The sequence below is a fragment of the Prionailurus viverrinus genome, chromosome B4 (assembly GCF_022837055.1).
Source record: "Prionailurus viverrinus isolate Anna chromosome B4, UM_Priviv_1.0, whole genome shotgun sequence".
NCBI classification, from domain to species: domain Eukaryota; kingdom Metazoa; phylum Chordata; class Mammalia; order Carnivora; family Felidae; genus Prionailurus; species Prionailurus viverrinus.
The window spans coordinates 12,339,022-12,582,814 of NC_062567.1; the positions used below are offsets into that span (position 1 = coordinate 12,339,022).

General features: G+C 42.5%; 1 protein-coding gene and 1 long non-coding RNA gene across 3 annotated transcripts; one reads left to right on the forward strand and one right to left on the reverse strand.

Moving 5' to 3' along the window:
* Nucleotides 1–38,041: 38,041 nt before the first annotated feature.
* Nucleotides 38,042–241,743, reverse strand: RSU1 (Ras suppressor protein 1). 2 transcript variants are annotated; one of them, XM_047867795.1, is made up of 9 exons: nt 241,584–241,743; nt 241,236–241,347; nt 203,130–203,180; nt 183,992–184,112; nt 175,997–176,115; nt 174,310–174,392; nt 173,924–174,038; nt 127,503–127,635; nt 38,042–38,621 (listed from the first exon to the last, which is right to left on the reverse strand). In XM_047867795.1, the coding sequence occupies exons 2-9, from the start codon at nt 241,342–241,344 to the stop codon at nt 38,519–38,521; spliced, it is 834 nt and encodes a 277-aa protein (XP_047723751.1). In that variant the 5' UTR covers nt 241,345–241,347; nt 241,584–241,743; the 3' UTR covers nt 38,042–38,518. The 2 variants fall into 2 exon arrangements, with proteins under 2 accessions (XP_047723751.1, XP_047723752.1); XM_047867796.1 differs by lacking the exon at nt 203,130–203,180.
* On the forward strand, nt 66,414–68,685 carry LOC125170883 (uncharacterized). The gene is made up of 3 exons (XR_007154118.1): nt 66,414–66,497; nt 66,844–67,086; nt 68,290–68,685. It is a non-coding gene; the product is annotated as an uncharacterized LOC125170883 (long non-coding RNA).
* Nucleotides 241,744–243,793: the final 2,050 nt, after the last annotated feature.

Below are 243,793 nucleotides of genomic sequence, written 5' to 3' on the forward strand. Positions count from 1 at the left end.
TCCCTCCTTCCCACCTTCCTTCCTTCCCTCCTTCCCACCTTCCTTCCTTCCTTCCTTCCTTCCTTCCTTCCCACCTTCCTTCCTTCCTTCCTTCCTTCCTTCCTTCCTTCCTTCCCACCTTCCTTCCTTCCTTCCTTCCTTCCTTCCTTCCTTCCTTCCGTCCCTCCTTCTGTGCTTTTCTTTCCATTCTTTCCTTTCTTTCCTGTTCAGCCTGGTAAGCATTCTTCTATTTTCCCTGGCTTGAGTGACAACATGTGCCAGCCACAGTGTTTCCTCCATGCTTCTTGGTTGTCCAAAGCCACGCTGCTGGTCCACTGCGTTTTCCAACGTCCATGTGCTGCTAAGGGAAAGGGGTGCTGATGGCAAATAGTAAGCTCCCTCTGCCGGCTGTGGGCTGCCTCTGCAGAAATAGATGTCTGAATGTCCATTAAGAGCCTGGACCCTTCCTCTGGCCCGGCTATGAAAGCCTTTCTCACAATGGAGGTGAAGACCGTCAGTGAATGAGGGGCCTTGGAGAGCGCAACAGGAAAATGCCGGAGCAGGTTCCTCTGACGATTCTCTCCGAGGTCCTCTATGGAAAACCTGGGATGGTGGACCGAGTTAAATGATTAGTTTTTAACTCTGAAAGGGACAGATGGCAGAGCCACCCTGCAATAGTTTTTCCGGAAGAGTAGCACATGGTAAATCGCATTAATTGTAATGATCGCTTTTTATGCCTTGATGAAAACTGGCAAAGACCTTCAAAGGTCTTCTAATCATGGCAACTCAGCACAGCTCTGCTTCGCAGTGAAAGAGCTAGAGGGCCGCGGCTTTGGTTTCTGCTCGGAGGCTGCGGGGTTGAACAGAGCATAGGAACCAGTGGCTCAGGAAAGAGATGGGCAGGGGAGGCCCTGGATATACATACACAAGCTAGAGAACGATCTCGTCCCATGTGGGGCCAGGTGGTTGGTACTTCCTGCAGGCACGTATGTGGTTGATTTCACAGTCGTGGCACGTGAGGATTTGGAGAGACTCCTGCCTTTGCAAAATACTGAGAGAGGGGCGCCTGGGTGGCGCAGTCGGTTAAGCGTCCGACTTCAGCCAGGTCACGATCTCGCTGTCCGTGAGTTCGAGCCCCGCGTCGGGCTCTGGGCTGATGGCTCAGAGCCCGGAGCCTGTTTCCGATTCTGTGTCTCCCTCTCTCTCTGCCCCTCCCCCGTTCATGCTCTGTCTCTCTCTGTCCCAAAAATAAATAAAACGTTGAAAAAAAAAAATTAAAAAAAAAAATACTGAGAGAGAGGGTTACGCTGGGGCTGCCGTCCTCCCTGAAACTCAGCGCAAGAGGGGAGGGCAGTGGATGGCAAGATTTCCTACAGCGCGTCTGTTTTTCTGCTGTTATTTAACTCACCACGTAACTCCGGGAGAATTTCTATTATTTCGTAAAAGCTTCCAGTTTCCTCTTTTCCATTTCTTCCACAAAGACTTTTATGTCTTTGCTTTATTGCCCCTCTGTAAGGAAGCTGAGTCAAACTTCTGCTTTGTGCGTGGAATTAGTCGACAACTTCAGGAATTTTCCGTTATTTTTTTTCTTCCAGGAGTACCTGTATCTTTTTTTTTTTTAAATTTTTTTTTTTATTATTATTCATTCATTCCTTGCAAATGCAAGAAACCTTTATGGAGAACATACTAGATTTCAGGAGTCTACCGGTGCGGGCCACGTTATGAGCCTGTGGGATACAAGGGTTACCTGTATCCCACAAGATTTTGTGTTCCGTGTGTCATGTGAACCTTTTATCAATATCTTGTTTAATCCTCGTTGCAACCCCATGAGGTTATGTTTATCATCCCTGTTTTGCCAGAGCGAAACCCAAGGCCCTGAGAAATGAAGTGGTTTTCTCAAAGTCACACAGCTCGTAAAGTGGCAGAGCTACAGCTTGAAACCAGACTGTCCACCTGCACAGCCCCTGTTCTTCGTGATCTACACCTTGAATGACTAAGATTATAGTGGCATGAGTGGGCAAACTGGTAAATGAGCAGGACCATTTTCACCCAAGATGTCAAGAGCCCTACTCTACATATGCAAGTGTTTTTAGGGCAGGGGTCAGCAAACTTCCTGTCACGGGTTAGATAATGAACATGTAGGCTTTGCAACCCTACCGTCCCTGTTGCAACAACTCAAGTCTACCATAGTGGCAAGAAAGCAGCGGTAGACAATATGCAAATGAATGAGGTGGCCGTGTTCCAATAAAACTTTACGAAAACAGTGACGGGCTGGGGCACCTCCGTGGCTCAGTCGGTTAAGCATCAGACTCTTGATTTTGGCTCAGGTCATGGTCTCACGGGTTCGTCAGTCGGAGTCCCGTGTCGGGCTCTCCGTGGAGTGGGATCTGCTTGGGATTCTCTCTCTCCTCTCTCTGTGCCCTTCCCCTGCTCACACTCACTCGCTCTCTCAAAATAAATGAACAACAGTAAAAAAAACATAAAACAAAAACAACAAACGAGGGACAGGCTGGATTTGACCCACAAGAGTGCAGTTTGCCAACGTCTGTGCTCTGTGTGAGGGGATTCCGAGGAATCGAGTACCAATGCTGCCTACAGGTGATGGGGAGACACTTGAATCAAGTCTTGGCTGTCAGGCAATAAAGGAGAAAGGCACACCCAACAGAGAGACACGTGTTTGAGAACGGGGACATCGGATAGAAAACGGATAGTTTGGGAGCACCTGGGTGGCTCAGTCAGTTAAGCGTCTGACTCTTGGTTTCGGCTCAGGTCATGATCTCACAGTTTGTGAGATCAAGCCTTCCGTCAGGCTCTGCACTGACAGTGTGGATCTGCTCAGGATCATCTCTCTCTCCGTCTTTCCCTTTCTCTCTTCCTCTCTGTCTCTCTCTCTCTCAAAATAAATAAATAAACACTAAAAAAAACAATTCACAGTTAAACACTGTGAGGTTTTAAAGAAAATGGATAACTGGGAAAGACGGGAAATTGTTAAGTGGTAAGGGGCGTATGAGACAACGACAGAGAACAAGTTTGGAGAGTGGGATTTGAGCCTATGTTAACCAACAGTTTATTGTCAAATAACAGGTTTCCAGGTGTGGTTTATTTTACAGTTTTTGTGGGCCGCTTTTTTGTTTTACTGTGTGAACAACTTGTTTCTCTTCCCCTGATACCACCTGGATATTTTCCTTTTCATTTGCAGCATGGACAATGTCTTCATGTGCAATTTTATTAGCAAAAGAGGAGGAAGGAAAATCATAGAGGGTCTCCCAGCTACACAAAGATTAAACACATGGTCCAAGAAACATGGTGTCCCAGAGACGCAGGACTGAAACATTCTAGGAGACACTCACATAGAAGATGAGGACGCATTTTTGTCTTTTGTCAAACCTTATGGGTATAATTTTGCCATTAGTCAAGATGGATGTTTCAGTGTCGAGACATGAGAAATCTTTGAAACACCAACGGCATAACAAGAATGCTGCAAGGGAAAGAAAGTTGATTCCATCCTTTTTCTTGAGCTGGAAGTCAGCTAAAGTTGCTTATGACAGCTTGCTGATGAAACATGATTTATAATGTTCACAGACACTTGTCCAACTTATTAAGTTTATTAGAATTACTGCATAGGTCTGAAAGCTGTTGAGCATGGTGTTGGATTCTAGTCTCTAAAATCAAATGATCTTCCCGGGAGTATATCTGGGACAGCTTCTCCCCGCAGCTGAGACTCTCTGTAGAAGAAAAAGTGGGGGCTGGGAGATAGATCGGTTTCCCTTGAAACGTGGGTATGTCCTCTCTACGCAGTCAGGGGATTCCCTTGATTTTAAGATTCCCCATCTGGAAGAAATAAAGTTTCAACTGAAGCACTGAGTTCATTAGATGACATTCCTAAGTGAGGGGCCAGGCCAAGAGGCAAGTTTTTCCAAAAGAAAAAACCCCCGCAAAGTATTACATGATTTTTAAGCCCTTACCCAAAATCTAAGGAATAAAAGGGTATAAAAGAGCCCTATTAGGGTACTTTAAGCCTCAGTTCACCACACCCACCCAGGGGAGCAGGGTGGAGGGGTTGTGTCCTGCACTTCAAGACTAGTGGGGCTTCATCAGGACCCCCACCACTAGAATGATATACTGTCATCTGGCTCCTACTCCTAAAAATGGGAAACAGGCTGTTTTGCTGAAAGAAGGGGGCTGAGCTGGTAATCACCATGCCTCTGAGTCTGTCAGGAAGATCCACCAGTGTCTCCTAGAAGAAGAAGGCTGGAAATGGGTTGTGTAGGAGAGAGCTGACAGCTGATAGTCTCAATCCAGTCTAAGATCACCACATAGCAGGAGAAGGGACTTGAGGGGAAAGAGGGTTGAGGTGAATCCAGATTCACAGAGGGTGAGAAAAGAGCCTCAGAGATCAGGGGGAAGAAAGATTCATTCTCCCTCATTAAGGGAGTATGGGTGGGACAGCCCTGAAGACGCCTCCAAAGAACCCCAGAAGCACCCACAAGGTAGTAAGTGTTCAACATCTGCCAGGCCCAGAAGGCATGAACTCAGCTGTTGTAGTCCCAAATAAGAAATTTTCTGACCACCTTCCCCCCCCTCTTTGTGGATCCTCCCTCTCCTCTACCCCAGTGGGTACTGGAATGTGCACATAGCAACAGAAGGGAGAGGAGAAGAGCAAAGTAAGGTGACAGAGCAGAAGCCAATCACCTTCTTCCCCGAGGGAAGCTTCCAGACTCCACTGGTCCTGAGTTGGGAGAAGGCGGCCAAATATCAACTTTGATCAACTATAGTATTGACTCTTACTTGAAAGTGGACATTGGCATCACTAAATTGACTTCGTGTGTTATGACCTGAGAGTGTTGAGAAGTCATGAGGTCTGCTAACATTTTCATCCGAGGTAAGCAATTAAGGAGACTCACTAAGGACATTTAAGCAAATGGCAAATAAAGTTGCTTTGATTTTTGCATTTGTGCTGGTCCCAGGCCTGGTTGCCCCCAGATCCATTTTTTTACACCCCCCCCCCTTCCACTTTGTCCACTATCTCCAAATTCTAAGATGGCTCTCAAGTCTCCAATCATTGGTATACATGCACTCTACCATCTCCTCCTCGTGAGTGGGAGTGGATTGGGTCCTGTTGTAGGAGGTTCTGCCTTAGCAGATGGGAAGGAGACTCTCCTGCCGGCTTGCAAGAAGGAAGCTACCGTGCTGTGAGAGAGCCAGATGGCTGGGGCCTGAGTGCAACTTCGAGGGGCCTTTTTAAACTCCATAGCTGGTGAAAAAACTCAGTCCTACAACCACAGGAGATTAATCCTGCCAACAACCTGAATGAGTGTGGAAGAGGACAGGAGCACATGGAAGACCACAGCCCTGGCCATCACCATGCTTTCAACAGATGAGACCCTGAGCAGAAGACCCAGCTGACCCTGCCTGGACTCTTACCCAGGGAAAGTATGACAAATACATATGTGTTCTTTTAAGCTCCTAAGTTTGTGGTGACATCTTACACATACAGAAAATTAACATAAGAGAGGCAATTCTGGGAAGCAGGTTGTCTAGGCTCCCATGTCATCTAGGCTCCTCACTCAATGAGAAGGGCTACAGACAGACAGAGGTGCTGGAGGGCAAGAAACCAGAGTGTTTTCCCTGCCTCCCTGCCACGGATGAGCACTGGGGTAGTCACTGTGTTTCTTTAGTGGCTCCAGCTGCCATCAGGTGACCAGTCAGATAAGATTATCTTCACCCACCCACAGCACCCCCTCCTTCTTTTCCTTTCTAATGTCAGACACATTAGAAACTTCTATCAGCAAGATCTATCTATCTATCTATCTATCTATCTACCTACCTACCTACCTATATATCCAACCATCCATCCATCCATCCATCCATCCATCCATCCATCCACGTATATAGGTATATATACACCCATATATACCTATATGTGCACACACATATAAATATATATGCATATATGTGAACTTTTTTTTTGTAGAAGAATGAGTCAAAGCAGATTCAAAGGACTACCACCAGATGCTTTCAGGTTGGTAATAAACTTCAAAAAGAATACACTTGTTTGCATTTAGTAAAATAACATGTTGAAGGCTTTCACAAACGGTTCTTTCATCTAATCGGGAATGCCCAGTCTAGTCTTACCAACTAGTCTATGACATCACAAACCTTTGGGCATCCTCAGTCTTCTGTGCTAGAAGCTGAGCCAATTCCCAGGACTCTGAAGAAATATTCTACCCTTCCTCAACCATCTTCTCATGCCTTCAGTATGAACTTGCATCACTGGCCCCAGGTGACAAAGCTCAGAATTTGCAAGCACTGGAACCAAGGACACCCAGGGTACCCCGGCCATTCGGCAATGTATCTCATACAAAGTATAATAAGATGTTTCCAAAACCTACTTGTTTGGTTATGCTGGGAAATTTTGTGATAAAGTGGAGACACTTCCTCAAAGGGGCGAATTCTTAGACCGTTATTAAAATTTCAGCTTTCTTGTCCCTTTATGGCATGCCATTTCTGGCTTAAATTGATAACAACAAAACAACAGGTAAAGAGGAAGGGACCCTCAGACACAAAGACTCAATGACCGAACAAGTGAAGCGGCCACACCATCCGGTCAGTTAACACCTGCACATGTACCGAAAGGTCCATCGGTGGCCTGGACTGTGGATTAGGGCTCCACGTTGGCTCTCTGGTTCTCAGAGGGCAAACTTTTACATGGATGCTCAGTCACTAGACCTACGCAGATGTCTCGCCCATCAATGGCCCAAAGGGAGCATTAGACAGAAAAGGAAAGGATGATTTATGTGCTCTAACTCCTAACAGAGGATCAGCGTAGCCACCTCCTGATAGGCACGTTTCATTTTACGCAGGCTGGCCTACCCAGCGTTGCTAGGGAGAATCATCAACTTCAGTGTGTAAATCAGTTTTGCCGTAACTCACCTTGGGCCATGAAGAGATGCCCTCAGGAATGTTGGGTTACAAATCGCCAGGCAGGGCAGAGCATTTGCCTTTCTGACCTTTGACTGGGAATGCACAACGATGCTGTGGACACGTAAACCAACAACAATGGGTTCCAACATGAGCCTATTGTTTCTACAGAATGCTTTTGTTGACTTTTGACAAATTCTTGTATCTGGAGCCAAGCTGTGGCTGCAAATGATACATGGGCATCGTGCTGACACGAATGTTGGTTGATATTTTCGTTTATGTTAACGAGTAAGAGGAAAATGAAACAACAGAGAAGATATACGTTGGGATTTCATTCGTTTGTCAATGACATGAGTGACTTCTTCGCAGAATCAGGTAATAATTCTTGAATCCTAAAATGCTGCCTCGATTTTTTGTGCTACTCACAAGGGAGTAGTTACACATACCACAAATGTTTAAGTTTTAATCCTCAGGGTTAACTTTTTCTGCATCACTTAATCTGTAGTCTAGAAAAACAACAAAACAATAAATCTCACTCACATCTGTAGTGCTTATCGATTTCTGTGGTGTAAATCTTAGTACATCACCCTCAAGTGTTAATCTCTAAACTGGAAGCTTGATGAGGGCAAGACACATCCTGTCTCCTGCGCTTCATGCTGTGTCTCCAGGTCTTTGTACAGTTCATGCCACATGGCAGATGCTGAAAAGATGCTCATCAAAAGAATGAGTAAGTCCTCCCTTCCTTCCTTATTCTGAAATAAAGAGAAATCAGAAGCTCCTCATGCTTTATTTTATTAAAATTCCTTGTTTCAAGCAGGTTATGGTTAGTCCTGTTCCCGATTTGTGACAGATCTGGCAATCCCGACAGAGGATCCTGGGTACCTTTTAATGCCTTTCCCTTCCTTGGTCAAGAACAGGGATGGTTGAAGGAAAGAAGTGAATCTGAAAACCCAACTCACAATTCTGCTTTGTTCACTATAAATCACTCACTGGTTGAATGTAGATTGTGTAATGAGCAAGAGATTAGTGATCCATTCTCAACTTGCTGCCTTCTCCTCCTCCTTCCTCTCCCTCCCCCTCTTCTTCCTCCTCCCCTTTCTCCTTCTCCTCCTCCTCCTCCTCCTCCTCCTCCTCTTCCTCCTCCTCCCCCTTCTCCTTCTTCTTCCTATCCACTATAGTTTTTCTTTCCCATTACTATCTCCATTCTCATACTAACTGAATATTGCCTCCTTCAGGTCTGGTCTTGTCTTTTTTCTTTTCTTTTCTTTTCATTTCTTTTCTTTATTAAGCCACTAAACTTTGTTGTAGTTACTTAGTCATAGGTACTTGTAAATTTTTTTTAATGTTTATTTACTTTTGAGAGAGAGAGAACCTGAAGCAGGCTCCAGGCTCCAAGCTGTCAGCACAGAGCCCAACATGGGGCTTGAACCCATGAACTGTAAGATCATGACCTGAGCTGAAGTCAGATGCTTAACTGACTGAGTCACCCAGGTGCCCCTCAGGTGTTTTCTGAAATACCACTCTGCTACTAAAGTCTAGTAATAATTATATATATATTTCTTCACCAAAGTACTCTGGATACTATGTATGTTTACTTCCTCATTTTCTGCCTTCCCCTGCCCACCACCAAAATGTAAGTTCCATGAAGATTGGGATTCAAAAAAAGTGTTGGCCTGTTTTACTTATCACTATATCTCCCACTTCTTAGACAATGTTTGTTAAATAAATGAACAACTATATCAAGCACCTATTTTGAGCTATAAACTGTGCTAGGAGATATGTCACTAATATCATAAGACAGATATGATTCTTACCCTTAAAATTTATATTGTCTAGGAAGGCTATTAAACAAAAATCGCACAACAAATCCGTTAATTATAATTTTATGTAATTTAAAGGAAAAGTACAGGGGTATTACCTAATGCTCAAGTTACGGAAGGCTTCACTTAAAAGACACTGATATTTAGGGTAAGGCCACTTGATCAGGCAATGGTCAGGAAGAAGAATGTCCCACAAGCTATGACCAAGCATGCAAGAACCTGGGAGCACAGCGCCAGAGCTATTCTTGAACAAAGTTGCTTTCTGGCAAGATCCAGCTAGTCATGAATTAATAAAAATTAAACCTTTAGAAAATAGGAAAGATACAGTGGGAGAACTAGCCACGAGCACTGAATGTATTTAGATAAAGGGCTAAGAACAGATATAAATATACTGGGAATTAGGGTTATGACCACAAAGAAAATGTTATAAGCCTTGACAATATAAAAACAGTGATAGAACCATAAAAACAGGGAGAGGAGGAGAAATCACAGGAGGAAGTACAAGTGATAATTCCCTCATATTTTGTAACAAATAGGAAGCAGATTCTGTTAAAATCAAAATAGGTAGTTAACAAAAATCATAACGGGTTGTTTGTATTCTTGAGTTTTGAGAGATCTCTGTCTATCCTGAATACAACTCTTTTATCAGTTACGTGCTTTGCAAACACCTTGTCGTAATCTGTGGCTTGGATTCTCATTCTTTGTTAACAATGTCTTTTGAAGAGCATAATTTGTACATCTTAATAAAACTGTTTATCACTGTAGAGCCTCAAGCTGGGGGGAACCCCCGCCCCCCCCAAGGGTCCATCAGCAGGTAGTGATAAGCAAATTGTAGTATATGCATACAATGGGATACTATGTAGCAATAAAAGGAAATAGACTATTGATGTATCCAGCAACATAGATGAATCTCAGAGTAATTATGCTGAGTGAAAGAGGGCAGACAAAAAAGAGTACAGACAATTGTCTCACTTAAAGAAAACTCTAGAACATTCAAACCCATGGACATGATAGATTCCTTTGAGGAAGGGAGGCAGAGAGGGTGAAGGGAAGAGATTTGCAAAGGGGTGCACAGAAACTCTAGGGGTGAAGGGTGTGTTCACTATCTTGAGTAGGGTCACGCTTTCCCGGGTGTGTATACATGTACAGTTTACCAAGTTGTACATTTTAAGTATGTACAGATTATTATAGGTCAGTTATACCTCAATAAAGCTGTTACAAAGCAATGATTCCATTATTATTTTGTGTTTTTATTACCTTTAGAGAGCTTTTCTAGGAAGTAATATTTGTTATGGTGAAAAACCTTTATCCGAAGTTCAGCTCTTCTTTCAGTTTCCTTTTGGCTTATTTTTATTTTTATAAATTCAAACAAATGTAAAACTTAAAAAAAAAGATTTTATTTTATTATTATTTTTAAGTAATCTCTACGCCCAAGGTGGGGCTTGAACTTACAACCCTGAGATCAAGTGTCAAATGCTTCACCGATAGAGCCAACAGGTGCTCCCAAATGTAAAAGTTTCAACTTAAAATGCTATGTATAATATAATCTGATTTTAATAAAGTTTTAAGAACTTATCCTGTCATGCACGTAAAAATACACACGAAGTACATTTTTTTTTTTTGAGAGAGAGCATGTATGTGCGTGAGTGGGGGAAGGGCAGAGGGAGGGAGGGAGGGAGGGAGGGAGGGAGAGAGAGAGAGAGAGAGAGAGAGAGAGAGAGAGGGGATCCCAAGCAGGCTCCACGCTCAGCAAGGAGCCTGACATAGCACTTGACCTCACAACTCTGAGATCATGACCTGAGCTGAAATCCAAAGTTGGATGCTTAACTGACTGAGCCACCCAGGGGCCCCCTCATGAAGTACATTTTACTTACGTGGCACATGAGTTGTATTATGTCTAATACATATTGCTAGGTGTATGTGTGCATATATACATATAAAATACACATATATATTTGTATGTGTGCGTTTATACATAAACAAGGTCTGAAATAAGGTTAAATGTAAATGATAGTTATATCCTAGCGGTGAGCTACTTTTTAAAACTTATATTTTGGACTGCACTGTGTTGCTTGAGTTTCTTTCAGGCATGTGTACTTTTTTGTAAACCAACACAGTTATCATGAAGAGGTAAGGGGGTGAGGAGTGGAGTAGGAAGAGGGTCAAGAGGAGAAGCATTTGATGCAATGAGAGAACTCCGGGGAAATAGCCAGGTTGGTGTGAAAACACACACATACAAAACGGAGCATGAAGGTGTGGCCAGAGACAAGATGAGGGCAGAGAGAGATCCTGATTACCTAGGACCTTGAAGGCTGCTTCAAGGACTGAGGACTTTATGTGAGTTTGAAGCAGGAAGGAATGATGAGAGTTGTGAAATAAAAGGATCCCTCCTTTACAAACCTACCGAGGTGGCTGCTGTTTACAGAGGATTAGTAATGGAATATATTCATCGCTGGCAAACTTTAAAAGCAAAAAAAAAAAAGCCAGAACATACCAGGAGTTTCACCTGAAATGACGTGAATTTTTTTCAGTGCTGCTGGACTCGTCTATGCAGCCAGCGTTTCCACCCTGACTGGCTTCTGTGGCTCTGAAGTGGGTTCTGGTTTTTGCTTTTGGTTCTGCCGCCATTAGGAGATTACACAGACATAATCTCATCTGTGTTTTCCCGGCACAGCGGAAAAATGGAGCTGTGATTAGTTATAAAAGGTAGTTCCTCACTGAAGACGGACAGAGAGAGGAAAGGGAGGGGGCCCAGGGGAGGGAGAGCGAGGAGAAGTAAAGGAGAAAGAATTGCAAAACTAAGTACAGCTGGTGGAGGCACATAAGGGAGCTGAAGGCAGAAGACAAAAAAAAAAAAAAAAAGAAAACAAAAGGAGGAAGGGAGGGAGGGTGGAGAAAGAAAAGAAAGGAAAGAAAATGGAAAGAATCAATACCAGCAGATGTGGGTTGATCCCTTCAGGCCCCAGCCTTGCTGTAATTATTTAGCTCAATGGGTTTGGGCACCAGAAGGTGAACCCCAAAGGGCTTGAATCAGACCCATCACTGTGATCAATTAGTTTCACTGCATTCCCGGCTATGCCTCAGCCACTTTTGTTCACCTCGGGTCATGTACTTCACTTTCTCACACCTCAGATTATTTTTCCATAAAATGGGAGCAGCAATATTTTTTTCTACCTCACAGCACTGCTTTAAAAATTTTGCATAACTTATTTGAAGGAAGCCAGAATGTCAATATTTAAAATAGAATTCTCGGTTGAGAGCTAATGTTTTTGCTTTTCTCAGTTTGTCAATAAACAGAGAGTCACTAAGGGACTACTTTTGTGTTTAAAACACTCTATTCGAAATTCAAAGCTGTGGGGGAGACAAGTGTAGGTGTTAAAAAGAGTCCCTTTTTATCAAAATTCACAACTTCTGGTCTTCCAATGACAATGTTAAGAACATGAAAAAGCAAGCCACAGACTGCAGGAAATATTTGTCAAATATATATAATGTGTATACACACACAGACACACACACACACACACACACACACACACACAGAGATGACAAAGGACTACACCCAAAAATATACATAAAGAATTTTATAAGATGAACAACCTAATTTTAAAAAGTGAGCTAAAGATATAAATAGACCTTCACAAGAAAAGATATATGCATGGCCAGTAAGCACATGAAATGATGCTCAACATCAGTAGCCACCACTCACCATTAAATATCACTATATACCCATTATAATGACCAGAACTAACAAGACCTGACAATAACAAGTATTGGCAGGTATATGGAACAACTGGTGGTAGGGATATAAAATCATTCAGCCCTTTTGAAAACAGTTTGACAGTTTCTTAGGAAGTTAAATATGCACTTGTTATGCATCCTACCACATTACTACTGCATTTTTTAAGATGTAAAGCTTTCTTTATTTGTAGGTGACATGACCTCCAATACAGGAAATCCTAGAGTCGACAAAAAAGTCACTAGAACTAATAAGTGAGTGTAACTACTACTGCATGTTTGCCCAAGAGAAATAAAAACATACGTTCACACAAAAACTTATTCATGAATGTATAAAGCAGTTTCATTTATGGTAAGCAAAATGTAGAGACAAACTAAATGTTCATCATTGAGTGAATGGAGAGTGGATACACATATGTGCTACCTTCACATAATGGAATACTAACATAAACAAACAAGAAAGGAATGAATTACTGATATGTGCGACAATGTGCATGAATTTCAACAGCATTATGCTGAGTGAAAGAAGTCAGATGCAAAGTACCACACTCTGTAAGATTCAATTTCTATAAAACTCTAGAAAAGACAAATCTAATCTATAGTGACAGAAAACAGTTTAGCAGTTGCCTAGGGCTGAGGAGGAGGAGAAGTGACTGGGAGGAGACAAAGAGAACTTTTGGGGTGATGAAAACGTCCTATATCTTGACTGTGGCAGTGGTTATATCAGTACACAGATTTGTCAAAACTTACTGTTTTGTTTAAGAATACAAATGTATTCTTAAAATGGGTGCATTACACACACACACACACACACACACACACACACACACACACACACATATATATACATCTCAAAAATTGATTAACTTTCTAAAAACAAAAAACAATCCTTACACCAAAGGGCTTGCAGTCTAAGAAGCACCGTATATCTTTAGGGTACTTTATTCCAAATTCTATTAATTTGAGGAGGGGGAGAATTTTCTACTAAGGGATCTTAAAGCCTGTTCTAATATTAACATACTTTCTATATTAATGTTACCATCAATCATATCTCAATCTATAAAGTGACAAAGATGCTAAGTAAATCAAATAGCATACCAACTCCCTCTACTGACATCCTGACTATCCTTTATAATGTCATCTGCCTTCAAACAAATCGAATTTTGTCCTAAGAGGTACTATTCATAATATTTGTGCCATCAGTTTTACATTGACTGCGCATGCTGGCTAATAACAAGGTTTTTTAAGCTTAAGAGACTTAAGTGACATTTGAAAAATATCTGAGATGAAAAATATAGTAGATGAAGAATTTCCTTAATCGGTATAATCTCCAACAAATTGATTATCACCATTTATAACTGGTTCATGGGACAAATGTAAAAGTCTCGGACTATTGTCAAAATAAATGTGTTACCAACGATCATTTATATTATGGAAAGAGAATTAATAATCAAAAGCTACTTTTTCATATCGCTTTTACTCCAATTATTTCCAATTACTGTCACTCATTCTTTTGTGGAACTTCTTGCCATTACCTTTCCATGACAAGTTTGAGCTCTGGTGGATCCGGTGTATCCACGGGGAGCAAGGATTTTTGTGCCACTGCAGAGAGTGCTGGTTATAGCAAAAATAACGGACTTCGGCTACCCAAGAATGACAATATTTCCTTGCTGCCTTAATCCTCGCAGAGTGTTCCTTTTCTGGTTCAATCTAAAGGTGCTGATCAGAACCCTGTCAACCAACATGTGATGAAATGGTCCCCTTTTGTGCCAGTTTACAGTGGCTTTCAGTGGGGGGGGGATGCAGGGACCTCACTTTCTCCTTGATTTACAGCCATTAGGGAAACCGAATGCTAAGGATAAACTGAAAGTCTTCTAGAGTTAACCAATATGGAAACCCTACCTCATGTGAAAAATAGGATTTTTGGTCTGGCATCCACCTCTGGTATCTCTTTTTATGTCATACTCAGTAATGGACTTCATTCTTGATTGAGCCAAATTTATCACTACCTTAAAATGAACCAACAGGTGCCCCGTGTTTGTAAGGTGCTGGAGAAAGGGTTTTAATTTAATCCTCTGAACCTCTCTACAAAGTAGGGTTATCTGTTGTTTTTTTCCATTTTGCACAAAGGAAAACTGAGACTCAGAGTGGTTATATAATTTCCTCCAAGGACACACAGCTAATAATTAGAAGAGGTAGGAGTCAAATGTAATCTGTCTGATTCCCAAGTCACTAAGGCACGAGACTTTCTTATCAGGAAACTTGGTGGCGACTTATTCTGACATCAAGGACAGTCCAACCACATTCAATGGGAGAGAGATTTTGCACAGAGAATATGAATAGATTCACACTAAATCTAAAAGTAAATCTGAGATATAGTTTTGACCTTGCAATATACTGCAAAGAAATTAGAATAAGAATAGTAGTTACATATATTCATTCTCTACTGAAACTCTACTAATTTATAAGGTTGATAAAATAAATTCATTATTTTAAGACCTAATCAATAAATATTTTGGAGGTTAGGTTGTCAGCATCCAACAAAGTTTAGAGTATTTTTTTTGACTCAGTATTTCTAATTCTAGGATCTGTCTTACAGTAAAACTTACACAAGTATTGAAATATACATACATATATATGTATATATACATATATATATACATATATGAAAGCATATATGTATATATATATATATATACACATAAAAAACATTCTTTGCAAAGTTGCTTATAGGAGCAAAAACTGAAATAGTCCAAGAAGGCATCACTGGGGACTGGTTTAAAACGTTTTGCTCTATTTATTCAATTGCATTACCATGTAGGTTTAAAAGAAAGAGGTAGATTTACATGCTGTAGGAGGTTATCCAAAATATATTAGGTAGAAACATATGTTGCATAACAATATGTATACTATTTTTGTAAAAGTAGAAGATATCTATTTGTATGGATAGAAAAATCTGGAAGGATAGATGCTAATTGTTAACAGTGGTTATCCCTGTGGGAAAATATTGATAAGAAGGGAGGGGAATCTTTTGTCACCTTAGGAACTCCGAGATGTTTGCCGTGCTAGTGTGTGTGTGTGTTTAAATAGAGGGATTTGAATTTACAGTGCTCTTTGCTTTTTATAACATGTTCATATATATATATTCATTAAAATAACTGGAGAGATCAAAATGCTAACAATGGTTATCTCTGGATGGTGGGGGCTAAGATTTACTTTTAATCTTGTGCTCTCCATATTTTTATACTTTAACATTTTCTTTAAGGAATATGCATTAATTTTATAATCATAATAAATTGTTGGGGAAACAGCCTTCTCTCTGGAATTTGGCTTTACCAGCCACCACAAAATGGGTTAGCTCGAAGGAGTAGGATGTCCTTTACCTCTTGAGGCAAAACAATGCATTGTCCACATTTAGACTGACAAAGCGGACTGCTGTAGTAAAGTGAGCATATATAGACATTCTCTTATGTCTCAGGTGGCCTGGCAGTGTTTGTTTGAGACTACGATCATTCAGTCACTCAACACAGACTTCTTAAGCATTTGTTGCGCTCAGTAGGCAAGGTACTCTCAACGAATGCAAGAATGAGACACAATACTCATCTTTAAGGGGAAGAGCAGGATCTAACTGAGCAGAGAAATACCCATACGAGAAATAGCAGGCAATCTCCAACACATAATCTGAAGGTTTAAACGGTGTAACAGAGGTCAACAAGCATTACAGCCATCAGGGGGAGTCAGAAGAGATGCCAGTGTTCATGGCATGGCAGCGCATTTTCTTCGTTTGACATGTGAGATGCATCAGCCTCAGGGAGCTAACTGGTGTTACTTAGCAGAGCTCAGATTGACTTCTGTTTCTTGTGCCCCTTCCACTAGGCTGGGTTTTCTCAATCTCGGTGCTATTGACATTTGGGGCCCCTTATTCTTTGTTGTGAGAGGCTGTCCTGTGCATTGCAGGTGCGAGTCAAACTCCACTGCCTAGCTGTAACAATCAAAAATGTCAATGCCGAAAACTACCCCCGGTTAGGAACGCTGTACTAGACCAGGCTGATTTTTGATAGATTATGAGAAAAGAGGAAGCATTTAAGATAGGGGATGAGATGGTCAAATATGCTATCCATTTCAGGGGCATGTGCAGGAAATGAGACAGTCTGAGTTGGGTGTATTCAGTACTACACCAATATATATTAGCGAATGGTAGAAAATACAGTTACATGGGCAAAGTAGGATAAGACTCTGGAAATACAGATGTACCTAGACCTAAAAGGAAATGTAAGGTCTTTGTGAAGTTTGAATAGGGAATTGTCACGATGAAATAACATTTAAGGGAGGCTGGCTTGTGTGCAACATAAGGATAGATTTTATGGGGAACAGACTGGATTTGGGGAAACAAGTTGTGAACAAATAACAATATCCCTGACAGCTAAGGGAGTACGACTGGGTGGTGGCAATGGTGACAGGAAGGGAGGGCAATAGATTAAATATATTTTAAGGGAACGTGAACTGGGCTTGGCTTGATATGTAAGAAGAGGAATTAATCAAAGATGACAAAGTTTCTGATACCGCGTGACCACAAGAATAAGGCAAAAAGGGACAGTTACGGGAAAAGTCAAGAAAGGAAGCCAGCTTTCATTCATCAGTAATCATGAGTGTCTCCATTATTTGAAGAATTTGAAGTTATGAGGAGACATCCAAATGGAAGTGACCACTAGACAACTGGAAATACAGGCCAGTGTGAAGGTATGTAGTCCACATTTACCAGTCCCAAATGTGGAGATATGATCTCAAAATGGTGAGACCAATGTTGTGGATGGCTTATGGGCTTGCAAATCTCTTTTTTGCAAATGTGAGTGACACAAAATATGAAGACCTGAACTCACAAACTTAAAGAAAACAAAACAAAAAAACTACCCATGAGGCCCAGACCACAGGTACAAAATGTTTCCAATCCTATTCATTTCTCACTCGGCCATTCCCTCCTGAAGAACATATAGGACACAGGCTGAGAAGACGAGATTATTTCTCTGAGGAGTTCATTTTATGTTTTTAGGTATCATCCACAGAGATTTATTTACTGCCAAATTAAACTGGAGCTATATCAGCTACTGTACAAAGATAACACAGATGTGGTCCCTGGCTTCTAGACTTACTTTTACAAATAGATAAAGTATTCACAGATGGAATACAAAATTCTAAACAACGCAGAAATAGGAAATATGCACATTGGGTATAAGTTGAAAGCATCGGAGAGGAGAGTGGTATTGGGGAGAGGATACCACAATCATACAAAATGGTACCCAAAGGCAATGCAATATAAAAATGAGGGGGCAGGGGTCCCCCACCACCTGAATAATGGATCTACTCCATGATCTTAAGCAAATAAGTTCAATTCTATCTGCTCAACGCTACTGATACTATCTGTTTGAGAACACACTCATCCCTTTGCCTCTTTAACAAACACTGATTTAATTTTACCTCCATATGCCGGTCCTTATGGGTAGGGAAATGTAAAAATGAAAGCAACATAACCCTTACCTTCACAGGAAGTTGGTAAAATAACATAAAATAGGAGAGGATTCTATCAGTTAGGATGCTCTTGACTACAAGTAACAAAAGGTCCAACAAAGTGTAGCTTAAATAGTAAAGATACTATCTATCTCAGATTAAAAAAAAAAAAAAAAACGCCTCAAAATAGAAGATTCCAAGGTTGGTTAATTCAGTCAACCAGTGTCATCAATAAGGACCCAGGTATTTTCTGCCTTTCCACTCGGACATCCTCACAATGATGGCTTCAGTATGTAGGCTTGTCTCTATTCATGGATAAAAATGGCTGCCCACAGTTCCAGGCATCACGTCCTGAGGCAACTGAGATTGAAACTGTTAAGTCTAAGAGAAGCAATGCACATATAAAGCATGGATCCTGATGCATAGAAATTACTCAACGGATGTTGGCTATTATTATTTTTGGAATTATGTTACACTATTTAGCGCCAGAGAAAATGCTTGTATTAGTTTGCTACGGCTGACACAACAAAGTATCACATTGGGTAGCTTAAATAACAGAAATTTATTGTATCATAGTTCTGGAGGCTAGAAGTTTGAAATCAACGTGTCACCTGGATTGGTTCCTTGTGAAGGAAGGATCTGTTCTAACCTCTTTCCTTAGCTTGCGGATGTCTACTTCTCTCTTGGTCTCTTCACTTTATCTCATTTCTTTGTGTCTTTCTCTTCAATGGCATTCTTTTTGTAGGGACACCAATCATATTGGATTAGGGGCTCATCCTATACTAGTATGACTTCATCTTAGCTAACTGCATCTACCATGCATCTACAATAACCCAATTTCCAAGTAAGTTCCATTTGGAGATACAGGAGGTTAGGACTTAAACATGGAATTTGGGGGAGAACATATCGATCCATATTACTGCTCATCAATGTGCTTTAGTTTAGGTGTCTTTACTTACTAGTGCTTTAGGGGCACCTGGGTGGCCCAGGCAGTTAAGCATCTGACTTTTGGTTTCAGCTCAGGTCATGAATTCATGATTTGTGAGCTCAAGCCCAATGTTGGGCTCTGCGCTGACAGCACGGGGCCTACTTGGGGTTCTCTCCCTCTCTCTGTCTGCCCCTCTCCTGCTCATATTCTCTCTCTCTCTCTCTCTCTCTCTCTCTCCAAATGAATAAATGAACTTAAAAAAAAAACAAAGACCTGTCTTTTTTAAAAGAGAGGAAATTAAAAGAGAGAGGAAATAAGTGGAGAAACAGGAATTTGGCCAAGTGTTCTATGTATCAGATCTTCCTTCCAGTTAGCAAATTCTCTTTCTCTAGGAGTGGATTTATCATACACTGGGAGATGAAAGCAATTGCAGGATATTTCCCATTAACTGCGCTCTTTTTAAAAAGAATTATATTATCTTTCCCTGGTTTTATTTCCTTTACTCTTTTCACCTCCAACTTCATCTCATTTACTTCCTGTTCTTTTTAAGAAAAAAAAAAATCTGGGTGCCTGCGTGGTTCAGTTGGTTAAGTACCTGACTCTTGATTGCAGTTCAGGTCATGTTCTCACAGTTCACGAGTTCAAGCCCCACACTGGGCTCTGTGCTGACAGTGTGGAACCTACTTTGGATTCTCTATCTCCCTCTGTCTCTGCCTCTCCTCTACTAGCTCTCTCTCTCTCTCTCTCAAGATAAATAAATAAACCTAAGGGGCGCCTGGGTGGCGCAGTCGGTTAGGCGTCCGACTTCAGCCAGGTCACGATCTCGCGGTCCGTGAGTTCGAGCCCCGCGTCGGGCTCTGGGCTGATGGCTCAGAGCCTGGAGCCTGTTTCTGATTCCGTGTCTCCCTCTCTCTCTGCCCCTTCCCCGTTCATGCTCTGCCTCTCTCTGTCCCAAAAATAAATAAACGTTGAAAAAAAAAAGATAAATAAATAAACTTAAAAAAAAGAAAGAAAAAACTTCTGCTTTATTCATTTGCAGACTTCCCAACATGGGGGGAAAACCCAATGGCCAAGAGACGGTGAGTGCACTCTTGTTTGTTGCTATCCTTTCCTAAGAGACTGTGCCTGGAATTCAGCCATGGTTGATGCCAACCACAGACTAAAACAAAGCATAATACTTTTTACCAACTTCTACGTTCTCCTGGGTGCAGGAGGAATTTGTAAGCTATTAAAAGTTGAGTGAGTGTTCTCAGCTGCTCGAGGGAAACACCGAGACCATCTGCATGGTCTGTCCTTTTTTCATCTGGGGCCATAGCAACTCTGTCCTTGGCCTGGAGGGAAGATGGATAGAGAAGAGCCCCGGGTTTCATTTCTGGAAAGGGAGAAAAGCTGAGCGGGCACCTAATAGGGATTCTCCCTCCTGCTCCTCAGCAGGACCTCAGGCTTCTTCATTACACCATGCTGAGAAGCAGTCTGGTCTCAGCTCCTTCTCCTAGCCCAGCCCCCTGTCTCCCTCCCTCTTCCTTCCCCTTTCTTTTCCACCAGACCTACTAGTGTTTGGGAACCAGGGTTTTTAATTTTGTAAATCTGAGCCATCCAACCCAGAGGCACTTCTACCAGCACATTCTCTGCATCCGCTTGGTGAAATGAAGGACTGGGCGCTTGCCCGGCTCCTCAATTAAAACGATCGGGTTCGCTAATTGCGATTACTCGCAGATGCCCTATTCACACTTCCAGGTACAATTTTTAATTTCAAACTAAGCTTCTGAAAACCAAATTAAATACTTTTCCTTTCTTTTTTAATGCTTACCATTAATATTTTGTAAGAAGAAACGAAAAAAAAGTTTTAGCATCTCCAACAGTGTGTTCCATGAGTTTCCTGGTGGGAGGTGATAAAGGCATTTTTTTTAAACTGACTAAAAATGGTTAGCCACAGCACCATGAAAATATCTCAGAATGTTTTAAAATGAAAAAAAAAATTCTGTGACATGGAAATAGCAATTTAGAGGGGGGTCCAGGGTTTGTTGGCAGCTTTCAATGGCTGATTTTAGTCTTCTCTGGACCTCCCTCATGATTTCCACACCAATTTCCATCTACATCAAAAAAGCAAGCCTCCTGAGGTACAGAGGGGGGAAAAAGTATGGGACCATTTGTTATTTTGGACACAGATGATTCCAACCGAGGGAGGACATTAAAATGTTTCAAGAAACACAGCCTTTGAAATACAGCAATAGATTCACATCTATAACAGACTCTTCTGTAATATAAACCCCCTCAATGGAGTGTGGAACCCTTTTGTGACTCTCTATGCTTCAGATCCCACCCCCTAGGCACCTTTTTAAGCCCTGGAATTTAGCTTTAGCCTTTACTGATGGTTAACAACCACTTGTGCCACACGCAGATCTAGGCATAAAATTATGGCAGACGACATCATTCTAAAAACTTCTACCATTTTAAACTTTCTGGAAATCCACTGCCTTGCTATATATTCCCAGGGGAGGAGGAACACTGCACTTGTAAAGTGCTTTGCATCCTTTAACAAGAGGATTGCGGTTGATGTGGCTGGAAACCAAAAATAATTTAACCTAATTTGCATGTCCAGAATGGAGGTGTGATGGAGGCTCCATTAGTATTTACTGTTACTTCAAATAATACTGAATGAAAACTCCCACGATCCCAGGTGTTAACTCCCCAAATAATTTTATTAACATGCAGATTTTTCATGACCATTTCTCTGCCACCCCTGTCTCTCTCCTCAATGTTATTCTAGTAGTGCTAGGCTTCCGATGCCCACAAACCAGCCTACTCAACAGTTTCCACTCGAACATCTTTCTAGATGCTTATTCATTCTGGTCATTCCTTCCTTTTCATTTACTCAGGCTCCCCCTTAGTTCGGAAGAGCTGCTTAGGGCTGGGAACCTTCTCCTGGAGGAGAAGGAGGATGCCAAGGGTGGCAAGAGAGAGCAGGTGAGACGGAACTACAATTACGATGTTTCTGCGCATCTCGCAGAATGTTTCGGCCATCCTGCAACAGTGAGAAAAAGCACCGAGCGGAGATATGCAAACCTATCATTTAGCACTACCATGTTATGCTGGGATTACTTAAACTTCCACGAGACAGCACACAAAGATCCAGGCACCTGGGAAAATGGGAGATAGTTCCCTTTGGCGTCCACCTCTTTGTTACTTCGGGAAGGAAAGAAATCTAGTCCCGACACGAACAGGTTGGTCTACAGAGATCCACTGACAGTGTGTGTCTCTGTTATGGTGGATTAGAATTTTACTCAAATACAGTCCTCTGTTTTAGGAAGTCTTCAAAATGTGTATGAGACCGCCAGTTTCATTTCACTAGCCCTTGAATGTACTGGATCTTTCTCTAAGTTTCCTAACCAACCAGGCTCGTCTTTGGAAGAGTTTGGTCTATTTTTCTCAGCTAACTATTGAAGGGGGTTTGTCTTTGCTTTTGGGGGTTGTTTCCGCCCATCCCCAAATCTCTGGGATTATCCAAATAAACACCTTGTTACATCACATTCCGGATATGGGGCGTTTTGCCACATGGGCCTTGAGCCAGCTGTGATTTGACCTGGGAAGTTTGCCTCCATGGGTGGTGTTAGCACTGAGTTTAGCAGGATTACAGAATAACTGTAATGTCATGTTCTTGGGCTACTGATGATTTGCCTTTGGTAACTCTAAACTTTGCCCAGACATCAGAGTTCTAAATCACTCTGTCACTCTCACTCTTTGGAAGAGGAGTGAGGCGCACTTATGTACGGTGACTATGCAAGTCTTGTGGACCCACCACATGAGCACACCTTCTGTTAGTCTGTGTCTTGTCTTCTCTTCTAGCATTTTATTTCCCGATCCCTGACTTGTGCCTGGACATCCAGATTCTTGTCTTGATGTGTTAGCTAATTTGCTTTCAAGAAGACTTAAATTTCTGGGGTCAACTGACCTGAGTTTCAGTTTTTGCCTCCTGTCAAGTGCAGGGATTGGAAAAGATGGCTTCCAAAAACCTTGCCTGAACAAGTCTTCCAAGGTTCTCTGACATCCTGTTTTCATGCTAGGATCTCTTTTATTTAAGGCGGGGGGTGGTGGTGATGCATATAGGACGGCAGTATTTCATTTCCCAAAGCTTTGATCAAACTAAGTTGTCTGAGTACAGAACTGGTATCTCCACTCTCGTCTCCATATAAAATGGCATAAGTTGCTAACTATATGCAAGGAAGCATTTCTTGAGAAAATGTGAAAAATGTCAATGTGGTTAGAACTCTTTTACGATGCATACATATGATCTCTACTTTACAAAGTTGGTGATCTCTGTTCTCTTGCGGCCAGAAATCAACAAGAAAAAAAAATCAGTGAGCAGCTAGGGGGGCTGTGTTGCTGCCCTTTGAAGAGTAAAATGGCAAACTAAAAGTTATAAAAGAAATATCATTAATTGACTAAGGGTGATGATTTGGTGCCTAGTATTGTTCTGGTGTCATTATATAGCCCTGGGTTTATGATGGTTTGCTAAATGATGGTGCAATGGGAAACTTAATTTGTGCTAGCTGCTCTTCATGGTGGAATTAAGTTTATTAGGTTATTTAAAAGCAGTGGTCAAGGGGTGCCTGCATGGCTCCGATGGTTGAGCATCCGACTTTGGCTCAGGACGTGATCTCATGGTTCGTGGGCTCAAGCCTTGCATTGGGCTCTCTGCTGTCAGCGCAGAGCTTGCTTTGGATCCTCTGTCCCTCCCTCTCTCTGCACCTTCTTGGCTCATGCTCTGTCACTCAAAAATAAATAAACACTAAAAAAAGAAGTTAGTGGTCAGAACAATCAGATTAAATATCACCATCTCAGCTTTTGGTTTCCCATGAAGACTTTTTCAGAATGGACAACCCACTACTGTGGAAGAGAATGGCCATCATTTTGAAAATGCCAGAGAAATAAATGGTGGAACTGTTAACCTTTGGTATCCACACAGCAAAGGGGCCTGACAAAGCTTATCACCCAGGTACTACTGTGCCAAAGCACAGTACATCTATTTTTCTGCTTCCTCAAAGTGGCCCTCTAAATATCTACATCAGATCATAAGAATCCTCTCTTTCAAGTCCTTCTGTGTATTCCTTTGGCACTCATGATGAACCACACATTCCATAAGATGGCTGAAAAATCCCTATGTTTATTTACTGCGTGTTTCCAGTGCTGGGACAGAGCAAGGCATGTAGTCTGCATGTGATGAACTTTTGCTGAATTAATGAAAATCCTGTGTCGTCTAGTCCCTGTTCATCTCTCCTCTTTGTTCATTTCCAGCCACTGTGGCCTTCTTACAGTGAGAACTGTGCCAAGCTCCTGTTCTACACCAGGCTACAACTTGAACCCCTTTTCTCTGTCTGGTTAAATTCTACCTTCTTCCAGACAAAACATCATTCTCTCAGGTTTTCAGGGATGCTGTAATCACGTCCTTTGTATTGTTCTTTCTTATAGCACCAAATTCTTCAATTTCAGAGGATTATCAAATTTCTTTTTCTTTTCTTATTTTTTTAAATGTTTATTTATGTTTGAGAGAGAGAGATGCAGGCGAGTAGGGGAGGGGCAGGGAGAGAGGAAGACACAGAATCCGAAGCAGGATCCAGGCTCTGAGTTGTCAGCACAGAGCCTGACGTGGGGCTCGAACTCACAAACCACGAGATCATGACCTGAGCCAAAGTCGGATGCTCAACTGACTGAGCCACCAAGGAGCCCCAAGATGACCAAATTTCTAATTACATAATTACTTATTTGAATATTAGTTTATAATTTCTCCCATTAGGCTACACGATCAATTTCCATGGGGGCAGAGATTGTGCCAGCTTCAAAACTGTATATTCTGTAAGTAATACAGTCTATATATAGTGCATGCTCAATAAATATTGATTCAAAAAATTATTTCAGAGGAACCACTGGCATGCTAAAATTAAATTTTTATTTACTTATCCTAAATATGTAACACATGTAGACAGTTTTTTTTTAAAAAAGAGGAGACAGTGAAAAGCAAGTCCCCCAGTTTCTAGCCCCAGAAGTGACTTCTCCTATGATATATGTATCTATATATATGTATCTCCTTCCAGAGATAATCTGTGAGAATAAGCACATATTCATATCCACATTTATATCCAGTAAATGTTCTCTGAGGAATGAATTAGTAAATCACTTCTATTTTCACAAACCCATTATGAAAGTTTTTAGGGGGCACCTGGATGAGAGCTTTTCATTTTGTGCATAAAACTATATAAAATAAGTCTCACCTAGGCAACAAAGAAAAAAAAATAGTTTAGCCAGCTCAGAAAAACAAGAAAACCTTGTCATATTGATTCTTTTTGTCCTTGTTTATAGCTCTGGATTAGAAAATAAGCATGAATACAGAATGTCACCCAACACCTGTAAAGAAATGAGATTTCTTTAATGAGGTGACCAAAAAAGTTTTTCATTCCTCAAAAGAGAAAATGACATTTTTAGCATGTCCCCCCCCACCCCCCGTAGTAGAAACTTCCTGATGAAAGAGAAACCATTCAGGTTCTTAACTGAGGAACTGGAGGCACAGCCAGGAATGAGGTACGGCATCTCCACATAGCACTCCTGGGACTCACAGTCCAAGCTAGATCCTAGGATGTTGGCCACACACAGTTCTGGCTCAGCCAACAACAGAATAAAAACCACATACATCTCTGGTTTGCTCTGGTTTCTCCAATCCTACCAGAGGAGCAATCACTGCCGGCCTCACATTCTGTTCTGCGGTCCTCACTGGCCTCTTTGTTCCGAGAAGGTCTGTTCTGAGCTGGTTCCCAATGCCTAGATACATTTCCTAAAGCTGCTATCACAAAATACCACCAGCTTGGTGGCTTCAACCAACAGAAACACACTGTCCCATAGTTCTGGAGGTAAGAAGTCCAAAATCAAGGTGTCAGCAGGCCACGTGCCCTCCGAAGACTCTACGGAACGTTCTTTGTCCAGTTTTTGATGTCGCCAATAATCCTTGGCATCTCTTGCCATACAGCTGGATCACTCCATCCTCTGCCTCCACTGTCACATGGCCTATGCCCCACGGTCCCCCCCAGTGTTATTACATGGCCTTCCTGTAAGGATACCAGTCATTGGATTTAGGGCACACCTAATCTAGTATGACTTCATTTTAACTTAATTAGATCTGCAAAGACTGCATTTCCAAATATCATCACATTCTAAAGTTCCAGGTGAGCATGAATCTTTGGGGGACACTATACAACTCAACCTAGTACCCAAGGCTGATGACCTGTGACAGAGGGAAGTGGATGTCAGCGCCCAACTGAACGTCTCCGTAAACGCAAACATGGCGGCTCCCGCCGACTGCAGCTTCTTCCCAGCCCACAGAACCCAAGTTTCTTCACACGTGTCCCCCACGCACCTACAGTTAACACCACCACATTCTCACACTGCTTATTTTTAGGTCGAGGATGACTTTTATCGCCTTTCACAAAAATCTTTTTCACTGCTGATCCTCGCAAGACAGCAACAACAAAGCTCCATCCTACACTGGAGTTTTCAATGGTTGAACAATCTTGGAGCTAAGACCTCGCCTCCAGGCAGGGCCTTCCCTGATGGAAACATTGGTCTCGCACTGCGTTGTGATTTAAGAAGTGGCTCTTTGTTAAGATCCCGGTTATACAAGTGAAAAATACACCACCCACACAAGCAGCGAGACTGTCCGCCTGGTGTGACGGGGATATTTTGGGTGGTACTCTGGGGGAGTTATGAATGGGTTGGGCTGCGTTCCCTATTTTCAACTGTTAGCCAGTGGAAGCTGCTTTCCTCCTGGGGCAGGAACGAACCTGTTTGGCTGACGACACCTGTGCACAGAAAATACCACTTGCAGAGCCCGCCGGGCAGTGTAAACATCGAAAAGACGACACCTCCAGAGAAAGATAAAGTTGGCCCACAGTGAATGTGGACACTGGGATGATTTCTGGGGTGGTGAAGCAGAATCCTTGACCTCAAGGAACTGTGTGCGTGGTCAGCTGGATAATCAACAGCCTGTTCCGTTCTTACGCGAGGAACCCAACATGTTCTCTTAGTAGCGGTAAAGACCCGTTTCCCTGATTAGGCGCCTTTCCTAACACCACCACATTCTTATCCAACCCCGTTTCCTCCATTCACCTCCAATTCCTGGCCCTGCAAACTTATTAGAGGTGTCGCCCGATTCTTCAGCAAGTCTCTAAGTATCCCAATAGGAGACACGACCTCACCATTTATAAAATTAGTATAAACGCTCAGATAAAATAGTAACAAGATGTTTGCACTATCCTGTGGAAACAGCATTCACTTATCCACCAATATTCGAATGTCCAAAATGCTCTAGGAAATCTGCTAGGTGTGAGGGCAACAGAGTGAATAAGGTGGGGTCTCTCCTCAGTCTCTGAGCTGCTACAAACAAAGTCACAGGTGGCCTGATCATGTCAGGCCAAAACTACTTGAAAAGAAAACCCAAGGAAACTTGCCTCCTATTTCGGGAGGGAATGTTCCTTGGGTGGGTCACGTGAGAGAATCCCCTTTGGAGTAAAATAGTTCCTCGTGGAGTAGTATGTGAAGTGCTGCATTTCTGAGCGAGATAAAAAAGGCCAGAGCTGTTCTCAGGAGTGAGGCTTTACCTGCTTTGGTCAATACATCACTTGGCCATCAGAGAGGTGCGGTCACCTTACCACGCACGGAGAAGAGAGAGAGTAGAAGCCAGAAGTCAGCATTTAGAGAAGCGGGATAATGCTTCACTAACCCTGCTGTCATCACGTACTCACTCGAATGTGTTAATAAAATGAACGCTTCAGGAAGCCAAAAGCAGCAACTCCAATTTAAGAGATGATGTGAAGGGAAACTGTTGCCTTTTACAGAGACTACAGGAGTCTTGCTTGACAGAAGAGTGGTAATGTCAGAGGGAGAAAAGGACGTCTGCTCTAGGAATCAGAAGAATCTTCTCCTACATCCTTCCTCCACCACTCACTAGCTTTGGGCCCTTGGGAAAGCTCTCTCGTTTCTCCGGGGTTGAACTTCCTAGGGAATGACAATGTCCGTACCAACATACTGTGCCCGAGACATGAAAGTCCCGCAGGAAATAAGTTATATGGGTCCTATGAAATAAATTCAGGAGGAAACGAGGCAATGGCAAATTACCACATTCTATTATGTATGAAATGAGTATGAGGTGAGAAGCAATACCACAAAATATTTATATGTGGTACTAATAGAAACTTGACATTTCTAAAGACCACAGGGATCTCCTCGTCTCCTATTATTATTTATGGAAAGACGAATGACACGTAGCCACATACATGTGGATGTATATATGTATATATACTTGTGTGTGTGTGTATATGTATATATATGTATGTATATGTATATATATATATACACACACACACATATATATACACAGAGAGAGAACATGCAATGACTTACACACATTACACTCTATGTACACATATATAATCAAAAATATACATGAATGATTAATGCCTAATTTGAGGTCACAGAGGGTCCAGGGTAACAACAGAGACCAGAAGTACTTGGGTTGCTGCTTCTTCTGTCTTTAAACGTCACATTCCAGACAAGTGTATTTTGGGGAACATCCACAGGTTCTTCTGAAATTGACTCACACTGGTCTCTAGAGCACATGGATTTAAAATTTTTTTTGATGTTTATTACGTTTTGAGAGAAAGAGAGACAGAGACAGAGACAGCATGAGTGGGGAGGGGCAGAGAGGGAGGGAGACACAGGATCCGAAGCAGGCTCCAGGCTCTGAGCTGTCAGCACAGAGCCTGATGCGGGGATTGAACTCATAAACCGCGTGAGCATTACTGAGCCATAGCCAGACGCTTAACCAACTGAGCCACCCCAGGTGCCCTTAGAGCACATGGGTTTTGCCTTGGGACCCTTCCTCTAGATGTCTTAACAGGTAAATTAAATGTAAAGTCGTAATAGGGGTATAAGGCCCTTCCAGTTCAAGCTGCTACAGGAGAAATCAATGGTTATTTGAAGACTTTAAATAACCAAGTATGAAACAGTTGGGTCATTGCAAGAGAAACCAAAAATTCAGGTAAAAGTTTGAGATTTTCCAGGGTTGAATAAAGTGCCACCTATAGCATTCAGAGGTTATTTTTCTCTTGTGCAAATTTGAAAAAAATAAATAAAATGGACACAAACCATGCAACAGAAAAGTCTACAGGTATGCCTAAGAACGTCCCTTTCTTTCCTCCTTAGTATTAGCTTTATATTATCCAAATGGCAGTAGTATTGAATTCAATTAAACAAACATTTATGGAGCTCTTAATGTGTACCAGGCATCAGTCTAAGTACCGGGGACATAATGGAATGGAATAATCGGGTGACTTTTTTGGTGAAGGGCTACAGAGTAAATACGTCATACTCTGTCATAAGTAGCCGGCTCTGCTGTAGTGGCACCAAAGCGGCCTCATGGAGACTCTATTCTAAGGATGACACAACCAACATTCTGGGGTTAGAGACAGGCAACAAACAAAATAAGTGCAATTTATTTTTTTTTTAATTTTTTAAGTTTATTTTCAGAAAGAGTGCGAGGGTGTGCAAGCAGGGGAGGGGCAGAGAGAGAGGGAGAGAATGTCAAGCAGGCTCTGAGCTGTCATCACAGAGCCCAACGTTGGGTTCGATCCGACGAACCACGAGATCATGACCTGAGCCAAAATCAAGAGTCAGCTGCGTAAGAGACTGAGCCACCCAGGCGCCCCCGAATAAACTGCAATTTAAAACAGGGTGATCAAGGTAGGCCTTATTGAGAAAGTGACTTCGAAACAAAGATTTGAAGTTGGTGAGAGAGTTATATTTGGGAGAACATTTTAGGAAAAGGACTGAAGGCACAAAAGCACTAACATGGGAAGAACCTGGAGGCCAGTGAGGCTGGAATAAAAGCAAGTGAGAAAAGAAGAGGAAAGGCAGATAGATCATGTGAAGTCTTGCAAACCATGTAACTGGAAGACACCGATGGAAGATTCTGAGAAGTGTGCTCTGATGTCTGTGTTAAAAGGATCACTGCTGACCAGAGATTGTAAGAGAGCAAGAGCGAAAACATAAAGTTATTCTGGAAGAGATTCTAATAATCCAGGTGAGAAGTCAGAGGGCCTGGACCAGGGTGGAAGAAATGGTATGAAGTCTGCAGTCCTGGTTATATTTTGAGGGAAGAGCCCAAAAGAACTTCTGAAGGGTACATGTGGGATATTATGACTGTAGAGTTTTATTGGAAACTGCTAAAAACTTAACTTGCAATCGAATGTAACACACATGTTATTTAGCACATCGTGGATAAGTAAAAGTAAAAACAGAGAAAGTCAGGGTCAACTTCTGTTCTGTATTTCTAGCAATTGACACTGACACAATGACTAAGAAAACCCAATTCCTTTTAGATTCAGAAAACTTTCATTCTGTATCTACTCCAAATTATCATCATGAGGATTCACCTATGTTAAGTGGTTTCTAAGCAGTTCCTATCCGACAGAGTAACTCTGATGTGACTCTAGGCCAGTTGCTTGATCCTACAGACAATATATCCCAATACGAGTTCCAGCAATTATAAGTGTGGGATCATGCTTAGTGAAAAAGTAGTTCTGTGTCAAATGTTCCTGAATACTTTAGCTCCTTCTCAGAGACTCAAAACACAGAGTAAGATGGGAAAGACTCTGTAACCCTGCAGGAAAAAGAGTTTCTTTACCCACAAATCTGTTTAACCCTAACCTTTTTCTCTTGCTTCCACCTTTTCTACTTGCTCCTATCCTGACTGGGGAAAAAAAAAAATTCCATGGACTCAAGATAAATAGAAGATTTAACTTCTAGCCGAGAAAGAGAAACACTTCTCTTCTAGATCTAAGAAGCATTATACAACTTATTCCCAAATAATCTTGTCCTGCTTATTTCGCAAAGTAGTTGCAAATGCAACTACGTACACAGAAGTATTCTGCACACTGTCTAAGGTATCTAGCACATGGGCAAAGTAAGTGTTTTACATAAAGAAGAGAAGTCCAAGGAAAGATGCTTCAAACCAGGAACAAACAAAAATAGTCTGGGTTCCCACACAGGCTTAGAACACTGGAATAAAGGCAACCTTGAGACCGCAAAGCATTCCCAGTGACAAATACTCTCATCATTGTGCTGAAAAGGTCAGGTTATTTTTGTTAAAAAGCTACTCTTTGGAGAGAGTGACATTACCAAGATGGCAACATAGACTGTCCCTGACACTGTTCCCCTTCACAAGAACAACAAATGTTCCTGTAAGAGACACCACTGAGAAAACCCTAGAGCAGACAAAATTGACTTTAAACCAAAAACAGTAAAAGAAGAAAAGTTCATCATAAAATTATAAAGGGGTCAATCCATCACAAAGATTTAACAAATGTAAGCGTTTATGCACTCAAGAACGGAGCACCTAAATATATAAAGCAAAAGCTAACAGAGCTAAAAGGAAAAAGAAACAGCAATACAATAATATTTGGGGGTTTCAATACTACACTCTCTAATGGTGGATAGATAACCCAGACAGCATCAATAAGGTAATAGCACATATGAACACTACTATAAACCAAATGGACCTAACAGACATATATAGAACATTTTATCAGTCAACAACAGAGTACACATAATTACCAAGTGCACATGGAACATTTTCTAGGGGAGAACATGTGTTAGGCAACCAAAACAGTCTTAAGTCTTAGCAAATACAAGAAAACTAAAATCGTGTCAACTATCTTCTCTGACCATAATGGTATAAAACTAGAAATAACAGGAGGAAAACTAGAAAACTCATACATAAGTGGAAATTAAACAACACTCTCCTGAACGGCTGATGGGTCAAAGGGGAAATAAATTATTATTAGACAAATGAAAATGCAAACAACATACCGAAATTTATGAGATACAGCAAAAACAGATCCAAGAGGAAAGTACGTAACAATAAATACCCATCTTGAAAAAAATCTCAAAGAAAGCACCCAACTCCATACCTCAGGGAACCAGAAAAACAAGAACTGAGCCCAAATTTAGCAGAAGGAAGTAAATAATAAATATCAGAGCAGAAATAAATGAAACGTAGAGCAGGAGTGCGATTGAAACGATTGACAAACTTACAGTTAAAAAACAAACCAGAGTTGATGCTGTGAAAAGATAAATTTGGCAAACCGTTAGCTAGACCAAGGAAAAAAACAAAGGACCCAAATCAGCAAAATTGTCAATGAAAGAGGCATTACAACTGATACCACAGAAATACAAAAGGTCATAAGGAATTACTATGAACTATATGCCAACCAATTAGACAACTTAGAAGAAGTGGAAAAATTCTCAGAAAAATGCAATCTACCAAGACTGAATCAGGAAGAAATAGAAAATCTAAACAGGCCAATTACTAGCAAGGAGATTGAATCAATAATCAAAAATTTCCCAAAGAGAAGTCCAATACCATCCTGCTTTGCTGATGAATTTTACCAAACACTTAAACAAGAATTAACATCAAGCCTTCTTAAACTCTTCCAAAAACTCAGAGAGGAGTGAGCACTCTTGAACTCATTTTATTAGGCCAGCATTACCCTGAATGATAACAAAGCCAGAAGGGATAGTAGGAGAAAACGACAAATCAATATTTCTCATGAATATGGATAAAAAAATTCTCAATAAAATACTAGCAAACTAAATTCAATAGCACATTAAAAGGTTAACTGATCATGATCAACTGAGATTTTAGTATATGTGCTGCCGAAGCAAGCACAATGATCAACTGAGATTTATCCTTGGGATGCAAGGATGGTTCAGTATACACAAATCAATAAATATGATAAATCATGTTAATACAACAGGAGAGAAAAACATATAATCGTCTCAAAAGACACAGAAATAACTTTTGTCAAGATTCAACATCCATTCATGATAAAAAAAAACACTAAACAAATTAGGTATTAGGTATAGAAAGAACATACTAACAGAATAAAGGGCATATTTTCATGAAAAGCCTACAGGAAGTCCTAGCCAGGGCAATCAGGCAAAATAAATAAAAGACATCAATACTGAAAAGGAAGAAGTAAAACTGACTTTCTTTATAGATGACATGATTTTATATATGCAAACTCATGAAGACTCAACCAAAACACTGTTAGACCTTATCAATAAATTCAGTAAGGTTGCAGTATACGAAATTAACACAAAAAATCAGTAGTATTTCTATACACTAACAACAAATTTTCTGAAAAAAAAATAAAGAAATCGATCCCATTTATAATAGCATCAAAAACAATAAAATACTTAGGAATAAATTTAACTAAGGAGCTGAAAATTTTCTACTCTAAAAACTGCAAAACAGGGGCGCCTGGGTGGCGCAGTCGGTTAAGCGCCGACTTCAGCCAGGTCACAATCTCGCGGTCCGGGAGTTCGAGCCCCGCGTCGGGCTCTGGGCTGATGGCTCGGAGCCTGGAGCCTGTTTCCGATTCTGTGTCTCCCTCTCTCTCTGCCCCTCCCCCGTTCGTGCTCTGTCTCTCTCTGTCCCAAAAATAAATAAACGTTGAAAAAAAAATAAAAAATAAATAAAAAAAATAAATAAATAAAAAATAAAAACTGCAAAACAGTGAAGAAAGAAATCAAAGAAGACACAAATAAATGTAAAGGTATCCCATGTTCATGGACTGAAAGAATTTTTATTGTTAAAATGTCCATACCACCTAGAGCCATCTATATAGATTCAATGTAATCCCCATCAGGATTCCAATGGCATTTTTTACAAAGGTAGAAAAAACAATTGTAAAATATATCAGAATCAGAAAAGACCCCAATAGCCAAAACAATCCTGGGAAAGAACAAAGTGGGAGGCATCACACATCCTGATTTCAAGCTGTATTATAAAGCTACAGTAATTACATAAAACTATAGTAATCAAAACAGTATGGTACTGATATAAAAATAGATACATAGATCAATGGAAAAGAATCAACAGTCCAGAAATAAACCCATGCATGTACGGTTAATGGATACTTGACAAGGGAGCCAAGAACACCCAGTAGAGATGTTGTCTTCAGTAAATGGTGCTGGGAAATTGGATATCCACATGTTAAAGAATAAAACTAGACCCCTGACATTAGTCAAAAAGGATTAAAGACTTAAACGTAAGACAAGAAACTCCTAGAAGGAAACATAGGAAAAAGGCTTCTTGACATGGGCAAAGATTTTTTGGATGGGACACCCCAAGTACAAGCGACAAAATTAAAAATACACGAGTGTAACTACATCAAACCAAAACACTTCTGCACAGCATAAACAACAATCAACAAAATGAAAAGACAACAACATACAGAATGGGAAAAAAATATTGGCAAACTATATATCTGCTTAGAGGTTAATATCCAAAATATATGAAGAACTTATACAACTCAAAAGCAAAAAAATCAAATAGTCCAATTAAAAAATGGATTCTTCTATTCAAGAGCTTGAATAGACAATTTTCCAAAGAAGATATACAAATGGCCAACAGATGAAAAGGTGCTCAACATCACTAACCACTAACCAGAGAAACACAAATTGCAATCACAGTTAGATGACATCTCACACTTGTTAAGAATGGATATCACTGAAAAAGGTAGGAGATAACAAACAATGGCCGGATGTGGAGAAAAGGGAAGCCTCATGCACTGCTGGTGGGAATGTAAGTTGGTGCAGCTACTATGGAAGACAGTATGGAGGTTCCTGAAAAAAATTAAAAATAGAACTACTATATATTTATCAATTCTGCTTCTGCGAATATATCCAAAGAAAAAGAAAACACTATGTTGAAGAGACATCTACATCCCCTTGTTCACAGCAGCACTATTTTTACAGTGGCCAAGGCAGGAAAGCAAGCTAAGGGTCCAGTGATAGACAAATGAATAGAGAAGACGTGGGGTATATACACAACAGAATATTGTTCAGCCATAAAAAAAGAAAATCCTGCAATTTGCAACATGGATGGACCCCGAGGGTGAAATTAGAGAAATATAAACGCTGTGTGATCTCATTTATTTGTGAAATCTAAAAAACGAAAACAAACCAAACCATAGAAAAAGAGGTCATTTGAGGTTACCATGGGATGGGAAATTGGATGAGAATACTCAAAAGGTACAAACTTCCAGCTATATGATCACCGAAGTCCTGGGGATGTAACGTACAACAGAAGGACTTCAGTTAACATTGCTGTATGGTCTATTTGAAAGTTAAGAGAGTAAGTCTTGAACACTCATCACAAGGAGAAAACTTTTTTTTTTAATCGATATGAAATGATGGACGTTAAATTATGGTGGTAATCATTTCACAATACGTGCTAGTCAAATCATGACGTTGTGCACTTTAAACTTACACAGTGCTGCGTATCGATTATATCTAAATAAAACTGGGTAATAAAAACTACCTTGTAAGCTGTGGATAAAATGTTAATTAGCGTATCAAGTAACCAAAAAGAGTGTGTGGAAAAACATGTGAAAACCCACGTTAGTGACAAGGAAAAAAAAAACACCCTGAGATTTTATACTATGCTTGAATTCAAATATATGTTATTTTCTGGACTGCTTAAGATATGCATTTCATCTTGAAAACAAATATTTAATATTTTTTGACTACAAAAGTATACATTATCACTATCGAAAATTAAAGTACAGAGTATTTGGGGCGCCTGGGTGGCGCAGTCGGTTAAGCATCCGACTTCAGCCAGGTCACGATCTCGCGGTCCGTGAGTTCGAGCCCCGCGTCAGGCTCTGGGCTGATGGCTCAGAGCCTGGAGCCTGTTTCCGATTCTGTGTCTCCCTCTCTCTCTGCCCCTCCCCCGTTCATGCTCTGTCTCTCTCTGTCCCAAAAATAAATAAACGTTGAAAAAAAAAATTAAAAAAAAAATAAAGTACAGAGTATTTAAAATTAAAAAAAAAAATAGATGATGGGGACTAAAGAGTACAGTTAACATGATGAGCACTGAGCAACGTATAGAATTGTTGGGTCACTCACCTGAAATGTAACACTGTATGTTAACTGTACTGGAATTAAAACTAAAAAACTGAATAAAAATAAAAAAAATTAAAAACATTTATTTTGAGAGAGTGCATGTGAGAGTGAAGAGGGGAGGGGTGGAGAGACACAGGGAGAGGGAGAATCCCAAGCAGGCTCTGAACTGTCAGCACAGAGCCCCAGTGTGGGGCTTGATCCCGTGAACAGTGAGATCATGACCTGAGCTGAAATCAAGAGTTGGATGCTTAGCTGACTGAGCGACCCAGGTACCCCAAAATACAAAAATGTTTAAAAATAAAATTAAAAAACAATCTTAACCCACCACAGATAATTGATCAACCATAAAATCCTGGTCCATTTCCATTTAATTTTTTTTACATGTACGTATTACAAGCACAATTTCCTTTTTATACAACGAGGACCATACATATAATTTTTTACTTTTACTTTTTTACTGAACTGGATAGGACATCTCCCTTTGCCCTTAGATATTGTTCCGTAAGTTTAATGTCTTCAGAAAAGTTTGTCATGTGGATACATGGGGGGTGGGGGTGGGTGTTCTTCCAAGAGGGGTGGGGCAATGGCTTTACCCCTCATGTCCACTGTGTAAAGAGTTGAAAGGGCAATTTTCAAACACAGCTCTCTGCGCACATCTCTGACAGGGTCCTCAGGATAAATTGCCGGAAATAAAAATTCTGGGTCCGAGCACACAATTTTGAGGTTTTGCTACATGCTATCAAAATGCTAGCACCTTCCTGGAGAGAAATTTATATTCCCAACAGCAGGTGCCTAAGAACGTTTAGCTCATGTTACTCCCCACCACTAACTACGGCCTTGAAAAAATAGTTGCACATTTCTCATTGTTACACATTTTTATTTTTGGTTTGATTTGTATTTTTTTGATTACCAGTGAGCTTGGACGTTTTTTCATGTTCCTTAGAGAGATTTCCTCTCTGTGAATTTATGTGTACTGCCTACATTTCTATTGAGAGTGTTCATCTTTTAAAGAAATTATTCGTAAGAGTATATTGTGATATTTTTACTAATGCCTTGTTGCCACTTCACTTTTAGACAAAAGTCTTTCCAATCCACAACACAGGCATTGTCTTTCCTCCAGCATTATGGGCTAAAAAGTCAATTTAAACAATTCAGGCCGCCGCAAAGATTGCACCTAGAAAACTTCAGTCAGTCTTAACCCCAAACAGGTGAGGACACCTGGGGATTCCTTAGCCCACAGGAATGTTCTATCAAGACCTTTTCCAGAAACAGTGCCTGTGATCCATGGTCTTTCTGATTTAAGTGCCACGGCCAACTCCTAAGTAATTCAGGATTCGTTGTTGCCGTGTTTTGATTCTCGCTCTTCCTACTTCCTGGCAGTCCTGGTCTTGGGGGTTCCGCTGTGAAAGTGAAGGGAGGGGATACAGAGGTAGAGACGCCCCGATCTGACAGCGTTATGCCTTCCCACTCCTTTTGTTCCAAGGCACTGGTGTTGGCAGGCCTCTTGAGCACAAGGGTCCTGTGCCTGGGTTTATTTTCACTTACATCCACATGACTGTTGGTAAGAACACAGCTGCCTATCGCAGATGCTAAACAATCGGTTGTTTAATGACCCTGCTGCTGCGGTTTCTACCCCACAAGTGGGGTGGGGGGAGCGCGTGCCCGTTGACACAACCTCGCTGGCACCAGCGAAGCCACGCGAAGAATGCTCTGATGTGAGATTTTCTGCAGTGATGAGAAACATACTTGAGTTGTTCTCCCTCCGTTTCACAACTTTTGTCTACCAGCCACTGGCAGAAGTCACCATTTCTTCAGCTAAGAGATGCTGCTTTCCAAAATCCTTTGGCAGAGTCTCCCAGAGATTTGTTTTTCTGCTCCTTCCTAATTTAGAAACAGTCTTCAAAGGAAACACACACACACACACACACACACACACACACACACACACACACCCCAACTAGCCAACCTAACAAATCCATGTGAGAAGACACCAACTCTGATGTAATTTTGTATTTCTTTCCCACAAAGTTTCAGAGTTTATCATCTACGACCAATACAATCTGGACGGCACAGTTTGAAGGGAAAAGGGAAACAAAAATGTGTATACCCCCAGATCATTCTCTATTCAAGGAGCACCATGTGATACAAATTCAAGATTTTATTAAAAACGACTTGTAAGTTAACACAATACCTTGATGGTTAAGGAAAGCTTTTCACAAAGCAAAATAATGAGTTCTGTGAATAAACAGAAGAGCGAACAGTGTTAGTGGTGACATTTAAGTGATCGCCTGATTTTTTAATTATTCTTTTGAGAACACGCACCTTAGTGAACATCTATTCAAGGAGCTGAGGTCTGTGCCTCCTCTGGAATTTGCAGTTGAATTAGAGCTTTGTTTCCTGCCTTTGGCAGTGGTAAGGAAACAAATGGAAATGATTTTGAGAACTTATAAAAATCTACCACCTACCAAAAGCATGTTAAGAGGTGAAGTGCTAAGTGCTAGAAGGAGAGAGTGGAAAAGCGACACACACCTTGTATTTATTGGTGGCATACAGTAACAGGGAACAGAAGTAGTAACAAGGAAGAGGAGTAACGAGAAGTCCAGCCCATGCCAACCCTTTATTTGTTCTTGGCTGTCAGGGGTTTCCGGCTGATCTTTTTCGATTTGTCATTATTTTTCTTCGGCGGTTCTGGGTTCGCCTGCATGTGTCTGCCGTAGAGGCTGAAAAGAGAGAGGAAGAAACGTGAGATACACCTTGCTAACACAGGAAAAGCTTTTACTGGTAGGGCTTTGGAGAACAGATTATTATTATCCAGGAATATTCAGGAAGCCAGAGAAGACTAAAAGATGCCTTCTGCTGTCTCCGGCTCATACCTTTTATTTAGGAATTTGAAATTCTCTTCCACACGCGTGCACACACGCGCAGTGCATGATGAGGTCAATTCTGGACAAGTGTCCCGGAATTTCACGTTCACTGGGCAGAGTGTGACAACACCGAAGGCAGAAGAGATCTGGGGCTGTGAGAACCGGTAATGCTCAGCCCAGCTGTTCCGGAATGAAGCTCTAACGGCTGTGAGCGTTTAAGCCGACAATGACAAAAACTGGGTCGAACTGAAGAGACAGAGTGTCCATTTAGTGAAAAGCGAGCATCATGCCTGGCCGGAAAGCCCAGGGGCTGGATAATGTGACAGAGAGCAATGGTGTCCGAGCCTGCTCAGGCTGCTCACACGTGATTGATGGCAGTGGGACGGCGACCACACATCAATGCCGCGTTAATAAGTACCGTTGATTAAATGTTGACAAAGTACCCGACAATTACAGCGGGTGGCATTCATCCCAGAGCGACGCTAGCCTGTGGCGACGAGGATTGAACCAAACGGCAGATAATAATTAATCGATAATTTATGAGTGCTTCTGATTAAACAAAATTAAAAGCCACCCTAAAATAAATACGGCTCAATCTTAACCCCCCTTATTGATATAATTGTGTCCGAGAGAGAGCCTGGCGTGTGTCTCAGTTCCTCCGGGGAAAGGCAATGCCTGATCTGCCTGTTGTGATGGTCTTGTGCCAACTGAATGGGACGGGATGACACAAGGACTGACCTCGCGGCACAAGGTGTCCCTCGTTCTAAAGTCCACTCAAGGCATCGACACCTCTCTTTTTTTTTTTTTTTTAATTTTTTTTTCAACGTTTTAATTTATTTTTGGGACAGAGAGAGACAGAGCATGAACGGGGGAGGGGCAGAGAGAGAGGGAGACACAGAATCAGAAACAGGCTCCAGGCTCTGAGCCATCAGCCCAGAGCCCGACGCGGGGCTCGAACTCACGGACCGCGAGATCGTGACCTGGCTGAAGTTGGACGCTTAACCCACTGCGCCACCCAGGCGCCCCCATCGACACCTCTCTTGATGCTCGCACCCTGCCAGGCAAACTGGTGGCATCTACCAATGCTCTTGAGGACGTGGACAGTGTGGCTGGCAGGCCAAGGGATGGACCTAGCACACAGAGCTGGCCAACTGATGGAGCAGTTAGGGCGGGTTGACAGGTGATAGTGTGGTCTATCTTCTCCAGAGGCTTCCGAACGTCTCCCTAGGAGTGCTCCAAGCAGGTCCCACCAGCAGTGGCCATGAAAATAGGTCTCTGCTCCCAAAGAGTTCAGAATGCAGGGTCTGGAGCTGGCAGCACGGACCTATGAGCAGCCAGGTCCTGGGAATGTTCTCCAGGTGAAGTGGGGTGGGGAGGGTGTTGTTAACCACATGCCTGACAGGTAACATTAGAAACTGCAAGCTCGCTTTCAACTTCTGTAGAAATGAGCTTTAAAGACTCTTGCTCCTCTCACGGAGAGGCCCAGTCCTGCTCAGCCTGAGAGCGTGTCCCTACAGGAGAAATACCTTCCCCAGGACAGCTTGTCCTCCAGGAAAATGGATCTTTTCGAAATCAACATGAGCCCCCCTCCCAGTGCTCCTCACTTTAAAAAGGGTCACGGATGCCCCTGACATCTATGTCACGGACAATCAGACGTCCTGGAGCCCAGGAAAGGAACCACTGGTTTCAGCAAAGAGGAAGTTTCTGCCCAGCTGTCCTGCTGTTGCTGCCCAGACCCCATTGATGTCCCTGCCCCAGTTCCTGGGACTTGTGACTACCGACTTACACAGTCAAAGGGGCTCTGTGGAAGCAATTAAGCATCTTGGTGATGGCAAGATTGTCCTCTATTATCTGGGGACCCCCCCCCCCTTCCTTCAGTCCTGCAGCATCTCTCCCACCACATGCATCAAACAGGTTAAAGAAACAGCCACGGTAGACTCATCTATTATATCCCTCAGCTTTAGCAACACATGCCCTGAAATGTACTTCTTCCTCTAACAGCCCCGGCCTAACCCCTCATCCCAGGATGCGGCTTTCTTTGCGTTAACACAGCAGTGTGGTGTGGGGTGTGCCCGGGAGGCCTCTGCCTGTCCAAGCTCCTCTCACCCGGCATATGGCAAAGGTCTGATTCTGGTCTGTGCATTCATAGGTTCCCTCCGGCCTCAAGGATCTCTCCTCTAGTTTGCAAACCCCTACCCCCATAAGGGGGAACAGTATGCATGTTCTTGCTCACAGATAGCATTTAACTTTAAGGCTTACAAAAATCTGCAGAAATAGTTTATGAACTGGGAAACCCGGCAACAGCGACACAAATAAGAGGTCAGAGGAGGGAAAAGAGAATAAAGATCTGATAAGGGCCCCACGTATCAATCACATCCTGAATGAGTAAGAGCTGAAGTGGGCACAGAAGGGTTCCCAGAAGAGGTGGGGGTTTCGCTGGGCCTGACGGTGGTAATCCAGCAAAGTCATTTTAGAAGGGGGTGCAAAAGCTGTTTGGAACTCAGCAAGGTTCCCCTTGTTAGGAAGGAACCGGAATGTTCCAATGTTTCAATGTCTGCCTTTTTATATTCAGACCCCACTGTGCCTGGATCCCCTGGGGCGACACAGCAAGTCCCTACAGAGGGCCAGATCAGAGAAAGCATTCCTGAACTTGACGTTGAAATCCTCCTTTTGCAAGTTATTAGCTGCTGACTCTGGGCAAATGATTAGCATCCCCCCCCTTCCCATCCCCTCGATGTGCCTCAGTTTCTTCATCTGTAAAAACAAAACAAAACAAAACAAAACAAAACAACAACAAAAAAAACGATGCTGCTTTCTTAGCAAGGAGGCTGCACTAGTGAAATAAGTCCAGTACCTGGGATGTCTACCAGAAGCGGTCAGTGGATGCTTCCTGAGACACAGGACTGATGTAGAGTTAGAGTCGGAGGAATTAAATAAAGATAATTAAATGATTACTTCCTTAGGACTTTTTGCTCTGAAAAAAATGACATGGTATTTTCTATCAGTGCCAAACCCAAGTGTCTCTAGGAGAAAGGTTTTATTCCTCTCTGAAGAAAGCAACTAAGGCAGAACTAAATGCATCCCCCACCCCCCAACACCCACCACCCACTTCCTCGGTGAGTCACTGCCAGAGCCGGGATGATGCCGTGTCCTCCCGGTGATCCCTTATTCCTCCAGCTGAGTGGGCAGAGGAGAGTGGTGATTTACTAAGTGGCCATTCCCACATGGAGACGTCAGTGGGGCAGAGCGGTAATGACAAGCATTTTAGGGTCCTAAGTCTGGGGTTCCATTCCTGGCTCTACCAGTGATTAGCCATGGGGCTTCCACTGTGTAAGTGTGGTAGGCAGAATAATGGCCCCCCAAAACAGGGACATTCTGGTCCCTGAAACCTGTATCATAAAGGGACTCTGTGGAAAAGGTTAACTAAGGATCTTGAGCTGGAAGATTACCCTGCATTTTCTTGGTGGGCTTAGTGTCATCACCAGGGTCTTTAGAAGAGGGAGGCTGGAAGGTCTGAGTCAGAGAGATCTGAACATGGTACACTGATGGCTTTCAAGGAGGGAAAGGGCTACCAGTAAGAAATGCAGGTAGCTTCTAGAAACTAGAAAGGCGAGGAAATGCATTCTCTCCTGGAGCCTCCAGAAGGAAGCCACCCTGAGGACACCCTGATTTCAGACTTCTGACCTCCACAACCATAGGAAGATATATTTGTTTTATTTTCAGCCACCAAGTTCATGGTACTTTGTTACCACAACAGGGACCTCATACAGGAAATGAACCTCTCTGGGCCTGACAGGGCAGCCTGCAAGTGAGAAGTCTGCTTACCTTCAGCAGAGGAGGAATGGGAGACTTCTGGGGTAGCAGCTCATTGAAAAGAATGACAAGTTAAAAAACTGTTTCAAAAAGGACAAAGGATGTCCCAAAGGGGGCAGGGGAAGGGGTGCTGTTTCTATCAGAAGAAAAGGGAACAAGTGGAAAAACTGTCCTCTCTGCACTACAGAAGGATCGGACGCTCCCTGCCCCCTCTGTTGTCTGAAGCTAATGCCTTGGCCCTTGTTTTGAATGGACCCAGATTTAACTTCTAGAGGTGAACGAGCGAGACGTGGAGAGGTCAATGCCTTTGAACGAAGCTTCTCAAGGGGAGGGTGCACGCCACACCACACAAGGCCACGAGGGGAAGTACCAGGGTCCATCAGGAGGGAGAAGGAACAAAGCAGGAAGCAGAATCCAAGTACTTCAAGGTGGTTTCATGGGAAGGAAAGGACGGGGTTGAGTGGATTTAGGATTGCACAGTTTGAATAGTTCCCAGGGGCTCAAGGCTGTCACGGTGGTCTCCAGGTGTAGGGGACCTGGTCCTGGGGTGATTTAGGGCAGGGGAAATACTGGCTTGGAGTGGGAGTTTGATACAGGAGGTGGTCAGGTGTTGGCTTTGGATTGGTTGGTTTGCGTATCAAAGGCAAAGTAGCAGATAAGTTGGTCGCTATCTCTAGGAATTAAGCTAGCCCTGGAAAGGGCAATGTCTCTCCAGCCAGCAAGACCTCCACGATGTCAAAACATCATAAAAGACAGAAAATAAACAACATGACTAATCAATGCAGTCACGGCCTTCAGGATGGCTTCTGTCTTCCGGACCCTGTATCTTCCTCTCCTGACACACCTGCCTCTCAGCCTTCCTGAAGATGGCTTCTCTCTCGCCCCACCTGCTAGTTCTACCTCTTTCACCTGGGAAATACCCTACCAGCCCTCAGACCCCGGCACAAGGCACTTCCCAAGCCAGCATGTCTCCCTCATGCTCGGTTCAGGTGGCACCTGTCCGGCCCCATGTGAGCCCATGGCACCCTGCCTGGGGGACCCAAGACAACAGACGTGGGGCTTCACTTACCTCTGCATTCTGGCACCCTGCTCACTCTCAAAGATGTGTGACCTTGGGAAAGTGACTACTTTCCATCGTCAAAAGTCCTCATCTGCAAGGATGAGGGTGAAAATGCCCAGCTACCTTGGAGGGCTTGGGGGAAGATTAAATCAGACACAGAAAAGGTCTGGTCTGTGCAGGTACTTAGCAGATGTTCCAGAATGGCAGCTGCCGCCTTTAACCTCTCACAGGAGGTCGGAGACTCAGGCTAAGCTGGCCAGCCCCTTCCACTTGAGCACACAGTTGTCTTGGAGCACACACCAGATCCAGGAACGTGGCCCTGCCAGCTTGACAGTGGTGACAAGAGCAGCCTGGCTCAAGGTCACCAACAGTGCAGCCACTGCAGGTGGACGAAATGTTCGACCCACAAAGTGGGGGGACCCCATGTCACAGAGTCTTAGAAACTCTTCTCTCCCCTGACATCTGAGGTTTATGGGGGGAAACTGGGAGATGATAAAGGAGTGGAAAAAACCAACAAAGAACAATCCAAAGTGACAGGAAAGGTTCCATTATGCACAGGAGTCTGACGAGCATGCTTCTGTCACTGAAGAGAATCTCAAAGGCTCTCCCATGGCTGCTCTCAGCTGTGGGAGATGAGCAAGCCAGCACCGATCGGCCCCCCGGGGGCTCTCTGCCGGGGGCTCTCTGTTCTCATCTGTGCAGGAGGTGGGGGGTGGGGGGTGGGGGGTGGGCCCTGCCCCGAACAGCTGCTGAATTCCTGCTGAAGACCACCCCTGGAGGAATCCTTGTGAAACGAATCCAGGGAGAGCCAGGGTCATCTGACTGATCACTTTGGACGCATCTGGTTACAAGCAGCCTGCGCACCGGCCACTTGAAGCAAGTGAACATACCTGCCCGTTGACATCTGGGACTGCAGCAAAAAATTCCAGCCCACCAGAATCAGAATAAAGTTTGCAACTAATATCAGGGCAGGTGATATGCACACTTTTCAATTACTGCTATGTAAACTTGCCATATGTATATGGGCATTTTCACTGTGGGAAAAGATCCATTCGAGTCTTATCCTTTCTTTTGGATCCCAGGCTCTCTCACAGACCCTCAGTCCCTCCAAGTTGCGGCAGAAGACCACCGTGGGCCCACCCCATTCCTTCCTGAAAATTTCCTCCCTTGGCTGCAAATATACTATCTTGGTTCTTAGTCTCTCCTTCTGACATTTCTTCAAGTCCTTATGTTTCTGCTGTCATCTTTGTTTTTTCTTTCCTAGAAAGGACATCTAATTTTCCAGCTTCAATGATTACCTCTTAGAAACACCTCCACGTCCCCACCCCCTACGGAGTCAACGACCGTCTTCAAACCCTGCTGTGCCTTATTCCCACCTGGACACTGAACTCTTAAATCCAACCAGGGCACGGAACAGTTCCCTACCCTGACTTTCACAGGTCTGTCCCTCTGTGTCTCCAGACCTTCAGGATCAAATCACTTCAGTGGTTTTGACACCTGTTTTTTTTGTTTTTGTTTTTTTTTTTTGGTTATCCCATGACTGAAGTTTGAGTGAAGCTTGCCCTGCAACAGGCATTCTGAGTCTGGGCCCAGGGAAGTATCCAAAGCTCCAAGCAAAGCTCTATGTGTTTTTTCAGCAGAAGGAGAACGCAACTTTCAACAGCTTCTCAAAAGGCTCAGTTATATAACTCAATGGATTAATCAGTCACTTTATAGTGCTTATTCTTATTTTCACAAACGTGTGATTTTATCTATTCTCTTTTTCGCCTTCCCGAATAGAGGCCCCTATCAGATGGTCATTAGATTATTATAATGGGTCCTTTCATTCCTCCAATGTGTCCTACAACTGGCAGAATAACGTCTCCTTGGTTTACGCATGGAAAATGGCATCCACTGTCCACCAGGTCGTATCCCCAACCTGGTATGTGTTATAAAGCAGCCACAAAACGTATCATGTGATGCTTAACTCCGCCAACCTTGTCTCTCTGTCCACCAGCAGACCGGAGCACAGTAAGGCTGTTCTGGAGGAAGGCAGAGGGGAGCACAGTAAAGGGGAACCGAGGGTGAGCTCTGCCACCTGTTAACTGAGTAACCTAGAGTCCTTTCTCTTTCCCGAATGTGTGTTACCTTAACCGGAAAATGGGAATACGTGCAGTCAGACTGGCTTGGGCTCATGCGTGTGTGTGAAAAATAAAATGGTGCTAAATCGATCCAAGCCCTGGAATTAGCTCTTCCTCCCGGGCAGCATTCCTTTTGGTCTGTTTCTTGCTGATCTGGGTTAGTATCATCAGGAATGCCTGCCTGCTTGGGTCCTTCTCTGCAACTTAGATCCCATCCTTAGTTTTAGGCTTTTCAGAGCTTTCGCCCCCTGCCCCAATTTCTGCCTTCACAAAACACTACTTGAGTTATCAGGATTGCACCATTAAGTCCTTGATGATACACAGGTTCCTGCTCTTGGCTTGTTGGTTTGAACTACCAGCAGAGTGCCGTGATAGCGACACGTTACAGTTACGGCTACCAGCCATTCAGCGTTCGCTGCCACAACAATCCAGGGAAGAAGGGGTGTTTCTTATCTCCGTTTTTCAAAGGAGGAAACTGAGGCTCAGCAAGTTTAGACCCGGATCAAACCCAGGCAACTACGCCAAAGTTCGAATCCTTAATGCACTATGTTATCTCGTTTCCCATCTTTTTTTTGGATTTCCTAGATCTGTCTTCTCAATAAGCCTGCCATTTTCTTGAGGGTGGGGACTGAAGAGTTCACTTCTTTTGTATTCTGTATACTCAAGGCACTGGTAGAAGCATGTTGTGTGCTATGTAAATATTGTGTTTCTGAATGCCAGGTATATGAGAGGTACAATATGCTGTTCTTAAGTCATTTGCTCGTGTCATATGCCTCCCTCCTGTTGTTTTGGGTGTTTCCATGGAAAGTCCTTATACAGACCAAGAAAAGAACCAATTTGAGAATCCAAGTTATATGGCCAGTGACAATAATAGAGAGAAATAATTCTGTTTATAATCTGTAATCTTATGGTAGGTTGCTAAATTTAACATGTCTGCAAATAAATCTGTGGACAAAGTGTGAAGCCTAGATTATTAACAAGCGTTTGCAGTATCTTAATTTATCCTATCTAGCAGCTATGAGGGGCTGGTGACAGAACCTTTAGCACAGAAACTGCTGAGTCTTAAAGAAGAAAAAAAATTAATAGTTACCATATTCCCGGGAGAAATCTCATTAATTCAAAAGGCAATGATTTTTTGAGATCAAGCCTCCAAGAGATGGTTCCGTGCAGGTCGCTAATGGCAGTATGTGTCTTTCACGTTTTTCTCCATTACAACCCTCACCACTCTCCGTTCCCCAACACCCAGTGTAAAGGAAAGTATAAACATGCATTTGAAATCCACGGAAATAGCCAAAAGGAATTTGCAGATGGCCTAAGATACAGATTAAGCTATACGACAATATAAAATATAAACCGGGTTTTAAAACACCCTATACATTCTAGACTTACTCTCTGCCCCACTGGAGGGGAGAAATGAGGATTCTGGCAGAGCAAAGCTAACAGTCTCATGCACAAAAGATGCTCATTAAACTTCATCATCCTGTCTACTCTAATGATGCTTTTACTTAATAAAAATTCCCCGAGCAGTTGCAAGGATATTAGGCAAGGTCTTTGGTTATGTATCAGAGGTCCGAGCTGTCACGAGCAAGCATGCAGTTCAGGGGGTATGTTCCCTGGGGAAGGAGCAAATCCAGCTTTCACGGAATACATGCAGAGCAAAATCAATAATTCCAACTTGCTTCCCTGCTTAAGCATTTAAGAAAATAGGTAATCCTTTTAAATTAAACTGTGAAGTGCTAAATGGTGCAATTTCCAGAATAAACTAAAAAGCAAGAGGAAACAAGTCTAAGGGCATTTGTAAGTTTCCCAAACAAGCTTCCTTAATAGACTTCATACCTGGACTGCATATTTTTGATGGAGAGAATTATTTTTTGATTTCATACTTACCACTTGTAGAGATTAAAAAAGAGACATCCAACCACATATGTGTGTGTCTGTAATACACACATATATGTACAGAATTCACCATAAACACAAAGGAAAAATTATTTTCATATGTGCAATTCACCCTCTTCAAAAATTACACTTAAAAAACACTACTATTAAAATTAACTAAATGGAATCTGACTCTCAAAAGCTAAATAATAAAGTAATTATATAATGGATCCCTTAATGCGGACAGCTGGATATTAATACTACATAACCGTGAATTATGTGTTGAGATTATATAACTTACTTTTTAAAATTTTGATTTATTTATTCATTTATTTTTGAGAGGGAGAGAGAGTGAGCTAGGAGCAGAGAGAATCTCACAAGCTGCAGAGAGAGAGGCGGGAGCGAGGGCAAACGTGTGTGGAGCCTGGAGTGGGGCTTGAGTTTACCCGAAGTGGGGCTTGAACTCACGAACCAGATCATGACCTGAGCTGAAGTTGGGTGCTTGACCTACTGAGCCATCCAGAAGCCCCTATATAATTTCCTTTAGAGTTCACGACCTGCCAAACAGACCTGACTGGGGAGATCACATCAGTTAGGGCAAGAGTGAGGCACCAAGCAAAATCCTGAATTTAAAGGTAAAAAAGACTGTCTAGCTAGGTGTTCGATGATAACACGGCCACAAAATGAATCAAAGCATTAACGGGAAAAGTCCTTCTGAATATCACCAGCTCAACTCCAATGAGCGTACACAGTAAACTGACTGATGGCATTAACAAAGCTGGAGAGAGAATCTGTCCCTCAGACGTGTTGGTTTTGGTCAGCGATACAAACAACGGGATAAATGCTCACAGTGGGCATCTGAGGCGCCTTCTGGAGAAAGGGGAGTTCTGGGCATGCCCGGCCAGGGCTGTCTCTAAGAGGAAGCAGCAAAAACAAACACGCAGCTGCCCCCACCCTTCACACTCTGAGCCACACCTGTCAGCTCTCTCCCCTCTTCCACTTCTACCCTCCCACATTCCCAACCCCCAGCATGTGGGCAAATGGGTAAGGCCCCTGCCCACTTCTGAAGTTTGTACTTGCTATCTACCTGGAATATTCTTCTCCTGGTGTCCCGGAGACAGGCACTATCAACATCTCCGTTTTACAGATGAGGGTATAGATGCCCAGAGAGATTAAATGCCTCTGAGGTGAATAGCTATGCTGCCTCAGTTTTAGTGTCAAAACACAACTCAGTCACAGGGCGCCTAGACGGCTCAGTCGGTTAAGCATATGACTTCGGCTCAGGTCATGATCTCGTGGTCTGTGGGGTCAAGCCTCCCGCTGGGCTCACGGATTCTCGCTCTCTCCTCTCTCTCAGACCCTCTCCCGCTCATGCTTTCTCTCTCTCTCCAGATAAATGAATAAACTTTAAAAATAAAAACATGACTCAGTCTGAAACCTTTCCCTTTTTCTGGGGGACAGTGACTATTCATACATGAGCCTATGGCTAATTTAAGCCAACTGGAGAAAGACTTAAGGTTTTCCCTCAAACTGCATGGAGAAAAGTCCTTTGTTTTCTATTTATTTCAGTTAGGAGCCCAGAGCTACTGTCAGACCTGTTGACATCTTGTGAAGACAGCATTCCTGGGAGAGAAAGCAGCCCAGACAAAGCAGAACTGGAAGACGGAGAGACATGGGTCTGACGACATCGAGCCCTCGCACCATGCCAGGCCTGAAGTGTACCGTTATCGCTGATTATTTTTAGTAGAAAATGACCAAATAATCGCCACCCCTCTTAGTTTTGTGTTTCTTGCCATCAAAGGGACGCTGAGTCCTGAAGGACACATCGGTCTCACCTGCTTCAAATGCGAAATCCTAGGGGAGGTCCTTTTGCCCACAATATCCATCACATTCCTTTCCTTCATATCAAGAGTCGCAATATAATTATTTTATTTATCTGATTGTTTGTTCTTCCCAGCCTCCCTTAACAGAAGGTTAACTGTGGGAGAGTAGGAACCCTTCTGTCTTGTTTGGTATCCTGTGTGACTGGTACACCACGGGCATGAAATGAACACTTGTTGACGGAGCGAATAAAAGCATACATCATCGCACTTACTAGGGTATACTCAAAGTATCTATGTGGGCTTCCTCCCAACTGGATTATTAGTGCCTCTGAAACAGGGACTGTCTTAATCATTTTGTTTCTCTAGGGCCCACCAGCCACTAGTCACCTAATACATATTTAATGGCAGACTGAAAGAGTATCTGAGCCAACGCATACGTTTCCCAATGTCCTCAGTTCCATGCTCCTCGGGCTGAGTATACATCAGCTTCCCACTGAGAGCTGACTACTGAAAGAATATGTGCTATGCAGACCGAGGCAAGTGTTCTGGCCTTTGGAAGCAGCTACCCTCTGTTAAGGAATCTTGATTTGTACATCAGTTTCCTATGTGTTTTCCTCTGTTTCTGCAGCATTTCTGAGGCTGGAAGGCTGACAGTGCGGCTGCAAGTTCAGTAAGCACATCACCGCGCAATTCTGTGCGGCCTCTTGGGACCCCAGTCTGCCACCCTCTTGTGGATACTCTCTTCCACAGCACTGTGGCCAGGGTCTGCCATAAATTCCTTTAAAGCACGGTGGACTTTTATTGAATACTAATCCTATCTGATATTAGTAAGAACTCACTGAAGATAGTAACTTTATAAAAAAGAATTAAGCTGAAATGAAAATGATGAAACCAGTGGGTTCCCCCCTGCTTTTCCTTTGGAAAAATTAAAAATCGGAATAAATTTTTATGGTCATGGAAAGGTAAGAGTCTCTGTGGCCACATGTGGTTCCTTCCCGAATGGCTCAAGGTTGTTCACGACCTCTCACATGATTAAGCTAGTGAGTGAGCACAATAGCAAAACTCATCTAGCACTTACTGTACCTTAGCATTTCTTCAACAGGCTTCTGTGGCATTTTCCATCTAGCAACTCGCGTAAGCTTTAAGCAGTATCGCATGAATGACTGAAGCCAGGTGACTCCAAATATAAGTGATACGACAAATGAAGAACTAATGGCACAGGACTAGGAACACTAGTGTCTAAACAGAAGCTTTGCTTTTTCTTTTTTCCATCTTTCAGACAAGGAAAAACAGTAAAAGCAGATTGAGAGGTTATTATTCACACCCCCCCCCCCCCGCCCTTTTCTTTGTGGCTAACAATTTGGACTCTCTGTTCCTGAGACCGTTCCTTCCTCAGTTTCTCTCTGTCCAGCTGGCTTGGTGATTTGGCCATGGCAGGGGACTCATGGCCAAGTCCACGGAAAGCTAGCCATCTCTTCAAATTTAAGTACAAGCCTATAGGTTCCAGATGCAGGGCAAAGAACTCTGAACTAGATTCACAAGTCTTTGGAATTAATCTTGTTATCTGGGTAATCTGTTTCCCCAGATGGAAGATGGGGTGTTTGGACCTAAATAGGGGCAGTAACTGTCCAGCCTGGATGCTGCCACACCCCTCACGCAATGACTGAGCACAGCCTGACGGTACCTCAACCTCTGTCCAACTTGAACTGTCCAGGCCACGGCTTCAACCTCCTCAGCATTGGACATCTGAGGGGAACTTGCCGACTTTACACATGAAGCTTGCGTAAGCACTTTGCTTTTATTAACTTGTCTAACCCTTAAGCAAAATTATTTAAATGAAACCTTACAGGGCTCACATCTCTGAGGTTCCTTTTATGTTCTGCTCAGATCAAGGCATGATGCTTGCGGTCTGTAGACCGCACTGTATTATTTGCCCCTACTTTCTGTGCGAGGATTTTCTGTGAGGTGACTCATGTTCTGCTCCCAGACAGAGCCAAGACATTAAAATAAAAAATGAAAAGATGAAAACAAAAAAATAAAAACCAGAAAGCATCCATCTACGTACAGGTGGACTTATGCACACAATGCTTTATCCATGAGGCTCTCACCGGAGGGATTTCAGGAAGCGGCAGGTACAGACCAGTAAACGCTGCCCAAATGCCTCAGCCTGCTTCCCTGGCGAAGCAGAAAGCCTCAGATAAGCTGAGCTCTCTCTAAAGCGGCAGACCCCACCCTTGCAACATGGCCTATCAAGTGGAACTGTGCTTTTCATCCATTCCTGATACCAATGTTTGAATCACTGGCCATGAATAAGGAAAGACTAGCAGGAGGGGAGGAGACCAGCTTTTGGTGGCTGAGACAAAGTGGTATTTGGGAACAAGCCAACAACTGTCAAAAGAATAACGGAGAAGACACATATGGGAGCTCGACAGGAGACAAGCCTGTAGGTCCCACCCTTCTTTGGTTACACTTTCATGTTTCTGCGTTTTGTGGAGAAAACCTGCGCCCAAAAGGAATGGAACATTTAAAAAATACTTTTAGCCCTGATGTATTCATCAGACTTAGTGTGTGTCATCCATTTCCTCCTAGATTTTGTAAATCAGATTTTTAAGAGTCTCGAAGAAACTTATGGTCTTCAAGGGCAAAAAGGTTAAAAATGAAGATGTCTGTGGTTTGTGCTTGATGTTAAAAACTCTATCAAGGATCCATCCATGCACTAGCAATAAATCTGAGTGGGGACCCCAGGAACCTATCAAGAAGAGGAGAGGACTCTGTCTCGGGGCTCAGGTTTTAGTTGTTTGATGCCCTCGACAGGCCTTGTAGACTCAGAGCAAAACTGTGGCCGTGGGTGGGGAGGGGAGAGCTCACGCTTGTCACAACAGACCTCATCCAAGAACCTCAAGTGTTTCATCTAGGAATCTCACCCACAAAACACTCCTGGAAGGTGTGAGAGCATTCTAAATACAGATGGTGAAAGTCAAAGCAGGAGGTGGAAATGCCAAAGGACCAGGGTATCTGTGGAATACCGCCCAGGGCTGCTCTTTTCTTATGCTTTCCAGGATATCCAGTGGTTGTGGCCATGATGTGGCCAAGAGGATGACACTTGGGCAAAAAATGATGAAGAAGGGGGGCACAGGAGTTATTTCAAATACTGACAAACTGTCTGCAACAATTGACTCAAACTGACCTATGTTCTCAGGGAAAAATACCCCTGAATACCTGCTATTCAATAGCTATTCAAGATGTCTGCTCAGGACACCTGGGTGGCTCAGTTGGTTAAGCATCTGACTCCTGCATTAGGCTCAGGTCATGATCTCATGGTTCATAAGATCGAGCCCGGTGTGGGGCTCTGAGCTAACGGTGTGGAGCCTACTTGGGATTCTCTCTCTCTCTGCCCCTCCCCACTTGTGCATTATCTCAAAAAAAAAAAAAAAAAAAGATTTCTATCCAATATATTTCCTCCAGAATGGCAAAAGCCCCTTTTAGTCAGTACTTACTATACTGAATACCTAGTGATTCCCCTCATCAATATTTCAGAAAGTTATTTTTAAAATCTTATTTTTAAAACACATATTAGTACTTCTAATTTGTAGACACATACTCTATACTTTCATATATCTATAGACTAGCTCTGTCCTAAATATAAAATCCATACAGATAACTTTCACTTTTCTAGTAGCCACATTACAAAAATAAAAGTAAACAAATGAAATCAACTTTGATATACTTTTTAACCCAATATATCTAAAATATGATCATTTCAACATGTAATCAATATAAATGTGAGTAATGACCTATTTTATCCTTAATTTACAGACAAAAGACTTAGCAAATCTATCATGTAAGTTTAATGTTTTTTTTTGTTTGTTTTTGTTTTTTTTTTTTTTTCCCTAAGTGTCTTTGAAACCTGGTGAGGATTTCACAGCACATCCTAATCAGGAAGGTTAACAATTCAAGAGCTCAAGAGCTGCATGCTGTTTGTGGTCACATGCTGCACAACAGAGACACACCATGTGAATATGGTGGGGTCAAGCCTTTCTTGTACTAGATGAAAGGCATTCTGAAAGCTGATGGGACTCTTTCTTGGTGCTTGGTTAGTTTTTGTGCTTCAGCAAAAGGAAGGATGGACACACACACACACACACACACACACACAGTACTTTTTAAAAAAGTAATCCCACTTAGCTAGTACGTTCTTCCCTGTTTTTAACTGCTTACAACAGTTACGAGTATGAGTCTTCAGACCAATACAAGTAAGTCCTAAAGCCCATGAACACTACTTGGCTGGAGAAAAGCATAGTTGGGCCTTCTCTTTCCCAAAAGCAACAACACATAAAAACGGCTTTAGGAGCCAAAGGTCGTGAGCTCACAGCTGACCAGGCTGCGCTTTCCACAAGGCCTTCCCTAGCAGGGGCTCAAAGAGAAGCAGGTGTAGGTCATGTGGACTCACGAGTTTTGCCATTTCCCAAGCAAGCCAGGCTTCCTCACTCAGCTGCTTCTTGGGAAGTGGCAAATACCAAGTCTAGACTCTGGCTCAGTCTCCATGTCCGTCTCTGATCTCTGGGCCAGGGAGTCTGGAGGGTGGGTCTACAGAAGCTCACTGCAGATGTCCATGAGGCACGGCATCCGAGTCATGGCTGTGCTTACAAGAGACTGGGGACAAATGTTCAATGTGCTGGCTCTCCCATGGCTGACAGTAGTTTTAAATTCTCCATTCCTCACCAGGATATTTTTTCTATGGAACTCAGAAATAAGAAATTGAAACCTAAAGGAAGGGTGAGAGCCAAAGACTTGTCTACTATGGAGCTCCCAGACATGCCTTTGTCATTCTTTTGACAATTGTTGACTTGTTGCCAAATGCCACTTGGCTTCTTTCCACCCAACAATACAGTCCCCTTACCCACTATAGCCTCTTTGGGTTCCCTTGCCCTGCTCGTGTCTCCCATATTACTGGGGCCTGTCATCACTGTCTTTGGCTAACACTGATGGTGACCGTCTCTTATGGGGGGCACTTTGAAACTGCCCACAGTGAACAGTGTAATACTGGCTAGATATAAAAGTTCCAGACAGAATTAGTGGCTGTGTAGCTTGAACTATTCTAAGCGCAGTTCTTCAATCTATAAAATAGGAATTTTAATCAGACCTACACTGCCTACAATTGTGAGGCATGAATGAAGCAATCATGCAAAAAGCTTATCACCGTGTCTCACCACCCATTAAGCATGAACTATTTTTTTCATTACAACTACTCTTAAGAGAGGTCAGGTCAGTTTTTCAGGATTTCTAGCAAATGAAAAAGGAAGGGCCCAAGTCCCGATGTGTCTGATTTCAAAACCCAGCCAGCTTTTCCAGAAATAGAGAAAGTGAGCGACAAAGAGCCCAAGAGAGTCCAAGAGAGTGCACGCAGGAGAGGGAGAGAAAGCAAGAGAAAGGGTAGCTCTCTCTGTGCTCGGCATCTGTGAGGAAGTTAAAACACCTGGCAGATGTCAGTCCTGGTTTTGAAGTTCATCTATAACAACTGGCAGCTGGGTAACCTTGGCCAACTTACCTAACCTCTCTGAACATGCTCTGCCATCTGGGAAGTGGGAATGACACTCACAGTACTTACCTCATAGGGTCACTAGGAGGATGAAACCAGAGTGTTTAGCAGGTACCACACAGGTGCTCAGTAAACCAAGGCTGTTATGCACACTGTGCCTTGAATTGGGATTGCCCACTGTAAGCTTGGTTGAAAGCCAGAGCTGAAAAACGGGGTTGTGTGCTACAAGTTTCACACAAAACAGTCTTGTCCCAAAGAGATGGTTTTTTAAAATGTCACATGAGTGCTTGAGGAAAAAGGCAAATGGCAGAGAAAATCAGGTGAGGACCTTCAATATAAAATGGCTAACAAGCCTGGTCACTTCCTGACCCTGGTCTTCACTGAATATTACACAGGACCATGCTAGTCAAAGAGAAGAGAATCATGGCGAATCTTCCTGCAAGAAGGTTCACGGGCCTTTGCTCTGTCCGGGGTCCTGAATGGGCGGCTTCCCAGGACTAAGTGAAAAAAATGAATAAGGGCATTGAGCACATTGTGGTCCTCCTCTTGCTTCAGCTCTCCCATTCACAGGCTAAGCTATTCTCAGATCTATTCAGATGGGAACCACATTACGTAAGAGTCAATAATCTTTATGGTAACTCTGCAGTGAAAGTGTCATTTGTTGTAATGAACACTGATCATAAGTTAAGCCCCTAGCTACTCTCTCTGTTATTTTTCATTATACTGTTCCTTGCTCTGTTATATTTCAGGAGTACTGAGGGAATTCATCCAACTATGTTCGCTAGTCAGCTCTTCGTTACTCAGATTACATTCTGCTAAGATGCAACGAAGCAATTTGCAAACACACGGATTCTCAAGGAAATGCATCAGACGCTGGTTATATGTTCTCCTTGCCAATGCCAGCGGGCACCCGCCCCTCCCTGGTTATTTGTCCCCTTAATTTGCTATTTTCCTCTCTATTTATCTTCCACTCAATTCACAGTATGGTTCTTTGGACCCAAATCTGAGACACTATTAAAGTGTTTCTGGGTAGTTTTTCCTTCAGTAATGACTCTTTGTTCAATTCCACACCCAGAATAATGTTTCCCAAATCATCATCGCCTTTCATGTAGCCCTCACTTGCAAACACCACTCTGCTTACATTACAGTCATTCCCCCCTCCGGCTGCTTTAAAGGGCACTAACTCCAAAAGGCACACCAGTGAGGGAAAGCTGGAGGTTTTCCATTTCTTAAAAGCCCAGTATGAAAAATTCATTTTGCATGGTGTATATTAAGCTCGAGAGTGGAATTTCCATATGCCTCTGTGCTTCGTGCTCTTGGACGTGCTCACGGGTAGGCTGGGAGTCCTCAGAGGGACCACGTCATCGCCATACCTCAGAGGTCCCCAGCATAATGGCTTAGAGACCAGGTGGGCTGGACCTCTGGCCACGAACACTTGCAGGTTTCACCACGCTTACTGAGTCTGAGGCTTCCGTCCATCCCCAGCTAATACTGGGCATCTCCACTTTTCCTGTGGCCATCAGGTTTGATCGTGTTTGCCATGGTGCCAGGCAATTTAATTTAAAATATTAAGAATAAAAAAAATGGCACCTGCAGACACCAAAGTTCTGGGTTTGCCACCCTGGATATCTTTTTAGGGCAGGCTGGGGATGTTCCCTTTTCAGAGAAATCTAGCTCAATGAATTGAAATGGATTCAGACAGGCAGGCTACAGCAATGCCATATTCTCTTTTACTGTACTTTTCTCCGGATACACAGCAGACAAAAGCTGAGGAGAAGCTTTTATTAAAATGTCTACAGCTCTTTAGAAACATTAAAAATTTTTCCCCCAGACATGATACAGCGCTTCTGGTGAATGCAGAAGGCTATCTATTCATGCATATGAAGATAACGTGTACTGCAAACCAGTATCCAACAATCCCGTGCCAGGTGGTACTCCTTGGGAATTTTGTGGTTGTGGGGAGGGTGGGCATAGAATCAAGGCCACAAAATAAGAGTTCAAGAGAAGGGTAAGGAGGCTAATTTCTTTAAAGGTGAGGTGAGCCATATGGACTCTAACATAACGAACAAGAAGGACAAAATTGGTAAACGAAGTTCCCCTCCACTTAAGGGACATAATCGTGCTGAGTAGTTAATTAACCAAAATCTCAATTTCACATTAGGTGTAACACATGGAACCAGTAAACAAGCAAAAGCATCAGAAAATTTTAGCAGATATAAATTAGGAAACAGCTAGCATTTGACAAGTATAACTATACGCAGAAGCTAAAAAGAAGGCTTGCTTACAATGGTACAGATTTACCCCACGTTCAAGAAGAATCATTAAGGAATCTATTGGCAAACAGAACCTGTCTGAGGCTCATTTTACTCGTACATGAAAGAGGCATTCTCTGTGCCACCTAATAGGGTTAGTTATGAGGACCTAATGTCAGGTACTCAGCACCTTAATATGGTTCCCCGTGAACATTAAGGGAATAACTACTATCCAAATGGCCCAAAGTACACGTATTTGTTGTCAAATACTAAGAAATTAAAAGTGAATGGGAACGCACAGGTGGAAGGATGCTTAAGTAAATACGTGAGGTAACAGTCCTGTCATTTAAAAAATGTTCTAGGGGTGCCTGGGTGGCTCGGTCGGTTAAGCGTCCAAGTTCAGCTCAGGTCATGATCTTGCGGTTCGTGGGTTCCAGCCCCCCATCGGGCTCTGTGCTGACAGCTCAGAGCCTGGAGCCTGCTTCCAATTCTGCATCTCCCTCCTTCTCTGCCCCTCCCCTGCTCGTGCTCTGTCTCTCTGTGGCTCCGAGCCAATAACTGTTAAACCTTTTTTTTTGAAAAAAAATAATAAAAAATGTTCTATACATTCTGCCGGCAAACAACTATCACCGTGGCTTATGTAGCAGTACCAGTCATGTTTCTACTCCAGTCTCGTCGATTTGGTCCAGTTACAAGTCTTCACTAGTGAAAAAGTTGATGGTGACATGGTCCATAATTAATTACCCTTCTGTGACAGCAACATGAATGGCCGCTGTCACAAAAAGTGAACTGATCTAGGCATGCGGCAAGTTCCTCACCCTTTCTTTTTACAGGTAAGGCCGAATCTCATCCCAGAGGCATTCATATTAAAAACCAGTCACAACAGAGGGAGCGGCCCCACCACCTGCTTCCCATCAGGACGTATTTTGGCTGTGTACCCCAAGGAAGCAGCCTGCATGCTTCCTTCAACAAAAAAGTAGCTTCCTTCAGCTGTCTGCCCCAAGGGACAGCAAATCAGCTCTGAAAGACTGCTGACCCCAGACCCCAGGACACACGTACACTTATCTGTAACGTGCAGGATATGGACGTTTCTTGGCTGGAATTGTAGAGAAAAAGTAACTGTGACAGGAATCTAAACTGTATCTGCCTTCATTTTTAAGTTACAATTTTCACTTTTAAAACAAATAGAATATATTACAACCCATTTAGAAAATCAGAACAGGGTTGGGTGCCTGGGTGGCTCAGTCGGTTAAGCGTGTGACTTTGGCTCAGGTCGTGATCTCATGGTTCATGGGTTCGGGCCACGCATAGGGCTCCGTGCTGACAGCTCAGAGCCTGGAGCCTGCTTTGGATTCTGTGTCTTCCTCTCTCTCTGCCCCTCCCAGACTCATGCTTTCTTTCTCTCTCTCTTAAAAATAAACATTAAAAAAAAAAAAAAAAAGGAATTCAGAACAGGTTGAAAAGAAAACAGCCAGAAGTCTCTCACTTAAACATAAATTCTACTAGCATTTTTTTTGTGAATATTTTTTAAGTTTTCTTCCAGAGTATATATGTTTTAATAGTAATCATCATGGTTTATATTATAGTTAGGTTTCTATTTTTTTTTGAAGATTTTTTGAATAATTTCTACACACAACATGGGACTCGAACTCATAACCCTAAGGAGGCACGTGCTCTGCCGGCTGAGGCAGACAGGCGCCCTTAGATTGAATAATCTTAAATAGATGTTACTGCATTAGTATTTGCCACATCATAAACACAACTATTGACAGGCCACCCGTGAATCCATACTGTATGTCATAACTGAAGCAAACATTTCTTTGTTATGGGGACAGACTGCTTCCAATATTGTTTTCAACAGAATTGCATCTTTAGCAGTGTGGCTTTGGGCAAATCATGTAACCCAGCCAAGCTTCAGTTTTCTCAGTGAAAACAAACAAACAAACAAAACAAAACAAAAAACAGGAATAAATGATATTAACCAGCATCATTCAAGAGAATACATTTAAAACAGTAAGTATCTCCCAAAGACACAGGTCTCCACTGCTGTTAATTACTGGTGGTAACAAATGAAATCATTTCTCACAATGAGCCCATCTGCATCTAAGTCAGAAACACACGAGGGGGGTAAGGGAGATCCAACCTGCTCTTACAGTGAAGGGACCAGGTGCTTCCTGAGCAGGTATCAGGAGAGGCCAGGGCCACTTCCATTTTGGGGGTAGGGAAATTTATGGGCACAGTCACAAAAAAACTAAAATGTGGTCACAAAAAGTACAGTATATTTTATATTTTATTTTTTAAAATTATTTTTGAGATATATATATATATATATATATATACACACACACACACATATACATATAGAGAGCGAGCGAGAGAGAGAGCGCGAGAGTGTGAGCGAGCTAGGGAGGGGCAGAGAGAGAGGGAGACACAGAATCCGAAGCAGGCTCCAGGCTCCGAGCTCTCAGCACAGAGCCTGGTACGGGGCTCGAACCCACAGACTGTGAGATCATGACCGGGGCTGAAGCTGGACGCTCAACCAACTGAGCCACCCAGGTGCCCCAAAAAAGTACAGTATATTTTAAATATACATACTTAGCAAACCGACAATTTAAGACAACAACAACATGACTCATATATAACACAGTGGTACTCAACCAGGCTCGATTTTGCCCCCCACCAGGGCTCTTTTTGGCAGTGTAGAAACATGTTTGGTTGTTGCACCCGGGGGGTGTGTGGCTGGCATCTCCCATCTAGTGGGGGTGTGGTGTGTGTGGCTGGCCAGGGATGCTGCCCAACATCCAATAATGCACAGAACAGTCTCCAAGAACAAAGAATTATCCAGCCCCAAAGTCAATAGTTGAGGTTGAAAAATCCTGGTGTAAACAAAACTTACAAGTCAAATGAAACCAGAGGCCCTTACTGAATATTAAAGCCCGGAAGAAGTGGGTCTGTTTCCCGAACCCCACTCGGCCCCCGAGGACGGAACATCTCCCCCCAAGCAATGTCTCCCAAGGGTGTTCTGTGAGATGATTATGTGTGGAGATTCCAGCTTTAATTACTATGTATGTTTATTAATTGTAAGTGATGCCAACTTATCATCTAGAGTACTGCTAAACCATTTCATTTAAAAATAAATTTAAGAATGAGAACGGATTTAAGGAAAAATATTAAACCTGTAACAACAGAGGTGCTTGCTACCCGGCTATGGTGAAAGTCACTCCCTTAGACAACACGGTTTCTGTACACATTTTATTTTTTGTACAGATACTCTTTAACAGATTCGAGGCTGACAGTGACATGAGGTTAGTAAATTTCTCCAAGTTACATAATGGAAAGAGCAGGAAACAGCACAGCCCTACTGTTTCCAAGGTTTCTTTTTCTCTGAAGGGAACTGTGCTTTTAGTGACGCTCAGAGATGTCAGAACCAGGCCATCAGGGCGGCATGCCAAAGACAGGAACCGTTCGGGTCTGTATCAAAAGCAGAGGGTAGGATTCTGGAAAATGCTCCGAGAGTTTCTTAGTTGGGCCAAGGACTGTTCTGGATATCTGGATTTAGTGGAAAAGGCCGTTACAAAGCAAGGCTGGGCAGGGTTCATGCCCACACACACGCGGGTACAACCGGGATGGAAGTCACTAATGCGAAGAGATGTACAAGGTACGAGTTCTGTGGCAGTGTGAGGACAGAGAGGGGGCACACTCAGCCCCCTGAGAGGAGTCTGAATCTATAGACAAAAATGAGCACGTCTAAGGCTTAAAGGTCAGGACTCTTGACTGAGAGCTCTCCTTGGATGGTGTGAGGGAAGCGCTACCCAAGAAAGACCGTGAAGCAGGGTGGAGACTTGTGGGACCGCTGCGCCCGCCACGGCGCTGGGTCGGGTGCTTTCACGGAGTTGTCGGTTTACAGATTCAACGCTGCAACCTGAGTTTCTAGGTATGAAATTAAGAGAGAATTGAAAATTGGCCAATTTGAGCTTGAAGAACAAACATGCAAACAAACGCGCGCAGAAAATTAACACTCTGTCGGGCAAAGTAAAAAAATAAATAAATAAATAAAAGCCTATTACAACTTAATCTTCATATAATCCTTCAATCGCTAGTGATTCAAGGAACTAGAATTTGATGGATGTTACCACATCAATGTCAAAAGAGATTTGGAACACAGAAACACGGACAGAGGTTCTGAAGGGCTTCCTATTAAGCCCCTTGCTCTGGGCACTAGTTTATTAAGGAGCTGAGTGGTCCCTTCACGAATACACAGCGCACTGAGTTTGTGCTCCAACCACCACCTCTGCCCTCCAGCTCAGGGACCCAGGAACCTACAGGAGACCACGCCTGAGCCCAAGCGCAGGTACGAGCAGCGCCAACGGGGTCACTCTTTTTTTTTTTTTTTTTTAAATTTTTGTCATGTTTATTTTTGAGAGACAGAGACATACGCAGAGCGTGAGCGGGGGAAGGGCAGAGAGAGAGGGAGCCACAGAATCCGCAGCAGGCTCCAGGCTCTGAGCTGTCGGCACACAGTCTGACATGGGGCTCGAACCCACGAACCATGACCTGAGCCAAAGCTGGATGCTCAACCAACTGAGCCACTCAGGCACCCCAGCAGGGTCACTCTTAAAACAGCTGGTGGACAGACTGGGCACCGAGGAGCGGGAGCAAATGTGCCAGTGTGCCGCCCGTGACTTCCCTTTCAGGTTCAACCGGCCCTGCTCCCTTCCTCCCCTGGGGCTGCCCAGGGCTCCCCACCCCTTGGAAGTCTCCCACTCCTCTTCGGAGCTCAGCTGTAGTCATCCCAACTCCTTCTGCCTACAACTGTGGTCTGCCAGCTGGTCCTCAAACCTTTTTGTCCACGCCACTGTAACTGGGGACGTGATGCTCTCCCAGCCCTTTATACTGGCGCACTACTGGGACCCCAGCACAGGGAGGACACTGCGTAGAGAAAGCTGTCTCCCACCACACTGCCACGCTCCTGTTCTGCCGCCTTTCCCTTCCCTGTCCCGATACTGCACTCCTCAATTCGGTGGAGACCCTGAAGGCCAAGACAGTATCTTATAAATCTCTGTCCACACAGCCTGGTCTCGTACACACCAACTATACTTAATACAAAATTGCTCGTGTGCTGATGGATTAAAAGAAGCTCCGACTCACTCCCTTCCTAGGTTCCTAAGAAGAAATACACCATAAAGCTGAAGGATACAGCTGGCTTCCTAATTAATATTAGTCACTTGGCAGTTCTTAATTAAGAACTCTAAAATAAAGACCCACCTTCCTACCATGCCAAGTAGATCTCACCTTCATTAGTATTTAAGAGCTGTACCACGACTTCATTTTTATGCTCTTTTCTCTGGCCTGCCAGATGGGAACATTAGCTGCATAGTATTTATTAATATAATAAACAAAGACAAGTGCAGAAGCTTGGGGGAAATTCAGGCAGAATTAGTCACCGCTCTCCTTTAGCACAAGCTTTACATGGAAGCGGAAGGAAGCCTTCTCTTGTCGTGCAGGAAGCAGCTCTCTGCCCCAGTCACCACCTACAAAGAGCTTCTGTGCCCTGGGGGTCTGGTGTGGGGTCCCCAGGCCCGCCCCCCACCTATTTTTGTGATGCTCTGAGGGGCACTGATTCAAGGCTTGCCTGTCCAAACCACCTGTGCCCTTGGGAAGGCAGGAATGTCAACTTTGCAAACCGGGGAAAGATCTCAAAAGACAAAAAGGTCCTATCCCTTTCATGATGGTCACACAGTCACCGTGGGTAGCAAAGCAGAGTTCCTGTGGGAGCCGAGTCCCCAGCGTGTTCTGACCAGGAAGCGCATGGCATTTTCTAGCTCTGTGTGTGATCGTCAGTCACCAACTGGTGAGCGTTCCCTTCCTCAAACCTCTAAGCTGGCCATCGCTGAGTGACCCACATCCGTGTCCTGCTAAGAAGAGCGTCCGGTTTCATTCTCAAAAGTGTCCTCTTTTGGCCAATCAACTATTTGGTCACCTTACTGAGGAGGAAATGAGAAAGTAAAAGGACATCAAGAAAAGGTGGGCGAGTGGTTATCAACAGGTTATGTACGCTCCCTCCTTCTAACGGCCCAGCTCTAAAAAGGTGTGGGAGCTGCTCTCGGCAGTTAAAATGAACTCGAAGCCCAGTTCTGTTTCTCACCGGCTGAGTGATCTTGGGGAAGAGGCTCACACTCAAGCGTCCCAATTTGTGAAAAGGCAATCAACACAATGGCATTGCAGGTTTGTCGTGAACATTAGGTCATGCATGCAAAGCACCTGGCCAAAGGAGATAGCCACAGCCAGGGGTGAGGGTGGGTGTGTGTGTGTGTGGGGGGGGGGGGGGGTTCAATAAATCTCACATCCCAATTCTGAGAAATGACCCGCAAAGCCTACATGTGTTTTAACGCGGGTTAAATGCAGGGATTCTGGTGTCAAGGACAGTCTGGAACCCAACTTCATTATTTCCTGCCTATGTGCCTTTGGGAAAATGACAGAGGCTTCAGTTGCTACTCGTGAAAGACAGAGATGAAACCAGGGTATCCTTGCCTCATGGGGTGACCATAACCCCCTGCAGATCTTTTCTAGAAATTGGTGGGGGCATCTGTGGTTGTCCTCATGCCTGGAAAGCTATAGTGGCATTTACTGGATGAAGGCTGGGGAGAAGATGTCTTCTGATAAAGCCAGACCTGGTATGTTGAGAGCGGTCTCCCAGGCCCCAGGAGTTCTCAACGTCCGTGGGACATTCGTGTAGATGGAAATCCTAGAACCTCAATTTGTTTCATGGAGGAACACAAAGTATTTTCTGTCCAGCATCGATGTAGTCTGGATATTCCAGCCATGCAGCTTTTGTGCAAATCGAGATGAGGCCATATTTTGCTATGTTTTTGGAGCTTTGCTAAGATTCGTTTGCCATCTTGGAAAATCACATCACTGACATCGAGACATCTTATAGTATCTGGGTAGCTCATCTGTCCTATCTCTTTCTGCCTGCTTAGAGCTGTCAGATATCCAGATAGGATTTCTATGCACAGCTGCAAACATCTGACCACTATGACCCATCCCCCAGGGTAGCCAGGAGCAGGCTTTTATATATTCAATGAATTCAGTAATAAGCCACACTCTTTTCATTTCTCCACTATGTTACAGTTGGAAAATTACAATGACTTTGAAAAAACTACGCGTGTTGGTTACGGTAGCTGCAAATCTGTTTCAGGACCGCAGTGGCAGGACCCAAACAATGGTCACATAAATGATGTGAGAGGTTTGGGAAACACTGCACTTTCTCTTAGGGCTGCCGGGAATATAAATGTGGTAACTGAAATCGGAGCACTGCACAGAGAGCCTCGCGTGTAGTAACTGCTCAGGAAACGTTAGGAACTTTTCGTATCGGTAACGTTACCAGGAACCACCCCTTTCACCTAACGCTGCTTGACTAGCCACTAGTATAAAATGAAACTCACCTTCTGGTTCTCTGGCTAATTCCATCCAGAGGTGAGACCGGCAATGGTGAAGGGCATTCTTTCCTGCATCAGAGGGAGACTAATAACATATGGCAAGACGCCCAGAAGGGAGAGAGACTTTTCCCAATAGCTCTGACACTCACAGAGGGTACTTCATTAGCCTGTCTATTACAAACCACTTCAGACACATATTTATTGACAGCAATCTGCCAATTGATTAAACATCTCAATATATGAAACTGACTTTACATTAATTAGCAGTTTGGAGAACATGATCCTAGAAGTTAGGATGGATAGTTTTGGAGATCCTGGCAACACTTCATTTGCTTTAACCTTTCTGTAAAATATCAACAACACACTATAAAAACAAGGAGCTGGTAATAATCTTCCTCCATATCACATTATGTACACACACGTATTAACACATTTACATACGTTTCACAGGGGGCTCGATTTATAGTGTCCTCTGTTTATGTTTTTGCACGTAAGACTTAATTTTTTTCAATATATATCTTAAAACCCTCATTGAACATGTAACATAACCGCCTCTACATGAGCTAAGTTTCAATTTTCGCTGGTTGGGTAGAATCCAGTGACTGCAAGAAATGTTACATTTTTCCTGTATGTTCTATAAAACGTTGTGCATTTAAGAAACAGCCACGTGAGACAGGAAAGAAAAACATTCGTCGCTGCATGCTGCGTATTCGTTCTTAACGATAAATATGAGTAATTATTTTACACGACATAGGATTTTTCACTTTGGAGCTGTTTTATAAGAAATACGAACTTTGAGGGGAAAAACAGAGGGCCGGGGAGTCCTGCAATTAGCCTAAGATAATAACCTTGAGAAGTACGGCTTATCACTAAGTTTTAGCCTTCTCTCTTTTTATTAATTCTTACTTTTTACTAATTGGACTTTACTGTTTGAACTCCCAAGCAACCCGGGATGGGTTTTTTTCCAAAGTAAAAACAAACCCGAAAAAAACCCTGTGTTCTTCAACTCCATAAAAAGCAAGGTCCACGGAAAAAGATTTCTCTTTTTCCAGCTTCTCCTGCTTTCAGGTCCTATGTCTTCCTCCTGAGTGTCGCGGTCTTCTGTGGCGATTTGAGAATCGTATTCCTCAAATTCTTCACTCCTGGCCACAACACTATTAATATGGTTATCGTGGCGTGATACTCAACTGTGCTCTTCTGCCAAGTAGCACAGGGTTCACGTGCAGTCCTGCCAGACGTGCAAAGCTGCCAAACTTCTGTGTGCACGGGAATTACCTGGGGGATCTGGGCATGTGCCGATTCTGAGTCAGCGGGTCGAGGGGCCCGAGATCTTCCATTTCTGACGCATTACCAGGTGACGCCCAAGCTGCCGGTCAGGGCACTCCACTGAGTATCAGGGGACCTGAGATCGGGTCCTTGTATTAATTAGCGAAGGTTTAAAACAAGACCCATTGGCAACAAGATGATCTAGGAACAGTGTGGCCTCAGTGCACAGTGGCACAGAACGTGCAGTAACAGGAAAAACAGAGGGCTACCTGAGTACACGTCTTCCAAGTGATCACATTACAAGTTTCCATCTCACTCCACCCGCCTTGCACCCACCAATTACTGAACCCTGCCTTTGTGACAGGTGGTGTCGCTAGCAAGCTGATCGGAACATTATGTGATGGTTCTGTGAGTCATATAGAAGCTCTGGATTCCAAGCCCATCTTAACATTCCCTGATGTGTAAACCCAGAGAAGTTCCCTAGTCTCTCTGGGTCTCTATCTCCTCATCTGCAAACGGGGACAGTACCTACATACACCCTACAGGTACAAGGACACTAACAGAACCTCCCTCTTAAGGTTGTGAAGAATGAATGAGATCATGTCTCTGTCAGTCTGGACACATCTAATTACTCATGAAAAGGCAGCTGTTCTTAGAAATAGTGACTCTAACCTCAGGCAGCACAGAGGATGCTATTTTTGAAATTCAACTTGTCCCAAATGGAAAAAAGTAATTTTGTTTGGTTTTCTTTTCCATTTTGGTAGCACAACTATTAGACTCATTAAACTTGAAAATCACCTTTTTTACCCACTAAAATTAAAAAAAAAAAGTATAGATTTTAAAAAATGAGGGTGACCTAAACTTACTTCGGTTAAATGTGTTGTTCCACAGATGAGAAACTGGGGTGTGGTTGGGCCAAATGAGTCGACCAAAGTGACAGGTGGTCGATGGCAGAAATGTGCTCAGAAACTCCCGGAAACCCCAGGCTGGGCTCTTGTCAGTCTGACTGCCTGGCCCTACCCGAAGTCACCCAAAAGGTCTCAAGCGAGTTGACAGGATCCAGAGATAGCCACCTGATGAAACCGCCGTCAGTGTGTGATTATCGAAGATTCAAAAACTAAGGAGCGCAAAATGGTAAGTCTTGTGTCCATTTAAGAAAGGAACACGCTCGGTTGGTGATACAGCTCTTGGGCTGTATTAACTTGGCGTCCGCGGGCTCTGTAAGGACACAGGGCTGCTGCAATGCACAGCTGGGAACGGACCTCGAGGGTGGGGCCCATGCTCTCTTTACCAGGATGGGCAGGGCTCCCATTCACATACCTACTTGAAGTAATGCTCAGCAAGTCTGTGAACGAGTGAGTGCATGAACGAGTGTGAGAATAAACGAAGACACTCCCGAGCAAAGCCAGTGTTCATGCTGTTGGCTTGGCCCCTGGCCTCGTCACCCCTTCATCAGAACGAAAATGCCCATCTCTCCCAGTGCAGGGCTACTCTGCCACCGCCCAGGTTTCCCTGGAGCAGAACTGGGATGCATGGGAGGCTCGGAGTCTCTTTAAACACAGAGGGGTTTCCTCTCTGGCTCATGAGAGGGAGAGGTAAGGTCGCTGAGTTGCTGCCCGGTAAGAATTAAAATCATCAAGAAAAGGCTGGAAGAGGCACAGAGAAATGAGATTTAATGAGTGTCATTCCCTTAAACTTCCTGTTCATCATACCTTGCACTTATACCCTGGAAGCAGGAAAAACTTTCAGGAAATTCAACCGAAAGGGTAACTGCAGAAAAATTTCAAAGCCTTTCAAATAGCTCCTTCTGACACAACTGTATCCTCAACTGTGCCAGGGAACAAAGCAGTGGATCTTTATGGACCTGTCTTTGCCTCTGTCTACATTTTTTGGGCTAAGAGTGGTGCAGGAGTGGGGGCACTCGCTGTACTCTGACTTCCCCAGGTAAGGCCTAAAGGCAAGTTTGTTTCTGCCAGACAATCGTATCTGATGATTATGGAAATGCAACATTAGACAAAATTTATTTTGTATATTGTGACTATATATCAGCCACCGAATTTAATAGGAATTATGAGTCACTTCACTTTCCTTGAGGAAAAAACACTATTTAAAAATCCATGGAATCCCAAAAAAAGTACGTAGGGGTGTCCTTTATTTACTTAGTCATTAAAGATGATTCAAGCACATATGCTGGAACGTTGCCTGTATCCTATCAAAAAGCCTTACTAAAGAAAGCCAGCCCATTCACATACCTACTTGAAATAATTAAGACATTTCCTGTTCTTTTCTCTACTTTCCCCACTAATGCTGGATTGCCTTTTTGCAATCTCCCAACAGGTTATCATCCTTTCCAGCGATCAAGGATCTGCTGGCCTCCTCCTTGCTTGTCCCCAACCAGAGCCAGCGACAGCATCCGCCATGCGTCACACGACCCCATGAAGTACGCACCTGCCTTCATGTCTATACCTCATTAACGTAACCGATGATGAGAAAGAATGACATGGTACCCAAAGCCCGTATTAGCACAAGCCAACTCCCAAAACATCCCTTTGTGAGCTGGGCAGCTTTGTTCACTACATGATTCCACGCTACAGGTGCGTTTCATGATTCTTTCTCCAGTGCTCATGATCCATTTAATTGAAAATAATTCTTCCCAGGTAGAACCTGCTAGAAATTTTACACAAACCCAGGACACAGCATGAAGTCAGATTGGATAATCAAACTCAGACATTATGAGAACACCTTCCCAAATGTCACCTCAAATTTAATCAATGCCTATTTTTGCCTTTGCATTGAAATATCCAAACTCAAACCCCTCTTCACCGGGAAGTAACAATTAATTAACCACTTGTTCAGTCCTTTCCCCGCGAACACAGGGGGAGAAGCTGTTGGCTCAGGTCACGGTTAACCAAAGCTGCCTGGCTTGATCTGCCTCGCTCTGAGTTGTTCCCCAGGCCCCAACCCACAAAAAAGAAATCCTTTCATATTTTATGGCGTTTCCTTTTCACCGCCACCAACAAACATCAACAGATTTGGGTGCAAGGGCCCAGGGGTCCCAATCATAATTAGCATCCAGCTGTCTGCCAGCAAACCACTTGTGATAATTAATCCGGCCGTCACAGACAAAACTGTCATGTGCCATGGGAGAGGATCGGAAGACAAGCTTTTGCCTGAGAGCTGCACTGCCGTCATCGGCGAGGGACGGTTCAGACCACGTCTCCAGAGGGAAGAATTTCCAGCACTAAGATGACTGAAGCCGCAAACAAGCTCAGGGCACATCGATGCTGGGTCCTGCCTTCATGGCGGGGAGCACTCACTCTTCGGAGAGCGCACTTGCCCAGTGCTGTGCACTATCGGGACCTCAGCTGACCCTGTGTTACCGTGAGTCTCACAAAAGGAAACAGAGAAGGGTGATTTTATATATATATATTAATATATACAAATTATATATATAAATTTTATATATAAATATATATATTTATATATAAGTATTTATAAATATATTTATATTTATTATATATTAAATATATATTGTATATTATATAATATATATTTAGTATATTATATAAAATATAAATTTTATATATAAACATATATATATATGTGTGTGTGTGTGTGTGTGTGTGTGTGTTTAACATGAATAACTAGCACTACCAAAGGAGGATTTCTAGAACACCTTGAAATCCCAAATGGTCCCCACTCCCTCAACAACAGCTCACTAATCTTAGTTTTCATTTAAAGGTGACAACAGTCATTCGATGCTCATGCTAACCAGCCAGGAAAGAGAAAGGGAACTTCGGCAGGTGGGGCGATTCAGAATCCCCCAGTCGGCCTCTGCTGCCAATATACTCCTACCACGGTGTTGTCTCCCTGAGTTACATTCACTGTGGACCCGGGGAACCCCCCGGACCCTCCTTTTATACCCCTAAAGAGCGTGTGTTTCCTGTTTCCATCCTGCACACAGGGGGGACCCCAGCAGTGCTCACTCCCACCATTTTCAAGTTTGGTTTTGGATGGAGTCAAAGAAATGGGGGAAGAGGGAGCCTTCACTGACACTCAGAGCAAATGTGACAGGGTGTGTGCTTCTGGAAGCCGTCCAGAGAGGCACTGGAGCTAATCTAATTAGCTTCTGCCTTGACTGACAAGCTCTTCTGCGTCGCCTCTCAGCATGGGTTCTACCCCTAAAAAGGGTGGGTGGGAAATTATTCAACGCCTGTGTCTGTTCTCCTACTATTACACATCAAAACCTGCACTGAGGTCGAGTTTGCCTTCTTCTGACAACGTGAAAAACACATTCACGTGATTTTTCCCCCTTTTGTCTCCCCTGCTACAAAACAAAACCCACAAAACAAGCCCTCCACCAAATAACCAACAATGCACCAGATTTTGCAAACTACGTCAACTATGGAAAACAAACTGCTTTCTGGAATGTATGAATAAAGGAGTGAAAACACAAGGCCTTTTAAATCTCTTTCATCTTGACTGCTCACTCTTCTCTTAATTAGAGGTAACCTAGACCTCATTGGTTTATTAGCGAGAAGTTGGATGTATCTTAAAAAAAACCCAAGAGGGCTGTAAAAATAAGTCCCTGTTTAGGATTCAAAGGTGTCTGCCACTCTGAGTTAAGTTACGGATGAAAGCGAGCGAAGAGCAAAGCCGCCAACGTCGTATTCTAACCACACACCCCACCACTGATTCTCAATGAATTCTTTCTATGGTGAACTACTTGGCTCCGCTCTAACTCTTCTGTAAGAGCCACGGAGAATATAAATAACTGCAGAACCTCTGCTGCTCATGAAATTAAGACTCTTGCATCTCCCTAGATACCAACAAAGCTGAGTGCCACAGCACAACCCCGTGAACTGTGCTGGCCACCAACGGAAGGGGCTACTGGTGGGCTTGCAACCAGTGGCTCCTTTAGTCCAGAGTTTCCCACTCCCACCGCAAAGACCTTTTGGACCAGGTAGTTCTTTGTTGCACAGGGCCCTCCGGTGCACTGAAGGCTGTTCAGGAGCATCCCTGGCCTCTACTCATTAGCTGCGCGTAGCATCCCCACATCAGATATGGCAACGATGGGGTCTCCAGTAACTGTCAAATGTCCCTTGGGAACCAAACTGCCCTGGTTGAAAATCACTGCTTTTGCATTACAAATACATGGACTTTTGAACAGCTATGAAGAATGGAAGCCCAATGGAAGAAAGGAGTCATCTTCAGAGATCAAAGTAAAGATAAATCAGAGCCACTTAACAGATGATGGTCCCTGACTGGGGAAAAGAACGCTTACTTGTGTGGTTCTTCACCCCACTGAGAAAGAACAAAAATAAAATGCCCATGATCTAGTCCCCCCTAGGGAGAGAAACAAAACCAGACAAAGCTGCCACTCCATGCTAGCGGTGCAGATGCTTTTGGCTTTAGATTCTTTCCCCATGTCACAGAAGAAAGGTCCCACGGCACCGGCTCGGTAAGGTTGTACCCTGTGGGCATGTCCTGAGAAGTACGTGTGTCCTACAGTGAATGTGCTGAGGTAGTGAGTTCCAGGTCACTCTAGGTTCTCAAGCAGAGGCTGGCTGACAATCAGGCCAGGGATGCTGTGGAAGGCACTTCGCACGTTGCAAGAGTTCGGCCTGACCTCTGAAGTTCAAATCCAAGATCCCCTATGAATGCCTTTCAAAACTCAGGTCTTTCAGAATCCCTTCTGAGAAAGCAGAGGGCATTCATCTGTTCCTGAGTGGATGAGGACCTCACAACCCCAGGACCCCGAGGGGTGACCGGCACCAACTGGCCATTTGCCTCCACCGCCAATCACAGCTTAGTCAAGACTCCCCACTGGCTTGGAGCGGTCTCCCAGTGGCTTGTCCCCTCCCCTCCCCTAATTCTCATTACCCTGAAAGGCAAACTATACAGGAGAATGTGATCTCACACTGATGTTCAACCTGTCTTTTCTAGCATCCTCTATTTATCAGATGGCTTCAACCACGGGAACATGGCGCCCCAGTCTTTGCTGAAGCACATCCTTCACCGTGCAGTGCTGAAGTGTGGGAACAGACAGCTGAGATGTCTCGGAGACATGCAGCCACGTACACGGAGGTCCATGTATGGACAAGACGTACAGAAAGACGGCTAATGGGGTGCTCTCTCCCGTCGCCGGAAGGAAACAGAAATGTTCTCTGCTCTTGGCCGGAGAGTGCCCAGATGAGCAGGACACTTGTCCAGCGGTTCTGCAGTAGTAACAGAGGCCAATGTTGCATTCCTCTCATTTACAAGCAAGCCACAGCAATCCCAACAGTGCACATATAAGCCTAATCCTTTTGCCTCTGCACCTTACGTTCTAGATTTTCTTCCTAGGTCCTGCACATTAAACGCAACTCAACTCCCGCAGAAAAAAAAATGTGCAGGTATCAGGCTCTCTGTCTGTTTATGACCATGTGGTTGAATTTCAGCAAAACTCACAGAATGTGGGATCTCAAAGGGGAACTTGCAGATGACCTCGTTTATATCTTCCGTGGAGCTTCTGGGGAAATTGAGTCTGTAATAGTTCGGTGACTTTGCTAAGACTCGGTAATGACTAAGCCGAGACCATGAATTTCTGCTATCTTGCATTTCCCATTTACTATATGTTTATTTTCTACCCAACAGGGTGAAGCATTTGCCTGGTTACTTTTGCAGAACAGCCACTTCAGAAAACTGGCAGTTTCTTTCCAAGTTAAATATATGTCTATTCTACGACCCAGTGATTCTGTTTCTAGGAACCTACCCAGGGGAAATGAAAACATATGTCCATATAAAGACTTGTACAAAAATGCTCATAGCAGCTGTATTCATAATACCCCCCAACTGGAAACAGTATTAATGTACAATAATAGGCCAATGGATAAACAAATTGTGGTGTATATATAAACTGGAACATTAGTTATTTTCGCAGGTATTCTGGGCAAGCTCTCCTGATGCAGTGAGCACAAAGAGGCAAGTTCAATTCACGTGGATTATCACCAGGGTCCTTTGTAGTCCTGGCCATCTTCACTCATTCTTTGGTACATCCCTTCTCCCACTGCTAGCCGATTTTATACCTTCTTCTCCCAAACCTCAAATACTTTACAACTTCCTCATCCATCCTGCCTCCTCTCGTTACCCTGCATGAAGTGCCTGGATCCCTAGCCAGGGCCAACCCCTCTGCTTGCTTTCTGGACCCCCAGCCCTTCCACCTTCACGATGCCATTGCTCTAGAAACTGTCCCCTCTCCTCCATCATCGATCCCTCCCCCACCACATTAACCGTTCACATTAACACAAAACACACTTTATTCTTGCCTGTCTGGACCCAACATCCTCCTCCAGCTATCGCCCATCGCTGCCTTCCCTCGGAGCCAACTCTCCAAAGACATATCTGTGTTTAACCCATTCTAAGCTAATCTTCCTATTCCAACCTCTTTGTTAACAAAACAAGCTCCTAGTTTTGATGAGACATCGGCATTGTTAATTCCAAAGGGCAATCTCAAGTCTTATCTTACCCCAGTTTTCCACGGCAGCTGGAAAAACTGATAAATTTCCACCTCTGACACCACTAATTTATATGCTTTCTGGAACATTATGCTTTCTTGGCTTGCTTTATGATTGAGGGCTGGCTCTCAGTTCCCTGTACTGTTTTTTCCCCTCCTGCTGCCTCTCAAACACTGGGGAGCCTGGGGCCTGGTCTCTGGACCTCTTCTCTTTGTACTCCCTAGATGATGGTCTTCAGACTCATGACTTTCAGTCATGCTACCCACCCTGGACGCTCACGCTTGGATCTCCAGCCAGGTCCTTGTCCTGCCTCCAGGATATGACAGCCACCTGCCAACCAGCCCCTTCAGCACATCCAAGCTCCCCCACTCTCTCAAATCCACTCCAATCCCAGGATTCCATTCGGGCAACGCCAACTTCTGGCTTTCCATCCCACGTCCGACTCACCAGCAAACTCTGTCAGCCTCTCCCCTTGTGCTGCTTCTAATCCGTTCCATCTCAGCCACCCCACCACCACCCTCCTGCTCAGGTTACTGCAATGGCTTTCGAGTTGTCTCCTCTGCTCCCCCCTTCACCCCCCAGGACCAGTGATCCTTCTAAATGATTAACCAGATCTTGTCGCTCTTCTGCTCAAAACACACCCATGGCGTCCTGTCTCACGGAGAGCAAAGCCAACTTCTGTCACCATCATCTCTTTGAGCTCACAGTGGCTTCACTCTTTCTTCCCGCGTGGGTGTACCTGTGCGGACCACTCCTCGCCTCAATTTCTGCACGTCCTTCAGGTCCCTGAGGCCTTTCTTGACACCTCCCACCCTCTCGCTCTCTTGCCGCCATCTAACATTTGTTCACTGACTGTCTCTCTCCACTAGAATGCAAACTTCCCCAGGACAGGTATTGTATTTTATTCCCTGTTGGACCCAGGGCCAGTAATAGGCACTATAAATCTTGGTGGAGTAAACGAATAACAAAAGAAAACTACGCTTTGTATCGAGTGGAACACGCTCCTTCTACTTCCTGCAACCAAAGCATTATAAATAAATTACATTAGCAACAAATTAGCTCGCTGAGACCATCCGAGCTCTGTTCTCCAAATCGCCACGAGAGAATCAATAGCAGCGAATCAAACCATGAAGAAATTCAATCTTGCCTCCACGTGAAATCAAAACAGCCTTTATGGTATGCAAAGTTACTTATTAATTTGATAAACATTTCCGAACAGGCCACTGTGAGCATAAACTAGCTGAAGAGAAAAAAATGAGGCGGTTGGAGCCAGAAGGAGGTTTCTTGTAGTGTAGGCTGTCTACATAACTGCACAGCAAGGGATTTGCCGTGACTTTCACTCCCTTTGCCCCCCTCACCCTTTATTTAGAGTTTAAGCCAATCTGGAAAAGCTGAGTGTGGGAAACAGACAGCTCATTATAGGGTTGTGTTAATATAAAGACAAAACTGATTAGGCAATATTAATAACTGACAGCGAGCAGTTAGAAGACACTATAAACACAACTAGTAAAAAACACTTAAAACTAACGCTCAGATCAACCACATGCTATAAAGATCATTTTTTGCCGTTAGTAATGTGGACCCTTAAAGAAGAGATTTTCCCAGCATACAAAAGAGTTGGGCGGGAAGAATAGAAGACACAGAGAACGGTGTCCAGACCACTAGAATCTGAACAATTAAAGAATCTGGCACACGGTTTCTCTGACACTCTATTTCCAAAAAGATCAAAGCAGAAAAATAACCGTAATTGGTTATATTTTTTATGGTATTTCACAGCCTTGAAAATCACATGAACAATCATCATTATATCTTATACCCTGACAAAATTTGTGCTGCGGACAGCACAGTGTAACTAATGTTTAAAGCAACAACAACAAATAAACAAATAAAAACCACAGACCCAAAATGGCATCACTTAGGTTAAGGCCCCATGGCGGTAAATCAAGACTTCCCACTTAACCTAACTGCAGTTTCAACCTTCTAGATATGTAGCCTTCAACGAGTTAACATGCTTAGTACTAGGAAATTTTACTGATAGACCCCTTCGGCTCAGCGTAGGAGGGCAACTTTGCCTCAACAATGCATTTCTTGCTAATACATTCCTTTCTTCTTTTTTTTAAAAAAATTTTCTCTGCCTTTTAAAGCCTTTCTTTTGTGGGTGGCTCAGTCAGTTGAGCCTCTGACTTCAGCTCAGGTCAGGATCTCACAGTTGGTGAGTTCGAGCCCCACGTCGGGCTCTGTGTGGACAGCTTGGAGCCTGGAGCCTGCTTCGGATTCTGCGTCTCCCCCCCCCGCCCCCGCCCGCCTTCCCCTGCTTGTGCTCTATTTCAAAAATAAACATTAAAAATGATTTTAAAAATACCTATAAAAGCCTTCCGTTTGTTGGGCTCCGTGAAACTCCCCTCTACTTGCTGGACGGGATGCTGTGTGATCCACAAATGGTTTACTTATTAAACCACATTATTAATTATTATTTTATTAATTATTAATTTAATAATGATTTAATAATTTTATTAATTATTGATTATTAAAACACAAATGGCTTAATAAAGCCAATTACATCTTCAGATTTACCTGACTGAACTTTGTTGAACTCCATATGCTTTTTACATGTTTTATATATTTTGATTTGTATATTTCATAGAGAAAGAAACTGAGGGTAGGACACTTCCAAAAACAAAAACAAAAACGCTCTAGGGTCAATAAAGTTTGGGAAATGCTGCACCCTGCATACCCTACCTAGACACCAAAGATGAACACTCACCTATCAGCGAACAGTTTTCCCCAAAGTTTTCCAAGCTTCTTTGAACAGAACGCCCTTTAATGGGCCTATTAATATCTTGCAACATACACAGATCACCCTAGCCTCAAGAGTCTCCAATATCACTGGGTGGCCTCAAAAGACTTTCCAGAACTGAGGCCCCAGTGGGTTTGTGATTTAAAATAAAATCTTGATGAAAATGACAAGCATCAACTAGCCGGGTGTCTGCTGTTACAGTAGTCAATCACCAAGTGTGAGTTTCTTTGCTTCTGTGTAAGGACAGGGGCTGGAGGTGTTCTCTCAGGGGCTTGCTGAGAAGCAGCTTGGGGTGGGATGAGACTGTGCTTTCCCTGAGATGACAGTGGCTACCCAGAGGCCAGCACGCAAGGAGGCTCTGAAAAGCCTGAGCTAAAGTATGCCACACGTGCCATTAAGATACACAGAGCACAATCTAGTCCATCTGATAGCTTCTGACATGCACTGAAGCCTGGAGATGCTGGGCTGGAGGAAGAGTGTTAGACAAGAAAATTCTACAATGCAGCATAAATTCAATCCCTTACAGTTTTCCCAACTGCAAGGATGGATGTGGAACTCACCGGGTAATCATGCTTACTAAATACACGTGAAATGATTGTGATACATCTTCACTCCTGTTTCTTAAATCACTTCGTGAAATCCAGACTTAGCGTCCACAGAAATAACAGAAGGCCGTACAGAATGATCTCATTATTAAAAGTACCTCTGAATGTAAAATGATCTTGGACAATTATTCGGTTGTGATCCTGCAGGACTCTGCTGCTGTTTACGAGTGCTAACGTATGGGGTAAATTATTTCCCTGATATCACGCAAATGGAACTTCTGAATTCATTATGCATAAATTGTTAAGTTATGAAACACGACTGCTAATAAAACCGTGGCTACAAGAAGTGTGATTAAAGCCACACGTGACTGTGACCTATTAAACAATAATGTATTAATTCATAAAGCTGTACGCAGCTTATCCAGTTCCTATAATTAAAATATGCTTCATCACTAATTGCCTTACCAACCCTTAAATTTCCCCGAAACTATTCACAAATGATGGCAAGACAGCAGCTCTTGGTATTATACGTCTTCTGGCATTGGTAACTAAGAAAACACTTGTAATAAAAAACTTTTTATCTCTGTTCTAATGCAATCCTATTGATTAGTCGTAGATTTACGGCTGGAAAATATTTTGGTAAAGTGAATGCGTGTTTAAAGGTAGGGGGAAAAAATATCCAGGCACAGAAATTGAGGGGAATAGCAATGTTTCACATATTTCTGCCAACATATTAACTAATACAGCAAAAAAAGATCCTTGATATGTCATTTGCTGACTGATGCGTGCACAGAGCTGAGGCTCCAGCACGGAATTTTATTGCCGAAGACATTTTCATCTGCAGCCAAATCACCAGGGAAACACTTTGTCAAACAACTTCATTCTGCATGGAGACTTTGTGACAATATTGGCATCCTAAGAATTTGTTCGGGCTTTTCCTATTGTATCTACCTGTCTGTGCCTGGAAATATTTACAGCAACATTGCAATTCATGCAGACGTTTGGTTTTAGCACCGAGAAACAACCTAGCCAGCTCATGTTTTATCTCCCAGAGAGTTTAAAGTAAAGTGCTCCGAAGTTATATGTTTTTAACATAAATGAGACAATATATTTTGGGAAAAATTCATATCAAGCCTCCAATTCATATTAATAGGAACGGATCTGGCATGGGGCACTTGCAAAGTTAGAGACCAAAGTTCCTCTGCAAGCAGCTAATCTTTTTGCTTGAGTTGTACCAGAAAGTTAAATAATTAAGAAAGAGGGAGAGGGAGGGAGGGAGGAAGTGAAGGAGGGCGAAAGAGAAGGGGGAAGAACATAATACATGGCTTGTTGGATTCCAGTCATTTTGAAGGGTACTTTTAATTTTAGACACTGAATTTATTTTGTCTAAAGCGAGAACACACCCCCTCAAAACAGCCCTGGACACTTCACCCTTCCTCCTATCCAATCATCACATACATGCTTCCAACTTTTTCCCCTCAATAACTTTCTCAACCTCTTCATCATCCCCTGGTCCAAGCTACACTGCCTCATATCTGGGTCCCTGCTGGGGCCCAGCAAGTGGTCTCTCTACCTCCACCAGCCCCCTCACTCTGTTCGGTGTGCAGAGTCGAAAGCGACCTTTCCAAAAGCGAACCCGCTCACACTCCCGCCCTGCCGCACTGGCCATTTTCCCTTCACTCCGGGATAAAAATCCTCAGATGGGCTACCGGCTAGCACAAGGTGGTTCGTGCCCAGCACTGACCTCAGCTGGGACCAGTCTCTTTGCTACAGGCAGAGTCAGCTCCTCACATGAGCCTTGCCCTCTGCTGCCACAAGGCCTTGGCGCGTGCAGCTTTCTCCGCCAGGAATGCTCTTCCACACTTGCTGCTGGACTCCCCTTACCCTTCTCATTCCTTCACTTGTTAGCTCCTGCCACTTCTCACAGCTTTCTAGGCTCTCAGGTCCCCTGCTGCAAGCTCTCACAGCACAGTGGACTTCTCCTTTTCCATACTTAACGAGCTTCTGATACGTATCTATATTTGAGACTGTGTAGAGAGTGACTTCCCTATTGCACTGTACAGTTCACATGGGCAGGGGATAAATCTAGCTTCACATGAGTCCCTGTCTTGAATGCAGAACAGGCGCTCAATCAATGCAACTGAAGCAGGGAGCCGAACAATGGGTCCCCTCCTCTCAATATTAGGCAGGAAGCCTACTAGCCTTCCCACCACCACCACCATTGAAACTAGGACTCTGCAGAGCCACACAGGCAATCACTTGACGGGATGGCCTGTCACCAGCAAACTGTTTAGGTTATCAAGGGTTTTTTTTGCCTCAAAGTGGAGGGAAGAATTAAACAAGGCTATTTACATACACACACACACACACACACACTCTCTCTCTCTCTCTCTCTCTCTCTCCCCCCCCCCACAAGCGCGCGCACACACACACACACACACACACTCTCTCTCTCTCTCTCTCTCTCTCCCCCCCCACCCTCACACACACATACACACACACACACACACACACACACACACACCTCTATATGGTATGGGCTGTTGTGGACACATCTTTATTGAGACAGTCATAGAGAAGGCCTTGGTCTGTGTGGAGGTGCTCATGGAAATCAGTTTGATTTTAGTCTGATTTTTACTTCCTCCATCATCTCACACATTACCTGGTGACAGAAAAGCACACTGACGTTATTAAAGTTACAAAAAAGCAGATGGGTGTGCAAAGGCAGGTAGGGGAGGAGGGAAAGAAGCAAACGACATGGGAAGAGACGGTTTGGGAAAGCAGTGAATGATCGGCTGAGAACCGCAGACCAACCAGGCGCTGCTCTGTGGAGACCCGGAGATCCGGACAGAAACCGGTGGAAAAGGTAGAAACTGTACCAGTACCAGCTTCCGACTTTGAACTCTGGTTGGCAACAGAAATCTCCCACCAGCTACGGCATCTGGATCTCTAATTTTTTTCATCGGCATTTTTTTTTCACACACTGCGTGCTGTAGGCTGAGGAAGATCCGCTTTCTTTTGTCTTAAGTTTTCTGGCCATTAATTATATCCAGGATGGCATGTTGTCATACAGTAGGTAAACAAAGAAACATCGTGCCTGGATTTGGAGGGATATCAGTGTTATGTAAAATTATATTATTCATAAAACCCATTCTGTAACATTCTTTCCCATTCATACAGATAGACAATCTCTTCAAGGATGCTGAAGAACAATCGATTAGGTAAAAGCACCAACCTTAAGCCTATTTCCAAAAGACTAACCACCTCATAGAACAACATCCTTGTGAATGCTCCATTTGAAATCTATATACGATTCTTTGCTAGCCTCGAGATTTCAAATATTTATGCTTTTCTTTACTTTTTAAAAGTTATATATATACCAGGTTTCTGGTATATAATATATGCAGCACAGAAAAATCTCACGCTTAATCTTTAATAAGCCAAAAGAGAAATTTATCAGTGTGTTAAAATTAAAATGTTAATTCTAAAAGGTAAAAAGTTCTTTTTGGTCAACACATGTGTTTATTGCTTAATGTACACAGGAGACAAAACCAACCAACAAACAAAAAAGAAACGCTGAACAATATTTTCATAGTGAAGGGATGTATAAAACAGGATGGCTATTCAGAGATACTACTATGAAGGATTGTTAAGGATTTGTACAGAGCTCCTTTATTTAAAAATCAGGATGAGATTTTTATGAGAAGCAAATCCAATAACATCCTGCCATGTGAATCATATAGATTTGTCTGGACAACATCAAACACACAGTGATGATTTGTGGAGAAGGGTAAGGGATGTGATCTGTTACCGAGAAGAGGGTTACCCTTTACCTCAGAGTGGGTTTATTGTGGACCCTTGAAGATGTAAAAATGGTTTTTGCTATGTGAAAAATGGTATAAACTCTTGTTACACCTTACTCCACCTCCTTCCAAGAATTAAAACGACAACTTGTGTCATAATTCACTCCCACCCAAGTAACATATAAAAGTGATAATACGTCAAAAGATCCACTTCGTTACAGATCCTGGTACCACCTGTGTTGACCATGTGACCTTGGGAAAATCACCTAACTTCTCTTTGCTTCGATTTCCAAATCTACATAATCCTGACAGGGTTGTGGTTCGGCTGAATTAGAAAATACAAGTCCATCACCTCCCACCTCTGGCCCCTGAGCTGTGCCTTGCACAGCCCAGCCCTCAATAAAGAGAAGCCGTGTCAACGATCGACAACGTGCCCACAACGCACCCGGATGAAGACGACCTACAAATGACACAGGGGATTCATGTTTCCAAAGTGAGTTATCACCACAACAGTAATGTTTCCGTACAGTCTAACAGATTTGAATTTAAATCTTTTTTTTTTTTTTTTTTTTAAATTTTTTTTTCAACGTTTATTTATTTTTGGGACAGAGAGAGACAGAGCATGAACGGGGGAGGGGCAGAGAGAGAGAGAGGGAGACACAGAATCGGAAACAGGCTCCAGGCTCTGAGCCATCAGCCCAGAGCCCGACGCGGGGCTCGAACCCACGGACTGCGAGATCGTGACCTGGCTGAAGTCGGACGCTTAACCGACTGCGCCACCCAGGCGCCCCTGAATTTAAATCTTAAATTCAAGCTTCTGTGGGCCTTTCCCACTAAGTACAGCGGAACCACAGTGACAAGGACAGGGTACGGAAGTGGGCTGTCCCACCTGCCAGGTGCCCTGCCCTGGGCTTGCCGTGCACGATCTCAGTTATTCCTCACGGCAGTCCTAGGAAGTAGGCAGTATTTCTGATTTTATGTGTTACAAAAGAGGGTATCGACACGTAGGTGAGGTTAAAGGACTTGCTCAGGGTCACACAGCAATGCTGGATCGGAACCAGACTCTGTGGGTCTCCAAGGCCTTGGAACTAACTGCCACACAGAGTGCAGAGTTCGGACGTGTGTGTACTGAATGGGTCTGCAGAAAGAAGGGAAGGGAAGGGAGAGGAATTATTTATGGTGAACTGGAGGGTAATGTTCACAGCACAAAGCACTAGGAATGAGAGTTTTCTCATCGCTATTAACAGCGATCTTACGCTAAAATATGTAATATGATGTATATTTAATTACATTTAAGAAAACACTTGTACTAATAACTGAGCTTCAATTATTTCATGGCATTTTTGCAAGAGCTTATTTGCCGTGAAAGCATTCCAGAAAATTCCCTGTTCTGGATCTAATTTTATCTACAGGAAAATAAAATCTGGGGAATTGTGTGACAATAGTTAATAGTTCTGAATCCTCAGCACCCTCTTTCAGGGGGAAAAAGTAATGCTGGAAAGGTTCCAGAAGTTTCAACACACAAATCTATTTCTCCTTAAGCCATCAAACATCAGAACCAATTGGCAAAAGCATGTTATATGGCTTTGTAAAATATCATGTCAGAGTTGCAAATTTAGTAAACATAAATGAGGATTTGAGCTCATTGGGGATGCTGAAAGTTGCTTCTCCTGTACATCTTTTCAAGATGATCTTGGAGTGTCTTTAAGAGGCAGAAGTGTACTAGGTGAGATTTAGTACCAAAGGTGGTTTTATCTGTTAAGCTCCACAGAAGCTGATCTTTTTCTCCAAAAGCATTATAAGTGCTATCAGAAAGAGAACAGAAAACAAAACACCTGAAAATAAATATTTAATCAGGGAAAAGAGTAAAATATTTTACAAAAGAAAAAAATTCTTTTACACACACAAAAGACCCAGGGAGGTCATTTCATATTTCATCAATTTCAGACTACAAATCACACATTTTTCTAAAAGGATTTTTTTTGGGGAGGGGGGCTCAGATATCAGTTGGGCACTAAAAGGGATTCTCATGTGCGTTAAAAAAAGGACAAGTAACACAAGCAGCTTCGGGACCAAACGGACACAGCTCTTATTCAGCTGCTGAGTGAGATCCTGTCCCGTCTTAACAGATATGAGAAAGCACTCTCCCCCATCACGAAGGCTGTCGTAAAGGAGAAAGACACCAGCCCAGCAGTACTATACAAAACCGTCGCCTACAACATTTTGACAGTCAAGAAACCAAGATCCACAATGGCCACTCGTTGTTCTCAAGAGTCAGGAGCTGTGTCTTTTCATTCTGATTGCCCCCCTTCTTGGTTCAATGACTGAGACAGAACTGTTCACGGTATAACGAATATGGCCTCTGCCATGTTTTTCTTTCCCCTCTTGATCAGAGCCCTTCTCTCCAGCAGAGGTAAACTCTTCCACCCTTATGTTCCCACTGTTCTGTGTTCATGCTTCCTTCCACCACCACGCCCCAAAGACTTTACTCCATATATTCGTTAACAAGCATTGTCCTTCCTTTTACCCTGTATGCCACCGAGGCAGCGCCCAAAGCTCTTCTCAGCTTAGGTACAGGCATGGCACACGGTAGCAGATACTTCTGGCTAGTAGTTTCATCAGGTCCCACGGTAGTGAGTACCAGTTTGTAAGATACTCTCGCAACATGAAAACCTGTGAATAAGCACATGAAAACATGCTCCACACCACAGCCAGGATGGAAATGTAAACTAAAACCACAGTACCATTTCACATCCACTAGGATGGCTATCATCAGAGAAGACGAAAAGGAACATGTGAGGGCCAGGATGTGGAGACGCCGGAGCCCCCACACATCGCTGGTGTGAATGTAAAATGGCGCACACCCTCTGGAGAACAGTCTGGATGCGAACTGTATGAATATGCTAAAAGTCACTGAACTGTACACTTCCAACGGGTGAGTCGTATGGTCTGTCAATTATTATCTCAAGAAAGCCGTTAAAGAAGCAACAAACAGGTGAGTTTTTAGCACGTGACTGTTCTCTGACTGGCCCATAAGCAAGAACTGGAATGGTGTCTGACTGATGCTCTTCGAATCATGTTTTTCGGTCAGGTTCGTAACTTGAGGAACCAGGAAGGACACAAGGGTGAGGGAGGCAGGTATGCAGATGGTGGAGATAGACAACCAACATTCGCTTTTCCCCCAAAATTCAATAGAAACTTCAATGATTCACTCTCATACTTAAAAGCAATGGCTTTTTTTTTTTTTTTTTTTTTTTTTACAGAGAATCAAATGTACCTGGATTCTATACAGAAGATTTCCAACAAGGGTTTCCATAACTGCTGTTGAAAAGCAAGATAATGTTTTCCAATCACTAGCTCTGCTTAACCCAACTATTTTTTTTTAATTTTTTTTCAACGTTTTATTTATTTTTGGGACAGAGAGAGACAGAGCATGAACGGGGGAGGGGCAGAGAGAGAGGGAGACACAGAATCGGAAACAGGCTCCAGGCTCTGAGCCATCAGCCCAGAGCCTGACGGGGGCTCGAACCCACGGATCGCGAGATCGTGACCTGGCTGAAGTCGGACGCTTAACCGACTGCGCCACCCAGGCGCCCCTTAACCCAACTATTAAAAACAGGGAACAATGGGGGTAAAAAGTGCTACACTTGTCCAAGTCTTAAAGTATACAAGCATTAGTTATGGCAGATGACTTTTAGGTTTCTTTATAAGGAGGTAGTATATTCCTCTTCCTCTTTCCACTAAGTGTCCTCTAAAATGAGATTCTGTCCTGAGACTTCTAAATAGTTAAGGGAAATCCATTTAAATATTTCTTGAAAAAATACCACAAGAACTTTATGAACCTGCTACATCAAAGACGTTAACAATCTCATTTTTATTTTTAATTTATTTTTTGAACCATCAATGCAGCTTTAACTTAAAACGCGTTTTCACTCAAATTTATTCATAAGCAAGACAAACACCCTGACAAAATGTAGATTAGGAGGGGTCCTTGTGAATCGCAAAGACACAATACTCAGCGTGTTTGAAAACAGAATTAAATTACTCTCCCTCTCTGAGATACGCATCTTATTCCTTCAATATCCAAACAACTAGGATAACTTATTTATCCAAGTCAATTAACAAAATTAAAAAGAAAAAGTGCGTTCAAAGGGAAGAATCTTATCGGCATTTAAAAAGGAGTACGGTACCTGAAAGAACCCAAGACAGAGCTTTGTAAACCCTAAGAGGTCCTTAAAATCAGAGCTAAGAAAAGAAGACAAAGAGGAAGATTTTAACTTTGCTACATGGGAGAGGCACAAAAAGAAAGAAAAGGAAATCAAAGGCTTTGCTACCACTATCTTGCAAATCACGATAGAGAGAAATGCACCAAGGGGTAGAAACATCCTCTCCTCTCCTCCCCACTAAATTCTTCACAGGCAAGTGATTTCTGTAGGGGGATGGATGGAACACAACTGAGTTCTTCACTGAGCTCAGTATGAAAATCCTTGGCAGGAAAAAGACACAAGGATCTTCACACATCATGAGTGGTTGACTGGCCCAATGTTACTGGAAATCACTCCTTAATCTTGATTGAAATGAAATTTGGTAAGACATTAAGGACATTTATTGGAAAAAAACCCATTTACACACAGTGATAAAATGAAATCCCAACTTCATAACCATCGAAAACTTTTTATAGTACTGAACACTAGTTCAGGACTTCTGTTTAAAAAACAAGACCTGTTCTGCTCTCTAAAGCTCTTCCCCAACTCCACTCCCTACAAAGGATGAATTTGGAGCAGGCATTTCTCATCACAAAGTAACACACCTGTAGAATGCTTTGTCAACTTACACGTATGCAATTATCTCATTACTTTAGACAATAACTAACTTACTTCTTTCCCTTAGGCTCAATCCGTAATAATGGAATAATGCTAATACAAAACTAAATTAAAGCACAAAGGCATGGGCATTGAGGAGGGCACTTGTTGGGATGAGCATTGGGTGTTGTATGGAAACCACTGTGTCAATAAATTATGTTTAAAAAAACAAAAACAAAAACAAATGAAACATGAAGGCATGTCCACTCTGCAAAAGCAGAGACCATCATCTTAGCTCGTTTTGGTTGTTTTAAAGGTCCTCTGTATCTGCGGGCACGTCACAAGGTTGAGAAGATAATAAGCAGGCTGGTACTGTTCCATTTATCACCTTCCCGATACAACAGAGGTTTGAATAAAGACTGTACGGTAAGTAGTAGCATAGACAGCGAAGCATGAGTTTAGCAACATTTTTCTTCCTACTCGAAATAATGACCTACTGTCGGTGTTTGTCAAACGTGGCACACAGTAGTTGCTTCGTAAACACTCGCTGCTACTGATAACCATAGTGAAAAGGGTATCTTCTGAGGAGAGACTCTAACAGACAGGTACCGGAAAGAAAGAGACACGATGGCAAGAAGTGAATTTAAACTAACACTCTGAAAATCAACGACAGGAAGCCCTGAAAGACTTTTTATGTTTTTGTCTAAAAAAGAGAAGGCAGTGAATTTTTCATAATATATATTTCATTCGGGATTTTAATATTTATAACTGATGCATATGATTTATGAACAAAAATGTGAACTATGGAATTTATTTAGATCTGATTTACTAGCATCATCTTTATTAGATAAATTAATTTTTTATTGTCACATATCCAAGATGATTCTCTGCCCATGAATTTTTACTACGAAATAGTTTAAAAATTTAAATGCTATAGGCTATAGTCTAAGTTTTTACTACTGAACTATCATGTTTCTTTTTATGTTACGTCTAAAGTTTATTTTTCAAGCCGATGTCAAACAAGGCATGTGCGATTGAATCAATGACACGAAATTACCTCTTCATTCTTTTCTTTCTAGGTTAAAAGGTGCTCTATTCTCTCTAGGCTAAAAGGTGTTCTGTGTTTAATGACAAAACTTATTCACTTATTTTGCCTATTTTTCATCTAGAATTTATTCGAGGAAGAGCCAGTTCAAATTTACATTTGAAGGAAAAATGCCAAATGCTCACCCTTCAAGATTGTATTTTTTACCTTCCTTTAGCATAAGCAGATAAATTCTCCATGTCACTGCTGCTGAGTTTCCCCTGCTATTTTTATTTTCTACTGACAGAATATTCAAAGCTGACAAATGTTGTAGAACAGACATAGTTATTAAAAGCTTCAATTTACAGCAAATAGTGACAGTTTGCTTTTGCTGCTCATAAAGCAAAATCGAATAGGTGTAAATACGCAGGGAAGGTAGAACAAACATACTTTCGATCTTTTTAAAACAGTTCCGATAAGCAATGCTCATTTGACGAATTATTCCAAAAGTATTAGTTCAGTCATTGATTCAAAAGATAAAAACAGAATGATGGCTGGCAATATTCAGTAATACTTTAAAAACCTTACTTAGGGTCATCCTTTATATCCAAGGAATGCTTTTAAAAAATCACAGATAAGTGACTTAAAACACAAGACGGAGAGTTCTGTACTAATCAAGAGCCATCATCTATCTGCAGGAGGAAAAAGAAAAATAAGGCAAATAAGCAAAGTACTGGTTTGCCTCTGAGATGAATTTCCTAAAATTGACAATCACCCAGACTTTTAGTACATTTTGCTAATTTCTGAGGGGAAGAAAGACTTCTGTACACAACAACTATGGAAATTCTGGGTAATGGAAGGGGTCAGATAATGTCAAACACCAAAACGTTTCTGATATGGAACATTCCAAAACCCTTACATGACCTCCGTGGAGGCTGAATCACAGTAGTGGTAAACCATAAAACATATTGCCAGCAGAATTTAGTAATGGGAAGAGAGACCTGGAGCGGGGTGGGGAGAATGAACACGGGAAAAATCATACAGAAAAAGCAAGCAAACTGTCTCCCATTCAAAAGTCATGTCCTCAGCCAAAGGGGCTAATTCAGAAAGTCTGCTGTAAGGCTATGGACGAGGGACAGTCAACATGAGGAGGTGATGGACAATGCCCCAAAGCAAGAAGATCAAGGAGGAATCTGGAGAAAATGAACCATACCCAAACACAGACAAGCTTCTGCCAAAACTCCCAAGGTGACAGGAATGTTCTATATCCTGACAGGGGGGACCTCGATATATTCATTTGTCAAAACTCGGGAACTACATGCTTACGGTCTACGCATTATATTATGTAACTTCAATTAAAAAAAACCTTACAGATGTATTCCAAACATATATTTATTTTACTGCATTAGATGCAAAATTAACAGTCTTCTGTTAGTTTTTTTTTAAACTTTCTTAAGGAGAAGAAAAATATAAAAGGGAGAACTGAGAACATCTGTGGTGGGGGGGGGATAGAAAAACAGGAATGGAGCAGAGAGATAAACCATCAAACTCTGAGTCACCAATGAAAAAAAAAAAATCTTTCCAAAGACTCAAATGGTGCTCCCGGGAGCAAGTGAAAAAAGGGAAGGAACAATGCCTCATATTTTTGTATGACTTGACATACATTATCTACAGTTAATAAAGAAGCTTTTGTTTAATAAACTAGGCGATGAGGAGCATCTCCGTTGTAAAGTCGATGAAAGACACAGAAGAGTTCAGTGATGTGCCTAAGGATACACAATTAGGAACGAGCCAGGATGCAAATAGCTCTCAGACTCCCACACATAACTCATCTCACAAAACAATACTCTGTGTGCATAATGTGTGTGTGGTGTGTAAAACATAAAAAGAAGGACCACTGTTAGCTTCATATAGTAGAGATGAGGCTTTCCGCCTCGCCTCCACACAGGATGGGCGAGTATAAATGTGCTGGAAACTATGCACATGAACTAAAACAATCAAGGGTTCTTTTTCTTAAATATTCATTCATTCCGTGGCTTCAAATCTGCAACATTATACTTGGGTATGCAAATATATATCAGCTAAATGCTTAACAGCCTAAGAGCTCTCTGACTAGATATGTTGAGTATAATTTTATTCTCTTAGCACAATTTTTAATTACAATTTGATTAAAGTTAGTTGTACTTGATTTTAGGAGAGCAGACAGAAGAAAATGCCAGACAAGACTGCGTTTTCCGTGGATTAGTTACCAAGATGTGCTTTTTGGGAATCTCACAGAAAGTGGGAAAGAATGGGACTCTCAAAGGGATTACACAGAAGCTCACTGAGGCCCAAATGTGACACCAGAGGTAATGGATGCCTTGGCTGGTCCTGGAAGCAGTGTTCTCACGTATACCCCTTAGCTTCCTACACACACACGATTCTGCACTAGCAATGCCCTTCCTTCCATATGCTCTCTGGTAACCTCAGCTGCCCAGCCTCAGTCACCGCATGACCTCGAAGCACAAATAATTTGCCCTATGTGGTTCACTGCACTTACTCCAAACTTAAAACACACATCCCCCCCCACCAAGAAGCAAATCGGTATAAATTTCAAAATCACAGTCATTGATGCAACCCACATATATCTTTCCTTCCTAAATAGAAACATACATTTTGCATTCCTCTGTAAAATGTGCAAAATACAATCTACTGACTACTCAGTGGATGTTTCAGAATGTCATATGGGTGCAAACCACCCATTTCAATTCAATTGTGACAATCTGTAATATTAACTCTCAAATGGAGTTTGTATGTTCTTCCACCATGAGAAATGGAGACCAGTTATAGGATGATAAAGGCAAAACCACTGCTAACATTTAATGACAACCAAAAAAGGGCAACATGACAAAAGTGTGGTGCTTAAGAGCACAGGCTTGAGTCTCAGACTCCTGTTCAGAGCTGGGCTCTGTCACTCAGTAGCTGCATGACTGAGGGCAAAAAATCCAACTGGCCAAAGCCTCAGTTTGCTTATCTATAAAGTGGGGATGATTACATTTTCTTTCAACTTCATAAATTATTCTGAGGAATCAATAAGAAAACTTACATGAAAGGCTTAGCAATAAAACATGTGGCATATATGATCAGTAGTTATATAACTGTTATATATAATTTTGTATATGTGTATACGTAATAACGCATATATAACTAACTCTGTAACAATTATTTGAACAGTGCTATAGTAACAAAAATGCACTAAGTGTGTGTTTCCTTTTTTCCCTTAATACTTTACGAAATTTTATTAGAACATCTATTTATATGATGTGACTGAAAATGTTTAGTTTTATGTTGTTAGAGAAATATCAGACAGTAATAGAAAGCATAAAGAATAGACACCACATACAATACTACCACTTGCAAAAACTATAGTTCTGTTTTGTTTTTGAGAGAGAGACAGCGTGCGTGTGAGTGGGAGAGTGGGAGAGACAGAATCCCAAGCGGGCTCCACTCTGTCAGTGCAGAGCCCAATGTGGGGCTCAAACTCATGAACCGTGAAATCATGACCAGAGTCAAAATCAAGAGTCAGGTACTTAACCGGCTGAGTGACCCAGGCACTCCAAGAAAACTATAGATATTTAAGGTCCATCCTTCAAAGCTTTTTTTTTTTTTTAATACAAATGGGCTTGTAAGTATAGGTATATAGCCTGCTTTCTAAATTCATAATATATTATGAAAATTCTCCAAAGCCATTCATTTTATACATTAAATGGCTGTGTAGCATTCAATCATATTCCTGCATCATTATTTCCTTAATCATATATGGTGGGGCCTCTGGTATTTCCCACCATTGCTATTATAAATGAGGTTAAGTTTTTGTTGACTTGTTTATTTGTTAAGAGTACTATAATCATGTACAAAATAAAGTGAAATAAAGCAAGCTAAAGAATCCCACTTCTTTTAAGGCTTTAGCCAGTGACTTTCGGGTGGGGTTGTGATGAAGTACAAATGATTTCTTGGTGACTGCAAAACTCCCTTCCATCATGCATCCTTGGCCAAGCAAGCATGCAAACCATATGCCCAATCACGTACTTGAATTAACAGAGGTAAAACTGGAATGACTCACCTGACCTAACAGAAATGGCTTATGATGTACTTCCATAAACACATTATGTAATACACAAAGTAGAGTAGCTTTAACAAAAGTGAGAAATTTTACTCAGGGTTTTACGGAAAAAAATTGTGAGAATATGTCATTTAATAATAATAAAAAAAAATCTCTTGTACTATTTAATCAACAAAATTAGAATCAGCAGAAACAAAATGAGACACTAAACATCTTAGTAGCTGTCTATAATGTTTTTCAGTACCATAAAAATAGAAGAATCAAAAGGATAAATAATGTTTCAAGGAAAAAACACCCTTCACTTAAATCCTGGAAACATGCAAATACAATACAGCTTCGTACACTCAGGAAACTGGTTCTTTATTCCGCAGAGATTTTTCTGTCAGTGTTACAAGCTAAAAACAAAATATGAATGACAAGTGCACATACTTAGCTGATGGAAAATACAGAGTCCAACAGTAACCACATTAATCTCTCATAGAGGTTATGTGACTTCCAGGCAGAAATATTGATTCAGACCTAGTCTCCTGCCACCAAGTTTGACAAGTATTCTAATCTGAGCTGGGAAATTTCTCCCCAAAATGGTAACTTCCTGCACTTCTTATAACTCATCTGGCTAACCAGCTAACTAACTTGATGGTCTAGTTTAATTCATGCATTAAGACCTCTTCAATAAAAAGGCTGCTGGATAATAAGAGTATGTATACACAGATTTCACAGATACTGAGTTATTCAAAAGCTACCAATTGAAAGAAGCAGGCAACAGTGTCCATGTAGTTATTCTAGGTTAGATTTTTAGCTTTGGCGGGGGGGGGGGGGGGGGGGTGGTTCTCTTCATTTTTTTTGAACATTACCACACATCTTAACCATGCTCAACGACAGCAACTATTCGGTAAACAATTCTAGAGCTTGAAATTAGACTTTGGTGCGTGCCTAACTGAGAGTTTGGAAAATTCTCATCCTGCCTCTCCTACAGTTTCCTCTAGTTGCCCCAGGGTCATCCCCACAGACCGCTCTTGAAACCGTGGTCGTCTGAGTCTTCAGTCCTCCTTGGCCCATGTCATAGCACAAGATTTTCCAAAGGATTCTTTTTCTAGTGGATAATCGGGTTTTGTGGCATGAATGTCTTCATCTCAAACACAAGGAGTTCTAGTGGCTTATGCCTTTTCCTTTCCTCTAATCACTGTGCGTCTTGTGTTTTGATTTTTCATTTTGCACATAACTTGTATGTCAAGTTAAATCACAACAGAAATAAAAGCATGATACAGAAGACTATTCCTTAACATTTTCTTTTGAATTTTCTAAACTTGGGGGTTGGGATTAAAAACAAACAAACAACAACAACAACAACAAAAACCTGGTGTCATCTGGTATGTTGTGAATCTCTCAGCAGATCTTTCTTTCGTCTTGAAAATATAAACCAAATCTACCCCTGTGTTCAAGGTTTGAGCAGAGAATATTTTGGCTTCAAAGATAACTTAGTGCTTATTAAGAGAGCAATGTAACTTTTTTGTTAAGTTACTTTTCTCCTTACCTGTGATAAAACGCAAGGAAAGTCAGACTGTATTTGGCTGCCTGGGTCTTGGAAGGGAATAAGATGATGAGAACATGAGAATCCCCTCTACCCTCGTCCTTCCCCACCAACAGTACTGCCCCAAATTTTCATCTGGCCAAACTGGTCGATATCAAATGGTATCACTGTGATTTTAATTTCCGGCTCTCAGATTACAGAGGCTGATTGTCTTCTATGTTCATTCACCAATCATGTTTCCTTTTCTTTAAAAATGTGTGTTCATACCTCTGACCTATTGTTATTTTATTCATATGATTTCTTTATCTGTTTTAGATACTAATCCATCGTCAGTGATATATGTTGCGAGATTACTTCTCCCCACTGGGGCTTGTCTTTTCAATTTGTTCAAGATACCCTTTGGGGTGCCCGAGTGCTCAGTTGGTTAAGCGTCCAACACTGGCTCAGGTCATGATCTCACGGTTTGTGGGTTTGAGCCGCACATCGGGCTCTGTGCTGACAGCTCAGAGCCTGGAGCCTGCTGGGGATTCTATGTCTCTGTCTCTCTGTCTCTCTCTCTGACCGTCCCCCGCTCGCACTCTGTCTCTATCTCTCAAAAATAAACGTTGAAAAAAAAGATATCCTTTTGATAAAGCATTTATTTTGCATATAGTTGAATTTATCAATTATTTTCCCTAGCAGTTTGTGTATTTTGGGTTTGGTAAGAGAAATCCTCCCCCCTCCCCCCCCCACTTTTTTTTTTTTTTGCATTCAGTTTCTTTTATTTTATGATAAGGCTAATTTCAAATCTACATTAAACTAAGTTGAATACAAAGTCTTAGTGCAGGAAGTCTGGTGGTCTCATTTATAAAAACGTATGACCACCATGCTTAGGTCTTCGAGTTTCAGGAAGGATCCTTCAGACGGCTTTGTATTTGCATGTTTCAGTGCTGGAGCACAGGGAGACACCTCGTGTTCACTCGGCTTTCACCAGCCCCCAGCACCTCGTCTCCTCTGCAGATCACTTTCAGCTAAAGAAATTATGTCCACAAGCTTTCCATCCCCTGGCTTTGCCTCAGGTCTTAAATTTTCAGCCTCATCTTCACTAACACTTTCTGTCATAAGGTGTATGATACAGTCTGAAAACCATGGATCCATACCTGCAGCTAGACAGCACTTAAAACATCACTTTTGTTGCCAGTTTCTTCCTTAAACTCCCAGAGAGAATCTCAGTCTTAATCTCTCTCTCTCTCTCTTTTTTGGTTCATTGAAAATTCCACAGTTTTTGGGCACCTAGGTGGCTCAGTCAGTTAAGCCTCTGACTTCAACTCGGGTCATGATCTCGCGGTCTGTGGGTTCAAGCGCGGAGCCTGGAGCCTGCTTTGGATTCTGTGTCTCCCTCTCTCTCTGCCCCTCCCCTGCTCACACTCTGCCTCTCTCTCTCTCTCTCAAAAATAAACAAAGATTAAAAAAAAAATTTTGGGGGGCGCCTGGGTGGCGCAGTCGGTTAAGCATCCGACTTCAGCCAGGTCACAATCTCGCGGTCCGTGAGTTCGAGCCCCGCGTCAGGCTCTGGGCTGATGGCTCAGAGCCTGGAGCCTGTTTCCGATTCTGTGTCTCCCTCTCTCTCTGCCCCTCCCCTGTTCATGCTCTGTCTCTCTCTGTCTCAAAAATAAATAAATGTTAAAAAAAAAAAATTTTTTTTTTAAAATTTTTTTTAATTACAAAAAGGAAAATTCCAGTTTTACTTTCTTCTTAAAACTTTGCTCCATGATTTAAAGATTCAACTATTTAGGGGCGCCTGGGTGGCTCAGTCAGTTAAGCATCCGACTTCGGCTCAGGTGATGATCTCCCGGCTTGTGAGTTCAAGCCCCACGTCGGGCTCTGTGCTGACAGCTCAGAGCCTGGAGCCTCTTCAGATTCTGTGTCTTTCTCTCTCTCTCTGCCTCTCCCCTGATCACACTCTGCCTCTCAAAAATAAACATTAAAAAAAAATTTAAAGATTCAACTATTTAATCTACCTGGAACTGACTTTCTGTGTATGTCACAGTCTGTTTTTTTTTTTTCTTCACACGTATAATCTTGTAACTGCATCGTTAATGAACAGTTCATCCTCTCCCCACTGATCTGCAACATGCATTCTGTCATAAAGCAAGTTTGCATGTATGCATGGTACTGTGTATAGGCTTTTTATATAGTTCCAGTGGTTTGTCTACACCAATACCCTAATTCCATAGTCTTGATTACAATAGTTTTTGTTTTTTAATGTTTAAGAGAGCACAAGTCGGGGAGGGGCAAAGAGAGGGGGGAGCAGAGGATCTGAAGCAGGCTCTGTGCTGAGAGCAATGAGCCCGATATGGGGCTCGAACTCAAGAACCGTGAGATCATGACCTGAGCAGAAGTCAGATGCTTAACCCACTGAGCCACCCAGGCCCCCCAAATACTATAGGTTTATAACAGACCTTGGTCTCCATAAGGCAAGACATCTTATCTCTCCTTTTCTGGTTCTTTTTTGGAAAGGTCCTGGTTATTTTTGACCCTTTGCTTTTTCAAAGAATTCTAGAACTAGCCTGTCAATTTGAACTATGCTTTCTCTTTGGGAGCCTGCAGTACCACCATGATATGTCTAAATATGTATTTACGTTGCTTGTTATGCAGGGTGTTGTCTCCGTATGAGCATTCTAAACTTTCAACATTTCTGGAAAATTCTGTCTTGATACCTTAAACAAATTACCTCTCTGCTACTAGGAAATAATTTTCCACTGGACTCCTATTTCTGCATGTTTTGTGAGCACAGACACTGACAGCTTTGGCTCTGGGATAACTTTCCAAGGGTATCTGTATAGCAAACAACCTTAGAAGACAGTCTCCCTCTGGAGCAGAGAGCAGATTTGTTTACTGTCCTGGAGATAAAATAATGTCTCCCTCCTGGCCAAACAAAGAGCAGATTTGCTTATAGTCCATTTTATTTTTATTTTCTCCAAAAAAAATTTTTTTAAAGTTTAGTTTTATTTATTTGAGAGAGATAAAGAGAGAGAGAGAGAGAGAGAGAGAGAGAGAGAGAGAGAGAGAGAGAAAGAAAGAATCCTAAGCAGGCTCCATGCTATCAGTGCAGAGCTCGATGTAGGGCTTCATCCCATGAATCATGAGATTATGACCTGAGCAGAAGTCAACAGTCGGATGCTTAATCGACTGAGCCACCCAGGTGCCTCTATAGTCCATTTTAAAAGATTGGGGGGGTCTCTGGATATGACTCTGACTTTCTGCATGTCCCACTCTGCATCACCCCCAGGGGACATGGGGGGCAGGGGGAGCTGGCTTGAACATATAGCTCACGCTGTTTACTACGCTGTAATTAAGATCCTTCGTGTTTGGCCCAGGAGTCTTGCATCTTCAAAAACCATCTGTGAAATTGTAGCAGGCTCATTTACAAAAATAAAGACAAAATTTTCCTTATTTATTAAATTGTTATTTGGATGAAGTTTCAGATCCTTCAATTGTGGACCACTCCCTCCATTTTCAAGATTTTAACATCTGGAATTCCAAATGGACACATGTTCCACCTTCTCCTTCTATCCGCCCTCTAACTTACTCTCGACTCTTTCTCACCCCCGCCGTCTCTCTGCCCTTCATGTCAGATGTCCTTCCTAATCTTTGAGGCCATTCACCCCTCTTCAGCTGTGTGTAATCTTCTACTTAACCCACTAATGAGTTTTTATTTCCAACTATTCTTTTTTTTTCTTGTAATTCTATTTGCTTCCTTTTCAGATCTTTCTATGTTTGATGGTCTCTTATTCCTTGTTCAGTTTTGTTCGTATGGACTTCCTGTACATTGGTTTTATATCCAAAGCCAGCATCTCAGTGTTCTTAGGCATGGTGGATCTAATCTGTTTATTGTTTCTGTTGACTTCTGTGAAAATATGCCTTGTGTTATTCCCCATTTGGTAATTTCTGGATTTCTCTGTTGAGTGTCTGCCATTTTTTTTTTTAATAGGTAACCTTGTATAAGCTGAATCTGTAGGACCTTCTGAGAGAACAGGACTGTTAATGTTTTCCTCCAGAGAGGACTTAAATGCTTATATTTACCAGGTTCAGAGGGTTCTGCCAATCCAGAAACTTGTTATTTAAGTTTCTTAGGCTAGGGTTTCCATGACCTTGCAAGAATTGTAAATTTATGCCCCAGACTCACTGAAAACAAGCTTGTAGTAACAAATGCTCAAAGATGATGACTACAACGTTACTACCTTCCTTCCCCTTAGACCAACAGCAAAACAGTTTTCCTCAACTGCTCCCTTTTCCTGGGGAGCTCATTTTCTTGTCCAGCTCTCACTTGCACCTGCACCTGAGGGTACAGTTTCTGTGAAGGTTCTTGCTCTGTGAGAGTGTTTCATGTTTGGCCTTCCGACTGTACCCAGACCCCAGAACTCCTCGTCTCTTTTTGCCCAAGGCAGTTAAGCTGCGAGTCCCTGATGCAGGCAGTCCCAGTAGGGCAGTCCTGGCCTCTCCACCATACCACTTTGGTTTCAAATTACTATACAGACTTTTTGCCTTACAGATTTCCCTTACTCTCTTCCAAGTTGAACAGAACATCTACAAGGCAAGTTTCTCTGATTTTTTTCTGCATCTAGTCTTTCAGGGTGAAAAGGCTTCCAGAATATCTGCTTTCCCATACACTACCATTTACCGTGTTTTCTTTTTCGTCCACCCAGCCAAACCATGGTCATCTTTTGTTCTGCAAGTGCCTTTTAGAGATGTTCGAATTTAGCTGACCATGCAAGTAGGCAAGAGAGACTGAAATAACAGCTTTTCTGTAAACTACAACATTTAGACCAAAAGCATTCTGCAGCGCCCATGCAGCTGGTCTGATACTACATTCATCAGGCTGACGTTTATATGTTCCTGTGAACAAACGCTTAAGACAAACCATTTTCACTTATCATCTTACCCCATGTGGCCAGGGTAGCTATAGGTAGCACTTTTCTTTGAGAAACATAGGTGAATTCTGTGACTGAATATCTCATGAAGCTAAAGACCAGAAATCCTTGTGATCCAATATTTAAGATACACCATAATCTGGCCTGGGTGGCCAGTCAGTTAAGCGTCTGGCCTGGGTGGCTCAGTCAGTTAAGCGTCTGACTCTTGATTTCAGCTCAGGTCATGATCTCATGATTTATGAGTTCAAGCCTCACACAGCACTCTGCACTGACAGCATGGAGCCTGCTTGGGATTCTCTGTCTTCCTCTCTCTCTGTTCCAAGCTCTCTCTCACAAAAATAAATAAATAAACTTAAAAAAAAAAAAAGAAGTATATTTTTGGCTATTGGAAACATGAAAAAAAATCAGAGACTGTAGAGAAGAATCAATAAACGAAAACGCCCTTCAAATTCTGTGTGTTTAAAGCCCAGATGCTTCCAGACATCAATTAGTTAGATATTCTCTGATAGTTCATATGCTAATTCATGCTTACTTTAATTAAAGAAAAAAACTGGAAGCACTTTTTCTTGCCGTTTTGAAATGAAGGGACAAAATAAAGGAATCAAGCAAAAGAAGACTATTCGGTGGCGTTAAAGAGAAGATTAAATTTGAATGTAAGCCAAGGCTGACTGGGATGTTGGCGGTGAGGATAGTTTGGGGGGCATCTCTCAGCAGTCTTTGAAAAGCCCCTCTAAATTTGAAAGCATGAAAGCATATTTACTCATGAAAACAAGAAAGGAGTCAGAAATCATGACCTAATGAAAAGCCCACTCTTGTTCCTTGGACTGTTGCCTTCTCTTCACGTGGCCTGTACACCTTGAAGTATCCACCAGTCACCTCTATGGGTCATGACTAGACTAGCACGCATGTCCACTACCGTTCTGAAACAGGTTTTTCAGAATGGTCCATCCAAAGCCATCCTGCTCTAAACCAGGGGCACTGTGTGTTCACATCCACCAGGAGGAAGAATCATTTGTAACTGCCTCCCTCGTTCTGCCCCTCTTTGTGCCCTCCGAGTGAAGAGTCTTTATCTTGGGAAGATGAAGGGATTAAAAATAAAGATGGATTACTATTTTAGGTTATAATTTGTTCATTTGGGGATCTACTCTCTTAAATGGAAAGAGCTGCAAAGCTTCATCAAGACTCTGAACATTTCCTCCTACTGCTCCTGGTAATGGGTTAAAAATATTCTTCAATTAAGCCTCAACACTGCTCTGCAGAGCAAGCCTGTGGCCATTAGCTCTCCCATCGTGTGCTCAGAGCAGGAGGCTGGCAGGCTGGGAGCGGTGCTGACAACCAGAAAGGTCACAAAACTCGCCACTCGTGGAGCAGGAACCACCACCTGTGTCGTCAGTATGCAAAGGTCAGCCATTGGTCACTCTCAGTCTCACACGTGGTCTCCATGAAAACACACAAGAAGGACTCCACTCGGCACACCCCACAAGGCAGTGTGACGACAATCTTGTTACTTTAACCACAGATACAAAAGTGCAGCTGAGTGGGAAGGCGAGAGCCTAGCCCCATGCTGTTAAAGAGGTGAAATCACTCCTTTTCATTTTTTCCCTTGATGAAAGACTGGCCCCAGACTCAGGGTGGTCAGTATCTCCAACAAAGAGAATGCCCAGGCAGGCAGTGGGGTCAATCTGGGAGGTGGTGAGTAATGGGCACTTTCAAAGAGGAGCAAGTTCGATTAATATACACTCCAGGAATTCCAAAAGGGACTGGGGTTAAATATGCCCCCGTGAACACTGTTTACGGTACAAACACTGACCTTTCCTTTACTGAGAATTTTACAGAACACACTAAAACATAATAGCTGAGAAGCATCTAATACATCTCCTTTAACACATGACTCTGATTTATAAGGAAGAAAGGGTTCATTTTAATGTTAGAAATTTATGAGATCTCCAGGGAAATTCTACACCACTTCAAGGGCATTCCCTTTTCCGACGGATACGGCTATTGTCCCATCGAGGCATTCAGATAGAGCTGCTCACATTCACTGAGGACATTGCTAGTTCGAGGACAGTCAATAGTTTTCTCCATGACTCTTGGGTGTACAGAAATGTATTTCTAGAGGATTAACAACCACCAGGACATCAAATCAAGAGGAGCTAGAAGTGTTATATACTGGATAAGAAGTCACATACATAACACAATGACATCTAGGACAGGTTCAATGCATGTGCCTGTGGATAAGTCAGCATTTTAGTAAAATAGATGGAACACTTAACTTTGAGCCGGAAGACTTGGGTTATAGAGTCTGCTGTCCTAGCTTGATAATCCTGAAGAGGTCACTCAATCTTTTACAGCTGCTTTTTTCATCCACACAAAGAGAGAGGGGATTAAACTAGACTGTCTGAGACTACTATGAACTCTAGTATAATTAATATTCTCTAGTTTAAAAAGCTTTTATTCTTCTTTCCTAACATCATCTTCTGAGTTTGTACCAATTTAGACATGTGTTCTCAGTGCTCTATCTGCATCTTCTTTAATAACCCTGCAAGGCAGACACCATTATCATTCAATACGAGAGATGAGATAGTGCTCAAAAAGTTAAATAAATAAATAATCAGTGGTGGGCTTAGGATATGAAATGAAGGCATTTCAGCTCCAGAACTCACCACCACAACTACTGTCACACTGACTGGCCACAGCAACACACGACTCAACAATACCTAAAGCAAACACAGCTCTCCATAAAAATCTACATAAAGATTGCGCACTTCTATTTTCTATTATTCTGAAGAATACACATCTTGTCCGAATTTTTAGGTAACAGGAATATTTCGATACCTGAAGATTAATGATACAATAACTTTCCATACTAAATAAAGATTTCTGTCTGAAATACACTCCCTTAAGAAAAAAAAAAAAAACAACTTGTGATTTTCCTATGGAGACAGATGATTTCTTCTAAAGCTATGTAAAAGATCACATTAGGCAAAATAGAAATGATAAAATATGTATTTAGGAGATGGTGATACTGAAAATATTCCATGGATCATTCTAAAATTTAGACAAAGTTCTATTACAGTGCCATGATAAAATGGACAAGATAATATATTGAATCAAGGAACAAGAACTCAACAGTTCATCTGGGCAGCTACGCAGTTATGAATAATTTTAATAAATATGCAAAGCTGGTATTCTGCCACATAAAATAGCTAGGCAATTGTGAATCTGAAATATATTTTTAGACTATAATGTATCTGTCCTTGGAATTAAATAATTGATTGTCACTTTCATGAATACTACTATTTTTGATTTTAGGATATCTGCATTTTGTCTTGTTCTTTCTTAAGATTAATTCTAGTCTCTTCACCATTTTATCTGTGACTATTTTATAGATTAATTTTATAACTCAATTTTTATTCTACAGCTAGGTTTTTGCATACCAGAATACACTGCTGATCACTTGCCAAATGCATTTCTATACCCTAGAGATAACACCGCTGAACTGAGTTCAAGGATATGATTTGAAATAATAAATCCTATCTGCACCACACAAAATATATACACGACGACATGGAATACACACAGAAGCAAATGCACCTTAAAGACCAAAGAAAGGACAAAGAAGTACTCACCTCTTGCTGTAACTGAATGAGGACATTAACAACTACACCGTCGAATTACATGCTAATTTGATAATATTTACTCTAGCCTTTCCTAATGGTCCATACCCAAAAGACTGGTTCAGACAGTTATGTTAACTACCACCGTATCATAAAGACCCTGGATCCATCTTGTTCTCAAGGATAAAACCAACAAGTTTTTCATCCTTAGCAAGGATGAAACTTATACCTAGCTGCCGATCTAGTTAAAAAATCAGCTCTGGAAAGCAACAAATTTTTCCAGATTCACTTTTCTAACTGTATTTAGTACGGGTACCAAAAAGAAGTAGGGAATAAAAGTTAAGAGCCTTGGATACCAGGTGAGACTCTGTCTTGGGTCTCAAGCTAAGTCACCTCTAAGCCTGTTTATAATTAAAGCCCCTCAATTATTGAGTACTTACCAACTGACACGACCTAGGGTGCACCAGGTGTGCATTTTCTCAGAGTTCTTCTAACAATGCAGTTGTACTATGGTACCACAGGCAACTGTATGACAGTGCAGTGCAATGAGAATAATACTATAAAAATACAGTAGTAACTCTACATATGAAAAAATATATGCAATGAGCCTTGTATCACATAATCTCACAGATAAATATAACATTATAAGAGCAGTAAGTGCCAAGACAGGCACAAGGTATCTTGACAATAGAAAAGTGTGGTGAGTTGACCTCAGACCTTGAGTAAGACTGCGTTTGAATTCTGGTTCTAGCACATGTAATTATATCGCTGGGCAAGTTAGTTAGTTAGTGCCCCTGTATTTCAGTTTCACCCTCTGCAAAGTGCAGCTAACCTCTATCTACCTCATAGAGTTGTTATGATGATTAATTAGTAAGTCTTCAATAAACAGATGTGGGTGCTTTCTTGCTATTGTAATTATCTGATCTTATCAAGGGGTGAGGGCAGTGGGGTAGACTCCTCAGATAAAGGGATCCCTAACTTAAAAATTTCAGAATGGTGGGAATTAACCAGTCTGTGGGGGAGGAGGGGTGCTGGGTAGGAGAAATATTTCAGACACTTGAAGAGGTTCAATGAACACAATATGACATGAACTAGCTAGCTAATCTTAGATCATTTAATCATTTGGGGATTCAATTTCATCACCTGAAAAATAAGGAGGGAAATGAGATAATCTCTATGATTTCATGATACTTACACTTCTATAAAATTTGAACACAGTAAAACAAAGCATTGGAAACAGATTTGAAACAAACAGGTTTTACTCCTTTTTCAGTTCCAAATGCAGCCCAAAAGGCCTTAGATGTAAATTTTAAGACCATTCCCACTTTATCTCCTTTCTACTCCCCTTGTTCTGGTTTCCCTCATTATTAACTTTCCTACATCTGAAAATAAAAGTAATCACGCTGCAGTAACCTTGTTTTCCACCTGTGAAGGTGGTTTACATTTCTCTAACTGTAATGTTAATTTTCTCCTTCAGGAGTATCATCCATCGACATGATTCCAGGTGGCTATGTTTTATCAAAAGGACTGTTGTATATAAATATGGCCAGATGTTTAAATTTATGTTTACATTTACCAAATTGCTGATATGACGTTATATATATTTATGACCAAATTTTCCTCCTTAGTTGGCAGGCTGGTGTCTAGTTAAAGGAGAGGCCCTGGGAAGACTTAGCCAAAAGAAAGATGAACTCTATCTCTAGCCTAATTGGCTTCCTAAATTCTAGGACCATAAAACATCATCCTTATTAGATCTCTCTCCATTGAGGGTAGTCCAGAAAAGTCAAATTCAGGGTATATAACACCAAACTCATCTTTCATTCCTTCCTGCCCTGCCTCCTCCCTTTCCTCCTGGGTCCCTGTTGGATAGCACTGGTGAGCACCACGGATAGCTCTACAGGCACTTTTAGCTCCAAACTGTGGGATGAAAAAACAATCTTTTACAGCTTGGTGGGAAGAAATGGGTGGAGGGCATGGGATCTGAGCTATTTTTATTATTTTAAGGTCAAATAATGTAACATGGAGTTTAACAGGCACTATCTCCACAACAATTCTATGACAGTGGCACTAATAATTCTTCATTCATTACATTTAAAATACTGTCAATTTTATTTGGAAAATTTTTACCCATACTCAAAAGTCAAGAGAATAATATAAGTCTCCATGTACCCATCCATCCTGTTTCAAAAACTATACAGGGCATGTTCTATTTCATTTATTTTCACTTCTACTTCCCTCCTCCATAACTATGACCAAATCTAAAAATTCCTTACTCTCATCAAATATCCACTATCCAAATTTCCTGATTATCTAATATATCTATCTATCTAGATAGATAGATATAGATATATATAGATATATATAGATATTTGCATTTTGTTTGAATGAGATTTTCTGAAAACATGCTGAATGTGTTTTAATAAACTGTAGTTATTATTCTTACTGATAATCCAAACAGTCCCAGTTTTGGCCAGTGGGACCCTCTTCAACCTGGCATCTCAAATTCTTCTGACACAGTCTTTGATAGCTTCCTTGCTTTCTAGATTGACAGGATATTACAGGCTCCATTGTATATTCTCCTCATAAAGACCTGGAATTGGCTTTTTTATTTTATTTTTTTTAAAGATCCCAGACTTCTTTCAGTGGGAAATGGTATTTAAAGACACAATCCAGGGGCACCGGGGTGGTTAAGCATCTGACTTCAGCTCAGGTCATGATCTCATGGTTTGTGAGTTCGAGCCCCACATTGGGATCTCTGCTGATCCTCTGTCCCCCTCTCTCTACCCCTCCCCTACTTGTGCTCTCCCCCAAATAAATAGATATTAAAAAAAAAAAAAGACAACAGTCCAGAAGCTAAGAAGGGTATCGCTACTGTATTAGTCATTTTTTTTTCTAGGTCTCTTTGGTGGGCAGGAAAAAAAAAATTTTTTTAAGGGAAAAAAAATCATTAGTTTTTCCTGTATTTCCAATTCTAATTTATGATTGTAGGATTTAACTTCTCTAATTTTTGTTATCTCCTTGCTCTTTTGCTGAAAATTTTAATCCTTAATTACACTAACATAATTACTCTTTGCTTTATACTATAATAAATACGCAATCATTTCAAAAACAATGAAAATGTTATTACTAATAATATATATGAAAACATATCACTTCCTCCAGTTCTTTCTGTCATGGGAGTTTAACCTAATAGAATGTAAAACCAAATCACTGTATTTTCAAGTCATTTATAACAGTTTTTAAACTGTAAAAAAGAAGTATTACCAAAAAGTGCATAAAATATATATCCATTTAACAATGCAAGTTCATTTAACAAGAATTTAAAAATGAATAATCGTGTAACCATTACCTAGGACAAGAATGAAAACAAGGTAGAGCCACTCTCCCTGACATCTCCTCCCTTTCCTCCAGAGTTAATCAGTATCCTGACTTTTGTGAGAGATAAAAAAAGATCCAAATAATCATGAGATGAAAACTATAATGAGATAGTTATCAAATTTTAATTCAAAGTAACAAAAAAGATCTAAAATGACACTCAGAACACAGGATTAAACAAACGAACAGAACATAGCTGTGGAACAACTACAAGAGGCTAAATAAAACATGTATAAACAGAGTCCTGAAAAGAGAGTCAAGACTGGGGGACAGGGATGGGGAGGGAGAGTGAAAAAAATATTTGTAAAAACAATGGCTGAAAATTTTCAGCTTTGATGAGAACTATAAACCCACTGATCCATTAAGCTCAGCAAACCCCAAGCAAACAAACAAACAAACAAACAGCGAGGAAAACTACACTAAGGCACATTAAAATCAAATGCTCAAAACCAGTGATAGAGACAACCTTGAAAGCATCCAAGGTTGGGCGAAAGGGTTACATACAAAGGAACAGAAGGAACACAGCAGATTTCTTGTCAGGAACAATTCAAGTGAGAGACAGTGGAACAAAACCTTTAATGAGAGACAAAAAACTGTCTATCCAAGATTCTACACCAGTGAAAATATCATTCAAAAAATAACGTGGAAGAGTTTTGAAGGTATATGAAATCTGAAATAATTCATACATGGAATATCCACACAATAAGAAAAGCTAACAGAAGTCCTTCTAATAAAAGGAAAAATATAGATAGAAATACAGACCTACACAAAGGAGTGAAGAGCACTAAAAATGCGTAAATACCTAAATGCATAAATACATAACAAAATGTATAAGATGCTTCACTTCTATTTAGATCTCTACAAAATAGATTTCACTGATATAAAAATAATCAAAATGTAATGTGGAGTTAATAACATTAGAAGTAAAATGTATAACAACAAAAGCATCTGGAGGATGAGATATCCAAGTATATTATATGTTAAAGTTCTCCTAACTCTCTGTGAGGTGATAACATCACTGTGAAATGTCAAAGATGTAAATTATAAACACTAAAGCACACCCTAAAATTAGAAAAGATTACAACTGGTAAGTCAACAAAATAATGATAAAATGATGTCTTCAAATATATACAATCCAAAAGGCACAAAAAAATAAAAGAGGGGAAAAACAGATGGAATAGGAAAAAAACATACTAAAGGATAGATTCAAACCTGTCCACATCACTAATCACATTGTGTAAATGGTTAACAAACCCCAATTAAAAGAGACTGTCAAATGAGATGGAAAAATGGGTCCAAACTATATGCTGCCCACAAGAAACTCACTTTAACATAAAGATATAAAGAAGTTAAAAAGCAAAAAAGGAAAATGATATACCATGCTTACATTAGTGAAAATAAATATGGAGTACAGCTACATTAATATTTAGCAAAGTCGATTTCTGGCCAAAGAATGTTACTATCGCTAAATAATTTCACTTCATAATGTAAAAGGAGTCAATCAACAGGACATAAACAAACTAAATATTTATAAATCTAATTACAGAGCCTGAAACTACATGAAGCAGAAACTGACAGAACTGAGAAGAGAAACAGACAAATTCATAATTATAGTCTGAGACTTATACCCCTCTCTCCATAACTGATAGAACAAGCAGACAGAAAATCAGAAAGGATCCAGAAAACTTAAACAACATAATCAACCAATCTGCACCCAAATGGGTAGAAAATATTGAATATGCAAAAAAATATGAACTTTGATCCACACCCCACACCATATAAAATATGAACTCAAAATGCATCACAGACCTAAATGCAAAACCTAAAATTATAAATTTTCTGGACTAAAACAAAGGAGACAATCTTATTAATTTGAATTAGGCAAAGAATACTTGGATAGGACACCAAAAGTACAATCCATAAAAGGACTAACTAGACTTCAACAAAATTACAAATATTCTTCAAGAGACACTGCAAAGAGAACGAAAAGAGAAATCACAGAAAGACAGAAAAGCTTTGCAAAGTATACAACTGAAAAAGGATTTCTATCTGAACACATAAAGAATCTCAAAAGAATAATAAACTATTAAAAATGGATGGATTTGAAAATTTCACTAAGGAAGATAGAGGGACTGCAAAAGCTCAACATCATTTTTCATCAGATAAATGCAAATCAAAACCATAATGGGAACCTACTCTAATGGATAAAAATGAAAAAACTGGCCATGCAAAGTGTTGACAAGGATATGGAGGAACAACACTTAGACACTGCTGGTTGGTACAGAAAATGATACCATCATATTGAAAATGGTTTGGCAGTTACTTAGGAAGGTAAATCTATACTTACCATATGATCCATCCATTCCACTCCACATAAAAAAAGAACAGCACATATCCAATCAAAGACTGCACACAAAAACCCATCACAAGTTTATTTGCAATAGCCTCAAACTGGAAACAACCCAAACATCCACAAATAGGCAGCTGGATAAATGAACTATGGTATCCCCACTCCATGGACTACTACTAACCAATACAAAGAAATGGACTACTGATGCATGCAAGAACAACTCTCAAAATCATTATGCCGAACTAAACAAATAAGTTGACTCTCCTGATTCTGGTGACTACTCTACAAGTATATACCCACATCAAAATGTATTCAATTATGCACCTTATATATGTAGTTTATTGTTTAACAACGACTCAATAAAGATGTTAAATTAAAAAAAAAAATCAAATTGGCCCAATGTTACGAAGCTAGCAAAAGGTTAAGAGTGGGATTTGGACCAGGGAACCTGCCTCTGGAGCCAGTGCTCACATCCACTGGTCTCCTGCATGCCTCCTGGAGCGCGTTTATGCACCGAAGCCGCACAGGCTTGATGTTAAGTGACTGAGCCCTCCTCTTCCTGTGTTCCCTCCCAGGTAGTACCAAGAGACATTTCACTGTTTATTTACATTTCCTTTGGGAGAATCCAGAAGCCCTTTGGGTTCAGGAAAATGCTTCTCTAGGGTCCCAAGTTCGCCTGGCACAAGTGTGCACCTCCAGAAGCCGGCAAGGCTCTGAGCCAGAAGTAGGCTGATCCTGGCTGTGGTTCTGATGGCTGCCGTGCAGCCTCTAGTTCTCTTTTGTAACGGAGGCAGTCACATTTCTTTTCGAAAGCAGGAATCTTGGCATAACGTAAACAGAGCGGTGACAATTCTTTCACTCATGTGCTCTGTTTTGGTGGTGCACGTAAATTAAAACTAAGTCACACTGCTGCCGTCTCTTAGGAAAAACACATGCGATGCCATTTTTTTGTCCTTCAACACACAAGTAGCAGTAAAAATTTGACAGAGAATTTTGTTTGCAACCTACAAAACTAATGAAACTTGTGAGACAATTTAATATCAAACTTGGAAGTAGTGCCGTGGCAGAATCGTTCTGTGTGCAGACAAGCCAAATATTTCTACGAGCACACACACTACTCCTCACCCTTGTTGGGAAACTCCTGAGTTCAACAAGTCAGACAGCACATCAGTGACATGGGTGAGGGAGGTAAGTAATGGCAGGCAGCCTACTCCAGGCTATGGCTCCTCCTCAATGCAGCTGATGAGAAGTCGATTGGTTCCCCAAAGCCGAGCAACTACTGAGGGCTTCTCTATACCCTTTCACATCTAGGTTTTTACATTCAGAATATGGGCTCTAAGTACTTTTTCTGACCTGTCCACCAAACTTATTTCGAGGGCTGGGGCTAGGGGGGGGATGAACTATCTCCCATTCCCTTCCTTGGGCTTTGCTATATGTTTCTAAGCAATTGTTATAGTTCAAAGCCTGCCAGTTCACCTTCTACAGAGTCTCTCACGCCATCATTGTGGAAGGCAGCAGCCACACCTGCATCGTGGGGTGCTCAAGTGGCCAAGAGCTAGGTCCCTCCCACTGACCCCCCACAAAGGTATCTGTTAGAGGATGGAGCCTGGCTGATTCAAAAAATAGAAACACAAACAGGCTCACGGGCTGAACCTAGGTCAAATACCCCCTTGAGGGCTCTGCTAGTTTTTTCCATATTACCCTCAAACATTCCACGTGTGGGGTTTCTTTCAAAGCCTAGCTGAAAAGAGCTACGAGATTTGATGGGGAATGGCTGGCTAGGGAAGGCTGCAGCCTTGGAAACATCACAGAAACATTTATGGTGATGGAAGCGACACTAATAATATCACGAAATCTTAGCAACTCAGACACGAGAAGAAAAAGGGAAACACTTAAGAATGTGTAATGGATGTGCGACAGAAGGTTTTTAAAACTGTTCCTCCAGCAGCAACGTCGAACCTGCAGGCAGCAACGTATACTTGAAAGAAACACCACTCCCATTCACCGAGGATTTCGAGAGCTGAGGGGGTGCCAGGCAGTCTGAGGCTCCTGGCGACGCCCAAGTGCACAAAACAAAGTCCCAGCTCTCGGGGGAACCTTCACTCTAGAAGTTACAGGCAGGGGTGCATGGTGGGGTCTGTTTTAGAGACGGTGATACAGAAGGTGTTTTGCTGAGCTGACGTGTGAGCAAAAACTTGAATGGGATGAGAAGGAGCCAGACGTCATTTGGAGGTTAAATCCAAGAGCAAAACTATGTGTGTTTACAGACAAATATTCGTGCCCAAGAAAACAAAGAGGGTGAACACACATCAGAAGTTCAAAAGGTTGTACTGGTATGTCTTTCCTGCTTCTGTGTTTCTATCTTTTAACCGAATGGGAGTCTATCTAGAAACCAGGTGATCCACACCTTAGTGTTACTGAGCAGCTCACACCTTTGGTTTTTTTCACTATAAACCCCAAAAGGAAATTACTGTTTCTTTCTCTTTTTGGGTGTTCTGGGGATAGCGACAAGGTTTCCTAGACTTCACACACTTAGCAGTTCATTCCAGAACGCTTGAGGCCGGGTAAGGAAGAAACTGATGGCATGCAAATGTGGAGTCGCTAGTCACGTAAACGCATGCATGATTTAGTATGTGGCACTTGGCAAAGGGGGAACTGGGTTAATAAACTCCAATAACTGGGTGTCCAGGTGGCTCAGCCGGTTAAGCGTCCGACTTCGGCTCTGGTCATGATCTTACAGTTTGTGAGTTCGAGGCGTGTCAGGCTCTGTGCTGACAGCTTGGAGCCAGGAGCCTGCTTCAGATTCTGTGTCTCCCTCTCTCTCTCTGCCCCTGTGCTGCTTGCTTGCTCGCTCTCTCGCTCTCTCGCAAATAAACATTAAAATACTTTAAAAAATAAAAATAAACTCCAATAACAGAGTAAAGCCAAGACAGATTTAATGTTCAGGTAAACTGGAATGGTCAACAGAACTGCACGCTCCTTTGAACACGGGTAATTTTTCTGTTTTGTCACTCTAATGGCTGGCAGATCTCATGTCACTCTAACTTTGATGCCTGTTTGGAAGATACATTCTTCTGGACCTTAGGTTTTAAATTCTAATGTTATCTGCCACTTAAAAGAACCAAGACTCCTTGGAGAAAAGTCAGTTCTTTTGTTGAGAATTATAACCTGGGACTGGCGCTAATAAGAAAACTAAGACACAGGGGAGCCTGGGTGGCTCAGTCAGTTAAACGTCCAATTTCGTTCGGCTCAGGTCACGATCTCACGGTTTGTTGAGTTCAAGCCCCACGTCAGGCTCTGTGCTAACAGCTCAGAGCCTGGAGCCTGCTTTGGATTCTGTGTCTCTCTCTTTGCCACTCCCCTGCTTGTGCTCTCTCTCTCAAAAATAAATAAATGTTAAAAAATTCTTTTTAAAAAAGAAAGAAAAGCAAGCCACAAAGAAGAGATCACAGGGAAAACTTGGCAGGGGCTGTAGCAGCCAATCTGATTTCAGTCGCTGGTACCTGAATGTTATATCCTATGCTTTCAACTATAGGATGGGGATAAGGCCCTGTAGGGCACTGGGATTTAAAAATTTTTTTCAACATTTATTTATATGTGAGAGAGAGACAGTGCATGAGTGGAGGAGGGATAGAAAGAGAGGGAGACACAGAATCTGAAACAGGCTTCAGGCTCTGAGCTGTCAGCTTGAAGCCCGATGTGGAGCTTGAACCCACAAGCTGTGAGATCACGACCGGAGCTGAAATAGGATGCTCAACCGACTCGGGCTGGATTTAAGAACCAGAATGATGATAACTGTACCATTAAGTGTCATACTTTAACTTCCTTTTGAGAACGTCGGTATAATCTCGGCATTTCCTTTCTCTTCCTAAATAATACTCAAAAAGCAACAGGTAGAATATGAGACAGTGTTTTTTTTTTTATTAAATTCTTTTTTAAGTGTTAATTTATTTACTTTGAGAGAGAGAGAGCATGCACGTGAGTGAGCAGGGGAGGGGCAGAGAGAGAAAGGTAGAGAATCTCAAGCAGGCTCCACGCTGTCAGTGCAGAGCCCAAAGTGAGACTTAATCTCATACACTGTGAGATCATGACCTGAGCCAAAATCAAGAATTAGACGCTTAACAGAATGAGCCGCCTAGGCACACCCAGGAGTGCTCTTTTGAGTAAGATTGATGGAGTTTGATGTCTGGCTCTACCACTCGGGTAAACCTTGGTCATTTTACTTAATCTGCAACTCTCCATTTTCACATCTGAAAGCCAGCTGAACTGACACTTACGTCTTACGGAGTCATAAAACTGCAGAAGATGAAGCCTGCAAGGAACCTATCAGGGCCTCGAACACAGCAGGACATCCATGAATGTCAATTCTCTCTCCTCAATGTAACTAAGGCAACTTCTCTCACTCACTAATCCACCTGGATGTTAGACCATGAATAAAAGAAAAATGGAGGAAGCGGAGAGGGTACTGGACATCCTCATGTTCCGAATGTTTCTGGTAAAAGCTTGTATAATGTATTCACATGCTGGTCTCGAGGGAGCATTTGCCTCGTATCCCATTGTATCTTTCTCTAACCGTGTTTCAGTATCAAAATAATAAAGATAATAAAGACATTTTCATTCAATCAACCTCATGACTGGTATGCTCCCTGTTGATCTTATTAAAAGTTTATATAAAAATAAAAAAGTCTGTTTCAGAAAACTAGAAAAAAAATACAGTTCCAAGATTTTAAGTATTTCAAAGCAAAAACTGTTATTAACAAAATTTGCATTCCTTAGGAATTATCTAGAATTGAGTACCAAAATAAATTCCCTAGTTGCAAGACATAGTCTATTAAAAGATCACCACTCACGCAGTTTCTATTGAGAATGCACAGGAACAGATTAAAAATGCTCATAATCTCACATAAACAGTCTGAAACACACACGTCATCTTAACTTACAGCCAAAAAAAAAATTAAATGAGAGAGAAGAATTATAACCAAAAAAAATCCATGTCTTATATGGGAACCTGAAGCTTAATCTCATCATCTCATATGTAATGAATTCTTCGAACATCCATTCTTTCTTATTTCAAACTCTCATGACATTTCAAATATAGAAAAACTTACTTTCAGTCACTTCAACTCTAAGGTGGGAAAATACCTCTATTTAAAGAAACTCAGCGCTCAAGTACGTTTTGTTTTTTCCTTATTTTCCTCTGTTACATCTTTGTGAATGACCACCTTTTCCCATCTCACATTGGATTATGACAGAAAAATGGATTGTTACAGATTCTTCCAAGGACGCAGGAAAGCCTGATGCTGTATCTGTGACATGTTATAAAAAAACATAGGATTTCACAATACTTAAGCAAAGAAGAGGAATGATCAACCTCATTAAGTAAGAAACCTTCTTTCAAGCTCTCTCAGAGAATCCCTTTCTAAGACTCAGGACTTCTTTCTTATGAACCTTCTTTAAGAAGGTTAAAGAGTGTACCTGGTTAAAGAGAGACTGTAAGAAGGGTTCTACTCAACTGAGGCAAATGAAGGGAAAAGAGCTATCACAGGAGACAAAAACCAATCACAGGCATGCATTCCTCAGACATAGTGAGAGGGTTTGGTTCCAGGCTCTACAATAAAGCAAATACTTATTTACTTATTTTAATCAGTAAGCCAAACGAATTTTTTGGTTTCCCAGTGCATGTAAAAGTTGCGTTGACATTATCCTGTAGTTTACTAAGGGTGCTATAGTATTATGTCTAAATAAATGCATATTTTTGCTAAAAATGCTGACCATCACATGAGCTTTCAGTGAAATCATCATCTTTTTGCTGGTGGAGGGTCTCCCCTCGATGTTGATGGCCGCTGACTGATCAGGGTGCTGGCTGCTTGATACTGGAGTGACTGCAACAATTTCTTACGATAAGACAATAATGAAGTTTGCTGTCTCGACTCACTCTCTTTTACCGACAATTTCTCCGTATCACGCGATGTTGTTTGAGCATGCTATTCACAGGAGAACTTCTTTCAAAAGTCAATCCTCTCAAACCCTACAGATGCTGTATCAACTAGGTTTGGGTAACTGTCTAAACCTTTTTTGTCATTTTGAACCATCTTCAAAGCACCTTCACTTCACCAGTAGATTCTGCTTTAGGAAACCACATTCTTTGCTCATCCGTAAGAAGCAACTCCTCATCCAGTCAAATTTGACCATGAGACTGTAGCCATTCAGTTCCATCTTTAGGCTCCACTGCTAATTCTAGTTCTCTTGTTATTCCTACCCTATCTCTCAGGGAAGAGAGGCCAGAGGAGTAGGACAGAGACAGGGGAACAGCCCATCAGTGGAGTAGTCAGAACACACAACATCTATCCATTCAGTTTGTGTCTTAGATAGGCGCGATTCATGGTACCCCACAACAATGACACTAGTATCATCAAAGATCACTGATCATGGATCGCCATAAGAAATGTAGCAATATTGATTGGGATTGCATTGAATGTGTAGATAGCTTTGGGTAGTATTGATATTTTAACAATATATTTTCTTCCAATCCATGAGCACGGAATGTTTTTCCATTTCTTTTTTCTCGCAGCTACAACAAGCAATCCTAAAATTTGTATGGAACCACAAAAGACCCCGAAGAGCCAAAGTAATTTTGAAGAAGAAGACCAAAGCAGAAGGCATCACAATCCCCGACTTTAGCCTCTACTACAAAGCTGTAATCATCAAGACAGCATGGTATTGGCACAAAAACACACACATAGACCAGTGGAATAGAATAGAGACTCCAGAACTGGACCCACGAAAGTATGGCCAACTAATCTTTGACAAAGCAGGAAAGAATATCCAATGGGAAAATACAGTCTCTTTAACAAATGGTGCTGGGAGAACTGGACAGCAACATGCAGAAGACTGAAACTAGACAACTTTCTTACACCATACACATAAATAAACTCCAAATGGATAAAGGACCCAAATGTAAGACAGGAAACCATCAAAACCCTAGAGGAAAAAGCAGGAAAAAACCTCTCTGACCTAAGCCGCAGCAATTTCTTACTTGACACACCTCCAAAGGCAAGGGCATTAAAAGCAAAAATGAACTTTGGGACCTCATGAAGATAAAAAGCATCTGCACTGCAAGGGAAACAATCAACAAAACTAAAAGGCAACTGATAGAATGGGAAAAGATATTTGCAAATCACATATCGGACAAAGGGCTAGTATCCAAAATCTATAAAGAACTCACCAAACTCCACACCCGAAAAACAAATAATCCAGGGAAGAAATGGGCAGAAGACATGAATAGACACTTCTCTAAAGAAGACATCCAGATGGCCAACAGGCACATGAAAAGATGCTCAACGTCACTCCTCATCAGGGAAATACAAATCAAAACCACACTCAGATTTCACCTCACGCCAGTTAGAGTGGCTAAAATGAACAAATCAGGAGACTACAGATGCTGGAGAGGATGTAGAGAAACGGGAACCCTCTTGCACTGTTGGTGGGAATGCAAACTGTGCAGCCGCTCTGGAAAACAGTGTGGAGGTTCCTCAAAAAACTAAAAATAGATCTACCCTATGACCCACCAATAGCACTGCTAGGAATTTACCCAAGGGATACAGGAGTACTGATGCATGTTTATAGCAGCACTTTCAACAATAGCCAAATTATGGAAAGAGCCTAAATGTCCATCAACTGATGAATGGATAAAGAAATTGTGGTTTATATACACAATGGAATACTACGTCGCAATGAGAAAGAAATATGGCCTTTTGTAGCAATGTGGATGGAAGTGGAGAGTGTTATGCTAAGTGAAATAAGTCATACAGAGAAAGACAGATACCATATGTTTTCATTATGTGGAACCTGAGAAACTTAACAGAAGACCATGGGGGAGGGGAAGGAGAAAAAAAAAAAGTTAGAGAGGGAGGGAGCCAAACCATAAAAGACTCTTAAAAATTGAGAACAATCTGAGGGTTGACGGGGGGGTGGGTGGGAGGGAGAGGAGGGTGGGTGATGGCTATTGAGGGCACCTGTTGGGATGAGCACTGGGTGTTGTATGGAAACCAATTTGACAATAAATTTCATATTGAAAAAAAAAAAAAAGAAATGTACCAATAATGAAAAAGCCTGAAATATTGTGAGAATTACCAAAACATGACACAGAGATAATAAGTTGGCAAATGCTATTGGAAAAATGACACCAACAGAGTAGTTCAACACAGGGATGGCCACAAACCTTCAGTATGTAAAAAAAACCTCATTATGTGAGAAGCATAATAAAGCAAAGTGCAATAAAACGAAGCATGCCTGCATACAGCTACATGCTTTGTGGTTTCTTAGCTTCAAGGGCCCTGCTGGTCATTCTTTGGTTTTTAAACAATCTGTTAAATAGTGATATTAATATTTAATAGTGTACAAAGTGATACATATTATATACACATATATGTGTAATATATACACATAATAAACATGTATGTATATATGTAAACATAAACATCTATGTATACATTGTGTACATAGATACAGAGTGATATAACAGCTAGTAATGGACAAAACAGAACATTCAATCGGTTCCAAATGGTAAAAAGGGAGACTATGTCCTGCCCTGCCTGCCTCTACCCATAAAGTTTCCCTGCCTGGAGACAACCACCTGTACCAGCCGATACACTACGTCTCTCTCAAAAATATTCCAAATATTTACAACACCACCACACACCCCAGACAGCATGAAACACTCTTCTTGATGGACAAAGAGAAGGCACAAGAAATGAACACAGAGTCTGCAGATTCACATAGAGGAAGGTCTCGCTTTCCAAATACAATTCATTTGTTTGTGAAGTTAAAACACAATTTCATTTCTGGGGCGCCTGGGTGGCGCAGTCGGTTAAGCATCCGACTTCAGCCAGGTCACGATCTCGCGGTCCGGGAGTTCGAGCCCCGCGTCAGGCTCTGGGCTGATGGCTCAGAGCCTGGAGCCTGTTTCCGATTCTGTGTCTCCCTCTCTCTCTGCCCCTCCCCCGTTCATGCTCTGTCTCTCTCTGTCCCAAAAAATAAATAAACGTTGAAAAAAAAAATTTTTTAAATAAAAAAAACACAATTTCATTTCTAATATGGGAGTATGGCGGGAAAAAGAGATCAACAGAAACAGTGAAAGACTACTGTGAAGACAGAATTTTCACTCAATACTATACTGTATAGTGAGAATGGATTTTAATGTTTTGACTATTGTTGACTGTGCACAGCAAAAACAAAAACAAAAAACTGTAACTTGGTGCATTCTAAATGCCAGAAAGGTGTTTTGTTTTTTGTTTTTCTTCTTTCTTTCAGGAATCAGGGCAGCCTATCTGAGGCTCCTCTGCATGAGGCAGGTCATTTATAGAAGACACAGAGACTATGCCACAAGCAAAGCCCAGGCTTGAGGGAATCTTGAGTAATGCTCTCAGAAAGATTACAGCCTCTTAAGGGAAAGAAAACATGTACTCAGTTCCCTTCGCCAACAAATAGAGGTAGTATTCACAGAAATGATCAACAGCATTTATAATGAGTTTAGCACAATGCCTGTCACATGGTAAATACTCAATAACTGATCATTATTATCATTAAAATTGCTACTAAGGAAAAAGAAAAGGCACTGAAGAAGGATGATAAAAGGGATTTGGAATAGATGGGCAATAGGGAAATATTCACAAAAAGGTCTCTAAGGAAGCAATATTTGATACTTGAAAAACACTTGGGCATTCAATAGGGACGTACGGGAAGAAGGAACATTCCAGGCAGAGAAAACAGCACTTAAGGAGGTGCGAGGTGGGAAGCAGGTTGTATCTCTGATGGGAAGCAACCCATCCTCATCTTTTGGGTCCACTCCCAGTGGTTCCGTATTAAGCTCCTCAGTGCAGCTCAGCTCTTCCTTGGGCCACTCCCATGACACTTCTGTCTTGTAGACAATTGGGAGTCTGGTACCCTCAGGATGGGGCTCAGGTGATGGAAAAGCTCCCCTCCCAACAGCTCATCTCACATGATGAGGATCCAATCTTTTTTTTCCACACTGTCAGAATGGTGTCAAAAACAGTGCCAAGAATACAGCAGACGTAAACCTGTGCCTCATTTCTCAGAAGGTACACGCGGAGCCCGTCCACAAGAGCGGCAGTCTGCCTACTGCTGCCTCCCCAGGCCACTTCGAAGAGTTCAAGCTTAGTAATCTCGCTCCGATTGGAAAGGACAGAGCTTGATAGTTCTGAACTTTGGATGACAATGGTAACAAAATCCCAAAGAAAAATGTAGATCCTATTTTAAAATAAATGCTGTAAGCGTATCATTGGAACATGATGTTTCCTACTTTCTGTCTGTTTAGCATCCCCAGTCCTACAGTCAGACCCAACGGAATATTCTACTGGACAAAAACAAAGAAAAGAGGTTTCACCTAAGAAGGTAACGATCACCCTGCTGATTCTTCGCATGAAATTGTAGGTAAGTTCTCTGATAATGGTTGTAAATATAACACACAACCGACAAAAAGCACAGTCTTAAACGATCCTTTACATGCCACTTTCTCTACCCTATTAAGATGCTCGTTGTTTCTTTGATTTATCTGATAATAAATTTTTGATGACTGGTAAGTCTCATAAAATTGCTCTGGTGCTGACAACACTGATTAATAAGTCTGAAGAATCGAAAGTGTCAGGAATTCATGTGTAGGAATAAGTTACTGCCAAACATATATTAGGTATTCCATAAAATATAGAATAAAAAGGTTGATCTGGTAATTTTATCTTGTATCCATTTTCCTGTAACAATTTATATTCAGGGTCATCATCATCTTCTGTTGCCTTAAAAAAAAAAAATCAATGAAGTAAAGCCATATGGGGGGGCAAATTAAGGAATTAAACTAAATTTTTTAAAAATAATGAATATAGACAATAAAACATGTTTCCCAGAGGGGGAAAAATGGAATTAAAAATCATTGCTGGGGGCGCCTGGGTGGCTCAGTAGCTTGGGCGACTGACTTCGGCTCAAGTCATGATCTCACAGCTCGTGAGTTCAAGCCCCGCGTCGGGCTCTGTGCTGACAGCTCAGAGCCTGGAGCCTGCTTCGGATTCTCTGTCTCCCTCTCTCTCTACCCCTCTCACGCTCATACTCTGTCTCTCTCTCTCACTCTCAAAAATAAATAAACATTAAAAAAAAATCATTGCTGGGGCAACTATGAGATGATCAAGTTTGCATCACTCACTTTGAGATGGGGAAGCTGAAAGTGGGTGTGAAGAGGCCGTCTGCCGCCGACCAGAAGGTGGGACAAGAAGCCACCTCTAAGGACCAGGACATACACTAAGAACAGACTTCTTTTTCCTCAGGCCAGAGTATGCCTTTGTCTTTACGTCATGGTGCATCATAAGAAAATATGCACGCTATCTCCGATGTCTTTCTCCCTCTGCTGGGAAAGCAAACCTGTCTTAATTAGGTAAGAACAGAACTCCCTACTTTGTTATGAGTAGTCTCATTCTTGCCTGTAAAGACTCTGGAGATCTCTGGAGATAAGGTAAAGAAAATGAAGCAAAGTTACAAGGGCTCCAAATGTGGTTACCGCAACTCTGAGACGAGTCAGGAAGTCCCTGATCCCTTACTGAGTACAATGCTAGGAGCTACCACTCAAGACCACAAAGTCCCAGGGAGAAGATTCCTTACTTACTAGCATGGGTCCCACGGCATGAAGCAGACAGGAGGACAAAGGCCCCCTGCACAACATCTCCCCTCTAGAAGATTCTGTGAAAGAAACAGCATGGGGTCCAGGGGTTGGTGCTCTATGTAAGCCTTCCTTGTTGAATTCTCTAGCCAAATGGGACAAAGGAAGGGGCTGTGTTAGGTGCCTTTCATTCCCAAGGAACGTTTAAATCCTGACCAGTTTCTGTTTTAATGTGGTCTGCTGTTACAGGAAGATGAGCAGTAAAAAACACTGACTCCTCTGCCAGGAACAAGAGCCTATCACATGTGTCCCTGAAATGAAACAGGAGTCAATCTGCATGCTTTGGGGGAACAGAACCCCAAAAGCCAAGCACATTAGGAGAGGCATGGGGTGGGTGGGGGGGTAGATCAAGCCTCACACAGTCAGTGAAACATACTAATAAACAGAACATGCCTACGGTGAAGCTATGGGGGTGGCGGAGGAAAAGAATAAAGAAGGTGGTGGACAAATAGAGAACTGAACGCGATTTGTGGGCGTCTGAGTAACAAGAGTGCCATGGGTTAACTGTAGCCCTATCCGTTCCCAAACTCATCTGCTGAAGTCCTAGCCCCCAGCACCTCAGAATGTGATATTTGCGTCCTTGCAAGAATGGGAAATTTGGACGCAGAAACAGATAAACACGCAAGGAAGATCGTGTGAAGACACATGGGGAGAAAATGGCCATCTGCAGGCCAAGGAGAAAGGCCTGGAACAGATCCATCCCTCAGAAAAAACCAACCCCTCCAACCCTTGATCTCAGACTTCCAGCCTCCAGGACAGTAAGATAATAAAGTTCTGCTGAATGGCTTCAACAGCCACAATTAGACAAAACTAGGTATCAGCAGGAAGAAAAAGAAAAAAGCTATGTGCTTATCTGGTAAACGTGACATCTAAAACAACCACATCCTCAATGATAATTTATTTATTTTCTAAAAACACACTATCTACTTGGATGGAGAATAAGATATACATTTTGAAGGTGATGAAACAGTGTATGCTACAAGTGAGACTACCTAAAAATTAACTGTTGTGGGGAATATGCCTGAGGAACTCCCGGAGGTTGCACCCATGGGTTAACAAGGCATAAAGAATTAGGAAGCCACAGAATGTAAGCATCCAAGATTAGGTAATCAAGATTACGTATTTTGGGTGACAACGCCCCCCAATTTAGTACAATAGCTGCTTTCACAGGAGAGAAGGACCAAAATAGGTAAACACCTAAACTGGGCTCTAGACCAAAGCAGGGTGAAATTGCCAGGAGCAGAGCTAATTAGCAAAAGAAAGGTGCCTTGTTGACCCTGAGGTAGCATGCTCTGTCTTATCCCCTAGGCTAGCTAAGATAAAAAGACCCAAAGTGGAGCCTCTTGCCCACCCAAACAACCATCTGCCAGGCTCCAGGATTTTGTTTCCTATTGACCCAACCCCTAACACAGCAATATCTTCGAATCCTTATTTCCCCACACGCGTGAGTTAATGTTCAAGGTTTCACTGTCTCTTTCTGCACATCTATCACGCTTGTAAGCCTTCTGATCCTAATAAAAATGGAGCACGGACCCTCACTCTGGGCTCTTGTCTCCTCCTGAACATTAGCCTCTCGTGCATTTTAATCCTGTGTCCGCTCTCTTGCTGGACAAGAGAGAACTTCAGACCCAGAGTCTACGACAAACTATTACAGTGGAAATAGTATTTCTTTTTTTTTTAATTTTTTTTTAACGTTTATTTATTTTTGAGACAGAGCATGAACAGGGGAGGGGCAGAGAGAGGGGGAGACACGGAATCTGAAACAGGCTCCAGGCTCTGAGCGGTCAGCACAGAGCCCGATGCGGGGCTCGAACTCATGGACCGTGAGATCATGACCTGAGCCGAAGTCGGACGCTTAACCGACCAAGCCACCCAGGCGCCCCGGAAATAGTATTTCTTGACCACAAACTTTTTGTACCATGAGTCTTTTTTTTTTTTTTTAAGTTTATTTATTTAGAGAGGGGGTGGGGGGAGCACACAGGAACAACTGAGGGAGAGGTAATGGGAGAGGGGGAGAGGGAGAATCGCAAGCAGACTCTGCACTGTTAGCTGCGGGGCTCAAACTCACAAACTGTGTAATCATGAGCTGAAGTTGGACGCTGAACCAACTGAGCCATCCAGGCACCCTGATACCATGAGTCTTAAAAATATACGTGAAATAATATACAAACAGAAGAGGATAAAATATGAAAAGTTGTTGCCTTAATGGCTGACAAATAAATTGGAACATCAACAAATGCCTATAAACGTAACTCACAGTTGAGTTTTTTATAGGATAAAGCTGATTGAAACTCCTTTCACATTGTAAACATTCTAAAGCAGAATAGCTGACAGTACTGAACTCCCAAAAATTTACCAAAAACTCCTCCTCAAAACCCTCCAGTAATTCACAACCAGAATACGAGACCAGGCCTCAATGAAAAGCCCACATGTAATAAAACAACGTATTGCTGTGTAGAGAATAGAAACCACAAGGTTTTTCTTTATTATAAAAGCACCACTTATTAATTTATCTCTCAAATAAAAACTGCAAATACAGGCAATAACTCATCTTAGCTGGACAGAAAGCATCAAGCATTGAACTTAAGACGAATGGAAGTTAAAAAAAAAAAAGTTGTCAATATGCAAGGCTGATCAATTTCATTTCACTGAGGAGGTCAATACTCAATAGATCAATGTGATTCTATCAAGTGAATACCATCTAAAAATGGAACTCAAAATAGCTCTTGAAGAGGAAGTAACCTGACACATTTCTCTTTCAGAGGGCAAGCTGGGTCTAGGCTATGTTGATTTTCTCCAGTCAAGTGGAACAAATTATCTGTATTCTATTTACCTTAAATTGAAACTGTAACGAATCACGCTGTACATAACAGTACAGCTGTACAAGACAGGCTTAATGCAAGCTGGACAGTCAACATACAAGCGAGGAGATGGGGTGGGGGAGGGAGGACATGAAGGTTCTGTTCTTTACAGTATTACATAAAGGTGTGAGGTTCAGGATAAACATCACTCTTCTCCCTTTGACGTGGAAGTTGTGTTTTTTTCCCATTTATTCTAAATGTATTCAACTTTTTTTTTTTAGTGTTCGTATTTAGTTTTGAGACAGACAGAGACAGAGCATGAGCAGGGGAGGCAGAGAAAGAGGGAGACACAGAATCCAAACAGGCTCCAGGCTCTGAGCTGTCAGCACAGAGCCCGACGCGGGGCTCAAACTCACAAGCTATGAGATCATGACCTGAGCCGAAGTCAGATGCTTAACCGACTGAGCCGCCCAGGCGCCCTTAAATGTATTCAACCTTTTAGTGGTAAGGACACTATCGGCTACATAAAATGCAGAAAGACTGACACAGCTCCTGCCCATCGGCCAAACATGCTCAAACCTGTCCCCACAGGGCTGGCAGGCCAGCACAATGTGGCTACGGCGTGACCACATTGGAGGACCACAGCGAACATGGGTTTGGGAGGGAAGCTTTTCCAAGTGTGCGCGTATATTCAAGTCAGAGTAAAAAACATCCCCAAATATGTATAAGACAGGGTTTCCCAGACGCGTTCAGGAATAACAGGTAGCATCCTGAAGCTAGTTTGTAAACCCTGGCAAGGTTCAACTTTGACCTTACTATGTTTAGGGGGTAGAGGTTCCCTCCTTTAACTCTCCCAAACTTCAGGTGCACCGGCAATTTCGAATGGGAAACACCTTCCATTTAAAAAACCGAACCATTTTGCACGAACTATAAAATAAAATAAAACTAGAAAAATAAAGCTTCACAAGGCATGTAAAAACTTCATGTATTGAAAGAAATGTGCACATGTACAAAGAAAATGGAAAATTACTAATTACCTCTCAAGTTTACCTGAATAGCGCTAAACAAGTTAAAAGCAGGAGAGCAAAAATCCTTTTAAATGTAAATTACATTAATCTAATCAAAAAACTTGTAAGAGAGAGAAAATTGTTATGTACTCTTTTCTCACATGATTTGTTTTCTTTCTGTTACCTTAAGAGGGAGGTATTAATTTACCAGAGCAATGAAACGCTCATGGCCACAGACAGCAACAGGTGAATGAGTATGTCCAAGGACGACAGCTGATACTACATCCCAAATTACGTCTGTTCAGTGGAATAACTTGTGCTGGTAACATAGTATCTGGAGAAAAAGGAGCACTGTGTAATTTTACCACTGAAGGTAACATCAGATAAGGGATATGACCTCATACTACCCAAAATATACTTTATGGACAGTTTCCCTTTTCTCTTTGCTATTTCTTAGCGATGTTAGATAAATGCAACATATTTGCATGCACATAGATCTGGAGATGTCAAGAATTTGAATCATATTTTATGTTATGGTACAAATGTGATAATATGTTTATTAACAAGAAAAATATATACATATATAACATCTATAGAGGAAATATAAATTACCAGGCACCCAATACACAGTCAACCTTTAAAAATAAAAACAATCTTTTATGTCCAAAGCTTTAGGGGGGAAAAAAAAACCAAAACTGGTTCTTCATTTTCACGTCTACTCTAAGGAAATATTGTTTTTCTCTGACTTAATTTGAGCTGTTTTCAGATACAGTAATGAAAGAGAAGTCTACGTTTTTTCTGCATTCCTAAGTCACTACGTAAAATTCACTAACTGCTAAAAAGGTCCTGGAAGTTTAACACTCTCCTTCATCTTTCCATGATATTTATAAAACCATCTGCTAGTTCTGTGCATCCATTTTTATACTTCACCAGGAAATAATAAGGTTTGGAAAGTTTTGTTATATGGGATTTCCTTCCTGAAAGGCCTGTCTTAAAATGAATGGGTGGGGGGGGGGGGAGGGGGTCACCAATTAGGTTTGAAATGCTTTAGCCTTTTGGTAGACCAGATATATCTGTTATCTAAGGATCTTCTACGTCACAGACTCTGCAGGCATTAGAGGATATGATAGTTGTTTAATAAAGCCCATTTACGTCCACTACAGCCTGTGACAGGTTGGCACACAGTGAAGAAAAAAAGAAAACATTACTTAGTTTTAACTGTACGAGTAAAATAAGTTTGGAGAGGATACCCAGAAGATCAAAGTATTCCTCCTTATAAGCCGAACAGGATGACTTATTTTGCTAGATTTGTAGTGAAAAGAAATTGCTGGCATTTTTCTCATCACTGCCCACCATCCACCAAATACTGCGTTGTTAAAATGTTTCCGAGAACTGGCATGAATAATAGTATGGCCAGTCTCCACTGAAGATTAAAAAAGAAAATAAAGTAAGTGAGTGTGGCGCCTTCCCCTAGAGACAAAAGCACGTCACGAGACAGGAAAATGCCAGGGAAGCATCCTTTGAGTTATGCCGCTCTGGAAATGAGGCTTAAGGACCGCCATGCTTCGCAAATTGCAGCCTTCATGAGGGTGCCTGTTTTCCAAATGCCTCTTTCAACCAACACATTTTCAGCCTAACATTTGTCAAACCTCTTCTTTTGTTAAGAGTTAACTTGTCAGCTTTTAAAATGGCTTGCGGTTCCCATCCACCTTCCTTGATGGAAATGTGAAAAGTGTGAGTTACTCCCTTTCACAAAGAATCTTGTCAGGGATCCTGACTCTAATCTGACTTCTCCTCCTGGAGGTAAAAAAAAAAAAAAAAAAAAATCTACCTTCTGGAAACTAAACAAGTGGTGACTATTCTATCATAATTCTGCTTCACAGAAATAAAAGAGGTCAAACAAGGAGAAAACCACCACCGGATACAGCGTTAGGAGGTGACCTTATGGCCTAAGGACAGCCTGAAAAATGCTAATGTACTTGCAGGGTTTGCTCCTCAAAAACTGGATGAGCGGCTTTTTTTAGGCAATGACACCAGCCAATATGTTCCCCTGGCTGAAAGTATGACAAATAACAAAGAACAGTCCCCACCTGAGAAATGAGTTGGAAGGCATGATGAATGCCCCAAGCGTGTTCTACAGCACGCTACCGTAACATGCTCCCGGCCACACCTACCCGCGTCTCCCCGGCCCCTGCTCCACTGCGCAAGTTCCTATCTTCCTCGTGTCAAATCCTCTCGGAACATTTTAATTCTTCCTCAACACTGATTGCACTGTTTGGTTTCCAATGTCCGAGGCTCCTCTTGGAGTCCATTAGAGCCTGGAAATCAGATAATCCGTCTTCTCCACCTGTCGCTGCTCTACACTCAGAAGGCCTCTGAGGATGTGCCTGGAACGTGAAGGTCGCTGTGAAAGTCGACCGCAGACATGAATGAAAACGAGACATGCCGGTGAGGTGTTTACTGATCTCACTTAGGAATGGGTCGATTGGTTAGAAAAAAGGAAAATAAGGAAGCAGAGGCGTTGGCAAGTAAGTGCCAAAGCAAAATGAAAATGTGCTTCCATGGGAGTCGTCTCAAGATCGATACACAAAAAAGGGACTTTTTGCTGGAAGGGGTCTATGTGGCTTACACAAAAAAGGACAAGCGAGAGTAGAAACTGCAGCTTTTAGAACGGAATATCTAAGGTGAAGGTGCTGAATGTGAAATTGGCTTTTTTGAAAAAAATATCTGTAATGAATAAACCAGCTCCTTCAAAGTCATCACATGCCCAGCTTAAAAAAAAAAAAAAGTAGCCAAGCACCTGCTTAATTAGAATAACATTTTTTCAGGTAGTTGATAAGGATGCAAAAGGTCCTCTAATTAGGAAGTGGCTGCTGAAAAAAATTAAAGAATTAAGTTGGGTTCTAGTTACATGAGGACACAGTAATGTACAGCTATTCATATAAAAGAGGTTCTTCCCTTTTATTTTATTTTTTAAGTTTACTTATTTTGAGAGAGAGAGAGAGAGAAAGCACGAGTCAGGGAAGGGCAGAAAGAGAGAATCCCAAGCAGGATCGTCACTGTCAGCACAGAGCCCTTCACGGGGCTCAAACCCACGAACCATGAGATCATGACCTGAGCCCAAGCCAAGAGTAGGAAGCTTAACCGACTGAGCCACTCAGGCGCCCCAAGAAGGCCTTACATTTTAACACTCAGTGAAACATAATGGTGGCATTTTTGTGTAAGTACTATCTTAAAAAAGACTGAGTCTGACTTAGCATCTAACTTAGTTAATAGGCCACGTGTTCAGCTAGTACGTTCAGTAAAGGAGTGAACACAGAAGATGTGGGAGAATGGGTGAAGGACAGAAAGCTGAAATACCAAGCCACTAACACTTCTCTCCTCCCTAAGGAGAAGGGGAGAACTCTGAGGGAATTCACCGAGGGTCCCTGCCCTTAAGGAGGTCACATCAAGTGTATCCTCCCAGTTGAGGCTCCCACAGACTCCTCTAAAAGCAGTGAACGTTGTACTAACTGGTCCCCCAAGAAAGGGGGTGATGACTCCCCTACGCTTACTTAAGCTTGTGGATGCTCATGTCACTGTATAAAGGATAACTTCGTTCTCCAGGAGGAAATCAGAACATAAGCCAGTGGGCAAATTGTTTACATTACTCTGATCCTCAAAACTAGGATGCTAGTAAGAGAGACGGGGCCAGAGGCAACAAATATGCTACTGATGAAAATGCTGTGTCATATACAGTCCCTTTCAAAGAGCCCACTAACGAACTCAATCGAAGCCATGGGCCTCATTCATCCAACATCCTAACCATGTTCAAATAACCAGAAATAGTTCGTAACATACAATAGTTTCCGTATGATGGTGATTAGTCAAGGACTTGGAGTTAACACAATATCCATCAATTCAAAACGTAATCTTTTAAAATGAAATTAAAATTAGAAGTGCCTTTATAGGCAATGTGCTCTAATACTCTATAGATTATAAATTAATGGATGATAAAATAAAACAGGGTTATCTAGAATGAAAAACAAATATTTTCCCCAGTTCTGAGTTCATAAAAGCTTGTTTGTGTATTTTTCTGTATGTTAAGGTATATACAATGATTTTCTGAAAAGATAACCTACAAACGAAGATCTATGGAGACTCCCATTTACTGAGAAAATATCAGACCTCTATCTAAAACTGATGATAGCAATGATTAACAATTTAAGAGGAAAAAAATGAACAATACGCTGCTCATTTGCAATTATATTTTCACACATTTTCATAATGAACTAATTTCCAAGGCTGAGCTATATTCATATTTAAAGACACTATATATATCATTGCAAGTAACTATGAGGCTCATGAAACAATAAAACACATCTTCTACTTCTCTCAGTTTACTCTTGAGGTAAGTCTTGAAAGGCATATTGTAAATGTCACGGTATCATCTTAAAAGAAACCTAAATCGTGCTTTAAGCGGCTTTCACATATGAGGATATGCTATCATTTCAGCAATTTAAGCGTATTTAATTTTAACACCATCGTTCTTCCCGGCTCATTTTCTCTGTGGCTCTGCCCGAGGCACACAGGACTACACCAAGTCCTAGATGTGAGACCAGGAACACGGTACACGGGAGGAGGGTCCAGAAGCACACAGCTGACAATCTACCGGCAGGGATTCTACCCTGTGGGCTAATCCTGACCCGATGCCCCAGCACGGACTCAGTGAGGCCTGTGTTGAGTGGGGGGGATTTTTTTAAGCCCCAAAAAGCAAACTCCTAACTGAATGTGACCTTTAATGATTCTCGCGCTCTTCTCTAGTAGCTGGGACGTGAAATTCTCAAAGGATGGTGCTGGACACAAAATCTGATTAAATCAGAGTATGGATTTTTTTTTTTTTTTTTCGGGTCTCTTCTGTATTTGTTTAACACTAGAAGGGACTAGATTTCACCATTAAGGATCGGGAAGCACTACGATAAATGATCATTTCAACTGAGGGATGGGGGTGGGATGAGGGGGAAATAACGTCAGAAGATGCAGGAACCAACAGGGCAAGTGGGGAGGGAAGAATTCCAGCAGCCCTTTGACACAACGAGGAAGAAAGAGGTGTGGACAGTTAGGCCCTAGGGCTGGCTCCCCAAGGTCGCCCTTGACCCAGGGCAAGGACTTAAGGGATTTTGATGCTGTGACTAAAGCTGGCTGGTTCCTCCTCCTCTTTTTCTGCCTTTTCTTTTTCTCTTAGAGAGATTATCATCTTGCTAGAGTAAGAGCTTCTAAAGAATAGAATGATGCTTTCCTAGTATCTCCTCCTAATGCTATAAATAAACTGCTTAACAATTTTGTTCGTAACATTTCTTATTCTTTGCATTCAAAGGAGAAAAAAGTACGCGCTGATCTTAATGTGTCTGGTGAATCTCGTTAGTGCCATGAATATGCAACCAATTTAATGCCTTAAAATTTTTCTCAACAACTGTGGTGTGAATTCCCCTTGAAAACGTCAATTAAGAATAATCTATAAATAACAGGGGCAATTACTACCTGTGGTTATTAATAAAACATTTAAAAATACTATAAGCTAACCGCCACCAATATGACAAGGTCATACGATAGTTTTTAAAAATGGCATAATTACAAATACTGTAAAACGACAGTCTACTAATTTAGAGAATCACAGTCTACTTACTATTTGTATGTCTCAGAACGGATATATTCAAACACGTGGGACACACCAAGCTGGAACTGGTCAGCAATGGGGGTAACCCAGGGATTGTTCTCTGCTTTGAACACTTGCTTCTGACCAGTTAAATCCAAGTTTCCTGAAATGATGGAAGGAAGAGAGGAGAGGTGATGTTCATTTCATCTAACACAAATCAGGTCTAAGGAGTCCTGCCCAGTAACCATGGCACAACCCAAAATACCTCTTGGATCATTTGAGTTGATTTTTTAAAAATGTTACTTCAAGTCCTTACTGGTATGCAAGAAATGTTAGTGATAGTACCCTGGCCCAAGAAATTAACAACAGAAGGAAGGAAGGAAGGAAGGAAGGAAGGAAGGGAGGAAGGGAGGGAGGGAGGGAGGGAGGGAGGGAGGGAGGGAGGGAGGAAGGAAAGAAGGAAGGAAAGAAGGGAGGGAGGGAGGGAGGGAGATAAAAAGGTAAGAAGGAAGGAAACCTGGAAGGTGTTCTCGCAAATGCAGCATATACTTTATTTTTCTAGGTATTTGTTACAGAGAAGGAAATGACCCATCCAAGACTGAAAGACACAATCCTTTTAGAACCTCCTGAAATTCTGTTTGACAATGTATATTATTGCTTGTCCAATCTCATCTAAACCCAATCCAATCAACATCACCATTCATCAAAGTAGACCATGAGTGAAGGAAGATAAGAACGTTGCCCAAGTAAAATTGTTGTATTACTCAGGGACCATAAGCACATCACAGAATCGGCACTAAATGAATCTCATTAACACAGAAATGCTGGAAACTCACATCTGTATACTCCTTACCAGCTGATGAATTAGCTTTAAAAACCATTTCTTCATTTGATTACCTAGCAATCCCTAAGGTCAATAATTGACATCGCTTATAGATGGAGAAATGGAAACATGACAAAATTAAGTAATATGTCCAAGCAGAAAATGTCAAAGTCGGGATTTGAGCCCAAGGCTCCTGACCCCAAATCTTGTATTCTTTCTACACTGTCTGGTGAAGCTTTCAGGTTACATATTCTAGACCAACCATGGATGAGTTAAGGAAGGTAGCATAACAAAGTCAGCAAGTGCCACCCATCTGAATATCATCTGTTAAGAGTCAGTTGACCTTTTTCCCCCCGTTTGGTATATTCAAAAATGGTAAAGGCTACGTGTGAAAGAGCTTCCCACCACACGCTTGCCTACGCAAGAGATAAGGACAGCACGGTGTTGGAGCAGCAGCGTATTCAGGTTGCTTGGCATCAGACTCACCAAAAGCCTTCCCCTAAAGGCCCTACTGAGGAAGTCCATTTTCAGACTCCCAGCCTGCAGGACAAGAGACTCACCGATTATTCTTCCCAAGATACATCCAACGTGCCTTGCCTGTCCAGTTTTGAAACTTTACTTGTCAATTGTGTCATAACTGATAACTCAGGATAAGGAAAACACATTCTGGGATGCAAGTATACCATGAAGCACATAATGTCCTAGCTGATCTGAACTTAAGAAATGCACAAACATTTGTACTGGGAAGATGGTGTAATATTTCTTCTTAAAACGATTGATGGTTTCAATTTGTCTTCTTCTTGTTATACGAACTTGTAACTATTCAGAAAAATAAAGAAAAGACCAAGATAAAAGTGATTACATTTAATAAAATGCTTCTCAAGAAAACAGATATTACCAAATATAATGAGTAATTCATCATTTTTCCAAAGCTACTTAGAATTTGTTGGTGTCAACTACAAAAATAAGCAGATAAATTTCTCTCCAAGATTATCAATATTGTCAGTTTCCTCATCCTAATGGTTAAACATCATTAGTCAGATATTAAATCATTGGGTAAATTAATAGGCTTTATTCTCTAAACCAGGAGTCAGAAAACTGCCTCAGACAAGTCAAAATCCCTGAGTTGTCCAAATTCTCTTAGCTGCATATCCTACTTGGGTGTGAGCTGTAAGTCCTGAGCTATTTGTTTTTATCTTCTCCTGGGGAGGGGTTTTAGCTTTCTAAGAATAAAAATTTGTATCTTGTTTAAATTCCCCTGTAATTATTTTTTTCTTTTAGGATATTGTTTGCTGTACTCTGTCCTCTCTTCCATATAATTCTATTACTTTTTCCAATTTTTTCTTTTCCTAAAAATGAATATAACATCTGAAAAAAAGTCTTCCGTTTAAAAACAATTCTAGGAGTGCCTAGGTGGCTCAGTCGGTTAAGTGGCTGACTGTTGATTTCAGTTCAGGTCATGATCTCACACTTCGTGGGATCGAGTCTCACGTCAGGCCCCATGCTGACAGCACAGAACCTGCTTAAGATTCTCTTCCTCCCTCTCCCCCCTCCCCTGCTCTCTCCCTCTCTCTCTAAAAATAAAAATAAAAACAATTCTAAAAGAGACAACAAAACCAATTCCATATTAAAAAAAAAATTTTTTTTAGTGTTTATTTATGAGAGAGAGAGAGAGAGAGAGAGCGCGCGCGCATGCGAGCAAGGGAGGGGCAGAGAGAAAGACACACAGAATCCGAAGCAGGTTCCAGGCTCTGAGCTGTCAGCACAGAGCCCGACACCGGGCTTGAACTCACGAACTGTGAGGTCATGACCTGAGCAGAAATCGGACGCTTAACCGACTAAGCTACCCAGGCACCCCAACAATCCCGTATTTCTTAAGTGGCCTGTTTTAAACGTACAGTGAATATGTTGTCCATTGTTCTTAGGAAGCATGGTCACTGAGGAAAGGCCCCACAGCAGGCAACGGTCACCATGGTATAGCAAATTCACTAATAAGCTGGGGGTGGAGGCAGTGGAAGTAAACACCTCTCTTAAAATCTTCACCCCATAAACAAGCTATGTTTATCCTGCCTCTGAGGCCTGCCCACTGACATCAGCATGAAATCAACTATGAAACAATAAATAACAGACATTTGGAAAAATATACGTATTCCAAAGTGGCTAAGAAAAAAAGGAAGAGAAGCCACAAAAGGCATGAATTGCACAAGGAAGCAAACCATTTCCTAAACAAGGGGATCTCCCTGTTAGTGGCTACTCTGACCTGAAGATCTTTCCTCCTTGTTCCCCAAATCATCTATCCTACTGAGAAACACAGGCTGAATTTCTAATGGGTATAATTTAATCTGGTGAACATCTGGGACTCCCCAACATTCCCATATCACCAGGAATTAATTCAACGGGATTGCTTTCTCTTAACATGTGGTTCAGACTAGTCTACGGAAGAAGAGGGGGAGGACGAGGGAAGGGAACTCGATACCTGGAGCACAGAGCACTTCTCACCATGCTGTGTTTTCAGGGCCCTGGGTCCATGTGAGAAAACTGTGGACCAGAGACAGTCTCCAGGAAAGACCCCACAGGCAATCCTCAGCTCGGGGATGACGTCCATGGGACAGTGAGAGAAAGAAGACTCTCTTTTCTCCTGGGCTGCATCATAAGCTTGCTTCCACCAAGGTCCAAGGGTTGTCCCGAAAATGCGGGAGTACAGGTATGCTATGAGCGAAGCAAATCTTAATGGATCATCTTTGAGCTTGAGATACAAGTACATGTCTCTGTGCGAAGGAAGAGCCTGCTTCCTACCACCTACCCACTCGGGAATGCACGGGGCCTCTTGTTAACTTATTAGCAGCCTCTTACGAAGCCGGCAGCCTTTTTAGTGGTAATCCTCTGAAAATCACATACTAAAGTTCTATGCTCCCTGACTGCCACACACGGAAGACAGAGCTAGAGGAGTAATGCCAAGAAAGGTCAGCCGTGTTCTCTGGGCCCTTTTGTCTGAAGCCTCTAACCCCCTGGAGATCTGTCAGTCCCTAGCAATGTCTCTATTTAAGCGCTGTCAACGGAGACAGAAGAGACGGAGGGGACTGCTAATGACGTCTGCTAACTGGAGCACACAGGAGCAGGAGACGCTGGATGCCAGCTAGACACGTACCCTTTGGGGAAAAGGAGTGCAAAAGTCGGGGTACAACACAAAGGATCATGGGATATTCATGAGCATTCTCGTTTCTACCACTTTACACTCATCTGTGCATTCCAGAGGGGGAGGGGACCTGGGGCACCCTCTCCCCCACCCCCATGTGCTTAATTTTAGTATCAAACACAGCTACTGAGTCAGATTCCCAGATCTTCACCGGGCTGCCAGAATTGGCAGGGAGTGATTCAAGTTCCCTGGGGGGAGGGGGCGACCCCAAACAATAGCTTGGTGGTCGGTGGTCGAAGCTGCTCTTTCCTTGTAAACAAAGAAGCAGGAAGACCATGTTTAACATCCACAGCAAACCCTAAAAGCAGACGACTGCTGCAGGTGACAGAGACTGAGATCGTGCAAGCCAAACCCGGGCACTGCCTCTTAGGAGCTCTAACCCGGCTCGGGGTAACAGGACGTGCTTATTTTGCTTTTCAACTTAATGTCATCGGCGGAGAGCACAATACCCGCCTCTGTGCGGCTGGAATCTTCCCAGCCGGCTATTTGTCTCCGGCCTCCCTACCTGCCGGTGTGCCGGCCCAGAATGCAGCAATTTCAGAAGGGGGTTAATATAATTAGAGTAAAGCTGGGCCATTATACTATGTGAAAAGATGACACCCGTCTCATATTGGCCTAGCAACAAGTTACCCTTGCCTCAGCAAAGCTCATCTGTCAGCTGTCGGAGGTAGGTTCCCTTTTAAGTAATAACATGCAGGAAGCGTCTCGCCCCCGCTGTCAGTCAGGATGCAATCCCCCTCACTGCCGCACGCTTCAGTGCGTCTAGTTAGGCGCCCTCGCCCAGCTCCTTTATTAGAAGCCCGAGCGGCGCTCTGGTGGTGTTCTAACAAGGATCAGGCAGCAGGATTAAGCACTGTGACAAAGAGGATCTAATAAGCTAGAAAGTGGTGCATCTACAGACAGGCTGGCTGGCTCCCAGACATAGATTCACTCTGCTCACTCTTCGGTGGGAAGGCCCGGGCCACAGGGGAAGCCAGCCAGCTCCGTGATTAGCGGTGACCCCCTGACCGAGGCTGCTATGAAGATCATATATCACTCAGAGGCTTATTCTGCAATCGCAAATTGGATTTGCCATTTTATTACCTGCAAAAGGACCACATATGCTTCTTTCCAAAGCGGCTGGTACAGTAAGCTTTGCCGTGCCACCGTAATTTTGTAAGCACTAAATCATGCAAAACAATTGTTCTCCTTGCTGGTTACAGATGGGATTGAATGCAATAGGCAATTGCGGCCCCATTAATAAACATGGTCATTTTCACTTACGGAAATTGGTTATTTTCATAATCACTCTGTTCAGAATTCTTCCTGTGTACTTGAAATTCTGAAACACGTGGCCGGTAAATATTATTTATCATATATTAGGAAATCCAGAGGATCTGGGCCAATTTTTCACACCATCGAAGCGGCATTCCCTTCTTTCGTAATTCCAAAATTCCACGGAGCGCTTTTTTAAATTAATGCACTCTAAAAGCCAGGTGCTCACTCCCAGAAATCTAAGGCCATGGTCTAACAAGGTAAAAGTAGCAAACCATGGCTGACTGGGCAGTCTATCATTAGTGTACTAGGTTCGCCCAAACGCAGGTAATTGATTTGCTCTGGAAGGGGTCTAGATGGGGCATTATGACAGCTGAAAGATCACCCCTGCTCCTCAGTGAATCCACACACTGAAGCTAACCACAAATGACTCCAACACAAAATACAAGCTACATTTACGGCTGCTCCATACATAAAGAGATACTCTACACCTAAATCTCTATAATTCTTATTACCACATACCATACCACTCATCGCAAAAGTACATGATTATAGGTAACAACTCAATATGGAAGGCTCCTACTTTTCCCCTTCTTTAGCAAAACACTTTACTGAATGGAAAATGATCATATGGCTCATAAAATAATGCTTACATTGTAACAGTAAATGTTTGTGGTAATAAAACACACTGGAAACAAACAGAATGTTCACCAACAGGTGAGAAGCAGAATAATGTATGTTCCAGCCCTACAGGTATGGAATGGATTTATTTGCATGTCCTGGCCTAGAAAGAGGTCTACAGTATAATTAAAAATAATAATAATAATGAGTATTCTAAATTTGCTCTTATTTTTGAAAAAAGTACCTCAAAAAAAATCCCATATATGTGCATGAGTAAATGTTTATGTGAAAAGTAAAAGAAGAAGGCACATACGTCAAATCGTGAATGTGGCTTTCCCTGAAGAGGGGAAGGTAAGGCAGGACAGGGATTTGAACCAGCAGAGCAAAGGATAAACTACTCATTTTCTCTTTTGAGAATTCCATGTGCTTACAAGTATGGATTATTTTTATAAGAAAAGCATAAAGTACTCTGAAAGGAAATGCCAAATACAATTTCAAAATACATGAAGCACATTAATTAGCACAAAGGAGCCCATCTTATTTAAAATGGCATCGTCCATGGGGCGCCTGGGTGGCTCAGTCGGTTGAGCGGCCGACTTCAGCTCAAGTCATGATCTCACACAGCTCGTGCGTTCGAGCCCGCGCTGGGCTCTGTGCTGACAGCTCGGAGCCTGGAGCCTGCTTCTGACTCTGTGTCTCCCTCTCTCTCTGCCCCCAACCCACTCACATTCTGTCTCTGTCTCTCTCAAAAGTAAATACACATTAAAAATAAAAAAATTAAATGGCATCATCCTACTGCAGTGAACACCAAACTTCGTAGATGATGGTCTATAAAGCCATAACTGGACTGAGAATCTAGATCTGAAGCTGCTTCTCCTTCTGGGCATCATCAATGCAATCAAAGTAAGCTGGGATGTCTCATGACAGCTCTCAAATTTATTCCGTGGGGAATTCGAGGCCACACTGTCATTCTGGCAATTGTCTGCTTAGCCTTTCTGGCAACACGTCATTCATTTAATACACCCAACGAATGCACTGCTGCTTTAGGATACATACTTAAATAGACAGCTGCTCTTCCGATCTTGTTGGGGAAGAGTACAATTTAAATAAAAAAAAAATAAATAATATCCTGCCAAATGGCTCCAACAAAGTGGCCTCTGATTTATATGTATCCCTGTGTACAAGGGTTCAGAAACCCTTTCACCAATGAAGAAAAATCGCATTTTACATAGGTTTCCCTCTGATACTCTTCTTGGCCATTTGAGATCTGTGTTCCAGGGTCAGATGGAAAAAGGGGGCCCTCGGTCACTTATAAACATGACGGCCCAACAATGGAACCGCAGCAGCCCCAATACACACCACCATGGTTGTTTCTTCCTGCAAGGCACCTTCTATGGATGTTAAATAAATAATTCGTGTTTTAACCTGCTGCTCACATAGGATTTCCCAATCACCCTTTCAAATGTGGGAGGTAATCTCATTTGTGCTTGCCAGATTTCCCTTTGTTATGTAATGCTACCAAGGGTAGACAGAAGCCCAGGAGATCTGGCCAGAGGACCTGGCTCCCGATCCCAAATAGCACGCATCAACTTTGTGACAGACACGTTTGGGGTCAATCTTTGTTCTTTTTTTCTGAGGTTTGCCTTCCTCAGCTGTCCTGTGGGGATAACAGCACCAACTGATAGGACTACAGACAAGAGCCAACAAGTGTACAGAATGGTTCTGTAAACTGGAAAGCACTATGTACACTATGCTCCTCGTTATTATTATTTCAAGTGAAATCTGCAAAGGAGTGAAATGTATACTCAAAAACAATGTGCCTAAAGTGGGTTTGCTGAATGAATTTATAACCCCCGGAAACAGGAGGTGCCCTAAGTCAGTTATTTTCTATGCGGTGACAATCTTACGAGCAAGGGGCCCTGTTCATGATCTTCTCAAGGGTCTGTGATTGAAAGGAGAGGAAAAATAAAATTTAGCAACACTGATTTCATTTCCTGGAAGTCTGAATGATGTCTAAACAGCAGCAGTCTGAGGCACCCTCCTGGAGTCAGTTCCCAGAGTACACTGGGGGCACCCACCGTGCCCCTAGCCCTCATTCTCTCCATTCTAATTCCCGAGTTCAGGACATCCTTATGACTGCCTGGGAAGCTAGGAATGTCAACACCGAGGGAGCTTCCGTTACCCTGGAGACTCCAGAAGTCACTAATTAATGCAACATAAACTAAAATAAATTTATGCTCAAAGAATAAGTTTCAGTATAATTTTTTTTATTTATTTTGAAAGAGAGCAAGTGAGCAGGGGAGGGGCAGAGAGAGAGAAGGAGAGAATCCCAAGGAGACTCTGCACAGTCCGTGTAGAGCTCGATGCAGGGAATGAACTTGAACAAACCATAAGACTGTGACCCGAGCCAAAATCAAGAGTTGGACACTTAAGTGACTGAGTGAGCCACGAAGGTGCCCTTCAGTATCATAACTTTTAACAGGATTGATAAATATATCACAAACCAGCCTTCACCATAGCTGTTTAAGATAACTGTATACAGAAAGGTCACCTTCTTGATGAAACTTTTTTTTTCAGCCAGTGTAGCATTCAGTTCTTTTATCTCAGGTTCCTTCAACAATTCCCTCATTAGCAAGATTTAATATTTATAATAGCATTACCTAATTGATTTGTGATACTGCAGACAGGAACAATTTGTTGTTTTCTTCCTTGAAGGCCCTCTAGTCCCTAGTTAATCCCTACAGGTATATGGGGCTCACCATCACATCCACGTTGCCTAGTTATTTTTGTTCCATAGCACACCTTTAGAAGACCTGCAACTCCCTTTCAATGAAAAATATGGAGTCTTGAAGAAGTAAGGAGCAGGCTGTATAAGAAGAGTAAACTGTATAAATTAACATCATTAGCATGTAAGAAACAAAATCCAAGACAGCATCTACTGTTCATGCTTGTGAACACAGAAGTATAAGGAAACGCAAAGACTAGAAGACAGTGAGTTCTATCCTCTTCACTTGCAGTTCATAAACATCCTCCTCTCCAATTAGTACATATTCAAAAAGCCTGGGGCTCCCAGGGTTGGCCAAGGGTCGAGAATTAGACAGTTCCCAATATGGCTGGTCGGAGTACAAAATGGCACCTCTTTACGGAAAGGTAATTTGGCAATATATATTCAGAGCTATAAAAATGTTCATACTGTTTGACCTAGTAATTCCATCCTGGTAATAAATTTATGCTAAGGAAATGATCATAGATATCCCCAGTGATTTATGAATACAAATTTTCAACTCAGTGTTGCTTATGTTCCTCCTCAACATCTGTAAACAACTCAGATGTCTAAGGGCTTGGTTAACAAATTATAAACACTCATATTATGTAGCCACGTGATTAAAAATGTTTTCAAATAAAATTTAATGACATACAGTGATGATCATGACTTAATACTGAACTGAACACAAGAGGCTATTGAACTCATAAAGTATGGTAGGTTTTTTTTTTTTTTAAATAGGTATTTACACATACACGTAAGGAAAAAGGCTAAAAAAATACACATAAGTACCAACACACAAGAATAGAGAAAAGGTGGGAGGGAAGTACACTCAGAATCCTAACAGTGGTCATTTCTAAACGACAGGATCAAGAAAGTTACCCCTTTCTGTGTTTCTCAGATTTTCTAAAGCAGTGGTTCTCAAACTTGGGTGTGCATCCAAATTTCCTGGAGGCCTTATTAGAACTTACAGAGCTTGTGATTTAATAAGACTTGGGGCACACAAGAAACAACAGGGGTTGGTGAGAATGTGGAGACAAAGGAATCCTTGTGCACTGTTGGTGGGAATGCAAACCGGCGCAGCCACCATGGAAAACAGAATGGATGTTCCTCCTGAAGTTAAAAATAGAAGTATCCTATGATCCAGTAATCACACTACTGGGTATTTACCCAAAAAACAGTAAAACACTAATTTGGAAAGATGTATGCACCCTTATGTTTACTGTAGCATTATTTACAATAGCCAAGATATGGAAGCAGTCCAGGTATCCATCAACAGATGGATAAAAAAGATGTGGTACACACACACACAACAGAATATTACTCAGCCATAAAAAAGAATGAAATCTTCCCATCTGCAACAACATGGAGGATCTAGAGAGCATTATGCTAAGTGAAATAAGTCAGAGAAAGAGAAATATCACAGGATTTCACTCTAACGCGCAGCCTAAGAAACAACACAAAGATAAACAGAAAGCAAAGAAACAAACAAAGACAAACAAAGAAAAACAGAGGCCAACCAAAAAGATGGAACTTAACTCTAGAAAACAAACTGATGGTTCTTACCAGAGGGAAGGTGGTGGGGCCAAGGAATGAGTGAAACAGGTGAAGGGGATTAAGAGTACACATATCATGATGAGCAATGAATAACATAAAACTGTTAAAAAACACTATATTGTACACCTGAAACTAATAGAACACTGTATGTTAACTATTCTGGATTAAAATTTAAAAAAAAAGTAGGTTAAAGCAATATAGAAAATAAATTTATTTATTTATTTATTTATTTATTTATTTATTTATTTATTTATTTATTTATTTTTAAAAAGACTTGGGTGAGGCCCAAGAGTTTCCATTTCTAACAAGTTCTTACGGGCAGATGATGTTTCTCATGGAGACCACACTCAGAAAAAAGTCACTACTGATAACCGTAATTAGAAATTAGAAATAACTGTATAATGTGTAGGCATTTTAAATATAGACAATTATATCTGTCAATTACTCCTCAATAAAGTTAAAAAAATTTGATCAAAGGTTTTTTAAATTTTAAATAAAGCAGCCAAAAAGTAATAAATCTTGACTACTGAGAAAGAAATCTAAATTTTAGACAATATTACTAGTACTATTAAAGACGTCAAAAAAAAAAACCCCACAGATCAATGAATACTCACCATTACCATCATTTTCATCGCTGTAATTACAATAGCTCTTATTTGCAGAGTGTGTACCATATACCGGTCGTAGCTTCAGGCGCTTTGCGTACACGTTATTCTAAGCAGTTACTAAGATCTTGCATGGAAAGTATTATCATCTCATTTAAGAAAAGCAACAACATTCAGGGCGGTTAAGATCCATATCCAAGGTCACATGAGTAGTACAAGGCAGAGCTGGGATTCAAAGGCCAATTTATCTGGGCTCTTGGTCTTTCCAGGACAGGACACGCATCTCCTACCGCAAAAAGGTATTGATTGAGGAAGCACTGGAACAGTCAATAACTTGACCAGGTTTAATGAGCACCAGGGAGGCATCTGTGGAAATACACTCTTTACCTCCCTCACAGGTCTAGTATTCCATTATCAGAACCATTATCTTAAAGGTTGAAAGCCTAGTTGCCTCTAGGTTATTTTCTTTTTATATTAAAACACCCTGGTAGAGTAATGCATTATTAGGCTGATACACTTTCATTAACAGGACAGAGTGACTACTTTTAAGAGGTAGCATTAATACAGACAGGCATGCACTTCCCTATTCGCCCTTTTTACTCAAAATCTGCAACTATGCTTTGAGGTGGCTCATGTACAAACACACTGACTGTAACATTACTTATACGGAAGCTGATCAAGATCGAGATGTCAGTTTAACTCAGAAGCCCATTCAGGGAAGTTGGGAGGGAGGGGTCTTGTGGGGATGGAGTCTTAAACATATGTAGATTTCTATGCGATTTTATTTTCCAAATCATGTGAAAAGAGGAAATGACTGCTTAGATAACTTTATAGGACATAAAAAGCCAGAGAAATAGAAACTGATTCAATTAGTGTGAATACGACCCCATCATCCTAATAATAATACTAATGGTGGGGAGCCTGGTAGCTCAGTTGGTTGAGCATCCGACTTCAGTTCAGGTCAGGATCTCCCTGTTCTTGAGTTCAAGCCCTGCATCAGACTCACTGTTGTCAGCGTGGAGCCCACCTCACATCTCTGTCCTCCTCTCTCTGCCCCTCCCCTGCACTTTCTCTCTCTCTAAAATAAACATTAAAAACAACAGTAATAATAATTGTAATGACCTTTCCAAAAGGCAACAACTTGTTTAAAGGCTAACCTCAAAAACGGTTACTAAAAAAGTATGGCAATTGTTCCGCCAACAGGACCAGGACTGAAGTTTAAGTGTCATTGTAATATATTACCTGGTACTTGCTCATGAGGAAGTATGACACGAAATTAATTTTATTTTTTATTTATATATAAATACCCCTGAATCCAACTTTATTAAAGGTTAAGTAAGGGATCAATCTACTACACAGAACCTAAACTTAAGTTATATGTAAAAATGGCTTGTTTCGGCTTTGCTCCTCACTCTGGAGCTTATATTTTTATTACTTTGGTGCCAGGTGCCATGCTCTCTGCAGAGGCTGTAGGTGGTAGGAGTGTGGATATTATGTCACATAAAATATGTACTAAGATAATTAAGAATCGTGAGTGACACAAATGCTAAAACTACATGAAAAACTGCAACAATTGTAACTTAATTTCCAGTGAACTCAAAATTACTCATGCTAAAAGAAACCCCAAATGTTTTTTAGGTAATGTACTAACAGCCCATTTTAATAAGTTTTGATGAACTTACTTTTGCTTATTTTCAAGTGTAACAATAATAGCTTAGAACCAAGATGTAATGGAAAGAAAATCACAACTATCTTGAAGTGGTATTTCCATGTGTGTAAATACACACATGCATGTACGTACCCACATACACACTCACCCTACTGTAGGATCTGACAAATAAAAGCAAAGACTACATCCAAAAGCAGAAAAGCCGTACAGTTGTGGGGAGCGGGGGGAAGTTCAAAAAATGGTAAGTTTCTACTTTTACAGATACCTATATACTTCTTTTTCAGTATAAGTGATATAAGGCAAATAAACATCCCAAACTAATATAAACAAGAGGACCTTACTGTCTGGTGCTAATCCAGAGTCAAGCACAGGCCAAGGATACAAGCTGATGACTATGTTAAAAAAATTTAATAATAAGCCTTAAGAGACAGAAAAGCCAAAGGACTATACAACTCAAGGTACAAAAGTCTGCCCCACTTCCCAAAGCTCTACTTAGACAATTTGCCATTCCTAATGCACGAAGGAAGTATTAACTATAAATAACCGAGAGAAAATGGAGATCTACCACAATTTGGGATTTGGGTGAGGATGATCACATCATGAATTTGTTTCCAGTATTTTTGGAAAGCCAACTGTCTTGGGTTAAAAATATGAAATCCTGTCACAGTTAACAAACAATAAAAAAGGAAAGTACTATGATACTCTACGCAAGGGAAAAACAATCAACAACTACGAGACAGTTTTCAGTGTGTGAAGGTGTTTCAGAGACTCAATTTATTTACCGAAGAATAGAGTTTGAATTAGCCAAGTCCTGGCTTGGTTCCAGGCAGTGGCACTTCGCAACAAGTGTCGTGATTGCTACTGGTTTACACAGCGTGGTCTATCGGCAAACTCCATCTTGCTACTGTCAAGAGTCAGACTATCCTGAGAGTCCTTAACCATTATCATCATAAACACTTATCAGAAGAAAAGAGAAACAGAATTAATGTCTTTCCAATGACACCACCTGTTTAAAACACAAAATAACCACCTTAACAAGTAAATAATTGATACGAGACATTTTTGACGCTATTTGAATTTATTATTTTATTTGATCTTCACCACCCGGAGACCTAAAGAGATGTTCACAAGGGAAACATTTTTGCTTGGTAGTAAATTTGACATCAACAAATAACAACAAATGGTGTCTGTCCTATGGCTTCAGCAAGAGCCAGGTCCCTCTCTTCAATAATGCAAATTTATAAGAGTAAGAGGCAAACCTAGAATAAATAAAGTAGGCTCTGCGCAGTGGTCAGAACGGCGGCTTCAATTTTTAAACAACTGTGTTTTACAAACGGTATTGTGGGGGCACCTGGGTGGCTCAGCTGGCTAAGACTGTCTGACTCTTGATCTTGGCTCAGGTCACGATCTCATGGTTCGTGAGTTTGAGCCCTGTGTCGGGCTCTGGGCTGACAGCTCAGAGCCTGCTTGGGATGGTCTCTCTCTCTCTCTCTCTCTCTCTCTCTGCCCCTTCCCCGCTTGCACACTCTCTCTCTCAAAATAAATTAACTTAAAAAAAATTTTTTTTAATCATTCACAGGACATTCATACTCACTTTCCATCAACAATGTGTGACTTACTTGGGACGACCATGAGCAAACATACCACAGAGTTTCTTGCTTCTACACCTACCTCCATGCTTTCTCCCCTGTGCCTCCTGACAAAAACCTCATTCCATGTCACCTCTTCAGGGAAGCCTGCCTGGACTTCTCCACAGAAATCTGAGCCCTATGATTTTTGTCTATCACAGCACTTATTTGTTTTGCAGTACTTATTACATTGTATAATTTTTTCCTCGGTTGTTTTTTTCCTTTGGTCTGTTTTTCCACCTCCACTGGAAGCTCCGTGGGCACAGAAGCTCTTATCGAGGGTCTTGCTCTGTGAGGTGCAAGACCCTCTGTGCTCCTCTCACAGCAGCGGCTGCTGTGTCTACACTCCCATTACATAACCAAAGGGGAATTACAACCAAATTGTTTCCGTTTCAGAGTCCTTCATGAAATAGGGTGGGCATTTTGTCTTACATGTTTTTCTTTTCCTGGTGTCTTATGCATAATGGTGATGCGTTTCTCCAACGGGATGAGAGGTGGTCCCTCTCCGGGTGCCTTTCACCTGAACTGGGATAGAGTTTTAAAGGCAACTATACACTTGTCTACCGACACTTCATCCCAGGCCCACCACAGATTGCGACGTGTCCCCTTCTGTCCCACTTGACAGTAATGACTGGCACTGGAGACGTCACTGAGCTGGGCATGGAAAGACTACCTGGGAGGGGGAGAAGAAACACTAACAGCAATGCAGCAGGCTCTCACAGGTACGTCGAATCAGCAGACTATCCGTGTTTATTCCCAGCGTGCACAATGGCTTAAGTGATAAGCACATAATCTGAAAATGAGGAAAATGCTTCTTGGATCTCTGCATCACCAACTAGCCTAGATGCCTCAACCATAGCATCTCAAAGGTATCTGAGAAGGGGCCACACAGTTAAGGAACAGGAGGTTCAGAGAGGATTCTGTCGTTTCCTGAAGGCGCATGGCAACATTGAGATTCACACCAAGGTCTGCTCCTTCCTACATGCCACGGTCAGTCGTCAGGAAGGACTAGTTTGTCTGTTTGCTCATTCTTGCCCATTTTTCTTCCTTCCTCTCTCTTCCCTTTTCAAGAAAAAACCACAGTGACAATATAAACACACTTTCAAGTATGTTGGGGTCAGCACAAAATAGCCCACTATGCCTAGAACAGCACCTAACCATGGTTGTGATGTAAAACGTAGCTTATCCCATAAATTATTCTAGAAGACAAATACTTATATATACATATGTGTTTCAGAAACACGTCTGCAAATATCAATACCAAATAAAAATCAAATAGGAAACAGAAATGCACAGAATCACTGAGTACAGACAGTAGCTGAATTACACAGATGATCTTCATTTCACAATACAAAACAGTATGTATGATACCAATAAGAATGTTTAGGGAATGAAAACGTCCTGAGGCTTTTACAGCTAACTCAGGTTCAGGTTCAGGAGAAAACCTTCCTTATTTCTCGCTAAACATTTTCTCACGTACTAGAGGTTTCTTATTAAGACTCCTACACGGAAAATGAATTACGCCAAGGACTGCAATTCTCTTTCACGTGTTGTTTATGTGCACCCACGTGACTTTAGAGATTACACAGGTTTCAGAAGTGATTTTATATGCCACCACAGTCCTATGCCGGGACTGCCGTCCAAAACAGCACTAGACTAGGTGCCTTATACAACACAAGGTTATTTTTTCACGGTTCTGGAGGCCAGAAGCCTAAGATCAAGGTGTTGGCAGATGTGGTTTCTCCTGAGGCCTTGCTCCTTGGCTTCTAGATGGCCACCTTCCAGCTGTGAACTCACATGGCCTGTGGGAGTACCAGCCTGGTGTCTCTGTGTCCAAATTTTCTCTTCTTAAAAGATACAAGTCAAATTGGATTAGGGCCTCATTTTAACTTAATTACCTCCTTAAAGACCCTATCTCCAAAGAAAGTCACATTCTAAGGTGTTAGGTCTCCAGCATATGAATCTTGGTGGGGGTGGCGGTATGGATGGGCATGGAAACCAGTTCAGCCTGTAACAGCCACTGTCTCCATTTTCTTAATAGTCAAGCGGCTGGAGTTTCAGAAAGGCTGCCCTACATATCTGTTTTTGATTAATCAAGGTACTTATCCACTCACAAAAACTTGTTTAGTAGAGTTTATGTCCCAAAGATAAGAAAACTTGTCCCCAATGAGCTTGTGGTCTAGTGGTTCAAATGAATACAAAACAGAGATAATTACAACACAGTAAGCCCTTGATTCAGAGTGGAAATGGAGGCAGAGGGTAGGACCAACGCAGGGCGTGACTCTTAACAGGATCTTAGTGGAGTCTCCAGAAAAAGGGGACAGGGGCAAAAAGCAGAAATCACAATGACAACAGGAAGACTGGGAGCTTTGTCTGGAAAGGCAGGCAGGGGGCGCTAGATCACGGGAAGCCTTATCTGGAGCACCTGGGGCTTTATCTGCGTGTGCTTACACCAATGGAAGGTTTAAAGCAGGAAAGCCACAGCTCACATCTCCACAGACTACACAGGTCAGTCATTTGGTGCAAAACAACGGTCTTTGCCGCAGAGGCACTCTGGTATGTGGCATGAGCCCTTAGCGGCTTCCTAAGCCATGTCCTACACGGATTTGTTACTGAGAGTCGAATGATTTATAAAATGTTCTTTAAAAATCAGGCTGGATCTGCGACCAGCTCTATAATGTCAACATGCTTATACACTCGGGTGAGAAATGGATGGAGAACAGCCAGTGTACCGATAACCGCAAGAGAAGAAACAATGCTCGGGGCGATCCTTATCCATTTCCATATACGGTATTTCCATTCAAATCCCAGATACATTTAACTAAGACTCTAGACAGATCACACATGCTCTCCTCTGCATGATGAAGAACGTTAAGTGTTTACCTCCCAGGGTTATTAAGGGACTAGAATGGTTAATAAATGTACAGCTCTCGGAACGCTGTCTAACACACAGCAGTATAACAGAAATATACTCTATTACTATCACAGCGATTGATACTGCTCTACCGTTAAAGACGGTGAGAAGTTCTGATCTAGAAAAGTGATGTGACTCTTATGCGGATCCTGAGAAACTTAACAGAAACCCATGGGGGAGGGGAAGGAAAAAAAAAAAAAAAAGAGGTTAGAGTGGGAGAGAACCAAAGCATAAGAGACTCTTAAAAACTGAGAACTGAGGGCTGATGGGGGGTGGGAGGGAGGGGAGGGTGGGTGATGGGTATTGAAGAGGGCATCTTTTGGGATGAGCACTGGGTGTTGTATGGAAACCAATTTGACAATAAATTTCAAAAAAAAAAAAAAGAAAAGACAAGAAAAGTGACGTGAAAAACCCTAAGAATGGACACCCTGGCTTTTACACGGCAAACACATGAAGAGTGTTTTTCACTCTTTGACACAGTTGTGTCTTCGACACAATTCAGGAAGAGAAGAACACTATTTCAAACATGATGTGACGGACCTATGGGATATCAACGTGGAAACGGTCACAGGTATAGGGTATAGGGCCTGCATTCTCAGGTAAGAGGAAGAGCTAGCTGGAGATCATGAAGGTGGAACTCATAAGTAATACAATACACAGCAAGTTAAGTGTCTTTAAAACAGGCCTGCCTAGCATTTATGCAAGAGCCAAACAGACAACATTCCAGAAAACACAGGTGGGGGAAAAAAAAAATGAAGCTTTCTGAAGAGCTGACTACTTGTATGTAATCCAAACTACTATATATTTATATAAAATATTATGTAATTTAATATAATAATTGACGGGGCACTTGGGTGGCTCAGCTGGTTAAGCATCCGACTTCGGCTCAGGTCACGATCTCACAGTTCGTGGGTTCGAGCCCCATGTTGGGCTCTGTGCTGACAGCTCTGAGCCTGGAGCCTGCTTGGGATTCTGTGTCTCCCTCTCTGTCTGCCAATCCCCCACTCACACTCTGTCTCTCTCTCTCTCTCAAAAATAAACATTAAAAAAAATATATATGTATATATATATATATATATGAATTGACGTAATGTGAGCTGTAGGAGTAAAAATCTGATTTTGTTATTCTTTTGGCATTTCTAGCTATGGATATCATTTGGTGGGTCAGAAAGACAAGGAGACTATCAGACATAAAGATTAAATTTCTCTTTAATTATATAACATCCAGTATTTTCTCATCCTTTAGATAAAAGCGCTTCCTCAAAAACGTTGCTGCCACTTTAAATCTTTAAACTGTGTATATTCTTCAAAGAAGTGCGGCTCCTTTGTAAAGTCACCGCTCTATTTTCAGGGGGCCGCCATGTTGGTACCAAATGGCACACAGCAGAACACGAGGCACCTCACTACAGTTCAGCGAGGCATGGGAGCAGGAGCTCCGATGGCAGTTTTCAGATGCTATTTGATGATGAACGATAATATTAAGCTCCTACTCGAAGGCAGCATACAATAATTCTCCATTCCCTGATACTGAAAACCTGTAAAGGAACATAAAGCTAGCCTCATACTACACTTTACCCCTACTGGTGAAAGCACTCTTCTGAGGGAACCCGCCTCAATGAAAGCAGGGGGAAAAAGAGACAGGTCAGCAAGAGACTGGACACGGAAGGGCGGTGGCCCTATGCCAGGTAAATTAGGAAGAAGGCCGAGATGGCACCAAAAAGCCACTGTTTTCCCATAATGGTAAATCTGCACGATCGGCCTTAGATTTTATACGTACTTTTTCAGGGGCACCTGGGTGGCTCAGTCGGTTAAGTGGCCGACTTCAGATTGGGTCACAATTTCAGTTTGAAAGTTTGAGCCCCGCGTCAGGCTCTATGCTGTCAGCGCAGAGCCTGCTTCAGATCCTCTGTCTCCCTCTCTCTCTGCCCCTCCCCTGCTTGCTGTCTCTCAAAAAACAAACATTAAAAAATATTAAAAATAAACGTCCTTATTCAAATCTAAGGTAACTTAGGAGACATCCAGTTAACCAGGATGGAGTAAAAGCACTTTTCCATCAGGGGAAAGGGTTTCCCAGAGAAACCCCCTTCCACAGCAAACTACACAAGAGGAGCTGACGGGCGAGATGCAAGATGCCTCTTTGTCCCCTGAGCGGGGACAGGGCAGCAACGAGGGAGCGGAGGCAGTGGTGCCACAGCGGCACTCTGAGCGCCTCCGATCCCACGGCGGGCCCCAAATGGGGGAGGTCTCGAAGGCGGGAGAGATTTTGCTTTAAGCAAATACATAGCTCAAGTGAGAAGTGGGACACAGGCACAGCTAATTCCCATTGTAGGACCAGTGGGAATGAATGAAATACAGCCATATGCGACCACAGAGATGAGCCTCTAAACACAGAATAACCTACTGAATGGTGCCCTTTATGTGAAATTCAAAAAAAGCAAAACTCAATAATAGTATCAGAAGTTAAGGCAGTGGTTACCTTGGGGCAGAAAGGAAGGCCTTGCATATGACCAAGAGGCCTGAGGGGGACTTTTGAGACGCTGTTGGTTTTCAATTTCTTGATCTATGTAGTTGTTGCTTGAGTTTCTACAGGGTGAGAATTCACTAAGCCATAAGCATATGCCACATGACTTTTCTCTATGTGTTATGCTTTAATAAATATAGTGGAGAAAGAGGGAGAGATAAAATAAGTAAGGATTCTTACACTTCCTCAGTCAGTGAAAAATCAGACCGGCCTCTGATGTCTGTCTAGCAACATTCAATGTCAAAAGACAATGCCCACAAAGTTCCAGGAAAAGAAAAGGTTATTCAAGAATTTTATACCCAAATTATCTATCAAATAAAACAGGACAGATATTCTCAAGTATGCAAGAACTTAGGACATAAAACAGCCTCTCTGAAAAACAACTACCTAACAAATCTAGCCAACTAAGCAACAGAACAAAAAGCCATCAATCCACTCTGAAAAATAGTTTAAAAATATAAATGTATTTACATATAAAACTTTGGCACATATCTATAGATTGACACCTAGTATAGGGACACCTCAATATTATCCGTAATTTTTCTTTTTACTTCGCATGATCTTTTAGGAATTAATACCTTAATATTCTTGGTCAAGTGGTACAATTTTCCTAATTTCCTCATTTGATTGTCCTTTCTTAAATTCAAATACAATTTAACATTTGAAACAATATTGTTTTTTACTTATAAATGTAGTTGCCTTTCTACCTCCTGACACACCCTTCTGTCCACATCTGAGACTCGTCTTGAACGACAATCACTAAAACGTAGTAATTAAGTTGCTGAGATTTTTAAAAAAATGTTTATTTATTTTGACAGAGAGAGAGAGAGAGAGAGAGAGAGAATGTACATGTGCATGTGCATGAGCGGGGGAGGGGCAGAGAGAGAGAGGGAGAGAGAGAATCCCAAGCAGGCTCCTCACAGTGTAGAGCCTGACGTGGGACTTGACCCCACAAAATGCGAGATCATGACCTGAAATCAAGAGTTGGACACTTAACCAACTAAGCCACCCAGGTGCCCCTAAGTCGCTGAGATCTGGAGTGAATTTTTTGACCTTTGCGAATGTTTTAGTTATTTAAAACAATGAACATAAATTACAATAGCAATATGGTGTTTTTTTCCAAATTGAATTATTTGGTACCAAAACTGGTGTCCCTTCATTTTGTTCACCACCATCCCTACCCCTACCAAAGACGAGCAAAAGAAAAAGAAACCAGTATTTAATGTACCTAAAAACACAGACTTCAGTATCTATGATTCGTCCCTACTGGACTAAGTGAACCCTGAGTTTCAAGGAAGATCCGGTGCCTTAATGACAAAATAGGATCCCACACAAGAACAGGAACTGTATAGGATTTGACTGTTTTACGAACGAAATTACCGTGGGGACACCTGGGTGGCTCAGTCTGTTAAGGATCCAACTCTCGATTTCAGCTCAAGTCATGATCTCACAGTTTATGAGGTTTTGAGTTCAAGCCTCACATCACTCCATGCTGACAACACACAGTCTGCTTCAGATTCCCTCTCCCCCTTTCTGTGCCCCTTCCCCACTCTTACACGCACGCCCTCTATCTCATCAAAATAAATAAATAAACTTAAAAAAAAAGATGACATACTCTGATGACTGTGATGGCTAAACTTGCTTTCTTGTTGTCAAAACCAACACTCTGCGCTCCAGAACATTTTCTCTAAAAACTCACCTGGAGTGAACGAGGCAAGAGTTTCAAGCAACTGATTACTGCACATCCCTCCCAACGCAAGACGCCAGTCGGCGGTGTCCGTGGAGAGGCCCACCAGAGAAGGAACAGGTTTTCACCCCCACCCCTGCGGTGACAGCAGCCACTGACTTCAGAGGCCACTCATCTGGGAGGCAAGAGTAAAGACGTTCCGCCTGGCGGAGCAGATAACTAAAATGGAGACAAACGGATACGAATCCTCCCAACGCACCCCATTCAATTTTCCCATTAAACAAAAACCAGCTCTACCTTTTCTGAGATAAATATGTGTTTCTGGTAAATTCACAGTCACCGTGAAGGCCAGTTAAAGTTCAAACATAAGCCAGCAAGCATTTTGGAATTCCTTTTCCTTGACCACGGCAGACTATGTGTTCAACTGTGGATGACATCTAAGTATTCCTGATCATGCAGGGGAATAATAGAGCTGGAATTTCAGAGTTCCCATCTCTCAGAAGACACGCTACGTCTCACTCATGGCCACTGTTTTTGGCCCAAGTTTCAGGAGACTCTTGAGGAGAACATTTTGCATTTTTCACTCCAGATCCATACTGTGAACCAGGGACTGAAATTTCCAGTGGTGAAATGAGTAAACATTAACAGTAAAGTGATAAAATAAGAAAAATTTAAAAACAGTATCGAAGACACCTCTAGCCAAGCGGCGTCGTGCTAATGACTTCTACTTTTAGATGACAAGTCGCGCTATTTAAACAACCAAATTTCACTGCAGACATCCTTCAGGAACAGGTACCAAGGCAACCGCACTGGTGCCAGGCTGTGGGGGGCTGTGGGAGGCTGCGGGGAAGCGGGGGCGTCAGAGCGCCTCGATATACTGATAACGATCCAAAACCCCGCCACACACTTGAAAAATTATCTGAGGAAAAACTAAAAAACTGGACCTCATTCAACACCCATCTGGCATCCCCAAAAAAGAAATAACTTAGGACTCCCTGTCTCTTCAAAAACTTTGATATTTCAAAACTGCAAGTAAGGAAGAGTCAAGTGTTCTGAATGAGATTATTTTAACGAGGTTTTGTGGTTGACACTTTAGAGGTATTTCTGGACATGCCGTCGTCTTTGGCTGATTACTCAGGTACGGGATACGAAGCTAGCATCCTGCAACTTACTCCTCTCAGAGCAGCTAAAAGCACGACAGTGCTTCTGGCAAAATACGTCATAAAAGACTCCTATTTCAAAACGGCTTTGTGTTAAAAACTATTAGTCATAATACCAATATGTAGAATGAGGGAAGAAACACAAACTTCATTTCTCCTCGATCTGAATAATGAAAATCAAGTTACACATACACCCACATGCTTCATCAAACTCAGACTCAAATCCCAGGGGAATGAGGATCCTCCAGTCAATAGATACACTACAGACCAGCCAGCTTACGTGATTCTGGAGGATGGGAGGTGGGCCCACCAAGAGGCGGGGAAAAAGAAATGATTTTCACGAAAGCAGCTGCATTCTGAAGCTCTTGTGTACTTTACCATGTGGGGTATGGAACAAGCATCCCCCAAATATCTTCATGTCCCAATCCCCAGAACCTGTGGATGGCAGCTTCTATGGCAAAAAGGACTCTGCAGATGCGATTAAGTCAAGGATCATAAAATGGGAAGATCACGTGGGTGGGCCTGATGTCACTGCAGTGGTCCCGCTATGAGGGACGGAGGAGCCATCAGTGGGGTGACCACAGACCAAAGAATGCAGCAAACACCGGAAAAGCTGAGAAAGGCAAGGAGCTTGATTCTCCCACTGAGCCTTCTGAAGGAACCAATGCTGCTGATACCTTGACTTCAGGTCCGTGCAACTGACTTCAGATGCCTGACCTCCAGAACCGTAAGAGAATAAATTGTATTGTTTTAAGCCACTAAATCTGTGGCAATCTGCTACGACACCAACAGGAAACTCATACACTGTGAAAAAATATTCTGGGTGCTTAACTACATTAGGACTTGCAGGTATTCATTCACAACATCACCTTTCCCCAAATGCCTCATGATACTCTTCACAAAAGGTCTGTGAACGTTGTTGCCTCCTGTCACACAAAGTGAGAGCAACATAATACATTTCTATCCTGACACGGAAAATTTCCAAGTTAAATGAAATGTTTTCATTCTTACAGAAGCTATACAACAATATTAGCAATAGTATAAAAACAAATATGTACTTCACATCAGACCCGGAAAACTGGGCATTCCTCTAATAAACCTATTAACCCTCCATGCCATTTCCATGTGACTGGCTGTCTTCTGCGTGTCTTAGGAAGTTTCAGTTAAAGAGAAAGAAAAATTAGGGGCGCCTGGCTGGCTCAGTCGGTAGAGCATGCAACTCCCGATCTTGGGGTTGTGAGTTCGAGCCTCACACTAGTGGTAGAGAGGACTTAAAAATAAATAAATAAAATCTTAAACAGAAAGAAAAATTACTGGACAATCACAAGCTCCTGGCTACTCTGCCTGGGGAAGGGAGAAGGGAAAGGAAGGCTGGAAAACCAGTGGAAAACTAACTGTATGTCGTTAATGGCTCGCTACCTGCCTTCCTACTCGTCATGACCAAGAATGAATATAAGAAGAACTACGATGTTATCAAAACAAAGATATTAGGACTCTCAGAGGCTGTCAGATTAGGCCTTCAAGTTGATTAGGGGTTTCTTTTAATTTTTTTTAATGGAATTTAAATATCCTTGCTTATGTCAAAGATGGCTTAACAGAACCAGCTGCAGTAACACCCCCACCCCCCTAACCAGGCCCTTATTTCCTTTGCACATTGACCCTGGGCTTAGTCACATGACTTGCTTTGTCCAATGTGACACTAGCAAATGTGAACCAAGCAGAGACTTGCAAAGTGCTTGGCTGACAGCCTGCCAGCCCCCAAACATGTGAGCGAGACCATCCTTAATCAACAGCCATCAGCCAGCCCCCAGTTGACCCGGATCCATGAGAAAGCCAAGTAAAAACGAGCTGCTGGGGCAGTCTGCACCAAGAAGTCTGACCAAATAAAATGGCTCTGCTTTTAATCCACTAGGTTTGAGGACGGTTTGTTGTACAGTAAAAGCTAACTTGATATCGTTAATAAAGTTAACACAAATACGTTGTAGAAATTTTGAAGAATTAAAAAAAAAGTAGACCCACATACGAAGATATTAGTCAAAAACTTTTTGATTAATTCATTTTACTGTAGCTATCTAAACACTCTCTATAATTAGAATCACACTGCAAATTCAACCTTAGAGGGTACTGATGTTAGCATTTACCATGTCATTTTATATTCCATAATCTACCACGGGTTATTTAACCATGATTTTATCACTGGACTTTAAGGTGGCTTCAAAATTTTCATTATAAATACTGCTGCAAAAAAATTTACATATATAAATTATATATATAGATTTCCCCAGAAAGAAACACACTACAACAAAAGGTGAGGAGCTTCTAATTTTTTTTTAATTTATTTATTTTTGACAGAGAGGGCACAAGTAGAGGAGGGGCAGAGACAGAGGGAGCCACAGAATCAGAAGCAGGCTCCAGGCTCTGAGCTATCAGCACACAGCCTGATATGGGGCTTGAACCCACAAACCAGGAGATCATAACCTGAGTTAAAGTAGGACGCCGAACCGACTGAGACACCCAGGCGCCCCATGGTGGTGAGCTGCTATAGTGCCTGATACGTACAGTTAAAATACAGTCTGGGATGACCACACTAATTTACCACCAAACAGCAACGTACGAAAATGTTCATTTCACCAAACACCCACCATCACTTTGTATTACTATATTTTAAAGTCTCTGTTAACTGACATACTTAAAAATGGCAGTATGACTTAACTTGCATTTGACTGCTAGTAAGGGTGACTAGTTTTTCATATGGTTGGCCACCCATCGTCTCCTGTGAAACATGTGTTCTTATTAATTTTTCCTCTTGAGATATGAAAAGCACGTGCCATTTATCTCCAACGCCTTTAGCTGGAGTTAAGTTGATGAGGTCAGGGCAGAGATTTTTAACCACAGGTGCAATGGTGCTCTGTATAGAAGTTGTTTGTGTGTGACCTGTCATGTACTTCTGTGCCCAGGGCCGCACATACGCCATTGTGGGGGCTTAGTTGGCTTCTGCTCTGTATCCGGCCTTGGAATCAGAACTGGCCCTTCTGTTCCTGATGCCAAGAGGGATTAACTCGCTTCACCTCCTTGAGGCAGACCAGATCTATCTGGAATAGGTCAGGGAGGACAGAGAAACATGCAGACGCCCAGGCTCCTGAGATTGTGAGATGCGATAAAAGAAACAGAGAAAAACCAGCTCACTCAGGACTCCACTCAGGCAAACCTCGTGACTAACCGGAGATCACACACGGGTGGTGCACGTACTGCCCTGGAGGGAAGAGCCAGCTGGACGCCCCACCAGAGGGGAGGACGCTCTGCCCGGGACCCTCAACTGCAACTCCCAATAAGCCTGCTCACCGAGGACCATCCCTAGTCAGAAGGTTGGATGCTGGGAGTATCTGATTTGATGTATTAACCCTTCTTTGCTCTTTTCTATACTCTCTCCCTCTGTATGCTTACTTTAATTAATTCCACACATTCCCTTTCCCTTATACTAAAGTTTTCCTCCACAAAACATAAAGTGTGGCTATCTTCAATTACTATTACTCGGAACAAATGGTCAGGTATATACATTTTTTTTCCTAGGGTGAATCCACTGCCTTTATCAGCTTCCTTAAGTAGTGCATGGATCTCATAAACTCTGAGAACCAACTGGCCTAAATGGTAAAGAAGAGACAGCATTAACAGGTTTCACCATTGGGATGCTCTAAGTTGTCCAACCAGTCACAGAATCTGTAACTGAATGAAAGGCAGGAGTTCTGGTTAGTGACGGAGGAAGATATATGAGGAGACAGGAATGATGGCAAAACCATAGATTAAATGTGTGTTTAAGTCCAGAAATTTAATACATATCATGATTTCCTTTTTTTTTTTTTTTAAAGGCCAGCTGTATGCTCATCTCTACCTGCTACGGGCTGTCTCATTATTGAGGTCCTAATCACCAGTGTGATATTTGGAAGTGAGGCCTTTGGCAAGTGATTAGGTCTTATGGGTAGACAGATCCCTCATGTTGGAATTAGTGCCCTTATAAGAAGAGACACAAGAGAATCTCTCTGTCCGCCATGTGAAGACATGACAAGAAGGAGTCTTTCTGCAAACCAGGAAGAGGGCCCTCACTGGAAACCAAATCGGCCAGCACCTTGATCTTGGACTTCCCAGCCTCCAGAACTGTGAGTTTAAGCCTCTCCATCTGCGACATCGTTGCTCTAGAGCCCAAGCTCAAGTCTTTGTAGACCACCTGAAGCCATGATGGTCTTTGCCTGGGTGCAACCCTATCGCAGTTATAGCGGGTATCCCAGTTTATCAGTCCCTTAACTGTTCTTCAGGTTTCATTAGACTATGGGCTCTGTTAAGAGAGAAGTCTGTGTCTTTCACAAGGCCTGGGAAGATATTAGAGAATACACACTTGATAAACATTTAACTGATTCCGAGTCGCTGCCACGGAACATACATATTGGGTGAAAGCAGAGAGTCTGACAGACACAGATTCTCCCTGTGGCACTCTGTCAAGTCAGCTCCGCTAGCCTTCAGTTTCCTCACCTGTAAATGGGCAAAACAGTAACCCACACCTCACGGGAATGCCTTATTTAGGAATAACTATCTGATTCAGAAGAGGTAAGTGCTCATAAATCGTAGCTATTAGTATCATCATCATTATTAGCAGCACACTTTCAAGGTCACACATTTATTTTTTATTTTTAAAAAAAAAATTTTTTTTTAAATATTTATTTTTGAGACAGAGACAGAGCATGAATAGGGGAAGCGCAGAGAGAGAGGGAGACACAGAATTGGAAGCAGGCTCCAGGCTCCGAGCCATCAGCCCAGAGCCCGACGCGGGGCTCGAACTCACGGACCGCGAGATCGTGACCTGAGCCGAAGTCGGACGCTTAACCGACTGAGCCACCCAGGCGCCCCGAAGGTCACACATTTATAAAAACTGCTCAGTTTAAGAGAGCAAAATGGCAACTTATGAAAAATCTTACCAACACAGAAAACTTGTTGTTCAAAGTGGTGTTAGCTACAGTCCGTGCGTCGAGGTCATGATCTGACATAGCAAAATCTGCTAGTATGGAGTAAGAGAAAGTTGTGATAAACTGAGGTTCAAAACGTTAGGAAGGATTCAAACACAGACCAGGAAGAGTTTTGTTAAAGAAGTAGGTGAACAGCTAAAGTAGCATAAAAATTAAAGAAAAAAGTATACCGAGTGAGGAAAAGTTCTGGAGTATCAATTAAAAGCATGCAAGAAAAGACCAGTCTTGATCTTTTGATCTTCTGGTCACTGTCCTAGGAACACAGTAAGCTGAGAAATCTTCTCCACACTGTTATAAAGTTGGGCAACTCACTTTTCTGCATTCTATTTCAGCAAATTATAGCTAGTGAAGTCTTTCAGATAGCAATTGCTTTTACTTCGGTCAACCGAAATGACCAAACAATGAACCTTTAACACCAACCATTGATCTTGTTAATTGCATCTGCCACTATATTTGTTTCTTTTGTTTCCAGTCAGTCCTCTTTCCAACACTATTCCAACTGTTAAATGGTCAGAACACACAAAGTGACAGATTTACTGCTCCACTGGCAATTTATATAACTGACTGCAACGTTGTTGTTGTAGTGAATCATGATTTATTTGTCTCACATTGCAGCACATAACCTTTTTAAATGCAAGGGGAAAAAGGCAACACCTCCTTAAAGTTTATATATTACCATCTACCACTATAACCTATGAACTAGATTTGAAAGAGAACGGGCCAAATAAGTGATGGATTTCTTTTCTCTTTCTGTAGCTATCACTTTATGCACAAACCATTCATGTATCTTGGGCTCAATATTATTTGCATGTGACTCACAGGAAGATCTGAGATATACATAAATGATGCCCATCCCAGGTAGCTAACAGAACCCTAGAATTAAAGGGTTCAAACAAGGAATACTTGGGATGAGAATTCTACATTTAGGAGTCTATGCATGGATTGGGGGCATCTTAAAATTCCCCAAGTTATACCTAAAATCTCCTATATTAAAATGCACATTTTGGGGAGAGTAGCTCTATAGTTTTCACTGGTTTCTCAAAGGGGTGATTCTTGAAAAGATTAAAAAGGATGGCTTAAGGGAGCTAGACCTATTGTTGCAAAATAAAAGGGATCAAAGGCATAAAGAAGCTTGTGAACAATGAAATATCCAAAGACATCAAGTTTTACACCAAGGTTATAACTAAAGAAATGAGAGAAATGATTGGTGCTATGGACTGAATTGTTTCTTCCCCCCTAAAATTCATGAAGTCCTAACTCCTAGTCCTTCAGGATGAGAGTATATTTGAAGATAGGGTCTTTACAGATGTGATCTGCTTAAAATGAGATTAGGATGGGCCCTAATCGAATATGGCTATTGTCCTTACGGGAAGAGGAAATCTGAACACGCAGAGTTATATGTGTATGCACAGAGGAAGAACCATGAGGACACAGAGAGAAGGTGGCCATTTACAAGCCAAGGAGAGAGATCTGGAACAAATCCTTTCCGTATGGCCCTTAGAAGGAACCAATTCTCCTGATACCGTGATGTGGAACCTCCAGACTCCACAGCTGTGAGAAAATAAATCTCTCTTGTTGAAGCTAACCACTCTGTGGTACTTTTTATGGCAGCTTTCACAAATTAAATATTTGGTCTTATCTACAACAGTGAATTAAGAGATAATTCAAAAAGCAGGTAAGACCAGGGCACCAGGCTGGCTCAAATGGTAGAGAAAATGACTCTTGATCTTAGGGTCATTAAGTCTGAGCCCCATGTTGGGCATAGAGTTTACTTAATAAAGAGTTAAATAAAAAAAAAAAAAAGGCAGTTAAGACCAAGAGATTATTTGGGGACTAAAAACATAGTAATACCAAGAGTGAAAGTGTAAATGGTCTTGAGATATTTAAGTAATATGGAAGTTGACAACCATAATACTTCCACTCCTGCTACAGTACCCAGCCAGTGAATGCAAGGTTGAGCAGATAAACAGTAAAAATCACACCCTGAGAACACTGTAAACAGGCAAGAAAGAGGCAGAAAGATATTTACATTTCAACTGCTCACCCTGAAAGTTATCGAAAATTCATACAGACTTCTGCTTCCAGCCATGGTAACGTGACTAGAAAAAATGTATAATGTTAATTGCTTCTAGATCCTGGACAAGCAGCAGCACCAAACTCATCATCTCTGAGAGAAAAGAAACAAGTGTGCGGAACCCCACGATCACCCTAATTTTCCCCTGGAAGCATCTCCAGATAGTCATGGAGGAAGTGGGAGATCAAGCAACATGGTGGCGCTGTTGAGCTAAAAGGAGAGAGATCAGAGTTTGAGGCTGTGGAGGGAGGAATAATGAGCCGGGGCAGGGTAGTAGAAACAAAGTAGCTATAAAGAAAAATAGCTCCAGAAAACTGCAGAGGGGATCTTTGAGTCTTTGGCTGAAGAGTAACTACCATGTCCAGGGCAACGCTCCTCAAGGCTAAGAAAGAAAGATAAAACAAAATAAGAAGGGAAAAACTACAGAGGAGATAAAGCCCAATCATCACTGGCATTAGCACAGAGCTAGGAAACATTCATTTCCAGCAGCCAGAGAGGAGGTACCTCACTGAACACCCTGGTCATTCGACAGAGATTCCAGAAGCCTTAGGAAAGGACTCATCTAGCCCACAAGTAAAGGTGAGTCTGGACCAACTCCAAGCACAATTAAAGGCAGGCCTTAAAAAAAAAAAAAATCAAGCTGGTCACAAAGAAATTGCTTCCTTAAATGAAACTCAGCAGCCCACAAAAGGAGACAATAATATCTCTACATCAAAAACATACTATTCATATCTACAATGACACCATAATAAAAAAATACTAAGCATGCAAAGAAACAGAAAAAGGTGATGTATAAACAAGAGAAAAATCAGTCAACAGAAACAGAATCAGAAATTATATCAGTAGACCAAAAAAAAAAAAAAAATTAAAACATATTTAAAATGTGTCCAAAAATTTAAAGGACAATGTGAACATAATAAGGAAATAAAGAGGAACTATTCATAGAGAAGGGCAATTATAAGAAGAACTATATGGATATAATTGAACTCAATGATACAAGATGTGAAATGAATATTTCATTGGATATATGCTTGTCGGGAGATTAGACACTGCAGAAAGATCTGTTAACTTGAAAACACAGCAAAAGAAACCACCAAAACTGAATCGCAAAGAGGGGCACACGGGTTGAAAAAAACAAAATAGAAGAAAAAGTTTTGGGCAGCTGACTTGTGGAAAACATCAAGTGATCTAACCTAAGTGTAATCTGACTTCCAGAAAAGGAGGAAGAAATAGGAGGTAACTAGCTACATAGGTAATAAGTAGGTAAATACATAAATATAGAAATAATGGCTAAAGTTTATCTAATTTGGTGAACATTACAAACCATATATCAAAGAAGTTCTACACAACCCTTGAGAAGAAGAAACAATGGAAACCGCAGGAAGGCACATAATTAAACTGCTAAAAATCAATGATGAAGAAAAAATTTTAAAGGCAAAGAAAAATAAGACACAGTACATATTACGGAGAACAATGGTAAAAATGACACCAAAACAAGGCAAATTAGAAGACAACAGAGCACTACCTTTAGAGAGTTGGAAGGAAAAAATAAAACTGTCAACCTAAAATTCTCTATCTAGAAAAAAATTCTTCAACATGAAGGCAAAATAAAGGCAATTCAGATGAAGAAAAGCTGAGAGAATTTGTGGCCAAAACAATACAACAAGAAATATAAAAGGAAATTCTTCAGGATGAAAGAAAGTTAGTTACACTCATATCTCTATCAAGGGCTAAAAAGCACTGGAAATGGTAAGTGTGCCTTGAAATACTAAAGATTTTTTTCTCTCTTGTTAACTTTTTAAAAAGATAGCTGACTTAAAAGAAATTATAGCACTGTTACTTGAGGTTTTAACAAATCAACTAATTTGACCTGATATTTATATAACACTATAGGATACTTAACCTTTTAAAAAAATTTTTTTTCGGGGCGCCTGGGTGGCGCAGTCGGTTAAGCGTCCGACTTCAGCCAGGTCACGATCTCGCGGTCCGTGAGTTCGAGCCCCGCGTCAGGCTCTGGGCTGATGGCTCAGAGCCTGGAGCCTGCTTCCGATTCTGTGTCTCCCTCTCTCTCTGCCCCTCCCCCGTTCATGCTCTGTCTCTCTCTGTCCCCCCAAAAAAAAATAAATGTTGAAAAAAAAATTAAAAAGAATTTTTTTCAACATTTATTTATTTTTAAGTCCCCCAAAAAATAAATAAATGTTGGAAAAAAAAATTAAAAAAAATTTTTTTTTCAACATTTATTTATTTTTGGGGGGACAGAGAGAGACAGAGCATGAACGGAGGAGGGGCAGAGAGAGAGGGAGACACAGAATCGGAAACAGGCTCCAGGCTCTGAGCCATCAGCCCAGAGCCTGACGCGGGGCTCGAACTCACGGACCGCGAGATCGTGACCTGGCTGAAGTCGGACGCTTAACCGACTGCGCCACCCAGGCGCCCCGGGATGCTTAACCTTTTAATGTGCATATGGAAAATTCATCAACACAGACAATATACTGGGCCATAAACCAAGGCTATGAACTTTTTTTTTTTTTTTTTTTAATTTTTTTTCAACGTTTTTTATTTATTTTTGGGACAGAGCGAGACAGAGCATGAACGGAGGAGGGGCAGAGAGAGAGGGAGACACAGAATCGGAAACAGGTTCCAGGCTCTGAGCCATCAGCCCAGAGCCCGACGCGGGGCTCAAACCCACGGACCGTGAGTTCGTGACCTGGCTGAAGTCGGACGCTTAACCGACTGCGCCACCCAGGCGCCCCAAGGCTATGAACTTTTAAAAGAGGAGAATCATACAGATTATGATTTGTGACCATAATTAATGTTTAAATCAATAACAAAATGACTACAAAATCTTTGAAAACAAATCATCTCTAAATAACCCACATGCCAAGGAAGAAATTACAAGGGAACTGGAAAATATTTTTATTTATTTATTTTTTACAGAGAGAGAGATAAAGAGACATGTAAGCAGGGGAGAGGGGCAAAAGGAGAGAGAGAGAAAGAGAGAGAGAGAGACAGAGGGAATCTTAAGCAGGCTCCACACTCAGTGCGGAGCCTGACATGAGGCTTGATCCCATGACTCTGGCATCGTTATCTGAGCTGAAAACAAAAGTCAGACACTCAACCGACTGAGCCACCCAAGTGCTCCGAAAATATTTTTAAATGAACACAAACACAAAATGTGTGGGATGCAGTTCAAACAATGATTAGAGAGAAATACATTTCTTTATTTCTAGAAACGCTTATAGTAGAAAAAGAGAAAGACTGAAAATCAATGATCTAAGCTTTCCCCTAAAGAAATTAGAAAAATCAGAACTAATTGTTCTCAAAGTGGACAGAAGATAAGGAAATCAATGAAATACAAAACAAAGAATTAAGAAATTCGATTAAACACCAGTTTTTTTAAAAAGAAATAAAATTGATAAAGCCTAGCCAGACCAATCAAAAGCAAAGAAAAGAGAAAAAAACCTAAATTACTTGTATCATAAATAAAAATGGGGATATCATTATAGATGCTACAGACTAACTTAGAAGAAACAAAAATTACCAATGCTAAAAGAAATAGAGAAAACTGAGGAGGCTTATATCTATGAAAATACTGAATTCATAATTCAGAACTTTTCTGCAAAGAAAATTCAAGACCCAAAGAGCTTCACTAATGAATTCTGTCAAACATTTAAAAATACCAATTTTACCAACTTTATGAGACCAGGATATCCCTGATACTGTACAAAGATACTGTTAAAAAAAAAAAAAAAAGTACAGACCAATATCCCTCATGAACTGAATGAAGTACAAAATCTTTCGAGAAAATATTAGCAAATCAAATCTAGAAATACCTAAAAGTACAAAAAACAAAAACCACATTATCATCTCAATAGATGCAGGAAATGCATTTAACAAAATCTTAATACCTTTTCATGATAAAAATCATCCTACAAAGAACAGAGGGCACTTTCTACATCTGACAAAGGTCATCTACAAAGAACTCACAGGAAATGTACTCAGTGGAGAAAGACCAGCAGCTTTCTGTCTAAGATCAGTAATAAGATAAAAATGTCTGCTCTTGTTACTTATAGTCAACACTGTTCTAGAGGTTGTGGCCCAAGTAGTCAGGCAAGAAAATGAAATAAAAGGCATCTAGAAGAGAAGGGAGGAGGTGTAACTATCTCTAATTGCAGACGACATGACCTTGGACACAGAAAATTCTAAGGAATCCACTAAAAACTAATTAAAACAAACAAGTTCAGCAACATTACAGGACACAAGATCAGTATGAAGATCAACTATATTTTTCTATACCAGCAATGAATAAACTGAAAATAAATTAAAAGAATTTTATTTACAATAGCGTCAAATAGAATAAAATGTTGAGAAATACATTTTACAAAGGAAGTGTAAACCATACACTCTGAAATTGACAAACTATTGTTGAAGGAAATTTAAAAAGATCTACAGAAAAGATATTTTATGTTCATGGATCTCAAATTTAATATAAGACAGCAATACTCTCCAAAATAATCTACAGATTTATCGTAATCCCTATCAGAACACCAGTTGGCTTCTTTGCAGAAATTGATAAGCTGATTGATTCTAAATTTATTTGGAATGTCAAAGGACTCGAAATAGTCAAAATAATGTTGTAAACGAATAACAAAGTTGGAACTAACAAGTCCCAATTTCAGAACTTACTAAAAAGCAACAGTATTAACAACGGTGTAGAGCTTATATAGGATACAACTATATACATCAATAAATAAACATGAGTCCAGAAATGAAATCACATATCTATGGTCAAATAAGTGTTAACAAGGATGTCAGGACTCAATGAGCAAAATAGTCTTTTCAACAAATGGTGCTGTAACAACTGGATAGCCACATGCAAAACAATGAAACTGGACCTTTATCACACCACATACAAAAATTAACTCAAGATGGATCAAAATTCTAAATGTAACTGACAAACTATAAAAATCCTGGGGGAGGGGGGGAATTGTGGAATGATAGCTATAGGGTATTGAGTTTCTTTTAAGCTAATAAAAATGTTCTAAAACTGTGGTGATGGTAGTACAACTCTGAGCATACTAAAAATGCTGAACTGTATACTCCAAATGTGTGAATTATATGGTATGTAAATTTTATCTCGAGAAAGCTTCCACCCAAAAAAAAAAAAAAAAAAAGATAAAAGAGTAATACCAAGTGGGATTTAGTATAAAAATACAAGACTGATTTAACATTGAACAATCAATGTCATTTGCCACAATGACAAATGAAGCAGACATATTAGTTATGTACTACTAAAGAACAGAATACTGCAAAACTTGGAATTTAATACAACTAACATTTATTATCTTAACATTTTCCCAGGGTACGAATCTGAGAGTGACTTATCTAAGCAGTTCTGGATCAGGGGCTCTCAGGAAACAGTCAAGTTGCCAGTCTGGGGCTTGTCTAGCTTGACTGGGGCTGGATGATCCACTTCCAAGTTCAGTCAGTAAGGTTGTTCACAATAGAACAACTGGCTTTCCCTAAGAGTAAGTGATTCAAAAGAGAGTGAGAGAGACAAAGGACAAGGCAGCATACCCGAGACGGAAGCTGCAGTGTCTTTTATAATTTAATCTCACAAGTGACATGCTATTATTTCTGCTGTATTATATTGTCACAGAAACCCATAGGAGCAGACCACACAAGGGTATTAATACCAGGACACAGGGATCATTAGAAGCCACCCTGGAGGATGGCTACCAGAGGAGAAAAATCATATGATTGCCTCAATAGAGGGGGAAAGAAAAAAAAAAAAAAAGCTTTTGGCAATATTTAATACCTATTCATAAAAACTTGAAAGAAGCCAGAAATAAAAGGAAACGTTCTCAACCTGATAAAAAAGTGTTTTTCTAAAGACATATAACTAGTATCCATTTAACAATGAACAATAATACTCTCCCTCTAAGATCAAGATAAAGCAAGGATATTCCTTCTCACGGCTTCTATTCCACACTGTAGTGAAGGGCCTGGCTGGTGTAATAAGACAAGAAAAACAATAAAGAATAGTAACCAGAAAAAAAGAAATACAATGGTCTTTTTTGGGAGACAAGACTTCCATGTACATAGAAAATCTTAGGAGATATGCTGTGCTACGCCCTGCCAACAACAACAATGAAAAAGCCAAACAAATAAATAAACAAAAACCCTATGAAAACTAGACTCATAAGAAAATTAAGAAAAATCACAGGAACCAAGGTCAGTTTACAAGAAGTTGTTGTATTTTTAAGTACTAGCAATAATTAAAAATGAAATTTAAAAAGTTCCACTCACAATAGCATCAAAAACCGAAAATACTTAAGGATAAATTTAACAAGATATATGCAAGTAAAAACTGTAACATTGCCAAGAGAAATTTTAAAAACCTAAACAAATGGAGAAAGAGATCATGTTCACAGATTGGAAGGCTCTATATTGTTAAGATGCAAATTCTCTCCAAAATGATCTGTCAGTTCAGTCAAATTCCAATCAAAATCCCAGCAGGCTGACTCTGAAATCTATATGCATGTACAAAGGACACAGACTAGCCGAAACAATTTTGAAAAAATAATTTACACTACATGATTTTAAGACTTCTTATGAAGCTATAGTCATCAAGACAACATGGCAGTGCTATAAACGCAGAACAAGGAAACATAATATACAATCTAGAAATATATCCACATTTATATAGTAAATTGGCTTTTGACTAAGACCAAAGCAATTCTTTAGAAAGAAGAAACTCTTCTCTACTAATGGTGCCATAGCAATTACTTATACGGGAAAAAATATACATCCCACACATTAAGTTTAATTCGAGCGGATCGGAAGAAAAAAAAAAAAACAGCACGCCATAATAAAAAAATAACAGGAAGGGGCTGGTGAGATAGTCAACGGTCAGGAGAGGGATCACTGAGGAGAAACCACATGTGAGTTGACACCTGAAGGTACCACCTATGCAACTATTCAGGAGAGGAAAATTCCAAGCAGAGTGCAAAGACCGTGAAGGACCACGAAGCAGACACGGAGGGTAGCCCATGAGCAAGGGAGGGGCCAGAGCAGCATAAAAAACAGGGAGGCAAGATAATCTTGGGCCTCAGGTCTCAACAGGGTACCTTCAAGAATTCGAAATCACAGAAGTGGTGAAAAAAGCACCTGGAGCGCTGTGTGAAGAAGGGATCGGATGGAGTGAGGTAGGAAGCAGGGAAACCAGTCAGGAGGAGGCTCTTGTGGCAACCCCAGCGACAGAAGGCGGTGGCACACTCTTTGTCTTCAAGGATGGATGTTCCAGTCTAACACCAGAGCTGGCATTCCAGCAGATTTGGGTATTTACTGTCATTTCTGCTGGTCATTTTCAACCGTTTGTTGTTTCCTTCAAAGGTTCCCTTTATGAGGGAAGGGATCATGTCTATTTCACTTACTGCTCTGCGTCAAACCCAAAAGGTCAGAGGAATACACCGTGTGAGGAGCTGCAGGTCAGGATGTGACATGGTAACACAGACAGGGGTTGTCCAAGGAGAAGAGCCATTCTGCTTAGAACAGCAAATATGAAAGGTAACAGAGTACTGAGGTCTATTAAAATCACTACACGAACGATGACAATGAACATGAGCGTGTAGGTTTTGGGTCTGTCACTAAATTTCTGGTGTGGCCAGCATAAAGGTCATCATCCTCCGCTTCACCCCATCCCAGCCGTGACCCCCAAAAGACACTCACACAATACCATTCAGGACTAAGTTAGTATAAAATTGCTTTAAAAGAAAATACAGGAATAATGTAATATACAGGAGATGCTTTCAGGGAGATGCTACATAAATGTAAGATATTATATACGTATTCAGGTGATAGGAACTGTATTTACAGATATGCCACTGGAATAAAAAAAATTAAATCTAGAACCTCAGTACTGCCGATATTACGCCCAGGGCAAGAATACATTTAGTGTCCTATTAAATCAAAGAATGGTCCACTGCAAAGAGTCGCATGCCTTTCCAGCTGGTGTTAACACAGAATGATGCACATGTTCAATCACAGTGAACCTGACATTGGGCTTCCTGAAATTTATAATACGGAATGGAAACGTTTTATGTGTTGCAACTTCCCACCCCCTTTAAGGCAGTAACTCACCAGGCAGAAATATAATTCACTTAGCATTTTTAAAACCCACACTTAGAGCATTTTCTGGGGTTAAAAATTCACTGAAATAGAATATCTAAAATGGAACTTGTTAAAAAATATCATGTAGGAGACGGACAGGAATCATTTTTGATTATCAAGTAAGACCATGGGAATCAAAGAATAGGAAATATTTCCTATGAAGTATGTCAAAAGAATATTAACATCGAAATAAAATGTAAGAGGATGTAATATAATTCAAACCAAAAGTCAAAGTTTGGTGAAGATTCTCTATGCCTCACGCTTTATTTTTCAAAGAATAAAATTAAGGCCTATGTTTGGAATCACTGTTATCTGTCATCTAATGATAAATGATGTTCTTCTAATTGGTTCAATACTGATACATGTACAGATATACTATTTAGAGGAATACTTTCGTTTTTGAGGGGGAGGGTTCTTTTAGCTCCTTAAAAAAAGTTTTTTCTGAGTATAGTTGGCACACATTTCATCAAGTTTCAGGTGTACAACATAGTGATTCAACATCTCTTAATGTGAACGCTTTGTTCACCCCAAGTATAGCTACCATCTGGTACCACACAACACTATTACAATATCGTCCATCCCTTAACTGGAGTCCTGTATCTCCCACCCCCCTTCACCTATTTTGCCCAGCCCCCCACTCCCCTGTGGCAACCATCAGTTTATTCTGTGTATTTATAGGTCTCATTCTCCTCCTTGTTTTGTTTTTCAGATTCCATGAAGGAGTGAAGTCATACGGTCTGTGTCTTTCTAGGACTTATTTCACTTAGCGTAATACCCTCTAGGTCCATCCATGTTGTAACAGATGGCATGATTTCAGCTGTTTTTATGGCTGTATAATATCCCACTGTACACGTCTACCACATCTTCTTTCGACAAACGCTCGTTTTTGAAGTCGACAGACCTGAACTAAAAATCTGGCTCTGTCAGTAACAAGCTGTGTCAGTAATGGAGCGTGGGGCACGTCACAAGCTCCCTATACGCTTTGGTTTTGCCACCTTCAAAAAGTGACCCAAGAACTTTCCTTGCCTACAGTACAGAACCGAGATTAAAGGCTATGGAACCGTTTTGTAAATTACGACATCTTGTGTACAAATTGGTTTTGTATGTAATTCTATCAAGCCTAAAAGTAACTTCAAAAAAGTGTTTATGATCAACTGCCAAATTCAATTTTGTATAAGCAGCACAGTTTATAATTCCATGAAGTACGTACGTGCCACTCACTACACTACGAAGCTAACTTATCATGACATCTGGCAACCATTCCACAGACTAACAATTACCTCTTGGGAGGTGCGTGTCTGTTAGCATCCGCTCCAGAGAGACCTTTCCCCTACAAAATGCTGCATTTTTACATTTTCCTGAGTCCTAGAACAGACGTAAAGCAAAAGCAGTAAATGGTCCCACCCTCTGATAACCTGGGGTAGTTACCACAGACTGGGGACAGGATTTCCACCTTCCAGGGTAATTTGTGAAACTATAAGTTTGTTATTACAGAGGGCACCTAAGTGACTCCATCGGTTGGGCATCCGACTCTTAATTTCGGCTCAGGTCCCGATCTCACGGTTCATGGGTTCGAGCCCCACACTGGGCTCTGTGCTGGCAGTGCGGAGCCTGTTTGGGATTTTGTCTGTCTGTCTGTCTCTCTCTCTGCCCCTACCCCCCTTGCTCTGTATCTCTCTCTCTCAAAAATAAATAAACTTAAAAAAAAATTTGTTATTACAATTGTGACCATGGAATTGAAAGGACGCCAGTGCCAGGACTGTCCCACACCAAGTGTCTGTCACGTGGAGCCACTCCACGGGACCTACACTCTCCTCTATGCGCAGCGCCCCCGCATGCCTCTCCCCACACCTATTGTGCTTCTCCTCGGCTTCCACGCCAGAGGCTGATGCACAGCCATTCCTCCACCCACAGGATAAACCAGCCCATCACAGGGTGCCACGGGGAATCTGGATTTTTGACCTTCTCGGTCATTCTTCCTCTCCAGGTGCTCTGCAGTAAGTGCTTCTCCCTGTCAAAAGGGTGGGACTCGGGCAACCCCTATGGTTAGACTGCGTGAGAGGAGCCCAGCTTCAGAAAACCAGCCTATAGAGAGTGAAAACTCTACAGTATGAAATCCAGCGTCTGTACACGTACACACACACACACACACACACACACGCACATCTGTGTGCCTGTGTTCGTTTACCTAAGGTTTCCTGGGAAGTCATCCTCACTCCTGGCAAGTGGCTAAATTCTCTGGATGGATTATTCTCTGATGCTCAGGACAGCACTATGAGGCGGGACCACTCTTACCCCATTCTACACGAGGCGCAGAAAGTAATTTGTCCAAAGTCATAGAGCATTGAACCCAAGCCTGGTGATGAAGAGCTAAGTGTCCACATTCTACTGTACACATTAAAATATGTGTTGTTGGTTTTTTAGACTTCTGGGTTAAGATAACTGGGAAACAACGGACAGAGTGAAAATAACACAAAAGACAATGAACAAGACACAGCCTGGGACTTGACTGACCAAAAAGAAAACTGCGTTTCCTTCTTGCCTGCCTCAGTAAAGTATTTTTCTTTAGCTTCTCAACACCATAAAGAAAAGGATTAAGAGGTGTAATACAAAAGAGTTTAGACAGGTCTATCCCCTCTTTCTTAATTCTGTTCCTTCTACAGAATTATAATTGGAGAAAAATTCCCAATTCCTGACATCACTTAGTCTTTGAGTGGAATTAATATTTGTCTCTACTCTTCACAAATATGCTAGAAAGAATACATACACTTCTCCTATTTCTGTAATAAAAAATACTATTGGTTCCTGGCATACAAAGTAGGACACCAGGTAGCCAGCCCCAGGTGTATGTGGCACAGCACACGTCCCTCCTACAGGCGGCTTAAATTGGTGTAGACAAGGTTCCAACACCTAAAACACTTTGCTCTGCTGTATACCCACTGACCAAGGCCATTTCCTTCTCTAACGGCAATTATCTGGGTGACAGATATGGGAGAAGAGGTCCCAGGACTGCCTAGGGGCCAAGAAACCAGAAATGACTCCAGCAAGAGCAAGTAACTGAACCCTGGACAACTGAGCGGAGACCATGCAAAAACATGTAAGTCACATCCTCAGTTCACAAGACAACAGCGGTCTTGGGCGAGAGAGGAAATGCCAGAGCAGAGCAGAGGACCGCCGCTCAGAGAGCACCTCCAGGAGACTGTCCACTCTGGAGCTCTGTCTGTTCTGAGGACTGCTCGGGGCATCCGTTTTTCCTTCCTCCCTACCAATGCAGGCCTTTCCTCCACTCCACTCACTCATTCTGCCACTAATTAAAACCGGGTGAAACTTCATTCACTCACATCGCTGCTTCACTTTGAAGAGATTGGCTAAAGGACGGGTCCTGAAGAGACATTCATTTTCAGGCAGGCTCCGGACAAGATTTCGACTGTGTCTGTTTCATGCTTTCACTGGCAGAATTAACTGCACATGTCAGGAAAAACATTTTTCCTCCGAAGCACAGCATGCCCACTGCACCAGCACGAGGGAGTCATCGTGGAGCCAATCAGGGGAAGCCACAGTCCCCAACCTGGCCAGATACCTGCCTGGGAGTGAGCCAGACACATCCCTCTGGCTTTAGGGTCTAGGAACCGCAGTGCTCCCAGGCTCTATCTTCTACAGTCACACCCGGGCGGTCTCGTCCACTCGGTGGCATTACATTTATGTTCATACCGCCCCAAATCATATATTAGCCCAGACCTCACTTCCAACTTCAGATCGCACTACCCAGCTGCCCTCTTGATTAGACATCCAAAAAAGCATCTCGATCTTAAGACACCCACAACTTGGCTAATGACTAGCTCCTCTCCTCCCCACGTCTCCCCACCCACCCTTCCTGTTATCTCTCCCATCCTTTTAGCTCCCGGGGTCTGAAACCTCCACTCTCCCCCTCACCCAGGTCATCACCAGTTCCTGTTCGATCTGCCTTTGAAACAGACCCAGAATCTGACCATTGTCACCATCTGGATGAACGCAGCTGCATGCCTTCTGGAGGCTTCGGAGGAAAACACACTGCCTTGCTTTCTTCAGCTTCCAGAAGCTACCCGCATTCCCTGGCTTAAGGCCCCCTCCACGACAATCCAACCTCTTGGTTCTGTCATCACACCTTCGACTACTGACTACTGTCTCTGACCCTCCTGCCTTCGTCTTCTAAAACTCAGGTGATTATACCGGGCTCACCTTCGTAATCCAGGATAATCTCTCCATCTCAAGATTCTACATCACACTGGCAAAGTCCTTTCGCCATGTGAGGTGACAAATGCCTGGAGACGGGGGCATCTTTGGGGGCCATTATGCAGGCAGCCACGACACCTCACTCAGAGAAAAAGCCAAAATCCTTAACAATGCCCACAAATTCTCATGGGATCTAGTCCCCACTTCCTAACTGAGCTCCCCTCTCCCCTCTCCCCACCCTCCCCTTGGGAGTGCTAGGGACTGACGCACTTGAAGTGTATTATATGCGTCCCTGCTATTCCTCAACACACAACTCATCTCAGGACGTTGGCACTTCCTGTTCCCACTGCCAGGAAAGTCCCCTCCCTTGTTCAGGTCTCTGCTTAAATGACACCAACTTATAGGCAAACCTTTCCCTGTTGACTCTGGTCAACAGAGTAATACTGCCCCCACCACAATCTAGACACTCCCTTCCATGCTTATTTTTTTCACAGAGTATTTACTATCTAATATGGTATCCATCTATCCACTCATCCACCTTCCCCCATTGCAGGATCTGTCCCTTGTCCTATCTCTAAGAAACAAGCATGAAGCAGGGGCCCAATAAACAGTTGATGAGTTAGTGAATTTGACTTTATTGGAAAGTCAGTTCCTTGGAGACAAGACCTGGCCTAAAGTCGGAACTTAATAAATGTCTGAATGGGTGAATGACAGACCTGATTTGTACCTAATTTGCTATATGCATATGGACCAACATGAAATCAAGTGTACTACTTTCTAGGAATCAGACACAGCAAGTAAAGTAACTTATTCAGGGATTTCCAACAAAAGGAAAGTAACAGAAAAACACAGAAAAAACTCCAGCCAAACTCCTGACTTCATTTTGCCGTGTCCCTGAACATTCTTAGACCTGACAAGGCAGAACACATCTGGATTCCACTGCTTGGTTCAAAGACGCTTACCAATAAGGCTTTAAGTTGTTAAACTCCAAATTTATTTTTATTTTCTTTAACGTTTATTTATTTTGAGACAAACAGCGTGAGTGGGAGAGGGGTAGAGAGAAGGAGAGAGAGAAAATCCTAAGCAGGCTCCACACTGTCAGCGCAGAGCCTGACGTGGGGCCTGAACTCACAAAACCATGAGATCGTGACCTGAGCTGAAACCAAGAGTTGGACACTTAACCAGCTGAGCCGCCCAGGCGCCCCACCTCCCAATTTATTTTTAAAGGAAATTTCACAGAAATCTCAAAGGCATTTGCCTTGCTTATGCCGATATGTATAATACGAACATACAAGGGAGAGAGCATCATCCACACTTGAGGGTGCACCCAGAAGTAAGCCTGTAGCCAGTGGGTGCTGTCGGGACAGATATAATGCACTTCAAGCACATCAGTCCCTAGTGCTTCTCATTAGCTAGGCCAGGGCGACTCCAGACGATCATCTTAGCTACTGTGGACAAGCCAAACCAAAGACATTTCTGCTGTGGCTGTATGTCTATGGGGACAGGGTCGGGTGGACCCAGGGACCATGCAACTTTGGAGGGTCTAGCAGAAGAGCACTGTTTTACAGAGGCCGTCTCATCTGCACTCTGCAGAGTATTACAACCCGCTGCTTACACCCCCGCCCCCGTCCCCATGCTGGCCATCCAACCGCCAGAGGAGAGCAGCTTTTCTCCTGCCACTAGGGGGAGTGAGCGGGTGCCGCACTTTCTGGGAATCCTTTTGCCGGCTGGAATGGAAACGAGAACACCACAGTGGGGAGGAATACTGACCTGGAGGACAGCCTGACACGATGCCAATCAAGCCTCTGTGACTCGTTAGCTGTGCCCCTACTGACAGTGCTAAGCTTCAGTGTTCTTACCTCTCAAAAGTCCGCTGACAAGTCTTATGACAATTACGGGAGCTAGGGCAGGAAAAGTATTCGTCACAGCACCCTAATACATAATATTATAATGATTATTATTACATTACTATGTATTAGATTATTCTTGACTCAAAAAAAAAAAACCTCACCATTTAAAAATAAAGAATACATCTGTCTTCATCTCTAGTTTCGACCTCTAACAGAAACTCCCAGGGGGTCATGATTTACGATTTATTTCCAGCTAAGTACTTGCCTGTCATTAGGGAAATCTGCCATGAGGCAGATGTTGGGATTAAGCTTTCCTAGGTATGGCTTGAAAAACAGTCATTTAGTGACTTTCTCCTCAACTGTACTCTTGAGTGAAATATAAATATATATATATACACACACACACATTAATAAACTATATATAATAATAAAAATTAATATATATATATAATTTGTTACTGGAGAGCTTAACAGAAATGTTAGATAAGTAGGACTAGATTTTAAGCAAGATATTTAAATGGATAAGCAATATGATTTAAGATTTCAAAATATGTAAGGACATAGGTGTTCACTTGGGTTTATCTTCCTAACAAAGTATTACCTGATAGAAATCACTGATCAATGCCCTCGCTCGCTTCTCTGCTTGAAAAATGAAATAAAGTAACAAAACACACTTCAAAAAAAAAAGAAAGAAAGAAGGAAGAAAGAAAGAAAGAAGGAAGGAAAGAAAAAGAAAGAAAGAAAGAAAGAAAGAAGAAAGAAAAGAAAAGAAAAGAAAAGAAAAGAGAAAGAAAGAAAGAAAGAAAGAAAGAAAGAAAGAAAGAAAAAGAGAAAAAAGTTTCTCCTAATCACACTACCCAAGAACGCACGCCAGAAGCATGGAGGGAGCTTTTCCAAATGGCACGAGAATTCATTCGTCTCCTGCAGGGGGATTTTGATTCACCAGGTCGGGGAAGAAGCAGGTATGTGTATTCTGCCAAAGCCCCCCAGGTATCACTAATGCTACCACCCCTGGTCAACAGTCACAGTACAAACCCTTTCTTCTGACAAGGAGTTTTTCGCCTTAAAAACGTTCGCAACGATCTTTCCTTGGTCTCGCAGCCTGCTCCTAAGTGACGCATGACAACTTGTAACTGTGAGGAAAACGTGCTGAGCTACTTCTCAGCCCTTCAAATTGGCGCAAGTTCCTCCAGACCTTTTACAACGACAAAGTTGACCAAGGAGATGGGGCAAGTGGTGCTGAAACTTTCCATCGTTCCATGAAACCACGGGAATGCTTTTCCTTCACACCAGAACCCCCTGTGATGAAAACGTCTGTACCTGGGTTTTCCCCGGGGGTAGCCACGAGCCGTACATGGATAGTGAGCACTGGAAATGTGGCCTGTGGCTTCCACAAGGGGAGCATGGCTCTGGGCAGACGTCAAACTCTGCCTCCGCATGGCCTTCCCAGCACCTTGCCAGGTGAGTCCTCATTTCATTAACTCATTCAGTACCCATTCCTCAAGCACCAACCTGAAGCCTAGAGCATGGCAGGCACGGGGCACCCAGCAGGGAGGGAATATAAAACCCCACCCCGCTCTCATGGAGCTTTCGTTCCAAGTGGCAACCCCTGGCCTCTTTCAAACGGCCAGGTTCACTTGAGGTACTTGCTCAAAGACCTCTGGGTTAAACGTGGGGATTTTTTGTTCGGTTTTTTTTTTCAAATTATGGGATTCTGGAGCAGAAAAGCAAATATGCACAGTTTGAGGAACAAGGCAGTTCAATGGGTTGAAGGAGTGAGAGAACACGGAGGGTCTGCACGAGAGAAGTAAACTCATGAAACCTTTCCAGAAGAGCAGAATACGTCGGCAACACAGTAACAGGTTTGAACGTGATTTCCGAGGGACGTCATAAGCCCACCCTGGGCCATGTGAATGAGCAGGCAGAGGACTAAGATTCATCTGCCACAGAAGCAGGATGAGGGAATTCTCAGCTGGAACATATTTAGCAATTCCCATGGAAGTGGAGTCAGGCTAGAACCAAATGCACGATGGCAAAAGGTATCTTCACACAGCCGTAACAAATACTTTATGTGGCAAAAGTTTTCAAGGGATTAAAACTACAAACTAAGAGATTAAAAAAAAAAAACCAAACACGAGTGGTGGGTTGATTAAAAAGTTGTTGGGGTGCCCAGGAGGTTCAGTTGATTAAGCACCCGACTTTGGCTCAGGTCATGATCTCACAGCTCGTGGGTTCGAGCCGCGCATCGGGCTCTGGGCTGACAGCTCGGAGCCTGGAGCCTGCTTCCGATTCTGTGTCTCCCTCTCTCTCTGCCCCACCCATTTGCGTGCCCTCTCTCAAAAATTGAATAAATGTAAATAAATAAATAAATAAATAAATAAATAAATAAATAAATAATTGTTAAAGAAACCATCAGCCAGCAAAGGAGGAGACACAGACAAGACGGCTACGACTACTCTAGGGCTGTTTCCCCCAACCCCGTGCCCGGGCCGAGCTGGCTTATTCTTCATCAGCAGTTTCTCTGGGTGCTCGGGCTGCTGAACACAGCAGCATGCCAGGTCAAACCCTTAACAGCTGAACCCTGGTCAAGGACAAATGCTTCTAGAAATGATCAGAAGGAGCACCTCGGAGGAGGGTGCTTGCCAAGAGGAGAGAGCGTTGCTCAGAACTGCCGCACCGGGATCACTGATATTAATGAAACCCCGAGTTGACATCATCAGCAACCTTACCTAGTTCTGGGGGCAGAACGGTCAGGCGGTTCCCCTGAATGTGGAGTTCCTTAAGCTGAGTAAGCTCTCCGATTTCTTTAGGCAGCGAGATCAGGTCGTTATCCCTAAGGCTGAGCTAAATATAAGAAAACAAGGGGTTGTCAAAACAGTTTTCACGTAAAGGGGCGCTCAACAGAAACTCTCGTCCTTCCCATGCCCTCTCTTCTTTGAAGGCTCAATGCTTTCAATTTATTTACAAGTGCCTACAGATGAACAACAAACAGTATCGGGAGTGGTGGCTGATTCCTACACAACAAACCTCACCCCTGCTCAAATTGACTTGATTCTACTCCTACAAGGGCTGCAGAAGTGAATTGATTTTCCAAGAATTTAGATAAATTACTTACTATCTGCAACTTTGTGAGCTTCCCGATATCTGGCGGCAGGATTTCAAAATCGTTGTCACTTAGATAGAGTGCACGCAGGGTGGCTGCGAATTAAACAGCGATATATAAACAGGGTGGCATGAAATCCAACCATTTGAGGTCTGATCAATACAAGGGAGTCAGCTTTGATTAATAACCCCGGCTCGGTGAAAAGCCTGTGACACACCTAGGGCTCCCAATAATAAGAAGCAGGTCAAACTTAGATTTACTGGCTTATTGTGGGGCTGGTGTGGTCAGGAAAACATCTATATCCAAGAGGACTGACACAATTAGCAACCGTGGGCATCGGCAGTTTTTGGCACAGGGTTTCAAGACGCTTTCAGGAAAGAGAGCGACTTTTCTTCTATCATTTCCGATTCACATTTATGCTTTGCGTCCGTATGTATAACAAAGAAAACCACTGTGACATTGGTGTCAACGCTTCAGGCAAAAAGGTTCTGTAAATGCAACTATGTTAAAAATAAATAACTAAAAGGCTTTCCGGTGATGAAGGCCATAATCACAGTTCATTGTTTAATAATCGGGCTAATTATTATTAATTGTTTCTCTAGCCTTAACCACAAAAATAAATGAGGACAAAGGAGCTAACAGGACGACATGGGAATTCACAAATAGAGAAACCCTAACCCAGGCAGAATATCAGCGGTCAGAAATTTGTTCACAATATTACACAGCCCCAAACTATGGAAGGAAAAAATCCTAACGCATCTTTTTTATCGCTGACCAAAAAGGAGAAGTATAATCAGAGGTCTGTTTTGTTTGCTTACAGGTATTCAATTACACTCAAATGTTTTAAAATTCGACAGAACTCTGTGTTAATATACACAACAAAGTCTCCTTCATGGCCCATGAAAATATTTTAGAATTGGCTTCGTCATGTGCTTGGGAAAATCTGGGGGAGAGAATATGCATAAGGTTATAAATGAAGTTTTGGAGACCAGCTCAGAAAATTCAGAATCTCTGGATGCCATACGTGTCACTATTTGGAGAAGCAGAACACTCATTTAAGGAAAGCAAATCTTTCCTAAATATTTTGTGAGTTCTCAGAAAAATCAGTTTCCCCTCATTTTTACGGGTATCTGCAGCAAGAAATCTGCTTGCAAAGAATACAGTGGAAAAGGTAAAGTGTGTTTATCTATGACAATTTCTTGACGTTTGATTGTATTCTATAGATGAAACAGACCACATCATTGACAGTATTTTTTAGGAGGCTTAAAAAGTTCTGTCAGTAGCTTACTAATGCATATTTTTATATATAATTGGTTGAAATATCTTTGGGGAAATAGCTTACAAAGAGTTAATTGCAACATGGTAGAACACATACATTATTATTATTTTTTTGCATGCTCTTTAAGAAGGAAGTCAAGTTCTTTAGCTAAATGTGAGACTCGATCTCATTTAGGTACATAATCTCTATCCGGAAGTTAATATGACATTACTAAGTCCACTTGAGCTCAATGGTGTCAGCTAACTATATATCAAACATACATACTGCTGAGCTATGAAGGAATATTCAAAAGAAATGTGTGAAGAAAAAAATATATACGTCCAATAATTTCTCTTGGAGTTTGGGCCCTGGCAAATAAATTTCACTTTCAGAACGCAAAGTACCATTTTAAGGAGATTTATAGAATTAAAAGTTTCTTACTAAGGTAGAAGAAGTTTCCGGGCAGAGAGTTTTCATTCAAGTTGTTGTAAGTCAAATCAAGGACCTCAAGAGCTGGGAGAGAGCCAAATCCTCGAGGCAAAGTGTTCAGTCTGTTCATGCTGTGGTTGGGGAAAAAAAAAAAAAAAATCCAAGACGTCACACACAAAACGTTTATGTTCAGACATCACCTCTGTGTCACAGGCCGAAGAGCCGTGTGTAAGAGACTGAAAACTCAGAAGAGGCCATAATTCTGCAATCACTTTATGTTCTTTTAACCAACACAGTAATTATAGTTAGAGAACCTCTATGCTCATTAAACATCTGAAAATGTCTCATCATTTTCTGCAAGGAAGCTCAGTCCCTGTGTTACACAGAAACTTCAATCATCACAAAGTATCTGTCCATCCAGAGAAAAACTGCCTCACGGATGTGGCAATAATAATTCCTCAAAAGATACAGATTAAGCTTTGTCGTTTTTAGACATTTGCTTTATTTCATTTATTCCAATGGAAGAAAAAAATCACTTTCTTGTTATGCAATTACTAACATTCAAAATGATCTCCAATTACAACAGTGGTTGCCAGGGGCTGAAGGAGGGAGAAATGGGGAGTTGTTTAATGGGTATAGAGTTTTGCCTGATGAGTAACTTCTGGAGGTTGGTGCACAAGAACGTGAATATACTTAACGCTACAGAATCATAGACTTAACAATGGTTAAGATGGTAAATCTTATGTGTATTTCTTCATAATTGAAAACTAATATATATATGTATGTATTTCCACTGAAATCTAAAGTAAATATACTGTTACTATCTTTTATTATTTTCTTTAAGACCCTTACTTTTCTTAATGTGGTTCCCTTTGAGCATACTTAAAAGAGGATTTAAAAAAATTTTTAAATATTTACTTTTGAGAGAGAGAGAGAGACAGAGCATGAGCAGGGGAGGGGAAGAGAGAGAGGGAGACACAGAATCCAAAGCAGGTTGCAGGCTCCGAGCTGTCAGCACAGAGCCCAACACAGGGCTTGAACCCACGAACCATAAGATCATGACCTGAGCCGAAGCTGGACACTTAACCAACTGAGCCACCCAGGCACACCCCAAAATTTTTTTAGTCTAATATAAGATTAAAGGCAGGAGGATCGAAGGGTAGGAGGAACTGTGACATTAAAATGCTTCGAGGCCTCGATCCCTCTCATACTAGATACAATCCTGTCCACAGCTGCCAATCACCCACCAACCAGGCCTCATAAGAAAAAATTGATAGCACAGGGGGAAACCGAGGTCAAAGCGATTTCTACCTTTCGGGTAGGAAAGTCACTGGTTAACTTTACACTTCATAAAAGTAACCTCCACGACCCTTTGCCGTAATGACAACAACGGACTGTTTCTACCAATTCACCGTGTGTGAAGCACACTGACATCAAGTTTCACCTGGGTCACCAGAACGATCGCGTAGTTCAGGCAGGACAGCGCTTACTATCATCTCTTTAGAGCTGACATGAATTAAGTGACAAGGACTTCTGGCTCGCCTGGTGAGGGTGACAGGTATCTGGGAGCACCCAGCCCCTCCCCCCGATGCCTAGATTCCAACGCAAGGATCTGAGGAAACTGAAAGAAAAATCACCAATACTGGACAAAGCACATTAGGTGTTTCTTTACCGCTCTAAGTTACCTCTTTTTGAAACTCACCAATAAAGTTCGTGTTTCCAAACACAGTAGTAGACTTTGGAAAGATGAGGTGCAGGAAAGCGCCAGTCAGCCTTCCTCAGAGCAAAGAGACATCTCCCAGAAGGAGATCTCCATCTCCAGCCCAGAGTGAGCCTGAGTCTGTCCACCTGATGGACAGAGGTGGTTCTCTTTGCTAAGAGAACCAGAGGGGATTCTGAGCCAGAGGTGGTTCTCCTTGAGACAGAAACCAATACCCCCAGGGTGTCTGGATCACTGCAGAGGCCCCCCGTGCAGTGACAGCAGTGACGGCAGGGGGCTCGCCAACCTGGCAGGCAGAAAGGAAGCCCCAACTCAAATGCTTAAGGGGGTCCGGAAGCGCTGCTGGCCACAAACAAGGAGCCGCAGGGGTGCACGTAGTCCCCAGCCATCTCCACGTCCACGCGTGGGACCGCGGCTCTGGGGGCCCCTGCGGGCGTCCGTGAGAGGTTACAGCAGGGGCAGACAGAGCTGGGTGACAGTCCGAGTCCAGCCTGGCACCGCTAGCTGGGTGACCTTGGGGAGGTTGCTCAGCTTCTCCGAGACCCAGTTTCTTCGACGGGAACATGAGGAGAGCAGTACTTTCTGGAAGGATCGCCAGGGGGCTGACAGCTGAGACGTCTGAAGCAGCTCGGAAGATCTGTGGCTCGCAAAGGGTCCTCGAGAAAGGAGAGTCATCACTACCACTGGTTTTCAGGAAGCCTGAGAGAAGTTTTGACTCGGTTTCCAACCGGTAAGCTCACCCTGGGAGAAGACCGCTGTGGGCAGCCTGAACTACTGAGCGGGGCTTTCCTGTCTGGGTCGCCAGCTTACCCTCAGATCACCTCCAGTGTTTACACACAAAGTTGCTTACGGCGCTCATGCGTGCCATGATGGTAGGAATTCTTCTGTCTGCCCGTGAACCTTGTTTCCAGTATGTTTCGGAAAAGGGAAAGCGCCTGCACACGATGTAGAAATTTATAAAACCAGGGGGTCGAAGGCTGGTTGGCATCTTTTTTCTTTCTCTTTTTCAAAAGCTAGGAAGGTCCTTCCTAATGCTTCCCTTCTGGAACGTTTTGACTTCCAGAGGTCCTCTTGGGCTCCTCTTGCTTCAGTAAAACCTTCTTAGTTAGTAGCTAAGGGTAATAATTCTTCTCACGTCCACGGTGACCCACTCACGCACACAGCCACTCAGAACTGTACTTACTGAAGACTTCTAAGTTTCGCATGATGACTCCAGCATCTCACGGGGTCAAAAACCATTCCAGAAGAGTTAGCCCACGGTGCTACTGTACTGAGATTATCCCAGAAATAATTACCAGCAAGTAGCCAATGTGGCTTTATATTCTGTAGAAAATGACCACAAAATGAACCACATTTAAACAATTAGAAACATAACAAAACTTTATTTATTCAGAGGGCCTAAAAAGCCCTTCAGGCCTTGCCATCATCAGGATAAACAGCAAATACCGTATATAACTTTGAAAGCAACTTCTGGTTGAGCGTGCTGTTCAGAATATGCATATACGTGGCCTAAATGCTGTGCTGTAGGGTCTCATCTGTGTGTGTACAGACGTCATTTTTATTTTAACTCCAGTACACTTTACACACGGTGTTACATCTATACGTAAGTCTCGGGTGTACAATACAGTGATTCAACACTTGCATGAGTCACCCGGTGCTCATCCCAACAAGTGCACTCCTTAATGCCCTTCACCTATTTCGCCCATCCCCCCACCCACCTCCCCTCTGGTCACCATCAGTTTGTTCTCTTAAGACTCTGTTTTGGGGGCGCCTGGGTGGCGCAGTCGGTTGAGCGTCCGACTTCAGCCAGGTCACGATCTTGCGGTCCGGGAGTTCGAGCCCCGCGTCGGGCTCTGGGCTGATGGCTCGGAGCCTGGAGCCTGTTTCTGATTCTGTGTCTCCCTCTCTCTCTGCCCCTCCCCCATTCATGCTCTGTCTCTCTCTGTCCCAAAAATAAATAAACGTTGAAAAAAAAAAATTAAAAAAAAAAAGACTCTGTTTTGTGGCTGGTCTCCGTTCTTCTTTGTTCGTTTGTTTTGTCTCTAAGTTCTGCATATGAGTGAAATCATATGGTGTTTGTCTTTCTCTGACTTATTTCCTTAGCAGCAGGCCTTCTAGATCCATCCATGTTGTTGCAAATGGCAAGACTTCATTGTTTGTTGTGGCTGAGAAGTACGTGCGCGCGCGCGCACACACACACACACCCCACGCCATTCCTTCATCTACTGAAGGACGGCTTCTATATTTGAGCTATTGCAAATAATGCTATTAACATAGGGGTGCATATACCTTTTCAAATTACTGTTTTCGTATTCTTTGGGTATGAAAGTAGTACGGTGTACTAATACACAGTAGTGGGGTTACGGATCATACGGTAGTTCTGTTTTTAATTTTTTCAGCAACCTCAAATGTTTTCCACGGTGACCGCACCAGTTTGCACTCCCACCGGCAGGGCATGAGAGTTCCTTTTTCTCCACATCCTCACCAGCAGTTGGTGTCTCTTGTGTTTTTGACTTTAGCCATTCTGCCAGAGGTGAGGGGATGTCTCATTACGGTTTTGGTTTGCATTTCTCTGATGATGAGTGATGTTGAGCATTTTTCAGGTGTTTTTTGGCCACTGAATGTCTTCTTTGGTGACATGTCTGTGTATGTCTTCTGCCCGTTTCTTAACTGGATTATTTGGGGTTTTTCCGTGTTGAGTTTTTTGGTGTCTCCTGTGTGTCTATTTTTATTCAGACTGCTTCCTCTAAAGAGTCCTCTCTCTATAACTCTCCTTAAACAGGGCTATGCAGGTATAATTCTTTATGCCATTTGAGAACAGAAATATCCTTTATTGAAACTCATGTTAATTCCTCTCCCAGAGAGCTAAGAATTTTTGTTCAAACTTTGACAATTCCATCTATGTAGCGATGTAATTAAATACACAGAAAGTTTTACACAATGAATAAAACACCGAGAGCCAAAAATGCAAACAGCTCCAAAGACAACAGAGAGGGAACTAAGATGCGTTTGACTAAAAAAAGAAAACTTTTTAACTCTGTCCTAAGGTACCTCCAACCCAACTGAACAAAACCTGAGCTCATGATGTTATTCCCACAGCTGTCCCCATCTTTATTTCTATTTCAGCTGCCCAGAAAGACCCCCAGGCATCACCCATACCATCAGTGACTGTGAGTTTTAGCTCTTAAGTATTTTTCACACAAAACCCCTCTCCTGGCTGGGCATTGCCACTGCCCTAGTTCACCTGAAACACTAATTCAGCGTGCTTAGGGGTGTCCTGACCGCTTCTTACCCCAACCTCCCCTCCGCATGACCTTTCCTACAAAAATCCAATCCTTTCTCATACCTCCTGTTCTGCCTGCCGTAAAAGCTCCTCATGGTCGGCAGGATAAAATCAGAGTGCCTTTATTTGGCACCCAGGGCCACCCTGCCATTGTAGACATTTATTTGTTTATCGTTGGTTTCCCCAACTGTGACGAACGCTCCATAAAGGTTGGATGGCTACTACCTAGAACGGTGCCTGGCACATAGTTGGGAGCTCAGGAAATACTCAGGAACAAAATAGCAGACACTCGTGCTTCTTTACCTGGCCGCACCTCTTCCCTCACCGCTTCCTGCCTCACACTTTACACTCAGCAACACTGAACAACTTGCGTGGAACACGCAGTACTCTCAGCTTGTAACCATGTCATTCTTTAAAAAACAAATTTTTTTTTTTAATTTTTTTTTTCAACGTTTATTTATTTCTGGGACAGAGAGAGACAGAGCATGAATGGGGGAGGCGCAGAGAGAGAGGGAGACACAGAATCGGAAACAGGCTCCAGGCTCTGAGCCATCAGCCCAGAGCCCGACGCGGGGCTCGAACTCCCGGACCGCGAGATCGTGACCTGGCTGAAGTCGGACGCTTAACCGACTGGGCCACCCAGGGGCCCCCACAAATTTTTTTTTAATGCTTATTTATTTTTGAAAGAGAGAGCGAGAGAGAGCGAGAGAGAGAGAGAGAGAGAGAGAGAGGGAGGATGAGTGGGGGAGGGGCACGGAGAGGGAGACACAGAATCCAAACAGGCTCCAGGCTCCGAGCTGTCAGCACAGAGCCCGACACGGGGCTTGAACTCCTGAACCGCGAGATCGTGACCTGAAACGAATTCGGACGCTCAACTGACTGAGCCACCCAGGCGCCCCATAATCATGTCATTCTTGCAGCCTGGGATGCATTCCCTCTGCCTCTGAGTCAGAGAAATTCATTTCCGTGCATCAAATTTTGGCTCACATACTGCCCCCTATGGGAATTTTCAGACAACCTCACCTGTTGACTAACCCCCTTGGCGGTCTCTCCCACCTGCCTTCAGACAACCTCCAGCATGTCAGGGACGTGGCTGTGAACCGTCACTGCTCATTTACAGCTGGCTCCGCCCCCACACTTCAGGCCAGGGACTGTGATTTTCACCACTGAACCCCAATACTAGCAAGGTTCCTGACACAGATGAGACACTTACATAGTCCTGAAGTAAACGAAACAAGGAAGAAAGTGATGATGACGGCGAGGGCGATGGACACAGCCAACACAATGTACTGCTTACCGCGGACCGGGTACTGTGCCTGGCACCTTATATATAAATGACTCGTGGGGCGCCTGGGTGGCGCAGTCGGTTAAGCGTCCGACTTCAGCCAGGTCACGATCTCGCGGTCCGTGAGTTCGAGCCCCGCGTCGGGCTCTGGGCTGATGGCTCGGAGCCTGGAGCCTGTTTCCAATTCTGTGTCTCCCTCTCTCTCTGCCCCTCCCCCGTTCATGCTCTGTCTCTCTCTGTCCCAAAAATAAATAAACGTTGAAAAAAAAAATTTTTTTAAATAAATAAATAAATAAATAAATAAATAAATAAATAAATGACTCGTTAAACCAATTAATCAAAAATTAACAGTAAGAATGTACCTAGTTTTGTACAGCTAGTATACACATCTAGTTTTAGCTTCTTGCTTACGTACAAATTAAAATCAAGACTTAATAATTCCCAAAACAAAGATATAAATGAGGGATCCTTTCTTTTCTGTTTTACCAGATGGGTACACAATCTCCATATGTGTAGGGGTGAAAGCCATCTGATTTAAGTCATATTCCCCTTTTCCTTTAAGCTCTACTTCCCCTCAGACATTAGGAAAGAGAATGCTCATGGATCTTTGCAAGATTATATCCTAAGCAGAGTGAACATCAAATGAGTCTCTAACCAAACTCCCCCTAGAAAGAATATGCTCAACTAAAAATCCTTCCATGAATAAGATGTTTTTTTTCCCTTCATGATTCCTTCCTATGAAATTGATAAATACCTGGCCAGCTTCTATCACCATTCCATGTAAATCACTAGCTTAACTAAAGCATTTAATGGCTATAATTTAATGAATATGCAACTTCACACAGCAGATGAAGCATGAGTGGACAGCTTCACCTCCCAGCTTTAACAGTGAAGCTAGGATTCAGAAGCCCAAGTTCTGGTGGCATCTATGGAGTCTCATGGAGAGGGCCGGACCCCAGATAATGGGGTCCTCTGCCTGGCTCGGTCACTAAGCTCAGGGGCAATCAGGAAAGAGTCACTGAGGCTCTCGGAAAGGGCCTGACTTCCACTCCACAAAATGAAAACTACTGCCCGCCCTACGTCCCTCATAATTGTTGAGAGGGTCAAATCCCGGCATGAGGACTTTGAAAGCTGGAAAGCAACAGATGTATTATTATTATTCACTGCTACCTGGTTCTGCCACCTCAGCTGAATCGAACCTCCTCTCTTCACCTTTGTATAAAGAAAGACACAGGATTATAACCTCTCAACTACATAAAAGAATTGTAAGAATCAATGGAGCAGTGTTCGGAAATGTATCTTCCCTTCCCCCCCCCCCCCCACTTCTGTGGAAGGAAGACGCTTTGTAAACGATTTCTACTTAAAACAGAGAGAAAAATCAACCACACTGCAACTGGTCTGAACAGTTAACGCTATGCAAATAAGTCCCTTTCCAGTCAATGTAACTGAAATAAAATTTTGTTAGAAACCAAATATGACAAAACACACACACACACACTCCCTTACTGCACCAACAATTAGCTTTGCAATTACTTCTCTAATAGATAAGCATAATGCAGCCCACTGAAAAGACATATTAAAAGCAGTAAAACTTTTGTTAAAGTCCTACCACACAAAAAGAAATTAGAAGTCAGTAACAGACACGGTCCCTCCTGTGCTCATAGCCTGCATGCGCCCTCCCCCTCTTCCTCTTCTGTTTTCTCCTCCAGGGATACTCACCCCAGATTCAGGTGTTTGAGTTTTTGAAGGCTGCTGATCTGTGTGGGCAGCTCCTCAATCTGGTTATTAAAGAAGTTCAGCACTTCCAAATTCTTCAGCTCTGCTATGTTTGGCGGCACAGCTAGGGAAACAAAGATGCTGGGTGTGAATACAGGGACCTCGCTCTGCGTAAGGAACGCCAGCAACACATTGTGCTTTTCTTGCCCAGGAAAGAGAGATGAAACTCCAGTATGACCATCTGATTCACATATACATACATATTACTTTTTGTAGGTTTTTCTTAGGTTCACAACTCACCATCGAGTAGAAATGAAAACGCTTCTTTAAAGGGCAAGAGAGAATTTCAGGCTGCCATTAATAGCCCATAGGTGAATATTCCAAAGCATAAATTCTTTTATAACTGCCATACGATGCCTCACAAGTACGACTGTTTTCTTCCTTTGGGTTTCCTTGCACCTCTACCTGAAGGAAGACCGCAAACGCCAAAGCCCTTCCTGGTTAATGATACATTCATCAAGGTGTTTCAATAATCTGATATCTGAAGAGCTGTTTTCTTTTTTTAAAGTTCATTTTTATTTATTTTGAAAGATAGAGTATGAGTAGGTAAGGACAGAGAGAGAGAGGAGAGAGAAAATCCCAAGCAGGCTCCCCACTGTCAGTACAGAGCCTGATGCAGGGCTCGAACTCATGAACCATGAGATCATGACCTGAGCTGAGATCAAGAGTCGGACACTTAACTGAGCCACCCCAGGGGCCACATGAAGAGCTGTTCTCTTTACACTGCACTAAATCACAATGTAAGTTCAACCTCAAATGATGAAATATTCAACCAACCTCTTTCATGATTTTGGTTTCTGGTCTTTACACCTTGATCGATCTCACACACACACACACACACACACACACTTTACATCAGATTAGCAACAGATCAATGCACTGTTATTACACAGAAATATGAAAAACCAACTCAGTAGCATGATATGAATACTAGCATGCAGATCAAAGGTTAAGATAAACCAATGAGGATCTAAAAGAGTCTTCCTTCCCTAGAGCATATACTTGCAAATATCAACTTGCAGGCCAAAGGCATCTTTACCTCAAAAGTACTAACTCTCCATTGGTAGCAAGGAGATCTGTAACAGATGCCCCCCATCGCTAATCCAGCCTTCCTACAAACATTTGATACAAACCGTTGGCTTGTCCACGGTTCATGTCAATTCTAACACCAAGACTACCCATGTTACCGAAACCACTGACATGGGCCTTGGGTACAGCACAACAAAGGGTCATGTCTTATGTCAGTGCCTTTACTTCCCATCCCAACACCTTCCAGGGCACACTCCGGCAGACTGGGAAAAACCAGGAGCACCTTTACTTAGAACCACTACAAAGGTATACATCCGATTCCAAACAGACATCTGAAATAGTTAAGGAGGGAGCCGCTGCGGGAGCTCTGGTGCATAACTCCCAGCGGAACAAGAATAAGGAGGGCAGGCACACTGTTCGTTACAGTTCCGAGTCCTCAATTTCAGCTTCATAAAATGTCTAAGGTATCGATGATCTGACTTCCGTTAGAGGGAAGAAGGCTTGGTAAAGGCAAGGGAAATGCTTTCACTGGAGGAAGGGATTGTGAGGAATATGAATCAGTCTGGATTCAGACACTTGGGAGGTGGCAGCGGTCCCGATGGAAAATGCACAAGGCACAGACAGTTACTCAAGGGGACGGTTTGGGGAGGAGATAAAAGGGTGGGTTTCCATGGGAAACTTGAGGCAGCTAGAAATTAACCTCCAGAAAGTGTACTCTTGGATACCAACATGAATGCATAGAAGCCCTACCTGTACAATTTGGCCTTAAAAGCACACTTATAGGTGTGTGGTCGGGGAGACACTTTCCGGGGAATCAACAGCATTCACATTGCATAAAGGATCGCAGAGAAGTTCACTCAGGTGCACCTGCTGAGTCGCTGGGTGTTGTCAGCTGACTCTTCTCACCCCACAACGTTCAGTGTGTAAGGCACAGCTCTACTGATGACTACAGCCCTGCTAGTCAGCCCTGCTCGGGGACCTCACCCTTTTCCCCTGTGCACCCTCCAGCTACCACTAAGCTTCTCTCACTGCATTCATCTGGTTAGTTTGAAGAGCAATAAAGAAAGTTAGTGCAACCAGGAGAAAATGATGATCTCAATTTAGCCACAAACCAAGAATAATGCAGCCAGAATTACTGCTGCCTTCCCCAAGTTACTCTGCCAATGCAATTAAATGCTGGTCTGAAGGTATCGCCTTTTTGACAGGATGAGAGATTATTTCACTCTCCTTGCTAAATCAGTCCAATTTAAAACCACAAATTATGCTAAATGTGATTTAGGGCTTTGTTTTGTGGACACAAACAATAACCCTACATTCTATTTACTCTACTTCTCCCAGCCTTTTGTATGCATATGAATTTTGTTGTTGAGACTCCATTCAAGCTAAAAAGGGAAAAACATTACACAGCTAATATTCTCTCTCAATTACAGAATTCCCGCCACCTGGCCGTAGCAAAAATCAGAAGAAATTAACATTCAGACCTGGCTGGATGGGATAGCATCCACTCTTTCAGCCAGTATTTAGAGAATGCTTATGATGTGTATAGAGCCACACTTTTAACACCTAGCATTTCAATACGTCTGGGATTAAAGTGAGAAAGGTGATCTATTTAAAGAAAGTAAGTTACAAAAGAAGTCTCAGAGTAGATAAAGGGAAACAGCTCTTGGGCTTGGAAAACTAATTCTAATGAAATTATACATGAAAAAAGAACGAGTTAACAATATGAGCTGTGCAATAACTAAATTATACACACATGCAACATGAACAAATGCAGCCTTTAGGGAAAAAATGGCAGTAATACGTCACCGGTCAGAATACTCTGGTGAAATTTTTCAAGATCTCTGCCTGACACATTAGCATGAAGTATTTCAAAATGTAAGTGAATGGTCAGCATCGATAGATTTATTTTCTTTAAAGTTTATTTATTTTGAGAGACAGAGAAAGAAAGAGAATCGCAAGCAGGCTCCGCACTGTCAGCATGGAGCCCAGAATGGGGCTCGAACTCAGGAACCATGAGATCGTGAACTGAGCCCAAAACAAGAGTCAGATGCTTAACTGACTGAGCTACACAGGTGCCCCGATGTATTTTTAATTACGCCCTTGCAACATGCCTTTTCGTCGATCTGTTTGTTCTGTTTGTGACTGTGACCCCAGCTGAGCACAAAGTCTAGAGACAACAAGGAGCTGAGTACACAAGGGAAACAGAGGGCCATGTGCTGTGTGGACACAGGAGTCCTGGCTGGATTGTGACCCTTTCTAAGTTCTCTTCCACCTGGCTTCAACATTCTACGATTCTCCAAAGAGCTGGATTAAGAAAATCAACAATATGGATTTAAATAATGCAACAAATGAGGTCCTCAATTAGGAAGCTCAGTCATGTAGAACTTTGCTTGTGACAGAGCACTGAGTGTCATTTTCTGTCAAAAACGGCTGCTTTGATTTTAAGACTCCAGTTGCCACGTTTGAGAGAGAGGTCCCTGACCGCTCTCAGGTGTTCCCTGGCTCCTAAATGCCACATTCTGCTTTAGTCACAGGATCAGAGGACCACTGGGAACACTCTCGGGCCAGAGTTTCTGCTGTATTTTAGGTGACAAAGATGTGGTCCTGCCACCCCAGGAGCTATACCCAGGGACTAGCCTCAAGTTATCTTCTGGCAGTTGACAACAATTCAGACCAACGAGCCCAGCAGGAGCCTCTTTTCCTTCAAGGCCTCCTAAATCCAGAACCTGAACGTTATTCTCATTTGACGTGAGAAGCATGAGCCAGCCAGACTTAGCAGTCGGCCTCTGCAGTTCTGGGACAACCCGACGAGAGTCCCGGGGTGGGCTCCCCAGTCAGGGCCAGAAGGGTACCTGCCTAATCTCCTACATTAACACCCCCTGCGAGGCTCCGTCTGGCAGGAAGCCTCAGAAACCACTCGCTGGACACAATGGACAGGCCAGAGCGCTCCAACTCTAAACAGTTGACCCAGTAGCGATCAAGAGTCAGCTGTCTCGTGCAATGGAAAAACCTGAAGAAATGACTGTTATGGCAATCGGACCTTCACTTGAGGAGCGTTTTGTTCGGGGATGTAAAATTAACAATTCCGTAACCAGTAACTTGTTTTTAAAAGCCTACTAGTTCATCCACACAATAAAAAAAGTACAGGTACACTCTGGAGCTGGGCTGTCCAAGGCGCAGTCACGACGGAAAGCAGTATGGACGTCCCTCAAAAAATTAAAACTAGAATTACCATATGATCCGACAGTTCCACTTCCGGGTATTCATCCTGAGGAAATGAAATCACTGTCTCCAGAAAATATCTGCACCCATGTTCACTGCGGCATTAGTCACAGGGACCAAGATGCCCACCGATGCATGGATGGACAATGAAATGGGGTGTGTGTATACACAACGCAATACCGCTCATCCATAAAAAAGGAAATCCTGCCATTTCCAGCAACATGGATGGACCTGGAAGGCATCATGCTAAGTGAAGTAAGTCAGAGAAAGACGAAAACGGTATGATCTCACTCATACGTGGAAGCTTACAACACACACACACACACACACACACACACACACACACACACTCACAGAAAAAGAGATCAGAGTTATGGTTACCATAACCATATGGTGGAAGATGGGGGAAGGGAAGGGAATTGGATGAAAAGTATTACAAATAAAGAAAAAAGAAATAAATTTAAATCTAGACTAGTTGCAATTAGGTACAATTAATAATTCAGTTGCCTGGTCACACAAGCCACATGACAAATGGCTGGTGGCTGCTGTTTGGACAGCACAGATAGAAAACATTCCCTTCACTGCAGAAAGTTCTAGATAATGCTGCTCTAGGGTGGGGCGGTCTCAAACTTTCGATGTAATTCGAGTACATCGGAATTACTGGAAGGCTTCTGACAGCACAGATGGGGGGTGGGTAATGCAAACCACAGAGTTCCTGACTCAGTAGGGTTGGGATGGGGCCCAAGATTCTGCATTTTCAACAAGTTTCCAGGGGACGCTGATGCTGCTGGTCCAGGGACGACCACGCTTTGTTCAAAAAACTTTTAATTTACTGGGGACATCAAAATCATTAATCCAGTACGTATGTCCCTTCCTTCACGATATAATGCTAAGTAAGATCACCCAAATTAAGACTTCTCTGTCACCTCAGTAAGCTACTGAGGCTCTGAGTTGATGAAAAGTGGGGGGAAAAAAAACCCACAAAAGGCAATCTAGATGGTTGATTGACCCACCCAACCTGGGGGCTATAATCCTATACTTTCCAGTCAGCTTCTGCTTCCCCAGGAAGCTAGCATCCACATCCTCAGTTCAGAGGAAAAAAGGAACACTAGAGGTCATATGGCGCCCAGGCACAGCTGGGCCTGGCACACACAGAACCAGGCCCAAGAGGCGGGACTTCCTGCTTATCACTCAAAGGAACAGGAAGTACACAACCTCACTAGCTTACACACGTACCCAGTTATCCTGAGCACGTACAGGCAGCTAACCAGCAACGCCCTCGACACAGAAGCACCAAATGCCCCTGATGAAACCTCCAACATGAAGAACGGAGGTATCTTTCAGATTCCAAGTATCTTGGGATGGAACCCCTTCCATGGGAGCAGATGAAGTAGCACCAGAAGTAACTAAGCAGTATCTGTTAACGTGACTTCATGGGCCTCCAATCAACAGCATCCACCTTCTCAGAAGACCCCTGCCTCAAACCGTGCCCTTAAAAATCCTCACTTGTGGGGCACCTGGGTGGCTCAGTCGGTTAAGCGTCCGACTTCGGCTCAGGTCATGATCTCACAGTTTGTGAGTTCGAGCCCCGTGTAGGGCTCTGTGCTCACAGCTCAGAGCCTGCAGCCTGCTTCAGATTCTGTGTCTCCTCTCTCTGCCCCTCCCCGCTCACATTCTCTCTCTCTCTCTCTCTCAAATATAAACATTAAAAAAAATTTCTTTTTTAATTAAAAAAAAAACAATCCTCACTCGTGAGGCACCTGGGTGGCTCAGTCAGTTAAGTGTCTGACTCTTGATTTCAGCTCCAGTCATTATCTCAGGATTCGTGGGATGGAGCCCCACGTGGGGCTCTGGGCTGACAGCATGGAACCTGTTTCGCATTTTTTCTCTCCTCCCCCCTCTCTGACCCTCCCCCACTCTTTTTCTCTCTCTCAAAATAAATGAACTTAAAAAAATCCTCACTTGTAAGGTACTGGGGAGGTCAGGACTCTGGGGTATTAGCCCCCTAACTCTCTTGGGTGGCACCAGACCAACAGATAAAGCTTACTTTCTTCCACTGCAAAAACTTGGTCAGTTTTTGTTGGTCTGCTGTGTGTTGGGTGGATGAACTCTCATTTGCTTCAGTGACACCCATACAAATCTTTATGGTGCAATCAGTACTGAGGAAAAAGAACAACGTAAGAGGCAAAGTTCTGAATTCCCTAGTTCATCGAATTAAGTCACTCAGCAGCAACTTCATCATGACCAAGCGTGGTCCTATGAAGAGACGCCCCTTGCTACACTTCTGGCCATCAAAACACGGAGAATTAAAATGGAGAATTGGGGCGCCTGGGTGGCGCAGTCGGTTAAGCGTCTGACTTCAGCCAGGTCACGGTCTCGCGGTTCGTGAGTTCGAGCCCCGCGTCAGGCTCTGGGCTGATGGCTCAGAGCCTGGAGCCTGTTTCCGATTCTGTGTCTCCCTCTCTCTCTGCCCCTGCCCCGTTCATGCTCTGTCTCTCTCTGTCCCAAAAATAAATAAACGTTGAAAAAAAAAAATTTAAAAAAAATAAAATAAAATAAAATGGAGAATGCTGGATGGTAATGACAGCACAGACAGACCAGCTGGGGTGCCGCCAATCCGGGGGCTTCTCGAACAAAAGCATCTTGTGGCCCGAGGCAAAGAAACAAAACTGAGAAGAGTGACAGGCTCTGGGAGCAGCAGGCACCCTGCAAAACATAAGGACAGGCGCTCGCCTGTGTGCAGCCCACGGAAGGGCCGGCGGGTCAGGCATTGGTCTTTAGAGCCATATGGTTGGCACCGACAGCCGGGTCCTCTTCAGCTACAAAAGGGCAGCAATAGACCATGCACCACGTTACCACCCACGGCTGCTGGGAAGCCGGAAGCCGCTCAGAACACATGTAGGTTTTCATCATAAGCACGGGTATGAAATCCGGAGTTGTGAACCCTACCCGCCACCTTCCACCAAACTTCTGAGTACTTAGAACTACGCTGTGCCTAACTATTTTTGCAGAAACACCAGGCTTTTTTGCTTTGGGGGTTTTATTTAATCTGGAGATTCCTACAAAGGAAAGGCACTAGGCTATAGCATGAAGGCCAAGAGGATTCGGCCTGCATGCCTCTTTGTAAAACTGAATTCAGGGCTCAGCCATTGCCTCCACATGGGAAACCGGGGAGGGACTGCCACCCGCCCCAAGGGTCCAAAGAGGGAGACTCAGAGAGGGTTCTTAATAGGAACCACTGCCCACAGCCAGGGCTAAGACCAGCACATGGCCCAGTGGTGGGTGTGCTCCTGGCCCTGCAATGGGTGAAACACTACCAACTCGCGCCAATCTCCGGAGTGCCACTGACCCACAGGCCACACAAAGCCCAAAGACACCACCATATGGGATAAAGCAGAGCAAAATAAATCAGACAGCACGCCTTCCCCAAACCTTTCCCCAAACCCTATATTTATATTAAAAAGAGGAGACTTGATTGCCATAACAAATGAACATGTTCGGTTAGACTTTGACATGCTTCTGCTGCTTTGTAAGATTTCTTTAACAGAGAAGGATAAGGGAAGGTGGCAGGTAGTTAAATGAGGCCAGTTATTAGATCCCTAAGATAAAGTGCTACAAGAAAGTTATTAGAAAAATTACGAAAACCATGCGAATACATCCAAAGGAGTGAGATTATTCATTCTCCGGACAGTGAGGGAAGAAAGATCACATAAGTGGCGAAAGCAAACGTTTCCTTGTCCCAGTATTGGATGAATTCAGTCCTGGTCAACCACCATCCATCCCCCTGTACTCTGAATGAGGTAAGGTGGGAAGAAACCAAAAGAACAGAAACCACATGAATATGAACTTGGGGCGTTCCTGGCCAGAGTAAAAGGACAGCCCCTTTAATCCTCGGTAACAGGGACATTCGTCTATTCCTACCACAGACAGGACGTCTAGACTCATTATATAGATGCCAATTCTTCCAGCAAATTAGGAATCACAGTCTTGAATGCCATTTTAATGATTACCGGTAAAGAAGAATCTCTTTAGTCTCGCATACAAATAATTACGCTCTTCAGAATTTTATATGCCAAAAAGGTCATTTGTATTTATAGTGATTAATGACTTTTGTTTTCTGGCCAAAAACACAAGGTGGGTAACGAACTAATTATATCTTAGCCCAAGAACGTTTAGTTCAAAAGTATACTAATGCTAACCAGCTTTACAGATTTCATGGGATTTTCCCCAAAGCAGCCATTAAAACAGTGAATTACAGTAGTTATGGGTTATTTAAAAACATAAAGTTTATGAAACAGTAAAACAGGTTCTCATTTAAAAGGATCTACATGTTCCTCAAGGTAAAAGTAAAATACCAAAATATCTAAATGTCCACCCAATAAAGGCCAACATCCCCCAAACTGTTATTAGCTTTACAAACGACAACAGCAATGCTACTTTCAGCTAATCAACAGTATTTACTAAGCACCACACCTAGAGGTACACATTTATTGTATCCTGTCATGGGCCTCCTTAAGGTTCTACCGCTTAAGTAATTTTACTAACCAAAAATATCCTGACTTAATTCACTGCAAAACAAACAAACAAACAAAAAAAACCCCAAAAAACCAAAACAAAAAAACCCAAAACAAAACCCTCCTCTTTCAGCAACATTGAGAATAATCAATTCCACAAAAATCAGGGAAGAAAAGTTACAAGCAAGCGTTACGGCAGATTTTACAGTATAAAGTCAAACATGCAAAAATATATGTCCCTGGGCTATAAAAAATGTGTACGCGAGGCCAAACAAATCTCCTAAAAAGCTGACAAGCACGGATTTCTGCTCCTCTGAGGATGCAAAATTTACTTGATTTCTGAATCTTTTATTAACTGCCCAAGCAATGGTCTACACAAGACCAAGCAATGGTCTACACAATCTTGAGGAGACTTCCAAAGCCGGAATTCTTTTAGGAACATACCTGGGGAATTACAGTCCAGGGCTTGAGACTTCACTGCCAGCAAGGCAGGATGTCGGCGAACAGCTTTAAGCAGGGAGCTGGGTGAGAGAAGCAGCAGTGGGAGGAAAGGCAGTGGCATTCGATGGTCTGGAAGGGAGTGACATGTAGTGAAGGACAAGCAGAGGACAGAGATTTCTCTAGAAAAAGATGCCTAAGAAGTTCTGAGACACGGTGAGAAGGAAGAGAATGTGAAAACAAAACCAAAGTTCAATCAATGCAGAAAGCAAGCTCAGTGTCATAAAAAGAGCTATTCCAGGCTCTTAAATATCATTATATGATACACACACACTCAATCCTCGAATATTTTTTTAAAATGTTGATTTAACTTGTGAGAGAGAGAGAAAGACACAGAGCACAAGTAGGGGGAGGGGCAGAGAGAGAGGGAGACACAGAATCCAAAGCAGGCTCCAGGCTCTGGGCTGTCAGCACAGAGCCCGACGTGGGGCTCGAACTCACGGACCATGAGATCATGACCTGAGCCGCAGTCAGACGCTTAACCGACTGAGCCACCCAGGCAGATGCCCCTCAATCCTCGAATATTAACATCAAGAGGGAGACATCAAATTCATACACAAACTCAACATGCTTTGCCAACAGTTTGTGTCTTTTTTTTTTTTTCAACGTTTATTTATTTTTGGGACAGAGAGAAACAGAGCATGAATGGGGGAGGGGCAGAGAGAGAGGGAGACACAGAATCGGAAACAGGCTCCAGGCTCTGAGCCGTCAGCCCAGAGCCCAATGTGGGGCTCGAACTCATGGACTGCGAGATCGTGACCTGGCTGAAGTCGGACGCTTAACGGACTGCGCCACCCAGGCGCCCCTGTTTGTGTCTTCTTTTACAGTTAAGAATGACTTCAGCAAGAGAGCACGCAGGGCTGCTTCTCTTCTTTCCCCATCTTACATTTCAATGCCAAGGAAGGGAGTAATTACATGAGGAAGAAAGAGAGTGGGGGATAAATGCCCATGGCTAGAAAAATCCACACAACCTGCACCAGTAGCTTTGGGAAGGCCCCCTCTAAGAATTACACCTGTGCCTTTTAACTTCTGGAATTCTCCCTACTTTTCCATCTGAATATGTTAAGATCCAGGGCCAAGTTTCCTCCTAGATGGACAGGGGTGGGATATTTAAACTGCACACCTACATCATTGGGAGGGGCAGCAGGGCAGTGGTGAGCACAGAGGCTTGGAGGCCATGAAAAGCCCTCCACCTTCCAGCTCCAGCTACTTGATGGCTCCAGGCCTGTGGCTTCTATCAGACAGGGAGTAGGACGTCAATACATGCTAGTTCTTTGCCTCCCTTCTTTCCACGCTCTAGTCATGATGTATATAAGGTCGGCCCTTCAGAGTCTAAGAAACTTGGGAGGGCCTTACATGTCATTTGCCACACAGTGCACGTGGTGGGACAGGCGGACTTTGTGGGGCAAGAAGAGAATTCATCTCAACTTTCTGAAGGATGAGTAAGATTTGAAGAGGGGCAGGTCCTGCAGATACGAAGCAGGTGATCAGAAAAGCATATATTCAGGCAGGAGGAAAAGGCTACAGGAAGAGTCAAAAATTAGACAAGAGGGTTCATACTAAAAATATCTGAAAAGGATGCGGATGAGTTTGCTAACTGGTGGCCAATCACATCAGAGTGGCGTTCTGTCCTAGTAGGCTGACTGGCAAAGAGAAAGAAAAATTGAAATGGGAAAGGCATTCATTCTCAAGGTTTTAAGGGAACTGAAATATGTATATACTGTGAAAATTACCAAAGGGAAATCTCACTAAAATGGACTTGGGAGGCCAGCAGGGGGGGCACACACGTCCTGCCGCTTGCCAACTGTAGCCCCAAGAGGAAGAGCTGGACCTTGCACACAGATACCACTTGACCATCTCTGCTGGAGGAAGAAAGGCTTACCTCCTCCCCCTGGCAACAGACCAGCCAATGAGAGACAGTCACAACTCAGCCAATGAAAAACCACTATACTTCCAGCAACCAGTTTACACCAACGGGCTTTTTGTTTATAACAGCATCCCCAACTTCTCCCTCTCCTCCACAGAGGAGCTGCCCCTCTCCTTTGTTCTCCCAACTTGTCTACGGTTTTGCCACAGCAAATTGCAATTCTCTGCTATTCCCGAATAAGCCCATTTTTGCTGGTAAAACAATGGGTAGTTTTATATTTAAGGTTAACAATATATATGCATTCCACTCAAGATTACAAATTCTTATTTAACAAAATGTAAATTTCAGTAGCTAAAGTAGGTGGAGCTTTTGAACATTTTTTACAAGTTGTCAAAAATGAATTTCACATTGTACTGAAAATCATCTTTTTAGGGGCACCTGGGTGGCTCAGTCGGTTGAGCGTCTGACTTCGGCTCAGGTCATGATCTCATGGTTCTGTGGGTTCGAGCCCCATGTCGGGCTCTGTGCTGACAGCTCTGAGCCTGGAGCCTGCTTCGGATTGTGTCTACCTCTCTCTCTGACCCTCCCCTGCTGTCACTCTGTCTCTCCCTATCAAAAATGAATAAAAGTTTTAAAAAAATTATTTAAAAAAAAGAAAGTCATCTTTTTAAAGTTTTGTACAATTTTCTGGCAAATATCTCTAAGAAATAGCACCAGTATATCTACAGTGCAAATATACTGTTATCTTTCCCCTACTCTAGGGTTTCTAAGTCTGAGTTACATGCACCCCTAAAGAATTTATGGATGGTTTTTATAGGATCCACAAAACCTATGTGCATTTTTCTAGGGGCCATTGACACAGTTTCACCCTATTAAAAAAGGCTGGTGAGTTATGAAATATTAAGAACGTCTGTAAAGAATATATACACCAATGAAATGTACCTCCTAGAATATCTTCTCCCACCCTTCTCCATAGTACACACATGAACGTGCGTGCACACACACACACACACACACACATTATTTAGGAGAAATAGTCAACAGATAATTTAGATATAAATTTTTGCTATTCAATCAATCGTGTTTGAGAGTCTTACTATAAATAGTAAAATGAAACGCTTTTCAAGATCAGCTTCCCCAGAGAGGCCAGTTATGATCTGCAAAAGGACAGATCCAAACTGCCCCCACATTTATTTTCTCCACAGCCTGCCACTGTTCTGAAATTCTCATAACTGAAGTCACTCCATTTAAAAATGGACTGTGGAAGAATTAACACACTACACTTCAGCTGGCTTCCTTGTAGCACTGAGTAGGACCCCAAGAGAAGAGATCCTAGAATAGGAACGTATCAGTTTGTATGCGGGATCAGCGGGTCACCGTCTCTGAACTAAGGACACGTTGAGAGTCAGCTTCTCCAACTTCACCCAGTGGCCTCAGAGTTGGCTGGTCCCGGACTACAGGGGCAACAGATTCTTGCGCATGATGACCCTGCAGGCTCATTTACTAACTAGAACCAAAAGGAACGACAAACTCCCAAGTGCACGTCAATTTTTTTATAGTAAACTAACCACCGCTATCATCGGATAGATACTGTCTAATTAATAGCTGCTAGACCCCAAGATACTATGTATGTAGTTCTCCAAATCCAATCTTTCAAATGATGGCATAGTAACAAACTGATAAATGTGCACTAATTAAAAAAAATAAGCTATTGATCAAAGCCTCTGTATTATAAATACATTTATACTCTCTTAAAATGCAAACAGCAAGCTGTTTTGACATTGTCACAAGATAAATTCATGACACACAGACGATTTATTTTGCATATTCCCCCTCGATTTAATTTCATACAAGCCATGCACAAGAACTTTTGCATAAGGCATGACAAATAATCTATGGAAGAAGAACTGACTAGAGACTTCAGAACAGAAAGGTGCTGCACACTGGTGAAGGTCATTCTAATGAGTTGGGACAGTTAATTTTTCTCATTCATCTCAACAATCTATGAGCTCTGTAGAAAAGGGTTTAATTTATCAGGCTTTAAAAAAACTGCTTCATTTTCTTCAATATAATTGGATCTGCGTATTCTGAGAATTACGCCATTATTTTCATGTGGAAAATGCCACTTAATTCATTTATAACAACATTTACCTTTAGCTATCCTATCAATACCCATATCTACATAAAATTTTAAAACATTGTATTAACCTCTACGTATTTAAAACCTTATCTTCTATAAATTATTGAAATAGCTAAAAAAAAACCCCCTAGCACTTCTTATTCATTATAATTTCGAATTCATACATAAGCTATAACTAATAGGAAACAGTCTGTTAAAAAAAATAAAACATGTTTCGCCATAAAACTTAGGTTTACTGCCTGACTAGCCATTTCCGATACATTAAATGACAAGATACGGTCACATTAAGGCCTCATACTGCAGGCAAAACTCCTAAAAGCTCAAGGAAAGGTTTTATAGGACAGTTCAGAGTTCAAAGTATAAAAGTGAACAGTTACATCCAGAGACCCGCACTCATGAAAGGTTTACACAGAGCTGGCTGTTCAACATTTACACACAGCGAAATGATATCCTCTGCATTCCTTACACAAAATGATGAGTACTTAAGCCTCAAAATGCATGAGTCATAAACTATAAAACACTATTGTCATATTCAAGGTGCTAGCAATATCTGTATGTGGGTTTTGCTATAAAAATAAAATTGTTTGTAAAATTAAGAAAAGCTTCATGTTAAAAAATTATGCCCAGAAATTGTTTTATCACTGACTCAGAGTGTAATTCATTTCATAAAGCAGAGTATCCTTCCCGACACAGTGGTGTTTAGTAGAAGAATCTGTTAAAGTACACACAAAATGCACATTTCCCTGAGTTTTACATGGTTGTTTTTCTCTTTTTGATTCAGATCAAACAAAGTCATTTTAATTAAAACTTCTATTAGGGAAGAAAATATTTAAAGAACTGTGATCTCTTTTAATGTCTCAGATTTGGCAGATTCAAGAAAAATAATACATGCCTATAGTCATCTGTTCAAAGGTTTGGAGATTATCAAGATTAAGAATTTATTCTGTAGCTTTACATTTGAAAAAATACATGGTTATTAAAATCTGGTTACACATATACATATTTTAAACTTTCTTCCCCAGGAATAAAATCTCACATGTGCCAAATACAAAATATTACAGAAGGCGATAAAATTCTTCCGACATAAAGAAGAAAACTTTGTCGCTTGAGAAAGAAGCCATAATAAACACTAAAAAATAGTATGTTGAGGCTGAATGATAATTATAGGAGCAAAACAAAAAAATAACATATATCCTTAAAGGGATCTACCTCAATTATGGCACAAGCTGCACCATGTAAATGGCAACAGCAACATACCCTACTGGACACAGCAGAACAGCCTGCAAAAAATTGAATCTGACAACACAAATTTGGTTTTTAATCTTTGGGCAAAAGACCTGGGGGGAAAAAAAAAATACATATCTCAACAGTGACCTCTCGTGGACAAGTCCTAAAATGACAGCCTCAAAATGAAATTGTAAGACTGAAAACAAGTAGAAAACAAAAAGCACTTACAAAGCTAACGTTTCCAAACCACCATAAAAACCAGGTATGAGATTATGGAGCCAAATAAAAAGACTCAGCTTACACTGACTTAAAAAGCAGAGTAATGACAAAGACAAGGACTGGAACAGAGGGACAAACGCACAGGAAACAGCCTTTGAAATCACCACTACGTTCCCTTCTTCCAAAACACGGAGAGCTGGCAAGCCCTTGGGTATGTCATCTGTCTGCTCTGACTTAGCACAAAGCACAACTCATCACCTGCCAATCCATTAATCAACCAGCATTAACTGAGGGCCCAGCATCTGATGTTCACCATGCTTTTGGTACTTTTCTGAGGGTAGATACAAAACAGCACCTGATAGGGCTCCTCAGCTCAAGGAAATGATAATGCAATTACCTCAGTGAAGGAATCAGTAAGTAACCTAGGCCCTTAAACATAGAAAACCACCTTTACGTGTTAAAGGGGCCCAGAAGCTGTCACATCCATAAGAGCAAAAGGACGCCCTCCGGAGAAGTGACAGCCAAGTCCAGGGGGGTCTCTGGGGGAAGGTGTGCCCTTGCTTCCTCCTGACATCAGCGCCAGTGTTCCCACCTGTGGATTCTTAGATGCACCTGAGGGGTGCCCTCCCAGCACCTCATTCCTCAACCAAGAAGGGTCCCTACGACTAGGAACGCGATAAGGACATCAATTTCCAGGACATAAGGTAATGTTTGTTTTTTTTTTTAATAAGTTTATTTATTTTGACAGAGAGCAAGAATGGGCAGGGGAGGAGCAGAGGGGGGTAGAGAGAGTCCTAAGCAGGCTTCCACACTGCCGGCGCAGGGCCTGATGCGGGGCCAACTTTCACGAAACGTGAGATCATGACCTGAGCTGAAATCAAGAGCGTGGACACCAGGTGTCCCAGATAATGTTCCTCTAGGGCACTCGTAGTCCAGTAGGTGTTGCACGAACCCACGAGTAAGAAACAGAGTGTGTGTGGGGGCCACATCGACTTGAGTCCCACTTAGTCCTGACACCGGGCAGTTTGGACACAGACTGCTTGACCTCAGGCCAGCTGTCTCCTGTCAGGACCTCCCTGTCACCTACTGTTCCCCGCTATCAATCATTACTGCTTGACACAGGCAACTGCTGGCAAGCCACCACGTGCTGGGCGACAGGTGTCAAAGTAAGAAACGAACGGTCCCCACTTTGGAGAAAACTTCTGATCTGTCTGGAGAGAGGGAATAAATATCAAGCAGAGAAGGACAAGCGGGGCCACACTGGTGTAAGGGTCCGTGAACAACAGGAGTCTGGGGAAGAGAGATTTCCCCCTGCCCAGGGCAGTCAGGGGAGCCTCGGGCAGAGGATGAGGAGGCAAGTCCGTGCAGAGTGGAAGAGAAGAGGCAAGGTGGCACAGGTGCAGAGGCAGGGCCGGCCAGGGGAGAGACCCACCCCCCATCCGTCGATGCACTGGAGGAGGACACACTGGCTGGAGGAGGACGGGCCAGATGAGGGCGGGTTCTGAAAATCAGGCGAACTGCACCTTCCCCCAGGGGTGCTTGCTATCACAGCACGAATGCGGTTTCAGAAGGGGCAGCCCGGCGCCATAACCTCACCTTCGCTCTGAAACCAGTCTCCCTGGGCCACGAAGAACCTGTGCTGGGCTCCCAGCTAGCACCTGCCCGATCAGAGCGGAAGGAAAGAAGGGAAAGACTCACTCATGGCTCTGCCTTTCCTCTGAACGCATCAGGGAGACACTCGCATCTAGGAGAGTTGTTTCAGGCAGGGTGAGCCCCTCGGACTCTACCAAAACCTGTCCACGCTGCCCCAATTCTCCCGGCTCAAATTTAAATAGTGATGCTGTAATCATGATGAACCTCTCATAGCGACTGGCTTGACAATTTGTAAGTATTCTTTGTGAACTCAGATAGGGAAAACTACAGAATCTCGGGTGAAAGAAAGGATCGTGTGACTGACCACGCCCAGCTTCCCGTGGCCTCACTTGGACCACGTGGAGAGGACCCGTTGATGTCAAAACCACCAACAGCGAAAGGAAGTCCGTCTGATGCCATACGGTCCCTGATGGCTCTGCAGACATTGACTCCAGCATCACACGGTGTCCCCAAATCGAGGTCCCGGTCTGTGCAAGCCTGTCACTCATTCGCTAAGTACACAGGTGGAAATGTCAAACAACAGCGTAACTGGCAGACTCAGAGAAAAACACAACTACTTTTGCAAGATAAAAGCGGGGCTGAGCGGTTTATCTTTCGTGTCCCACTGGCTTTAAGGTAGCAATGTCAGCCAGGTCCTATTAAAAACCACAGAAAGTGAAAGACACTGATTACAATACAAAGTGACAGGAGGGTGTGCTCAGCCTCTTAGATTTCATGCATATTTATATTTCCATCAAATGGACATATTTACTATAAATACTGGAAAAACCATAGCGAAGTCATTCATTTAAATGCCAGAAAAATAGTAAAAGATGCTAATTTGACCTTAGTGGAACAGATCGAGTGTCACTGACACTGCACACAATGGCTTGAAACAGAATTTACCAAGACGATTAATTAGAGTTTACTGGATTAGGTCAAGAGTGTCTCACATGGGGGGGGGGGGGGGGGAAGAACAAAAAACAAAAAGCAGGGAAGGAAGAGATCTGAAGTCTGAATCCATTCACAGTCAATGTTTTTAAGAGATACAATTTAACTCCATGTTTATGCCTCTCTAAATTCATCTTGTCTTAGATGCCTGGAGAAAGAAACAGATTCACCCATCTACGATTTCTGTCTTTGTGGACATGTAAAAAGAAATGAACTACAACTGAAAAAAATCTCAAAACACCTGAAAGGTTTCTTTCTTTCTTTCTTTCTTTTTCTTTTTTAAAGAACAGATAAATTAATGATGTAATAGGAACAAAGCATTTAAATGTAAACTCTTTTCGCTCTACTGATGATGCAAATCTAACCACGGGAACCTTGGCAATTAGCTATTTTTATGAATTGTGCAACAGCTTCAGGAACTTCTCACGCAATCTTGGGGAATTCAGGGGTTACACGGTCTACCCTTCGAGATAAAACTGCAGTACCCTCTAAACTAGGACCATGGTCTCAGTGGACAGCTGGGCTGTTTGCTTTGAAACCCATGAAAATGGCAGCATATCAGCTAGTCGGTTAAGCGTCCAACTCTTGATTTCGGCTCAGGTCATGATCTCATGGTTTGTGGGTTTGAGCCCCCATCTCAGGCTCTGCACTGACAGTGTGGAGCCTGCTTGGGATGTGCGCTCGCTCTCTCTCGCTCTCTCTCTCTCTCTCTAAAATAAATAAATGAACTTTAAAAAAAAAAAAGGTCACATGAGACTTGGAGCCCTTACTTTCAGCTTCTATGACCACCATTACTCAAACATGACCATTGTGCCACTCTGCCTTGGCCTTACAAATATGTGCTTTTTGCTGAAAAGGAACTAATCTGCCTGTTTCCTGCACATGAGGGGCCTTAACTGCCTTCTTAATTCTCAATAATCAACAGCTCAATGACAATGTCTCGAGCACTATATAATGCACCCCCCCCCCCAACACACAGATTCACGACACAAATCCCTCAACATGACACCCAGCTCAATTTCATGGGACTCAGAAAGCTCCCTAACATATTCTCACCACATGATTAGAGAATCATTCAAGTCTACAGGAGCTAAGGCAAGCACAAGGAAGTGACAGTCAATTAGGAATGAGAAAGGAGAGTGGGTCCCTGTCATTACAATCTTTAAAGGCACAGCTCTAAGAATAAAATGGCCCATTATCACTCACCTGAGGTATTGTCATAAAAATAGCTATCAAATGTCCTCTAGGTTAACCAGGCCATGACACCACCCACGCCCCCAGAGAATTCCTCTTGGGGACCAGACTCAAAATGTGAAAAATACAGATGCAGATTGATAGAACTTCTACAATTTTGTGGGTTCCCCCCCCCCCCTTTGATCAGAGAAGAAAAGTATCGCAACAGTTAATTATTCCCCTTTTCAGGAGAAGTACAGAGAAAGCCAGGAACTCTTACATTATTATTTGGTAGTACTTTTTTTTCATGAAATACCAACGAATCTCCTGGCCGTTCAGATCGCTGTAGCACTTACCAGCCCTGAATGGGACCATTTCCAGAGAAGCAATGTCATTTTGTCTTCAGTTTACACACGTTAGGCAAGAATTCTCACAAAAGCACAAAATCCAGGGCAATATGCTCATGCATCATAGTGTCACCAAAAACGATTTTAGGTTTCCCCAAATATCATCTGTCATGAGTGTCTTCAAAGGAAACAAAAGAATCTACGGTATCACAATATTACCTCAAAGTCAGAAACAGTCTAACAAACGATGAAGTTAACTCACTTGTTAGCTTGTTATGGCTGAGGACCAGTTGTGTGATGTGGGATAAGGAGACTGTAAAAAAAAAAAAAAGAACAAACAAAAAAATCACAGTCAGTAAATGTACACGAATTATCCCCACACTCCTACAAGGTAAAGCGTTAAATTATTTTCACAGGTTGAAATGCTACCACTCACAAAAATGGAAGCAAGCCTTCATGTAACACTGTTAAATGTTAAGCCAAATTAAGAAAAGTTATACAATTAACACGGCAATTAGCACAGCAAGTTAGAGCTAACGAGATTGATGTCACAGGATCAAACATTACGAGGGCCGACTGGCTTTGCTAGGCGACCTGTTCTGCTGGCCTAGCCTGAGGCATCCAGCTCAATAACGTGTGCCAGTCAGAAGAAGGGTCCCCAGAGCCTGGAGAGGCACAATGCCTTACCTGTACTCAAACGAACATCAGGGGCCCCTGGGTGGCTCAGTCAGTTAAGCGTCCGACTCGATTTCTGCTCAGGGCATGATCTCGCGGTTCATGAGTTCGAATCCCGCATCCGTGCTATCAGCACAAAGCCTGCTTGGGATTCTCTCTCTCTCTCTGCTCCTCCCCTGCTCATGTTCTCTCTCTCTCTCTCTCTCTCTCTCTCTCTCTCTCTCTCTCTCAAGATAAATAAACTTAAAATTTTTTTAAATCATGTGAAGACAGAAAGATCATGTCACAATAAACAGGTAGCACAGTACTTCATCTATGTCCATTGGCAACCCAGAAATTCCTCTACACGCTATCAAGTGACTAATATATCAAAAAAAATTCCTCCGAAATTATTTTGGTTGATGTTGCCACGCCCCTGCACATTGTTCGCCAGTTTCAAATAGTATTGTGAAGTTTTAAACTAAACAAGAACAGACTTGCTTAAAAGAAGGTTTTCCAACCATTAAGAAAGAAAATACACACAGATCCACCAAGAGAAAAAAAAAAAAAGTCCAAGAAGAAAAGTGACCTGCCTTCCATTTTGGGTTCTAAAGCTCCACAGGACGACCAGCATATGTTTTAAATACACATTATACGTAATGAGCAAACAGATTTAGGCATCTTTCCAATATTCTTTCTCTAAGAACATTATTATATTAATGCATAATTTCTTCCCTAAGAAGAAGACAAAACTGTTTCTCAAGCCAAGTCTTAGCATGCCTGCAAGAAAATGAATAGATCACTCCTGACCATAACTTGTATTTTTTTTCAGTCCTCAGAAAGTTATAGGAAATTCAAAATGCAGTACAGAGACCTATGTTCCTGCCCTGAACCATTAGAGATTATGCCACAGGCCCGATGCTGCCCAAGCTCGGAGGATTCATACGATGACATCCTATGGCAAACCACAGCACAGCCACCCAGGCCGAGGACTTCCTGTCACCCGTCGGAATCGCCTAATCCTTGGCCCTCACCCGTCTCCACCAAATGTCCCAATCATTTGTTCTAGAGAAAGCAATCCGGGCACGCAGCTGCCGGCCCTCTTAGGTCACCTGTCGCCTGCATTTCTCTCTCCTGGACTTTCATGAGCTTGGCAACTGTGAAGGCTGTAGGCCAAGTTATTCTACACTATGTCCTCCGGGCAGGTTTGTCATCCGTTCTTAGATTTAGGTTAAGCATCTTTGGCAGGAGCGTCGAAGAAATGCTGTGCTCTTCTTCCTATCAGGTGGCACACGATTTCAGTCCGTCCTGTCACTGATGATCTCCCCTTGGTCACTTCCGCCTGCCAGGCTTCTCCACTGAAAATGTATTCTTTTCCCCTTTGTAATTAATAAAGGGGAGAAGGGGGGTGAGGAAGGGAGAGTACTTCGTGTTTCACGTTTCCTGTTCCACATATTTCATGATCCCCAACCAGGATAATCCTTACCCTCATGGTACGTCTGGCAATGTCTGGAACATTTCTGATTCTAACAACCATGGCCACTAAGAACCTAAACTTTCCCATGTGGCTCTCACTGCATCCGTATTAGGACAGCACCAGTCTAAAGCAGAGGCGTCTTGAGGGCAGGGGCCAGGACACTTCTAAGCATCCTACGAGGCACAAGGCAGCCCACTGCCTTGCAGGGCTAGAAAACAGTGTGGGCACTCCTGCAAAAACAGTTGGGTGGAGCAGGGTTTTAACTACTCAGGATCATCCAGTCCAAACAGTGTGGCTGTTGAGACACTGCAATGGACTTCTTTATTTTTGTAGGGCTTTGTGATTTCCTATTGCAGTCAATGGATTATTATCTATTGTTATTATTCATGTCAGTGTTTAGATTGTCTGATTTGGCCACAGGGAGCCCATCCAAGCTGGCTGCTGTCCTTGTGACAGGTCTCCATTGCTCCCTGAGCACCTCCCTGCTTGCTGGCACAGGATATCCCGGATCATCTTGTCCTTTTTCTGCCACAGCCCTGAAATCACCATTTCTCTAATGAGCTCTGGGTCCTTTTTGTGGAAAATGGTATTTATAAGACACAATCTGAACACCAGATGTGCTCACTGCTATTTGGGGCTCAGTATTCTCAGCTCCTCTCAGTGGACAGAGCTTGCACACGCATACACATGGACACACACACACACACACACACACACACACACACAATCTATACCGATTCACTATTCAAAACCTTGAGTTCACAACAATACATGCAATTCTAATACAACATCATTCGGTTCACTCTAGCTTTTTCCCTTTCCATATTTGTAATTCCCTTTTCTAACATGAGCACCCTGGCTTCCATTATCTCTAACCTACTTACCATGTAATCAATAAGCCTATATATAACTGCATGAAATGGAATTCTGTTACAGCTGGGCGGGGACGGCTCTATGTGTATTTGCAGGGGGACCCGGAAATCTGGTTCTGATGCTTGGTCAAGATCGGGACAAACAGGCTAGTTAGAGATGTACAACGTTCAGCTTAAACTTGAAACCCCCAGGGCCAGCTTGTTTACACTGTTTAGGGATACGGAGGCTGATGGCTTATGCCTGGCTACGAGGTACGTGCCCAGTTGGGCATAAGAGACATTGCTGGACATTTCTGCCCAGGCTCTCCTCAAACACTGATTCCTCACTCACGTCTTGATGGTTCATAAATCTGGAGAGCAACATCCTGAGCAACTAAGAAACGACTCTGGGAAGCAAACCCAGTGAGCCGCTCAGGCCCCAGATGTTCACCAATGCTTTCTCACACCTGGTAAGCCGTATCCTGTGCCTTCATTAACTCCTTAGGTGAAGAGCCTCTGTGGAATTGGTGTCCTTTCCACTATCCAACTCAAGAACCAATGCAGTAACCAATCTCTCCTACCTCCCTCCCTCCTTCTGGGACACCTTTGCTTTGCACTCTGCTCAGACTCCCCTGCCCACCTGTTCCTCCACAGCGACACGCTCCTTCTCCTGCTTGGGCTGGAACTTCACAGGCCAGGCTCCCACACCTGCACAGATGCTCACCTCTCCCCGCACAGGTTCCCACACCCCGTTCTAGGCCACCAGGCCCTCCTGACCCCAACCACCTCTCTTTTTCTGTCCCACTGACTGGTTTTAGGATTGAAACATTAACAAGGGGAAGAGAAAGGCAATGGGGGAGGAGACGAGCATTTACATGGTTTTTCAAAAGAGTCACAGTGGTGGCTTCTCCCATGACGTTTAAGATTTTAAACAGTGCAAAACATCTTGCACATTTTAAAAGTCAAGATTCCTTGTCCACCAATGAAGCATTCCTTGATCTGAGGTATACAGTCTGATATGCGGGGGCGGGGAGAAGAATCTCAAACAGCTACCCTCATACCAAACCAGATGAAAAAATTTTATAGATGTACAGGTTAAGATTACGGCCACCTTCATGTGACAGCAGGCCACATATAACAAAGAGTACACACAACGGGGGTTTATCTCTCACTCACTCACAGGCGATCCTGTGTGTGCTGAGCAGGAAAACATCAGGGACCTTGCTCAACCATCCCCAACACATGGCTCCCACCTCACGGTTCAAGATGGCTGCCTGAGCTAAGCCATCCAGTCTGCATCCCTCTCAGGAAGACAGAAAAAAAGAAGGCTTCCTCCTTCTGAATACTTCTAGGAAGCTGCACATGGTACTTTGACTTGCAAGCAATTAATCACAATTTTGTAATACGGTGAGGCCTTGCTGCAAGAGAGGCAGAGAAACGTAGTCTTATGTCCCAGGTGACCTTGTGGCAGCTAAAAATCAGGGGCAGAAGGTGGGGCAAACTGAAACCAGCAGACAACGAGCAGCCTCACATACTAGCAGACCACTCCTCTTGAGTGCCACAGGAATCAATCCTGATTACAAAAGAAAATGAACAATCTCCCATCTCTTCCTGTCTTAATGTTTCCTAAAATATCACAACTAATTAGAAAAAAACTTTTTCGGCTCTTTCTCCCAGCCACCATTCACAATGGAAGGTTTAGTTAGGGAAAGCGGATTCTTTTCAATCATTTCCTCACGTCCCTTCAGCAAGCATTTAGCAGGAGAGAAAGTGACAAAGTTTACAAGCTGTTTTTTCTGGTTTAATAAAGAGAAATGCAGTTGTGGCTTCACCTGATAGCATCATGAGGACATACTTTTTCTCTCATGCTATTGGGACAGAGCTACATGTTAAAGTAGGTGGGGGGGGGGGGCTTGGGGGGGAATTAGAGCAGTGAAGAGCAAGCTAATAAAAGGTCTTTGAGAAAATATTTAGGGCAACAAAGGACTCCAGGCCGGGTATGCGGGGAGAGCAGTTAATTTGGACAGAATCAGAATCACAGAATCAATCACAAAGCCTGGAACAGGCAAAGACCGAGTTGCGACAAACGTATTTATACAGTCCGCCACTCCCCTCCACTTGGCAATGGTGAGCTCATTGTGAGTCTTGTATAGAAACTGTGCTGTTAAAAAAGAAGGGAGAAAGGGTCTACCAAAATAGAATAGATTATTTAAAAGCACAAAAGCCGCCATGGTCAAATACATTGGGAAAATGGAAGCAGGTTGTACCCACCGACCTACCTTGCAAATCTTAATCACACACTAGGAGATCTTTCACCGTGTGACTAACATACTTTAGCGGTCCCGCTAGCCACAACCCATCAAGCACGAGCAGCACCAGAACAGGGCGAACAAACTGTTATTAAAATTCCTCAAGCAGTATTAGCCTATGCCTTGCCTAGGCATTTTCAAAGCGGAATATATTTCAAAAATCAACCAGATGACTACAGAGTGTGTTGACATACACAGTTAAAGCCTGCGGTGTCTTGCCCATCATTCTGCCTCTAGCCTTTAGAAAGGGCACTTGGGTGAATAATGTTCTTCAGGCCAGAACGAACAGTGGGAAACAAAATTGTTGTGAAGGAGGTATTAGTGGAGGAAAGGAGGGATGGGTGAGATTGCTGGCACTGGACACGTGATTTATGACTATTTATTCTCCAGCCAAGAATGGAATCAGCAGGAAAATGCTCAAAAAGGAACCGGCCGGTTAAATAATTTCACAAGAAATATAATCAAGGACTCATTCGGGCACTCAGCACACTCAGAATGCTAACAGGCTCTACCTTGGACATTCTCTACGAAGTACCATCGGCTATGCGTCCTGCTGAGTCTGGGGACGTCTTGGATTATGCGGACTGCCCCTCTCGAAACTGTCCCGGTTTGGATGGCAAACTACATAGTTTCTCACTTCAGGGACACAGAACATGCCCCAAAATGCTAAAATGGAGGCTATGAAAGGAACAGCGACACAAGAGTAGCAGATTAAAAAGGACAAAAGGTAGTTGAGAAAGAGGTGTTACTTATTATGGGGTGACACATCCAAAAATGCTTTAGGGCAGAGGGTATTCCTGCAGGACCCAGCAACAGGAGGTTACGGATGCCATCCCAGGTTTCCCTGAGCAAATGGATGGAAAACAGGCAAAGTACAGGACTGGATGGGGCAGCCAGTATTTTAATGTTATCAATCCAGAAAACTCAAAGAACTAAATATTCCTAGGAAAAGAATCGTAATTTCTAGATAACACATGGAAGCAGATATTATTATTATTATTATTATTATTATTATTATTATTATTTATAATCAGTTTGGGGGCACCTGGGTGGCTCAGTCGGTGAAGCACCCGATTTCGGCTCAGGTCACGATCTCGCGGTTTGTGAGTTTGAATGCTGCGTTGGGCTCTGTGCTGACAGCTCAGAGCCTGGGGCCTGCTTCATATTCTGTGTCTCCCTCTCTCTCTGCCCCTCCTCCACTAGTGCTCTGTCTCACTCTGTCTCTCTCTCAAAAATAAATAAGCATTTAAAAATATATAAGAAAAAACAAAATCAGTTTGGCTTTGTCCTTCTCTCAGCATAAAGTAGGCAGCATAAGAAAAAAACCACTTGATGAGATCCACAGCACCATAAGATGACATTACAGCCTTGTTTTCAAAATAACCTAACATAACACAGTGATGGGCCCACTGGAAATTGTCTCTACGTTTTCTATTCGGCAAACGAGAAGGCAAATGTTTCCTCTGGTAGCCCTTCAGAGAAGGGACAAAGTTGTAACTTCACAGAATGGCATTTCCATCCAGAGGGAAAAAACAAAGCCAGTGTGAACCACAGGGAAGGAGACCTGAAAACACGCAATATGAAATGGGACCTGAAGGATTCTATCTTGCTATAGGTCAGAATTGGCCACCTCTGGATTTCAAATAAAAGGTTCTTAACTGGTGACAGAAATTGGACTGGAATTCCCAGTTTACCTCAGAGACTGCGTCCCAAAGGGAAGAAGTCCGAGAGACACTGCTATCACCAGAGGGCAAATGGTTTACCCCTTTCTGACAGTTCTTGTGGAGATAAAGACCACCATGTTTGAAAAACTACCATACTTCTGGATATTCAAAGAGGGCGGCCTTGTTTGGCAACTCTGGGGGCATGATTCAAATTCTGTGCAATGACAGATTAGATCACAAATAGTTCCCTCCATTAATTCAATTCCCCCCAAAGTTGTAGGCCAAAAAGAATTGATTTGAACTTGAAATATAGGACGGTTCAAATGGTTTTTCCACTTTGGCTCCCCAGTAGGCTGGAAACAGCCACAGCCCTAAATAACCCTGATTCGGAGACTCCAAAGGGATGTGGAAGCCAGCCAGATGTCAGCATCCGAAAGCAATGCTGACCAATTTGGGTTCTGCGTCTCCATGATGCATGATTAAAATGCCTGCCTGTGTCGCATGGCTGAAATTATTTCACCCCTGGTAGTAAGATACAGATCGGATCTTCTTAAATATGCAGCTTTTGCCAATATATCAGAGTGAAGGCAGAAAATAAAATGTTCAATACTAAGATATAATACAAATATCATATTCATCAACACACCCAGAATCATAAAAACATTTTTTTCTGAATATTGCTCATAACTTAAAACCTAAAAAAAAAAAAAAAAATATCACCAGGATATGAAAGCTTTCCCTTACTTCACAACTAATTATTGAAAGTGAGTTGAAAACCCTCCGGTAGCAAGGTTTTGAAGCTGCTTGACTAAATTATACTATTTGCAGATAACGGGTCTAACAACTGTAATTAAATTGTCCTTTCATTCAACAGGAAAGCAAATGAATGCACATGACCAAAGAATTCACAGGTGTTGAGAACCCCTGTGAGCGGGTCCCTGATGGGGGGCTTTCTGCCCACTGGGACATTAAGTCAAGAGATACTAGTCCCGAGTCACTGCGTTATTAAAAAAGTGGAGGCCACACCATTCCTGTTCAAACGCACCACCTCCCAGTCTCTCCTTCGGGAAAAAAATACAAAGAAAATCTGTACTTCTGAAGATGGCTGGGAGAATCCAAGAGAAAAATAGGCCAAGTCACCTAGGGTGTGCAGTCATCAATTGCTCCTGAGGTGTAAGGAGGGCCGTATTAACACACGCTCAGTGAACTGCAACTGTTTTGCAGGACCGAACTTGGGCAGTGTGACAGGGACAGCACGTGAGTGGGGCACACTGACTGCCCTCGACAAGATTACTCTGTAATAATAAGGGGATGCAATAGAACACGAGGCCACATTATGGAATGTAAGTGCCATAAAGGAGATAAGCTGATTTGAAAGTCCCGTGAAAAGGGAAAGGCTTGAAAATTTTTTCAGGGTTAGTAAAATCTTCATGGTCCAGACTCAATTTTATTCTGCATCCACCTACCTACCTACCTGCGTGTTGTTACAATCTACACTACTTTTTCTAGCATAAACCACGTTATTGGTGTAACGAAAAACAGGTGCGGCTTTAGAAGTCAGTTACAGCATCCTAGAAATCAACATGCTGAAGCCCCTCTCATTTTCTAGGTAAGGAAACTGCGGCCCACAGCAGCCAAGTGGTTTTTCTGGGGTCCCGCCGACCACCGGACTTGGAACTAAGATGACAACTGAGGTCTTCAGATTCCACCCTGAGCTGCTTCTTTCCAAGACGGTGGAAATTCCAAACCATAATAAAAAGTATAAACGTGAATGGAAAGCTCTGTTCTATCATCCTGAATAAAATAGGACAGTTACATGAAGGGACTCAAAGCAAAGAATAACCAAATTCAAGCAGTGTGACATCCAAATCGTACTGCCATGAGATCCTGAGAAACTCACTGGAATTTTCTAAGGTGCAAACTTCTCATCTTGAAAATGAAAGGCTGAATTAAATTATGGGACTCTGTGAAAGAAGCAAGAGTGGAGATAAGAATGAACTAGTATTTATGTCACGCTTACTACATCAATGTGCTATGCCGGGCACTTTAATAGCATCAAAACTGTTAAAACAAAATAAGGGAGTGACCACAATAGCTCAGGTTTGCCAAATGCTTGAGAGGTAGCTGGTACCATCCTGGGAACTGTATCACCTCATCCGTGCCTCGCAGCGACCCTACATGCTAGTACTGTTATTAATCACCTCCCGCCCAATTTTAGATCAGAAAAATGAGGCAGAGGGCGGTTAAATAGCTCTGCCATGGTTTCAGAGCTCATCAGCAGAGACAACCCTTCAAAAGTTGTTTCCAAACTAAAAGCTGATTAATTTTCACTCTGGTGTTTATTGGCCAAATAAAGCAAATAAATGTCAACACGAGGCCGACTGTCCGACATTTTTAAGACATTCGAAAGATTTAAAAAAAAAAAAGAAAAAAAAGCAGCTTAATTCATAGGTTCGTTTTTTACCAAAATCAAGAATGGTTAACATCAACACCACAAGAAACAACGGGTGTTGGTGAGGATGTGGAGAAAGGGGAACCCTCTTACACTGCTGGTGGGAATGCAAACTGGTGCAGCCACTCTGGAAAACAGTACGGAGGTTCCTCAAAAAGTTAGAAACAGAACGACCACATAGTCCAGCAATTGCACTACTAAGTATTCACACAAAGAAAACAAAAATACTAATTCAAAGGGATACATGCACCTCGATGTTTAGAGCAGTATTATCTCTAAGAGCCATGTTACGGAAACAGTCCAAGTGTCTGATGAACGGCTGAAGATGTGGCACACGGGTACAATGGAATATTATTCAGCCGTAAGAAAGAACGACATCTTGCCACTGACAGTAATATGATGGAGCTGGAGAGCATGATGCCAAGCAAATGAAGTCAGAGAAAGACAAACACCATATGGTTTCACTCATATGTGAAATTTAAGAAACAAAACAAACGAGGCAAACCAAGAAACACAGTCTTCGCTAGAGAACACACTGGTGGGGACCAGAGGGGAGGTGGGTGGGGGGCATGGGTGAAACAGGTGATGGGGATCAAGGAGCGCACTTGTGATGAGCACCGGGGGTTGTTCAGAAGTGCTGAATCGCTCTCTTGTACCCCTGAAGCTAATATAACACTGTACATTAAATAACTGGAATGTAAATAAAAACTTTAAAAAGACCAAGACACTAACAGTATCAAATATGTGTGCTTTCTCCATTTCAGACAACATGGTGCATTTTTTTTTCCTTTTTTAATTTTCTTTTTTTTTTGATGTTTATTTAGAGACAGAGCACAAGAGGGGGAGGGGCAGAGAGGGAGACACAGAATCCGAAGCAGCCTCCAGGCTCCGAGCTGTCAGCACAGAGCCTGACACGGGGCTCGAACCCGCGAACTATGAGATCACGACCTGAGCCAAAGTCAGACACCCAACCGACTGAGCCACCCAGGAGCCCCCACCATGGTGCAGTCTCAACTTCCATGTGTCCCTGCGGATAAACAGGGAGGTAGGGCACAGGTATTTTTTTTCCTTTCCAGGGTGCGACGGCAGACATTGCTATTTCCTCATTTCTCTGGTTCTCGGCTTCCACTGCCATCTCTGTCCACACGTCTTACTCCCCCCCCCCCCCCAAAGCCCCACGTCTCCCTGCAAAGGCAAGTCCCCTTCAGAAGCAGGACGAGCTGGAGTCCTACCCCTGCTGCCTACACAAGAGCCATGTGGTTCCCCGAGCTGGAGCGCTAGTCCTGCCGGCCACCAAACACTTGAGGACCCCATGCCACCTGCTCTCGCTCACACACAAGACTCGATTTGGTCTCGTGCCGGTTCATCTTGTTTTCACTCCTGGCTTTCAGCCTCTCTCTCCACATCGTCAGACACGGACCTCCGAGTGTAGTAAGGACCAGTCCTGGCAGTCAGCCTCCGGGACAGACCCACGCTCAAACCTGGGCCTGTCTCCTGTGACCCAATACAGCATCTCCCTAGACCTCCCCCTGGCTCGTCATGTCTCCCCACACTCCTGCTCCGATGCACCTTTCCATCTGCCTCCGCCCTCTCCATACACGGATCCGGCCAGTGGATGTGTTCCAGGGGCCGCCACCACACCCTCCCCTGCGCCCATCACCCCCAAGACCATTCACCTCTTTGCCCCCAAACTTCCTGCCCCACCGGAGCTCACACAATGAGATCTTCCCAAATGCCCGAGCCTCAGCTTAACACACACACACGATTTCCTAATTACTGACCGTAACGGCCACCAACTCCGCACCGGGCACTACACAGACGCCGACTTTCATTCAAGGAACGGCGTGGTAGGTTTCCCATTTCCCCACTGACAAAACTGAGGCATAGGGACGCCGTGAGCTCTTTCTCAGAACACGTTACTAATAAATAGCAACACTGGGATAATTAACTAAGACCATGCCTCCAAAGTCCACGTGCTGAGCCAGGACATGATACTCTCTCCTTGGCACTGCAACAATGAATCTCTGTTGGCACAGAAGGTCTAAGACTCTGAGTGAAAAAGAAAGGATGCCAGACAGGGCCAGGTGTGAGAGGACCTCTCTACGGTCCCCTTGCCCATGGAAACCCGTGCTCCCTCACCTGCGCTGTAGCGGCTCTGGAGCAGGATGCTGGGCTCCTGACTAAGAAGCCACTGTCCAGCCTTCCCTCCCGAGGCAAGGAACAGATCGTCCCCGAGAGCCCCGAGGAGGGAGTGTGGCTTTGCCAACACCCTGACTTTTGGACTTCTGGCCTCCAGAATTATAAGAAAACCAATCCCGGCTGTCTTACACCATCCAGTCTGTGGTAATTCATTACAGCAGCCACAGGAAACTAATACACCTGAACTTAAAGGAAAACAGTCTTTTCAGCACCTAAGAAGGACTAGGCGTTTATGTAGAAAATAAGACTACCAGCAGACCTGCGGAAAGCAATGCTTTTTGTCAGAAGAAAACAGTAACACATTTACAATACTCCAGGAAAAGAAACTGTGAGTCTTTCTATCTAGTAAAATGGACTTTCAAGTAAAAGCAGCACAGGCTTTTAGCCATCAGCAACATGTAAGAATTCTGGTGTTAATATCCTCATGACCCCTACTGAGGAATCTAACAGGTACAAGTTTCAGAACAGGTACAATTGTGCGGGCTCTTCCCAAGGGAACCTGAGTGTCTGCTCTCCTACCAAGCTAAGACCTCCAAGTGCTGGCCACCTAGCTCTGAATAAGCAGATGAGGATGATACCCCAGGTGGCAGAGAAAGGAATGGAGAAGAACGGAGATCCCTGGATGTCACAAGGAAGAGAGATGCCCACTGACCGAGAAGCGCACGTCTTGGACTGTGCTGTGAAAGGGACGCACTTTTTCCGCGCTTTAAGCCACCCACCAACTTTTTGGTGGGTCTTCTGTGCATGCAGCTTAGCCACTGACTCCAGATAATCGCCATTTCCCCTCCCACAGTGAAAACTTCAGAAACCCGCACAACAGCCACATCTGTGTTACAGAACAAGCCATGGGAGGCGGACAAGCTGGGAGACTCCAAAGCTCAGGCTCCCAGAGCGCAGGCTGGAAGACTCAGGCAGGTGCCCGTCCGCAGGAGGACAGAAAGCCGAGCGATCAAGGCCTGGAGCCTGCCAGATTCAAGAACACAGTGTGCGTTCTTGGGAGATGGCAGAAGCCTGGCAGCACATTTTAGGAATCTTGATCCCCACATAAGAATAGAGAACAGACAGCCATGAAAAACCCAAGGACAGGAGCACCTGGGTGGCTCAGTTGGTTAAGCGTCCACTCTCGATTTTGGCTAAGGTCACCATCTCGTGGTTCGTGACATTGAGCCTGGAGTCCGGCTGTGTGCTGACAGCCAGAGCCTGACTGGGATTCTCCCCCTCCCTCTTTCTCTGCCCCTCTCCCGTTAGCGCACGTGCACACTTTCTCTTTAAAAAAAAAAAATTAATAAACATTAAAAAAATCTAAGGACATAATTTACAACAAGACTAGAAGATAAAGTAACGCCCAAAACTCCCACATACAAGTGGCTCAGAACAAACACCCCACAAGACCAACATGACATCAGCATCTGTGATGAAAGCAGAGACCGGCAACAGGGAACCTAACAAGCCTGGGAACACTGACCCCTAAAGAACTAACCAAGCTCACTAGAAAGGGCAGTGCACCAATCTGAGGGAAGCAGCCAAAATTGGGGAGGGTCTGTCCACTGCAACAAAGGAGGGCCTGTAAGACCTGACTGGACAGGACAAGCCCAGCCCCTGTGACCTGATGACCCAGCACTACCTTCCAGGACAAGCCTATATTCAAAATTAACCAAGACGGGGAAAAAAAGGGAACCAGTGTAATATCATGATTTATAATAAGTACTTATTTGGTCTTCATCCCCTGTCTGGAACAGGTGTTAAAATCCTAGTAATTTCTTAAGCTTATAAAAGCTACAAAGACTTTTTTTATGTTAATGAGGTGACTTTTGGGAAGCACCTAAGACTGGGTGTGGTTGCCAGTGGATCCAACTATGTGATTAGAGTCTTACCCCGTTGACCTCCAGGGGCGGGAAGGGAACTGGAGGTTGAATCAATCACCACTGGTCAAGGATTTTATCAATCATGCCTATGTCATGAAGCCTCCATAAAAACCACGAAGGTGGGGTTCAGAGAGCTTCCAAGCGGGTAAACACGTGGGTATTTGTGGGGAGTGATGCTCCTACAGAGAACATGGAAGTTCTGCACCCCTTTCATCATAACCTGCCCTATACATCTCTTCTATCTGGCTCTTCCTGAGTTGTATCGTTTTTATAATAAACCAGTGATCTAGTAAGTAAAACCTTTCTCTGAGTTCTTTGAGCCACTCTAGTAAATTACTTGAAATAAAAGAGGGGTTCTCTGTAACCTCTTATTGATCTCCAGTTGGTCACTAGCAGTGGTGACAATCTGGACATGCGACTGGCATCTGAACTGGGAAGGGGCAGGAGGCAGTCTTACAGGACTGAGCCCTTCACCTATGGGATCTAATAGCATCTCACGTGAATAACATCAGAACGGAGTTGAATTGCAGGACACCCAACTGGTACTAGAAAGAATTGCTTAATGGTGGGCGAAAGTCCCTCCACATTGTAACTGGTGCCCCATCATAGCTGGGGATCCAAAGTGAAATTGACATCACTGAGAATCAATACCAAGGACAGAGGAGGTTCAGATACAAGTGCAGAGGGGAACTGGGCCAGGTGGTCATCAAAAGCAAGCTACTATATTTTTGCCACTACGTGATAGCAAAAAAAGAGAGAGCTCTGGGATGTTAGAAAATCTATCCAGTACCACGTCTCCCTCTGGAAGATCACAAAAACATCTCATAAAAATGAGCAGCATAATAGTACCAAGAGCAAATCCAATGAAGTCAGTAGGAGAAAAAAGAAAATAAGATGTAGAATACCATCCATCCTTATCGATAATGAAAGCCCACCAACAAGAAAGTTGTGCCCAGAAAACAGATCAAAACTGTTACCTACTCTTTCAAAACAAGGGAAAACACATTTTAAAAAATTGTATGAGACAAGAAACGACATAAACCAGAATTGGGAAAACTCAGGAAGGAAAGATCAGAACTCAAGAAAGAACTGAAAATAAAAGAAAAAAAATATCCCAGAAATAAAGATGGAGGAGGACGACCAAGATGGCAGAGTAGGAGGATTCTGGGCCTGTCAACTCCAATGGACACAACAAGGCTACAATCACATACAGAGCAACTCTGAGAATGACATGAAGATTACCAGAATTGCCAGCCATTCTACAGCTACAGATATAAGGGAAAAACCACAATGGGAAGGGAGGGAGTAGCAGGGATCTGGTCTGGTTGGGACCCACACCCTGACACAGCAACCCACAGGCAGGAGGGATATCACATCCTTCCCGAAGAGCAAGAAGTTCAAGACCCACATCAGGCACCCCCTCCCTGGGGATCTGCACTGGGGAGACAAGTCCCCATAATGTCTTGCTTTGCAAATCAGGAGGGCTTAACTCTGGGAGAGCTAGCAAAACCAAGGAAACCAAGACTCAGTCCTTCAAAGAATCATACACGAACTCATTCGCTCCAAGATCCAGCACAGGAGCAGCAGTGTGAAAAGTACCTGAGCCAGGTGTGAAGACTTATGCCTAATTTTAAGGGGTATGCTGGAGAAACAGGGATCTATAGGAATTTTCTCCAGGAATGAAAGTACTGGGGGGGTACCATTTTTCTTACCCTCCTTCTGCCTAGCCAGCCCAGCTCTGGTGGGTGCCATTTCTGATACTATCCATCCACCTTGCTAGCACAACTTACTCTGCCTTGGCATTTCCCAACAGACCAGTCCCACTAACCCACCAGGTACCCCTTCAAAATGGTTCCCAAACTGCTACACCCAGCAAGTGGCCTCAGCCTGAAACCACTGCCCCACCCAAAGTGGTTGCCACTCAGGGTGGGGATCCCAACCATGCCGACCAGTGGCCTCACCACCAGCCACACTGGGAGCAAATCCCTAAACAGCATGCCCATGGCAGTCATAGTCCAGATATAATAGGGGGATACACAAAACCCACACAGAGGATATCCTAGGAAAGCCTGGGTCTGGTAACCAAGGGGACTGCACTTCTGTATCCAACATGTCATCTTCTACATAAAGCCACTTCTTCAAACAGGGAGCCACAAGTGATTGACACACTACAGAGAAACAGAGTCAGGCAAAATGAGGAGACAGAAGAATAGGTTCCAAATGAAAGAATAAGACAAAATCTTGGAAGAAGAACTATACACAAGGAAGATAAACCATCTACCTCATAAAGAGTTCAAAATGATGGTCATAAAGAAAACCATCAAACTCGGGAGAAAAATGGATAAACACTGAGAATTTTAAGGGAAAGGCATGAAATAAAAAAAAAGAACCATTCAGAGCTGAAGAATACAATCATGTGAAAATGTGAAAAATACAACAGCAGAATAGAGGATGCAAAAGCACACATCAATGACCTAGAAGGCAGGGTAGTAGAAATCACCCACACTGAAGAGCAAGAAGAAAAAAGAAAAAATTAAAGAGAATAGATTAAGAGACCTCTGTGCAACATCATGCACATAACATTGCATTATAAGGATCCCAGAAGTAGACCGAGGGAAAGGAGAAGAAAACTTATCTGAAGAAATAATTGCTGAAAATTCCCCTAGCCTAGGAAAGCAAACAGACATCCAGGTCCAGGGATCACAGACAGTCCCAAACAAGATGAACCCAAAGAGATTCAGATCAAGAAACTAATTAAAATGTCATGAATAAAGATAAACAGAAAATATTAAGAGAGCTTCAAGAGAGAAGCAAAAAGTTACTTACAAGGGAAACCCTATGAGGCCATGGGCTGATTTTCCAGCAGAAAATTTGCAGGCCAGAAGGAAGTACCATGATATAGCCAAAGTGCTGAAATGAAAAAACCTAAATATTCTACCTGACCAGGTTATCATTCAGAATTCAAGGAGAGAGAAAGAGCTTCCCAGAAAAACAGAATTTAAAGGAGTTCGACATCACTAAACCAGTCTTACAAAAAACGTTAAAGGGAAAAAGAAAAGGCCATAACAAGAATTAAGAAAATTATGAAAGAAAAAAACCTCACTGGTAAAAGCAAACGTACAATAATGGCAGTGGATCAACCACTTATAAAGCTTATGGTAAAAGACAGAAAAGTTGTAAAATCAGCTGTATCTACAATAATTGGTTAAGAGTCCACAAAAATTTTAAATGTAAAATATGGTATCAAAAAGAAAATCTGGTGGGGGGGCGTTTAAAAACATAGTGCTTTTAGAATGTGTTCCAACTTACACAACCATCAACTTAAAATACTTGGGGTGTATACATAGGATGTTATATGCAGACCTCATAGTGACCACAAACCAAAACCTTTACCAGGTACACAAACAGAAAAGAATCCAAACTGTTAACACCAAGGAAAGTCATCAAATCACAAGGGAAGAGAGCAAAAGAAGGAAAAGAACTACGAAACAACCAGAAAACAATGAAACAAAATGGCAATAAGTACGTACCTATCAGAAATGAACTGTAAAGACACTAAATGCTCCAGTCAAAAGACAAGGTGACTGAACGGATTTAAAGAAAAAAAAGACCCATTGATACATGCTGCCTACAAAAGGCTCATTTAAGTGCTAAAGATACACACAGACTGAAAAGAATGGAAAAAAATATTCCATGCAAACGGAAATGCAAGGAAAAGCATGGGCAGCAATACTTAGGCAAAACAGACTTTAAAACAAAGTCTGCAGCAAGACACAAAGAAGGGCATTACATAATGAGAAAGGGATGAATCCAACAAAAGAATAGGACAATTGTAAATATCTAGGCACCTAACATAGCAGCACCTAAACTTATAGAGTAAATATTGACAGACATAAAGGGAAAAACTGGCAGTAATAATCATAGTGGACTTTAACACTCCACTTACATCAATGGATAGATCACCCAGGCAGAAAATCCATAAGGACACAGTGGCCTTAAACAACATTAGATCAGATGGACTTACCAGACACGTATAGAATAATCCATCGAATAACAGCAGAACACACATTCTTTTCAAGTGCAAATGGCACATTCTCCAGGACAGATCACATGTTAACCCACAAAATGAGTCTTAGTAAATTTAAGAAGACTAAAATTGTATCAAGCATCTTTTCAAAACACAACAGTGTAAAGCTAGAAATCAATTACAAGAAAAGAACTGGAAAAAGCAAACACATGAAGGATAAACATGCTACTAAACAAACAATGGGTCACAAAGATCTCAAAGAGGAAATCCAAAAATGGAAATGGAAACATGCCAAAAATCTATGGAACATAGCAAAGGAGTTCTAAGAGCGAAGTTTATAGGTGCCCATAGTACCTAATATACAGACGCACCTCAAGAAACAAGAAAAATCTCAAATAAACAATCTAACCTTACATCTACAGGAACTAGAAAAACAACAAACAAAGCCCAAAGTTAGTAGAAGGAAGAAAATAATAAAGATCAGAGTACAAATATAGGAAACAGGGACCAAAGAAATAGAAAATATCAGTAAAACTAAGAGCTGGTTTTTGAAAAGATAAACAAGTGATAAGACCTCTGGCCAGAATCATCAAGAAAAAAAAAGAGAGGGCCGAAATAAATAAAATCAGAAGTCAAAGAGAAAGTTACAACAATGTCACAGAAATAAAATATCATTACAAAAGACTACTATGAATAGATATATGTCAACAAATTTGTCAACCTAGAAGAAATGGATAAATACACAAGCTTCAAAAATACACAAGAAGTACACAAGCTTCAAAGACTGAATTAAAAAGAGATAGAAGGGGTGCCTGGGTGGCTCAGTCAGTTGAGCTTCCGACTTTGCCTCAGGTCATGATCTCGCAGCCTGAGTTCAAGCCCTGTGTTGGGTTCTGTGCTGACAGCTCAGAGCCTGGAACCTGCTTCGGATTCTGTGTCTCCCTCTCTCTCTGCCTCTCCCCCTGCTCATGCTCTGTCTCTCTCTATCAAAAATAAATAAAACATTTAAAAAAAAAAGTAAAAAAACAAAAAAAAAGAGATAGGAAATCTCAACAGACCGAAAGCTAGTTACAAAACTGTACCGATCATCAAAAAACTCCCCAAAACCAAAGTCTAGGATCAAACAACTTCACAGGTAAATTTTATCAAACATTGAAAAAAGAGTTAATACCTATCCTTCTCAAACTATTCCAAAAAGCCAAAGAGAAGAAATGCTTGTAAATTTCATTTTACAGAGCCAGTATTACCCTAACCAAACCAGACAAAGACATTACAGCAAAAGAAAATCACCAGCTGATAACCCTGATGAACACAGATCCAAAATCCTCAACAAAATGTTACCAAACCAAATTCAAAACACAGTAAATGGATCATACACCAAGGTCAAATGAGATTTAGTCTAGGGATGCAAGGATGGTTCAGTATTTGCAAATTAACTGAGATATACATTAACAAAACAAAGGATAAAAATCCTATCTCAATAGACAAAGAAAAACCATTTATCAAAACTCAACATCTACTTATGATAAAAACTCAACAAAATGGAAATAGAGGGAATATACCTCAACATAATAAAGACCCATGTATGACAAACCCACAGAAAACATACTCAATGGTGAAAATCTGAAAGCTTTTCTTCTAAAATCGGGAGCAAGACAAGGAGGCCTATTCTTGCCACCTATTTTTAACATAATACTGGAATTTGTAGCCACAGTACTCGTGCAAGAAAAAATAAAAGAATACAAATTTGGTGAAGAAAAAGTAAAACCATCACTACTCGCAGATGACATAACATAAATAGATAGCCCTAAAGACTACACCAAAAACCTATTACAATAAACTCATTAATGTCGTACAATACAAAATTAATATATACAAATCTGTTGTATTTCTATATGCTAAAAAGTATCAGAAAGAAATTTTAAAAACAACCCCATTTATCATTGCATCAAACAAAACACCTAGAAGTAAATTTAACGAAGAAGCTGAAAGACCTGTACTCTAAAAATTGCAAGACGGTGATGAAAACAAATTAACAGAAAGCAATATCATGCTCATGCCTTGGACGAATATTGTTAAAATGTCCATTCTGCCCAAAGTACCCTTACAGATTCAAGGCAATCTCTATGAAAATAGAATGGCATTTTCTAAAACAAAGAATCCAAAAATTTGTATGGAACCAAAAAAGACTCTGAATAGCCAAAGCAATAGTGAAAAAGAGGAACAGTGTGGAGTTATCGTGCTCCCAGATCTCACACTTATACTACAGGGCTTTAGTGATCAGAACAGTATGGTAGCAGAACAACAACAGACACAAAGATCAACCGAACGGAAGACCCAGAAATAAACCTATGCTTATAGGGTCAAGTAATTTACAAAGTAGGACCCAAGAATATACAATGAGAAAGACAGTCTTTTCAATAAATGGTATTGGGAAAAACTGAACAATTACATGCCAAAAAAAAATTAAAGTGAAACACTTTCCTGCACTACATAAAAAATACATTCAAAATGGATTAAAGACCTAAATGTAAGACATGAAACCATAAAACTTCTAAAATAAAACACAGTCAACTTTTGGGCAATAGTCTTATCAGTACTTTTTGGATCTATCTCCTCAGGTAAGGGCCACAAAGGCAAAAATAAACCACTGGGACTACATCAAACTGAAAGACTTTGGCAAAAAGAAGGAAGCCATCAGCAAAACAAAAAGACATGCTGCTGAATGGGAGAAGATATTTGCAAATTATAGATCCAATCAGGGGTTAATATCTTAAATATATAAAGAACTCCTACAACTCAATTCCAAAACAATCTGTTTAAAAAATGGACAGATCCAAAATAGACCTTTTGCCAAAGACATACAAATGGCAAACAGACACAGGTGAAGATGCTCAACATTGCTGATCATCAAGGAAATGCAAATCAAAACAACAATGAACTAACACCTCACAAGTGTCAGAATGGCTACCATCAAAATGACAAGAACACAAGATGTGTTCCCAGTGTTGGTGGGAATGTAAACTGATGCAGCTGCTACAGCAAACAGTATGGAGGTATCTCAAAAAATTAAAAATATAAATACCGTATGACCCAGCAATTCCAATTCTAGTATTTCTCAAAAAAAAAAACAAAACACTAATAAAAACTAAACCACTAATTTGAAAAGATATATACACCGTGTTTATTGCAGCTATTTACAATAGCCAAGACTTGAAAGTAACTGAAGTGTCCAACAGATAAATGGGTAAGGAAGATGTGATATATATATACTTGGCTATACAGAAAATGAAATCATGCCATTTACATCAACATGGATGGACCTAGAGAATATTATGCTAACGGAAATCACTCCGAGAAGGATAAATACCACACAAGTGCATATATGAAATCTAAAACACAAAACAAATCTATCAACAGAACAGAAACACACTCGTTATTAATATAGTGAACAAACTGGTGGTTGCCAGACATGAGATTGGGAGACGGGCAAAATAGCTCAACGGGAGTAAAAGGAATAAACTTCCAGTTATAAAAATAAGCAAGTCACAGGGTTGTAAAGTACAGCATAAATAATACAGTCAATAAAATTGTAACAGTTTTGAATGGTGACAACTGGTAACTAGACTTACCATGGTGATCATTTTGCAATGTGTATAAGTGTTGAATCACTATGCTGTACGCCTGAAACTAATATTGTTATCAACTATACTTCAATCAAAATTAAATTAAAATGCAGAGCTTAAAAAAAAAGATGAGACTCAAAGGCACAGAAGAACAAATCAACATGGGGCACCTGGGTGGCTCAGTCAGTAAAGCATCCAACTCTTGATTTCAGCTCAGGTTATGATCTCATGGTTTGTGGCAACCAGCCCCACATCCGGTGAGTGCAGGGCCTGCTTAAAATTCTCTCTCTCCCCCTCTCTTTCTGCCCCTCCCCAGCTCACGCTTTCTCTCGCTCTTAAAATAAATAAACATTAAAAAAAAAAAAATCAACACAAAAGAATGCCTTACAAGAAATAGGAAGTAAAGTGGAGATTTCTACAAAGGAAGAAATAAAGCGATAAATAAGATTTGGGAGAAAATAATATATATGAAAGGCAGGCAAGATTAACAAACACAAAAAAATGCCTAAAGGAGAAAACACAAAGTAAGGGAACAGATATATACATATATAAAATAACGTGGAAAAAAAATTCCCTGAAATAAGAAGATTTCATCTTCCATAGTGCAAATATAAAGAGCATACCACATACCTGGGAAATAATCTACAAAGTCCCTTACCAAGACATAACTAAAATTACTGGACTTAAAGGAAAAGGAAGAAATCTGCTCAGCATCTCAAATAAGGAACTATGGTTTATATAGGAAATGAGGATATCAGGTTTTGGGGCAGCAGTGGCTTATACTAGAAAGAAATGATACACATTTGAATATTCCAGGTAAGACACTGTGAGTCTTTATATCCAATAAAACTGACCTTTAAGTAAAGAGGGTACAAATACTCCTCTATCATGAACATGCAAAAAAAGAAAAAAAACAACCCTGGAAAATACTCATTTTGGGGTCCTTCCTGTGAAATTTATCAGGGCATGAGGCTCAAGCAATCAACATAGCAAGAGAGACTGACCTGAGGACTGGTGTAAATATCTACAGGTAAAAACTATATAAATATCTGTAGAACAAAGAGTAGATGATAGTTAAACAGTGAGAGAGTATAATAATGGATATATGCACTAGAAGTTTAGATATGACTCATGTATTAAAAAACAGGGAGATGCACTGTAAGAATTATAATAAAGCTGTATCTGGTTTCTAGGCCAGCACATCAAGAACCTGGAAATCGTTATTCTCATCATCACAAGAAAAATGCTGATTAAACACAATATAAACAACTCGTCTTCAATCCATAAGAGAAATGAGGTCACAGAGCAAACGGCCACACGGAAAACCGCAGAGCCAGGTGATCGAGAATCACAGCTTCCCAGCAGCAGAAACAGCCAGTACTGCCGGCAACTGGTAGCAACACTTCCAGGGTGGCTAATTTCTGGAGACTGAGTCATCAAATCACTTGAGAGAGAAAAACTCCTAGGGCCCCACCGCGGCCCCACTGCAGGAGCCCCACCGGGTTCTCAGGCTGAAAAATCACTGAGAAACATCCCCCGTTGCTTCTAGCGAGGAAGGGAGTAAATAAAAACCTTGAAGGGAGACAGCATTCTGTTTTTCTTAAAAAAGGAGAAACGATGTACCACACCCTAACCAACACGGGAGACAGAAATACCCGAGTCCAGTCTTCTCTCACCCTCCTATCTCACCTAAGGAAAGAAAAACGCTGAAAAGCAGTTTGGAAGGTAAGGGCCCAGGAACTCCCTCTCCACACCTCACCAATAAGGCTCCCATACAGTGACAAGGTTACAGCTGGAAAACTACAATGATCAGACCCTACTAAGGAGGAGTCTCTAGGGAAACTCAAAGACAACAGGAAAGACAAAAACAAGGATACTGGAGGAAATTCTAGCCTATGAATCCTGTAGCCATAGCAAACAAACCTTACACTAAAAGCCTTTTTACATCAGTTCTGTTTTCTTAAGACATCATGTCTGGCTTTCATCAAAATTACAAGGCATACTAAAAGGAAAAAAAAAAAAAGTTTAAAGAGACAAGGCAAGCAATAGAATCAGACTCAGATATGAAAGAGACTTCAGAATTACCAGAACGGGAATGAACATAAAATAATTCTCATTGATATGTGAAGTGCAAAATTAGCCAGCATGCAAAAACACAAGAACACATGATGTAGGCAGAAGGCGAGTCTAAGAAAGAATCAAAAGGAAATGTTAGAAATCAAAACAATGTAACAGGTATGAAAAAGGTCTTTGATGAGTACATCTGAAGACTTGACAGTCACGTGAGCTTGAAAATACGTCAACATAAACTTGACAAACTGAGAAAAAAAGAATGAAAATAATGGAACAGAATATCCAAAAACTAGGTGACAATTCCAAAAGGTGTAATATACATATAATGGGAATACGAGGGGGGGGAGGGGAAAGGGGACCGCAGGGGTGGTGGTGATAAGGAACATGAAATATCTGAGGTACTAACCGGCTGAGAACTTTCCAAAATTAATGATGGACACTAAACCACCAAACCAACATATCCTCTGTAGGTACTTACCCAAAGTTAAGGAGAGGATAATTACCTACAAGGATAATTACCAAAATAACTACACCTAGGCAGACAGTATTCTGCCAAAGACAAAGAGTAAACATTCATAGAACACATGAAAGAGAGAAAAGAAGACAAAACACTACCTGACAGGAACAATAAAAACTGCCTTGGCCTTTTCTTTAGAAACCACGCAACAAAGGAGAGTACAGAGTGAAATACTGAAGCGTTGAACAAGCAAGCCCACCAACCTCCAAGTCTACATCCAGCAAAATTATCCTGGACTTTCTCGCACGAAGAAAAATCGAGAGATTTGTCTTGAAAAAAAAAAAAAAAAAAGTATTCAAGTTCTTCAGAGAAAATGATAAAGGTCAGAAACTCAAAACTACGTAAAGAAAGGAAGAGCATTAGAAACGTTATATAAAGTTATTAAATGGTCACACAGATAACAGTTTATAATTACAGCAACCAACGTTTTCATTGATTATTGCTTATGGATATGTACAATGAATGACAGCAATGCACTAAGTGACAAGAAATGGGAATGAGGATACTATTCACTAATTCAAAAAGATCTATGCGCTCCTATGTTTACTGCAGCATTATTTACAACAGTCAAAATAAGGAAGCAGTCTCAGTGTCCATCAATAGACAAACGGATAAGGAAGACATGGTCTACATATACATACACACCCACATACTCACACAAAATATTACACAGCCCTAAAAAAGGAGTGTGTTATGTCATTTAAGACAACATAAACAGACTAAAAGGGTATTATGCTCAGTGAAATAAGTCAGACTAGGAAAGACAAACGTTATATGATTCCACTCATAACTGGAATCTAAAAAAATAATCAATAAATGAATAAACAAAAGGCAGAATCAGACCTATAAATACAGAGAACAAACTGATGGTTGCCAGAGGGTAAGGGGGTGGGCAGCGTGGGCAAAATGGTGAAGGGGAGAGGGAGATACATACCAATTAAAAGACAGAGACTGCCAAATAAAAAAAAAAAAATCAATTATATGTTGTCTGAGATAAATAAACCACTTTAAATATGAAGCCACTGATAGTCTAAAAGTAATAGAGCAAGACATACCATACTAACACTTAAAAACAGAAAGGAAAAGCCAGAGTAGGCGTATTAATTCCAGATAGACTTCAGAGGAAAGAATAGTATCAAGGATAAAGAGGGGATTACAGAATGATAAGGGGGTCACTGATCTAAGAAGACATAACAATCTTCATCGTGCATGTAAATAACACAGCATCAAAATAACGTAACGTAAAAGCTAATAGACCTGCAAGGAGAAACAGGCAAATCAACTATGGAAGATGGAAATTCAACACCCCTCAATCAGTAATTGAAGGTCCAATAGGCAGAAAAGGAAAAACTAAGCAGCATCGATCAAGCGTACCTAACTGACATTTGTAGAATACTTCCTCAGCAGATTACATCAACAGGAGAATATACATTCTTCTCAGGCTCACATGGAACATTTGCCAAGACAGACCACATTCCGGATATCCAACACACCTTAACAAACTTAAAATAACAGAAATCATACAAAGTATGCTCTTGGACCACAATGAAACTGAACTAGAAAATAGTAATTCAAAAAATACCCAGCAAATCCCAATGCGTGGAGATTAACAACGTACTTCTACATAATACATGGGTCAAAGAAGAAATCTCAAGAGAAACTTAGAATACTTTGAACTAAGTGAAAATGAACTATGACTTAGTAAAATGTGTGGAATCCAGCAAAAGCAGTGCTTACTGGCAAGTTTATAGCATTGACGCCTATATCAGAAAAGAATGATCATCTCAAACGAATAATCTAAGCTTCCATTTTAGGAAACCAGAAAAAGGAGAACAAAATTAAATCCAAAGCAAACAGAAGAAAAGAGACAATAAATACCAGAGCAGGAATCAAGAAACTGCAAACAGGAAACCGGTAGAGAAAATCCCTGGGACCAAAAGTTGGTACTTCGAAAGATCAATAAAATTGATAAACCTTCAGGCAAGTTAGCTTCCTAGGAAGAAAAAAAGAGACCCAAATTTTGAAGGCAACCAGAAATAAAAGGAAGGTCATCACTACTGATCATATTAATGTTAAAAAGGATAATAAAGGATCATGAAGAACTCTACATCCATAGATGCAATGTAATCCCAATCAAAAATCACGGCAAGTTTATTCTGTGGATGTCAATAAATTAACTTTATAAATGGGTGTCAATAAATTAAGCTTTATATGAAAAAGCCAAAGACCCAGAATGGCCGATAAAATACTGGAGAAGAAAAGCAAACTCAAACTCAGAAAACTGATACTACCCAACTTCAAAATTTCCTATAAAGCCACTGTAACAAAGACAGCATGGTACTAATAAAAGAACAAACAGATCAATGGTCAGAACAGAGCCCAGAAACAGACAGGTACAAATACAGTCAAGTGATCTTTGACAAAGGAGAAAGGCAATTCCGTGGAAAAAAAGGTAATTTGCCAACAAGGGGTGCTCAAACAACTAGACATTCACATTCAAAGAAAAAACAAAAAGAATCTAGACACAGAACTTAATGCCTTTCACAAAAAATGAACTCAAGATGTATCACAGACCTAAGTGTAAAATGCAAAACCTTAGAATAAACAAAGGAAAAAAATCAAATCAAGGTGGCCCTAGATTCGGAAATGACTTTTTATGCATAACACCAAACACTCTATCCAAAAGCAAAAAGGTGGTGAGACTTCATTAAAATTTAAAACTTCTTGGTGAAAGAAAATGGTAAGAAAATGAATAGAAAAGCCACAGACTGTGACAAAATTTATGCAAAGTAAGTATGTGGTATAGGATTGCTGTCTAATGCACACGGATTTTAAAACTCAACAATAAGAAAACAACCCACCTAAAAAGTGGACCAAGAAACACCCCTCATCAAAGAAGATACACAAATGGCAAATTAGCATGTGAAAATACTGTCCACACCTCATGTGATTAAGGAACCGGAAATTAAAACAAGATACCACTATACACTACTACAATGGTTAAAATCCGGAACACTGACATCACCACATTCAGGCAAAAACAGAACTTTAATACATCATTTGTGGGAACACAAAATGGTACAGCCACTTCTAAAGGCATTTTGTCGGTTTCTTATTAAACTAAATATACTTAATCACCCAAAAATCTGTACACGAATGTTTACAGCAGCTTTATTCATAATTGCCCAAATTTTGGAAGCAACCTAGATGCCTTTCTGTAGGTGAATGGATAAGTAAACTGTGGTACATCCAGACAATGGAGCATTATTCAATAATAAAAAGGTATGTGAAAAAACAAGTGAATAAAAAAGCAAAAAGCAGGTCAGACCTATAAACACAGAATAAACTGATGGCTGCCAGAGGGAAGGGAAGGGAAGGGAAGAGGGAGATAAAGGCTTCCAGTTATAGAATAAGGCATGAGTACAAAAGGTACAGCACAGGGAATATAGTCAGTGATCCTGTGATATAGTGTTGTATCCTGATAGATGAGAAGTACACTTGTAGGGAGCACAGCGTAAGGTATACAGACATTGAATCACTATGTTGTACACCTGAAACTAATGGAACATTGTGTGTCAACTATACTCAAAAAATTTCTAAGTAAAAAAAAAGATAGGCGCTCTCAAGGCAAGAAAAGACACAGAAGAATCTTAAACCCACAACGCTAAGTTAAAGGCGGCTTTCTGTAAAGATTACATACTATATAATTTCAACTATATGACATTCTGGGAAAAACAAAACTACGGAGACGTAAAATTTCAGTGGTTGCCTGGGGTTCGCAGGGAGGTAAGCAAAGAGAGAGGGAAAAATAAGTACAGCAGAGGGGATATTTAGGGCAGTGAAACTCTCCTGCACGACACTATGCATTGGTTAAAACCCACAGAGCGTTACAACACAGAGTAAACAGTAAACTGTGGACTACAGTTAACTTGTGGACACTGGTCTGTCAATTTTAATAAATTACCACACTTATGCCAGATGCCAGTGACAGGGGAAATGGTGGGGGTTTTAATAATAGAAGAAACTGCTTTAAAAAATAAAGTCCAGTTTAAAAAGAAAAAAAAAAAAAAGGAAGGGGGAGAGAATGGGGAAAGCAAACACACAAAACAACTGTTTTCGGCAGTATCAGTGGGGACCTGGTATTGACCAAGCAAGTGAGATATTCCTATTCGACCACTGTTTGTAGCCCCGAGAATCAGGATGCTCAGTGTAGAAGGAAACAGATGTGGAGCGTGAAGAATAACAGCCTTACGGTCCTACATTCGAATTGGAATTCATTAGTATCTTCTCCTTCAAAACATACTCTTCTTAGCCATGTCCATTAAAAAAGCCTAAAAACCACCAATGACCCAGCAGGAAGAAGTATGCGTGGAGCCCAGTTTGGGCCTAAAATACTTCCCACTGAGACATACAAACAAAACCAGGGTTTCTCAGAGGACTGGCCAATTCTAGGTCTGGGGCAGGAAGTGACAGACACATCGGGGACGGCTTGGTACCTCACGTGGCAAGGAGGTTGGCGGAGACGGTCTTGCAAACGGAAAGGCCATGTCAAATGGATGGGAGAGCAAAGTAGAAGAGGCTCCCACGGGGCAAAAATGAACAACAGGTGTTTGAACGAGGACAATGGCTGCACAGCTATGGTGCGCAAGCAGGCAAACACACTCTTTTAAGAAGCAAAAATTCTGATACCTGCTTCTACACTCAGAGCTTCTCGTGTAATTGGCCTGGGGTGTGGCCTAAGCATTAGAAACTTTAAAGGTCCCCTAGGGTCTAATTCGCAGCCAAGTTTGCAAGCTAACAGCATAGAAGGTATTGGTCAACAGACAAGGTCCTTCTCAGAGACAGGCTTGAGGTGTGGTGTGAACAAGCCTTCTGGGAAGACGGCCTGGCCTGGCCTGGCCTGGCCTGGCCGGGCCGGGCCGGGCCAGCACGGTCTGTGAGATCTCATTATGCGTTAACAATGTTCACCCTTTGCCCATCACAGAAGTTTCCAGTATCTTCCCTATTCGGGGAAATCTTGCCTTCCATTTTTACAAGTATGTAAGAGCACATTCCAGACCCAACAATTCCACTCCTGGGTCCACAACCCACAGAAATGACCGTGTGTGTGTTCACCCAAAGGCATGGGCTCATAGGTTTACAGCAGCACTATTCATAACTACCCTCATCTGGAAATGATCCAAATGCCCATCAACAGCAGAGTGGAGGAATAAATAGGGGCAGAACTCACACAGCGGATCCAAACCCAACTTTACGGCATGAATGACTGTCACATGATGCTAAGCAAGAGAATCAGACACTCAAGAGTGTGCACATATAATCCTCTTTTTAATTTTTTTTTCTTGAGAGAGTATGCGCAAGGGAGGGGCAGAGAGAGAGAGAGAAAAATCCCCAGCAGACTCCACGCCCTGCACGAAACCCAACTCAGGGCTCAATATCACAACCGTGAGATCCATGACCTGAGCCCAAATCGAGAGTCAGACACTTAAAACCGACTGAGCCACCTAAACACCCATATTATCGTCTTTTATTTAACGATGCGCAAAAACAGGCAAAACTGTGCCTTCAGGGTCAGGACGGTGTTTATCTTTGAGGTCCGGGACAGTGACTGGGAGAAGAAAGGCTTCCGGGCTCTCGATCGTGTTGTTTCTCGGTTTAAGAATGTGTCAGGCTGCACAGTGACACGTGCACTTATCCAAATGGTTGCTTCAAGAGTTTTTTGAAAGTGGATATTTTTTTAGAGTGTGTGTGAGCGAGGAAGAAGAAGTTTGCTGCTTCCTCGGCCCGATCGGCCTGAGCACAGGCAGGTCGGCATCACCCAATGCGCTCCTACATCGACACCGAACTGTTAGTCCACAGACGGCAGTACCCTGGCGTCTACGACAGAACCGGACTGCTAGCGGTCGCTCACTGTGCACCGGCTGAATTAGCCGCTCTGTCCTTGTATGTGCATGCGCCCATCGAAAATGTTAGTGACAGGAGGCAAGACAGCAGCTAAGAACGCAGCTTCTGAAGTCTGACGGCCTGGGTTCAAATCCTGGCTCTCTTTGTCATTAGCTGTGTGACTGGAAGTTAACTTAAGTTCTCTAAATCTGCTTCCTCAGCTATAAACTGGATGAGGATGAAGACAACAATCATAATGAAACTGTGGGTTTAAAAGAACTCATCCATAAGGAGAGCTTAGTACAGTACCTGGTGCCTGGTAGGCAATGTGTGTTTGAACATTTGTGTGTGTATTACTATACTATGTATATATGGCACTGGCTGAATGTATAAGTTATTTGCCCAGTGTGGTGTTTTTAAGGAATTCTGAAACTGACGGCCTTGAGGTCAGGTCTGTGGCCCCAGTTGGCCCTGGAAATCGTCACTCCTTAACATCTGAGCCAGGCCCTCACTGTACTTCAGGGGTGCAAAAACGTGCCACAGTGTTACAGAAGCGTCCGACACACTGCAGCGTGTACCCCACCACCGGGACCTTATAGAACCTACCTAACCTTCTGACTCGCCATCTGTAAGATGCTGACAACTACCATGTGCACCACAGGGTGATAGAATGCAAGTGTAACAACCACTCACCCCGACATAAACACGTGTAGATCATTCAGAACCTCTGGTGTAGACGTTATGAGCTGAATTGTGGCCCCTCAAAATTCATATGCTGAAGCCCTAACCCCCGGTGTCTCAGAATGGGGCTGTATCTGGAGACAAGACCTTTAACGAGGTGATGAAGTCGACACAGGACTGTTAGGGTGAGCTGTCATCCAAGCTGAGTGGTGTCCTCCTGAGAAGAGGAAAGTGGACACGCAGAGAAACACCACACACGTGTGCGCACAGAGGAGAGATCGTGTGAGGACGCAGTGAGGGAGCCGCCATCTTTAAACCAAGCAGAGAGGACCCAGGAGAAACCAACCCTACTGACACTTTGAGCCTGGACTTTCGGCCTCCACAACTGCGAGGCGTAAATGCCTGTTCCGTAACCCCCTAGTCTGCGGGGTTTTGTATGGAAGCCCTGGCAGACGAATAAAGCAGGGAACGTTATACTATCATTTGTCTTCCTGGTTTAACCAACACCTCCAATCCAAAGTACTCTTTTACATCGGTAGGCATCACACACGGGTGAAATCCGCCCAAAGGGGGCCCTGCAGATTCCATATCTCTTGTGTTTCACTGAGAGAAATGCACTGACTGGTCAGCACCTCTCCATTCAGAAGCCCCTGGGTCTCCAATAGGGTTCAGGCCTGCAAGGTAATTATGAAACATGACAATATTAAAGATACTGGGAATCAGAACATAACAAAGGTGAGGTTGCTTTGACTGTGAAGTTCATGGAAGTACCATAAAGGGGGCTATCTCTACCCAAAGGAGGCGGCATGAGGAGAAAGGAAGCAACCGCCTAGGTAGCACTGGATGACAGAGCAGGAGGAGGTGTAGAATGTCCTGAGGAAAACAGAGGCTCAACAGTGACCTCTGCCGGCCAGACACTTGATCTACATGGGGCAGGAAGTCCCATGAGAAGCCCTGAGGAAAACACAGTCTCAACAGTGACCCTTGCGGGCCAGGCATTTCATCTACATGGACTGTTCCTCAGCCACATCTTTATGCTGAAATTGCTTTAAAGAATAAAAAATAAACCAGGGTGCCCAAACGTGCTATTCAAAGCAAAGGTCATGTAAAGAAATCATCTCTAGCTTTTGCTTGGCAAAACTGTAACTACAGGAGTAGATCTCCTATAACCAGATAAAATTTCTTTGAAGCAGGTTCCTGTAAATTTATGGAAAGAGGAGACATGATGCGGCTCTCAATTAGTAACCATATCGACTTTAGCACTGATTAGCACAATTAAGAGCTGGCTGTAATGGCAAAGCGGTGGGTGTTAACAGTTTCTGATGCTAAAAATCCAACTACTGCAGATTAATTATATAGTTCACAGTTTTCTTAACATAGCAAATATTAATTTATCAATGGACAGTTTAAAGTTTCAGTAGGTAGGAAACTCCCAGAGACTTGGCTTGGATAGCACCCATCCTGAAAAAATGCTAGGAAGTTCAACACACAGTTATTGGGGGATTTGTGGTACTTCACTTAGTCGAAAATGGCCACCATTGTCAATGCCTGTCATTCTCCATAGACACAAGCACATCACCACCAACATCCTGTGAAACCCTGCTGCCTCCCCAACTACCTCCCACGTTGACCAAGGCTCTGAATTTGCCGTGTGAGGCCACGGTTCTTCCTCCTGACCTTGTCACACCAGACATGCCCATCTAACTTCCTGGCAATTCTCAATCGGGTGGGGAATGAGGCACTGGGTGCCCAGACACCATGCAGCAGAGAGATAAGCAGGCGAAGGTCACTGGAGAAGCACCATTACCGAGAATTCTAAAAGCTAAACAGACACTGCTTTGCATTTTTTTTTACACAACCATGGATACAACAGATTTTCAGATATTAGAAATAGTGAAGATGAAGACAAATACGTGCCATGCTACTGAACTAAAGTGTGTGGCCCCAAAATTCATATATTGAAACCTAATCCGTATCTGTGATGGTATCAGGAGGTGGGGACTTTGGGAGGTGATGAGGTGAAAAGGGTGGAGCCCTCAGGAATGGGATCAGCGTCCTTGTAAAAGATACCTGAGAGAGGCTCATTCTCCAGTCACCATGTGGAGGTTCTACGAACCAGGAAGTGAATCCTGGAAGCGAATCCTCCAGGAATAATGAATCCGCCCGCGCCCTGACCTTGGACTTCTAGCCTCCAGAACTATAAGAAATAAATTTCTGTTGCCTGTAAGCCGCCCAGTCTAAGGCACTGTCACGACAGCCAAACGGACTCAGACATGATGCACCAGATGCCCTACCACGTACTTTACAGATAATGACTCACAGCGAGTCTCTGAAGTAGCTACTTTACTTTCATCATCCCCACTTTATAGATGAGAAACCTGAGGCACGGAGAAATGACGTGACTTGCCCAAGGTTACACAGCTAGTAACAAAAAAGCTGCTTCCAAAAAATAAGAGGCCAAGGCTGACCGAAGCCGCAACATCAACTGACTCATTATTAAATGTTCAGTCACACCAAAGGCATCATATTTTTTCTTCCTTTATTTCCTATCTGGATGAGACATTTTCCGTTTTTACACTGTCCTAAAATCAGAACTAGAACACTGAGCAGTTTATAGCACGTTCCTGATGGTTGTAACCAGGCTTCCCTCTGGAGAGTCAGGGAGGGGGCCGTGTAGGGGAGTCCTGGGTCGTGTTCCCTCTCCTGCACTGTGCTTTCTACCCTAGCCTGCAGAGGCACAGCTCTTAGCAGAGAGCAATCCTTCTGGGGGAGCCTTCTGCAAGCACTGTGCCAGGTACAGAGGCAAGAGAGGCGCGCACACCAGGCCCAGAGGAGACATGTAAACCAGGCTGGATGGGATGGTGGGTTAAAAACAGCACCGGGGCGGGGAAGTGGATGGATCAATCATACCGTCTGTCAGCAAGCAGTGACAGGGGTACAGGAGGCTGGCTGGGGAGAAGAGGGGAAAGGGCTTCCCAGGCCAGGATACCACAGGGTTAAAAACACAATGGTGGGCGTATCTGTGCAAGTTAGAAAAATAAAAAAGGAAAGGTCTTACTAAGAATTATAGCTAACGTGACATGTCCTTCAGTTCCTTTATCTTTCCTCGAAGACAGCCTATATTGACAAGAAAGTACTAAGGGGGTGACCATGTCCAGGTTTCACAGAGCTTGTGAAACAGCCCTTCCAGAAAACCCATGATTATGTTTGTTGATTATCTTGCATGGTCCTTTAGAAAGACCACTGCCTCGGGGCACCTGGGTGGCTCAGCGGGTTAAGCATCGACTTTGGCTCAGGTCATGATCTCACGGTTGGTGAGTTTGAGCCCCATGCCGGGCTCTGTGTTGTCAGCTCCGAGCCCGGAGCCTGATTCTGATTCTGTGTCTCCCTCTCTCTCTGTCCTTCCTCTGCTCTCACTCTGTCTCTCTGTCAAAAATAAACAAAACATGGGGCGCCTGGGTGGCTCATTCGGTTAAGCGTCCGACTTCAGCTCAGGTCACGATCTCGCGGTCCGTGGGTTCGAGCCCCGCGTCGGGCTCTGGGCTGACGGCTCAGAGCCTGGAGCCTGCTTCTGATGCTGTGTCTCCCTCTCTCTCTGCCCCTCCCCCATTCATGCTCTGTCTCTCTCTGTCTCAAAAAATAAATAAACGTTAAAAAAAAAAGACCACTGCCTTGAAGGTGAGTTATTTTTCTTTATAATTTATCTGAAAGATATTTTAGCCTAACCTGAAAAAAAAAAAAAAACACCAAAAAACTGATAAAGGTTTGACATCCAGAGGGCAATACACTTGAAGAGATAAAAAAAAAAAAAAAAAAAGTCACAAAAGACTTAAATAAAAGAAATGAAAAAAGTCTCCCTGGCTACTAATGGGATTCTCTGCTCCCACAGAAGCTGATTACAGGGCCCTTCAAAAGCGGCTTTATCATCCAGGTGAGGACAGCTGCACACCGCACAGGTCTGCAGCGAAATCTCTTCAATAAAGAGAACAAAATTGCTACCATTACTCTTGGAAGCTTTAAGGAGAAAGTGTGTGCAGATTTCATGCCACATAGGAAAAAAAAAAAATAAGAAGGAAAATAAAATGAGGGAGTAATTTCAAAGAAAGAGCAACCCAAATCTTTAGGAATCCTAGGCCAAAGTGCCACATGCTTCGGGATCTGTAAAGTTACCACAGAAAACGTCAACATCTGACACAAATGCCTGACCCAGCCTAACGAGCCTGCTCTCCTTGGTCCACTGTCGACTGCGACGGAACTGGTTACATCTGAGGCTTATGGGCTCTATCTGGATATTCCTATTAAAGTCAACATTCACTATGTGCTCACGCAGTACCAGGCGTGGTGCTGAGCACTTGACATGCATCAGTGCCCTCGTGGCTAATCCGGTCCTACGAGGTGGGCACTTACATTTCCATGTGATGATGAGGACTCAGAGACGTTAAGTAGGTTCTCTGAAGTTCCACAGTATGAAGATCTGAACCCAACCTATGCAACTCCAGGGCCCCACTGGTAAGCACTGTATTCTCCCACTTGAGGGGGGTGGGGGTCACTGGCTCCGCCCAGAATCTGGCTGGATGGAAAACAGTAGCACCTGTCTGATGTCTGTCTCTGGCCCATGAAGACTTCCCCATCAAAGCTTTTGGGACCTGAACGCTTGAAAATATTTTTTAAAGACAATTTACTGTCTCAGAGAAAGCAAAGTGCTGCATTTATAAGACACGATTCTCCCACGCAGAAAGACAGACGGTTCACGCGCTTCAAGGAAGTACAAAACCTCCATTCTTAGTTTCAAAACTTATTTCTTATCTTTTGAGAAACTAAACAAAGTAAAGGATAATGAAGGGAAAACTTGAGACACAACAACCATTCTCTGCCCATGCAAATGAATCGTTCCCCGTGGTGAATCTTCATGCTAAGACAGAAAACCTCATGGTTACAGTTAAAATTTTACCAGTAAAGAAATAGGGGAATTCGTATGCTACAGTTTAAGTAACCAGGTCAAACACTTTAGTATCTAGATTATTAAAATATACACAGTAAGCATTATGCGTACTACCAATAAATGAGCCCCAGTCAAGAAATGGGCTTCTGGAGGCATCCTGGAACCTTCCAGACTCCAGGAGTCCAGAAGTCAGGCAGTTACAGCAGAGAGGGGCCACTCTGTGGGTCTCCACACACCCCAGAAGCTGGAGGAGGTCGAAATCTCCGAATTTACTCCCCCAACTCCCCGAGACGCAGCCTTGCTCTTCCTTAAGCTACTTCCCTGGGAGAATAAGGATCTTGCTCTGCACCACCTGATATTACACCGGAAACAGCTTTCTCAGGAAGCAAGTGGCTATCTTTTCTTCTTCAGTAAAAGCCAAGGCTTCAAAGAGATAATGCGAGTGAACCGAAATAGCTATGCCACTCTCCCTACTTATAAATATTACATCAAGAAACGTCTTCAAAGCCGAGGGCTAGAAAGCTCCTCGGCCATGATGGGGAGCAGAAAGCCACGGGGCCACAAGTACAGCAGAGAGAGGCCTCCCGCTCGCGCTCCCCATCCTCGGTTACAGCAGAGCCTCCGGCGGTCACCATGACCTAAGCAGAGCCGGGAAGGGGCAGCACAGGCACACATCCAGGTCTGCAACTGCCAATTCAGTCCCGGGGACAGTGGCTCTGTTGCTGCCCCCAAGATGCCATCACCACTTGAGAGAGGCCGACACATCTCAAGAGGCTGAGATGCTAATTAGCACAAAAGCTAAAGCTGGAGGGCAGGCATCTTAGGGTCACCAAATACAAACACTCTAGGACTTCTCGCCCCCCTTCCTTCTGCAGAGATGGTTCAAGAGCACCAACGCCCATCTGTCCTGGGCACAAACCACGCGTGCACAGTAAAGTTGACTCTGCTCTCTCCATGCCTGACCAGGAATCCATCATCTTTTAGGTCTCCTGGGTATCTCCCCTCCTTCTCCAAAGTCACGTCCTGGTCTGGGTCTCATCAACTCTCGGGCCTAATCCGTCAGGCTTTCCATGATCCATCCAACTTTTCTGAGCACCCACTGTGTCCCCGGCACTACAGAGCAGACAAGTATGAGTACCGCACGACAGCGTTGCCCCCACTCTCCAATGTGGACGAGAGACATCTCCGTGAAGAACACATCACAGGCCCGTGTAACAAGAGTCACGAGGCAAGGCATATCCAACTTCACAGGGAAAGGGCGGTGTTTGCTCGACACAGACAGAGAGGGCTTCACAGAGGCTATGACGACTAAGCTGACTCTCGACAGGTAAGTAAAAAGATGTGGGGGGGGGGGGAAGGAGAAGAAGAAAACAATACTTCGAAAGCACAAAGACCTGAAAGAGTGTGCCCTGGTTCGGGACGGGCAATCTGTTCAGTGTGGCTGGGAAAACAAATGCGTGGAAAGGACAGGCACTAAGGTAGGTTTCGGTCAGATTCAGAATGGCTCTGCCTGTCACGCCAAAGAACCTGGAGCATTACTGTTGGCAATGAACAACCAGGAGAAGTGTTGAAGGGAGAAGGTCCAACCTTAAGCCACGTTCTGCCTGAAGAAGAGTTTTATTTCACCTGTAAATTATTTTGCAGGGTGCCCGGGTGGCTCAGTCGGATGAGCATCTGACTTCGGCTCAGGTCATAATCTCGCAGCTCATGAGTTCGAGCCCCACGTCGGGCTCTGGGCTAACCGCTCGGAGCCTGCAGCCTGGAGCCTGCTTCAGATTCTGTGTCTCCCTGTCTGTACCTCCCCCGCTCATGCTCTCTCTCTCTCTCTCAAAAATAAATAATAAACATTAAAAAAATTATAAAGAAATCATTTTTCAAATTTTGGAATTGGTTGTCAACGTCTAAAACTTAGGAAATTTCATATAAAAATCTGGATTCTTGGCTTCTTAAAAAACAACTCTGGCAACACTAAATCCACATCCCCAGGTGGTGACAATTGTTTGGATGTGAGTAGCAGGTGTAGCAGCCGCCCCCTTCAGATGAGATACCTCTTATGAAGCCCATGACCACCTTCACCTGGCCCCAATGGACATGCGACTTTGCAATCTCTGGTTTAGAGAGCTACACAGTAAGGTATGTTGCAGAAAAGCAACACTTGAAAACAAAAGTGGGTAAACAGGCTCAGCAAAACTGGAAGAGGGAAAGTTAGGGAGACATCACAGTAGCACAAGAAGGCGGTAACAAAAGCCTCAACTAAGTAGAATAAAGAGCCAAAAAAGGGTAGAGAGTCAAGAAACGTTTAACATACTCCAGGCATAAGAATAGTGATCACATAAGTTTTCTGTGGCAATTGTTCAAGGATCAGAGACTGTATTAGGAGAAAGGAAGCATGATTCAAAAATTATTTTCTTTAATGTTTATTTTATTTTTTTAAGTTTATTTATTTTTCACAGAGAGAGAGAGAGAGTGAGAGCGTGAGCTAGGAAGGGGCAGAGAGAGAGGGAGACACAGAATCCGAGGCAGGCTCCAGGCTCCGAGCTGTCTGTCAGCACAGCCGGACGAAGGGCTCAAACTCACAAAGGGTGAGATCATGACCTGAGCTGATGACAGCCGCTTCACTGACCCGAGCCACCCAGGCGCCCCAATGTTTATTTTTTTAAGAGAGAGAGAGAGCTTGCGAGCCTGCCCGCAAACAGGGGAGGGGCAGAGAGAGGGAGAGAGAAATCCCAAGCAGCAAACTCAAGAACTGTAAGATCATGACCTGGACAGAAACCAAGAGTGGGTCTGACGCTTAACTGACTGAGCCACCTAGGCGCCCCCAAAATGATTTTCAATTGAAAATAAAGTGGGTATTAAGTACACTGTGTGGGAAATCCACCCAAATGCAAACGATCAGCATTGATAACAATGAGGTACAGCTACACCTATCTGTGTGATTCCTTCCCTGGACTCTCAGGTTCATCTTCCAATCGGAACGGGGCGTAATTCTGATTGCAAACTTTCTGGGCTAAGCTCTCCACAAGCGAGGTTGACAAGCAGGGAGCGGGATGTAAATCTTTACAACCTCTCATACCACGGCCGGCAGCTACTTGGAAAATTTGTAAACCCTCCAGCGGCTCCAAGGGGAAGACCCTGCCCGAGAACTTACACAAGCCGTTGACATCCAGCATGTTGGAGATGCCCCGGTCACTCATGTCCACTTCCGGCTGGTTCTTCTCCCGGCTCTCCTCCACCAACTTTTTCAGAGACTTGGACATGTTCTGTAGCAATGACAACAACAAGCACGTGGGCGACGGTCAGGGCGGTGCAGGGAGAGAAAGGGGAGACGCCCCGGGCTGGCACTGTCCAGTTTTCCCCCAGGCTTGGATGGTGGGCAACGGCCGGCAGGGTCCGGGTGCAGGGAGGGGGCGGGGCGGAGCAAGAGCGTGGGAAGCGTCCAGTACTACTCCGGTGGCGCGGGGAGAGGCGAACCCAAGTACAAACCACACACACTCACCGCGGAAGGCAGCACCTAACAGGTGGGGCGAGAGAACCACAGGTTTCCGCAGGGCGCACTTGAGTGGCAAGAGATGCACTCGTTCGGAGCAAAACGCGGCCCGGAACGGGGAACACGCCCTGTCCCGGAGCTCGGCGCAAGCGCACACGCTGCGGCTCGCCGCTCCACGCCCCGCCCGCGCCTGACCCTTTCCAAATTAGGAAAACAGTTTACTAGACGTGGCTCTAGGGTGAGGCTCCGCCCACAAAGGAATGTGTACCCGGGGGCTGACCAATCACGTCCGTCATTTGGCCTGGAGACTCCGCCCCACCCCGAGGTTCGTTCGTCCCCCGGAATGTCTCTGGGTTTGCAATCCGCGCGGACCCGCCTGGGAGCCTGCGCAGTAGTGTTGACGCAGGCTCGGTTCGTGGGCCGAAGCACTAAGTGCTTTGGGCGGAAGCGGGAAGGTTTGGAGGGGGATTGCGGGTTGAGGGTGTTGTAGCTGGGCTTGGGAGGTGGAGAAGCGAGAAGTTGCCTCTCTTTGTACTTCTTCTATAATTGAGGTTCCATTTATCAGCAGTCGTTGCCTCCCGCTGTATCAGGAGCTCAAACGCAAGAACTGCACGGGGTCTGTATTCCCAGCACCCAGCTCGGAGTCCCGGACCTCTGTGTCACATGAAGGGGAATACACACAGATAAATGACTTCTCTTTTCTTATTACTACACTCAAAATTATGACATATTTTAGTTTGCTTTCTATTGAATGATGAGTTTTTAAATGCAATTTTCATTGTTGGTTTTTTGTTTTGTGTGTGTGTGTTTTTACTGGAGTTTCTAACTGCTTTTCTTTTTCTTCCTGTAAGCTTCTTTATCGTATCTCCCGTTGCTTTAAATCCACTCAATTCTTCTTGAAGACTTTAGGAACCTACTAGCTTTCTGCTCTAACTTAGACTAATTATTTCTGCTCTTCCAGCTGAGAGCTGATCTGTGGTTTCTTTAACCGGGTTCCTGGGCTTAAACAGACCTTTCTTGTATACATCTTGCTGGAGTACCGCTCAAGTAAACTTCTCTGTGACCATGTATAGGAGGCACAAATTTTGAGTAGCTCTGTGTTTTAAAATGTTCTTATTTTGCCCAGCCCTTTCTTATTTGCCTAGCATGGAATTCTAGGTTCAATATCAGTTTCTCTTAGATCTCAAAAGCATAGTTCGATCGATCTATGCTTCCAATGTTGATGCCCAGAAATGTGTCAATCTCCTCCAGTCTTTGCGGGAGAACTATTGTTTTCTCTTGGGAAGCTTTTGTGATCTTTGAATTGTTTATCATGTTCTGAAATGCCACCATAATCTAATTGGGGGTCTTTTTAAATTTAATCTGTTTAGCATCCGTTTGGGCCCTTCCAGCTGAAGATTCATTTCTCTCTTCCTCTCTGGAAATTTTTTTCTGTTATTTCTTTGAAATGTCTTTCCAGCCATTTTCTCTGATTTCGCACTTTCAGGAAATCTGTCAGAGGGCAGCATCCTAGGACAATTTCCTATAGGTATCTTGTTTTCCACCTCATGTATTTCATTATCTTTTTTTTTACTTAACGTTTTCGGAGATATCTTAATGTTGTCTTCCAAACCTTCTATGAAAATTTTAAGAAGTTCTGGCTATTAACCAAAAATACTGCCTAAGATCTCCTCCTTGATTACATTAGCCCCGAACTTTTGTTTGATGAGCGCACTCTTCTCAAATATCTCTGAGGATAACACTTTAAAAAAAATTTTTTTTAATGTTTATTTATTTTTGAGAGAGAGAGAGAGAGAGAGAGAGAGAGAACGAGTGAACAGGGGAGGGGCAGAGAGAGGGAGACACAGAATCTGAAGCAGCCCCCAGGCTCTGAGCTGTCAGCACAGAGCTCGACACAGGGTCTCCACCTAATGGGGCTCCATCTCACAAACCTGGAGATCATAGTCTGAGCTGAAGTCACAGGCTTAACCGACTGAGCCACCCTGGTGCCCCTCTGAGGATAACAATTTTCAGATTTCTCTTCTGTTGACTGAATTGTGTTTTCTTGTGCCCTTTTTCTGTTATGTTATCCAGTGATTTCGCAGTCACACGACTGCAGGTCTTCCTGTCTGGTGATTCTTGGTTGTTTTTTCATATTCACGCATGAAGATCCGAGCTAATTTTTCTAGATAGCCAGGGTGTGGTTGGTTTCCTCTTTTATTTGTGATGCGTATTTGTTT

Bases quoted from the DNA above. Each gene is read 5' to 3' on its own strand.
- RSU1 (XM_047867795.1), bottom strand. From the start codon at position 241,344: ATGTCCAAGTCTCTGAAAAAGTTGGTGGAGGAGAGCCGGGAGAAGAAC. The intron at 203,181-241,235 runs GTAAGTTCTCGG...TTTTTTTTACAG, and splicing joins GCTGGATGTCAACGGCTTGT to TCTCCTTATCCCACATCACA. The intron at 174,393-175,996 runs GTAAGAAACTTT...TTTAATTCGCAG, and splicing joins CGGAAACTTCTTCTACCTTA to CCACCCTGCGTGCACTCTAT.